Source organism: Amblyraja radiata, chromosome 13 (genome assembly GCF_010909765.2).
Source record: "Amblyraja radiata isolate CabotCenter1 chromosome 13, sAmbRad1.1.pri, whole genome shotgun sequence".
NCBI lineage: Eukaryota > Metazoa > Chordata > Chondrichthyes > Rajiformes > Rajidae > Amblyraja > Amblyraja radiata.
In genome coordinates this window covers 56,226,938-56,492,204 of record NC_045968.1, presented here as the reverse complement: position 1 = coordinate 56,492,204, position 265,267 = coordinate 56,226,938, and the positions used below count along the sequence as shown (strand labels likewise).

At 43.9% G+C, this 265,267-nt stretch overlaps 2 protein-coding genes across 3 annotated transcripts; one reads left to right on the top strand and one right to left on the bottom strand.

Moving 5' to 3' along the window:
* Nucleotides 1–97,781: 97,781 nt before the first annotated feature.
* Nucleotides 97,782–264,996, top strand: ccdc39 (coiled-coil domain containing 39). 2 transcript variants are annotated; one of them, XM_033032153.1, is made up of 20 exons: nucleotides 97,782–97,991; nucleotides 108,895–109,014; nucleotides 117,174–117,320; nucleotides 158,728–158,886; nucleotides 162,428–162,520; nucleotides 163,833–163,961; nucleotides 168,011–168,202; nucleotides 170,326–170,429; nucleotides 173,444–173,576; nucleotides 179,341–179,535; nucleotides 187,780–187,944; nucleotides 195,791–195,928; nucleotides 217,350–217,558; nucleotides 227,643–227,766; nucleotides 238,048–238,207; nucleotides 239,780–239,886; nucleotides 251,925–252,065; nucleotides 255,389–255,568; nucleotides 255,973–256,064; nucleotides 264,672–264,996. In XM_033032153.1, the coding sequence occupies exons 1-20, from the start codon at nucleotides 97,902–97,904 to the stop codon at nucleotides 264,799–264,801; spliced, it is 2,808 nt and encodes a 935-aa protein (XP_032888044.1). In that variant the 5' UTR covers nucleotides 97,782–97,901; the 3' UTR covers nucleotides 264,802–264,996. The 2 variants fall into 2 exon arrangements, with proteins under 2 accessions (XP_032888044.1, XP_032888045.1); XM_033032154.1 differs by lacking the exon at nucleotides 251,925–252,065.
* Nucleotides 134,703–135,885, bottom strand: LOC116980103 (succinate receptor 1-like). Its single transcript, XM_033032212.1, has one exon. It carries the CDS (start codon nucleotides 135,883–135,885, stop codon nucleotides 134,887–134,889), a length of 999 nt encoding a protein of 332 aa, XP_032888103.1. The 3' UTR covers nucleotides 134,703–134,886.
* Nucleotides 264,997–265,267: the final 271 nt, after the last annotated feature.

Here is a 265,267-nt window from a genome sequence, read left to right as displayed (position 1 = left end):
GGGAGCAAAGATCTTATAGCTCCTCTATAATCTTTGGGGGGGAGTGTGTGGAGCAAAGATTATAGCGGGCAGTGGGGGAGTGTGTGGAGCAAAGATTATAGCGGGCAGGGGGGGGTGGGGAGCAGGAGAGAGGGAAGGGAGAGAGTGTGGGGGGGGGGGGTAGTGGGGGGAGCAGGAGAGAGGGGGTGGGAGAAAGAGGGGGGGCAGGAGAGAAAGAGGAGGAGCGAGAGAGGGGGAGAGTGAGAAGCAGGGGGAGAGAATGAGGAGCAGGGGGAGAGAGTGAGGGGAGACAGGGAGGGAGGAAGAGGAGCTGGGGGAGGGAGAGATGAGCGGGGGGGAAGTGTGGAGCAGGATGAGAGACTGAGGAGCAGGGGAGAGACAGTGAGGAGCAGGGGAGGAGACGGAGAGGGGGGGAGAGACAGGGAGAGGGGGGAGAGTGAATAGCCGAGGGTGTAAAATGGCGAGAGTCTTGGGGAAGGAGGACAGGGAGAAGGGTCGGGAGGAGAAGGGTCTGGGGGAAAGGGGGACGGGAAGAGGGAGGAGAGGGTTGGGAAAAGGCGACAGGGGAGGTGGGGGGACAGAGGAGGAGAGGGGTTGGTGGGGGGGGGGATAAGGGGACAGAGAAGGTTTGGGGAGAGGGGAAGCAGGGAGAGGGGTTGGGCGGAAGGTGGTCGGAGAGGGATTTGGGGACAGAGGGGTTAATGGTATAAGGGGACTGGGAGCGTGTTTGAAGGGTGAGGGTTGGGGAGAAGAAGAGGCAGGGAGGGGTTAAGGGGGCAGGGAGAGAGGTTGGAGGAAAAGGGGAGGGGAGAACGGTTGGAGGGAAAGGGTTTGGGGACAGTTGGGGAAAGGGGACGGGCAGTGAGGTGAGTGGTTGGAAAAGAGGGAATGGTAGAGGGCTTGGGGGGACGAGGTGGGGGGGAAGAGCGAATAGGGATAGTAGGGAACAAGGAGATAGAAGTTGGGACCGGAAAAGAGGGAAGTGAAGACAGGGAGGGGGAGGGGTGGGATCGGGACAGAGGCTAGGTTAAAAAGGGGATGCGGAAGGGAGAAAAGGAGGGGTAGGGAAGGGGAGAGGTGAGTTCAGGGAAGTGGGTGCGGGGAAGGAGAAACATGGGCTGGGGAAAAGGGGCAGGGATGGGCAAAGAGAGCTATGAAAAGGGTCAAGATACGGTGAAAGGTGGGGCAGGGAAATGGGAAAGAGGTTTCAAGAAAGGGAGAAGAGGGGACAGGGAAGGGAAAAGTGGTCGGCAAGAGGGAAAAGGGCATGGGAAAGGGGTGGGGAAGGGAAATAGGTGAGGTGAAAGAATGGGTTGGGGAGGGGTAAGGGGACGTGAAAGTGGTTGGGTAAAGGGATGGGGAAATGGGTTGGAGTAAACAGGGAAGTGGGGTGGGAAGGAAGAGGGGGGTGGGGTAATGGGATGGAAAAAGGTATTGGGGTGAAGAGAGGGTTGGAAAATGGGATTTGGGAAAGTGGAAAGGGGTTTGGGGAGTTAAGAGGGCACAAGAAAAGAGGTTGGGGTAAAGAGACGAGAAAGGGATTTGGATTCCAGATGGAGTGGGGATAGGAGTAAAGAGGGCAGGAAAGCGGGTTCGTAGGGGGGGTAGAGGGGAGGGATAAGGAGACGAAAAAGGCTTGGGTTAAAGAAGGGGTGGGGAAACGGCGTGGAGTAAAGATGATGTGGGAAAGTGGCGGGGGTAAAGAGGGCTGGGAGTGCGGTGTGAAAGGGGTAAGAGAACTGGAAATCTGATTGGGATAAAGAGACGGCAGGGAAGTTGGATGAGAAAGGGGTATGGACATGAGTGTGAAGGGTTAAAGAGGGCCAAGGGAGGGGAAAATGGATTGGGGTTAAAGGGGAGTGGAGTTAAGGGATGGGGTAAACGAGGTTCGTTCGCTCGTGTGTCAGTCGACACATAGCTCGCTGTTGTCTAACGTCGTCGTCCAACATGTTAAAATTGGTTGCCCGACCTGTCACTGAGTGCATCGTGTCGTAGTTTCCGGGGAGGCTTCTGCCATGATCCCCGTAAAGGAGGTGAAGAGAGGGGATGGAAAGAGGTGAGCTCGAAGAAATCCACATGGGAAGAGAAGCCAAAGATGGTGGAAAGCTGGCTGCAGACGATTGGGAGAAAAGTGGGTGGAGAAGACGTTGGAGTAAAAGGAGGCAAAGGAGAGAATGAAAGGGGAGAGGGGGCAGAGATAGAGTGGGGGGAAATGGAGTGTGCTGGATAGATGAGAAGCCAGGGGAATGGCTAGAAAGGCTGCAGAAGGAAGAGGATGGAAAGAGGTCAGAAGAGATGTATGAAAAGGCGTGGAAAGAGGTGCGGGTGTGAAAAGAAAAGGCAGAGAAAGGAAGAGTGGTAGGGTAGGAAATGGCTGAGGGGCAGAGATGGGGAGGCAGTGAATTGAAGGGAGTAAGTAAGTAAGTTTATTGGCCAAGTATTCACATACAAGGAATTTGCCTTGGTGCTCCGCCCACAAGTAACAACATGACATACAGTGACAGTTACGAATGACTCAGAAAACACTAAACATTAATAATAATAAAACATTAATGATAAAACACCATTGATCAAGCATGTGAAACAACAAAATACCAGATCAAAGGGAGGCTACAGATTTTTGGTTGTTGAGTAGAGCAACTACTCGTGGATAAAAACAGTTTTTATGTCTGGCTGTGTCAGCTTTGACAGTCTGGAGTCGCCTTCCAGAGGGAAGTGATTCAAAGAGTTTGTGGCTAGGGTGAGAGGGGTCAGAGATGATCTTGCCCGCTCGCTTCCTGGCCCTTGCAGTGTACAGTTCATCAATGGAGGGAAGGTTGCAGCCAATAACCTTCTCAGCTGATCGGCCGATTCGCTGCAGCCTCCAGGTGTCGTGCTTGGTGGCTGAGCCAAACCAGACCATGATGGAGAAGGTGAGAACAGACTCTACGATGGCCGTGTAGAATTGGGCCATCATTGCCTGTGGCAGATTGTGCTTCCTCAGCTGCCGTAGGAAGTACATCCTCTGTTGTGCTTTTTTGACTGTGGTAGCTCCCCACTTAAGGTCCTTGAAGATGATGGTTCCCAGGAACTTAAAAGACTCCACAGATGTGACTGTGGTGTTGATGGTGAGTGGGGTGAGGGGAGGGGGAGCTCTCCTAAAGTCTACAATCAATTCCACTGTCTTAAGAGCATTGAGCTCTAGGTTGTTGCGATGGCACCCGGACGGCAGCTATGACACTTCCTGTCTGTAGGCAGGTTCCTCCCCATCCTGGATCAGTCCAATCAGGGTTGTGTCATCCGCAAACTTGAGAAGCTTGACAGAGGTGTCTGTGGAGGTGCAGTCGTTGGTGTAGAGAGAGTAGATGAGAGGAGAGAGTACGCAGCCTTGCGGTGCTCCTATGCTGAGAGTTTACGGGTCCGAGATGTGCTTTCCCAGCCTCACATGCTGCTTCCTGGCTGCCAGGAAGCTGGTGATCCACCGCCAGAGGGGATCAGGCACAGTCAACTCGGAGAGTTTGGAGTGTAGTAGCTCTGGCACAATGGTGTTGAATGCAGAGCTAAAATCAACAAACAGGATCCTCGCATAGGTCCACAAAAATGCTGGAGAAACTCAGCGGGTGCAGCAGCATCTGTGGAGCAAAGGAAATAGGTAACGTTTCGGGCCGAAACCCTTCTTCAGACTGATAGGGGGTGGCGCGTGGAAGGAAGGAAAAAGGAGGAGGAGGAGCCCGAGGGCTGGGGGATGGGAGGAGTCAGCCCGAGGGCTGAGGAAGGGGAGGAGACAGCAAGGGCTAACAAAATTGGGAGAATTCAATGTTCATGCCCGCAGGATGCAGACTCCCCAGGCGAAATATGAGGTGCTGTTCCTCCAATTTCTGGTGTTGCTCACTCTGGCAATGGAGGAGACCCAGGACAGAGAGGTCGGATTGGGAATGGGAGGGAGAGTTGAAGTGCTGAGCCACCGGGAGGTCAGGTAGGTTCAGGCGGACCGAGCGGAGGTGTTCGGCGAAGCGATTGCCCAACCTCCGCTTAGTCTCACCGATGTAGATCAGTTGACATCTAGAGCAGCGGATGCAGTAGATGAGGTTGGAGGAGATACTGGTGAACCTCTGTCGCACCTGGAACGACTGCTTGGGTCCTTGAATGGAGTCGAGGGGGGAGGTAAAGGGACAGGTGTTGCATTTCTTGCGGTTGCAAAGGAAAGTGCCCGGGGAGGGGGTGGTACGAGAGGGAAGGGAAGAATTGACGAGGGAGTTGCGGAGGGAGCGGTCTTTGCGGAAGGCAGACATGGGGGGAGATGGGAAGATGTGGCGAGTGGTGGGGTCACGTTGGAGGTGGCGAAAATGACAGAGGATTATTTGTTGTATTCCTCGCATAGGTCTCCTGGCGGTCTAGGTGCTGTAGGATGAAGTGCAGGCCCAGGTTGACTGCATCATCCACAGATCTATTGGCCCGCAGGGGGATCGTGATATTTTTCAACTTGGCCAGCACAAGCCTTTCAAGTGGCTTCATGACTACAGAGGTCAGTATGACAGGCCTGTAGTCATTAAGACAAGTAATCCTTGCCTTTTTGGGTACAGGGACAAGAGTGGAGACTTTGAAGCAGGCTGGGACAGTACATGTTTGCAGGGACTGGTTAAAAATGTCTGTATAGACCAGTGCCAGTTGTTTGGCACAGAGCTTGAGAGTAGAGGGGGAAACATAGTCCGATTTATTCGTCACATACACAATGAGGTGCAGTGAAATGAACTTGCCAGCACCGGTACAATAAAAAAAAACACACAATACACAATAAAAATTTAACAGTCCTCCATTTTTCCCCGTGGTCAGGACCACAAACCTCCGCAGTCGCCGCTGCGGGCGGCCAGATGTACAGGCCCTCTCGTCTGGAACGTAAGTCCCGAATCGGTGCCTCCCTACCGGAGACCACGGCTTCAAGATGATGTAGGCCGCATGCCGGCGGTCGAAGATCTAAGTCCGCGCCGCGGCTAGAAGCACCGCAGACCCCGGCCTCAAGATGTTGCAGGCCACGGGCCGGCGGTCGCAGCTCTTCTCCTCCGAGGTCCCCAATGAGGGATCCCAGGCTCCGCAGACAGCAGCTTCAGGATGTATAGTCGGCAGGCCAGCGATCGGAGCACTCCCTTCTGGCGACCCCCAGTGAGGGCTCGCCCGCTCCGTGATGAAAAGTTCACGCTGCACCCGCTGCTGAAGCTCCGGGCCCGACTCCGGGAAAGGCTGCACCAATCCTTGGTGTTAGGCTGTGAGGGAGGGGACATGGAAAAAGTTGCCTCTCCGTAGAAGAGGCTACCGAAAGCGGTTCCCCCCTTACCCCCCTCACCATCCCACACCAAGAGACATTAAAACAAACATTTGGACATACTAAAAAAACAAAAAAAGTAGAAATGACTAACAAGCAGGGCAGCCGTCTCGCAGCGGTCCTGGAGATTTCCGGCTTTTCTGTCTTCTGAAAAGCCTCTCCACCTCCTCTATTTTTATTGTTGATGAAGTGATGTTGTTCAGCAAGGAGGGTGTGGGTAATTGGGTGTGAAGTGGTGATCTGAGGGGGGTGGGTGTAGAAGGGCCCAGTCTTTGCAGACTGAGGTCAGGCTGTGAGTGGGTGTGAAGTGTTGGTTGGGGTGGGAAATGGTCCAGTCTTTTCATACTGAAGTCTTGCCTTAAGTAGGTGTGAAGTGGTGAATGGGAAGGAGAGGGTGCAGGGGTTACATTCTGACTGGAGACTGGCTGTGTTGGTTGGGGGAGGGGAGGGGGTACCAGGGTTACATTTCTGATTTTCAAACCTGGAGTAAAACTCATTCAGGTCGTTTGTCAGCTGACGATTGTCCAAAGAGCGGGGGGGCTTTCCTCTTGTAGCTGGTGATTTCTTGCAAGCCCTTCCAAACTGAAGAAGAGTCACTAGCTGAGAACTTGCTCCTCAACTTCTCAGAGTACCTTTCCTTGGCAGCTCTGATTCTTCTTCTCAGCTTGTACTTGGCCTGCCTGTAGAGGTCTGCATCCCCGCTCCTGTAGGCCTCCTCTTTAGACTGTCGGAGCTGTCTGAGTTCTGCAGTAAACCAGGGCTTGTTGTTGAACCATGTCCGGGTCCTCGTTGGAATGCAACTGTCCTCGCAAAAGCTGACATATGATAATACAGTGTCCGTATACTCATTGAGGCTTGTGGTTGCTTCCCTGAACACATTCCAATCCGTGCAGTCAAAGCAGGATTGTAGGTTCTCAATGCCCTCGCTTGTCCACCTTTTCGTTGTTCTGACCACAGGCTTAGCAGATTTTAGTTTCTGCTGTAGGTCGGAATAAGGTGAACTAGACTTCAAGTAACCCTTGCATCCCTCCTCTCTCTCCATCCCTCCCCCACCCAGGTCGTACTTGCGTCAAAGTTGGCTTGTTGAGTCTCATTGTACTTGTTTTCATCCAGGCCACAGCTAACAATGGCCTATCTCCTTTATCATCGTAACATTTTTGCATATCTTTCATTTGTTCTATCTCTCTCTACATAACCGTCTATATCTCTCGTTTCTCTTTCCCCAGACTCGGTCTGAAGAAAGGTCTCGATCCGAAACGTCACCTATTCCTTCTCTCCAGAGATGCTGTCTGACTCGCTGAGTTACTCCAGCTTTTGGTGTTTATCTTGGGTGTGTTGGCCAATGAGAGTAAACAGTAGAAATAAGTGAGAATGTATCGGAAGGAGAGAGGACCAAGGCAACAAGTGTGAGAACGGTGTTGGAGCAACTCAAATACAAAGAGATAGCAAACTTGATTGACTGGGTGATTGTGAAGCATCCAGGCAAAAAGAGATTGGGAGCCTGGGACGGAGAGAAGGAAGCACAGAGGCAAAGAGAAAGAGAAGCAGCACCACAATGGAGTGAGGCATCAGACATAAATGGGGGACTGAATGAGGAACCAAATCAAAGCGAATGTGAGGAAACTAGGCAAAGTCAGAGAGAGCAGTGGGACAGGAAGAGAATTAGATGAGGATCAAGGAAACGAGATTGAGGGGATTACGTAGAACATGAGAGGGACGGTGGATTGTGATCTGGACCTGCAGTCAAAGGGGCAGATAGTGCAATCAAGATCATGGCCGTCCGAAGGGGGGGTGCGTTGGGTGCGACCGCACCCCCCTTTTTTCCCCCCTAAGAAAAAAGTCACCAAAAACAAAATCGGAAAAAAAAATCAACTTGGAAACGGCCAGTTCTCTGTTCTCCCGTTCCCAGGCGGGGGTGGCTGAATCCGAACCCAACGGCTGTAACCCCAACACCAGACGCCGCTGCAGCGGAGCCAGCTCCCCCCGCCACCAAGCCATCTTCCTCCCACATCACCCCTGCTGGGCCCACGCCACCCCCACTGGGCTCATGCCACCCCCGCTGGGCCCATGCCACCCCTGCTAGGTCCACGCCACCCCTGCTGGGCCCACGCCACCCCAGGTGACCCCCGCTAGGTCCAGACCACCCCTGCTGAGCCCACGCCACCCCCGCTGGGCCCATGCCACCCCCACTGACACCTGCTGGGCCCCCGCCACCCCCACTGGGCCCACGACACCTTCATCCCCCCCCGCCCGCTGGGCCCGCGCCACCTTCATCTTTTGCAAGAAAGAGGGGGAGATGTGAGAGGGGGGAGGGAGAGAGAGAGGGGAAGGGAGAGGAGAGAGAGATGGGGGAGGGGAGAGGGAAAGGGGGATTATCTTGAGTGAGATTGCAAAATTAAGGTAGGTTTTAGAGCTATTATATTTTCTCCTCCATATGAATAATATTAAACAATATCAAATAATATCAAACAATTGGAACTGCTTTCGTTTCCTTGATAACAATACTGAAAAATATGAATTCCATAGTTTGTGACATAAATACACATTTTAATGGGATCATTACATACAGATGTAACATTTCCATTTTGAGATCGGGGGAGGGGGGGCTTCCCATTCACCACTTCACACCTACTTAAGGCAAAACAGTATGAAAAGAGTGGACCCTTTCCCACCCCAACCAACACTTCACACCCACTCACAGCCTGACCTCAGTCTGCAAAGACTGTGCCCTTCTACACCCACCCCACTCCAATCACCACTTCACACCCAATGACTGCACCTCCACAGACACCTCTGTCAAGCTTCTCAAGTTTGCGGATGACACAACCCTTATTGGACTGATCCAGGATGGGGATCTCTGTACTCTTTTCAGTTTGACATCTTTCCTATAACATGGTGCCCAGAACTGAACACAATATTCTAAATGCGGTCTCACCAACGTCTTATACAACTGCAACATGACCCCCCAACTTCTATACTCAATACTCTGATTGATGAGGGCCAAAGTGCCAAAATACTTTTTGAACACCTGATATACCTGCGACACGACCTTCAAGGAACCATGCAACCATCAACCATTCCTCTGCCCAACTGGCTAATTGATCCAGATCCTGCTGCAATCTTTCACAACCATCTTCACTATCTGCAAAACCACTCACTTCTGTATCATCAGCAAACTTGCTAATCTTGCCCTGTTCTGTGACGTTTCACAGAGTGATGGAGTAACTCAGCGGGTCAGGCTGAGTATAGAAGCTGGGAGGTCATGTTGCAGTTGCATAAGAAGGTGGTGAGGCCGCATTCAGAGTATTGTGTTCAGTTCTGGGCACCATGTTATAGGAAAGATGTCATCAAACTGGAAAGGGTACAGTGAAGATTTATGAGGATGTTGCCAGGTCTAGAGGGCCAGAGCTATAGGGAGAGGTTGAGTAGGCTGGGACTCTATTTCATGGAGCACAGGAGGATGAGGGATGATCATGTATAAAATCATGATTTGAATAGATATGGTTGAGTCTTTTGCCCAGAGTACGTGAATCGAGGAGCAGAGGACATAAGTTTAAGGTGAAGGGTGTAAAGGAGTGATTGCTGACACACTGTAACCTTTACTGGTAGTTTATTATAGCACATGGCACACACGTCCCAGCACTGACTGCATCCAGCCTTCAGGCGTACTGGGACCTAGTGGGAGGAACAAAGGGAGGATACTACAGTTATACTAATATGATGGGGCGTGGTTAGTGGTGATGAGGTAACTACATTATAGGTTGCATGCATAACCCATCTACATCCTTTCCCTTACAATTCGAACAAGTTACTACAGTAGCAGGTTTATTATACAGTACCTGCAAAGCTAAGCATATTCTCCGTATCGAGCCGGAGGTTTTACAATCCGACCCGAGCGAGTGCGCACAGCACCTTCACCCTCCCCGCCCGAAAGAATAGGAGGAGGGACAGGAGCAGAAACAGGAGGGGGAGAGAAGATGGGTGGGGAACCCAGCTTGAAGGGGGAACGGAGAGGCACGGGAGAGCCAGGTGAGAATGGAGGGGTAGAACGAGATGAAGTTGGAGAGAGAGAAGACCTTGCAGGGGACAACAGAGCCTGGGGAGCAAAACCGGGAGGAGCAGGGGGGGCTATCCGAGGCAAAAGGACCGACCGTGGCGTGCAGGGAGCAGATGGTACGTTAGTGGAGGAAGGCTCGACACGCGAAGGAGGGGTATACGGAACCGCAGGAGGTGGTTTGGGCTCGTTAACCGCCAGCAGGTGCTGGCGGCTGCGTCGGTATACAGTCCCTTCGAAATCCACGAGGTAGGACCGTGGCGCGCTGTCAAACCCGACGACGGTGGCAAGTCGGGAATAGCCGGTGGGCGTCTGCAAACGGACGACCTGTCCAGGCATCAGTGGCGAAAGAGGGCGGCAGGATTTATCATGCGATCGTCGCTGGATCTCGTGCTTCTGGGCAATACGTTTCTGGACATCAGCAGGCTGCAGGACTTTAGGCATCAGGGACTGCTGGGCAATAGGCATCGGAGGGCGGACAACTCGGGACATGAGTCGCTGGGCAGGGGATCCCATGGTACTGTCTCTGGAAATGTTTCGAAGGTTCAGGAGACCCTGATAGAAATCCCCGTTCGAGAGGCGGGTTTGTTCAAGCAGGTGCTTAGCGCTGCGGACCGCCCGTTCAGCTAGACCATTGCTCTGCGGGTACTCCGGGCTGCTAGTGAAATGATTAAAGTTCCACTTTGTGGCAAATGCTCGAAACTCGGCGCTGGTGAACTGGCGACCGTTGTCTGTCTGCAGCCGGACAGGGGACCCAAACGTGGCAAAGTGGCGGCGAAGCTTGCTGATCATCATCTCGGAGGTGATGGCAGGGAGGAGGTCCACCTCGAACCAATTCGAGTAAGAGTCTACTAGCACAAGGTATTGCCTCCCACGCCAGTCGAAGATATCGGCCGCCAGAGAAGACCAGGGCATTTCAGGGGCAGGCTGCTGCAAAAGTGGCTGTCTTTGCTGATGCGGGGCAAGCGAGTGACAGTCCGGACAGGAATCCACCCTGGCCTGGATGTATTTAGCCATGGCCGGCCAGTAGTACTGTTCCTGGGCATGTGAGATGGTGGCATCAGCCCCGGGATGACCCATGTGGGCGGCATCAAAATACAAGCCACGCAGCGATTCCGGGATGACAACTTTGTGTCCTTTGATAATAATACCGTCACGGAGGACTAATTCATCGCGGACCAAAAAATAGGGGTGGACGCTGGCAGGCAACGAATTCCGTTTGGTGGGCCACCCCCGCTTGATGACAGCAGCAAGCTGCTGCAGGTCGGGGTCGTTTGCGGTGTGTTCAACCAAGCACTGCAGCTGGTGAGAAGGGACGAAGTTGACGTTCAGCACCTGTAAGTCCGACTGCTCGAAGGGGTGCTGGTCGCAGGAGGCACGGGGGGCCCGGGACAGTGCATCAGCCACATGCATCTCGGTGCCCCTCTTATATACGATTTTAAAGTCAAAACGCTGTAGCTGCAGCATCATCCGCTGTAGCCTGGCAGGAGCGCAGTGTATTGGTTTGTTAAGTATCGTTACCAGTGGCTGGTGATCCGTCTCAACGGTGAACCTGGTGCCAAATAAGAAGTCCTTAAACTTCGAACACGCGAAAACCACCGCCAGCAGCTCCTTCTCTATCTGGGCATAGCGCTGCTCTGTGTCCGTCATGGTCCTGGAGGCATAGGAGATGGGCAGCAGCGAGTCACCAGCGTGGGGTTGCAGACAGGCAGCACCCAGACCAAATCGAGAGGCATCGCAAGTGACCACGATCGGACGCCGCAGATCAAAAAACTTCAGTGTAGGTGTGCTGACCAGCCTCGTCTTTAGCAGATCAAATGCCTGCTGGTGGTGCGGAAAACATGCCCAGGCAATGTCCTTCTTTGTGAGCTGTCTCAGGAGAGCGCTCAGCTCGCTGAGGTCGGGGATAAACTTCCCCAGGTAATTCACCATACCCAGGAAGCGCTGCAGACTGACAGCGTCTGTCGGGGTGGGCAGCTCAGAGATTGCGTTGGTCTTTTGCGGGTCTGGCTTCAACCCTTGGGCCGTGAAAACGTGGCCGACATATGTGACCTCAGGCACCCGGAACTTGCACTTTGACCGATTGAGCTTCAAATTAATCTGCCGAGCACGGTCCAAAATCCGCCGGAGGTTGTGGTCATGTTCGGCCACATCCCTCCCATAGACCAGAATGTCATCCACAATAATCGCGCAGGGCAGACCTGCGAATAATTGTTCCATAGAACACTGAAATACCTCGCTGGCAGAGTTGATGCCGAACGGCATCCGTAAAAACTTAAACCTGCCGAAGGACGTGCTGAACGTGGTCAGGTCCGTGGAGCGTTTGTCCAGTGGTATCTGCCAAAACGAACTTCTTGCATCGAGGACAGAGAACACAGTAGCTTGTCCCACCTGGGCGGCAACATCTTCGACATTCCTCATGGGGTAGTGGGGCCGTTTAATATATTTTTTTATTAAAGGTAATCAATTACAATGCTTCAAACAACTTTATATCAAATTAATTCAATTTGCATTAAGTAAAACACTAGTAATACTTATCTACTATTTTTTTAGAAATAATGATAGAGAAAGAATAGAACAGTTATAAATCATTAAGAGAGTGATTAAATAATAATTTGATTATATATAAGAAAGAAAAGAGAAACGGAAAAAAAAAAAAAAAAAAAAAAATTTGAGTAACCACAATATGTATTATTAATAACACTACTACAAGTGATAGTATCAATAAAGACATATATGTTAATTCCAATATAAAAATGAATTATTCTCACCAAATCCCGCAGGGTGCACGCCGAGCTGTGTTGCCAAGAACAGCTACTTCTCTAAATACTGTATATATGGAGACCATATCTGTTCAAAAGAATTATACTTGTCCAATAGGACAAATCTAATTCTTTCCAGATGTAACGTCTCCATCATCTCTGTTGCCCACATTTTGGTTGTGGGGGATAATGTTCCCTTCCAAAATTTCAATATGATTTTTTTCCCAATTATCAAACAGTAATCAAAGAAATTTCTTTGATTTACTGTAAGTGATAGATGTAAATCCGGAATTCCAAATATTATTAGCTTTGGGTTAGGGTCCAATTTAACTTTGATGACTTCAGAAATAACTTTAAAAATTTCTGTCCAGTAATAATTCAATTTAGGACATGTAACGAAACTATGTATTAAATTTGCCTCTGCTTTCTTGCACTTATCACAAATAGCGGAGAGATTCGGAAAAATACTATTTAATTTAGTTTTCGAATAATGTAACCTATATAATACTTTAAATTGTATCAGTATATGTCTGGCGTTTAATGAACACCGGTGTATTCGTTGTAGACTTTCTTCCCAGTTTTCTTTTGTTATAGCCAATCCCATTTCATTTTCCCATGCTTGACGATATATTTCCGTTATTGGATTCTCCTTATCCAAAATGATGTTATATATATAGGCTATTAATTTTTCTGTATTTGGATGTAAATTAAACAGTTCGTCTAACAATCCTGCTTCTTTATTTTTATAATCTTGTGTATTGGATTTAATATAATCTCTAATTTGTAAATACCTAAACAAATGTTGTGGAGACAATCCATAAATATCTTGTAACTCCTGGAATAAAAGAAATTTTCCTTTTCTATAAAGGTGTTCTATCCTTGTAATTCCTAAATCATCCCATTGTTTAAACCCCCCATCTAATATAGCAGGTTTAAACGATGGATTATTCATAATTGGTAATCTAAATGAGAGATTATCCAAATGTAGAGTCTTAACTATTTGTTTCCAAATACGTCTATTATTATATATTATTAGGTTGTCTTTATAATATTTTTTTTGTACTTCCGTTGGTGCAAAAATTATCGAACCTACATTGAAAGGTAGACAGTCTTCCTTTTCTATATTTAACCATGTCGGTTCATGATCCATATTTACCCACCAGAAATTCATATTCTTAATCTGAACAGCCCAGAAATAATATAAAAAGTTTGGAAGTGCTAATCCTCCATTTATCTTAGCTTTGCATAGATGTTTTTTATTTATTCTGTGATTTTTATAATCCCAAATAAAACTATTGACAATATTATCAATTTTTTTTAAAAAAGTTTTCGGAAGAAAAAAAGGAATAGCCTGAAACAAATATAACAACTGCGGTAGAAATACCATCTTTATGGCACTTATTCTACCAATCATGGATATAGGAAGTGTTTTCCAATATAAAATATTTTTTCTAAGTTTATCTAATAGTTGAGGATAGTTGGATTTTATTAATGAGTTATGAGTTTTAGTTACATTAATCCCTAAATATTTAAGTTTGTCTGTAACTACTTTTAATGGGTATTGTTGTAATGTATTTAGATTTATTCCTGTTATTGGCATAATCTCGCTTTTATCCCAATTAATCCTATACCCAGAAAATGCACCAAACTTAGTTATAATGTTTAGCAGGTTGGGAATACTAATTTCCGGTTTTGTAATATAAATCAAAACATCATCTGCATATAAAGAAATTTTATTAATTGTTGTATCAGTATTATAGCCATATATTTCAGGTTCAGATCTAATTTTTTCCGCCAATGGTTCTATCACCAATGCGAACAATAAGGGTGATAACGGACATCCCTGTCTGCATCCCCTAGAGAGTTTGAATTTGGCTGATAAAATTTGGTTAGTCAAAATTCTTGCCATAGGATTCGAGTATAAAATTCTTACCCATTTACAAAATCTATCCCCCAATTGAAACTTTTCCATTATATTAAATAAATACATCCATTCCACCTGATCAAACGCTTTTTCTGCATCTAGTGATATAACCGCTAGTTCCGTATCTCGTATTCTTTTTGAATATATAATATTAAACAAACGTCTGAGATTATGGGATGAGTAACGTTTTGGGATAAAACCTGTTTGATCATAATGTATTAATTTAGAGATCACTAAACTTAATCTCCTAGATAAGACCTTAGTTAATATTTTTTGGTCTGTATTTAAAAGGGCAATCGCTCTATATGATCCAGGATCTTCCAAATCCTTATCTACTTTAGGGATGAGTGTAATTGTGGATTCATTTAAAGATTCTGGTAATTTTCCTTGGTCATATGCATATCTATACATTATTTGTAATCTTGGGGAAATCAGATCTTGAAATTTTTTATAAAATTCTGCACTCAGGCCATCTGGGCCCGCTGCTTTTCCGTTCTTTAGCGAACTAATTGATTCTATAATGTCTTTTACTGTTATTTCAGCATTTAACAATTCTCTACCTTCCTGATCTAAGCTATTGATTTGACATTCTTGTAAAAATATTTCCATACTATCTGTTTGTCCTGTTAGTTTTGACGAATAAAGATTTTTATAATATTGTAAAAATCTATCATTAATATCTTTTGGAGTAATTAATATATTTCCATACTCAGATCTAATTCCGTGTATCATCTTCTCATCTTCTAATTTTCTAAGCTGTCGTGCTAGTAATTTTTGTGGCTTATCTCCAAATTCAAAATACACTTGCTTAGTTTGTTGAAAAAGTTTAATCACTTGATTAGAATATATTTTATTTAATCTATATTTTACTGATGCAATTTTATTACTTAACTCTTTGGAAGGCTGTTTTATATTTTCATTATCTAGACGTTTTATCTCATTTTCTAAATTTTGTTCTATTTTTCGATTTTCTTTATTGAGATGTGCTTGTGCGGATATTATTGCGCCACGCATGAATGCCTTAAATGTGTCCCAAAATAGTGATGGAGAAGTTTCAGGATTATCATTAGTTTCAAAAAATAATTTAATCTGATCCATCACATATTTACAACAGTCATTGTCCTTTAATATCTGAGGGTTAAATCTCCAGGTAGTAGTTTTATTAGATATATCTTTTAATTTTATCTTAAATGTTAATGGCGCATGATCCGAGATGATAATATTATGATATTTTGCATCATACGTAAAAGGAAGTAATTTAGAATCTATTAAAAAATAATCTATCCTCGAATAGGTTCCATGTACGGGCGAGAAAAAAGAATATTCTCGTCCGGATGGATTATCTAACCTCCAGATGTCTTTAATATTAGATGTATTGATAAAAGCATTTATGAATTTACTTGATTTCGAGGCAGCTTTCCTTTTTGCAGATGATCTATCTAGATAGTTATCTAAAGTACAATTTAAATCACCTCCAATTATTAAATTGTGTTGAGTGGATATAGGAATATTATTAAATATTTTCTTAAAAAATAATGGATTATCAAAATTAGGGGCATATATATTCATTAAAATTACCTTTTTTGAATATAATTCCCCTGTAATTATTACATATCTGCCTTCTTTATCCTCTATAATAGAACTTTGTATGAAAGGTATACCTTTGCGAATAATTATTGCAACTCCTCTAGATTTATGAATAAATGTAGAATGATACACCTTAGAAATCCATTTAGCTGTTAATCTATGTTGAGCATCTTTTTTAAGATGAGTCTCTTGAAGGAAAATGACATCTGTCTTCAATCTGTTCAACTGAGCTAACACCTTTCCCCTTTTAATTGGTTCATTAATTCCTTTTACATTCCAACTGCAGAAGGTTACTCCATCACCCCCAGTCTTCACCTTTATATCATGCATTTTACTATTAGGGCGGCTTTTTTTGGAGTAGCCTTCTTGACTCCCCCAGCTCCCCGTTGCACCCGGACATCAATCCAATGAGAATTTCTATCCACCTTAATCCGCATCTATGTCTTCTTAAACTAAATACACAATATCCTTCACATCTACATTCAAATAATATATAATATAAGATCAATAAAAAACAAAAACAATAAGAAATATCAATAATAAAAAAAAGTAAAGGGTGTTAATAGGGTGCTCAGAAAAAAAAGAAACTACACTTGTATAGTGTGTAGTATGTGAAGGTGAAAGCCACACTAACGTGGCCATTAATCTAAAGACTTCCGTTTTTTTAATAAAAAAAAAAGATGTTAATTATACCAGCTCCTATCTCAAATGCTATATATATTGGGGTGGGGTACTAACTTTATATACTTAGTACTTAGTAATTATTTCTATTATTCATATTACTATTTGCTAATTACTAATATCAATTATATTTAATACTATAATATGTAATACTATTATCATGGAATAATTAAATATTTTCTAATAATTAATACAGAACTACTACTAAATGCCCATTATTCCACTTCCTTCTAAGTGAGTATTTCATAACCACAGGTCGATGATAAAAGTTCAGTCCTCTCCTTCTCCCTCGGGTTCTTCCTCCGCATCTTCTCTCTCTTCATCTTCTGGCTTCTGCTGTATGCCTCGGGCGAATTTCAATGCTTCAGTATGCTTAACGAAACGATATTCCTTGTCATCATAAGTTACTCTCAGTATTGCTGGGTACATCAAGCCATATCTCAGATTCTTAGTGTTCTGTAAATTCCTCAGGATACCTTTTGTTTCTTTAAATAGTGCTCTTTTCTTGGCCACTTCTGCTGGGAAGTCTCTAAAAATACTGATGTTGTCTCCTTCGTATTTCAGGTTTCTCTTTTTTATTATTATCTTCATCATTTCTTCGAAGACATGGTCAAAGGCCACTTTTACAATCATTTGTCTGGGCGATGAACCTATCCCAGGGGCCCGTCTTAGAGCCCTATGTGCACGGCTCAACAGGGGTTCATGATCCAAATTCAGAATATCCATTAAAAGTTTTGCAACAAATTTTCGAGGATCTTGACTCCCCTCACGACCTTCGCTCAGACCAACTATACGCAAATTTTTACGGCGTTGGCGTCCCTCCAGATCAATACATTTCTCGTTTGTTTTACGTAATAATTCTAAGAGGCGTTTGTTCTCGGCACGGAGTTTTTTGGTCTCCTTAGTATTCACTTCAGCAATTTTAGTTAGCTCTTTAATTGCTTCGCCTTGTTGGTCTAGCGAAATTATAGTAGGATCTATCTTGTCATCCAGCTTTCTTTCCATCCCAGCAGCTATATCCTTTACATCCTCAAATTGAGTTTGTAACTCGGCATTAGCCTTTTCCTTCCACTCATCCATCATACTTTTTACCGTCGTTATAACTTGTTTTATTAAGTCTTCTTTATCTTCTTTATTTTTCTCGTGAGACACCAGCATATCCGCTTTTAAACTTTTTATCTCCTCCATATACTCCTTCCTCTGCTTCTTTATCTCCTCCATATACTCCTTCCTCTGCTTCTTTATCTCACCTAGAATGGTAGTCTTAAGTTCCTCCATTTCAGCTTTCCTCTGTGAGACATCTTCTTGAGAAGCAGCAGCTGCACTCGAGCTGAGGCCAGTTTCCTTTCTCGTAGATTTTTTTCCAGTGGTGGGGGTGGGGGAGCGCTGGGTCATAATTTCTTCTTAAAATCGCGCGCCTGATGACGTCACGCACCTTTTAAACGCTGCCGGAGCCGTTCGCAATCGATCTCCTGTGGTAAGTGCGTTTGTTTGACCCTTTTACCCCCGTTTTAAATTCAGTTTTTTACGGAGCTGTAATGGCGCGATTCCACTCACATCGTGGCGCCAACCGGAAGTCGGTAGTGGGGCCGTTTAATCGCCATATTTAAGTCCTTAGGGTTGATGCATACCCGTATCTCATTTTTTCCTTTCTTCAACGTGGCGACCATGGTGGAGACCCATACGGTTGGATCGCTGACAGCCTCCAGCACTCCCATGTTGACCATGTCCTTCAGCATATTCTCCACCTTGCCCTTCATGGCAAAAGACACTCTGTGGGGTGGACGGATCACAGGCTCCACAGGTGGGTCAGTCGCGATCTTGTACACCACCGGCAGCTTCCCCAACTTGTCGTCAAACAGGTCTGGGTACTCACATAGTGGATCCATCACAGCTTGCACCTCGTGGACCGTACGGGCAAACGACACCAGCCCAAGATCCTGGCAGGCCTGGTTGCTAAGCAACGTCACACACTCACTGTCCAGAATGAAGAAAGACAGGTCCTGGGAAGATTCCTGCAGCACGCAGTGGAAAGTTGCCCTCCCCACAGGTGTTAGTTCCTCTCCCCCATAGGCACGCAAAACAGAGCGGTCTGCAATCAGCAGCTCATTATTCCTTATCTGGTGGAACAGCTTTGTTGACATTACGTTCACTTTCGCCCCCGTGTCAAGTTTAGCAGAGAAAGACTTATTGTTTACAGTTATGTTCACAGAAGGATCGGGGAGGCGAGATCGGCTGTGGAGGAGAGTGTAAATACTTACATCTCCCGTGGAAAAGCTGAGCTCAGAGTCGGGGGCAGCGTCAACAGAGGGCTGAGAGTCCATCTCGCTATCAACTTGCAGAAGGTTGTTTAGGAGTTGTCTGGGAGCTGAGGGCACTTTCCCACGGGATCGGCAGGCAGCTGCAAAATGGTTTCTTCTCCCGCAGAAATTGCAGGTCTTCCCGAGGGCTGGGCACTGTGATTCTGAGGAGTGCACGTAGTTGCAGTTAGGACACTTTTTAGATCTTGGGTCCCGTGGTGTACGAACGGGCCGCGGTGGAGGGCGAAAGTTGTCCTTCATCCGTCGTTGTCCAGCAACACCAGTTAAGTTTATGGCTCGGTTGTCAGACCCCCTCTGTCCATGAGGAGGGGTGACCACTTCGGCAATGCGGCACGCATGCATTGCCTGAGTCAGGGTTAGGTCAGGCCGTTGCAGCAGGTCGGCGCGCAGCTTCTGATCGATCATACCGGTGACGAGAATGTCTCTGATAAGCTGGTCGCGCATGGTTTCGAATCGGCACCGCTGGGCAAGGTGCCGCAGGTCGGCAATGAAGCATTCAACAGGTTCATCCGGCTGTTGCTTGCGTGAGAAGAACCTGGCCCGCTCCAGTATACGGTTGGAGGGCAGGTCACATATCTCCGCGAATTTGCGCAAAAGACATACCGGGTCGTCGGCCGATTCAGCTGGCTCGACCGGTTGGTCGTTGTCATCCAGGACCGCTGGTTCGTAGACAAAGGCTTGAGCTCTCTTCATTGCGTCGGGACCGGCCAGGTTGAGCAGGAGTGATGCTTTGACCGCGGCTGGGTCGTTCCGGTTCGCAATATTGACGTAGTGAGTGTAGTCCATCACAAAAGTTGACCATCGTTCCGCAATGTCAGCGTCGAAGACAAGGGGAGATGGCTTTCGGCATGAGGATGCCATGTCAAGGGAAACGCAAAACTGGGCACTAACGGGGACAAAATAAATGAAAACCGGTAAACGGGAAACGCGATTTTTAAACTTCTGACGCCATGTAAAGGAGTGATTGCTGACACACTGTAACCTTTACTGGTAGTTTATTATAGCACATGGCACACACGTCCCAGCACTGACTGCATCCAGCCTTCAGGCGTACTGGGACCTAGTGGGAGGAACAAAGGGAGGATACTACAGTTATACTAATATGATGGGGCGTGGTTAGTGGTGATGAGGTAACTACATTATAGGTTGCATGCATAACCCATCTACAAAGGGCAAAAGATTTAATAGGAATCTGTGGGGTATGTTTTTCACACAAAGGGTGGTAGGTGTATGGAACAAGCTGCCAGAGGAGGTAGTTGAGGCAGGGACTATCGCAACATTTAAGAAACAGTTTGACAGGTACATGGATAAGACAGGTTCGGAGGGATATGAATCAAACGTGGGCAGGTGGGACTAGTGCAGATGGGACATGCTGGGCCGAAGGGTCTGTTTCCACACTGTATCACTCTATGACTCTATCTTTCCCTCTCAAACCCATTCTCCTGCCTTCTCCCAATTACCTCTGACACCCGTATCAATCAAGAATCTATCAATCTCCTCCTGAAAAATGTCCATTGACTTGACCTCCACAGCTGTCTGTGGCAATGAATTCCACAGTTCACCACCCTCTGACTTAAGAAATTCCTGCTCATCTCCTTCCTAAAGGAATGTCTTTTAATTCTGAGGCTGTGGCCACTGGCCCTAGACTCTCCCACTAGTGGAAACATCCTCCAAATCCACTCCATCCAGGTTTTTACCAGGCTGAGACAGACGGCAACAGCTTCACACCGTGTCCCAAAGCTTGTGTCCTGTCCTGCATCACCCAAGGCAGCAGAGACGTTATAGGAGAGGGCAAGCACCGTAACAAAGTAGCTCACAATGGTTTGTGTAACATTCAGGAATGTCTATGCATGCCACATCATGAATATTACTGAAGAACGGTCTTGACCCAAAATATAATCTATACCCTTTCTCCAGAGATGCTGCCTGACCCACTGAGTTACTCCAGCACTCTATGACATGTCACCTATCAATGCTCTCCACAGATGCTGCCTGACTCGCTGAGTTACTCCAGCACTCTGTGAAACGTCGCCTATTCATATTCTCCGCAGATGCTGCCTGACCCACTGAGTTACTCCAGCACTTTGTGACTATTTTCCCTTCACCCATCTGCCCAAGCCCACTCTCCCCCCTCCTTTCCTATGTTCCTTTCCACCCATAAACCTCTCTCTGCCTTTACATTTCACTCCTCTTTCAAATCTGCTCTACTTATCTACATGCATTTTACTTCTTCACTTTTTAGTCATAGAATGATGCAGTGTGGAAACAGGCCCTTTAGCCCAACTTGCCCACACCGACCGACATGTCCCATCTAAACTAGTCCCACTCTTGGCCAGGACTCTCTTGTAAAAGAGATTTTTAATCTCAATGAGACTTCTCCTGGTTAAATAAAGGTAAAATAAAATAAAATAAAACTCACACGCGTTTGACCCATATCCATCTGAATCTGTCCTATCCATGTACGTGTCCAAATGTCTCTTAAACATTAGGATAGTCCCAGTCTTAACTACCTCCTCTGGCAGCTTGTTACATACACCCAGCACCCTTTGTGTGAAAAAGCTACCTCAGATTCTTGTTAATTTCTGAAATATTGGTCATAAATTTGGTGCAAAAATGCTCCAAAACAAGGCTCAGAATGGATCAGAGAGCATCTAAAACCCCAGATCCCAGAGACTCACAGCCAGCAGCAACTCCAGCCCAGCCACGCTCCAACTCCAGAGGAATCCGCTCCCCGATGGGCCGCTACGGTGACAAGTGGCAGTTCACCCACAGCCCGAGCTGCGCCCCCTCATCCGCCACCCCAAGAACAAGACGTACCTTGCACACCATCAGCTTCTGCCCCTGCGTGTTCCTCTGGAGTTGGAGCGGGGCTGGGCTGGAGTTGCTGCTGGCTGTGGGTCTCTGGGATCTCCGTGCTTGCAGTGGGCCTGGTGGGCCTGGGGGTCGGTGTCCCATTGGTCCTGACGTCTCCGGCCACCCCTCTGGACAGGAGCTGAAACTGGGAACTGTACCGCCCTTTCCCCCTCCCTCTGCAACTGCAAACAACCCCACTCTCCTGCTCACCTAACCCCAAGACTGCAAGAGTCGACAAGTTACACGAGTACCTGCTGTTAGCGCTACAAATCTCTAAGTTGCGTCCACGAGTTCCGTACGTTAATCGTACGTTATTACCACGAGTTTTAACTCGGGTTACCTCTTGTGTCAACTCGCAACGTGAGAATCAGTTAGCAAGGAGGCTGATGAGAGGGGGAAAGCAAGATAAGGTAAGGTTTTTTTAAAAGACTCTTCTTTAGTTTAAGTGTAGCCAGGATAGCAGTAAGGACATTAGCGTGCTCCTCCTGCCGGATGTGTGAAGTCAGGGAAACTTCCACTTTCCCTGACAACTGTACATGTGGGAAGTGTGTCCAGATGGAACACCTGACTTACCGAATGACAGAACTGGAGCTTCTGCTAGATGCAACACATCATGCTCCAACATTTCCGTTATGTTCATCGTGATCCTGTTAATTCCGGATCTAATCTCACCCCCCTGGTCTGGTTCAGTCAAACTCCGAATACGAACACTGGAATTCAACTCTATTTTATTGTATACAATACTGCGGGGCCGATCCTCGGAACCACTCACTCGAGCCCAACATAGCCTCGCGAAAATAGAACAAACTAAAGACAATCGGTACACCACAATGAACTACCCCCCCCCCCCCCCCCCCAATTATACCCCTTCGAACTAAGGGCGCGGAGGTACTTGGGGGAGGCAACCCCTACAAGCCATTTACTGATACCGGCTGCAAAATACATAGAATGACAACTCTGGCCCAATCAAACAACAGAACATAACATAGTTTCAACACATAGCACTTAGGGAGAAACATTTCAATTAAGTAAAGAAACATTATCGTTAGATAAAGAAACATCTTTGGTGAGGCCACTCTTCTGGACCAATCATAAGTACAGGCGGGAAGGTACCGAAACATAGTTAAGACATAACATCTCCCCAACCAATCACAAGCATGCCTTCAGCATCAAGGCATTACTGCACCTGCAGAATCCCAGACATCGTGGCAACATGTCTGCCATCTGGACAGAAACCTTCTGCAGCCCCTTCCCAGGCTTCAGACTCCCTGGAGCCATTTATGTCACATGGGTCTCCAACCCCCTGCAAATGATGTCACCCTTAGTGAAGCAGGTTTCACAGACATCTGCCATTTTCCCAAGTACCCAAACCCCTGCATGTTCACATTCCCGCCTTTTATCATTCTATGATAAATAAAACAAAACAATTTTACAGACAGGGTAAAATGACAACTGTTCACAGCTCAGCAGTACGACGGCGTTGATGATGTAGTTGTGTCAGAATTCTAGGTCACTTCCCGACTTTTCATGGGCATAGATTCGAAGACTTCTGACTGACGAGTCTCCACCTCCCGAGTTTGCATGGCATGAATTCGCTTGAGTCATCACGTCAGCTTACTTCGCTCTTGACCATCGATAATGTTCCTGTATTAAGAGATTCCTTAAGGAAAAGAAGTTAGCAGCTTAAGTATTTTTACTAATAATTTTACAATGGTAAAGATGGACCCACACATTCCTTCCTTCCACCTTAGCAGCAGTTGGGGTTGTCAGGAGAACCTGTTCAGGTCCCTCCCACCAGGCCTCCAAACCTTTCCTCATCCAATTCTTCACCATCATAAAATCACCAGGCTTGACCTTAAAAGAAGAAGCCAAGGGAGGTAATCCAATGTATGCTGCTCGCATCCTGGAATGTAAATCTCTTAGTACTTTAATCAAGGATAGAACATAATTGGTCATCTCTGTAGTCATATGATGGAAATTGACAACCTTCGGAGTACTTTGGTTCCATGGAGTTCCAAATGGACGTCCATATATAATTTCTGCTGGGCTTAATGATCTTGCAGGTGTAGTTCACATCTGATACTATGCTATAGGGAGCAATTTAAGCCAATTAGTTCATGTCTCAGCCTTTAATTTAGCTATTTTCGTTTTTAGGGTCTGTTTTGCTCTTTCGACAAGTCCAGCAGCCTGTGGTCGATAGGCACAGTGTAACTGCTGCTGAATGCCCAGTTCACAAAATTCTTTATTTATCTGTCCTATGAAATGAGGACCATTATCAGAACTTAGCTGAATTAGAATGCCAAATCTGGGGATAATTTCTCGCATAAGCACCTTGACAACAGTAGAGGCTTTGTTGTCAGGTGTTGGGTATGCCTCATTCCATTTACTGAATACGTCGACAATCACAAGTACATACCTATATCCTTGGCACCTTTCCAACTCAATGTTATCCATCTGGAGGGTCTCAAAGGGACCCATGGGTAAAGGTGTTTTCTCATTCTCACAACTTACTCCTTTCCCAGGATTATGTTGTTGGCAAATAAGTGCTACTAACTTTATGAGCCAAAGTCTGTAATTTTGGATGCCACCAAGTAGCCGAAAGAGCATGGCCAATTGTTCTAGCACCACAGTGAGTTGCAAAAAGCTTGCATTCTATAACCCATACTGCAAGTGTATCCGGCATACATGTCTGTCCTGCTGGAGTAACCCCCAATCCTGACATACAATCAATTTTACAACCAAGCTGCTTCCACAATCTTATATCTTTATCAGGAGTTCCTGGATGGCTGGCATTGGCTTTTCCGAGGGAGACCTGTCTTTACATTTACATTTAATCTGCCTCATCATTTTAGGCACTCTCCGCTCCCGGGACACCTCCTTAGATTCCCTATGTCTACTGGGGTTTGACCCTTGGTGTGGGCATTGCACTTTATTACTGAAACTTGCTTCGGCAACATCAAATCTTGTAGTAGATCCGACACTAATTACTGGTGGAATATTGGTGTTCCAGTTGAAGTTAAGAATCCTCTGTTCTTCCATAATTGGCCAAAGTCGTCAACTACTCCAAATGCATATCTTGAGTCGGTATATATATTTACTTTCAAATCCTTCCCAATAGTACAAGCTCGAAGGCAGCTGCCGCCTCCACTCTATTTCCTGTCTGATCTACAATGGCATATCCAGAAAGCCTTTCTCCTAGGGGTCCGATTGATGCACTCCCATCCATATATAAAGTTATATCAGGATCTGCCATAGGGACATCCCGCAAATCTCCTCTGACAGAAGTATCCTCCCTGATGACAAACAGACAGTCATGTCCTAATTCTAATTGTTCCTCAGGTGGTTCAGTGAGGAATGAGGCTGGATTAATAGTGGTGCAATATTTAAACTGTAATTTAGGATTATTTAACAGGTATATTTCGTACTTGTTTTGTCGAGCCATGGTCAGGTGTTGGGTCTGTAGTTGTCCTAGTAAGGCAGCAACTGAGTGAGAGCTATACACTGTTATATCTTGTTGAAGGGTCAGATTAGCAGCTGATTGTAAGCTGTTGTAGATCACAGTCAAGACCTGTGTGCAAATGGGGTGCCCCTGTGCTACAGGATCAAATTTTGAGGACTACTTGGCTACTGGTCGATGTTTGTCTCCATGTTACTGGGTAAGAATCGCAGTGGAGCATCCGGAGAGGATGTTACAATACAATTAGAATGGTGGTCATAAAGTGGCCTTCCCAAGGCTGGTGCCTGCAGTAGAGCCTTTTTCAAATTCTCAAAAGCTTTTTGAGCCTCTTCAGACAGTTGGAATTCACCCTCCATGCAGGTATATGGTGTTAACTTTTCAATGTCCAGAGCAATGTTTGGTATGCATTCTCTGCAATAATTTATCATGTTGAGCCACTGTCTCATCTGTCTTGCCTCGCTTGCAGGGCTCGAAATTAGCGGTTGCCCGGGTGCCACTGACCACTCAAAGTGCCGCCGGGCAACCTAAACGCCGAGTCATTTTGCCCGGCTTGGCAACTTGGTTTATACCGAAAATATACCATGGGAAAGATGCTAAGTGTGGCGTGACGGAGGGTCGGAGCGAATGACGGGCCCCGCACAGCAGCAGCGGCGGCTCCATCTCCTCCTCCAGCACCCCGGCCGGCCTGATAACGCTATAGGGTCTTTGCTGATTAACGGCCGCTGCTGCCACTCCGCCAACAGCGCTTTCAAAACAAACCCTTGGAAGGAGGGAGGTGTCGGTCAGAGGCGGAAGTAGGGGGGGGGGGGCTGAGGAGCACGGTGATTGGAGGAGGAAGACGTGCCAAAACACTCTCGGCAGCCCTGCACCACAGTCAGGATCGATCCTGCTCTCCAGTGCTGCAATCGCTGTCGAACCGCCACTGGACCATCCCCGTCCCCACCCGAGAGCCCTCCCAGGGGGTGGCCTCAATCCATCCATTCCGCACCGATTGCCTTCTCAACCCCCCCCCCCCCCGCCCCGACCCTATTGTGCTGGAAATGTCTTCAGAGCGAACATTGACTATGTTTGATAACGGAATGCAATTAAATATGTTTTAATTCCCAATGTTATTATTTGTTTTAATCCATTAATTAAATTGTGAACACATGAAACATTAATACCGCAGTGTTCGATTGTCACTGCTACCGTTGGCACGTCATTACAGAATTCATTTTAACGGCAAATCAATGCTCTTAATATGAAGTAGCAGTACTGTAGTTATTTAATGAGCAACATTCACAACCATACGTTGGATTTATCCAGGTTTTACTTCTACAGTCAGTCATATACATAACAAATTTGGTCAGTAGATATTTCAGTTGAAATTTTAACGTTAATTCTGAAGTGGGAATGATGGAAAAAGTGTTCATCAACAATTTTTTGTAAAATTTGTTGCTTACGAACTGGGTATCTTCATTGCTGTTCACAACACATACAACTAACCTGAATGTCCGGTAATGTGGCGTCTTGATACCTTTAAATATGTTACCAAAAGAACATTTGCTGCATTTATGTCCTTTGGCCATCTCTTGTTAGTTAGTGTAATGCTTAACCTGTCAGATGGATATAGTCAGTTTTGACAGCTATTATCATAAAATGCCTTTAGAAAATTCCTTGCAACCTGTATATTTTGTTGTGGATAAATGATGTGGGAAGCGAGAGTGTTTCTGTACCAATAGCAATAACGACCCATGCTATGGCCATGTCATGATAATTTTCGGTCCTTCACAGAAAACAAGCTTGCATCAATCTGTAGTGTGCATGGTTAAGCATATATGTTATCATGGTCCAGGATTTATTGACACAAGTTGATCATACGCCATCTGACATAAAAGTACCAATGTAATTTATAATGCAAGACGACGCGCAAAAGAAAATTGGAGGAATTACATTTTGTAGCTGGAACATAAGGGGCGCTAATGAGCCAATTAAAAGAGGTAAGATTCTTGCCCAATTAAAATCACTCAACGCCGATATAATATTTCTACAGGAAACACACTTGAAACTTCAAGCTCAGACCAGGCTGAAGGCAAATTGGATCGGTCAAACATATCACTCCTCCTATCTTTCTAAATCTAGGGGTACCGCAATTATAATTCTTAAAGGCATACCATTTAAATATAAGAATACCATCGCAGACAAAGAGGGGAGGTATGTCATAATTACTGGAGAGATACATTCTACTCCACTCACCATGGTAAATATTTACGCTCCTAATTTTGATAATCCGCAATTTTTTAATAAAATCCTGGATATAATTTCTGAGTACAATTTACCAAAATGTGATAATTGGGGGAGATTTCAATTGCGTTCTGGATCAATATCTGGATAAATCTGCCCAACAAAAGAGACTTAATATAAAATCAAAATCCAGTGAACTTTTAAATACATACATAAAAAACACTAATATAACAGATGCATGGAGGATTGCAAATACGGCCGGAAGGGAATATTCCTTTTATTCATCAGTACATAAAACCTATACACGTATTGACTACTTCTTAGTGGACACAAAATTAATTCCCTTTACAACTAATCCTAAATATCATAATAGTGTCATCTCTGGTAATTCTCCGTTAACCTTCTTCCTAAAACTAGAAGGAATGTTCAATTAAAAAATCGTTTTGGAGGTTCAATCCACAAATTTTAAACAACCCGGACGGTTGTATGTACCTAAAACAACAGATGTAACTTTTCTTTGAGACTAACGATACCCCAGACATCTCACCCTCCCTATTATAGGAACCCTTTAAGGTGTTTATCAGAGGTTCTATTATTTCATACCAAGCTTTTCAAAATAAAAAGAATAGGACGGAACAATTGCAACTAGAAGAACAAATTAGACAACGATTTAGAAAACGCGAAAGATCCAACTATAGATAAATACAACAAGATAGCAATATTGAAATATAAACTAAACCGAATTTTATCTGCAAGAGTCATTAAATTATTTCAAATTACAAAACAGGAAAATTTCGAATTCGGCGATAAGCCACACAAACCTCTGGCACGTCAGCTGAAAAAAGTGGAAAAGGATCATACTATTCTAAAAATCAAATCAGATAAAGGTGAATTGCTAATGCTGCCTAAAGACATTAATAAAATATTTGTTCAATTTTATCAACATTTATATACATCCAAAACAACAACAGACAGCAATAAAATTATAAACTTTCTGGACAACTGTAATCTCCCAACACTTAATCCATTGGAACAAGAGGAATTACGAGCACAGGTTTCAATCAAAGAAATAGAAGAGACAATAAACTCACTGAAGAATGGTAAAACACCGGGACCAGATGGATTCAGTAATGAATTTTATAAAAGATTTTACGAGGTAATCTCACCACGTTTACATAAGGTTTATACATATGCATTTAAAGAACAGATACTACCAGAAACACTAGCGGAATCAACTATTACACTCATACCCAAAAAAGATAGACCTAGAAGACCCTGGCTCGTACAGAGCAATTGCATTATTAAATACAGATCAGAAAATACTAGCGAAAACTCTGGCAAGAAGATTAAGTAAATACGTTAGTAAATTAATACAAGCGGATCAAACAGGGTTTATACCCAAGAGACATTCATTTAATAATCTGAGACGTGTTTTTAATATCATGTATTCACACAAAATTGAAGAAGAAGACTTATCAATTATTTCATTAGATGCAGAAAAAGCATTTGACCCAAGTAGCATGGGAATACCTCTTCACAGTACTGCAAAATTTTCAGATAGGAGAGAACTTCATCTCATGGATAAAATTACTATATGACAGGCCGACTGCTAGAATATTGACCAACCACATACTTTCTCCGAAATTTCACTTATCCAGGGGCAATAAACAGGGTTGTGCATTATCACCCCTGCTATTTGCTCTTGCGATAGAGCCCTTAGCGGAAAGTATAAGAATGCATCCGAATATTCACGGTTATAATACTAAACATTCCAATAACAAAATATCATTATATGCAGATGACGTATTATTATACATTACAAATTTTCAAGTTAGTATACCAAATATATTAAATTTAATAGGGGAATTCGGTTCTTTCTCAGGATATAGAATAAACTGGAATAAAAGTGAAATCATGGCGATAAAACCCCAAGAGTCGACACACCTTTTAAAATTTCCTTTTAGAATTGCTACAGAAAAATGTAAATACCTGGGTATCCAAGTAACCAGAAATATAATTCTTTATTTAATGCAAACTTCCTGCCTTTAGTTACTAAATTAAACGCTCTGATTCAATTCTGGAAAACACTCCCGATGCCTCTAATAGGCAGAATAAATGCCATAAAAATGATTTTCCTCCCACAAATTCTCTACCTATTTCAATCAATACCGATATATCTACCTAAACATTTTTTCAAAAAACTTGATTCCAACATTACAAATTTTATTTGGGATTATAAATCACATAGAATTCATAGACGACATTTATGTAAACCCAAAGAAATCGGTGGACTGGCGCTCCCCAACTTCTTGTACTATTACTGGGCAGTGAATATTAAAAATGTAATTCACTGGCTGGACAATTCATGTCAACAGGTAGATTGGTTAGTAATGGAGAGAGAGGATTGTTCGCCTTTTAACATAGGCGCGATCCTTCTCTCCCCAATAAAGTTGAAGAATACAATATACAAGAAAAACCCGATTATTCATAGCACTTTACGAATTTGGAGACAAGTAAAATTTACTCTTAAACTAAGAAATCTATCTCTTCTATCTCCAAAGGCTAATAATCCGTCGTTCAATCCATCTATTATAGATAAAACATTTATTCATTGGGAAAGACTAGGATTTAAAAAGGTTGGAGATTTGTACGAAATGGGAGACCTTTTATCATTTCAGAAATTACAATCAAAATACAGTCTGAAAGCTAATCAATATTTTAGATATCTTCAAATTCGAGATTATTTGAAAACATATATCCACGAATATCAAACTCTGTTGCCAGATATATTAGATGAAGGTATGAATAGAAACGCAGTCAAATAATTTAATAATATACTTGTACAATATCATTCTAAATATAGAAATTTCATCGTCAGATGTAATTAGAAGAGAGTGGGAACAGGAATTAAGCTTAACAATTCCCAAAGACAGATGGGAAAAATATCTTCTATATGTACATAACTGTTCGATTAATGTAAGACATATTCTAATCCAATTTAAAATACTACACAGACTATATTACTCAAAAACTAAACTGAACACCATTTTCTCAAATGTATCTCCCATCTGCGACAAATATTTATCTCAAGAAGCAACTATAACACACTCCTTCGCCTCTTGCATAAAACTTCATAAATTTTGGAAAGAAATCTTCAAAATCTTCTCAAAATTATTAAAAACAAAACTGGACCCCAATACAGAATTGATTATTTTTGGAACAACAGGTGCCTGCTCTGAGCTTTCAATATTTCAAAGACGTTTCCTCAATTACGGCCTGATAATGGCAAAAAAACACTTAAATTTTGGAAAAATGCATCCACCCCAACGCTTAAAATGTGGATCACAAGCATGTCTGAGACGCTACATCTTGAAGATATGAGACTCGTTTTAGCAGGAAAATCAGAGCAATTTTTAAAGATATAGTCTCCTTTCATTGATTCACTTCAAGTATAGTATGGTGCAACACAACTCTGGAAGTAAACCGATTCACGGACAGGGTGATGAGTGTGGCGAGAAATGAAGCAGGTATATCAACACGTAAAGGTCCCTTTTTTATTTTTATTTATTTTTGTTTTTTGTCTTATTCTTCTATAGGCTTTTACTCATCCACTCCTGGACTGCACTATCCGGTAGTCTAGGGGTTTACACATTCACTATTTCTTTCTCTTTCACTCTCTCTCTTACTCACTCTTTTTCTCTTGTTCTATTTCTTTCTTGTTAAATTAAAAATGGAAGATGTACATTAAATGTATTTTGTCATATGTCGCTGTTTCTACTACTGTATATTGCTTCTAATAAAAATATATTTTTTTAAAAAGAAAATTCCTTGCAACCTGTATATTTTGTTGTGGATAAATGATGTGGGAAGCGAGAGTGTTTCTGTACCAATAGCAAAAACGACCCATGCTATGGCCATGTCAGGATAATTTTCGGTCCTTCACAGAAAACATGCTTGCATCATTCTGTAGTGTGCATGGTTAAGCATATATGTTATCATGGTCCAGGATTTATTGACACAAGTTGATCATACGCTGAATAATCCAACCACATTTTTGTTTGGAAGTGGAAAGAAATAATAAAAATTGCATTAATTGCAATGTGTAAAAAGAGTTGAGATACTGTATTACAATTTTACTGCATGTCATTGTGGTATATATCATGTCTTGATTGGTGAATACGTTTAGTTTGTGACTTTATTTGAAGCAGAAATAATATGTGAATGCTTCATTGACCATAATTCCGACCGGTAACTACGCACTTCGTCTGAGCACATTATCGCACTCGTCATGCAAGCTATCTTAAATGACCACCTAAACTGTTATTTGGCAACCTAAAAAGCTGCCAATGTTGCCCGGCTGGCAACAGGGAAAAAAAGTTAAGCGAGAGACCTGTCTTGGTGTAGGGAATTCACAAAATGCTTTGACCCTGCTGTCCTCTAGACTCCGCTCTGTTGCTGTTAGTATTACACCAAGGATCTTCACTTTCTGCTGAGCTGTCAACACTTTGGGAGACCATATATCCCAGGGACGACAGGTGATTTAATAACTGGGCGGAATCCTTGTGGTTACATCCAAGTTGATAGCTAGGAGTATATCATCTACATACTGGACCAATGTGGATCCACATGGGAAGCTCAGGGTCTGTAACTGTTCTTGCAGGCATCTAGAAAATAGCGTTGGTGAATTTACAAATACCCTGTAATTAAGTCCATCTATATTGCTGTCCTTTATAAGTGAAGGCAAAGAGGTATTGACTATCTTGGTGTAAAGGCTGCAGATCCACAATCGAAATTTCCAGGCTGGCAAACAGGAAGCAAAGAGTAGGAGTAAACGGGTCCTTTTCACAATGGCAGGCAGTGACTAGTGGGGTACCGCAAGGCTCAGTGCTGGGACCCCAGCTATTTACAATATATATTAATGATCTGGATGAGGGAATTGAAGGCAATATCTCCAAGTTTGCGGATGACACTAAGCTGGGGGGCAGTGTTAGCTGTGAGGAGGATGCTAGGAGACTGCAAGGTGACTTGGATAGGCTGGGTGAGTGGGCAAATGTTTGGCAGATGCAGTATAATGTGGATAAATGTGAGGTTATCCATTTTGGTGGCAAAAACAGGAAAGCAGACTATTATCTAAATGGTGGCCGACTAGGAAAAGGGGAGATGCAGCGAGACCTGGGTGTCATGGTACACCAGTCATTGAAAGTGGGCATGCAGGTGCAGCAGGCAGTGAAGAAAGCGAATGGTATGTTAGCTTTCATAGCAAAAGGATTTGAGTATAGGAGCAGGGAGGTTCTACTGCAGTTGTACAGGGTCTTGGTGAGACCACACCTGGAGTATTGCGTACAGTTTTGGTCTCCAAATCTGAGGAAGGACATTATTGCCATAGAGGGAGTGCAGAGAAGGTTCACCAGACTGATTCCTGGGATGTCAGGACTGTCTTATGAAGAAAGACTGGATAGACTTGGTTTATACTCTCTAGAATTTAGGAGATTGAGAGGGGATCTTATAGAAACTTACAAAATTCTTAAGGGGTTGGACAGGCTAGATGCAGGAAGATTGCTCCCGATGTTGGGGAAGTCCAGGACAAGGGGTCACAGCTTAAGGATAAGGGGGAAATCCTTTAAAACCGAGATGAGAAGAACTTTTTTCACACAGAGAGTGGTGAATCTCTGGAACTCTCTGCCACAGAGGGTAGTCGAGGCCAGTTCATTGGCTATATTTAAGAGGGAGTTAGATGTGGCCCTTGTGGCTAAGGGGATCAGAGGGTATGGAGAGAAGGCAGGTACGGGATACTGAGTTGGATGATCAGCCATGATCATATTGAATGGCGGTGCAGGCTCGAAGGGCCGAATGGCCTACTCCTGCACCTAATTTCTATGTTTCTATGTTTCAGCTCAACTTGCCCACGCTGGCCAACATGTCCCATCTACACTAGTCCCACATGCCTGCATTTGGCCCATACCCCTCTAAACCTGTCCTAACCATCAAATAACCTAACAGAACTGTCATATGAGGAAAGATTTAAAAGTCTAGGCTTGTATTCACTGGAGTTTAGAAGGATGAGGGGGATCTTATCATATTGTCTACAGTGTACTATGTTTACAGATTCTGTTGTGCTGCTGAAAGTAAGAATTTAATTGTTCTATCTGGGACAAGCTAGATGCAGGAAATTGTTCTACATGACAATAAAACACTCTTGTTAGATGCAAGGGGATCTTATAGAAACATATAAATGAATAAAAGGACTGAACAAGCTAGATACAGGAAAAATGTTCCCAATGTTGGGCGAGTCCAGAACCAGGGGCCACAGTCTTAGAACAAAGGGGAGGCCATTTAAGACTGAGGTGAGAAAAAACTTTTTCACCCAGAGAGTTGTGAATTTGTGGAATTCCCTGCCACAGAGAGCAGTGGAGGCCAAATCACTAGGTGGATTTAAGAGAGAGTTAGATAGATCTCTAGGGGCTAGTGGAATCAAGGGATATGGGGAGAAGGCAGGCACGAAAGAATGTCCGTATTAAAATGTGTTTTTGAGTGCTGTTGCTTTTAATTGTATGACTGACCTGGCCAATGAAATTCCTCGTATGTTGCAAAACATGGCAAATAAAATCTGATTATGATTCTGAAAAGCCTTTCCCTTCCATACTCTTTCCTCTCTGATCTTTTTGCAGTTGACTGCCTTTCTGTACTTGTTGCAAGAGATTGTCGTGGCATCCAGCATCCTCGGAGGTGTAGAATTAAAGGCAGGCAATGCCAGTTTTAAAGATGGTTATTTGCCTCAAGATTGGATTATTGTATCTCCAGAACCTCCCCAGAGGCTCTGGGAGACACAAGGTTCAAGAGGGAACACAAAAAGCCTAATTAGGAAGAATATTAAGAGTAAGATTTTCAATTAAAATACTGTAATTGATGGAACCTTGCCTTTAAATTGGTTCTTGGATGAAACCCTGATGGTTCTCACATTGTCTCTTTAAATTTACTCTTCTTTTCACACTTGCATTAAAACACACAGCCACCGCCATTCACAGTGATACTGCCCGGCAGTCTCATAATTACAGTCAACACAGCCACCTTGACAGCCACACAAAATGATGTAAATAAAAATTGTTTTCCTTGTTTAAGAAGTTCAATTTACAATTATTTGAAATTGTGGGGGTTGGTACAAAATACTGCTGACCCACAAATGTGTTGCTATGAGACATTCACATTTAAAAAATCCATGTCTCAAAAAAAGCAAGAAGGTGCCCATGTTATTTGACCAACTTATCAGATGAATTTAAATATGTAGGTATGTATGCATTAGCTTTGCTCCTAATTCCCTTTTCCAAATCATTAATATATATGGTAAACAGTTGCGGCCCCAACACCAAGCCTTGCGGCAAAAAAATCCAGAAGATTAGTCAAACATGATTTCCCTTTCATAAATCCATGTTGACTTGGACTAATTCTTTTACTGCTATCCAAATGCCCCATTATTACATCTTTAATAATTGACTCCAGCATCTTTCACACCACCAAAGTCGGGCTAACTGATCTGTAATTCCCCGTTTTCTCTCACGCTCCTTTCTTGAAAAGTGGGATAGCATTAGCTATCCTCCAATCCACAGGAACTGATCGTAAATCTATTGATCGTTGGAAAATGATCATATGTATAAATATATATGTATGTGTATATATGCATGTATGTGTATATATGCATGTATATGTATATGTGTGTATATATGTATGTATATATATGTTTATATATGTGTGTATGTATGCATATAAATGTATCCATATGTATGTGTGCATTTGTATGTGTATACGTGTGTATGTGTGTATATATATGTATGTGTATAAATATATATATCTGCATATATTTATTATTACTATATAATTATATATATAATTGCCTTTATGGTTTATGCACATCATCTTACAAGACAAATGAATTAATAGTGATTATTTAAATCAAAGTTGCTTCTGATCCATGAGAATAAACTTTATTATCTCTAACTTGCCTCTCACACACAGACACACATTCATATAAATATATAAAATATATATACGTTAAATTTAATTTTGTGCAGTGTGTGTTAAAGGGAAACTGCACAATACAACGCAAAGGAGGGGGCTGTTCCCGCTACAAGATACTCGAGGATCTTTGCTTTGGATCAAAGATTATAGAGGAGCTCTATAATCTTTGCTTTGGATCACAGCGGGTGGCATACCGGAAGTCGCGTGTCGCTTAAAGAAATGGCGGCCGTGACGTTCCGTCACGTACTACACGTCAGTCCATTGGATTTCGGAGGAGTGGTCTATCTTGCTCCTCTATGATCTTTGATTTGCAGTGCTTCACTTCAAACCAACCACCGCCAACAGCCGTTTGCAGTGCTTCACTTCAAACCAACCACTGCCAACAGCCATTTGCTGTGCTTCACTTCAAACCAACCACCGCCAACAGCCGTTTGCAGTGCTTCACTTCAAACCAACCACTGCCAACAGCCATTTGCTGTGCTTCACTTCAAACCAACCACTGCTAACAGCCATTTGCTGTGCTTCACTTCAAACCAACCACCGCCAACAGCCATTTGCTGTGCTTCACTTCAAACCAACCACCGCCAACAGCCATTTGCTGTGCTTCAAACCAACCACATTTTCATTTTCAAACCACATTAAGGGCACTCAAGGTCAGTAAAACCACTTACATTTAGTTGACATGTGTTCAGTGTTATTCACAGCTCAGACTGAGAGATGTGACCCTCTCGCTCCCCCATCTTGCAGAGACTGACTGAGGCACTCAACACTTCCGGGTTTTATAGTCCCACCGGAAGGGGCGTGGCCTTTTTTAAACACTAATAACTCTATTTATTTTTCATCGAGTGATGTATATTTTGCACAGCGGAGGGGGACTCTGAGTAAGATGGTCAAAAATCACAGCCGTAAGTGGCAGCGTTTTTTCTAAAATCAATGTACACAGCAACAGAAAGTGGTCAAGATCAGACTTTTAGTAATATAGATGGTTCAGCGGGCAATCATTCTTGTGGATCCAAACATAAACCAGGAACAAACACTACCTGGGGAGTGAGGTACAAGAGTATTTGGACCCGCAGGTGTTGGCAGACGACCATACTCAGGTAGGATGTGATCATATTGATCCCATCCAGGTAGCTCTCCAGAAAAACTGGCCTCGACTACCCTCTGTGGCAGAGAGTTCCAGAGATTCACCACTCTCTGTGTGAAAAAAGTTCTTCTCATCTCGGTTTTAAAGGATTTCCCCCTTATCCTTAAGCTGTGACCCCTTGTCCTGGACTTCCCCAACATCGGGAGCAATCTTCCTGCATCTAGCCTGTCCAACCCCTTAAGAATTTTGTAAGTTTCTATAAGATCCCCTCTCAATCTCCTAAATTCTAGAGAGTATAAACCAAGTCTATCCAGTCTTTCTTCATAAGACAGTCCTGACATCCCAGGAATCAGTCTGGTGAACCTTCTCTGCACTCCCTCTATGGCAATAATGTCCTTCCTCAGATTTGGAGACCAAAACTGTACGCAATACTCCAGGTGTGGTCTCACCAAGACCCTGTACAACTGCAGTAGAACCTCCCTGCTCCTATACTCAAATCCTTTTGCTATGAAAGCTAACATACCATTCGCTTTCTTCACTGCCTGCTGCACCTGCATGCCCACTTTCAATGACTGGTGTACCATGACACCCAGGTCTCGCTGCATCTCCCCTTTTCCTAGTCGGCCACCATTTAGATAATAGTCTGCTTTCCTGTTTTTGCCACCAAAATGGATAACCTCACATTTATCCACATTATACTGCATCTGCCAAACATTTGCCCACTCACCCAGCCTATCCAAGTCACCTTGCAGTCTCCTAGCATCCTCCTCACAGCTAACACTGCCCCCCAGCTTAGTGTCATCCGCAAACTTGGAGATATTGCCTTCAATTCCCTCATCCAGATCATTAATATATATTGTAAATAGCTGGGGTCCCAGCACTGAGCCTTGCGGTACCCCACTAGTCACTGCCTGCCATTGTGAAAAGGACCCGTTTACTCCTACTCTTTGCTTCCTGTTTGCCAGCCTGGAAATTTCGATTGTGGATCTGCAGCCTTTACACCAAGATAGTCAATACCTCTTTGCCTTCACTTATAAAGGACAGCAATATAGATGGACTTAATTACAGGGTATTTGTAAATTCACCAACACTATTTTCTAGATGCCTGCAAGAACAGTTACAGACCCTGAGCTTCCCATGTGGATCCACATTGGTCCAGTATGTAGATGATATACTCCTAGCTATCAACTTGGATGTAACCACAAGGATTCCGCCCAGTTATTAAATCACCTGTCGTCCCTGGGATATATGGTCTCCCAAAGTGTTGACAGCTCAGCAGAAAGTGAAGATCCTTGGTGTAATACCAACAGCAACAGAGCGGAGTCTAGAGGACAGCAGGGTCAAAGCATTTTGTGAATTCCCTACACCAAGACAGGTCTCTCGCTTAACTTTTTTTCCCTGTTGCCAGCCGGGCAACATTGGCAGCTTTTTAGGTTGCCAAATAACAGTTTAGGTGGTCATTTAAGATAGCTTGCATGACGAGTGCGATAATGTGCTCAGACGAAGTGCGTAGTTACCGGTCGGAATTATGGTCAATGAAGCATTCACATATTATTTCTGCTTCAAATAAAGTCACAAACTAAACGTATTCACCAATCAAGACATGATATATACCACAATGACATGCAGTAAAATTGTAATACAGTATCTCAACTCTTTTTACACATTGCAATTAATGCAATTTTTATTATTTCTTTCCACTTCCAAACAAAAATGTGGTTGGATTATTCAGCGTATGATCAACTTGTGTCAATAAATCCTGGACCATGATAACATATATGCTTAACCATGCACACTACAGAATGATGCAAGCATGTTTTCTGTGAAGGACCGAAAATTATCATGACATGGCCATAGCATGGGTCGTTTTTGCTATTGGTACAGAAACACTCTCGCTTCCCACATCATTTATCCACAACAAAATATACAGGTTGCAAGGAATTTTCTTTTTAAAAAAATATATTTTTATTAGAAGCCCTGTTCCAGCAGTCCATGTATTAGTTTGTCAATACTGGGTATTGCCTGTTGCTTCAGTGGATACTGTTGGATAGAAGGCAGTGTCACATTTTTCTGGAGAGCTACCTGGATGGGATCAATATGATCACATCCTACCTGAGTATGGTCGTCTGCCAACACCTGCGGGTCCAAATACTCTTGTACCTCACTCCCCAGGTGACGGTGTAGCTGTGTTGTGACCTTTGGTGGCTGGTAAAACTGAGCAGTACAATCATTAAAGGTAGATAAAAATGCTGAAAAAACTCAGCGGGTGAGTCAGCATATATGGAGCGAAGGATAAGGTGACGTTTCGGGTTGAGATCCTTCTTCAGCGAAACATCGCCTTTTCCTTCACTCCATAGATGCTGCCTCACCCTCTGAGTTTCTCCAGCATTTTTATCTACCTTCGATTTTTCCAGCATCTGCAGTTCCTTCTTAAACAGTACAATCATTAAGTAGTGTTTGTTCCTGGTTTATGTTTGGATCCACAAGAATGATTGCCCGCTGAACCATCTATATTACTAAAAGTCTGATCTTGACCACTTTCTGTTGCTGTGTACATTGATTTTAGAAAAAACGCTGCCACTTACGGCTGTGATTTTTGACCATCTTACTCAGAGTCCCCCTCCGCTGTGCAAAATATACATCACTCGATGAAAAATAAATAGAGTTATTAGTGTTTAAAAAAGGCCACGCCCCTTCCGGTGGGACTATAAAACCCGGAAGTGTTGAGTGCCTCAGTCAGTCTCTGCAAGATGGGGGAGCGAGAGGGTCACATCTCTCAGTCTGAGCTGTGAATAACACTGAACACATGTCAACTAAATGTAAGTGGTTTTACTGACCTTGAGTGCCCTTAATGTGGTTTGAAAATGAAAATGTGGTTGGTTTGAAGCACAGCAAATGGCTGTTGGCGGTGGTTGGTTTGAAGTGAAGCACAGCAAATGGCTGTTGGCGGTGGTTGGTTTGAAGTGAAGCACAGCAAATGGCTGTTAGCAGTGGTTGGTTTGAAGTGAAGCACAGCAAATGGCTGTTGGCAGTGGTTGGTTTGAAGTGAAGCACTGCAAACGGCTGTTGGCGGTGGTTGGTTTGAAGTGAAGCACAGCAAATGGCTGTTGGCAGTGGTTGGTTTGAAGTGAAGCACTGCAAACGGCTGTTGGCGGTGGTTGGTTTGAAGTGAAGCACTGCAAATCAAAGATCATAGAGGAGCAAGATAGACCACTCCTCCGAAATCCAATGGACTGACGTGTAGTACGTGACGGAACGTCACGGCCGCCATTTCTTTAAGCGACACGCGACTTCCGGTATGCCACCCGCTGTGATCCAAAGCAAAGATTATAGAGCTCCTCTATAATCTTTGATCCAAAGCAAAGATCCTCGAGTATCTTGTAGCGGGAACAGCCCCCTCCTTTGCGTTGTATTGTGCAGTTTCCCTTTAACACACACTGCACAAAATTAAATTTAACGTATATATATTTTATATATTTATATGAATGTGTGTCTGTGTGTGAGAGGCAAGTTAGAGATAATAAAGTTTATTCTCATGGATCAGAAGCAACTTTGATTTAAATAATCACTATTAATTCATTTGTCTTGTAAGATGATGTGCATAAACCATAAAGGCAATTATATATATAATTATATAGTAATAATAAATATATGCAGATATATATATTTATACACATACATATATATACACACATACACACGTATACACATACAAATGCACACATACATATGGATACATTTATATGCATACATACACACATATATAAACATATACATACATACATATATACACACATATACATATACATGCATATATACACATACATGCATATATACACATACATATATATTTATACATATGATCATTTTCCAACGATCAATAGATTTACGATCAGTTCCTGTGGATTGGAGGATAGCTAATGCTATCCCACTTTTCAAGAAAGGAGCGTGAGAGAAAACGGGGAATTACAGATCAGTTAGCCCGACTTTGGTGGTGTGAAAGATGCTGGAGTCAATTATTAAAGATGTAATAATGGGGCATTTGGATAGCAGTAAAAGAATTAGTCCAAGTCAACATGGATTTATGAAAGGGAAATCATGTTTGACTAATCTTCTGGATTTTTTTGCCGCAAGGCTTGGTGTTGGGGCCGCAACTGTTTACCATATATATTAATGATTTGGAAAAGGGAATTAGGAGCAAAGCTAATGCATACATACCTACATATTTAAATTCATCTGATAAGTTGGTCAAATAACATGGGCACCTTCTTGCTTTTTTTGAGACATGGATTTTTTAAATGTGAATGTCTCATAGCAACACATTTGTGGGTCAGCAGTATTTTGTACCAACCCCCACAATTTCAAATAATTGTAAATTGAACTTCTTAAACAAGGAAAACAATTTTTATTTACATCATTTTGTGTGGCTGTCAAGGTGGCTGTGTTGACTGTAATTATGAGACTGCCGGGCAGTATCACTGTGAATGGCGGTGGCTGTGTGTTTTAATGCAAGTGTGAAAAGAAGAGTAAATTTAAAGAGACAATGTGAGAACCATCAGGGTTTCATCCAAGAACCAATTTAAAGGCAAGGTTCCATCAATTACAGTATTTTAATTGAAAATCTTACTCTTAATATTCTTCCTAATTAGGCTTTTTGTGTTCCCTCTTGAACCTTGTGTCTCCCACTGGGGAGGTTCTGGAGATACAATAATCCAATCTTGAGGCAAATAACCATCTTTAAAACTGGCATTGCCTGCCTTTAATTCTACACCTCCGAGGATGCTGGATGCCACGACAATCTCTTGCAACAAGTACAGAAAGGCAGTCAACTGCAAAAAGATCAGAGAGGAAAGAGTATGGAAGGGAAAGGCTTTTCAGAATCATAATCAGATTTTATTTGCCATGTTTTGCAACATACGAGGAATTTCATTGGCCAGGTCAGTCATACAATTAAAAGCAACAGCACTCAAAAACACATTTTAATACGGACATTCACCACAGTGACTCCTACACATTCCTCACTGTGATGGAAGGCAAAATAAAGTTCAAGTCCCTTCCTTTTGTTCTTCCTCGGTCGGGGGCCTCAAGCCCCCCGTTCAAACTCCGTTCAATGGTGAACTCCTCTTGGTCTCCAGGCCTATAGTGCTGCACAAATCACTGCACCACATGCATCTATTTATTCCCTTTTCACATGGTTCATGCAGCTGGATATTAACTTGCCGACATGGAAAGAGATGCAGTGAGCATTCAATAGTTCAGACTTCTGGGTGAATTAAGGGGCTGCTTGATGGGCTGAGGGTAATCGAGATTGTCTGATTGTCATTCTTTTGGAAGAACTGATGGAAGTTCTTATGGAAAAGCTGATGAATTGACTACGGGATGAGCGGGTGGGCTCGAGGATTGCTGGATGAGTGTTCTAGAAACATAGAAAATAGGTACAGGAGGAGGCCATTTGGCCCTTCGAGCCAGCACCGCCATTCATTATGATCATGGCTGATCAGCCCCAATCGATAACCCGTGCCTGCCTTCTCCCCATATCCCTTGATTCCACTAGCCCCTAGAGATCTATCTAACTCTCTCTTAAATCCACCCAGTGATTTGGCCTCCACTGCTCTCTGTGGCAGGGAATTCCACAAATTCACAACTCTCTGGGTGAAAAAGTTTTTTCTCACCTCAGTCTTAAATGGCGTCCCCTTTGTTCTAAGACTGTGGCCCCTGGTTCTGGACTCGCCCAACATTGGGAACATTTTTCCTGTATCTAGCTTGTTCAGTCCTTTTATTCATTTATATGTTTCTATAAGATCCCCTTGCATCTAACAAGAGTGTTTTATTGTCATGTAGAACAATTTCCTGCATCTAGCTTGTCCCAGATAGAACAATTAAATTCTTACTTTCAGCAGCACAACAGAATCTGTAAACATAGTACACTGTAGACAATATGATAAGATCCCCCTCATCCTTCTAAACTCCAGTGAATACAAGCCTAGTCTTTTAAATCTTTCCTCATATGACAGTTCTGTTAGGTTATTTGATGGTTAGGATAGGTTTAGAGGGGTATGGGCCAAATGCAGGCATGTGGGACTAGTGTAGATGGGACATGTTGGCCAGCGTGGGCAAGTTGAGCTGAAACATAGAAACATAGAAATTAGGTGCAGGAGTAGGCCATTCGGCCCTTCGAGCCTGCACCGCCATTCAATATGATCATGGCTGATCATCCAACTCAGTATCCCGTACCTGCCTTCTCTCCATACCCTCTGATCCCCTTAGCCACAAGGGCCACATCTAACTCCCTCTTAAATATAGCCAATGAACTGGCCTCGACTACCCTCTGTGGCAGAGAGTTCCAGAGATTCACCACTCTCTGTGTGAAAAAAGTTCTTCTCATCTCGGTTTTAAAGGATTTCCCCCTTATCCTTAAGCTATGACCCCTTGTCCTGGACTTCCCCAACATCGGGAGCAATCTTCCTGCATCTAGCCTGTCCAACCCCTTAAGAATTTTGTAAGTTTCTATAAGATCCCCTCTCAATCTCCTAAATTCTAGAGAGTATAAACCAAGTCTATCCAGTCTTTCTTCATAAGACAGTTCTGACATCCCAGGAATCAGTCTGGTGAACCTTCTCTGCACTCCCTCTATGGCAATAATGTCCTTCCTCAGATTTGGAGACCAAAACTGTACGCAATACTCCAGGTGTGGTCTCACCAAGACCCTGTACAACTGCAGTAGAACCTCCCTGCTCCTATACTCAAATCCTTTTGCTATGAAAGCTAACATACCATTCGCTTTCTTCACTGCCTGCTGCACCTGCATGCCCACTTTCAATGACTGGTGTACCATGACACCCAGGTCTCGCTGCATCTCCCCTTTTCCTAGTCGGCCACCATTTAGATAATAGTCTGCTTTCCTGTTTTTGCCACCAAAATGGATAACCTCACATTTATCCACATTATACTGCATCTGCCAAACATTTGCCCACTCACCCAGCCTATCCAAGTCACCTTGCAGTCTCCTAGCATCCTCCTCACAGCTAACACTGCCCCCCAGCTTAGTGTCATCCGCAAACTTGGAGATATTGCCTTCAATTCCCTCATCCAGATCATTAATATATATTGTAAATAGCTGGGGTCCCAGCACTGAGCCTTGCGGTACCCCACTAGTCACTGCCTGCCATTGTGAAAAGGACCCGTTTACTCCTACTCTTTGCTTCCTGTTTGCCAGCCAGTTCTCTATCCACATCAATACTGAACCCCCAATGCCGTGTGCCTGCTTCTACGCTGTGAGACTCTATGACTAGGTGATCTGTTGAGGCTGGTGGTATGCCATGAGGAACAATGGGCATGGACCTTTGTAAACCACCACCTGGTTGAGTCTCCTTGAGTCACCATCGGCATTGATAACATCAGTCAGGGGTTGATGATCTGCAAAAAACAAGTTGGTCTCATTCTTGTTCTCTAATGCGATACAGGCAGCAGATCTGAACTGCCTGTGTTTGCCCTCTTGGCTGTCTTGTCAAATTACGCTGGAGATTAGAGTCACCCCTGAAACAAACAGTGCCTTGTGATCCACAGGGGAAAAAATAAAATCTAAATGCAGAACAATGGATGGTTTAAATCAAAGAAAATGATACAAAGAGGCCATTAGAGCAATACCGATCTAGGAAACTGAGAGCAGATTTTACAATGCATTTAAACCTCTCCCATTTTTATGAGATGCATTCCTGGAATATGTAGGAAGTTTATTGTAACCTAGTGCCCTAGTGGATTAAGGGCGGCATGATGGTGCTGCGGTAAAGTTGCTGCCTTACAGTGGGTGCTGTCTGTACGGAGTTCGTAGGTTCTCTCCATGACTGAATGGGTGTTCTCCGAGATCTTCGGTTTCCTCCCACATTCCAAAGACATACAGGTTTGTAGGCTTGGTATAAGTGTAAATTGTCCCTAGTGTGTGTAGAATGGTGTTAGTGTGCGGAGATCGCTGGTCAAAGCGAACGCGGTGGGCCAAAGGGCCTGTTTCCGCGCTGTATCTCTGTAAGAAATAAAAGCAAGGATAAGCCATCTAAGTTCACACCACCATCAGTAAGATTATTGTTGATCCTGCACCTCAACACCTTATTCCCACATTCTCTCCATTATCCTTCATCCTTTTCGTATTTGAAAAACAATATCTCTCCTTTCAAGGACTCGACTTCCACCATCTCACGCGATCAAGAATTCCAAGATTCCCAGCCCTTGAGTGAAGAAACTGCTCCTTGTCTCATTACTAAATATCATTACCCATATTCTGAGACTTTGGCCCTCGTTCTAGATCACCAGACCAGCCGCAATCTCCACCCACGAGTCCAATCTAAACAGAGATAGACACAAAATGCTGGAGTAACTCAGTGGGTCAGGCAGCATCTCTGGAGAAAAGGAATAGGTGACGTTGCAGGTCAGAAGCCTTCTTCAGACTGCGTTCTGACACTTTTACTTCTTCTTCTTGCGTATGGCGTGCACAGCCTAAAGTTGTAGGACAACTTGTTCTATTTGATCTTATTTGACTGTGCACACCGGGTTGATTGCATTTGTCGAAACAGGGCGGACCACGTGAAGGTTGCAATCTCCCACCCCGCGTTCTGACACCAAAGAGCAAAATGTCCAACGTAGATACAATAATAAATATATCGCCATTTGCATTAGTTTTGTGCAGTTAACAAATCACAATTTCACACAATGTACATAAGAGGGCAGTTATTTGACAAATACTCTGCAGTTCGGTGCAGGAGATCTTGTCGACGAGTATTGTTGATATCTGAAATTACAGGAGATATCATTTAGGATTAACTAATAAGAAAAAAGATGATCATAACTACATGCCTGAACAATGGATGATATATCACTTAAATGCAATTGTTTTCAGTTGTGTGGAGAGACCTGTGTATTGAAGATGCTTTTTGCCTCTAATATGTCAATTTACCTTAAATGTAGAAGAGCTTATTAAAATCTTCTTACAAAGACCATTGTATTTTCTTTCTATCCTCTTTTGGACCCAAGGCATAGCAGAGCTGCCAACTCTCACGAAGAGGTAAGGGAGGGAGAGAGGGAAGGGAGGGAGAGAGGGAAGGGAGGGAGAGAGGGAAGGGAGGGGAGATCGAGAGAAGAGAGGAGAGAGCGAGAGATCGAGAGAAGAGAGGGAGAGAGAGATCGAGAGAAGAGAGGGAGAGAGAGATCGAGAGAAGATAGAGACGAGAGAAGAGAGGGAGACAGGGGGAGAGGGAGAAGGGGTGAGAGGGCGAGGGGCATACCGGGGGGAGAGGGAGAAGGAAGGAAAGGGGGAGAGGGAGAAGGGGGAGAGGGAGAAGGGGGTGAGCGGGAGAAGGGGGGAGAGCGAGAAGGGGGGAGGAGAAGGGGGGAGAGGGAGAAGGGGGAGAGGGAGAAGGGGGGAGAGGGGGAAGGGGGGACGAGGGAGAAGAAGGGGGAGAGGGAGATAGGGGGAGAGGGGAGACGGGGAGAAAGGGGGGAGAGGGAGGAGGGGGAGAGGGAGAAGGGGGAGAAGGGGGAGAGGGAGAAGGGGGGAGAGGGGAAAGGGGGGAGAGGGAGAAGGGGGGAGAGGGGACGAAGGGGGGAGAGGGAGAAGGGGGGAGAGGGAGAAGGGGGAGAGGGAGAGAAGGGGACAGGAGGAAGGGGGGAGAGGGAGAAGGGGGGAGAGGGAGAAGGGGGGGAGAGGGAGAAGGGGGGATGAGGAGAAGGGGACAGGGAGAAGGGGGGAGAGGGAGAAGGGGGAGAGGGAGAAGGGGGGGGAGAGGGAGAAGGGGGGAGAGGGAGAAGGGGAAGAGGGAGAAGGGGGGAGAGGGAGAAGGGGACAGGGAGAAGGGGGAGAGGGAGTGGAACGATAGCACATTATAACGTGCAGCCGTCCCATTCCGTCCAAAGATTATAGAGCAGAGCTCCTCTCGTACCTTTGATTGCGGCAGCCGCCGCCGCCGCCGAACCCCCCGGCCCACCATTGCACCCAGAGATGATAGAGCAGAGTTGTATAATCTTTGATTGCACCCTTCTTCACGGCGGGCTTGTGATCTTTGCTTGTGATGTATCGACAATTCGAGGGCTATAACGGGTAACAGCCGCCGCATTCTCGGACTTGAATCTGAGCTCGAAAAATCTCGTGGCCACTGGGCCTAATGTGTCCCGCGGGCCATATTTTGGAGACCAATCCCTTACAAGAACAAAACCAAAAACGTACAGAAGTGTTAAAATTGTCTTTATTATAGTGGTAAGTAAAGATCTATTAAAAATAAGTCTACTAACTTTCTAATGTACCGACAAACCTAGTTTCACAATGGCCGTTGATGGGAGAACAGAAAATAACATTTTCACGACAGAATATCGACAAAAAATAATAGTAATATTTTCTTACCTTTCTTTTTTATCGGGGAACCTAAAGAATGACAGGTCTGGTCGTTTAGATTTACGATTAGAACAATTGATAGCGGAGCAGTGAGATGAAGATTTACATAAGGATGCCATGACAGTGTGGGGGAGGCCCAAAAAAATGCTCAATAAAATGGCGTTGACAATCACACACGTCATACTACGCGTTTTTCGAGGAGTGGTCTATCTTGCTCCTCTATGATCTTTGCTGCAAATGGCTGTTGGCGGTGTTTCGTTTGAAGTGAAGCACTGCAAATGGCTGTTGGTGCTGGAAACTTGACAACTTCCTGTTTGCACTGTATATTGATTTTAGATAAAACGCTACCACTTCCAGCTGTGATTTTTGGCCATCTTACCCAGTCCCCCTCCGCTCATCAGGTGCAGAGGATTCTTCCCATCAATTAAAAAATAAAAGTGTTATTACTGTTTAAAAATTGTTGAGAATCTCTCTCCTGTCAATCACGCACCTTTCGGTGGAAGGAGGGAGGGATTATAAAACCCGGAGGTGTAGGTGTAGCTCAGTCTCTGCAAGATGGGGGAGGGAGAGGTCACGACTCTGGCTGAGCTGTGAATCAAATTAACACGCTGAATGTCTACTGAACTGTGAGTGTGGTGTTTATGAGGTGTTTTGTGTGGTTTTATGGTGGTTTCACCCTGCTTGAAATGGTATGAAACTGCACTTGAATTTGGTGGCCTTGCACCCTGCTTGAAGTGGTACGAAACTGCACTCAAATTTGGTGGCCTTGCACCCTGCTTGAAGTGGTATGAAACTACACTTGAATTTTGTGGCCTTGCACCTTGCTTGAAGTGGTACAAAACTGCACTTGAATTTGGTGGCCTTGCACCCTGCTTGAAGTGGTATGAAACTGCACTTGAATTTGGTGGCTTTGCACCCTGCTTGAAATGTCATGAAACTGCACTTGAATTTGGTGGCTTTGCACCCTGCTTGAAATGTCATGAAACTGCACTTGCATTTGGTGGCTTTGCATCCTGCTTGAAATGTCATGAAACTGCACTTGAATTTGGTGGCCTTGCACCCTACTTGAAATGTAATTTCAAGGAATAGCCGTGAGTCAACTGCCAGCCCACCAGCCGTGAGTGAGCTGCCAGCACATCAGGCTTGAGTGACTGAGCTGCCACCCCAAGAATCCATTTGGCCCACAATGTCCATACTAGCCCTCTGGAAACCAGTCCCTTCAGCACACAACACCCATACTAGTGCTCCAGAAAGCCCCCCCCCTCCCCCACTGGCCACCAATATTGAAATTGGTGGAGAGGTGGAATATTGCATTGGGGGACCAGCCCTCCCGTGTGAACATGGGACCCAACGGATCCCACTTAGTCTAGTAAGAACTACAATCAGCAAGTCTTTTGGCCACATGAATATTTCCATATTTGTGATTATTATATATATGAACATAAACTTTTTTGCTTTCCCTTATTACATTTCCAGTCTCACGATTTTTAAAAATGCCACCTGGTTTACGAACTGATGCTGCAAAACAAAGGAGCGTGGATCACACAGGACAGAGGGTCTTAACGGATGACCACGGACATGCTTGTGCACAATGCCTTGATGAAAATCTTTGTATCTTCTCCAGCCATAGACAAGGTTCCAGATAGCTGGGAGTGTAAGAAGGAACTATACAGCACAGAGCAAGCAAGATCCTTAGTAGCACTGAAGTATAGAGGGATCGGAGACCTGTCAAGAAAATGCAGCAAGGAAAAACAGCAAGGAAATAGAACATAGAACCGTAAAGGCCCAGGAACAGGTCTTTCTGCCCATAATGTCTGTGCCGAACATGATGCCAAGATAAACTCATATCATCTACCTGTAAATGTTCCGTATCCCTCCATTCCCTACATATTCATCACAACACCACTATCATATCTGCCTACAGTTACAGTTTACAATTTAGTTTATTGTTGCAGTGAAAAGCTTTTGTTGTGTGCTATCCAGTCAGTGGAAACATAATATATTATTAGGTACCCGAACGGGACGTCGAAGGACGAGAAGCCGAAGCGAAGAAGTGGAAGCCAAGATACCGAACGGAAACGATGCCGAAAAGCCAAATAACCGAACGGACACGACGCCTAAAAGCCAAATAACCGAACGGACACGACGCCTAAAAGCCAAATAACCGAACGGGCACGACGCCTAAAAGCCAAATAACCGAAAGGGCATGAAGACTAAAAGCCAAATAACCGAAAGGGCACGACGCCGAAAGGATACGAACCTGAACGGACTCCACGCCGAATGGGCAATACGCAGAACGGAAATGACGTCGAAAAGCCGCTGAACGGACATGACGTCTCCGGGGCCGGGATTTGTCTGAGATCTTGTCAGCGATAGCTCCAGACCCCCGCATCCATCACATAACTGGCCGGCGGAGACGGGAGGTTGGGGGGGATTTTTAATTTTCCTTCGCCGCTTTTGGACTTTCCTGAATATAAAATAAAACCCCATGTGATTGGATCGCAGCAGCTTAGAGTCACTGCCAAAGATCATAGAGCGGATTATTTTTGTAAGCGTTGATCTATCACGGTGCTTGGGGTTAAGTGGCTGGACTCCCTCCCTCTCTCTCTCTCTTTTTTTCCCCGGAATCATTTGGCATTTTGCAACTGCATCTGCAGTTCCTTCCTATTGAACAAGAACCCTGGCTCGAAACAACTCCTAACCAATCCCTCCACAGATGCCGCGTAGCCCGCTGAGTTCCTCCAGCACTCCGTGTTTTTTATTTAACTGAAATTGAAGATAGACACAAAAAGCTGGAGTAACTCAGCGGGACAGACAGCATCTCTGGTTAGAAGGAATGGGTGTCGTTTCAATCAATCCAATCAATCAATCAATCAACCTTTATTGTCATCTTGCAAGCAACAGTTGTACAGTGCAAAATGAAAAGACGTTTCCCAGGGAATACCGGAGCATCGCACATGAAATTTAAAACATTTCACACATAATAACACTAAAACAATCCAGTCCCTGATGGAACAGTATAGATAGTTAAAAGCAGGTAAAACAACAACGTTAAAATACAGTAAAACCAATCATAAAAATGTCCGGGGCAGCTGATTTGAGTGGCCAGTGCCAGTTATTAAAGTGGCCAGTGCCAGTTATTAAAGTGTCCTTGCCAAGCCTCAGAATCAGGTGACTGTGAGTACAGAGTGACTGTTTAGCAGCCTCACAGCCTGTGGCAGGAAGCTGTTTAGCAGTCTTGTAATCCGGGCTCTGATGCTGCGATATCTCTTGCATGATGGCAGGAGATCCAGGTGTATGTGGAGGGGGTGCAGTTTGTCCTTAGCAATTCTCTGAGCTTTTTTCAGACAGCAGCTCTGGAACAGTTCTTGTACCGAGGGTTGTGAGACGCCAATGATCCTCTCTGCTCCCCTCACTACCCTCTGCAGAGCCTTCCTGTCCGAGCAGTTGCAGGTGGAGTACCACTTTAAGTGCCTTGAGTATTAGAAAGGCGCTATATAAATCCCATTCATTATTATTATTATTACCACGTATTTATGCAGTACGCGAGTACAGACTCCACCGTACCCCTGTAGAAAGGTAGAGACCCTTCTTCAGACAATCACAAGTACTCTCACTGACAAGAGTTCAGTTCAGTCTGAAGAAGGGTCTTGACCCGAAACGTCACCCCTATTCCTTCTCTCCTGAGTCACTGCTTGTCCCGCTGAGTTACTCCAGCAATTTGCGTCTAAATTTGGTGTAAACCAGCATCTGCAGTTCCTTCTTACACTGTTCTAGTAAATCTTGTCTGCGCTCTCTGCCGTGCTTTTGCACTGTACATTGCAGTGCCCAATATCCCAGCCGTAATGAAACCAATGTTTTAACGAAGTTCAACACAACCTCCTTGTTTTGTACCCTGCACCTTCAGTTACAAACCCGTGCAAATGGTTGGCATTGTTGATACTGCATATTTTTTATAATTTCCCCTATCACTCTGAGTGTATTTCCTATTGAAAAGCAAACTATATTTGATACGGTCGGTTAGATCAGACGAAAGCTTGTTCCGAAATTTGTTTAATTTCGCCCAATGCATTTGATAAAGGTTTTCTCTACAACTGACCCACTTTTTCAACCTGAAGGAAATCGCCGAGCACAAAACGACCAGTACTGTCATATCACTGAACCGACTCAGGGAACTAAGATATTATTTTAAAAAGCGTTTATATTTTTCGTCTGGTTTCTCGATTCACACCCAAAGGACCACTGGCCTTCAAAATGTGCGGTAGTGTATGTATTGTGGTAGTCAAAATATAATTGTTACAGCGTTACTGTTGATGTAAATATCTATGGAACCAATATGGGTTATCATTTTGTTAAATCAACCGTAAGTTCCAATCCCACGGGGTTTTATTTTATATTCAGGAAAGTCCAAAAGCGGCGAAGAAAAATTAAAAATCCCCCCCAATCGCTGACAAGGTCACGGATAAATCCCATTCCCGGTGACGTCATGTCCGTTCGGCGGCTTTTCGACGTCATGTCCGTTCTGCGTATTGTCCTTTCGCCGTGGAGTCCGTTCGGGTTCGTATCCTTTCAGCGTCGTGCTCTTTCGGTTATTTGGCTTTTAGGTGTCGGGCCCTTTCGGTTATTTGGCTTTTAGGTGTCGGGCCCTTTCAGTTATTTGGCTTTTAGGCATCGTGTCCGTTCGGTTATTTAGCTTTTAGGCATCGTGTCCGTTCGGTTATTTGACTTTTCGCCGTCGTTTCCGTTCGGTATCTTGGCTTCCACTTCTTCGCTTCGACTTCTCGTCCTTCGACGTCCTGTCCGCACACGATATGATTACAATCGAACTATTTACTGTGTATAGATACATGATAAGGGAATAACGTTTAGTACAAGGTAAAGCCAGCAAAGTCTGATCAAGGATAGTCCGAGGGCACCAATGAGGTAGATAGTAGTTCAGCACTGCTCTCTGGTTGTGGTAGTATTATTCAGTTGCCTAATAACAGCTGGGAACTGTCCCTGAATCTGGAGGTGTGCGTTTTCACTTCTATACCTTTTACCTGATGGGAGAGGGGAGAACAGGGAGTGGCCATGGTGCGACATCCTTGCTTATGCCGAGGCAGCATGAGTTATAAATGGAGTCAATTGAAGGGAGGTTGTGTTATGGTCCACAATTTGCTCCAATTTATTGACACTAGGCGCAGGAGTAGGCCCTTTGAGCCAGCACCGCCATTCACTGTGATCATGGTTGATCATCCACAATCAGTACCCTGTTCCTGCCTTCTCATCATATCCCCTGACTCTGTTATCTTTAAGAGCTCTATCTAACTCTCTCTTGAAAGCATCCAGAGAATTGGCCTCAACTGCCTTCTGAGGCAGAGAATTCCACAGATTCACAACTCTCTGAGTGAAAAAGTTTTTCCTCATCTTCGTTTTAAATGGCTTACCACTTATTCTTAAACTGTGGCTCCTGAATCTGGACTAACCCAATATCGGGAACATGTTTCCTGCCTCTAGCGTATCCAATCCCTTAATAATCTTATATGTTTCAATAAGATGCCCTCTCATCCTTCTAAATTCCAGAGTATACAAGCCCAGCCACTCCATTCTATCAACATATGACAGTCTCGCCATACCGGGAATTAACCTCTTGAACCTACGCTGCACTCCCTCAAGAATGTCCTTCCTCAAATTTGGAGACCAAAACTGCATACAATACTCAGGTGTGGTCTCACTAGGGCCCTGTACAACTGCAGAAGGACCTCTTTGCTGCAATACTCAACTCCTCTTGTTATGAAGGCCAACATGCCATTAGCTTTCGTCACTGCCTGCTGTACCTGCATACTTACTTTCAGTGAGTGATGAACAAGGACCCCCAGATTTCTTTGTACTGCTCCTTTTCCCAACCTGACACCATTCAGATAATAATCAGCCTTCCTGTTTTTGCCACCAAAGTGAATAACCTCACATTTATCCACATTAAACTGCATATGCTATTCATCTGCCCACTCACCAAACCTGTCCAAGTCACCCTGCATCCTCATAGCATCCTCTTCACAATTCACATTGCCACCCAGCTTTGTGTCATCTGCAAGTAACTAATGTTACTTTGAATCCCTTCATCTAAATCATTGATGTATATTGTAAATAGCTGCGGCCCCAGCACCGAGCCTCGTGGTACCCCACTAGTCACTGCCTGCCATTCTGAAAGGGACCCGTTAATCCCTACTCTTTGTTTCCTGTCTGCCAAACAAATTTTCTATCCATGTCAGTACCCCACCCCCAATACCATGTGTCCTAATTATTCCCACATCTCCAATGTGGGACCTTATCAAATGCTTTCTGAAAATCCAGGTACATTATATCCACTGTCTCTCTCTTGTCCATTTTCCTAGTTACATCCTCAAAAAATTCCACAATATTAGTCAGGCATGATTTCCCCTTTGTAAATCCATGCTGACGCGGACCGATCATGTTACTGCTATCTAAATGTGTCGCTATTTCATCTTTTATAATTGACTCCAGCATCTTCCCCACCACCGATGTCAGGATAACTGGTCTATAATTCCCTGTTTTCTCTCTCCCGCTTTTCTTAAAAAGTCTGATAACATTAGCTACCCTCCAATCCACAGGAACTGATGCTGAATCTATAGAACATAAGAAAATGATCATCAATGCGTCCACAATTTCCAGAGCTACCTCATTAAGTACCCTGGGATGCAGACCATCAGGCCCTGGGGATTTATCAGCCTTCAGGCCCATCAGTCTACCCAACACCATTTCCAGTCTAATGTGCATTTCCTTCATCACCTTAGATCCTCTGGAGATTGTTTGTGTCCTCCTTCGTGAAGACGGATCCAAAGTACCTGTTCAACTCATCTGCAATTTCCTTGTTCCTCATAATAAATTCACCTTTTTCAGTCTTCAAGGGTCCAAATTTGGTCTTAACTAATTTTTTCCTCTTCACATACCTAAAGAAGCTTTTACTATCTTCCTTTATATTCTTGGCTAGCTTACCTTCGTACCTCGTCTTTTCTCCCCGTATTGCCTTTTTACTTATCTTCTGTTGCTCTTTAAAAGTTACCCAATCCTCTGCCTTCCCGCTCATCTTGGCTATGTTATACTTATTCTCTTTTATTTTTATACTGTCCCTGACTTCACTTGGCAGCCACGGTCGCCCCTTACTGCCCTTGGAATCTTTCTTCCTGTTTGGAATGAACTGATTCTGCACCTTCTGTATTATTCCCAGAAATACCTGCCATTGTTGTTCCACTGTCATCTCTGCTTGGGTATCTTTCCAGTCAACTTTGGCCAACTCCTCCCTCATGGCTCCATAGTCCCCTTTGTTCAACTGTAATACTGACACCTCCAATTTTCCCTCCTCCCTCTCAAATTGTAGATTAAAACGTATCATATTATGGTCACTACCTCCTAATGGTGCCTTTACCTCGAGTTCCCTTATCAAATCCGGTTCATTACACAACACTAAATCCAGAATTGCCTTCTCCCTGGTAGGCTCTAGTACAAGCTGTTCTAAGAATCCATCACGGAGGCACTCCACAAACTCCCGTTCTTGGGGTCCAGTAACAACCTGATTTTCCCAGTCTACCTGCATGTTGAAATCTCCCATAACAACCGTAGCATTATCTTTATGACATGCCAATTTTAACTCTTGATTCAACTTGCACCCTATATCCAAGCTACTGTTTGGGGGTCCGTAGATAACTCCCATTAGGGTCTTTTTACCACTACAATTCCTCAGTTCTATTCATACTGACTCTACATCTCCTGATTCTATGTCACCCCTCGCAAGGGACTGAATTTCATTTCTCACCAAAAGAGCTACTCCACCCCCTCTGCCCACCTGCCTGTCTTTTCGATAGGACGTATACCCTTGAATATTCAGTTCCCAGCCCTGGCCCTCTTGCAGCCATGTCTCTGTAATTCCCACAACATCATACTTGCCAATTTCTAACTGAGACTCAAGCTCATCCACTTTATTTCTCATACTTCACACATACATATACAACACTTTAACTTCGGTATTCACCTCCCCTCTCACACCGGTCACTATTGGCCCTCTCTTATCCCTTCTCGAACTTTCCTTCCCATTAATTCGAGAATCTTTTGTAACTCGCCAAAGACTCGCAATTTTCTCATAAGACACCAAGACTCTCGAGCCAAAGACTCACACTTTTCTCACGAGGCACTTCCCTCAACAAGGCCGCTCCCCGACTGGCCACTCCCCTAGAGCAACCTTGCTTATATTGGCTGATAAATTGCCTAATTCGGCAATTTACCAATTTGCGAATTAGATTCCTCAGCTAATCCCCTCTCTCCTTCACCTGCATCCGCTCCTGAGCCAGCCTCCATGTAAGGTATGTGCTGTAGCTGGTCCCGTCTGGTTTTTAAAACAACCGCTACCGCTCTCAGACAATCCCCGCTCTCCTTCACCTGCTGCCGCTCCTGAGCCGACCTCCTTGAACAGATTGGTAAAAGATAAGAACATGGAGGGCTGAATGATGAATACAATCAATTACATCTGCCCATGAACTCAATAGGCAGATGTCATCAGGGTAATACATTAACATGGAAAGGAAATGTATACATTTAAAAAGCAGTCAAGATAAATATTAATTCACAGGTTGGCACGCTGCAACAAACAGGATGACATGGAACCGATGCTGGCCCCCAACCTAAAAATATACATTAATGACTGATGAACTAACAAAGTGCAGTACAACCATGTTGGCTGATGATGCAACATCAATTGGGAAAGATAGGAAGGGTTGATATAAAATGATTGTTCCTATTTTCTTGAGTTCTTACGTTCTTAATGTGCTCTGACAATTTGATATTTTGCCTCAATCTTTAGCTTGATTTTCTTTTCCCTGTTAGTAGCTGGTGATCTAAGCTGTTAACAGTATCCCATGGGCAATAGAGCATTTAATCACATAGTGAATGATTGCACCCACATATAATTTATTTAATCATGAACAGTTAAAACATGCGAAAGAGTGGAATGTGGAAAAAGATGATGAATTAATTAGAAACATCTGGCACAGATTTTTTTTAAATGAAAGGAAGGCTTATACTAAGAGACAATTAAAACATTTAAAACAAAAAAGATAAGGTCATAGGTAATAGGAGCAGAATTGGGTCATTCGGCCCATCAAGTCCGTTCTGCCATTCAATCATGGCTGATCTATCCATCCTAACCCCTTTCTCCTGCCTCCTCCCTGTAACCCTTGACACCCGTACTAATCAAGAATCTATCTATCTTTGCCTTAAAAATATCCATTGACAGCCTCCACAGCCTTCTCTGGCAAATAATTTGACAGATTCACCACCCTAAAGAAATTCCTCCTCATCTCCTTCCTAAAGGAACGTCATTTAATTCTGAGGCTATGACCCCTAGTCCTGGACTCTCCCACTAGTGGAAACATCCTCTCCACATCCACTCTATCCAAGCCTTTCACTATTCAGTACTTAAACTTAAAGATGTTAAGCTTCACTTTCAGGACTGTAGGGATTGATTGGCATCACAGGAATGTAACACTCTTCAATAATTTGCATTGTAAGGTATTAACTTTCCTTTCTGTGGAGATGTTATTGAAAAATAAACATGCAGTAGTAGGAACTTGCTAAACCTAGATGATTGAAGGCAAGTTGCCTTTTTCTTAAATGATTGATGGAGGAGGGGTGTAATATTGTGTGGTGATTTGCATTTCACAGGATACAGTATTGCTTCACCACATTTGCCAGGAAATTACAGATTAATAATAGCAAACAGCATTTAATATTTAGCAGTAGTTCAAAGACTTTTTGTAGGTAGTGTTTGTCAAAACAGATAAACATACATCATAAAAAAGAGAAATTGTTGGAATTCTTCAATTTCATTAATCGACTGGCACTAGGTGTATATTGTGCAGCTGGTATAAAAATACATAGAGTCACTGCTGCCATCTAGAGTCTACAGTCACTCGGAAAGGACAGCAGTTTATAATGGGCCAGAATTTGCTGACAACCACTGAGCTACGAGGTAATGAATGTTGATCCACCTTTGTGAACTTGCTTTCTGGGGGCTTTCTGATTCTAAATGTTGACAAATTGTTTGAAAACAGGACCTTGAGTCCTTTAATTCTACCATTTTGGTGGAGGATTTAAGGAGAAGGGCAGAACAAAACCCTTCCCAGAAAATACCAACAAAAACTGTTGATGGCTAAAATAACATGCTTCCTGGCTTAGCTGGCTGTCAAACCAATAAAAACTGTTTCTGACACTTAGAAACAGTAACTACGAAAATATATAATTACTTGATTAGAAATGCTACATGTACTTCTACAGCTATTGCATTCTAATGTTACATAACTTTTAAATCTTAAGTGTTACTTCAATTCAACTCACACCTCCCCACCAACAAAAGCACGTACAAGAGTTACTGCCTCAAAAAGATGGCATCTGTCATCAAGAATCTCCGTCAACTGGACCATGTCCTCATCTCACTGCTACCGTTGGCCAGAAAGCACAGAGGCCTGATGTCACCAAGCACCAGGTTCAGGAATAGCTACTATCCTATAACATTAGGTTCTTGAACTGATCTGTGCAACTATGATCTTACCATGGCAGTGGAACACTCAGGACCATCTCTTGCACTACCATGGATTTGTTTGCTGGTTTAGTGTTTTGCACTATGTTTTGTTTTTCTGCATTTTTTTATTTTCACTGTCTTGTGGAATTTATGTATGATTTGTGTTTCTGTGGGTTGTTTGAGTCTATGTGCCTGTAATGCTGCAGCAAGCAAGATTTTTATTCTAACTGCACCTCGCCGTACCTGTGCAGGTGATAGTAAACTTAATGACTTGACTCCCATGTATTTAGCACAAACTCCATTTCTGGATTCAACTCATTCTGGTACTAATGCTCCTCTCTGTCCAGATTAGACTGAACCCACCTTTCATGACCGTCTCTTCCTTGCCCTGTTTATAATTGCATGTATCCTAATCCAATTTGCTCTTACCATTAATTTTCACTGTAAATCTGTTTTGATCAGGATGAGATGACATTTACCAGCACTTTGAAAAGTTGCTATTCTACTGAAATTCCATAGACAGTGAGACAGTGGAAAACAGGTATCTTGCGTTTTAGATTAATCTTGTTTGTCGAATGAAATCACTTCCCAAACAACTTTATTCTGCTCATGTTCTTTTTAAAAAGATTGTTTTATCAAGGGTCACAAGGATTAGACTTTAGTCAATGTCGGACAACCAATAGATAAATGCACACTTTCCTGAAGTTAATTGTCAACAATGCTTCTCCTTCTCTGCAACCTTAAAACATTTTGTTTTTTGACTCTACAGATGTTGCCTGACTTGTTGAATATTTTTAGTATTTTCTGTTTTTATTTCAGAGTTCCAGCATTTCTCACTTTTTTGCTTTTTAATGTTTTTTTTCTTTGTATTCTGTTCTCTCCTGTGTGAGATAATTTGACAAATTTTCTTGAAGTGATACAGTTTCTTAAAATATTCTGCAAATAAAAAATCTCTTGAGAATCAGAAAGGTTGGAAATTGCGGAAAATTTCTCAAAGGTACTGTGTGGGTGTCGATCAGAAATATATGCACCCACTTTTACCATATGATTGAAGAAATGTATGCAATTTTATATGCGCAGGTCAAGGACTAGCAGAGGATACCTCTCATCAATTTCTCGGTTTAATAGGCATTAAGGGGTTAGGTTTTCCGCTTCCCGCCTACTGATCTTCCAGCACATTTGGGAAACGTGTAACTTCCCCCCAAAATAACCTAATTACTATAAACTGGCAATACTAAAATAAAAGCAATCTAATAGAATGTTTGTGATAAATTTGGAGATAATATTAATTTGACCCTGAGCCACTTGCACAACATCAATGCATCTCTATAAAAATGATGCTTAACTAAAAGCACCATATTAATTTTGCATTCATTCAATAAACTTGATTAAATACTCTCAAATGAATGGCAGTTTCCCAATTGCTACTTATAACATTGCTTAAAATTGGATTGAAATGATCAATCTTGCTCTTCATTTTTCACTCTATTTGTAATTTTGTAATACATAAGCCTAAGTTTGAAGTGATTTTTATTGAACCAAAAATAGATATTATATGAATAGATATTATACATTAGACCAGGTCATGTGCTTTATTGAATAATCTGTGTTTATTATTTTGCTAAGTTAGCTGTCATTTAGAAAGTTATGTTTAGTTTGTATTTGCATGCAAGCCGCTGTACCCAGTATTAAGTTCCTTGCCATACTGTTTATAATTTAACATATCAATCCAGCCACTCTGAAACAGCAGTGCTATGTTATCAACATACAGTCTGATCAAAATATGACAGTCTTATTTCCTTCTTTTATTGTGCATGAAATATCCAATATGACAATTTGTACACAAAATAATCACTCCTTTCCTTGGTGGATCAATTCCTTATATATTTAATTAACTATCTTGCTTTTATCATAAGCAATATATCATATAATATATAAAACTCTCGCCCAAGATTCCGAAACGGAACTCCGTCCGGCTGTCACATTTCTTCCATTGATTCCCTGCAACTCCGAAACTGGACGCAGAATCGCCGACATCTTTTCCATTTCGGTAGAGATTTCACTTTTCTTTCTACGTATCCGCTCCTCATTACATTCAGTCGTGTTTAGGTACACGTTTTTAATCAAATCCTTCCCCCCCCCCCCCCCAATATTTCAAAACTGAACTGGCTTCACACCCACAGAACCTTCTCCAGCCCCAGCCCCTGCTGAACGTTCCATCGTGTGATGTCACAATGCCCAATCTTCACATATGTCCAATCGGAATGGATCCATTTACATATGCCTATGCAGGAGCCCAAGCCAATGGTGAACGTTCCATCGTGTGATGTCACAATGCCCAATGCTCAAAGACATCGTTGCCATAGAGAGGGAGTACAGAGAAGGTTCACCAGGCTGATTCCTGTTATGTCAGAACTTTCATATGAAGAAAGACTGGATAGACTCGCCTTGTAATCGCTAGATTTTAGAAGATTGAGGGGGTATCTTATAGAGACGTTTAAAATTCTTAAGGGGTTGGACAGGCTAGATGCAGGAAGATTGTTCCGGATGTTGGGGAAGACCAGAACAAGGGGTCAAAGTTTAAGGATAAGGGGGAACGCTGAATCGCCGACATCTTTTCCATTTTGGTAGAGATTTCTCTTTTCTTTCTAAGTATCCGTTCCTCATTACATTTCGTCGTGTTTAAGTGTACGTTTTTAATCAAATCCTAACCCCCCCCCTCCCCCCAATATTTCAAAACTAAACTGGCTTCACACCCACAGAACCTTCACCAGCCCCAGCCCCTGCTGAACGTTCCATCGTGTGATGTCACAATGCCCAATCTTCACATATGTCCAATCGGAATGGACCCATTTACATATGCCTATGCAGGAGCCCCAGCCAATGGTGAACGTTCCATCGTGTGATGTCACAATGCCCAGTGCTCATAGACATCGTTGCCATAGTGACAGTACAGAGAGTCAGATGTGGGCCGAGGAGCCTTCAAGACAACATGAGATGTTCCCATATTGTGTGAAAATATTTACGTCATTCACCCCTGAACCTCGATAAGAACACCACCTGCACATCTTAATTAAATTAGAGAAAAACGGAAAAGAGGTCGGGCATTTACACTTTTAAGGCTCTGTGTGTGTCGAAGCTTCGTGTGTGTGATGCCGCACCGCTAACCCCCCCACCACCCCCCCCACGCGTTGCCGAGACGGACCCGACTTCGACGACTTCAAGATACGATATTTTAAGACGGCAGGGACCCGACTTCGACGACCAAATCTCCCCTGGGGGCTACAGGTAGGGAACGGTCTTTATGCACTTTTCCAACTCTGTGTGTGGGGGTGGTTAGTGTGTGTGAGGCGCCCGCCCCCCACCCCCCCCCCCAGTGGGGGCTACGGGTAGGGAACGGCTGCGTTGGGGGATCAGACCCAACGGGTTTGCCATTGGTCGTCGTGTTTAAGTGCACGTTTTTAATCAAATCCTAACCCACCCCCCCCCCCCCCCAATATTTCACAACTAAACTGGCTTCTCACCCATAGAAGCAGCACCAGCCCCAGCCCCTGGTGAACGTTCCATCGTGTGATGTCACAATGCCCAATGTTCAAATACATCGTTGCCATAGAGGGAGTACAGAGAAGGTTCACCAGACTGATTCCTGGGATGTCAGGACTTTCATATGACGAAAGACTGGATAGACTCGGCTTGTACATGCTAGAATTTAAAAGATTGAGGGGGTATCTTATAGAAACTTACAAAATTCTTAAGGGGTTGGACAGGCTAGATGCAGGAAGATTGTTCCAGATGTTGGGGAAGTCCAGAACAAGGGGTCACAGTTTAAGGATAAGGGGTAAATCTTTTAGGACCGAGATGAGAAAAACATTTTTAACACAGAGAGTGGTGAATCTCTGGAATTCACTGGCACAGAAGGTAGTTGAGGCCTGTTCATTGGCTGTATTTAAGAGGGAGTTAGATGTGGTCCTTGTGGCTAAAGGGATCAGGGGGTATGGAGAGAAGGCAGGTACAGGATACTGAGTTGGATGATCAGCCACGATCATATTGAATGGTGGTGCAGGCTCGAGGGCCGAATGGCCTACTCCTGCACTTAATTTCAATGGTTCTATGTTTCCCTCCTCCGAAACCCCTCTCCCACCCATCCCTCTCTCCCCCACCCCCCTTCCCTCTCGACGCCACCCCCTTCCTCCTACCCCTCTGTCCCTCTTCCATCACTCCCCCTACCCCCTCTCCACCTCCCTCTCCACTCTTTCCCCTCTCTCCCCCACCCCTCTCCCCCCTCCCTCCCTCCTTCCCTACCTCCCCATCCTCCCCCTCCACCACATCTATCTCCCCATCCCCCTCTCTCACCCCCCTACCCCCGCTCTCCTTTCCTCCCAAATCTGTCCCATTTCCTCCACCTCCTCTCCCCTCCCTCCCTCTTCACATCCCCCCTCCCTCCCCCCACCTGTGTGTTTGGGGGTTGGTTAATATGAGTTTGATGCCGCAGCCCCCCCTCCCCCCCCCCCCCCTGCAAAACGCCGTTGGGGAAACAGACCCAACGGGTCTGCACTTGGTCTAGTATATAACTAAAAGTCTCATCATGACCACTTCCTGTCAGCGCTGTATATTGATTTTAGAAAAAAAGCTACCATATATCGCTATGATTTTTGGCCATCCTACTCACAGTCGTCCTCCGCTGAGGCAGCCCCGAGGATTTTTCCAATCAATGAAAAATAAAAAGGTTATGAGTGTTTAAAACAATCTTGAGATCAGCTGATTGGACCTCTCGCCTATCAATCACCACGATGAAGGGGGGGGGGGGGGGCAGGACTATAAAACCCCGGTTGCTGGACGTGAATCAGTCACTCTGTAAGATCGTGAGGGAGAGTCCACGACTGTGATTCCAAGCTGTGAATCAACTGAACTGTGAGTCTGCAATGTACTTGCAATAAATGATTTGTTAGTCCTTAATGACAATGCAAGGAGTTGTTTGGTAATTTGGTGGCCTGCTGCTTGAAATGCAGAGTGCAGGCCATAACACCAAGAAAAAACATAGTAAGCACCTAACTTCTAAGTTACTTGAAATTCAGCTCACGACTCATCTGCATGAAAGTAAGACATGATATTTGAATGCTATTTGGGGTGGAGAGGGGTGGGGAGAAGCAGTTTCCAGGCTGGGTTTTAGGATTGCTTCTGATATTGTCCAAACATGCAGGTAGCCCCTATGAAGGGGCAGCAATCCAAAGCAAGCAATCTAGACCAGCAGCGACACACAGCATTTATATCCTAAGTAATCAATGTGTATATTTTCAAACTGAGGATTTTCTTTTTTGCTTTGTAATTTTTAGAAACAAGTTTTAAATTGAACAGAGAGAGGAAGGGAGACTGGGAATGAGTGGTCAGAGGGCATATCTTTATTTATTTAAACTGCAAAATCTTTCATTAAGAATGCTGTTTAGCATTGAAACCAAAAATATATTTTATCTTGGTTTAAATCATAGTATATGATAAACACATAAACCTGTGAGGCATAAATTCTAATATTTATACCACTCAATAAACCAAATGAAAATTCTATTTAGACATATCACTTTTTCATGAGCAGAAATGCTGGAAACATGACCAGAAATATTAAAGGTCGACAAAAGTGCTGGAGAAACTCAGCGGGTGAGGCAGCATCTATGGAGCGAAGGAAATAGGTAAAGTTTCAGGCCGAAAGCCTTCTTCAGACTGACAGCACCCATAGTCAGGATCGAACCTTTGTCTCTGGCGCTGTAAGGCACTGTGCCTCTCCTGCTCATTAATTTATAAACATTTTTTTTTAAATTGCATTTGTAGAAATCTGAAATAAAAATAGGGGATGTTGGAAACACTCAAGCAGGATTTTTACTCTGATTTTCTTTCCAAATATCCTGCTTGAGTGGTTACAACATCCTCTATTTTTATTTCAGGTTTCTACAACTGCAATTTAAAAAAAATATTTATAAATTGTGCTGTCTGTACGGAGTTTGTACATTCCCCCCGCGACCACTTGTTTTTTCTCCAGGGGCACTGGTTTCCTCCCACGTGCCCTAGTAGGTAGGATGGAGCAAGTGTACCGGTGATCACTGGTCGGCATGGACTCGGTAGGCCAAAGGGCCTGTTTCCTTGCTGTATCTCTAATGTAAACTAAACTAAATTGAATTTTGAAACCAAGGGTACTTCAAAGGTAAAATAAATAGGATGGAAACGGAAGAGGAAAAGTGACGAGGAAAACTTTTGGTTCCACGAGGCTCTTAGACAGGGGAAGTGAAGTGGAGAATTATAGGTGTGTTGGTTGACAGTGGAACAAGGGGAAATAATGGGTTGTTGACCGTGAAGGAATAATGATTGGAATGAGTGGTAGGATGGCTACATGGTGGTGAAACTGCAAGGAATACACAAAGCTAACCTAAATCAACCTCCTCCCCTTTTTTCCTTCCCCCTCCCCCCCAAATTCCTGTGTCCCACCTGGACTGCCCATTTCTCCCCTCCCCCTTCCACCTATCTTCCTATGGCTTCACAATTCGCACCCCTTCAATCCTCATCTTCTTCTTCTTCTTCTTCGGAGTTTTACGGCAGCCGGCATCCGCAATGTTGCATTGCTGCCACCTCTGGCTTCATTCCACAGTACTCATGTCTTTATATTAGATCCTTTTTATAAGCCCAGAGGCCCTCAAGAAATCAAACAACAACTTTATTCCTTTTCCTTTCCCTCCACACTCTAGAATGTTCTTTACTGATATTTCTGTCAATCCAATTTTCCTCATTTCAATGATCATAAATCCTCTTTCTGTCTCATATCTCCTACATGCAACTAGAGCATGCTGAACTGTTTCTGGTTGATGGCATTTCTCACACAGCCCAGTAGGGTGTTTTCCCAATATTTTTAATGTGCTGTTCAGGTGAGTGTGTCCTATCCTCAATCTTGTTAATACTACCTGTTCCCTCCTGTTCCCCCCTCTTCTTGCTGTAATGCCCACTCTGTTTTGTAGCGAATAAAGGTGTCTCCCCTTTGTCTCCTGTTCCCAGTATTGTTGCCATTCCTGATTTATTTTCTTCCACACAATGTGTTTTCCTTCAGATTTGGATAGTTATAAGTTTACCTATATGTTTCTTTTTTTTTACAGCCTCCTTTGCCAATTTATCCACCTTTTCATTCCCTAGAACACCAATGTTTGCTGGGACTCACAACAAAGTCACGTCACTGCCCTCCTTGTCACTTGGCTTAATAGTAGCAGGATTTCATAAACTAAGTCAGGCCACCTATGGGATGCACCAGACCCAATACTCTGGATTGCAGATAATGAGTCGCTACATATTACTACTTTACATGGTTGCACCTGTTCCATCCACTGAACTGCCATCAAAATTGCGTAGTTCCACTGTATATACTGTCAAATAGTTGTTTGTTCTTTTGTAAAGCTCCACATTCATCCCCTGGACTACCACAGCCGCCCCTGTTGTTTCAGCTACTGGATCCTTTGATCCATCTGTGAAAATTAAGAGGTGTTCCCTGTATTTATTATCTATATGGCTATGATATTCTGTCTTTAGGTCTGAATTTTTGTTCCTCCTTTTTGCCTCCCATATCTCCAGATCAACTTTTGGGATGATCAGTAACCATATTGGCACAGATGGCCACAATACTGCAGGGCAGAACTCTTTGTCCTCTACTCCCATGTCCCTTGCCACAACTCCTCCAACCCAGCCGAAGCTTCCAGACTGGGCCACCCCTCTCTCCCAGCACTCCTGTACTACCTGTTTTGTTGGGTGGTTCTCTCCATGACCCTTAAGGCTTAGCCAGTAATTAGCCATTAGTTGTCTGCGGCGCAGTCTCAACGGCATCTCCCCAGTTTCCACCTGTAGTGCACATACAGGTGACGTCCGCACACCTCCTATACAGACTCTTAGAGCTTCCGCTTGGACTTTGTCCAACTCGGACAACACTGACTTAGATGCTGGCCCATAAGCTATACTGCCATACTCTAGTCTGGATCTGATCAGTGATACATAAATATGTTTAAGAGATAATACATCTGCTCCCCACTCTAAACCTGCTAAGCATCTCATTACATTGATGGCTTTTTTGCATTTTTCAATTACTTTTGTAATGTGGACTCTCCATGTTAATCTGGAGTCAAAATGAACCCCCAGGAAGCGGAAATCTTTAACTCTTTCCAAATTGTTGCCGTATAGTTTTAACTGGACATCCTCTTTAATTTTCTTCCTTGTGAAAACCATTGTCTTTGTCTTCTCTATAGAGAATTTAAAACCCCATTTCCATCCCCACTCTTCCACCTGGGCTATCCCTTGCTGTACTTTTCCCATGATAAAATCTATATTCCACCCCCTTCTCCATAGGCTGCCATCATCTGCAAAGAGCGATCGCCCCATCTCTGGTTGAATGTTTGCAAATATATCATTGATCATGACTGAGAATAGGATCGGGCTTATCGCACTTCCCTGGGGAGTTCCATTCTCGACTACACATTTACTAGAGATGTCTGACCCTATTTTAACTTGGATACTTCTACCGTTGAGAAAATCCATTATCCAGTTAAAAATATTTCCTCCTACTCCCATTAAATGCAGCTTTATTAGAAAACCTCTCCACAACATATCGTAAGCCTTCTCTACATCAAAAAATATGGCAACTACAGATTCTTTTTTGACTTGTGCTTTCCTTATATCATCTTCCAAGCACAGAACTGGATCATTAGTACCTCTCCCTTTTCTAAAGCCACTCTGATAATTAGCCACTATACCTTTTTCTTCCATTAGATGCATTAATCTTTCATTTACCAGTCTTTCCATCAGTTTACACATGTGTGCTGTTAAAGCTATAGGTCTATAATTTACTGGATTACTTGCATCTTTCCCTGGTTTTCTAATAGGCACAATGATTGCTTCCTTCCACCTCTCCGGTATTCGCCCTTCTTCCCACACCTTGTTATATAGTGCAAGTATCTTTTGGAGTCCCTCCTCACTTAGATGCTTTATCATTATGTAACAAATATCATCCTTCCCTGGGGCTGAGTTCTTACACTTGGCCAGAGCTCTCTTTAGCTCCCCCAAATTAAATGGAATATTGTACTTGCCCTCTGTGATATCTTTCCTTTGTAAGGCCTCAACATTTTCCTCTCTTGTTCTTTCATCTGATAAGTTGTGGGAGCTGTGAACCCTACTAAAAGTATTAACCATTAGTTCTGCTTTGTCTTTATTTGAGACTACAGTTTGATCTCCATTTGTTAGGATAGGATAACTCCACTCCCTTTTATCACCATATCTATCACTTTCTTCCTTAAATTTCTCCCAATTAGCCTTTTCAAAAACCCACCGTCCACTTCTGTTTTCTTTATTCATAATTAAAGTAACATTTATTTTGCATAGCACAGGATGATGATCACTTCCTATGGTACCCTTTTCATATACTTCCCAGTCACACTTAGCAGCAATCCTATTAGAAACAAGTGTAAGGTCCAACACAGACTTCTTCCCTGTCCTAACATCTACCCTGGTCTTCTTTCCATCATTTAGACACACTAGATTACCATCATTTAATAATTCCTCAATTACCTGCCCATTATTATCTGACTTTCCACTGCCCCATAATGTATTATGTGCGTTAAAGTCCCCACACCAAATAACATTAGATTTGCTCTGGCCTTCTACTTCCTGTAACTTACTGACCTCTAATCGCTTACATGGATTATAGTAATTTATTATCACTACTTTCCTCCTCTCAGACCACACTTCTATTACCACATATTCCTGTTCCTGCCCAATTACTAATACCCTGTATGGTATCCCTTTTTTTAATGCAAGTGGTGCAACCCCCTCCTCCCCCATTTCCCCTATCACATCTCACTGCAACATAATCATATAGAACAAAATCTAAACTTGGTTTCAACCAGGTTTCCTGGATACATACGACATCTGGTTTTTCCTTCCTACTGTCTATGAATTGCTTAAAGTCTTGCCCATTGGCTAACAAGCTTCTTGCATTCCATTGTAGGATTAACATTAATATTATTAACCCACACATGTTGACTCTTGGCTCGCCTGGATACTGAGACCATCATGTATTTCCTCCCACTTCAATCCTGCCATGCCCAAGTGGTGGACTGCAGCCTTTACAATGATTTGGATCCTTTCTGTTTTGGATTTTACTTCTGCTGTCGCATTTATTACTCCTGCTATAAATATAACCAGGTTTATCTTTTCTTTCCATATTCTCTTTTCTTTTTCTTTTATTGTCTCCATTATGCCCACATCTTGCTCCCTCCTGATCCTTCTTTCATTCATCTGTTTTGTAGGGCCAGCCTTTTTTGCTGCCTTTGCATAGGAGACCTTTTCCTTCACTCTTATGTTTTGTACTTCAGCTTCACGTTTCATCACCTCACAGCCCCAGTAAGCCACACTATGCTCTCCTCCACAATTACAGCACTTTGGTCTGACCCCCTCTCCACACTGACCATATTCATGGTCCCCACTACACCTTGCGCATTTCCTCGCCCCCTTGCACATTTTAGCTATATGCCCAAATTTCTGACATTTGAAGCACCTCATTGGTTTGGGTATGTACTCTCTTACGCTATATCGCATGAATCCAAAATGGGCCACCTTTGGAAGGGATTCTGTCTTGAATTCGACCAGGACTGACTCAGTTTCCTCTTTCTTTGCTCCTTTGGTCATTCTTTTGGCACTCATAATGAATTCACATCTCTTCCTGAGTTCCTGAACCAGTTCACTCATATTAACTTTGAGAGGGATTCCATAGATAACCCCTTTACACCCTGCCGTCCTCCGTTCTCCCACTCTCACTACTTTGATTATTTTTGTTTTGTCAATCTTGTTCATTTTCATTGCCTTTTCAACTTGAGCCTCATTGTTGCACCCTATTAGCATGTTTCCATCCTCCAGCACTCTTGCATACTTTACTTCCCCAACCTGGGCCCTGACTATTTTTGTCAGCTTCAATGGATCTATCTTCTTTACTCCTCCTTCTCCTTCAAACCTCACCACTACATTTAACGAAATGTCCTTTTCTGGTTCCTTGTCTTCACTCTCCGATCCACCAGTATTGTTTTTCCTTCTTTTACGGCTGCTCTTCCTGGGACTACCCCGTGCTCCCACGGTTTCCCACTCCTTCTCAACACTTTCTTCGTTATCCTCTCTTCCACTGGCCTCCATACCACTAGACCCACTCTCTCCCTGCTCTCCTATCATTTTGTAACAGCAGGGAATAGTGCCAGAGCACCGTTTACCGGACCTATACAGGCCGTCGGCCGATATCCCGATACAATATCCCGTTGGTCGTTCAACGACGGAGCCCGACAACAAGCTCACAAATTTCCGCTCACTTAAGTGGCTGCCATCTTCACGCCGGCCTTTCCCGTCCCTCTGTCTGTCTGAACCAAGCGTGAGGGCTTCAATCCTCATCTCATGCCACTTAATCTTTTCATCTCTTGCCTTTGTCCAATCATCTGCCAATCAAACCCCTCCCTCACCTGTATCCACCTATCACTCGTCAGGCTTTGTCCTGAACCTCCTGTCATCTGGTAATCTTGCCCCGCCCCGCCCCCCCAGCCACAATCAGTCTGAAGAAGGATCCCAACCTGAAACCACCTATCCATATTCTGCAGGGATGCTGCCTGATCCACTATGACTTACTCAACCACTTTGTGCCTTTTTTGTTAACCAGCATCTGCATTTTCTTGTGTCTACATACAGTTGTCAAGGAACAGCACAAGGTGGGCCTCAAAACGAAGTGACAAGGCAACAAGGCATGACTGCATGCTTGTTAATCAGTTAAATCATTATGTTATAAAGAGAGTTAAGTAATCATAGAAAGGCATTTATGAATTCACAAGAGATCCAGCGAAATGTAACTTCTGCAGTGATGCACATAGTTTGATGATATGTTTCCAGTGTATAAATGAATCTCAGGGATTAAGAGCAAACAGATTGCTTCAAATCTTAAAAGCAACCTTGCAGTCAAAAAGGCAAACATGCCAAAATAGCGCACTAACAATGTACTCCCTTCTCATGTATCTTTAAATATGATTAAATATGTTTTCCAAATATATGTGAATGTATAATGTTGAAACACAAGAAAAACAGAATTAGCAGCTCAATCATCATAAACCATGAAATAAACTTCAAGATTGACAAGTCAACTATCACTTAAAAGTAATCTGCGACAGAAAAACAGGTAAATAGTTTGTATGTAATAGTGTTTTCTTGATGCATGCTGCATTTTTCCCCAATCTACAAGCCATTTATTGGTATAATTGAAAATTAGCAGTACAGCTGTTTTGGGGGAGTAATTTATCATGGTGCATTGTTCATTACTGACGGTTAGCCTTGGCTCCAACAAGGTAATAGTTGCTGGGGTTAAGACGTGGAAAGCACTTCTGCTGCAATGCTGGGTTTTCACTGCTTTGTTGCTAATTGTAGCCTCTTTCTATTGAATTGTGAGCAGCGTAAAAGAGCTTGTTTGCTTGGTGCAGCAAAGCTGCCAGGGCTGCTCAAGCTATTATCAAAGATACTCTTGATCTTTTGAAAGCAGGAAATAGAATTTTTTCCAACAGAGAAAGTAATTTGTGATGCGTCCATTAGTTCTTCATTAAAGCAAGATTAAATTGCACAGCAAATCACATCTGTGTTTGGATGATTAAAGGGTGGCATTTTAGAGGCCAAAACTAATTACTAGTCAAAATGAATGAGAGTGAAAAAACAGACATGTTTTTACATTAGATAGCGTGGCTTGTAATTAGATTCTGGCTAATTCCTCTATTTCTTCTCCTTTAATGAGATGAGCCTGTCCTCATCTTTTTGTAGGCTGTTCTAACTGCTCAAAATGCATAATTCTGATGTGCCTAGAGTTTATTTTAATGACATTTCTCAGCTACCTGCTCTAACTGATGTTCTTACTCGGGGAGCTCGATTAAGCAAAAAATAATAGACTGATATTTAACGGAAACAATCTGCTTAAAATACATTTTCCTTTAGCTGTTCAGAAACTTAGAAAGCAGTTATTTCGATCTTCAAGTTAATTATGTTAGTTATAAATGAAATAAAGCAAGCAATACAAATAATAACTTTCATTTACTTTGAAAACGCTGACTGAAAGTACACCCATGCTGAAATGGCATTGGGCTGTTAGTGTACAAAGTACATAATAGTGATTCCATTGAAGTAATACCAATATTACAATAAATTGAAGTCTTATCATAATTCTTTTGTTATTAGTTGCCTTAAAAATAACATGATAAGCCTTAAAGTATAAACTCAAATTATAATTAATGGCATTCTATAATTTCAATATATTTATTAATAGGTGAATTTAACCATTTTAGAAGTCCTTGCATCTGACAAATTAGACTTGATAACATAGCTGAAATATGGTCATAACTAAATATTATCTCAGCAGCTGGTGCTATCAGCCCAAATGAAGGAAATCCGATTTAAATTTTGTGCTGCAAAATCAAAATATAGGACTGGCAAGATTCTACCTTCAGCTTTATTATGTATGTGACTATTGCCTCATTATATCCAGGATTAATTTAATGAATTTCGTGAAATAAATTAACAGCTTAATATCAAATATTAAAAACTTAATATAAATAAAATAACTAATAGCTTTGGTTTGGGTGACTCAGTGCTTACTTATAAAATAAACTGCTATTAACCCCCCATCATCCCATAAAATTACAATCACTGATATTTAATCCAAAGGAATCAAAATAATCCAATATTTCTATGTCTTTAAATATGCAGCACACAAAATATAGCTCTTCTGGTCACAGTCTAGGTATTTATGTCTGCCATTTAATTTCCAAAGAGCCCTGCAAACTATCTGGACATTTCATGTTCATAAATGACAGAAGCGGAATTAGACCATTCGGCCCATCAAGTCCATTCCGTCCTTCAATCATATCTGATCTAACTCCCCTGCAACCCTATTCGTCTGCTTTCTCCCCATAACCCCTGGCGCACGTACTGATCAAGAATCTTTCTATCTCTGCCCTAAAAATACCCATTGCCTTGGCCTCCCCAGCCATCTGTGATAATGTTTTCAACAGATTCACCACCCTCTGACTAAAGAAATCCCCCCTCATCTCCTTAAAGGAACGTTATTTTATTCTGAGGCTGTGACCTCTGGTCCTAGACTCTCCCACCAGTGAAAACATCCTTTCCGCATCCACTCTATCCAAGTTATTTATGATACACATCATACCAGTCTACACATTGGTAATGGTTTTAATGAATGCCTAGGTATGTATGCAGAGTCGCTGGATCATGATCTGAATCAGCACACAAATGTGATTTGATGACAATGCTGTCATTTTGGAGTCCAAATTTCTATTTAAATAACTCGTATCCTACTAAAGATAGACACAAAAAGCTGGAGTAACTCAGCGGGACAGGCAGCATCTCTGGAGAGAAGGAATGGATGACGTTTCGGGTCAAATCCGTTCTTTCAAATTCAATGTTTATTTATTTTAACCAGATTTTCTAGAGCGTTACAATGGAGTTGTACTTTCTAGAATTACTTAATGTTGTTTAAGTCCAAAGAAAGTGAGGTAACAAGATCTGGAGGACTTTGCCCTGATTTCAATATTTCTTCATAAACCTTTTGCTCCCAGACATATGGGAGAATGCGTGGAGGGTATACTAATTTGGAAACGCTACCAGGAGCAGGAGAGCAGGAAATATCTCAGTGGGAGAGATAATATTTATCCACTGTCCTCAGGGATGAATTGTTTCAGCAAGGGACAATGTGCAGAAAATATATCCTCAATGAAATCCACCTTTTATTCTATCTACAACTGCAGCAGAGTTAGGGAATGACTCATTACCAGTGGGTATCAAGGCTAGAAATATCTAGAAATTTCTGTGTCTGGTTTCAGGCTGGCCCTGGAGATATTTTCAACATCTTTCTGCTGTTAGGTAGGGAAAGTAACTGAGCTTTTCCTTTGCATCAGAGTAAGTTTGTTGCTGCATGGATTTTGAAGGCTTGTCCGTGGGCAAATGGATTCCCTTGGTGTTCCCCTGGTGTTCATCTGGTGACAAAAGCCAGTGAATTATGCAGATCATGGCTCTGCTAGAATTTATGTCTAGAAATTGTACTGCCACCATTGTTGTTGCACTAAATGAATGGTAAAGTCAACGCTAACGCCAATTCTGAAGTCACTTGGAAGTGTTTATGTGATTTATCTGCCTTAAGAATTGTTAAAATGCCACTTGTTTTTCAGACACATTTATTTGCTAGACAGGCAACAACAAAATCATTCATACTGTATACTTAACCAGTGGAATCAGGTCATGCTGTTGAAGTAATCTCCCCTCAGGCTGACATGGGGGTGCGAGGAAAGTGTGAATGGATTTACTGAATGGATATACTGCATTTATCCTCTTTCAATTGACCTTCTAGTGAATAGTGACCACCCCCCTCTTCCTTTCCCGCCAGAATATTGATGATGAGCGATTTGGAGATAATGCCATTGAATGTGCAGGAAGGGACTGCAGATACTGGTTTATGCTGAAGGTAAACACAAGATGTTGGAATAACTCAGCAGGTCAGGCAGCATCTTTGGAGAAAACAAATAAGTGTCACTTTGAGTTGAGACTCTTCTTCAGACTGAGAGTCAGCCGAGAGGGAAATTAGAGATATGAAGAGGTACACAGAACAAACGAAAGAAATGTATTTAAAAGGACAAATCAAAGCCAGAAATTATGATCAAGGAAAGATGCCCACAATGGTCCATTGTTAACTGTGGAGAAGGTGATAACGAGTTAACCCTAACAACTAAAACAGTGCAGACGATGGTGAAACTAGTAGGATGAGTAGGGTGGGTGAGGGACGGAGAGAGACGGAATGCAACGGTTACTTGAAGTTATACTGTGTCATACCGCTGGGTTGTAGCGTACAATGGAGGAGGCCCAGGACAGAAAGGTCAGTAGGGGACTGGGAAGGGGAGTTAAAGTGGGAGATCAAGGCAGACTGAGCGAGGGTGTTCAGCAAAATGATCATCCAGTCTGCGCTTGGTCTCACTGATATATAGGAGTCCACACCTAGAACAGTGGATACAGTAGATGAGGTTGGAAGAGCTGAGAGGACTGTTGGGGTGCTTGGATGGAGTTGAGGGAGGAGATATAGTGACAGGTGTTGGAATTCCTGCTCCTACCTGTGAAGGGGGTGGTTTGGGTGGGATGAGTTAACCAGGGAGTTGCGGAGGGAACGGTCTCTGCGGAAAGAGGAAAGAGGTGAAGATGGGAAAATGTCCCTGTTGTGACTGAGGGGAGGGGGAGCAAGAGCGGAGCTACAGGATACGAGGAGATCCTTGTGAGGGCCTCATATTCCCTAAAGAATGAGGACATCTTGGATGTCCTGGTATGGAACATTTCATCTTGGGCGCAGATGCAGCGTAGACGGAGGAATTGGGAATAGGGGATAGAGTCTTTGTAGGAGACAGGGTGGGATGAAATGTAGTCTAGATAGCTGTGGGAATCTATAGGTTTATAATAGACGTCAGTCGATAGTCTATCACCCGTGATGAAGATGGTGAGATCAAGAAAGGGGAGGGAGATGTCGGAGATTGTCCAAATGAATTTGCGTGCAGAGTGGAAATTGGTGGTGAAGTTAATGAAGTCCATGAGTTCTGAATGGGGGCAGGAGGTAGCCCCAATGCAGTCATCAATGTAGCGGAGATAGAGTTCGGAGATAGGGCCAATATACGTCACGAACAAGGATTTTCCAGCGTACCATTGCCATTGAATGTCAACGACAAGAGTGAGTCTAGCTACTTCTGTAAAGCAAACATTAGTTGTCATTTATCAGCCCTTGACTGAATGCTACCTTGGTGTTGCCGTTTGCAGGCATGGGAATTTGCCTCTGGAAATACCCATTTATTCCATATGATGAATAAAGATGAGTGCATTGGATTCCTAGTTCCTTGACAATAGAAACATAGACAATAGGTGCAGGAGTAGGCCATTCGGCCCTTCGAGCCTGCACCGCCATTCAATATGATTATGGCTGATCATCCAACTCAGTATCCTGTACCTGCCTTCTCTCCATACCCCCTGATCCCTTTAGCCACAAGGGCCACATCTAACTCTCTCTTAGATATGAACTGGCCTCAACTGCCTTCTGTGGCAGAGAATTCCAGAAATTCACCACTCTGTGTGAAAAATGTTTTCCTCATCTCGGTCCTAAAGGATTTCCCCTTTATCCTTAAACTGTGACCCCTTGTCCTGGACTTCCCCAACATCGGGAACAATCTTCCTGCATCTAGCCTGTCCAACCCCTTAAGACTTTTGTAAGTTTCTATAAGATCCCCCCTCAATCTTCTAAATTCTAGCGAGTACAAGCCGAGTCTATCCAGTCTTTCTTCATATGAAAGTCCTGACATCCCAGGAATCAGTCTGGTGAACCTTCTCTGTACTCCCTCTATGGCAAGAATGTCTTTCCTCAGACTTGGAGACCAAAACTGTACACAATACTCCAGGTGTGGTCTCACCAATACCATGTGCAACTGCAGTAGAACCTCCCTGCTCCTATACTCAAACCCTTTTGCTATGAATGCTAACATACCATTCGCTTTCTTCACTGCCTGCTGCACCTACATGCCTACTTTCAATGACTGGTGTACCATGGCTCCCAGGTCTCATTGCATCTCCCCTTTTCCTAATCGGCCACCATTTAGATAATAGTGTACCTTCCTGTTTTTGCCACCAAAGTGGATAACCTCACATTTATCCAGATTATACTACATCTGCCATGCATTTGCCCACTCACCCAGCCTATCCAAGTCACCTTGCAGCCTCCTAGCATCCTCCTCACAGCTAACACTGCCCCCCCAGCTGCGTGTCATCCGCAAACTTGGAGATGTTGCATTCAATTCCCTCGTCCAAATCATTAATATATATTGTAAATGGCTGGGGTCCCAGCACTGAGCCTTGCAGTACCCCACTAGTCACTGCCTGCCATTCTGAAAAGGACCCGTTTACTCCTACTCTTTGCTTCCTGTCTGCCAGCCAGTTCTATATCCACATCAATAGTGAACCCCCAATACCGTGTGCTTTAAGTTTGTATACTAATCTCTTATGTGGGACCTTGTCGAAAGCCTTCTGAAAGTCCAGATATAACACATCCACTGGTTCTCCCTTATCCACTCTACCAGTTACATCCTCAAAAAATTCTATAAGATTCGTCAGACATGATTTACCTTTCGTAAATCCATGCTGACTTTGTCCAATGATTTCACCACTTTCCAAATGTGCTGCTATCCCATCTTTAATAACTGATTCTAGCAGTTTCCCCACTACCGATGTTAGACTAACTGCATGCATTTGGTTAGCCTGATGCTGCCCTGAGTATTTAATTGTATATACAGTAGCCATCAGCCTCTGTAGCTAGACGTGTTGAAATCCTGATTTATCAGTGACAAAAGTAGGAGCTTTGTGAGTTTATGTCTTATTAGCTGTTGCCTCCTGCCTTGTCTGCACAGCAGTTTGCACACAGTACCTCACCATGTGCAGATTCCTCTTCTTGAGCTGGTATGTAAACTGATGGTTGTGTGTATGAATGTAAGTGCCCCTAACCTTCACTGGTTTCTTGCCAATGTTAATCTGAAAGGAAGAGAGCTCCAAGTTAAATCTGTAGTGAGCTAGGTTGTGTGGTGAGGGGAGGGTGGTTAGTAGGAGTACTGAAATGGAGAAGTGGTAGGTGTATTATTACACCACCAGTAGTTTTTGTAAACAAGTGGCCATGGGATGGCAGAGATGAGAAAGAGTGCTAACTATCTATAGTCTTGCTACCCACTCATAATACCCCAGGTTAACACATGCAGCTCTCCAAGGCACAATTAGTAATGGCTGAAACACTACAACAGCGTAAATAAATAAACAACACAAAATTACAAAGCTGTTTGAATTGGAATCAATGGGAGTAGATCAATTATTTCTAATGATTATCCAATTTAGCTTCCTAAATATTGATAAAATCTATAATTTGTTAAATCTCCTCAGCAGAAATTCACATAAATATTTCTTCACAGGATTTAAGTTAAATTAAACTTCTACTCCAAATTGTAAATAACAGATGTTAGTATTAAAAATCTGAGGAATTTATATATATTGTTATCCTTAAATCTTGGGGTCATACTAAAAGTATGATTTATTAAAGGGCTGTTAACTTCAGAAAATAGTTTACAGTTTTAATAAGCAAGTGGTGAGCATTATTTCCACCAAAGTGATGATCATATTAAATAGGATAGACAGCTGCTAACTAAAATCGGAATCCATTGATCATAATCTGCACAATATTTTATATCATTTAAAGTGTTTGATTAAAATGTAATGTGGAAGAATAATTCAAAAATGCTGTATTTGTGAAATAAATTGACAATTACTCATCTTATGCGTATTTCATTTTTATATTCATTCATGATGACTTTGCAGGCTTAGCCATCATTTAATTGTCCATCCTTCATTATCCTTGAGAGGGTGGCGGATGAGCTGCTTTCTGGAGCCACCAGTCTTTGAGGTGTGGGTATACTCACAGTGCTGTTGGGGGGAGACATCCGTGATTTTGATGGTGAAGGAATTATGATATATTTACAAGTAAGAATGGTATGTAGTTTGGGGGCAACTTCCAAGTGGTGATGTACCCATGCTTTTGCTGCCCTCATCCTTCCAGCTGATAGAGGTCTTGGATTTGGAAGGTGTTAAGGAGTGCATCCTGTACAAATGGCTGTGACAGGGTTATGTTGGTGCTGTGAGTGAATGGCTACAGAGGGATGTTTGTCAAGTGGATTGCTATGTCTTGCATGGTGTTGAGCTTCTTCAATGTGTTTGAAGCTGCAGGATTCAGGCAAGTGGAGAGTATTCCATCACACAAACAACTTCAGCCCAACTCGGCCAGGTCTATCAAATTGCCTACTCAAGCTAGTCTCATTTGCCTGCGTTTGGCCCATAACCCTCTAAACCTTATCTATGTTAATATCTAATTTTTAAAAAATGTGAATGTACCCATCTCTACCACTTCCCGTGGCAGCTCATTCCACAAACCCACCATCCTCTGTGTATAAAAGCTAGCTTGCAAGTTACCTTTAAATATTTTCTCTTGCACCTTAAATCTATGTCTGTTACTTTTTGACTCCCCTACCCTGAGAATAAAAAGACTGTGACCATTCACTTTAAGAGCTTTATGTTTATATACCACTATAAATTGCCCTTCAGTCTCCTGCACTCCAGGGAAATAGTCCAAGCCTATCCAGTGCCTACTTATAACTCACCCAAGTTACATCCTTGTGACTCTTTTCAGTTCAGTTTAGTTTATTGTCATATGTAAAGCTTTTGTTGTGTGCTATCCTGTCAACAGAAAGACATTACATGATTACAATCAAGCCATGTATAGTGTATAGAAATGTTGCTGTAGGAGTAGAGATTTCTTACAATAAAGGGGAGGTCATTGAAGACTAGGGTGAGAAAAAACTTTTTCACCCAGAGAGTTGTGAATTTATGGAATTCCCTGCCACAGAGGGCAGTGGAGGCCGTCACTGGATGGATTTAAGAGAGAGTTAGATAGAGCTCAAGGGGCTAGTGGAGTCAAGGGATATGGGGAGAAGGCAGGCACGGGTTATTGATAGGGGCCGATCAGCCATGATTACAATGAAGGGCCGAATGGCCTCCTCCTGCACCTATTTTCTATGTTTCTATGTTAAGAATGATTGTAGATCTGCTTCTGTGGCTAGCACGCAAATAGTCGCCTGAGTTGGGCGCCATCTTGAAAGCAGAGCATCCTTTATAGTTCATGACATCTTTCCTCGAGTCACCAGAAATGTACACAATATTTTAACTGCGGCCAAACTGCAGCTGTAGCATGAAAATTAAAATTAATCTTCAAAATTAGGAATATGTTTTATGGACCAAACAATGATTAAATAAAATAATCTATTGATTTGTTAAAGATAATTTCAAAGAATTCAATGGTACGGAAAACATGTTTCCAAATTCAAAATTTATTTGGAAAAGTTAGATTAGTTGCAATCCCAAATTTTCTTAGGAACGTGGTGTCAGCACTCCCCTCTACAACTGGATCGTCAACTTCCTGACTAACAGATCACAGTGAGGATAGGTGACAAAGCATCCTCTACAATAATCCTCAACACTGGTGACCCACAAGGATGCATTCGCAGCCCCCTACTATACCCCTTATACCCTCATGACTGTGCAGCCAAAAATCCAATTCAATTCAGCAGACAAAATCACCTTTGTGGGCTGGACGTCAAATAATGATGAGAACCTTACATCCTGGTGCCAAAACAACAATGTCAGCCCTCAATGTCAGCAAGACAAAGGAGATTGTGATTGACTTCAGGAAGCAAAGTGGTACACAACCCCAGTAGACACTGACGGCGCCCAAGTAGAGATGGTCGAAAGCTTCAAGTTCTCAAGAATAAATATCACCAGTAATTTGTCCTGGACCAGTCACATCAAATCAATGGCCACGAAAGCATGTCCCCAACAACCCTCGCTAACTTCTCCAGATGTGCCGTAGAAAGCATTTTATTAGGATGCATCTCAGCATAGTTAGGGAACAGCTCTATCCAAGACCACCAGAAATTACAGAGAGTTGTGGAGGTAGTCCAGACCTTCAAGTAAATCAATCGCGCTTGCATGGACGCCATCTACAGTTCATGCTGCCTAGGCACGGACACCAGCATAATCCAGAACTAGTCACACCCTGGTCATGCCTTCTTTTCCCCTCTGCCAGCAGAACTTTGAAAACACATACCTCCAGATTCAGGAACAGTTTTTTCCCCAGCTGTTATCAGACAGTTAAACCATCATCTCACCAGTGGTCCTTAACTGTCTTTAATTGGACTAGATGACACCCTTTATCCTGTATCAATATACTGCGGAGGGCTTGATTGTAATCATGCATAGTCTTTTCATTGACTGGATAGCACACAATAAAAAAGCTTTTCACTGTACCTCAGCACACATGACAATACTAATAAACTAAGATTATCTGCAGAGAGAGCAGGAGCTCAGGTAGCAACTGTTAACTTTCACAGGGACAGATGTTGATCTTCAGCAGATTACCAAATCTGTTCACGCGGAAAATGAAGTGATTTTTCAAATCTTCTGTCAATGACCACTCTCCACTTACTCATGACTATGACTGGTTCTGTGACATTGTTGTCCTGAAACTCTCTGCAGCCTTTTTTAAAGTGGCTAAAGAAGCCCTGTTTAAATCTGTGTCGAATGCTTGTTGAAGGATCAGTCAAATTTCATATATCATTGGATCTTACAAATGTAAGGCTATTGTTCTCCACCAACCTGCCCCAATCCAAAATTCTCAATGAGAAATTTGTAGGCATGCATTTGAATGTAACCATGTCACCTGATGAAGGATAGTTCACCTTATTAAATAATCTGGAATAAAAACAAAAGGTTATATCAATAATGGTAGCTGGGAAACCAACAGACTGGCATAAAAACTGGTCTTGTTCATTAATGTCCACTGTGAATCTGCTGTGTACACATGAATCCAGTCTTACAGCAATATAGCCGCCTTACTGGCCCACTGCATTGCAAGGGCGATTTGGGATGGGCACTAAATGTTGACCTTGGGAGTGATGTGCGTAGCACATGAAAGGGTAAAATAATACCACAATAATCCCAAGCAGGAAAGAGTACAGGTATAACTATGAACTGTTGATACAAATTTTGACAAAACAAAGGGGGTGTTTAGCAATCAAATTATTTCACTTTTCTCTGAGTGTGGTTGAGTTGTGCAACAGAATTCTAAATATTATGGTGACTTTCCAGTCCTTTGAAAAGATTATAATGTTTTGGGATATATTCCTCAAATGAAATGCATACTTTTAAAACAAGAGAAAAAGATTAAGATGTGGAAAAACAGGGGAATGGATTAAAAAAATGTCTTCAGTGTGTCTTATCATCCTACCCAGTCCAATTGTTCTTTTTTAGATCAAGTCCAAAGCCATAAATGCGACAGTCAGCAAAGTTATTTGAAATATATGGATGAGGCGTCAGAAATAGAAACTAATGCATAAACAGAAGTTGGGACTTATTAAGCCACATCTCCTTGCTTGTCAGTTTAGTTTTAGTTTAGAGACACACACGGGAACAGGCACTTTGGCCCACCGAGTCCACACCGACCAGCAATCTCAACACATTAACACTATCCTATACACACACTAGGGACAATTTACAATTATACCAAGCCATTTAACCTACAAACCTGTAAGTCTTTGGCATGTGGGAGGAAACCGGAACATCCGGAGAAAAGCCACACGTTCACAGGGAGAACGTACAATCCCCGTACAGATAAGCGCCCGGAATCAGGATCGAACCCGGATCTCTGGCGCTGTAAGTCAGTAACACTACCGCTGCACCGCTGTGCTTGATGTGAGGTTTGCTCCTTGATTCCTTGTGAGATATTAATGCAGGTTGTAGGGCACATCTCTGGCAGCCCATTTTCTGACACTGAATGCAGAGCTAGATACTGTGTCTGATGCCAAGGAAAGATTAGATATTGTAAGGAATGTCATCATGAGTGTCTCAAGTATCAAGGCAAATTTCACATTGGTTGCCAATCAACCCCAGAAATAATCACCAGCAGTATCCAATACATGTGGTATAATATTCACATAAAATATGTATACAAATGGCAGTAAGATATTGCACATTACAAATATATTTCAACCGATTCAGCTTTCTTGGCAATAGATTGCTAAACTATGTAAATGAAATAAAATAGAAACTTCCAATCTTGCCACATGGCCCTGCATGTTGATCGATGTAATATTTTTGATTAGGTTATGATCATTTTATTTTCAGCACATAAAGTTTTGTAATTAACAGACAACAGAATATGGTTGCTGAATTTGGAGATAGGCAATTGGAAGGAGAAATTCATTTCAGAGAGCACAGAAATGTGTATGCCTCGATGACAAATGGAAGTCCCACAATTTCAGTCTTGTTATATCATTTTTTTCAGTTATGTATACCTTGACATCTGTGTTTGTTACAGTAAATTGCACAAGCCAATCCTCTAAGATTGATGCCACAGTATTAAAGTTTTATGATTAGAGACACAACATTTCTGCTGAATTAGGATTTCTCTTTGCAGTTTATGGTCATTGCAGAAATTCAAACCGCATACCATTTCAGCTAAAGCTTATAATAAGCTTTTTAGATGTTCCTTGATGCTTCTGGTGATACTGATACAGTATTTCCATAAATCAGCAGAATTAACTGGTATCTTCAGCAGTGTAGTTAAAACTGGGCAACAGAAGTCCTGAATATGCTGCACTGAATATTATGATAACATTCCTAAATATTTTCTTCTAATCTTCTCAAAGGTGATGTACTATTACATTTAATATTTATACTTTGTACCCTGCAAACTATGATGCAAGTATTGTCAAGCCCAAGCAGAATTACCAAAACATAAAATCTTTGTTCAGGTAACTATTTGTATAACACAGGAAACATATAAAACAATCACATTTAAAGTAACAAGTTGTCACGTTTCAATGACATTCCGTATGATAGACCAACATTGATTTTTTTAACTTTTAACTTTGTACAACTATAATTGACTGTTAAATCAACAATTATCACAGCATATGGTTGGTGTGGAAGGTTCTTCACATTCAGCAGGTTGTGGGTAGCATAAATGGAATTGTTTAGAAGGTATGTAAAATAATCACTTTGGGCAATTATTTAAAAATAAATGTTACTGTTACGTGTAGAATAATCAATTCCAATTATAGCCTAAAACTCATAAGTTTACTATGCATATGCTCCAAAATAAATGTTAAAATGCTTGCAGCGTTTAATACTATAGGGGAATAATAGCATAATGTTGACCAGTAAAAAGTGAGAAATTTCATCTATATGCAAGACAATATGGAAAAAAAAATAACATTTACATTTAGTAAGATAGGTACGAGGCAGAATGGCTGATACTACTGAGGGGTTCACTAATGACATTAAAGACTACACTGCATTTCAGAATATGTGTTAGTAAGATCCTAATGTCACTTATGTCAGTCTCTAATGCAAACGAAAGGAGTCTCTCCTGTAATAAGAAGCTTCATGGAATTAGTTTCCATTTGCAGAAAATTGCAAAAGGCAGACACTTTTATCTAAAAATTTCACTCGTGTCTAAGGAAAACTCATATTATTTGGTTACATTCCATCAGAACTAAAAATAACATTGTGCAAATTCTATGCATGCTAATGATGTATAGAAATCCACCTGCTTTCAGATAAAATGAGTTTAATTTTCTGTTGCCAACTGGCTGGTTGGCCTTTCATAAATTACTTATGCACAGCTATTATTAAAAAAGAGGAAAAGCAAATTAGAAAAGTCTCCCTATCTCTGTGCTGGATTTCGGCAACCCGTTGCTCTGACTGCTGGCGTCAGCATTTTGTCAAAGCCCTGCTCGCTTGAAATTCTTTACATTTTGCGTCATTGTTGTAATTTTTATCCATTCAAATTTCTTCCAACTGGATCTTAAATCTGCAAATTTATGAAAAATCAGATATCCAATTGTACGCACTTGTCACTATATGAAATTGTAGTAGTTTGAGTTTGTATTTAATTGAACTGCAATAAGATAAATTAATTTTAAAATCTTATCAGTTTTAGGTGGGTGGTATTAATTTAAATTCTCGTGGTTTTTAGTACATTTCCTTAGAGTACACAGGAGACTTCCTTTGGAAAATAGTTAAAGCTGAGAAAAAAATGAATCAATGTTTTCAATTAGTTCCCTGGGTTTCTAATTAAATATACTAAATCCTGGTACTTAATAAAACTTTAATATTTGCGCAAATGATTGAAGACATCCTCAGTCATATAACATTTCATCCAAAATTTGGCCTTGCTTGATGAATTGACAAAGTATGCTCAAAAAAATATTGTTTTCTTAATTCGCATTTTAAAGTTAAGATTTTACATTGCGTATAAGCATAAATACATCATGTGGGCCTGTGTATTTTATGCATCAGACATGAGTTGGTTGTCAGCGAATTATGACAATTTTCAACTAAATTGTTCTGATGATGAGATAAACTGTAAGAATATCTATTCATGATAATGAATGCCCACAAAATATCAAGATTTAATTAGAGTTTTAAAACCCTATAGACATTTCACCATTATTTGGAATAATTTTCTAACATTATGGAATGTCAAACAGCCATGGAAGAAGTACGTAAAAGCTTAATAATTAGCAACAATTTGGAAACTGAAAGTAAAATTGCTACTTATGCCATCACTTTAGCAATGGAGAAAATCGTGAGGAAAATGTCCCAGCAGCATCTGCTACAACCACGACTCATTTTAAAAGTGCATTTAGACATCTTTCAACTACCATCTCAAAGATGTCTATTAGTCTTTACACTACTACTGTTTTTGTTAAGTAAAATATATCTTAATATTAACTCATACTTTTGTAAATTGTATAAAAATTAAACATTTCCGGACGGATATATTTAAAATTATTTCTGAAGTTGTTAATATCCAATTGGATCCCGACCCAAAAATAATAATATTAGGAATATCAGAACAAAGCCTAAAACTTACAACAAGCCAAAGAAATTTCCTTGATTATAGTATAATAATTGGGAAAAAATTAATATTAAAATTTTGGAAAAACCCAACAACCCCCACAATTAAAATGTGGATTATGGAGATGTCGGAGACCTTACATTTGGAAAAAATTAGACTTGTCTTAATTGACAAACCAGAATTATTTGCTAGAATATGGTCTCCATTTATTGATTTTCTGAAAGGGTTAATTGGTCCAGCACGGAGGCCTGACTGAAACTTGAATCCAGGATTAGATGAATAGTTACGTTTTATAACTTACGGACCTATCGCCAAAGCTGTATTATTGTTAATTTATTCTATTTTTTAAATCTTTTTTTTTCCTTTCTTTCTATCTATATTAAAAAAATAAACAAATAAAAGTTGTGTTAATATGTAAGTGATAAACGAGGACCCCAGCTATTTTGATAACTGGGATCCCAGCTATTAACAATAAGTAATTGATAAACAAATTATGTTTTGATTACGATATGTATATGCTTCTAATAAAAATATTTATATATATATATATATATATTTATATATATATATATAAATATATTTATATAATATAAAGAATAAATTGTAAAATTAGAATGGAAATGTAATCAGACATGTAACCAGATGCATAAACTGGCAACCTAGAGACTGGTTGTTCTTTGGCCAATAATTATTTTCCCGATTCCCCAAAGTGGGGAGGAGGGGAGAGGAGTGGGGGGGGGGGGGGGGGGGGGGGGGGGGGGGGGGGGGGGGGGGGGGGAGAGGAGGAGGAGGGGAGGAGGGGAGGAAGGGGGAGGGGGTGGAGGGGAGGGGGGCTGGAGGGGAGGGAGGAGAGGAGGATGGGGGGGGGGGGAGAGAGATAGGAGGGGGAGAGAGAGAGAGAGAGGAGGGGGGAGAGAGAAGGGGGGAGAGAGAGAGAGAGGAGGGGGAGAGAGAGGAGCGGGGCGGCAGCTTGTGTGGGCCCGGAGCGAGGCCTGGAGCGATCTGAGGACTGTCAAAAGCAGTGGAGGGCCAGCCGATCATGGCTTCCGCGTGACAGACGATCGGGCGGGGGAGACGGAGGGGAGATCGTCCCCTGTGACGGCCGCCATGGCCACTTTTCCACCGCGCTTGTCCGCGCTGCGATAACGACCGCCGCTGCCATGTTGTAGAACTTCAAGGAGCCCTGAGAGCGCACAGCACAACTTGAGCACGTGTTTAGCGGATTCAATCGAGAGCTGTGGGGGGGGGGGTGGCTGGGCCACGTAACTTGGCCAGCAAGGCTGCACGTTGAAATCTCTGTGCAGCTGGCTGCGAGGAGCAGAGGCATTGTGAAGTCATCCAGCTCGTTTCAGCTCGTTAGGGTTCGCCAGTTTCCTTGCAAAATCCAAAGATGTGGGTTTGTAAGTTAATTGGACTCTGAAATTTCCCTCAAGAATAAGAAAGTGGGCAGCATAAAATGGGTGGTTGATGGTCAGTGTGTCAAGGAGCCTGTTTCCATGCTGTGTCTTTAAACTTAAACTAAGTTTAAAACTAAACTTAAACTGAAGATATTTCATGGCATTTCAGAGCAGTATAATCAAACAAAGGTTAGATAACATAGAAAATTAGACTAAGTGGGACCCGTTGGATCCCATGTTCACACGGGAGGACTAGTATGGACATTGTGTGCCGGATGGATTCTTGGGCTGGCAGCTCAGTCACTCAGGCCTGGTGGGCTGACAGTTCAGTCACTCAGGCCTGGTCGGCTGACAGTTCAGTCACTCAGGCCTGGTAGGCTGGCAGCTCAGTCACTCAGGCCTGGTGGGCTGGCAGCTCAGTCACTCAGGCCTGGTGGGTTGGCCGCTCACTCAGGGCTGGTGGGCTGGCAGTTCACTCACGGCTATTTCTTGAAATACCATTTCAAGCAGAGTGCAGGCCACCAAATTCAAATGTAATTTCATACCATTTGGGCTTTATACTTCTGGCCCTCCCCCCGGAAGGGGTATTACCTTCATAATGGTGATTGACAGGCGAGAGAACCAATCAGCTGATCTCAAGATTTTTTCAACACTAATCATTTTTTTATTTTTCATCGATCGGAAAAATCCTCGAGGCTGCCACAGAGGAGGACTGTGAGTAAGATTGCCAAAAATCATATCTATATAGTAGCGATTTTTCTAAAATCAATATACAGCGCAGACAGGAAGTGGTCAAGATGAGACTTTTAGTTATTTCGATAGGTGCAGGAGTAGGCCATTCGGCCCTTCAAGTCAGCACTGCCATTCAATATGATCATGGCTGATCATCCAGAATCAGTACCCTGTTCCTGCTTTCTCCCCATATCCCTTGATTCCGTTAGCCCCCAAGAGCTATTTCTAAAGGGCCTGTCCCACTTGGGCAACTAAATCTGCGAGTTTAGAAGAGTTTGCCCTCGAATCAAACTCGCAGTATGGTCGACACGAGGTCCTACGAGGTCGCTGGAACTCTCCTTCATGCTCGAGGGAAGTTCCTGAATACTCGTGGCCTCAGCTAGATCGCGGAAAGATTTTCAGAATATTGAAAAATTTTCCGCGAGTAGAATTTGGTTGGCATGGGTCTTTTTAACTCGTAGTGCAGTGGAGTGGGATCGCTATTTGGTTACAGGCAGTCAAGGGCAATCTCCTTCGCTGACCGGGCATTTTGATTGGCTCATTGGAGTTTTCAGGACCCAGGAAGACCTACGGATAGGTAAAATGCCCGCTAAACTTTATTAAACTTCTTAAAAGTGTCTCCATTCCTTCTCCCCCCCTTTCTTTCCCCTTCTCTCCCCCCTTCTCTCTCCCTGTCTCCCCCTCTCTCTCCCTCTCTCCCATTCTCTCTCCCCCCCCCCCCCTCCGCGCTCTCTAAAGTACTTACCGTTACTGTGGCAGCCGTTTTACCTTCGTCTTCATCGCGCAGACAGCGCTCCTCCGCTGTCCCTGGCCCCCACCTTCGCGATGTGTGTGTGTGTGTGTGCGCAGTCGGTCGATGTAGCTCGGGGCTTCAACGCGGACGGGTCGGTCCTGCTCGCGGTTTCAACGCGGACGGTTGATCCAGCTCGAGGCTTTTCAGGCGAGTGTTGTCAAGCTGGAAGGTCGAAGACGCTCTTTTTAACTCGCCGATTAGGTCGCCCAAGTGGGGCAGCCCCTTAACTCTCTCTTGAATACATCCCGTGAATTGGCCTCCACTGCCTTCCACAGATGCACAACTCTCTGGCTGAAAAGGTTTTTCCTCATCTCAGTCCTAAATGGCCTACCCCTTATTCTTAAACTGTGAACCCTGGTTCTGGACACCCCCAACATGGAGAACATTTTTCCTGCATCTAGCCTGCTCAATCCCTTAAGCATTTTCTATGTTTCTATAAGATCCCCTCATCTTTCTGAATTCCAATGAATATAAGCCCAGTCGATCCATTCTTTCATCATATGTCAATCCTGCCATCCCGGGAAATAACCTGGTGAACCTATGCTGCACTCCCTCAATAGCAAGAATGTCCTTCCTCAAATTTGGAGATCAAAACTGCACACTATACTCCAGGGACAGTCTCACCAGGGCCCTGTACAACTGCAGTAGGACCTCCTTGCTCCTATACTCAAATCCTCTTGCTATGAAGGCCAACATGCCATTAGCTTTCTTCACTCTGCCCACTCACCCAACCTATCCAAGTCACCCTGCAGCCTCATAGCATCCTCCTCGCAGCTCACACTGCCACCTAGCTTTGTGTCATCCGCAAACTTGGAGATGTTATATTTAATTCCTTCATATTAACGTCTAAATCGTTAATATATATTGTAAATGACTGGGGTCCCAGCGGCACCCCACTAGTCACTGCCTGCCATTCTGAAAATGACCCGTTAGTTCCTACTTTTTGCTTCCTGTCTGCCAACCAGTTATCTATCCATGTCAACGCCCTACCCTCAATACCATGTGCTCTAATTTTGCACACTAATCTCTTGTGTGGGACCTTGAAAGTCCAGATACACCACATCCACTGGCTCGCCCTTATCCATTCTACTTGTTACATCTTCAAAAAATTCCGGAAGATTAGTCAAGCATGATTTCCCATTCATAAAGCCTTGCTGACTTTGATCAATCCTGTCACTGCTTTCCAAATGCGCTGCTATTACATCTTTAATAATCGACTCAAGCATCTTCCCCACTACCGATGTCAGTCTAACTGGTCTATAATTCCGTTTTCTCTCTCCCTCCTTTCTCAAAAAGTGGAGTTACATTAGCTACCCTCTAGTCCACAGGAACTGATCCAGAGTCTATAGAACATTGGAAAATGATCACCAATGCATCCACAATTTCTAGGGCCACCTCCTTGAGTACTCTGGGATGCAGACCATCAGCCCAGGGGATTTATCTGCCTTCGGTCCCAACAGTTTACCCAACACCATTTTATGACTAATGTGAATTTCCTTCAGTTCCTCCGTCACTCTAGATTCTTGGTCCCCTAGTATTTATGGGAGAATCTTTGTGTCTTCCTTAATGAAGACAGAACCAAAGTATTTGTTTAACGGGTCTGCCATTTTCTTGTTTCCCATTACAAATTCACCTGTTTCTGACTGTAAGGGACCTACATTTGGCTTCACTAATCTTTTACTCTTCACATTTCTAACAAAGCTTTTACAGTCAGTTTTTATATTCCCTGCAAGCTTTCTTTCAAGCTCTATTTCCCCCTCTCTTAATTAACCCCTTTGTTTATTTCTAAATTTCTCCCAGTTTGCTGCTTCCTCTGGCCAATTTATATGCCTCTTCTTTGGATTTAACTTCCTTAGGTTAACATTAAATTATATAAGGATAAATTAGGGTAATGAACAAGCTTTGTCAAAATTGTTATTAAGAAACATAGAAAATAGATGCAGGATGAGGCCATTCGGCCTTTCGAGCCAGCACCGCCATTCATTGTGATCATGGCTGATCGTCCCCAATCAATAACCCATGCCTGCCTTCTCCCCATATCCATTGATTCCACTAGCCTCTGGAGCTCTATCTAACTCTCTCTTAAATCCATTCAGTGATCTGCCCTCTGTGGCAGGGAATTCCACAAATGCCAACTCTCTGGGTGAAAAAGTTTTTTCTCACTTCAGTCTTAAATGGCCTCCCCTTTATTCTAAGACTGGGGCCCATGGTTCTGGACTCGCCCAACATTGGGAACATTTTTCCTGCATCTAGCTTGTCCAGTCCCTTTATAATTTTATATGTTTCTATAAGAATCCCCCTCATCCTTCTAAACTCCAGTGAATACAAGCTTAGTCTTTTCAATCTTTCCTCATGACAGTCCCGCCATCCCAGGGATCAATCTCGTGAACCTACGCTGCACTGCCTCAATCACAAGGATGTCCTTCCTCAAATTCCTCAGACATTTTAAAGGAAATGTCAAAATATTTTATTGTCATATATCGTCGAGTGTTTTATTGTCGCATGTCCCAGATAGAACAATGAATTTTTTACTAGCAGCAGCACAACAGAATATGTAAACATAGTACTCTGTAAACAATATAATAAATGAGAAAAATGTTCAGTGTGCATATGTACATATTGTGTGTACATACATATATCTTCTATATTACTAAAAGTCTGATCTTGACCGCTTTTGGCCCATTGTGCTGCGATTTCCGAGAGAACGCCGCCACCAATGGCCGTCATTTTTGGCCACGTCGCTCAGAGCCTCCCTCCGCCTTCTGTGACCAGAGGATTTTTCCCATCTATGAAAAATCTGAGAGATATTAATCTATATTACTAAAAGTCTGATCTTGACCGCTTTTGGCCCACTGTGCTGCGATTTCCGAGAGAACGCCGCCACCAATGGCCGTCATTTTTGGCCACCTCGCTCAGAGCCCCCCTCCGCCTCCGTGACCAGAGGATTTTTCCGATCGATGAAAAATCTGAGAGATATTAATGTTTGTTTTTAAATCCCCATTCTCTCTGCTGCCCCCGCTGGCGGCAGGGGGAGAGACTATAAAACCCGGAAGTGTAGTGCCTCACTCAGTCTCTGCCAGACCCAGGAAGGGAGAGGGTCACGGCTCTCTGAGCTGCGAATAGCACTGAACGCACGTCTACTCCACAGTGAGTCCCCTCGATGCGGCTGTAAAGTGGCTGCAGCCCAATTGTTTGCGTCGCCTTTTTTTAAAGTTTGTGTTCACAAAATGAATTTTGGTTGTCGGGTGGCTGCAGCCCAATTGTTTGCCTCGCCTTTTTAACAAGTTTGTGTTCACAAGATGAATTTTGGTTGTCGGGTGGCTGCAGCCCAGTTGTTTGCCTCGCCTTTTTAACAAGTTTGTGTTCACAAAATGAATGTTGGTTGTCAGGTGGCTGCAGCCCAATTGTTTTTCTTGGCTTGGCTTTTAAAATCGTTGCAACAATTGGATGCCAGCCCAAGAATCCATTCGGTCCATGTCTATACTAGCCCTCTGGAAACTAGTACCTTCGGCCCGCAACACCCCTACTAGCGCAACATCTTGATATGTGTTTGACACAACTCATTACATGGTGTCAGAGAGTGAATCTTGCCCACCACTTTCATGTGTTATCGGGTTTTGTTTTTTTTAATTAGTTTATGTGCCTACTATATCCATCATGGCAAATTCGTGTCGCCGTCCTTGTCCTCTGATTTTTGACTCTGACATTGCTGACATTGCATCTTTTCGAGCGCGACTACACTCATTATGCTCGCATCGTTCATCGCAACAACCCCCCCCCCCCCGATGTGAGTGCTTCTGTGTTGCTCAACTTAGCGGGACCTGCGGCAATGAATCATGCCGACAATTTCACATTTGAGCCTGCTGTTCTGGATGCTAGTGGTCAGGTCCTGGTGCTTGCTGAGACGATTGACGATCCTACTGTCTTACTTGCAAAGTTCAGACGGTTGTGTGACCTGCCCTCGAACTATATTATTGAACGGACCAAGTTTTATGCTCGTATGCAACAGATTGATGAACCGATTGAATGTTGTAATAGTGACTTAAAACACATGGCTGCACGCTGCCAATTTAGAGATCTGTGCGATGAACTCATCCGTGACAAGCTTGTCGGAGGACTGCTTGATAGCAAGTTACGGGGTGAACTCCTTCGTAATACTGACCTAACCCTTAATGAAGCAGAGCATGCCTGTCGGATTGCTGAGATAACATCTTCCCATGCTGAGTCTGTGCCCTCCTGTCACCGTTTGCAGCATAGTGTTAATCTTACAGACTCTTCCTCTCGTAACACCCATACAAGGTCTGTTCGATGTCAAAATTGCAACTATTTTCATGCTATGGGTCGGCAGTGGTAAAGCCTGTAATTTCTGCAATAAGTTAAACCACTTTGCTCGATGCTGCCATTCCCGTGTGACTCAAGCAGCTTCTAGGACGATCCTACACCTGCTACAACATGAGCTTGCTGTTAATGACTTCCAAGAGTCTGACTTGCCATCCCCCGCTCCACTCTCAGAAAGTACAGATACCAGTTCTTCCATCCACTCTCTCCTCCCTTCGTCTAATGAGAGACTTGACCCTGAAGTAACCATGTTTGTGAATAACAGGGCTTTGATCACAAAGGTTGATACTGGCGCGAAATGCAACGTCATATCGTTATTAGAGTTTTTAAAAATTTGTAATGTTGAACGTATTGAAAAGGCCTCGGCCACGCTTCGGGCTTACGGGGGAGATGTTCTACACCCTCTTGGACAAACTGATTTAAAGTGTAACATAGACGAGCAGACCTGTAGCTTAAAGTTTTATATTGTTAAGGGGATTCAGAGACTTTGCTCGGTATCAATGCATGCCACGATCTAGACCTGGTATACTTTGGCCGTGCCGTCCATCAACTCTTTATCGCTGACGGACCCACTCAACAGATATTCTCTCAATACAAAGATCTGTTTAACGACGAGCTTGGTAAGTTGCCTATCAAATACCACATTGTTGTAGATCCCAACGTCACTCCTGTGGTCCGAGCACCACATCGTGTTCCGTGGCAGAGTACACAATGAACTCAAGCGGATGGTCTCCATGGGTGTTATTGCGGAAGTTACTGACCCATCTGACTGGGTTTCCACCATGGTGGTCGCGACAAAGAAAAACAAGAAGGAAATCCGTATCTGCATAATCTCCAGAAACACTGCCATCAAACGCTCGCACAACCCTATGCGAACATTAGAGGAAGTTGCTGCTCAGATTGGCAATGCGTCAGTATTTTCCGTTCTGGATGCCAAGAGCTCATTTTGGCAGATTCCACTGGACCCAGACTCGTCCAATCTCACTACGTTCGGCACGTTTGGCGAGCATAACGTGATTTGTCTGAACATGACGCCAATCTGAAGAAAGTACTAGACCGTGCCAAAGACATTCAGCTCAAACGCAATCCCCTGAAGTGCAAGTTTCGAATTCCAGAAGTTACTTACGTCGGACATGTCTTCACAACTGATGGTCTCAGACCAGACCCATCAAAAACTGCAGCTATCAAGAAATGCCGGTTCCTGCTGACGTCGTGAGCCTACAAAGGTTCTTTGGATCGGTCAACTACCTGGGAAAATGTATTCCCAACCTCAGCAACATATCTGCCCCCCTGCGAGAACTGACACACAAGGACGCTGCATGGTCATGGTATCCGCTGCACCAAAGAGCTTTTGAAACTCTCAAATTGCAGCTGGCTAGCGCACCTACTCTCGCCTACTTTGCTTTGGAGTTACCAGTAACGCTCACCTGCGATGCATCCCAGTACGGACTTGGCGCAGCGTGCCTGCAGACCACTACTGATGGTGATTGCAAGCCCATTTCTTACGCCTCTCGCACATTAACTGACACTGAACAACGTTACGCCCAGATCGAAAAAGAATTGCTCGCAGTGGTTTTCGCCTGCACGAAATTCAAGGACTTTATCTTTGGGAAGTCTGTGACTATAGAAACTGACCACCAGCTGCTGGTCACTATTTTGAACAAACCCATCCACGCTGCCCCAGCATGACTATAACGAATGATGATGCAACTGCAGCGATTTGATTTCAACATGGTCCATAAGAAAGGCAAAGACATGCACATAGCTGATACGCTATCAACAGCCCCACGCAAAACCAATGAACAACTATCTGAACAGGACCAGTTCTCAATAATGAAGGTATCGTATGTTCTGACTGATTGCCTGAGCAGCCTAGCAGAACACACGGCTGCCAATGAGACTTTACAATTGCTGTTTGCACTCATCCGGCATGGCTGGACAGATAAACAACACAACATCCCGCTCGCAATCCGCCCATACTTCCTGGTTCACGACGAATTGGTATTACAGGACGGGATTATAGCTAAGGGCCACAAGGCAGTGGACCAAGCTGTCCTCTGGGACAAATACTTTGACACCGTCCACAGGGGCCCGGGTTGGATGCAACCCTACAAAGGGCACAAAGCATGTTTTACTGGCCTGGTATGACCAAGTAAATACGCGAAAAAAACTAAGTTTGCGCCGTTTGCAAAAGCCTGACACCACATCAGCAGAAGCAGCCTTTACTGCCGCACCCAGTCCCTCCTGTCCCGTGGTCCACGTTAGCTACTGACATATTCGAATGGCATGGGAAACAATATCTGGTTTTTGTTGACTCTTACTCTGGCTGGTTCAAAATAGGGAAGCGAGAGAATTCAGGAGGGAATTCTGCCGTTTTAGCATTGGTGAAGTATATAAATTAGGAGATTATCAAGATACAAGATTTGGATAAGTGTAAAGCAGTAAACATCTTAGAGGATCATTGAGCTGGGAAAAATGACAACAAAAGTGGAGCGAAATTAGGAGGAATTAGAAAACAAGGATGGGAACTTTAAAATCAAGTTGAAGGCACACACGGTGGAAGATGCTGGACTCGAGCAAAAAAAAGCTACTGGAGGAACTCAGTGGATAAGACAACATCTGTGGAGAGAAATGAATACAGGCATGAGACAGGTAAAAACTGAAAAAAGAGGAAGAGAGATGGGGTCGAGGGGTCGAGGGGGCAAGGGGTGATATCCCGGCGGGGGTAAAAGGGGGGCAGCACCCCCTTTATGCAGATTTTTTTTGATAATTGTACCTTGAAATGAGTTTTCTTGCCTATTTACCCTTAATTTCTCACAAGGTCTTCCCCACACAAGAAACCCCTCACTGCTCACACACACAGGAAAGCCCTCACACTGCTCACACTCACAGGAAACACCTCACCATTGCTCACACTGACAGGGACCCCCTCACCATAGCTCACATTGACAGGAAACCCCTCACCATAGCTCACACTGACAGGGACCCCCTCACTACTCACACTCACAGGGAACTCCCTCGCACTCACAGGGCCGTCCCCTCATCTTTACTCACACTCACAGAGACTCCCCCCTCTGCTCACCAGGGCTCACACACACTCCCTCTACTTGCTTTAAAACGCTTATTGACACTGACAAGGCCCCGGCCCTGCAGCCGTGCCCCGGTCTTTCCAAGCCCAGTGCCCACTCTCCCGCTCCACCTGGCCTCGCCTTGTCTCGCCCCCGGACGTCTTCCTCCTACAATCACTATGCTCAGTCCCGCCTCCCTCCTCACCCCCTCCCCACTTCCTCCTCTGACTGACGCCTCGCCTCCCTCCTTCAATTATCGCGCTGAATCATCATGTCCCGCCCCCCCCCCCACAGTCTACTGACCGACGTCTCTCCCGTCCTCGATCATCAGTCCCATTGTCTCGCGCAAAGTCATTTATAGATTTAAAGAGATTTAGATATATTTTCTTTATTAACGAATTTCAAAATCCGCATCCGCGGAGGAATCTCATGTCGGTGAAAGTTTTGAGGGGGGGGGCGGGGTTAAAACGGGGTTTTTTTCACGACCTGGTCCAGAATTATATTTGTTGGAGTGCAAGATTTTGCTAAAGAATCGTTCCTACGGCCGTTCTCGATCACAGCTTTTGTTTTAAGTCAATGAAAAAGCAATCGGGAACAAGATGCCAATTTCTGAGTATGAAAATGGCCATACCTTTTTTAATACTGAAGATATGAAAGTGAATTAGGTGTCAAATTAAACTTATTTTTATGCTTTATCTGATGGGATAAATTAAAGACTTGATTTTTTAAATCTCAAAATTTTGTAACATTGCTATACGATGGTGTTCTAACTCTTGATATCTGTATCCTTAAACTCTCAACTTCTTTGAGCAAATTTCAAGTTCATAAATTCAAAAATGCCAATTAGGAACAGGAATGGACCACTTGCACAAATCAGCTCCGCCACTAAGTCTCTAAAAAGTCAGTCTAAGTCTCTGTAACCTCAACAGTCTTCTCCGTGGATTGCCACCTTGTAGTGGTGGAGAAGCTTGTATGGACCTGAGATCCAGATGCCGTCTGGAGCTATGCTCCTGGTAGGGCCACCCATGACGGTAAGATCGAGGGGGAGGTCTCTGACAAAGAGCAATCCAACCAAGACCTCAACGGTGGAACAGGCGGAGGACGATGGCTGACCTTAGCAGAGCGTCACAACGGCTGGGAAGGCGGATGAAGGCTGCAGTAGAAACGGGTCTCCCGTCGAACCTGGATCCCGACCCAGATCTGTCAGGGAGCGTGGGGTGGCTGCCTGTGCACCAGTCTCCCCACGTTAAACAAAGTCACGCACAGGCGTCCTTCATATAGCACCCTGGAGGGGTGAAGGCAAACACCGAATGCAAACCTCCACTGTCTTGTGGCTATTACCTTATTCAGGAAAGATGAAGACTAGATCCAGCGGAATACTCGGAGGAGACCACCATTTGGCGGTCCAACGGGTAGGAAGGTGGACCCTGCAAAGAGTCGTGGAGCGCAATTAGGGCACAGTGTTCAAGTAGAACACTGGTGGCCATCCACTGCATCCTGACCTATCGCCAGCCATCTTGACTATGTCTTGCCACTGGATCCAGACAGGCTGGGACGAGAGAGTGAGGCTGACGATTTGCACAACTCTCCCTCACTTTAATCCAAGTCAAGCACACGTCATGACCAGTGGCGGACTGGCCAGGGTGTCATCTTGCCCGATGGCAAGTGGGCCCCTGATGAAGTGGGCCCCCTTTGTCTCCTGGCAACCAATATTTTTAGACCCAGTCCGCCACTGGTCGTGACTTCAAGAACCGTACCGCCCAACTGGGTGAAGCAAGATCACCACAGTAGCACGTGCAGCTGAGAAGAAGTAGGTATATTACAAAACTTACCTTCAGCGGTGCTGCAATTCTGCCACTGGCCGTGTGCGCGATTTTGGCGCGTTTGAGGGGGGGGGCGGGGATAAAACAGGTTTTTTTCACGACCTGGTCCTGAATTATATTTGTTGGAGTGCAAGATTTTGCTAAAGAATCGTTCCTACGGCCGTTCTGAGTGTTTTTTAAAAAAAATCACCCGACAAGTTAATCGCTGGAATGATTTTAAAATCAGCTTCTGAAGCCGCCAATGCTGACAACGGGGACGGATTTTATGAAGGACCAGGTAAAAGAAAGTAGTTTATTTTTATGTATAAAAGTGTTTCTTAAGATGTATTTAATTCACATTTTAAGTTGCGAAACGGTGATTTAGTCCCCGAACGAACTGGCAGTGTATTTGCTGCAGATATGGGGGACTAAATTCACCGCATCCTGAACGTTCTAAATGGTCCCCTACCAGTAAAACCCACTCGCAAGCTGATTTAAATGGCCATTAATTTACAGGTATTAAACATTAAATTCCTTCCATTTGGCCTATAAACCCATGACAATGAGATTTAAAAATTATGTTATATTCTGAATTCTTGTGTGAATGTTATTTGGACACTTAGGCTATTTAAAAATGTTAATCTATTCTTAAGAAATGGATAGATGTTTAGATCTAGTAATTGAATTTTGTAATTAGCTACAATTAGGTAACTAACTAATTATATGCTTTAATTTCAAGTCATCTAAGTAAGATTGTTTCATATTTGTTTCAGAATGCTTCAATCTATAATAACTGAAAATGTCTTTCAGTGCTCTTAAATTTTAAGAAAGTTATCGGCTTTTAAATGTTCTCGATCACAGCTTTTGTTTTAAGTCAATGAAAAAGCAATCGGGAACAAGATGCCAATTTCTGAGTATGAAAATGGCCATACCTTTTTTAATACTGAAGATATGAAAGTGAATTAGGTGTCAAATTAAACTTCTTTTTATGCTTTATCTCATGGGATAAATTAAAGACTTGATTTTTAAAATCTCAAAATTTTGTAACATTGCTAGAAGAAGCGCACCGCAAAAGCTCAGAGAAAACGCGCTGCTCGCAAGGCTCGAGCCACTTTAACTTCTACTGCAGCACCCACCCAACTGTGTCCCATATGTGGGCGAACCTTCCGGGCCCGGATCGGTCTCACCAGTCACCTCCGAACCCTCAAACAAAAACACGGAAGTATGGTCTTCCTCAACAGTGCATTCTTGAGTGCCCGTGTAAACTTTTGCTGCCCAACATATCAAGAATCAATCAACCTCTGCCTTAAAGGTATTGAAAGGATCGGAGTTCCAAAGATTCACTTTCTTAAGAGAAAATACTTTCCCCTCGTCTCTTTGCTTGAGATAGACACGAAATGCCGGTGCGCGCCCGCAGCGCCCCCCGCCGGCCCGCAGCGCCCCCCCCCCCCGCAGCGCCCCCCGCCGGCCGCAGCGCCCCACCCCCCCCGCCAGCGCCCCCCCGCCGGCCGCAGCGCCCCCCGCCGGCACCGCAGCGCCCCCCGCCGGACCGCAGCGCCCCCCGCCGGCCCGCAGCGCCCCCCGCCGGCCCGCAGCGCCCCCCGCCGGCCCGCAGCGCCCCCCGCCGGCCCGCAGCGCCCCCGCCGGCCCCGCAGCGCCCCCCGCCGGCCCGCAGCGCCCCCCGCCGGCCCGCAGCGCCCCCCGCCGGCCCGCAGCGCCCCCCGCCGGCCCGCAGCGCCATCCGCCGGCCCACAGCGCCCCCAGCCGGCCCACAGTGCCCTCCCGCTCCGTCCGGAAATGCGTTTGTTTACAGCCGGAAGTTGCCCGTCTCCAAGGCGGTTGCTAAGGCGCCGGCAGTAACGAAGGGCAGCGGGTCCCTCACGCAGACTCTTTTTTTAAAAGTAGACATTTGCGTCGGTGTAAATCCCAGAAAATGGCGAGCGCTGTTCTCTGTGAAATAAACTGGGACGATGGCTTCGCTATTCCGGTGTCAAACACAGAAAACAAGTCTTTGGAGGATGAGGTGAGTGGCGGAGTCCGCAAGCGACGCCTGGGGAAGACGGAGTTGTTGGAAATGGACTCGCCTTTATATTTATCGTTTATAAGTAAATAAAAAGTAAATAAGTGATGGACTCCCCGTCCCTGGCTTACGAACACCCGTGTACAGGGAGCGGCGGGTGAATTCACCGGCTGCTGATCCGCGGGATCCTTCTGCCGCCTCATGCAGGTCATCTGGTCTAACGACACTTAAAAAAAATACTAGACTAAGTGGGACCCGTTGGGTCCCAGTCACACGGGAGCCTGGTTCCCCAACGCAACCCATTCCCCAATGCAATATTGGGGGGGTTCAGGTGTGGGGGAGAGGTGTGAGTGGGAGGGGGGTGTGTGTAGGGGAGGGTGTGTGTGTAGGGGAGGGGTGTGTGTGGGAGAGGGGGTGTTGGGGAGAGGGTGTGTGTGTAGGGGAGGGAGGATGTGGGGGAGGGGTGTGTGGGAGAGGGGGTGTTGGGGAGGGGGTGTGGAAGAGGGGGTGTGTGGGGGATGGGGGTAAAGGGGAGGGGGGGGTGTGTGTGGGGGGGTGTTGGGGAGGGGGGTGTGTAGGGGAGGGGGTGTGTAGTGGTAGGGGGATTGTGGGGTAGGGGTGGTTGTGGGAGGGAGGGTGTGGTAGGGGCGAAGGGGGCGTGGGGAGGGTGGAGGGGTGGGTTTTGGGGAGGGGGTATTGGGTGGGGGAGGGGGGCTGTAGGGGAAGGGGGTGGGGTGGGGAAGGGGGGTTGTAGGGAACGGGGTGTATGTGGGAGTGGGGAAGGATGTGGGAGGGGGGCGGGGTGCGTGTGGTGGGGAGTAGGCGATGTGGGAGAGGGGGTGCGGGAGGGCGGTGTGTGAGCTCAGCGGCTCCCGGCTCCGACCACACTCACCGGATCCATGACCCGGCTCCAGACTCACTCTACGGCTCCCGTCCCCGGAACCTGTCGCACTCAGTGTCTCCCAGCCCCGGCTGTACACACCGGCTACCGGCTACCGGCTCGTCGTGGTGGTCCCCGCCCGCGAACACAGCCCCCGCTCACTCCGCTCCTTCAGCTTTATTCTCGCCGCCGGTGATTGACAGCTGGTGCCGGAAGGGGCATCGCCGTCCCGGCAAATAACAGACCAATAACTTTTGTAATATTCCACCGATCGGAATAAAACTTAATGCACTTGCAGCACAGGAGAATGGCGTGTAAGGTGGCGAAAATTCGTGGCGCTATCTGGTACTGTTTTTGCCCAAATTTAAAAACAACACAAACCAGAAGAGGACAAGATGTGGGTTTTATAAGTATACTAGACCAAGTGCAGACCCGTTGGGCCTGTTTCCCCAACGCGCGTTTGTGGGGGGGGGGGGGGGGGCTGCGGCATCACACTCACACTAACTACCCCCCAAACACCCAGGCGGGGGGGAGAGGGAGACAGGGTGGGGAGAGAAGAGGGGAGGGAGGGGAGAGCGGGGTGGGGGAGAGGGAGGAGGAGGAGAGTGGGGAGTGGGAGGTGAGTGGGGAGGGCAAGAAGGGGGGGTAGGGGGGTGGGAGAGGGGGGCAGGGGATGTTAGAGGTGGAGAGAGAGGATGAGGGAAAGGGGAGAGAGTGGTAGGTGAAGGGAGAGGGGGGGAGGGATGTTAGAGGTGGAGAGGGGATGAGGGGAAGGGGTGAGGGTAGGGGAAGGGAGGGGGGAGAGAGAGGGAGGGGGAGGGAGAGAGGTGGGGAGGAGGGAGGGAGAGGGGAAGAGTGGGGAGTGAGGGGTAGCGGGGAGTGGTGCAAGAGAGAGGGGGAGGGGTGGGGAGGAGATGGGGTGAAGAGGGGTGGGGGAGGGGTGGGAGAGGGGGAAGGGGAGGAGGAGAGGGGATGGCGGGAGGGGGTGAGAGAGGGGTAGGGGAGAGGGGGAGGAGGGAGGGAAGGAGGAGGGAGAGGGAAGAGTGTGGAGGGAGGGGGAGAGTGGTAGGGGGGAGGGGGAAGAGTGGGGTGGGAGGGGTAGGGGGAGAGGGATGGGGGGAGAGAGGGGAAGAGTGGTGAGGGAGGGGGGCAGGGTAAGAGTGGGAGAGGGGTAGGGGGAGTGGTGGAAGAGGCAGAGATGGGTAGGGGGAGAGGTGGGGGGAGAGGGGTTGGGGGTGGGAGAGGTGAGGAGAGAGGGGTGGGGGAGGGAGGAAAGATGGTGGGGGGGAGGAGAGAGAGGGAGGAGGGAGAGGGGAAGAGTGTGGAGGGAGAAGGAAGGGAGGGGGGGGGAGAGGGGTGGGGGAGGGAGATGGGGAGGGGTGGGGGGAGATAAGTGGAAGAATGGGGAGGGAGGGAGAGAGGTGTAGGGGGAGTGGTGGAAGTGGGAGAGAGGGAGGGTGGGGAGGGAGGGGGAGGGGGGGGGGAAGGGGGGAGAGAAGTGGAAGAGTGGGGAGGGAGGGGTAGGGGGAGTGGTGGAAGAGGGACAGAGGGGGAAGAGGTGGGGGAGAGGGAAGGGGGTCGGGGAGAGAGGGATGGGGTGGGAGGAGGAGGGGAAGAGGGGTGAGGAGATGGAGATGGAGAGGGGGGAGGAGAGAGGGGTGGGGGAGGAGGAAGATGGGGTAGGGGAGAGAGAGGGAAGAGTGTGGAGGGAGGGGGATGAGTGGGGAGGGGGAAGGGGGTGGGGGGAGAGAGGGAAGGGTGTGGTGGAGAGGGAAACGGGGTGGGGGGGAGAGGGAAGGGGGTGGGGGAGAGAGGGATGGGGGTGGGAGGGGGAGGGGGAGGAGAGGGGTGAGGAGAGGGCGAGGGGGGAGGAGAGAGGGGTGGGGCAGGGGAGGAGAGGGGGAGTGAGGTGTGGCTCTCCAGCTCCAGGCTCTGCTCCAGCAAGGCAGCAGCCTCCCCACCAGGCGCTGGGCGGGGATCGACCTGAGGATCCCGAGCGAGGCGGCGGACGTCGAACTGGGCTTGGGCCGCGGCAGCAGCCTCCCCACCAGGCGCCGGACCCGAGCGGGGATGTGGACGGGTGTGGACCCCGAGCAAGGCCGCGGCAGGCCGGCTTCTGCAGATCTTTCTGGATATTTCTGAGCTCCATGGGCTCGCTTCCTCGGCGCTTCAGACCCCGAGTACGGGGATGGGGATTGACTTATGACCTTGCTGCTTAAAAATGCAAGGATATAAAAAATCACACTGTACCTCTAAAAATTAAAGCAGATTAAAACCCCTGTCTCACAGTGCGAGTCGACCTACAAGTTACCCCGAGATTAAAACAAATTAAACTCGTGGTAATCACATACAATTAACGTAGCGGGAACGTCGGAACTCGTGGACGCAATTTAGCGACTCCATATAACCATATAACCATATAACAATGACAGCACGGAAACAGGCCATCTCGGCCCTACAAGTCCGTGCCGAACAACTCGTGGCGCTAACGGCAGGTAACCGTGAAACTTGTTAACTCTTGAAAAATTTCAAACATGTTTAAAGTTTTCCACGAGTCAAATTTACTCTTGAAGTTAAAATTTGAAACATTTAAACTCGTTGTAAGAACGTAGTGGCCCGTGAGTTTACCTTAATGAATCGTGAGTCTACCGTGGGCACTCTGTAACTCAGCGGGCAGGCAGCATCTCTGGAGAGAAGGAATGGATGACGGGATGACATTTCCAAAATTCTTCTGCGTCTTTGTCTAACTCCAGCACCGTGTGTCACTTTTTGTCAACCAGCATCTGCCCTTTCTCGTGTATGACATTATTTGTATCCGTGGCAGTTGATTGTCGCTCCCTTCAGTTTCCCAGGGGGTCGGGACTTTGGTGGTGATTGCCCATGGGGAGAGAGGGAGGGAAGAGAGGGAGGGGGAGAAGGGAGAGAGAGAGGAGGACAGGAGAGAGAAACACAGAGAGAATCAGAGGAACAGAAGTTTCTGAAGCAAGCACCTCACTATTATTGGCTCTTATTTATGGGATAAAAATGTTTTATCCAGGGTAACAAGAATAACAATGCACAAAATTAAAATGGTTATTGTGACGAAATGGGGAAGAAGGATTTAAAAAGCTGCCGCTAACAATTATATTAACCGCGTGGAAATTTCTGCATGGACAGATGACGACTCAGAGCATGTCAATAGCGATCTTTTTGTTTATTTCTCCTATCTCAGGATAAAGATGAAAAAATAACCAAATAGTCCTGCATGTTAAGTGCATAATAAGAACGACTAAAGGTCAGAGCTGTCCCTTCCACACCTCATTATGCAAATACCAAAGATGGGTAAAAATACCAGATTTAAACCTTCAGAGGAAATCTTTAATCAATTAAACGTTCTCAAGTTGCTTTTGCTGTATATTAACTGATAAAAAATTATCATCTGAAGCTTTTGCTTTCAATTCTTTTAATTGATAATTTTTTATCATCCTGGCAGCACCAGAGACCTGGGTTCGATCCTGACCTCGGTGCAACGTTTGAGCTTTGTCTTTCATTCAGAAGTTGCGGGCAGGCTGGGGTGACTGTAGGACTCTGAAAACGTTGTTTCCCAGGGCTGGGGTGAGTGTGAAAGAGGTGGTTTCTGGTCAGATCTGCCCAATCAGCGATGTTTTGAGCCGCTGCTTTTGATACAGTTTAAGTCGCGACGGTGGGACGGCTGCTCTGACGGACATGCTGGGTGAGTAGAGAGACACACACTGCTATCCCTTTGGTCTACGGACCTTGCTGTCGGGGGAAAAAATAACGTTAATGTTCAATTTACCTAATCTTTTTGTTAGAAGTTTACCAACATTTTGATGAGAGATAAATTAAGGGAATAAACCAATCTTACTAGACACAAAAAGCTGGAGTAACTCAGCCAAGCCAGCAGCATCTCTGGAGAGAAGGGTCGAAACATTTTATGAAGAAGGGACTCGACCAGAAACGTCACCCATTCCTTCTCTCCAGAAATGCTGCATGTCCCGCTGAGTTACTCCAGCATTTTGTGTCTATCTTCGGTGCAAACCAGCATCTGCAGTTCCTCCCGACAAAAAAAAGCCTATGATTGATGCCAGACCTTGAACAAATGCAGTTCAAATGGACTTTTGAATGCAATTTTGGAAGGGTTGTTTCTTGAAACAAACTGCTCTAAAAGTTTGAAGGAAGGAATTGCAGATACTCGTTTAAACCAAAGAGAGACACAAAATGATGGACTAACTCAGCTGGTCAGGCAGCATCTCTGGAGAAAAGAAATAGGTGATGTTTCGGGTCGAGATCGTTCTTCAGGCTAGGTCTTTTTATAGTGAAAAAAAAACTGTATGACATCACTTTTAACATGTGATGATTTTTCCATACGTCGGTAGACGTTGTTGGCTCAAGAGTAACTTGGGAGACGAACTTGGAACATCGCAGAAATGATAAGTAAACGACAAACTTAGACATACCCGTGGGAACTCAGTTAAACTCTTGAACATAAACTTGGAATCTCGTACACAACCACGAGTCTTTCACTCGGGGTCACTTGTGGGTCAACTCGCACCGGGCGACAGGCCATAAATCTATTAGTATTTTAAATTTCAAGATCTGGATGATACTTTTAGTAAGCATTGATCTACCATGGTGCTTGGGGTTAAGACTCTCCCTCTCCCTCCGTCCTCCTCCCCTCTCCCACTCCCCCTCCCACTCCCTCTCCCTCTCCCTCTCCCTCTCCCTCTCCCTCTCCCTCTCCCTCTCCCACTCCCCCTCCCCCTCCCCCTCCCCCTCCCCACAATCACAAGTACTCTCACCGACGAGAGTTCAGTTCAGTCTGAAGAAGGGCCTCGATCCGAAACGTCACCCATTCCTTCTCTCCAGAGTCGCTGCCTGTCCCGCTGAGTTATTCCAGCAACAGCAGGATCAAACCCAGGTCTCTGGTGCTGTAAGGCAGCAACTCTACCGTTGCACCACCGTGGCGCCCAAACTATATGCCAAACTTTAAAGTGCTGAAAAAGTTGCTGAAACAAGTTGTGTAGGAAGGAAATGCAGATGCTGGTTTAAACTGAATATAGACACACAAAATCTGGAGTAACTTAGCAGGACAGATTGCATCTCTGGAGAGAAGATCTCGAATTGAAACGTCACCACATCCTTTTCTCCAGAGACGCTGTCTGATCCGCTGAGTTACTCCAGCTTTTTGTGTCTATCTTTGCTATGAATCTATTCAGTTTTCTTCAGTTTTAGCACGGTTTTGGAGAATACTTTTATTCATATGTAAATCCGAACTGATGTGACATCTGATCGGAGTTGGAAACAGTAGCTATTGAAAACACACACCCATATACGACATCTGCGCCGCCGCATTTATGAACGTTTCATACAATAAAGCTGATATAAGGTACATAGGATAGGTATCGATTAAATCTAGACAACAGATTTAAAAAATAATCTAACCTTATGAATTCACTGTATAGAATGTGCTCTACTGTATGAAGTGTACAGCAAAACTTGCACTTTCAGAGTGGTCTATCGTGTAGTTTCTTCAGCGGACCACAAATTTATTTTAAGAGCAAAACATAAAGTGTTAGAGAACTCAGCAGGTCAGGCTGGTTCTATGGAGGGTCTGAAGAAGGGTCTCGACCCAAAACGTCATCTATTCCTTCTCTCCAGAGATGCTGCCTGACCCACTGAGTTACTCCAGTATTTTGTGTCTATCTATGGAAGGAATGGCTAGGGGACGTTTAGGGTCGGTCCCTTCTTCAGACATTTTTTAAGGGGTTAGGAAAGATCGAATATTTCACTTATTTAAATATGTTGTTACGAATATAACTAGTAGTGTGGGAGAAAATTCCATGCCATAATTGCCACATACACACCCAAAAGTAGAAAAGTAGAAAGTTCCAGTGTGTAAAAAAATAGATATTATGAGCTTTGTAGTCTCCTTGTACCAATCAAACACCAAATTCAAAATTCTATGTTTTGAAAATGGGCGAAGCAAAAAGTAGCATGTTCTCTAGAAAGGCTTATCCTAAAATAATTGATCGGAAGGACGTCTGTATCATTCAGTCAGTGAGCTGTAGATGTGGACGCCATGGCGGTAATCGCGAGTCCATCAAGATGGCGTGAAAAATTACCCATGACGTACTACGGCTTTTTCGTCGAGTGGAGTATCTTGCTCCGCTCTATGATCTTTGCCTCTATGCATGTTATTTTCAAAGTAGAATCTTATCCTCATCGCGAGAGTTGAGAGCGAATCTGGTTTTGTTTTAAAGCAATGGTGTTGAAATTAAGTATAATTAATGTACTACTCAAATTAAGGTTCTGGGACTTCACCAGAGAAGGGAACCGTATGGCTTTAATTCTGTGCAGTCTACAATTGGATCCCTGTCCCCAATTCCTCAAATACTGGAGGGTATGGAGATGAAGCAGAGACTACAAGGGTAACTTTTGTACTTGGAGGGTAATCTGTATCTGGAATGAGCACCCAGAGAAGGATATAGAAGCAGATCTAATCATGACTCTCAAAACACATTTGGACAAATATATGGATAAGAAGGGGAATTTGGGACAGATGCAGACAAATGAAACAAGCCCAAATGCCAACTTGATTGACATGGATAAGATGAACTAAAGGGCATGTTTCTGTGAAAAGTTATTAAGAAAAGTACAGGCGCCAAATATTAATGTGTCTTAATGCTGATGTTAAACTTATTTTAAATTCATTAGAATGCGCCTCAATGTTATGATTTGATGCAGAAGCAAATTACAGTCAATTGTAAAAATTAGAAGAAAAAAAAAATTGTGAATGCGGGAAATGTTGAGTAGAACAGGCAGTACCAGTGGAGAGAGAAAACGTCTGCAGGCTCCCGCGGTTGAAGTTCCAAGGACGATCCCCGACAGGGATCGCCAGCTCCACGATGTTTAATTCGCAGGCTCCCATGGTTGGAGCTCCCATAGTCGGTCTCCAGCAGAGGCCGCCAATTCCACAATGTTAGGCCGCAGTGCAGACGGAGAAAATGATATGGGAAAAAAACGCATCTCCGTTGAGGTAAGAGATTTTTTTAAAGTTTCCTCCAACCCCACCCCCCACACATAACAAGCTAAAGAACACTAAAACATATATTTAACACATACTAAAACCAACAAAGGAATGGACGAGACAGACTGTTGGCGAGGCGGCCATTGCCACCTGGTGGAATTCCAGGTTGAACTGAAAGATAAATGTATTGAGAATAGAGAAAAGTAGAGACTAAAAAGGGTGTTGGTACATAAGATATAGAAGCAGATGTGGACCATTTGGCTCCTTGTGCCAGCGTTGTCATTCAGTTAAATCATAGCTGATCTTTTATCAGAATACTGCTTTTTTGCTTGATCCCATCTCCTCGATTCACTTATTATCTGAAAATCTGTTACTCTGCCTTGAACTCAGTTGGTGACTGAACTTCCACTGCACACTTGGAGAGAGATTTTTTTTTTTAGACATTTTTTAAAGATTCACTGTCTGTAAATTAAGAAATGTCTTATCTCAGACATGAATGCATGGCCTCTCAGACAGGGGAAATGTTATCCCTGTATCTATCCAGCCAGGGAGGTCAGAGTTAGAGTGAGATTGGGGAGTCAGAGGCTGAGCAGCAACCTGATAGAATTATATAACATCATGAGAGACATGAATAGGAAGGAACCACAGATGCTGGTTTAAACCGAAGATAGACACAAAATGCTGGAATAACTCAGCAGGACAGGCAGCATCTCTGGAGCGAACGAATGGGTGATTTTTTTTTGGGTCGAGACCCTTCTTTAGACTGGTCAAGGGAAAGGGAAATGAGAGATATAGACAGTGATGTAGAAAGATATAGAATAAACTAGACTAAGTGGGACCCGTTGGGTCCCAGCATCACACGGGAGGGCTGGTCCCCCAAGGCAATATTCCACCTCTCCACCAATTCCAATATTGGTGGCCAGTGGGGGGAGGTGGTGGGGGGGCTTTCTGCAGCGCTAGTATGGGTGTTGTGGGCTGAACGGACTGTTTTCCAGAATGCTAGTATGGACATTGTGGGCCGAATGGATTCTTGGGCTGGCTGCTCAGTCACTCAAGCCTGTTGTGCTGGCAGCTCACTCACTCACGGCTGGTGGGCTGGCATGTGACTCACGGCTCTTCCTTGAAATTCCATTTCAAGCAAGGTGCAAGGCCACCAAATTCAAGTGCAGTTTCATACCATTTCAAGCAGGGGGCAAGGCCACTAAAGACAGCAAGTTGTGACCTCTCCCCCCTCCATCTTGCAGAGATTGAGCCACGCCCACACTTCTTGGTTTTATAGTCCCTCCTCCCCCCCACCAGAAGGGGCATGGCCTTCATGGCATGATTGACAGGAGCGAGAATCTCAACATTTTTTAAACACTAATAACTTTTCATCGATGGGAAACATCCTCGGCACCTGATGAGCGGAGGGGGACTCTGAGTAAGATGGCCAAAAATCACAGCCGTACATGGTAGTGGTTTTTTCTAAAATCAATATAAAGCGCAAACAGGAAGTGGTCAAGATTAGACTTTTAATAATATAGAAGGCAAGGCAACTTTAATTAGACAAGGCAACTTTAATTAGGCAAGGCAACTTTAATTAGGCAAGGCAACTTTAATTAGGCAAGGCAACTTTAATTAGACAACACAGCTTTAGCATTTCCAAACCAAAGGCAACACAGATTTAGCATTTCCACACCAAATGCAACACAGCTTTAGCATTTCCAAACCAAATGCAACACGGCTTTAGCATTTCCAAACCAAAGGCAACACAGCTTGAGCATTTGCAAACCAAAGGCAACACAGCTTTAGCATTTCCAAACCAAAGGCAACACAGCTTTAGCATTTCCAAACTATATTTACAAACCACATTAAGGGCACGGACAGGTCAGTAAAGCCACTCACAGTTTAGTAGATATGTGTTCAGTGTTATTCACAGCTCAGACAGAGAGACGTGACACTCTCGTTCCCCCATCTTGCAGAGGCTGACTGAGGCACTCAACACTTCCGGATTTTATAGTCCCTCTGGAAGGGGCGTGGCCTTCAAGAGAGAGAATCTCAACATTTTTTAAACACTAATAACTCTTTTATTTTTCATCAATGGGAAAAATCCGCTTGTCCTGACTCTGAGTAAGATGGTCAAAAATCACAGCCGTTAGTGGCAGCGTTTTTTCTAAAATCAATATACAGAACAGGAAGTGGTCAAGATCAAACTTTTAGTAATATAGATGAATGAAAGATATTCAATAAAAGTTAAGATGATAAAGGAAACAGGACATTCTTAGCTGTTTGCTAGGTGAGAACGGGGACCTGGTGCAACTTGGGTGAGGGAGGGATGTAGAGCGAGGGAGTGCAGGGGTTATTTGAAGTTAGAGAAATCAATATTCATACCACTGAGTTGCAAGCTGCCCAAGCGAAATATGAGATGCTGTCCTTCAATTTGCGATTAGCCTCACTCTGACAATGGAGGAGGCCTAGGACAGAAAGGGCAGTGTGGGAATGGGAAGGGGAATTAAAATGTTTGGCAACCGGGAAATCAGGTAGGTCCAGGCAGACTGAGCGAAGGTGTTCAGCAAAACGACTCTGTCCAGGGACCCCGACAGTCCTTTCAGGTCAGGTTCACTTGCACCTCCTCCAACCTCATCTACTGTATCCATTGTTCAAGATGTAGACTTGTACATCGGTGAGACCAAATGAGTGATCGTTTCGGTGAACACCTTCGCTCAATTCACTGTGAATATTAGTAGAGATGAGGGAAGTGAATCCGAGCATCTCAGGAGGAAAAGTGAAGATGGTTCGCATTTGTGGTGACCTCGCATTGATTGGTTTGACCAAGCTGAACCAAGTTTTGATGTTGCTTCATTGGAAATATTTGTATAGCGATGTTTGTGAAATGGAAGCTAACAATATTTATGTAACCAATCAGAAAGCTAACAATATTTATATAAAGTTAGAAAGTTAAGACACCAATGCAATTAAGACCTAAATTAATATTTTTGATCATTATTTTCTCATCACAGGTGCAAAAGAAGCAGAAGGAAAAAGTCAATATTGATAGCCAGCTGACAAATTTTGAGGATCGCATCCAGGCAATGACAATGCACCTGCAGAATGTCCGTAGGGAGTTGACCAATACACAGGTATGCACTAATCAAAAAATTGTAAGCAATATTTGGTACTGACTCAAATGCCTTAAGCCCCTGTCCCACTTTCACGACCTAATTAGCGACCTCTGCCGAGTTTGCCCTTGACTCATACTCGCAGCATGATCTCCACAAGGTCGTAGGAGATCTTCGTAACTCTTCCTCATGCTCGTGAGTCGTCTCCGTGTACTCGCGGCCTCAAGTAGGTCGCAGAGTTTTTTCCAGCCTGATAAAAAATGGCCACAAGTAAATAAAAAAAAGGTTGGCATGGAAAAAATTGATACTTTTTACTCGTAGGTAGGTCGTAGTAGGTCGTGATGGTAGTTGTAGATAGTCGTAGTTCAGTAACTGGCCCGAGAAAAGAAATGTGAACATGACATAATTTTATCATGTGATCATTTTCCACTCATAGCTAGTCGTAGTTTGTCTTCGGTGTAGAAGACTGAGGTTGAGGGGGGTCGTAGGAGGTCGTAGACATAGTTGTAGGAGGTCGTAGACATAGTTGTAGGTGGTCGTAGACATAGTCGTAGGAGGTCATAGGAGGTCTTTTACTTTGGCGAGTCAACACGACCTTGACATATTTTTCAACTCGTCTAGGGTCTTCTAAACTCGTGGATTCAGTCGTCCAAGTGGGACAGGCCTTTTAATGCCTCAAATGCCCAAATTTGGTAATTTGCAAGGTTGCTTTCAAATAAACTTCCATGACATTATAACAGTTCCAATCAACTTCCATGACATAACAGTTCAAATCAACTTCCATGACATTATAACAGTTGTGGATTTTAAAAATAGTTGCTGCAGTAATCTATTTCAACCAGGAAATAACTGGGACAAAATGCGGTTCCAATTGACGAGATAACAGTTACTTTGAAAACTAGTGGTTGGCGTGAGAAAATAAATCAAAGCTGCAAAAGCAGCTACAACCATATCTGTGGATAGCAAAAAGTGCGAATTTTTTCAATTCAGTACCAAGTCCTGAGGGTTTTAATATACCAAAATGTAAGAAGTAGTGCAGTTTCTTGGGCTTGGGTCCCTGCAAACATGTACTGTCCCTGCCTGCTTCAAAGTCTACACTATTGTCCCTGTACCCAAAAAGGCAAGGGTTACTTGTCTTAATGACTAAAGGCCTGTCACACTGACCTCTGTAGTCATGAAGACACTCGAAAAGCTTGTGCTGGCCAAGTTTGCATATCGGGCCAATAGACCTGTGGATGATGCAGTCAACCTGGGCCTGCCAGGGGACCTATGCGAGGATCCTGTTTGTTGATTTTAGCTCTGCATTCAACACCATTGTGCCAGAGCTACTACACTCCAAACTTTCCAGGTTGACTGTGCCTGAAACCCTCTGTCGGTGGATCACCAACTTCCTGGCTGCCAGGAAGCAGCATGTGAGGCTGGGAAAGCACATCTCAGACCCGCAAACGCTCAGCATAAGAGCACCACAAGGCTGCGTACTCTCTCCTCTCCTCTACTCTCTCTACACCAACGACTGCACCTCCACAGACACCTCTGTCAAGCTTCTCAAGTTTGCGGACGACACAACCCTGATTGGACTGATCCAGGATGGGGAGGAATCTGCCTACAGACAGGAAGTGTCACAGCTGGCATCCTGGTGCCATCGCAACAACCTAGAGCTCAATGCTCTTAAGACAGTGGAATTGATTGTAGACTTTAGGAGAGCTCCCCCTCTCCTCACCCCACTCACCATCAACAACACCACAGTCACATCTGTGGAGTCTTTTAAGTTCCTGGGAACCATCATCTCCAAGGACCTTAATTGGAGGGCTACCATCGACTCCACAGTCAAAAAGGCACTACTCCACGAGTAGTAGCTCTACTCAATAACCAAAAATCTAGCCTCCTTTTGCTCTGGTATTTTATTTAATTCACAAGGAATTTGCCTTGGTGCTCCGCCCACAAGTAACAACATGACATACAGTGACAGTTACGAATGACTCAGAAAACACTAAACATTAATAATAATAAAACATTAATGATAAAACACCATTGATCAAGCATGGGAACTAACAAAATACCAGATCAAAGGGAGGCTACAGATTTTTGGCTGTTGAGTAGAGCAACTACTCGTGGATAAAAACTGTTTTTATGTCTGGCTGTGGCAGCTTTGACAATCCGGAGTCGCCTTCCAGAGGGAAGTGATTCAAAGAGTTTGTGGCCAGGGTGAGAGGGGTCAGAGATGATCTTACCCGCTCGCTTCCTGGCCCTTGCAGTGTACAGTTCATCAATGGAGGGAAGGTTGCAGCCAATAACCTTCTCTGCTGATCGGACGATTCGCTGCAGCCTCCAGGTGTCGTGCTTGGTGGCTGAGCCAAACCAGACCATGATGGAGAAGGTGAGAACAGACTCTACGATGGCCGTATAGAATTGGACCATCATTGCCTGTGGCAGATTGTGCTTCCTCAGCTGCCGCAGGAAGTACATCCTATGTTGTGCCTTTTTGACTGTGGAGTCGATGGTAGTCCCCCACTTAAGGTCCTTGGAGATGATGGTTCACAGGAACTTAAAAGACTCCACAGATGTGACTGTGGTGTTGTTGATGGTGAGTGGGGTGAGGGGAGGAGGAGCCCTCCTAAAGTCTACAATCAATCCCACTGTCTTAAGAGCATTGAGCTCCAGGTTGTTGCGATGGCACCAGGACGCCAGCTGTGACACTTCCTGTCTGTAGGCAGATTCTTCCCCATCCTGGATCAGTCCAATCAGGGTTGTGTCGTCCGTAAACTTGAGAAGCTTGACAGAGGAGTCAGTGGACGTGCAGTAATTGGTGTAGAGAGAGTAGAGGAGAGGGGGGAGTACACAGCCTTGCGGTGCTCCTATGCTGAGGGTTTGCGGGTCCGAGATGTGCTTTCCCAGCCTCACATGCTGCTTCCTGTCTGTCAGGAAGCTGGTGATCCACCGACAGAGCGGTTCAGGCAAAGTCAACTCGGAAAGTTTGGAGTGTAGTTGCTCTGACACAATGGTGTTGAATGCAGAGCTAATATCAACAAACAGGATCCTTGCATAGGTCCCCTGGCGGTCTAGCTGCTGGAGGATGAAGTGCAGGCCCAGGTTGACTGTGTCATCCACAGATCTAATGGCCCGATATGCAAATTGCAGAGGATTTGTGATATTTTTCAGCTTGGCCAGCACAAGTCTTTCAAGGGTCTTCATGATTACAGAGTTCTGTGCGACAGGCTTGTAGTCTTTAAGACCAATAATCTTTGCCTTTTTGGGTACAGGGACAATAGTGGAGACTTTGAAGCAGGCAGGGACAGTACAGGTTTGCAGGGACTGGTTGAAAATGTCTGTGTAGACTGGTGCCAGTTGTTCGGCACAGAGCTTGAGATAGAGGGGGAAACATTGTCCGGTCCTGGAGATTTCCGGCTTTTCTGTCTTCTGAAAAGCCTCTCCATCTCCTCTATTTTTATTGTTGATGATGGAAAAGTGATATTAAGCAGCATGAAGGGTGTGGGTAATTGGGTGTGAAGTGGTGATTGGAGAGGGGTAGGTGGGAAAGCAGGCCTCTCACTTAACTTTTTATCCCTGTTGCCAGCCGGGCAACTTGGGCAGCTTTTTAGGTTGCCAAATGACAGTTTAGGTGGTCAATTTAAGACGGTTTGCATGACGTGTGCGATAGTGTGCTCGAACAAAGTGCGTAGTTACCAGTCGGAATTATGCTCAATGAAGCATTCACATATTATTTTTGCTTCAAATAAAGTAACAAACTAAACATATTCACCAATCAAGACATGATATATACCACAATGACATGCAGCAAAATTATAATACAGTATCTCAATTCTTTACACATTGCAATTAATGCAATTTCTATTATTTCTTTCCACTTCCCAACAAAAATGTGGTCGGATTATTCAGCATATGATCAACCTGTGTCAATAAATCCTGGGTCATGGTAACATATATGCTTAACCATGCACACTACAGATTGATGCAAGCATGTTTTCTGTGAAGGACCGAAAATTATCATGACATAGCCATAGCATAGGGTCATTATTGCTATTGGTACAGAAACACTCTCGCTTCCCACATAATTTATCCACAACAAAATATACAGGTTGCAAGGAAATTTCTTAAGGCATTTTATGATAATAGCTGTTAAAACTGACTATACCCATCTGACAGGTTAAACATTACACTAACTGACAAGAGATGGCCAAAGGATATAACTGCAGCAAATGTTCTTTTGGTAATATGTTTAAATGTGTCAAAACGCCACATTACCAGACATTCAGATTAAATGTATGTGTTGTGAACAGCAATGAAGATACCCAGTTTGTATGCACAAATTGTTTGCACAATTTCTAGAGCCACTTCCTTAAGTACCCTGGGATGCAGACCATCTGGCCCTGGGGATTTATCAATCTTCAGTCCCATCACACCATTTCCTGCCTAATGTGGATTTCCTTCAGTTTATTCATCACCCAAGGTCCTCTGGCCACATATACATCTGGGAGATTGTTTGTGTCTTCCTTAGTGTCTCCCACCATGGTCATTCCTTCTTTTCCATGGTCCCAACCGGCAGAAGGTACTGAAGCTTGAAAGTGCAAACAGCTTTTTCCCCTCTGTTATCAAGCTTTTCAAAGGTCCTTCCTTAAGCCAGGGTACTGTTCGTTTCACCTCTACCCCAATGATGACTTGGAACTTAGTTTAAGAAACTGATGTGCTACAATGCTGAAAATTATATTCTGCACTTTGTACCTTTCAATTAGTGAGAAAAAATTGAATAAGTTATATTGAGCAAGAGCTGGATAAAACAGTGCATCCCTCAGGACTATCCTACATATGGGTTTTGCGGAAATTGCTGAACTGTGAAGCTGGAGGTCTGTATTGATGATGATGTATTTCAGTTAATTTGGGCGGCACAGTGGAGCAGTTAGTTGAGCTGTTGTCTTACAGTGCCAAAGACCCGGGTTTGACCTGATCTTCCTGCTATCTCCCTGTGATTGTGTAGGTTTCCAACGGTTTCTTCCCACGTCCCAAAGACGTGTGGGTTTGTAGGTTAATTAACCTATGTAAATTGCCCCTATTGTGCAAAGAGTGGCTGAGAAAGTGGAATAACATGGAACTATTGTGAATGAGTGATCAATGGCCAGTATCGACTTGGTGAGTCCCAGAGCATGTTTCCAGACAGCATCTCTAAAATTTGAATTTGAATTTGAATTTGATTCCTTTATTGTCATTCAGACCTTTCGGTCTGAACGAAATTACGTTGCCTGCAGTCATACACAGTAACAATAAATAACAAAACATACAATAAACACAAATTAACATCCACTATAGTGAGTTCACCAAGCACCTCCTCACTGTGATGGAGGCAAAAGTCTTAGTCTCTGTCTCTTCCCTCCTTGTTCTCCCTCTGCGCTTAGGCGATCAATCCAGGCCGAAGATGCCGCCCTCCAGTCCAGCGGCAAAAAAAATCTAAAAAAAAAGAATTAAAGAGCACCAATGATACTAGTCAACATCCAGTGTTTCACCTATCCCTTTCTTTTCACCCAAATGGTTTATTTAAATATTGACATGCTTATCTTTTACAGTCTTGCTATTGAGGGACTGCAGCGTAGGTTCACAAGGTTAATTCCCGGGATGGCGGGACTGTCATATGCTGAGAGAATGGAGCGGCTGGGCTTGTATACTCTGGAATTTAGAAGGATGAGAGGGGATCTTATTGAAATATATAAGATTATTAAGGATTTGGACACGCTAAAGGCAGCAAACATGTTCCGATGTTGGGGGAGTCCAGAACCAGGGGCTACAGTTTAAGAATAAGTGGTAAGCCATTTAGAACGGAAATAAAGAAACATTTTTTCACACAGAGAGTTGTGAGTCTGTGTAATTCTCTGCCTCAGAGGGTGGTGGAGGCCAATTCCCTGGATACTTTCAAGAGAGAGCTAATAATAATAATAATAAATACTTTATTGATCCCCTCAGGGAAATTCAGATGTCCAGAAGCCCCCAACCAACAAACCCACAGATTCAAAACGAACGCAGACAGAAAATACATAGAATACAATGTGGACACTACCTGAGAGCAATAAATACTTAAAAAGACCAATAATTAACAGTTAAAAATAAAAAATTGCAAAATGCATCCCCGTACGGTCCGAATTATACAATCTAATGGCTGCAGGGGTGAAGGATCTCCTGAACCGCTCCGTTCTACAGGGCAGGGAGAGGAGCCGGTTGTTGTTCCGAGTGCTCTTTTGACTCTCCAGAATTACATGGAGGGGATGCCCGGGGTTTTTCAGGATGACCTGCACCTTGTGCCTCATACACCTCTCAAGCACATCCATCCCAGAGTCTACTCTCCCCTCCAGCACTGAGCTAGCTCGTTTAACCAGTTTGTCCAGCTTCTTGTTGTTTTTTGCACTAATGCTGTTGCCCCAGCAGATAACAGCGTAGAAAATAACACTTGCAACCACAGTGTTGTAAAACATGTGCAGCATATCATTACACACATTGAAGGATTTGAGCCTTCTGAGGAAAAAGAGTCTGCTCTGGTCTTTTTTGTAGAGGGAGTCAGAGTTGACAGACCAGTCCAGTTTGTTATCAAGGTGCACTCCAAGGTATTTATATGTCTGCACCACCTCAATGTCAGCCCCTGCAGCGTTGACCAGCTGAAGGGGGAGCTTGGACCTGCCAAAGTTAACCACCATCTCTTTAGTCTTAGTTGTGTTCAGGATGAGACAGTTCTCTTCACTCCAGGCACAAAAGGCACTGGTCAAGTTCCTGTATTCCTCCTCCTGCCCGTTCCTTACACATGCCACAATCGCTGTATCATCTGAATATTTCTGTACGTGGCATGTGTCAGACTTATAGTTAAAGTCTGCTGTATACAGGGTGAAGAGGAACGGGGCCAGAACCGTTCCCTGTGGGGCTCCAACATTGCACACCACTGTGCCAGAGACACTGTCCCCCAGCTTGACAAACTGTGGTCGACCCGTCAGGTAGTCGTATATCCAGGAGATAAATGTGGAATCCACCCCCATCTTCTTAAGCTTGTCATTCAGAATCAGGGGTTGGATGGTGTTGAACGCACTTGAGAAGTCGAAGAACATAATCCTCACATAGCCACCGGGTTTGTCCAAAAAGGAGTAGATCCGGTGCAGCATGTAGAGGACTGCGTCATCCACCCCAATGTTCTCCTGGTATGCAAACTGTAGTGGGTCGAGTGCGTGCTGGACTTGTGGTTTCAGGAGACGAATGAGTAGCCGCTCCATTGTTTTCATGATATGGGATGTAAGGGCCACCGGTCTGTAGTCGTTGATCTCGGTCGGCCGCCCTGCTTTGGGAACTGGCACGAGCCATGATGTTTTCCACAGACCTGGTACCTTCCCTGACTGGAGGCTCAGGTTGAAAATGGTCTGGAGCGGCTCAGCCAGCTGAGCCGCACAATCTTTTAGTAGCCTGGGACATACACCATCAGGGCCAGCTGCTTTACCAGGGCGCAACCTCCTCAGCTCAGCTCTCACCTCGTCCGCCGTGAAGAACAGTTGAGGAGATGCCGGCATAGGAGGTGCTGCAGCTGTGGTGTTGGGGGGGCTGCCTCGTGGAGGTGATGGTGGGGGAGAGGTTGCACCTGTAGAGGTGGGAGGGGATACCAGATCAAACCTGTTATAGAACAGGTTAAACTCATTGGCCTTGTCCACGTCTCCTGACGGCTGGCTTCTCTTCTCCTTGAAGCCAGTGATGGTCTTCATTCCTCTCCACACCTCTTTGATGTTGTTGTACTGCAGTTTCTTCTAGAAGGGCTCTTAAAGATAGTGGAGTCAGGGGATATGGGGAGAAGGCAGGAATGGGGTTCTGTGGATGATCAGCCATGATTACATTGAATGGCTCGAAGGGCCGAATGGCCTACTCCTGCACCTATTGTGTATTGTCTATATGCATTTATCAAAATGTGTAATTTTGATAAATGTACCTATTTAAAAAAAATAAAAGCTTTGTCCAAAATTCTTATTCATTTTTTTTACCTTAGTTAGGCATCGCTCATGAAAATTGTTAATGCCTGTCAACATGATTCTTAGGATCTGTTCTGAGTTATGTGTGAAACCATATAACCTTGGTTATTTCTTTAGCCATTCTTACATTAAATCATCTTAAAGTGGTACAAAATTACTGATGGATGATCTTCCTTTTAGTTTTTACAAAGAGCACGAGATAAAGAACTTGAAACTGAACAGCATTTGAAGACAATTGCGGAGCATGAAATGCAACGTCTCAAGCAAGAGATTCAGCGGCTTGAAAATGACTTGGTTTTATTGCGAGAGCGAAAAAATATTATGGAGGTAAGATTTTGAAGATTGGATTAAATTTGTGTTTGTGTGTACATCTGAGTAGAATTAAAGTTCAATGAAATAAATGCTATTTAGAGGTGCAGAAGGCAATCATTGTTAACAGTCAGTGGAAATTTGGGCATAAAATTGATTGTTTTTCCTGATCCTGTCAGGCATGCTGAAATGGCCACATTATCTGCATGTGTCAAGAAATGCCAGTTGAAAAAAATAAGAATAGACAAAAGTTTTTGTATTTTCTGATTATTTATTTAATGTCACCCCTGCATCATTTCCATGTGAAAGAATTACAAGTTGAAAAAAGTTTTTTTCCACACAAGTTCTACGAGAGCACATTTTACAGGGCTCTCACTTAACATTTATTCTCTGGTGCCAGCCGGGCAACCTAGGCAGCTTTTTAGGTTGCCAAATGACAGTTTAGGTGGTCATTTAAGACGGCTTGCATGACGCGTGCAATAATGTGCTCGGACAAAGTCGTAGTTACCAGTCGCAATTATGTTCAATGAAGCATTCACATATTATTTCTGCTTTAAATAAAGTCAAAAACCAAACATATTCACCAATCAAGACATGATATATACCACAATGACATGCAGTAAAATTATAATACAGTATCCCAACTCTTTTTACACGTTGCAATGAATGCAATTTCTATTATTTCTTGCCACTTCCAAACAAAAATGTGGTTGGATTATACAGCGTATGATCAACCACGGTGAGACCAAGCACAGGCTTGGCGATCGCTTTGCACAACACCTCCACTTAGTTCGCAATAACCAACCTGATCTCTCGGTGGCTCAGCACTTCAACTCCCCCTCCCATTCCGAATCCGACCTTTCTGTCCTGGGCCTACTCCATGGCCAGAGTGAGGCCCACCGCAAATTGGAGAACATATTTTGCTTGGGTAGTTACCACCCCAGCGGTAGTCCTTGCTTTCTCCCTCCTTCCCCTCCCATTCCCAGCTCTCCCACAGCCTACTGTCTCCGCCTCTTCCTTTTCACCCCCCCCCCGACATCAGTCTGAAGAAGGGTCTCGAGCCGAAATGTCGCCTATTCCTGCGGTTGCCACGGTCGCTTTCCGTGGCAACCGCAGGAAATGCTACACTTGTCGCTTTACCTCCCCCCTTGACTCCATTCAAACACCCAAGCAGTCTTTCCAGGTGCGGCAGAGGTTCACCTGCACCTCCTCCAACCTCATCTATTGCATCCGCTGCTCTACGTCGGTGAGACCAAGTGTAGGCTTGGCGATCGCTTCGCCCAACACCTTCGCTCGGTTCGCAATAACCGACCTGATCTCCCGGTGGCTCAGCACTTCAACTCCCCCTCCCATTCCGAATCCGACCTTTCTGTCCTGGGCCTCCTCCATGGCCAGAGTGAGGACCACCGTAAATTGGAGGAACAGCACCTTATATTCCGCTTGGGCAGTTTACACCCCAGCGGTATGAACATTGACTTCTCCAATTTCAGGTCGTCCCTGCTTTCTCCTCCCCTTCCCAGCTCTCCCTCAGCCCACTGTCTCCATCTCTTCCTTTCTTCTTCCTCCCCCCTCCCTCCCCGCACCCACACATCAGTCAGATGAAGGGTCTCGACCCGAAACGTCGCCTATTTCCTTCGTTCCAGAGATGCTGCCTCACCCGCTGAGTTTCTCCAGCATTTTTGTCTACCCAATCACACAAGTTCTGTTATCGTACTTTCCTCACCCACTCCCTGCTTGGGGCAATTTTACAGAGACAAGTTAACCTACAAAGCCAGTTTGTCTTTGGGATGTGGGAGGAAACTTTGGAGAGGGAACGGGGAGGTTTACCTAAATGCTGCCTGGATTATGGGGTATGAACTACCAGGAGAGGTTGGATAGACTTGGATTGTTTTATCTAGAATGTCAGAGGTTGAGAGGAGACTTAATAGAAGTATATAAAATTATAAGAAACATAGACAGGGTAGACAGCCTGAGCCTTTACCCATGATGGAAAAATCAAATACTAGAGGGCGTTGCTATATGGTGAGAGGGGGTATGTCGAATGGAGATGTGCAGGGGAACATTTTTACACAGAGTGTGGTGGGGGCCTGGGTGGTGGTGGTGGTGATGCAGATATGACAGTGGTGTTTAAGGAGACTTTAGGTAAGCACATGGAAGTGAAAGGAATGGAAGGACATGGATCATGCACAGGCCAATTAGATCAGTTTAACTTGCCATCATTTTTGACATAAACATTTTGACCTCTGCTGTGCTGTTCCTGTGCTGTGCTGTTTGTTCTATGTTCAATGTACCATCACTCCACACAACTTAACACTCTTAATTAACAGAGGTTACAAACACAATGTTAAAAATTTAAATGGACCCTACCATCCACTCCATTGAAGATATGGAGAGTGTTCAAGGTATCCACTGCTGTGAGTATTTTCACACTGGAGGTTGTCGAAGTAAAGGGGTCCCAGCTAATCTTCGTCATTCATTCTAGTGGTTAAAGGCTACCAGTACAATTGAGTAAAATTGCCAGCCAGTGTGGGCAACAGGGAGGTCAGTGACTGAGGTAAGTTAAGGTGAAAACTGCAAAGGCTGTGGCTGCAGTCTTTCCAGTGTTCTTGAATATGGAAGCGGTGTCGGAAGCCAGGAGAACACAAGGATTACAAACCTGTTTGAGAAAGATAAGAAAGAGAAATGGGGCAGTTAAAATGCCCGTCAGTCTTGCATCAAAGTTGGGTAGAGTTTGGGGGTTGAAAAGTTAAATCTTTAGGTGGACGTAGCCCGGAACATCACACAAACCTCCCTTCTATTGATTCCATCTGCATTTCACGCTGCCTCAACAAGCCCACCAGCATAATCAAGGACCAGTCTCACCCCGGCCACTCCCTTTTCTCCCCTCTCCCCATCCTACTAGGTTTAAGGTGAGGGGGGAAAGATTTAATAGGAACCTGAGTTGTACATTTTTTACACAAAAAGGGTGGTGGGTTTATGGAATAAGCTGCCAGAGGAGGTAGTTGAGGCAGGTGCCATTAGAATGTTTAAGGAACATTTAGCGGAGTACATGGATAGAATAGGTTTGGAGGGATATAGCCAAACGCAGGGACTAGATGGGACTTGTTGGTTGGTGTGGACAAGTTGAGCCAAAGGGCCTGTTTCCAAGCAGTGAGTGTATGACTCTATCAGGCAAGAGGTACAGAAGCATGAAAACGCATACCTCCAGATTCAGGGATAGTTTCTTCCCAGCTGTTATCAGGCAACTGAACTGTCCTCTCACCATCTAGATGGTAGAGCAGTCCTGATCTACCATCTACCTCAGTGAAGACATTTGAATTTGCTTTAATCGGACTTTACTGGACTAAACGTTACTCCCTTAACATGTATTTGTACACTGTGGATGGTTCGATTATAATCACATATAGTCTTTCCGCTGTCTGGATAACATGCAACGAAAAGCTTTTCACTGTACCTGGGTACTTGTGGCAATAAACAAAATTAAACTAAAAAAATGATCTATGTTCCATGTATAAGAAAATAGGATACCGATTAATGAATGGGGTTGATGGGAGTGCCTTGAGAGGTGACATGAGCTCGATGGGCTGAATGGCTTCATTCTATGTCATTTGGAAATAAGGGAAGTCAGGAAAGTTATTTAATCTGGCCATCAGCTTGAAATAAATATTTTCTAGCTCGCTGATTTACAAAGGACTGTTGAGCTATTAATTCCATGTCCTTGCTTGTTTTAATGAAATTACAAAAAATAACTTGAACAAATGCAGGTGTAAATTGCTCTGCCTTGCATTCTAATGCATCAGTTAATGCTAAATGCAAATTAGCCAGAAAAAGCAGCCTACCAGAGGACTGGGAGAAATTCAGAGACCAGCAGAGGAGGACAAAGGGCTTAATTAGGAAAGGGAAAATAGATTATGAAAGAAAACTGGCAGGGAACATAAAAACTGACTGCAAAAGTTTTTATAGATATGTGAAGAGAAAGAGATTAGTTAAAACAAATGTAGGTCCCTTGCAGTCAGAAACAGGTGAATTGATCATGGGGAACAAGGACATGGAGGACCAATTGAATAACTACTTTGGTTCCGTCTTCACTAAGTAAGACATAATTAATCTGCCGGAAATAGCAGGGAACCGCGGGTCAAATGAGATGGAGGAACTGAGTGAAATCCAGGTTAGCCGGGAAGTGGTGTTAGGTAAATTGAATGGATTAAAGGCCGATAAATCCCCAGGGCCAGATAGGCTACATCCCAGAGTACTTAAGGAAGTAGTTCCAGAAATAGTGGATGCATTAGTGATAATTTGTCAAAACTCTTTAGATTCTGGAGTAGTTCCTGAGGAATGGAGGATAGGTAATGTAACCCCACTTTTTAAAAAGGGAGGGAGAGAGAAAACGGGGAATTACAGACCAGTTAGTCTAACATCGGTAGTGGGGAAACTGCTAGAGTCAGTTATTAAAGATGGGATAGCAGCACATTTGGAAAGTGGTGAAATCATTGGACAAAGTCAGCATGGATTTACGAAAGGTAAATCATGTCTGACGAATCTTATAGAATTTTTCGAGGATGTAACTAGTAGAGTGAATAAGGGAGAACCAGTGGATGTGTTATATCTGGACTTTCAGAAGACTTTCGACAAGGTCCCACCTAAGAGATTAGTATACAAACTTAAAGCACACAGTATTGTGGGTTCATTATTGATGTGGATAGAGAACTGGCTGGCAAACAGGAAGCAAAGAGTAGGAGTAAACGGGCCCTTTTCAGAATGGCGGGCAGTGACTAGTGGGGTACCGCAAGGCTCAGTGCTGGGACCCCAGCTATTTACAATATATATTAATGATTTGGACGAGGGAATTGAAGTTTGCGGATGACACTAAGCTGGGGGGCAGTGTTAGTTGTGAAGAGGATGCTAGGAGGCTGCAAGGTGACTTGGATAGGCTGGGTGAGTGGGCTAATGCAAGGCAGATGCAGTATAATGTGGATAAATGTGAGGTTATCCACTTTGGTGGCAAAAACAGGAAAGTAGACTATTGTCTAAATGGTGGCCGATTAGGAAAAGGGGAGATGCAACGAGACCTGGGTGTCATGGTACACCAGTCATTGAAAGTAGGCATGCAGGTGCAGCAGGCAGTGAAGAAAGCGAATGGTATGTTAGCATTCATAGCAAAAGGATTTGAGTATAGGAGCAGGGAGGTTCTACTGCAGTTGTACAGGGTCTTGGTGAGACCACACCTGGAGTATTGCGTACAGTTTTGGTCTCCAAATCTGAGGAAGGACATTATTGCCATAGAGGGAGTGCAGAGAAGGTTCACCAGACTGATTCCTGGGATGTCAGGACTTTCATATGAGGAAAGACTGGATAGACTCGGCTTGTACTCGCTAGAATTTAGGAGATTGAAAGGGGATCTTATAGAAACTTACAAAATTCTTAAGGGGTTGGACAGGCTAGATGCAGGAAGATTGTTCCCGATGTTGGGGAAGTCCAGGACAAGGGGTTACAGCTTAAGGATAGAGGGGAAATCCTTTAGGACCGAGATGAGAAAAACATTTTTCACACAGAGAGTGGTGAATCTCTGGAACTCTCTGCCACAGAAGGTAGCTGAGGCCAGTTCATTGGCTATATTTAAGAGGGAGTTAGATGTGGCCCTTGTGGCTAAAGGGATCAGGGGGTATGGAGAGAAGGCAGGTACGGGATACTGAGTTGGATGATCAGCCATGATCATATTGAATGGCGGTGCAGGCTCGAAGGGCCGAATGGCCTACTCCTGCACCTATTTTCTATGTTTGTATGTTTCTATGTGCATGTTTACAGATTAACAGCCTGACTAGGAATTTTGCAGACAGCAAGCTGTGCCAGTCTCCAGTATACGGAAATACTAAATAACCCCATAAATTTGGAAACCTTGACTACAGCCATAAGGGCCATAAACCAGGTGTGTTGACTCCTCATCTTGCTAGACACCATTCTGCTCTGGAAACATGACCTTGCATGTGTGGGCAGTCCAGGCTTCTGCCCGAGTCGACTGCCTGCCCCTCTTCCGGGCCTACGCCTGTGTCTGCGTGTCCCTGGAATGGGAACATGCAGTGTCCACGGGGAATCTGGAAGCCTTCTGTGAACGTTGGTTGCCCCCGGGGGATCAATGTATTGTGGATAAGGATTATAATGTCTGAAGAAGGGTCTCAACCTGAAACATCACCCATTCCTTCTCTCCAGAGATGCTGCCTGTCCCGCTGAGTTACTCCAGCTTTTTGTGTCTATGGTTTAGACCAGCATCTGCAGTTCCTTCTTATACATAATAATATTGAAATCTTATGATGGATTGCCTAATGTTTGCAAACTGCCAAGCAGTATTGATCTTTATTGTTCTCTGTAACTGAATAAAATCTCCTTGTTAAGCAGAAAAAAACATGCATATTGATTAATTTAGTGATAAGCAACTGGTCTCAACTGTTACGAGTAGCATAGTGATGCAGGACGGCACAGTGGCGCAATGGTAGAGTTGCTGCCTCACAGTGCCGGAGACCTGTGTTCAATCCTGACTATGGGTGCTGTCTGTAATGAGTTTATACATTCTCCCATGGGTTTTCCCCGGGTGCTCTGGTTTCCTCCCACATCCCAAAGACGTGCAGGTTTTCCAAGTTAATCAGCTTTTGCAAATTGTCCCTTGTGTGTAGGATACAACTAGTGTTTAGTTTAGTTTAGTTTAGTTTAATTTAGTTTAATTTATTGTCACGTGTACCAAGGTACAGTGAAAAGCTTTTCAGTTGCGTGCTAATCAGTAGGTATGTTACAAAACATACCTTCAGTGGCGCTGTAATTTTGCCACTGGCCGTGTGCACGATTTTGGTGCGTTTGAGGGGGGGGGGGCTGGGTTAAAACGGGTTTTTTCCCCGACCTGGTCCTGAATTATATTTGTTGGAGTGCAAGATTTGAGTATAGGAGCAGGGAGGTTCTACTGCAGTTGTACAGGGTCTTGGTGAGACCACACCTGGAGTATTGCGTACAGTTTTGGTCTCCTAATCTGAGGAAAGACATTCTTGCCATAGAGGGAGTACAGAGAAGGTTCACCAGACTGATTCCTGGGATGTCAGGACTTTCATATGAAGAAAGACTGGATAGACTCGGCTTGTACTCGCTAGAATTTAGAAGATTGAGGGGGAATCTTATAGAAACTTACAAAATTCTTAAGGGGTTGGACAGGCTAGATGCAGGAAGATTGTTCCCGATGTTGGGGAAGTCCAGAACAAGGGGTCACAGTTTAAGGATAAGGGGGGAATCTTTTAGGACCGAGATGAGGAAAACATTTTCACACAGAGAGTGGTGAATCTCTGGAATTCTTTGCCACAGAAGGTAGTTGAGGCCAGTTCATTGGCTATATTTAAGAGGGAGTTAGATGTGGCCCTTGTGGCTAAAGGGATCAGGGGGTATGGAGAGAAGGCAGGTACAGGATACTGAGTTGGATGATCAGCCCTGATCATATTGAATGGCGGTGCAGGCTCGAAGGGCCGAATGGCCTACTCCTGCACCTATTTTCTATGTTTCTATGTTCCTAAAGAATCGTTCCTACGGCCGTTCTGTGTGTTTTTAAAAAAAATTCACCCGACAAGTTAATCGCTGGAATGATTTTAAAATCAGCTTCTGAAGCCGCCAATGCCGACAACTGGGACGGATTTTATGGAGGACCAGGTAAAAGAAAGTAGTTTATTTTTATGTATAAAAGTGTTTCTTAAGATGTATTTAATTCACCTTTTAAGTTGCGAAACGGTGATTTTTTGGGGCTGGGGGCGGGCCGCGCTGGATTTGGAGCGCCGCGCAGCCAGGGGTAGAGTTGCCGGGGTCGGAGCTACAACCGGCGCCACCCGCGGCCGGACGCCCGCAGCCCCAGCTCCGCGATGTTGGGAGTCGGCGGCCACAGCGCTCCGGAGCTTACTGCACGGCGACCCGGTAAGGCATTGCCCGCTCCCCGCCTCTCCGACCAGGTACGGGACTAAGAATTAAAGTTTCCCCCTTCACCCCCCCCCTTCACATAAAAGCCCTCCAAACTAACTGACTAACATTTAAGCAATGATTTACAGATGTTTAAGTGTCCCCCCGGTCTCCGGGGAGGAGGCAGCCGCTACAGTAGTACAGACCTGGGTTGACCGTGGGTCATTTCTGGTCAAGTTTGGCGCCAAACGCGAGCTTTGGTGTGCAAACGACATCCTGGAAAAAATGTCCGGTTTTCGGAGCTTTTCGGTTTCCGGAACTCCGGATAAAAGGTTGTGCACCTGTACTACTGAAGGGTGATTTAACGTGAGAGGCAAATGCTTAACCTCTGAGGTATGAATCCGTATCTAGAGCCAACTGAGATGACCCAATGCTGGCAGGATTGGAGTGAATTATTGCGCTCTGCTTCTCCTGGCACCAAGAGAGATCAAACCATGCCACCATCTCCTTCCTTGCCCATGTGAACCAGATCCCATGTTGTGGCTGAAGCCTCCTAGTGCGCTCTGTATCATGCGCTTAGTTCCTGGATAAAACACAGATCCACAGATCCACAAACAAGGTAAACACATGTGTCAGCCTTTGCTTTTCAACAAAGAATGAGGAAACGGCCACTAGGTATTTTGAAAGACAATAGAAGAAGAACTTGTATTTATTCCATTGTCTGTGCCAAAGAGAATTTCCCTAAGCATTAGAGAAGATTGAATCTATTCACTATTCAAACCTTGGCAGACCCATTGTTTCTACCTGCTATTGCCCCTCTGAGCTCATCTGCAGAGTCTGAAGAAGGGTCTCCGAAATGTCACCCATCCTTTTGCTCAAGTGATGCTGCCTGACCCATCGAGTTACAAGTCTATCTTGAATTTATTGTCTTTGTACCTTCACACAACTTAATTCACACGGTTGCTACCTTGGATATTGTCTCAAACTTAACCAGGTCACTTGAAACTTGGTGCGTTTGGCACAGTGTTGGCTGTCTATTTACTTATCGGCATAGTCATAGCATCATATAGCACAGAAACAGGCCCTTCAGCCCAACTTGTCCATGCCGACCAAGATGTCCCCTAGGCTTATCCCATTTACTTCATTTTGGTCCATAAACCTTTCCTCTCCATATACCTGTCCAAATGTCTTGTAAGTGCCTCAACTTTGGCAGCTCGTTCCATGTAACTGCCAACTTATGCGTGAAAAAGTTACCCCTCAAGTGAATATTAATCTTGTCACTCTCGCCTTAAACATGTCCTCTGGTTCTTGTTTCCCTTACTCTGGGTAAAAGACTCAGTGCATTCACCATATCTCTTCCCCTCATGATTTTATACACCTCTGTGTCTGTAAGATCACCATTCAGCCTCCTGCGCTCCAAGGAATAAAGTCCTAGCACAATACACAATACACAATACAATACAGCCTGCCTATAGCCTGCCTATAACTCAGCCCCTCAAGCCCCTATCAACAATAGAGAGCGGTCGTGAGCTACAATCTAACTCATGGAAGACCCTCAGCTTATCTCTAATTGGACTTTATCTTGCACTAAATGTTATTCCCTTTATCATGTATCACTGTAGACAGCCCGATTATAATCATGTATAGTTTTTCCACTGAGGGGGATTGCACGCAACAAAAAACGTTTCATTGTACCTCAGTAGAGGTGGCAATAGACTAAATTGAAATAATCTAAACTAAAAGTTGTAGTAACATCCTCATAAATCTTCTCCACATGGAAGTACAGTGGCACAGCAGTAGAGTTACAGCACCAGAGACCCAAGTTCGATCCTAACTATGGGTGCTGTTTGTATGGAGCTGGTATGTTCCCCCTCTGACCACGTGGGTTTTCTCCAGGTGCTCCGATTACCTCCCACATTCCAAAGAGGTACAGGTTCTTAGGTTAATTGGTTCTGGCAAAATTAAAAATGTGTCCCTAGAGTGTAGGATAGTGCTATTGTACAGGATGATCGCTGATTGGCACAAACTCGGCAGGCTGAACACTGTATCTCCAAAGTAAAGTAAACAGAAGATGATAATAAATAGGAGCAGGAATGACAACGTGGTCCCTCATTCCAGAGTACTTTTCCATGTTTGTTAGCGATTCTTTATATTTCTGGAATCTCATTCCATTAACAAAGAATTCACAAAGCCATCACAGCCATACTTCCAGCTGCCTTTCCCCTAAGCTCTCAAATCCTTCCCTGAAAGATGTCTGGCTCTCTCTTTTTATCAAGGATCTTGCTCTATCTTTTTAAGGTGAGTGGGAAAAGATTTAATAGAAACTTTAGGGGCACCTTTTTCACAGGTGGGTGGACGGAACGACCTGACAGAGGAGATAATTTAAGCAGGTATCCATTAAGGGTGGTGCAGCGGTAGAGCTGCTGCCTTACAGCGGCAGACACCCAGGTTCGATCTTGACTACGGATGCTGTCTGTACGGAGTTTGCACGTTCTCCCCGTGACAGCATGGATTTTCTCCGGGTGCTCTGGTTTCCTCCCACACTCCAAAGACGTACAGGTTTGTAGGTTAAGTGGCTTTGGTAAAATTGTAAATTGTCTCCAGTGTGTAGGATAGTGCGATTGTACTGTCGATTGCTGGTCATTGTGGACTTGGTGGTAAAGTCACTGAAACAATTAAAAGATATTTGGGCCGGTACATGGGGAGGAGAGGTTTAGAGAGATATGGGCCAAACACAGGTAAGTGGGACTAGTGCAGATCGGGCATCTTTGTCAGCATGGGCCCTTCTCTTTTCCCAACCCCACCCCTCCATCCATTTCTATCCATATCCTTCTATCCTTCCCTCTGGCTTCATAATTCACTCCTCTTCTCTCCTCTCCTCTCCTCTCCTCTCCTCTCCTCTCCTCTCCTCTCCTCTCCTCTCCTCTCCTCTCCTCTCCTCTCCTCTCCTCTCCTCTCCTCTCCTCTCCTCATCTGACACCCTTTTGTCTCCTTTTCTACTCTAGCCTTTATCACTTACTCCATCCATCAGCCCCCCCCTCCCCCTCCAATCTGTATCCACCTATCACTTGTCCCACCTCCACCTTTATTTTGGACTCTAGAGATACAGCCCTCCGGCCCATCGAGTCTGTGCAATCACCCCGTTCAATAACACCAGCACTATTCTACACACCAAGGACAATTTACCGAAGCTCTGTATGTCTTTGGAGTGTGGGAGGAAACCGTAGCACCCGGAGAAAACCCACGTGGTCACAGTGAGAATATACAAACTGTGCACAAACAGCACTCTGTAGTCAGGATCGAACCCGGGTCTCTGACGCTGTAAAGGCAGCATCTCTACTGCTGCACCACCATGCCACCTCTCTTTCCCAGCTGTGCCCCCCTTACTCCAATCAGTCTGAAGAAGGGTCCTGACCTGAAATGTCACCAAACTTCTTGGAATAGGGCAGTTGCCCATGCAGATATATGGCACTTACTCAGTGCTGTATATCTGCACACTCCATGACTCCAAATAATTCTTCTTCAAAGGAATTAATACAAAGCAGCTGCCAATTAAATATAGTGGTTAACAAATTGCTTCTTATGTATATTTTGCGGAGGAAACAATATTAATTGGAGCATAAATTATATTTTCCTCTTCAACTGGTGAGAATGCCCTTTCATTTTAATAAACACAGTAAACCCTCGTTATAACGGACCATAGTGAGGTGAATGGTGTCTGTTATTGCCGATTGACATCTATAACTGAGTGGGTACTATCATTGTGTAAATAGTAGAAACATAAAACTGCAGTTGCTGGTTTATATACAAACGGACGCAAAGTGCTGGAGTAATCTGAAGAACATGGATAGGTAGCGTTTTGGGTTGAGACCCTTCTTCAGACTCTCGGTCCTGAACTCGGCCTGGAATCCAGGTGAGTTGACGGCCCTGGCTTGCTGGTAGCCGGGGCTGAGGCGAGGATGGGTGGAGTCAATGGTCGCAGCCCGCAGGCGGCCAGAGTGCAGGGAAGGGTTGGCGGTGACGGTGGCAGGCGTAGCTTCGAAGTGGATGAGGAAGCTATGTGGACCGGGGGTGGTGGCAGTAGGTACAGCCTAGAAGTGGCTGCAGAGGTGGTGCGGGCTGGGGGTGACGTTGGCAGCCCAGCCTGACGATGAAAGTCGGTAGGCAGTCTGCCAAAACCGAAATCCAATATAAATAGGTCTGTAATAACGAGGATTTACAATGTTCAGAAACAGCTACTTTCTTGCAACTATCAAGGTCTTGAACCAACCGTCACAACTCATATCCTACCTCAACAACAGAACACCGCGTATCGTCTTTCTCCCCTCTACTCTCTCAGTCTGCAGAAGAGTCCTGATCTGAAGCGATGCCTGTCTACTCTCTCCACAGATGCTGCCTGACCCGCTGAGTCCTTTAGTACTTTGTCCTTTGCAGTGGATAAAGAAGCTTATATATTTATGATAGTAATTCCAGTTAAATCACAACAGATCTTTAATCTCTGCAACCTCTTCCTGGATGTTTTCTGGACATTTGACAGAGAATTGCTTTTTTTTGCCTTTCAACAAGTCCATACCAATGTATTGGGTGACAATCTGGAACAGAATTGAGGTCATGAATGTGTTGATTGGCAAAACGCTTAGGAGGTTCAGCATGTCCCCAATAACCCTCAACAACTTCTACAGATGCACCATAGAAAGCATTTTATCAGGACGCATCACAGCATGGTTCGGGAACAGCTCTATCCAAGACCACAAGATATTGCAGCGAATTGTGGATGCAGCCCAGACCATCACACAAACCAACCTCCCATCTACTGACACCATTTATACCTTATGCTGCCTTGGTATAATCAAGGACAAGTCGCACTCTGGCCACTTCCTCTTCTTCCCTTTCCCATCAGGCAAAAGGTATAGTAATGTGAAAACCCACACCTCAAGATTCAGGGACAGTTTCTTTGCAGCTGTTATCAGGCAACTGAATCATCCTACCACAGCCAGAGAGCAGTGCTGAACCACTATCTCCCTGTAATGACTCGATTGTAATCATGTAATGTCCTTCTGCTGACTGGAAAGCACGCAACAAAAACGTTTCACTGTACCTCAATACACGTGACAATAAACAAAATTAAACTAAACTAAAGAGTTACAGAAGTTTGTCAACACATACCTTCAGATTCAGTTTCTTCTTAGATGTTATCAGGCAACTGAACCATCCTCTCACCAGCTGGACAGCGGTCTTGACCTACCATCTATCCACTAGAGATCTGTGAACTATCTTTAATCAGACTTTATCTGTCTTTATCTTGCACTAAATAACATACCCTTTATCCTGTATCTGTACGCTGTGTTCAGCTTGATTGTAATCATGTATTGTCTCTTCATTGACTGGATAGCACACGACAAAAAAGCTTTACACTACCTTGATAAACATGACAATCATAAACTAAACTAAATTATTTCAGAGATATGGTTGGAAGAAGTGCAGGATTTGCTACTCAACATTAGATGTAGGCACCTGCTCCTTATCTCTCCAACGTACACTTCTCTCCCATCTCTGAGTCCCTTATTTCCTCTTTCCCCCACCCCGCCCTTTCCCTTTCCCCACCCCCATATCCCCTCCACCCACATCTCTCCCTCCATCTTTACATTTCACTCCTCCTCTTCTCTCATTCGACACCCTCTCCTTTTCAACTCTAGCCTTTGACATTTAGTCCACCCAACTGCCAATCGAACCCTCCCTTCCTTCATCTGTATCCACCTATCACTTGTGTAGGAAGGAACTGCAGATGCTGGTTTAAACCGAAGATAGACATAAAATGCTGGTGTAACTCAGTGAGACAGGCAGCATCATCTCTGGAGAGAAGGAATGGTAACGTTTCGGTTCAAGACCTGACCCCGAAACATCACCCATTCCTTCTCTCCAGAGATGCTGCCTGTCTCGCTGAGTTACTCCAGCATTTTGTGGCTATCTTCTGTCCACCTATCACTTGTCAGTCTTTGTCTTGTATCGATTTCTCTTTTTTAATTTTCTCTCTGCCGACTCCAATCAATCTAAAGAAGGGTCCTGACCAGAAACATCACCTGCCTATTCCCTCCTAAGAAGCTCCCTGGGCGTACAGCTACACGGCGGTAGAGTTGCTGTCTTTTCGGAGTTTGTACGTTCTGCCCATGACCACGTGGGTTTTTTCCAGGTGCTCTGGTTTCCTCCCACACTCCAAAGACCCACAGGATTGTAGGTTAGGTGGCTTCGGTAAAAATTGTAAATTGTCCCTACTGGGTAGGATAGTGCTAGTGTACGGGGGTGATCGCTGGTCGGCGCCGACTCGGTGGGCCAAAGAGCCTATTTCAACACTGTATCTCTAAAGTCCAAAGTCTAAAGGTCTACAGCTATCTGACCCACTGAGTTCTTCCAGTGCTTTGCTCAAGATTCTAGCATCTGCAGTTTCAGATTCAGATTCAGTTCAGATTCAGTTTCAGATTCAGATTTAAACTTTATAGTCATTGTGCAGTGTACAAGTACAGAGACAACGAAATGCAGTTAGCATCTCACCCAGAATTGCGAACACAGAATAATGGAACAGTAAATATATATATGTATATACAGTAGCCATAATGCAATTTTTGGGGGGGGAGATCAGTCACTGGGGGAAGGAGTGTCTGAGGAGGGGGGGGGGGGGTGGTGTGACTGGCAATCACCAAGGTGTAAAGTCAAGTAGGGTAACAGCCGCAGGGAAGAAGCTGTTCCTGAACCTGATGGTCTGGCAACGGAGAGACCTGTAGCGCCTCCCAGATGTGAGGAGGGTAAACAGTCTGTGGTTGGGGTGAGAGCAGTCCTTGATGATGCTGCACGCACTTCGCAGACATTGCTTGCTCTGGACAGACTCAATGGAGGGGAGTGAGGAACCAGTAATGCGTTGGGCAGTTTTCACTACCCTCTGCAGTGCTTTCCGGTCGGAGACAGAGCAGTTGCCATACCATACTGCGATACAGTTAGTAAGGATGCTCTCGATGGTGCAGCGGTAGAAGTTCACCAGAATCTGAGGAGACAGATGGACCTTCTTTAGTCTCCTCAGGAAGAAGAGACGCTGGTGAGCCTTCTTGATCAGTGTTGAGGTATTGTGGGTCCAAGAGAGGTCATCAGAGATGTTGACCCCCAGAAACCTGAAGCTGGAAACACGTTCCACCTCCGTCCCGTTAATATGGATGGGGGTGTGCGTGCCACCCCGAGACCTTCTGTAGTCCACAATGAGCTCCTTGGTCTTCTTGGTGTAAAGGGCCAGGTTGTTGTCAGCGCACCATGCTGCTAGGAGCTGGACCTCCTCCCTATAGGCCGACTCATCGTTGTCGCTGATGAGGCCAATCACCGTTGTATCATCTGCATACTTGATAATGGTGTTAGTACCATGTACAGGTGTGCAGTCGTAGGTGAAGAGGGAGTAGAGGAGAAGGCTCAGCACACAGCCCTGTGGAATGCCGGTGTTCAGGGTGAGGATTGAAGAGGTGTGGTTGTCTAACCTAACAGACTGGGGTCTGTTGGTTAGAAAATCCAGTATCCAGTTGCAGAGGGACGGGTCGATGCCCAGGTCAATGAGTTTGGTGATCAGTTTGGAGGGGATAATGGTGTTGTGTCTATAGAATTCTCAAGTGTGAAGGCGGATGTAAAAGAGGAGGTGTCATTGCAATAATGATAGAATATTGTCGTTACATCATCCAGGGGATTTCAATTTTCCCGATATTAATTGGGATCGGCTAAATATTAAGGCAAATATCTATTCTGACATCTATGTGCAAAATAAACATCATACAAGTAATAATACAAACACTAAAGAGCAAATTATTATAAATCAGAAGGCACAATGGTTTTCAGGCCACATTAAAAGACAGGTATCCTTGAGAAACAATACACAAAATAGCTTTTCACTGTACTTCGGTACACGTGACAATAATAAGTTGAACTCAACATTGTACAGTACAATTAAAATATTTCAAGATGGGAAGTTACAAAATTAGAAAAGCACTTTTATTTTATTTTTTGTACATAAAAACTAGAATAGATAATCTGGAATTGGAGGTAAATTTGGGGAGATGGGATATCTGACTAAAATGGGGCAAAATGTTTGGACATTTCTGCCATTTAATGACATTTCAATGACGTTCAAGCAGTTATTTTTTTACAAAAGAGTTAATTCACAGGTAAAAATGATAATTAAAATGCTATTTCATGGAGATGTTAATCTAAAAATAGGGAATTTACATAAGGTCCACCACCGATTTCCAGCAACTGATGGTCCAGCACCTCCTTTAATCCGGACAAAATTATGAGAGGTTTGCATGTGGTGCATGCTCTTTCAGGAGTCTTGCCTTCATCCAGAAAGCGTTAATTGTTTACTTCTTTGTTAATTGTTGATTCTTTACTTAAGTTTTTAGCAGTCATCACTGCTTTAGAGACATGGAAGGGGTAAATTAGTGCATAAGAGGTATATTGCTGAACTATTATTACGTCACCTAAATTGGTCCAGCAAAATGGATAATCCTGCAAGGGTGCCAGAAAATCGATGGTGTACCTGTATAAATATCAAAGCAAAACGTTGTTACTCCCATTAAGCACTCTAGCCCCTGCAGCGCCCAGCGGTCCTGGAAAGCAGCCACTGTGCCCATGGACACCGCGTCTCTGTCTCCAGGGGCACCTGGGCACACACGTAAACCCGGAAGAGGGTCGGGCAGTCAGCCTGGGTGGAGCCCTCGGCTGCCCGCTGCTGTGACCCACAAATGGCTCGCTTGGCCAGACTTGGCAGAAACTGACCGAGAGATCCCCGACCGACTCACCCCCAATGATCCTGAGCTCGGGTGCTGTCTGTATGTGGAGTTTGCACGTTCTCCCTGTGACTCTATGCATTTCTTTCAGGAGGTCTAGTTTTTTTCCACATCCTAAAGACGCACAAGTTGGTGAGTCAATTGTCACAGTAAATCGCCATACAAATGCAGCTGAGTAATACAATCTGGATACGCAGAGTCATAGAGTTGTACAGCACGGAAACAAGCCCTTTGGCCCAACTGGTCCATGTCGATAAGATAGTCCCATTTGCCCACGGTTGACCCAAATCCCTCTAAATGTTTCCTATCTATATACCTGTCCGAAAGTCTTATACAAGGTGTTCTTGTTCCTGCCTCAACCACTTCCTTTGGTAGCTCGCTCCATATACTAACTACCATGGGGAAGTTTATCAGTTTTCTTTGAAATTGATTGAAAAACACAGCATGGAAACAGCCCCTTCGGCCCACTCAGTCCACTCCGACCCCCGATCACTCGTACTCACTAGTGCGGTGTCATCCTACTTTCGCATACATTCCCTACAAACTTAGGAGAATTTACAATGGCTAATTAACCTGCAAACTTGCATGTATTTGGGATGTGGGTGGAAACCGGAGCACCCGGAAGAAACACACGTAGTCGCAGGGAGACCGTACAAACTCTACACGGACAGCACCCAAGGTCAGGATCGAACCCGGGTCTCTTCCGTTGTGAGGTAGCGGCTCAACCTGCGGCGCAACAGTGCCACTTCCTAGGACGGGCGACAGAAAAAAACCTCAAAAAGCATTTGAAAGAACAATACGTTACCGCTAATATTCTGGCTATCAATATTTTGTTTCGCATCAGAACTAGATCATACTGTGGTTTTGTTGAACTTAACGACGTTGTCGGGGCTATTTTCATTCTTATTTGAGGCCTTCCGTATTCTTGAGAAGATGCTCTGCAGCTTGTCAACAACCTGCTCCCTGAATTTGTCGCCTGTCATGAAGTAGAAAAAAGGGTTGGTGATTGAGTTGAGGAACGCCACTGGCCTGGTGATGGTGTAGATAGCCTTCACAACAGACACACCACACTTGGACATGCGTATGCTGTCTAGTCGGGACACAATGCGGACATTGCGCATCACGTGGTAGGGTGTGAAGAGCAGGGCGAAGATAGTGATGGCCAGTATGACCATCTTGAGAGGCTTGTTCACCCTGATCTGACTGTTTTCCCGACCCATTTTCTTCAAGACGCGGGCAATTCGAACATACATGATGAACATGACACACAGGGGCACGAGGAAACCAAACACAGTGAGGTACAAACTGTAAATCAGATTCCACTTGGCATCTCCTGAACTGGCATAGTCAGAACAATGGGAGGTTGTATTGTTTGTGGTTCCGTCACTGTTAAAAATGGTGAACATAGGAATTACCTCCACTGTAACAAAAGTCCAGAGGCATAAACAAATGATAATGGCATTGAATTTTGTTTGAATACAGTGGACTTTCAAGGGGCTTGTGACCAGGAGGTACCGATCCCAACTAATGCAGGTGAGAAACAAGATGCTTGCATACATGTTGGAGTGGAGGATGCATTTATAAATCTTGCAGGCGTGAACACCGTAGGCCCACTGGTTGCCGTTGCTGTAGTAGCTTATAAGCGAGGGGAGCATGCAGGTGAAGATCAGGTCTGAGATGGATAGATTGAAAAGGTAGATGTTGCAACACTTCCACTCTTTCAGACAGAACAAATACGCCCATATTACAAAAATGTTGCCCACAAGTCCCAAAACAAACTGTATTCCGTATAGACTTGTAAGATAGTACTTGTCCAACTGGGGATTGATGTCCAAACAGCTGTTGTCCATTGCCTGTAAAACAAGGAAGAACAGATACAATTCAATACAGGCACAGCAAAATTTTAGTTTAAGAAGGAACTGCAGATGCTGGAAAATCGAAGGTAGACAAAAATGTTGGAGAAACTCAGCGGGTGAGGTAGCATCTAAGGAACGGTGGAAATAGGCAACGTTTCGGGTCGAAATCCTTCTTCAGACTGAAGAAGGGTTTCGACCCGAAACGTTGCCTATTTCCTTCGCTCCATAGATGCTGCCTCACCCGCTGAGTATCTCCAGCATTTTTGTCTACCTAAAATTTTAGTTTAGTTTAGTTTAGTTTAGAGATACAGCGCGGAAACAGGCCCTTTGGCCCTCACAAATCCACGCCAACCAGTGGTCCCCGTTAGCTAGCCCTATCCTACACTAGGGACAATTTACAATTTTTACCAAAGCCAATTAATCTACAAACCTGTACGTCCCTGGAGTGTGGGAGGAAACCGGAGCATCCGGGAAAAAACGGTCACAGGGAGAATGTACAAACTATGTAAAGACAACATCCGTAGTCAAGATCAAACCCGGGTCTCTGGTGCTGTAAGGAAACAACTCTACCCCTGCACCATTCTAAGTGTGTAATGGGAAGAGCTAAGAGCTTTCAAGAAATAGTTGTCATTTTTTAGACTGGAATATATGGACTGATACTCAGCATTTGGACACAAAGTGCTGGAGTAACTCAGTAGGTCAGACAGCATCTCTAGTGAACAAGGGTAAGTGATCTATCTATCCGTGGTTCTATCAACCTTCTTCATTAGTCTAAAGAAGGGTCTCGACTCGAAACGTCACCTATCCATGTTCTCCAGAGATGCTGCCAGACCCACTTACTCCAGCACGCAGTGTGCTTTTGCATATTAACCAGCATCTGCAGTACCTTGCTTCTATTGTTTGTATTTTTTTCGTTTCAAAGATACAGCGTGGACACCGCTCACCGAGTCCATGACGATCAGCGAACACCCATACACTAGTGTAGGAAAGAACTCCAGATGCTGGTTTAAATCAAGGACTGATCAGTCTGAAGAAGGGTCTCGACCTGAAGCGCCACCCATTCTTTCTCTCCATAGATGCTGCCTGTCCCGCTGAGTTACTCCAGCATTTTGTGTCTACCCGTACACTATTCTATCCTGCACATTAGGCACATTTTTTACTGAAGCCAATTAACATACAAACCTGTATATGTTTGATATGTGGGAGGAAACCGGCGCACCCGGGGAAACTCCATATAGACAGGACCTGTTGTCAGGATCGAACCCAGCTCTCTGGCACTGTGTAGCAACAACGCTACCACTGCCCCAATGTGTATACTTACCATTTTACAGTTTCTCTCTATAAAAGTTCACTGAGTCAGGATGTAACTGGTTTGCCATTACTCAATTGTTTGATTGTCAGATAACAACGGAAAACGGTTCTTACTTAAAGCCAAGGAATTCAAAGACTCTCAACCTATTGTATATGTGTCACGCTTGTTATCTTCCTGTAACCCTCTCATTTTCTCCAATAAGTGTTTGTTCGAATTTGTCGATGTGGGTGGCTGCACTCTTGAACTATCCTGTGTGAAGAATGGCTGCTGTGTCTTCTGCATTTCAACTATGTATCTACTTCATTGGCCATAAAGTAGGGTGGCACAGTGGTGCAGCGGCAGAATTGCTACCTTACAGTGCCAGAGACCCGGGTTCATTCCTGACTATGAGTGCTGTCTGTATGGAGTTTGTACGCTCTCCCCGTGACCGTGTGTGTTTTCTCTGGGTGCTCCAATTCCCTCCTACACTCCAAAGATGTGCAGATTTGTAGGTTAAATGGCTTCAGTAAAATTGTAAAATGTCCCGTGTGTGTGGTGCTAGTGTACGGGATGATTGCTGGTCGGTGCAGGCTCGGTGGGCCAAAGTGCCTGTTTTCATGCATTATCTCTTTAAAGAAAAATGCAGAATATTGCTGAAAACACAACATGTTAAATACATCTAAACTACGAACTGCTTGGGTTGAACTAGGAACCTGGGCTTTGTTTGTTTTTGCACTGTATTAGTTTCTTTATTTATTGAACTTCCTTTTTCTTTATTTTTTTTATTCCATTTTCTATTGAGTATTGTGTATAAAAACCTGTTCAGGTGCAAAGAGTAAGAATTTCATTGTTCTGTTTCAGGGCATACGATATTAAAATATGATAATATGACTCTTGATGCTATTGGGATTTTGATGTGCACAAAAGATAAAATGCAGGTCAGGGCGGCACAGTGGTGCATAGGACTGAAGACGGGTTCCGTCCCTGAAGCGTCACCTATTCATTTTCTTCAGAGATGTTGCCTGACCCGTTGAGTTACTCCAGCACTTTGCGTCTATCTTCGGTATGAACCAGCATCTGCAGTTCCTTCATACACAATCATGTGCTAATCTGGCTTTAAAGAGGACTGGATTATATAAGCAATGAGTTTGTGCTGTAATTTTATGATTTATTGTAGAGACCTCACATTGGATACTTGATACATTTCTGTTTTAAACTTTTTAACAGAAGGCACCGCACGGATTTGTATGTGCAAGATTTGTAAATAGATCACTTGAAAGAGAGACCTGAGTTTGATTAGAATGAGCCGACACAGGAGAGTCCAGAAATATGAATCGTAAAATTCTTAGAGTTAGTGACAGGGTAAGTGCTTAGGGGCCCGCCACTGCCACTGCCACTGCCACCACCAACTCTTACCTGCAATTGGCAATAACGGAAACCATTCTCCCCCACCTCTATGGTCCATTATAACTAAGGTTCACTGTTTAGTGTTATAGAGTTATGGTGTTACAGCTAAAGAGAAAGTGGGAGAGGAGGGAATGAGGGAGCGAGTCAGTGAGGGAGTGAATCAGTGAGAGAGGGAATGAGTTAGTGAGAGAGGGTGGAAGCAGATAGATTCATAGTCATACAGTGTGGAATCAGGCCCTTTGACCCATCTTCCCCACACCAACCAATATGTCCCATCCAGTCCCACACACACCCATCCATGCGAGTCTCATTTTTCCATGTTTGACCCATTTCCCTCCAAACCTTTTGTACCCGTGTTCCTGTCCAAATATCTTTTAAATCTTGTTATTGTACCTGCCTCAACCACTTATTCTTGGAGCATCCTCCATACACTCACCACCTTCTCTGAGTGAAAAATTACCCTTTAAAATCTTTCCTAACTCAACTTAAACCTATGCCCTCTACTTTTTAATTCCCTTACCCTCAGTAAAAGACTGTGCATTCTGTCTATCTATGCCCCTCATGATTTTATGCACCATTGTAAGATCACCGCTCAGCCTCCTGGGCTCTAATTAATTAAAGTCCTAGCTTGCCCAAGGCTCTCCCTATGACTTAGTCCTTTGAGTCCTAAATATTCTTGTAAATCTTCTCTGCATTTTATCCAGTTTAATGTTTTTCCTATAGCAAGGCAGCCAAAACTGAACACAATACCATTCTTGTATAAACAAAGAACTGCAGATGCTGGTTTATACCAAAGATAGACACAAAGTGCTGGAGTAAATCAGAGGGTCAGGCAGCACCTCTGGAGGGAAAGGGTAGGTGATGATTCGGGTCGGGACCCTTCTTGAAGGGTCACCTATATATGTCCTCCAGAGATGCCGCCTAACCTGCTGAGTTACTCCAGCTCTTTGAGTCTATCTCTGACAACACCCTTCTTCATTTGTTTACCAGAATAGTCTGGGGAACAATGGTGAATATCACAACAGTATATTTCTCCTTTACAATTGCAGTTCATTCATTTTTTGAAAAGTTGGTGTTGACACAGTGAAATTAGTTATACCGCCAGTCATGGTGATGCGTTGTTGCTGTGACGAAGCTTGTTGAATTGTTGCCATAGAGACTTGTGCTGTCACCAGGAGACAAGTTTGTAGGTGAAGTCTGCATAGGGGGTTGCCATGGTGAATTGTTGCCATGGCGAACGGACACACCGTTGCTGCAGTGGACCGTGCTGCATGGTTACCGCGGTGAAGTGCTTTGCACGGCCCCATGACACAGTTTCTATGGCAAAGCATGATGCAGTTGCCATGGTAATAGATGCAGCACCGTTGACGTGGAGAGGAAGTTCGTGGAGCTGAGATGGTGGCAAAATAAAGTTAAAAGTGCCCTCATATTAAAGAGGAATAAACCTAGTAGTATAACCAACCTGTAAGGTGGAAGGGACACAAACAACCAACAGTAAAATGTAAAGATGCATTCTTAACCCTCTGGTCATGCAAGCCCTCAATCATAACCACACACACACATCTACATCTCATGGTTTCTCCTCAAGGGGATTTTCATGCATCAGATCTACAATGAGGAAACAAGTCCTTGTTCCAATCAACCTCCTCGTTGGTTATTATGGTCAAAATGCTTTTATTAGTTATGGAAGTATTGGGCCACAAGTTACATAGAAACATAGAAACATAGAAAGTAGGTGCGAGAGTAGACCACCAGGTCCGTCGAGCCCGCACCGCCATTCGCTCATGGCTGAACACTAAACAGACACACTTACCCACAAACAGTAGACACAAGACACAGAACACAAGACACTACCCTCCCCTTTATACCGCTATCACCCCTCTCCACCCCAAAAACCTCGTGATCTCCTGGGAGAGGCAAAAAAACGGATAAAAACCCAGGTCCAATTCGGGAAAAAAATCCGGGAAATTCCTCTCCGACCCCAATCCAGGCGATCGACACTTGTCCAGGAGATCACTCAGGTCTTACTATACTAACCATACCTAGGTCCATATCCCTGCCCTCTCCCCGTAGCCCCTTATCCCCTTGGCAGCTAAAAAACCATCTATTTTAGTCTTAAATATATTTAAAGTTTCTGCTTCCACTGCTCCCTGGGGCAGTGAATTCCATAAATTAACCACCCTCTGGGTGAAGAAGTTCTTCCTCATCTCCGTTTTAAAAGAGCCCCCCCTTATTCTGCAACTATGTCCCCTAGTTCTAGTTTCCCCGATCATTGGGAACATCCTCGGTGCATCCACCCGATCAAGGCCCCTCACGATCTTATATGTTTCAATGAGATCGCCTCTCATTCTTCTAAACTCCAAAGAGTAGAGTTCCAGCCTACTTAACCTTTCCTCATATGTCAATCCCCTCATTGCAGGAATTAATCTTGTAAACCTTCGCTGCACTGCCTCCAGGGCTAGTACATCCTTTCTTAAGTATGGACCCCAGAACTGTACACAGTATTCCAAATGTGGTCTCACTAATACTGTGTACAGCTGCAGCAAGACCTCCGTGTTTTTATACTCAATCCCCTAGCAATAAAGGCCAAAACTCCATTGGCCTTCCTGATTGCTTGCTGCACCTGCATACTAACTTTTAGTGATTCATGTACTAATACCCCTAGATCCCTTTGCGTTGCATTACAACGCAGCTCCTCCTCATTTAGAAAATAACTTGCCCTATCATTTTTTTTCCCAAAGTGAATGACTTCACATTTATTAGTATTAAACTTCATCTGCCAAGTTGTTGCCCACTCACCTAGCTTATCTATATCCTTTTGCAGACTCTTCCTATCCTCCACATCCCCTACTTTTCCTCCCATTTTTGTATCGTCCGCAAATTTTGATATATTACACTTGGTTCCCTCCTCCAAATCATTTATATAAATTGTGAACAACTGGGGTCCCAGCACCGACCCTTGCGGAACCCCGCTAGTTACCGGTTGCCATCCCGAGTATGAACCATTTATCCCCACTCTCTGCTTCCTATTTGTTAGCCAATCCTCTACCCATGCTAATATATTACCCCCAATCCCATAATTTTTTATTTTTAGCAATAGTCTCTTATGTGGCACCTTGTCAAAAGCCTTTTGGAAGTCCAAGTATACCACATCCACCGGTTCCCCTTTATCCACCCGGGTTGTTACTTCCTCAAAGAATTCGAGCAGATTCGTTAAACAAGTTGAAGTTCTAAATTGTGGAGAGGCTAATTTTGATGGTTTATTTTAGTTTAATTTAGTTTAGAGACACCGCACGGAACAGGCCCTTCGGCACACCGAGTCTGCACCGATTAGTGATCCCCACAGACTAACACTATCCTACTTCACTTTAGGGACAATGTACAATTTTACCAAGCCAATTAACTTACAAACCTGTACATCTTTGAAGAGTGGGAGGAAATGGAGCACCCGGAGAAAACCCATGCAGGTCATGGGGAGAGCGTACAAACTCTGTACAGACAACACCCATAGTCAGGATTGATCCTGGACCTCTGATGCTGTAAGACAGCAACTTTACCGCTGCACCACTGTGCCGCCCTTGACATTGCAAAGGTTAATTGCCAGTGGGATATTTGGCACATGGGAGGCTTTTGAAAATGAGACAGGGAGAGTTCAGGGTCATACTAAATAAAGGCACAATTTGAACAATCCATTAACCATCCAGGCTTCCGATACCTCATCTATGGCTACCATCATTATCCATGGGGTTGGCACAGTAGTGCAGCGGTACAGTTGCAGCCTTACATCACCAGCAATCTGGGTTCAATCCTGACTACGGTTGCTGTCTATATGGAGTTTGTATGTTCTCCCCGTGACCACATGGGTTTTCTCCGAGTGCTCCGGTTTCCTCCCACATCCCAAAGACAGTTCACTGTGACGGTTCTATCCTGGTTTGACCTTATAACTGCAGTTAGGTTACAAGACAAAAGGAGACCACTTGGCCCATTAAATCTGTGCTGGATACATGTGAGAGCAATACAGCTAATCCCATTTCCCACGCTCTCCCTCAAGATCTACAAATAATTTTTTTTAAAGTACTACATCTTTGTCTCTTTTGAATGCCACAGATATATTTGTCTATTTCCTTCACTTTCATAAAAGCTGAAAGGTGGTAAAATTAGAACAAGAGAAATACTTACGGCCAGTGAAATGTTATTCTCTGCTTGGTATCAGGATCCTGGGAGAAGCTGGCTGTCCTCTCAGTTAGTTATTATATCGGTCCTTTGGGTTGTAGCTTCACAGAGTATCTGAGAAAAGGAAGGCAGCAAGAGAAAAGAGGAAATAACAGTGTTGAAACCTGTGATGAACTAATTTCTTTGAATCCAAAAAACAACCATCAGGGAAACTGTGTGTCAGGGCTCTCACTTAACTTATTTTCTCTGATGCCAGCCGGGCAGCTTTTTAGGTTGCCAAATGAAAGTTTAGGTGGTCATTTAAGACGGCTTGAATGACGCGTGTGATAATGTGCTCGGACAAAGTGCGTAGTTACCAGTCAGAATTATGTTCAATGAAGCATTCACATATTATTTCTGCTTCAAATAAAGTCACAAACTAAACAGATTCACCAATCAAGACATGATATATACCACAATGACATGCAGTAAAATTATAATACAGTATCTCAACTCTTTTTACACGTTGCAATGAATGCAATTTCTATTATTTCTTTTCACTTCCAAACAAAAATGTTGTTGGATTATACAGCGTTTGATCAACCTCGGTGAGACCAAGCGCAGGCTTGGCGATCGCTTCGCACAACACCTACACTCAGTTCGCAATAACCAACCTGATCTCCCGGTGGCTCAGCACTTCAACTCCCCCTCCCATTCCGAATCCGATTTTTCTGTCCTGGGCCTTCTCCATGGCCAGAGTGAGGCCCACCACAAATTGGAGGAACAGCACCTCATATTTTGCTTGGGTAGTTTGCACCCCAGCGGTATGAACATTAGCTTCTCCAATTTCAGGTAGTCCTTGCTTTCTTCCTCCTTCCCCTCTCATTCTCAGCTCTTCCACAGCCTGCTGTCTCCGCCTCTTCCTTTTTTTTCCCGCTTGCAGGGAGAATGTGCAAATTCAACACAGACAAAACCTGAGGACAGGATCGAACACAGATCTCTGGTGTGCCACTATATTTTCTTTTCCAACACACAAAAAATTATACCTTGATAACTTTGGTTAGAAACTATACATTTTCAGTCTTAAACCTCTAAGTGGCGCTATGTCCCCCTTTACAGCTACTATATGTTTTAATTCAGTTCAAGACTACGGGGCAGTACAGTGACCATAAAGATGCTACCTAAAAGTGCCAGAGACCCAGAATTGATCCTGAATATGGGTGCTGTCTGCATGGAGGTTGCTCCTTTTCCCTTAGATCGCATGGGTTTTCTCCGGTGCTCTTGTTTCCTGCCACATTCCAAAGGTGTGCAGGAGCCTTTTTCAGACTCAACCCAAAACTTAATATTTTTCTTTTGTCTAGAGATTCTGTGTGACCTGTTGAGTTACTCCAGCTTTTTGAGTATATCTTCAGTTTAAACCAGCATCTGCAGTTCCTTCCTACACACACACGATACTATACGATAGAACTTTATTAATCCCAGGAGAGAATTTGTGTGTGTGTGTGTGTGTGTGTGTGTGTGTGGGTATATATATTATACACACACACACACACACACATATATATAGTTATATATTCATATATAAATATACACTGTTTTGTTTTCTCGTTTATAACATTGTTTACAGAGTACTATGTTTACATATTCTGTTGTGCTGCTGCAAGTAAGGATTTCATTGTTCTAATTGGGACGGGAGAGAATAAAGCACTCTTGACTCTTGACTTACCTCGCTAATATGTGGGACAGAACTAGCGTACAGGTGGTCGGTGGTCGGCGTGGACTCGGTGGGCCGAGGGTCCTATTTCCACGCTGTATCTTTTAATTTAATTTAAACTAAATATAAACTAAAAACACTAAAACCAGAGGAAATCTAAAGAAGGGTCTCGACCCGAAACGTCAACCAATTTCTTCTATCCAGAGATGCTGGCTGCTCCATGGAGTTCCCCCGCACAATTAAAGCATGGAATAGTCTTCACCCTACCATAGTTACCCAACCAGACGCAACTAAATTTAATGTAGCTCTTTTTACCCCAAGGCCCTTTTTTGCTTAAGTCCAAGTCAAGAGTCAAGAGAGTTTTATTGTTATGTGTCCCAGATAGGACAATGAACTTCTTGCTTACTGCAGCACAATAGAATATGTAAACATAATACAGAGCAGGAGGTAAAAGTTCAGTGTGTCTATACATCATAGACCATATACACAATAAATAAACAGATAAAGTGCAATAGGCTGTTATTGTTCAGAGTTTGGTGGTGGTGGGTCCACTCCAGTTTAAATTCCATTTGGAATATTTTTGGAGGACCAGGAAACCAAGAAGTAAGACTTACTCCAAGGAGTTACTCCAGTTCCAGGGAGTGATTCTGCATTAGTTTTCAGTGGTCGCGGCGAGGCGGCGACCAGACAGCAATGGCGGCCAGATCTCCCACAATGCAAAGGGAGGGAGAAAGTGCCCGCCGTTGACCAGTCGCCGTGGCAGTGTGCGTGTGCAGGGGGGCCTATGATGTGCTGGCCGTGGTTGTGCGCGTGTGCAGGGGAAGGGTGTGCAGGCCGTGGCAGTGCGTATGTGCAAGGCGGCCTGCCGTGCCGGCGGATGAGGAGCGGGCGGAGAACGGAGACCCGAACACGGATTGCGGGCGGAGACGGAGAGTGACAGAGGGAGAGTTAGAGAGGGGGCCCCGCTCAGAGTTGAACGATAGGTGTCCCGGGTGCTTGCCAAGTCTGGAAAAATGGCACGGTTTTAGGTTGCCCGGCGGGACTTTAGGTCGCCATTGGCACCCGGGCAACCGTTAATTTCGAGCCCTGTTTTATTCCAAGTCTTAAACTTCTGACACTGATTTGTGAATATTGTAAGAGCTAATTTCTGCAACCCAAATGGCACTTAATGCAGAGATTGCTTGTAACATGCATGACTATTAGATGGCTTAATATACAGTGACAATAAAGTAACCATGTAGAATCCAAATATTTACTTGTTTACCTCAGCAACGAAATATCATAACGCCATTAATTCATTGATCGAGTACATGGATATCTTCTAGATTGTTAGTAAGGCTCATGTTGAGTTATTGGTTACTTCAATTGTGCTTTATCTTTATTCAGGTTGATTAGTTATATTTTACAATGTTCATCTGTTAGCTGTACAGTTCCGAAAAGCTAATGCTTAAGGTAAAGAATCAAATGGTCACTTAACTCGTGAAATGTTGAAGATTTGTTTTTGTTTCCTTTCTCTGGTGAACACTTTTTTTACAGTTTTGAGAAGCAAATTTTGGCAGCAGTATAAAAATAAATTGTTTCCCTTTCCATGAAGTCTAAAAGTAAAGGGATTTAACCAGCTTTGAATGATGCGCCGAGAAAAATTTGTTAAGGTTGACTTCTTAAAAACAGACAACTCACAATGGGTTAGGTAAACCAACTCAAGCTTTACTGATCATCAGCCGGCGAGAGTGTCAGGGATACAGAGTCAAGTATGCAACAGGCACTTGACTCTCCTGAGCCACCACTCTAATGAACGAAGACATACAGGATATTTTATAGTATTTTGGAAACATGGTGACATGCTTATACAGAGTTGCAGCAATGACATTCAACACAATACTCAAATCAATCAGGCTGAACCCATTCAAAGCATACTTGTCACAATACAATACACTTGTCATACTGTGATTAAATCAATCACAATCTTTAGTTACAAAACCCCTAAACAACAGGAACTTACATTTGCAACATTTGCAATTCCTTCTTAAAAAATATAAGGATCATTATCAGTAACAGCACAGAAGATTTCTGTTTACAGAAATTCACGAGTCACAGAAAACACATCCTCTCTCACTATTGTTAATTGTCTTTTCCCTGGGCATAACAGGATGCACTATCAGAAAAGCTTGGTATGCAGGCCTCTGACTTCCTGATCCCCATAGTTCCTCTAATATGGTACATAATTACAAAACTTCAGTTTATTCAGAACCCAAAACGTCAAGCTAATCTTTTACTTAATAAAATACTTTACACTACAATTCCTTACATAACCAGGATATTCTCATTCCCTCCTTTTATCATTTTTGATGATAACACTACAGTCCTTGGTCGGTACACAGTAAAGGCTTCAGGCATTTCAGTACATAGATCAATACAACGATCAGCAGTACAATAGATCCACAGTGAATTATCATTCCCCATATTCCTCCAAACAAGCTAAATGGCCACCATTCCTCACCTTTATTAAAGCTATGCATCTCTTCCCCTACCTCTGTGATCTTCTTTATTTCTCTGGTGATATGTGCTGCTAAATCTATAATGTTAGAGGATTCATCGGGAATGTAAGTGCAACATTCGAGCCCTATAATAGCACGTGCCCCCTTTCTCTGCTAGAATAAAATCTAATGCCATTTGGTTCTGGAGGACTACTACTCTCATCGCCACCATTTCAGCAGTGATGTCCTGAATGGATTGCCGTATATCCATAAAAGCCTGGGCAGTGGAGTTAGCTAAAGTTTCCGTAGCCGATGCCATAATTTTTTATTCCTTAGCTGCTCGAGCTGCGCCATATGGGGGGTAAATTATCATCTAATACCTCTCAGTTTCTGAGATACCCCTTTTGACTTGGGGTTCCAGCTACATCTGCAAGATCCTGGACCACCCTCATATAGGGAACAACATAGGCTATATAGCAGCACAAGTTCCAGTAGTCGTTCTTTCCCCACTTCCTTTCCCAATTGCTGTAGTCTCCCAGTGGCATCCCTGGCAGCCACAGGTATGCCAATGACCCACACACAAAGTATGTTCCATTTATTGATCGTGGTGGTCCCTGAGGAGAGATTGTAGTGCATGAGCTGTTTCCCAAATATACCCATTTTTCTGGGTAGTTGCAATGACATGAGGTATTTAATGCTCGTTATTCTCAACCGGGGGCTGTTCGCTATTCTCAACCGGGGTATCTTCCATATCCTAGTTTCATTCACCTTCCACCCTGGTTTAAACGGGGGTGTGTACCATCCTTTAAAATTATCATACTTGAGTCCCCCATACCTACGGGTCCCATTTACCCGCGGCTTGATCACTCGGATTACAGTCCCTTTCAACGCAGTTCCAATTTATTTCGATCCCAGTACCATATCAGTACTTAGTCTGATAGCATGGACTTGTCCCTGTGTTCAACGGGTAGTGGCTTCTGTGATTCTCATATCTGGGAATGCAGACCTGGCAAGGCATGGGTTAATTGCTGTGCATACGTAATTAATTCATCGCGGAGGACCTGTAGGTGGGTTTATAGCTTGTCCTCTTATCAATTAAAAAAGATGTTAACCCTGTCTTTCTAACTGGGGTTGTTCTGAACCATCAAAATGGCTGAGAATACCTGAACCCATTCCTGTCCAGTCTCGGTCAAGGCTTTACTTAAACTCTTTAGGGTCCTATTCATTCCCTCCACTTATCCAAAATTCTGCAATTGGTGGGAGATGTGAAATCACTCTTTAACTACTGACAAGACAGAGCCTCCTTCATCACCTTCCCTGTGAAACATGTTCCCTGATCAAAGTCTATCTGAAGAGGGACCCCCACCTAAATATTATCACTTTGATTGCTTGTCACAATTCTAGCTGTTCTATCTTGGCATGGGAATGCCTTTACCCTGGAGGTAAAGTGATCAATCAGTACTAAATAGCACCCTATATTTTACGACAAGAGGACGACTCCTGTGAAATCTATCTATCTATGTTGATCTGCAGGCTTTACTCATTTCCCATTTGGCACGGCAACTATCTCACACTGACCTTAACTTCCCTGCTTCCAAGTCACACTATACTATGGTGTAACACTATGATCCCCCTCAGTGTGTTGGGCTCCAAGACTTTCACTGCCCATGTTACGTAGTCACGTGCTTAAGCACATCAGTGCAGGCCAGCTACCAATGGACTTTGCCCAGTTGAACAGCATGCAACTAGCCTAATTCTGTCTTCATGGTCTGTTACTATCACTTTTTGTACCCTTCTTTCATTATCACAGCACAAATGGTAGCGTTTAGTCAAATATGAGAATCCCAGTGCTGGGAAGGAGGTCAGGGATAGTTGATATTTTTGTCTTCAATTGTACAAATATGTTTCTCCTCCACAATCTACTTTATTGCTCAACTCTTTACCTCCCATAGTGAGTTCCCTCAAACCTCCTATCCACGTATGGATGTCCTGAAAAATACATTTGAATCCTGAGACTCCTCTACAGAACAGATGGCAGACTTTCAATCTTGCCCATCTCAAGTCCAAAACTAAGAGATCTATGAGGTCCCTGATCGAGTTCCAATATGCAGACGACAACTGTGTTGCAGTTCTCTCAGAAAATCATCTGCAACAGATCCTGACTGCCTTCAACTGTGCATACACAAAACTTGGACTGACCATCAACTCGAAGAAGACTCAGGTTATCTACCATTGTCACCAACTGAGACAAATCGGAAAGAACCATCAATTCAACTTGGTGAAACAACCCTGGAAAATGTGGATCACTTTCCGTACCCTGGAAGTCACCTCTCCTCCAATGTCGACCTTGATGACGAGATCCAGCATCGTCTTAAGTGTGCTGGAACAGCTTTTGGGCGTGTTCGAACGAGAGTCTTTCAAAATCGTGACATCCGAACAGACACCAAAATGTTAGTGTACAAGGCAGTGGTGATTCCAACGCTTCTGTATGCTTCAGAAACCTGGACGACATACCACCGCCATGTGAAAACACTTGAAAAGTTCCATCAACGATGTCTTTGAAGCAGCTTAAATATCAGTTGGTAAGGCAGAAGAACCAACGTCACCGTGCTGAATGAAGCAAAAACATCTAGCATCGAAGCCTTCATCATCAAGAACCAACTAAGATGGGCCAGTCATGTTCGGATGGAAGACAAGCATTTACCACAGCAAACCTTCTACTCCCAGCTTAAAGAAGGAAAACGTAAAAGAGGCGGACAAAAGAAGAGATTCAAAGACGCCTTAAAAGCCAGCATGAAGAAATGCGAAATCGACATCGACAATTGGGAAACCAATGCCAAGGCGAGGAAACTCTGGCGAACCATCATCCAAGAAGGAATAGCGACCTTCAACAACCAAAGCCCGATCTGCCATCCGGAAATACCTGTCCAGAATGCAGAAGAATTTTCAAAGCCAGGAATGGACTCATAAGCCACTTGAGAGCTCATAAAAACATAGAGCATCATCCTCGACCTCGAGGGATAGCCATGACGACTCATTTCCCATTTGGCACGGCAACTATCTCACACTCTCCTTAACTTCCCTGCTTCCAAGTCACACTATACTATGGTGTAACACTATGACCTCCCTCAGTGTGTTGGGCTCTAAGACTTTCACTGCCCATGTTACATAGTCACGTGCTTAAGCACATCAGTGCAGCCCAGCTACCACTGGACTTTGCCCAGTTGAACAGCATGCAACTAGCCTCATTCTGTCTTCATGGTCTGTTACTACCACTTTTTGTACCCTTCTTTCATTATCACAGCACAAATGGTAGAGTTTAGTCAAATACTAGACGGGAGGGCTGGTCCCCCGATGCAATATTCCACCTCTCCACCAATTCCAATATTGGTGGCCAGTCGGGGGGCTTTCTGGAGCGCTGGTATGGGTTCTTGGGGTGGCAGCTCAGTCCCTCAAGCCTGATCTGCTGGCAGCTCACTCACGGCTGGTAGGTTGGCAGTTGACTCATGGCTATTCCTTGAAATTCCATTTCAAGCAGGGTGCAAGGCTACCAAATTCAAATCCATTTTCCTACCATTTCAAGCAGGGTGCCAGGCCACCAAATTGAAGTGCAGTTTCTTACCACTTTGAGCAGGGTGCAAGGCCACCAAATTCAAGTGCAGTTTCCTACCAATTCAAGCAGGGTGCAAGGCCACCAAATTCAAGTGCAGTTTCATACCACTTCAAGCTGGATCCAAGACCACCAAATTCAAGTGCAGTTTCATACCACTTTCAGCAGGGTGCAAGGCCCCCAAATTCAGTGCAGTTTCATACCACTTCAAGCAGGGTGCAAGGCCACCAAATTCAAATGCAGCTTCATACCATTTCAAGCAGGGTGCAAGGCCACCAAATTCAAGTGCAGTTTCATACCACTTTCAGCAGGGTGCAATGCCACCAAATTCAAATGCAGTTTCATTCCATTTCAAGCAGGGTGCAAGGCCACCAAATTCAAATGCAGCTTCATACCATTTCATGCAGGGTGAAACCACCATAAAACCACACAAAACACCAAACTTACAGTTCAGTAGACATTCAGTGTGTTCAGTTGATTCACAGCTCAGACAGAGTCGTGACCTCTCCCTCCCCCATCATGCAAAGACTGAGCCACACCCACACTTCCGGGTTTTATAACCACTCCCCCTCCCACCGGAAAAGGTGTGGCCTTCATGGCGTGATTGACAGGAGAGAGATTATCAACATTTTTTAAACACTAATAACACTTTTATCTTTCATTGATGGGAAGAATTCTCTGCACCTGCTGAACGGAGGGGGACTGAGTAAGATGGCCAAAAATCACAGCCGTATGTGGTAGCGTTTTATCTAAAATCAATATACAGTGCAAACAGGAAGTAAGTGCATTTGCAGTAGTGCCTTTTAACTTCAAGCCAAAGCACCCAAACCATCATTAGCAGGAGTGCCTTTTAACTTCAAGCCAAAGCATCCAAACCACCATTTGCAGCAGTGCCTTTTAACTTCAAGCCAAAGCACCCAAACCACCATTTGCAGTAGTGCCTTTCAACTTCAAGCCAAAGCACCCAAACCACCATTTGCAGTAGTGCCTTTTAACTTCAAGCCAAAGCACCCAAACCAGCATTTGCAGGCAGTGCCTTTTTACTTCAAACCAAGCATATTTTCATTTTCAAATCACATTAAGGGGACCCACAGTTGAGTAAACATGTGTTCAGTGTTATTCCGAGCTCAGAGAGACATGACCCTCTGGCTTCCTCCATCTTGCAGAGACTGAGTGAGGCACACCACTTCCAGGTTTTATAGTCCCTCCCCCTCCCTCCAGCAGGGGCAGCAGAGAGAATGGCAATTTTTAAAAAAACATTCATATCTCCCTGATTTTTCACCGAAGGGAAAAATCCTCTAGTCCAGGAAGGCGGACGTGGGCTCTGAGCGAGTTGGCCAAAAATGACGGCCGTAGGTGGCGACGTTCTCTCGGAAATCGCACCACAGTGGGCCAAAAGCGGTCAAGATCAGACTTTTAGTAATATAGATGAGAATTCCAGTGCTGGGTAGGAGGTCAGGAATAGTTGATATTTTTGTTTACAATTGTCCAAATATGTTTCTCCTTCCCAATCTACTTTATCGCTCAACTCCCATAGTGAGTTCCCTCAAACCCCCTTTTGTAAGCTATGGTCTGATGTAATCAACTAGCACAATACTGCATGGACCCTCATTTGTCTTTTACAAAACACATGTTACAAGCTTCCACACATTACTTGCCAGGAGACAGGAAACCTGGCTGCTCATTTGCATTCTAAAAGACAAACACTGTGCTTACATCAAAACAAGCCCCCCACCCCCCCCCCCCCAAATGCAAAAATTCAAAATCAGTAATCCATAACTCTTCACCAATATCTTCTAAACCCTTTACAAATAGATAATTATTAAGAAAAAACAATTTAAAAATTATTCTCAATTTAAAAATTATTCCCAATTGTTCCAAAACTTTCTCCCCGAATTCACAATTTCAAATTCCTAGATTAAATGTATAATAATAACAATTTTCCCAAATTAACATTTTTTACTGAGATGTTGGCTTCTCCAATCTCATCCAACACATGTGTGGCATCCAGGTCTCTTTTTGAACTCAATTCAAAAGATAAGAAATAGGAAGAAAACAAACTTAAAACACCAATGACAAAACAACCTGCACTTTTTCATCTCTCCTCTGTTGAAAGTTAATAGAAAACAAAGAATAAACTGTTAATTTTCATAGATTGGTAACGCATTTGCAAAGAACAAATAAAAAGAAAATAACTGTGTGACTCCACCCCCATACAACTGCTTCTTAAAGAGACACACACTACCTCTTAAAACACATGAGAATCTACAAGGGTTTACCACGTAAAAGAGCAAGCTCATTCAATGATACCCTATTTCTTCTGAATTATAAGATTAATTCAACATTAACCCAGAACCGGTTCAACAAACAAGTAACAATCTTCTCACTCTCACCTCAAAGAAATCATACAAACTCTTAATACTTTAATACACCCAAATACATTCATACTTTGTTCATAAATTCAACGCATACTGAAGAACAGCCTCGATCCAAAACACACATTTACACATCACTTGTGTCCTACTCGACCTTCTCTCTCTCTCCGCTGTTGCTACACCCCCCTCTCAGACACAGGCCATTTCATAAAAGCTTCAAAGTGTAAGCTACATTCCACATACCTTTGCATCCTTTCCAGCATATGTAAGGGAGTGTATATAAAAGCATCAGGTACATAAATTTGTCCGAGAGGGGTGAGCCAGAGTCCCGTGGTGGAATCAATGGCACAGCCCTCTCGTTTCCATAGTCGTTGCGCATCAGAGGTGTCCCTCTGTAATTCCTGAACATCCCTCGTGTCTGACAAGACCGTTCTGTCTACTAGAATCTTGGTTCTGTGGGGACCAATGTGCAGAATTCGCAAGCTAGGGCATTCCCCTGGGAGACTTTGTTGTGGCCACTCGTATGGGTGTTGCACTTAATAATGGGCAGGTGGACTGGGAGGGCTGAGGCTTGCAGTGTGGCTAATGTTGTGGCCAGCGTTGTCTTTAAGTTGTGAAAGTCGTATTTTTGTTGGAATGAGAGAATTAAAATGAAAAAGGATTAACCAAGCCCAGAAAAGCCCTCATCTGCTAAAAAGGGCGGGCTGGTAAGATTCACAATGGGATGGTCCAATTCCCTGTCAGTCAGGATCCTGGGCGCTGTGATCAGACAGTGATCCAGATTGTGAATGGTCAGACTCCCTGTCATTCAGTGTCTCGCCACACCTCACACCCGTCAGGTCACTCACAAACTCTCCTCTCTGTCTCTCTCCAGCAGAGGCGAGCTCTGTGTCAAAAGTTATTCAAAGTTCGAAGGCAAGTTTGTTTTAAACTGTACTGTGACTGCGATTTAAAGTTCTTGAGCAACCTCGATTCTCATGTTTTTTTTAATTTTCCAATCTTCTTTAATTTATCTGCTGTTTCTCTCTCTGGTACTCTGCATTGTTTAACTCTCTCGCTGCTGGATTCAATTACTGCTCCATCTTCCTCTTCTGCCTTAGCCCCTTCCCTGTCGGGATGTTGGAGCCTCCCCCTCCCTGCGGGATCTTATATGGGGGAGGTGGTCTACACTATTCCCGACTTTGTTCCTTCATTCCCCCTCTTCTATAAACAGGGTCGCCATGCCAGACAAGGGGACTCCGGAGGACTTATCGGTATTGGGTTTGTTCTTAACCACTAATTGCTAGTTTTATTAACTTATCTTATCAGCGCTTTCTTTCTCTGCCTTGGTCATTTTCACTTCTTCCTCTGTCCACTGGCATTCTAGCTGTCACACTTTCCATCCTATCATAGTGCCATCCTTGTTCCTTAACTCTATCCCTCTCTCCTCATACTTCTTCTGCGCCTCCGCTTTCCATTCCTTAATTCTCTTTTTCCATTTCTTTCCTGCGTCTCTTTCCCATATCAACATCTCTGCTCTTTTAATCGTCTCTACTTTCTATACTGGTCGGAATTCATTTCCTAAACATTTAGTCAATTTATAACTTAACACTCTATCTAAATAATTGAAAGTTTCATCTTGACCACTGTGCTTTAATTTAGAAAAAAAGCTACCACATATGGCTGTGATTTTATGGCCATCTTACTCGGTCCTCCTCCGCTGCACAGGCCCCGAGGATTTTTCCCATCGATGAAGAATAAAAGACTTATTAGTGTTTAAAAAATCTTGAGATTCTCTCTCCTGTCAATCACTGCCATGAAGGCCACGCCCCTTCTGGTGGGAGGGGGAGGGACTATAAAACCCGGAAGTGTGGGCATGGCTCAGTCTGTCTGCAAGATGGCGAGGGAGAGGTCAAGACTCTCTGTTTGAACTGGGAAACTACAGAACACTGAGTATGCAATGTACTTGAATAAATGATTTGTTAGCCCTTAATGAAAAGAAAATGAGTTGTTTGGCCTGCCCTGTGCTTGAAACTGCAATGGCAATGCAATGAAGTGAAAATGCAATGAGCTGTTTGGCTTGGGCCTGCACTGTGCTTGAAACTGCAATGGCAATGGAAATGAAGTGAAAATGCAATCAGCTGTTTGGCTTGGGCCTACCCTGTGTTTGAAATTGCAATGGCAATGGAAATGAAGTGAAAATGCAATCAGCCTTTTGGCTTGGGCCTGCCCTGTGCTTGAAACTGCAATGGCAATGGAAATGTAGTGAAAATGCAATCTGTTTGGCTTGAGCCTGCTCTTTGCTTGAAAGTGCAATGGCAATGGAAATTAAGTGAAAATGCAATCAGCCTTTTGGCTTGGGCCTGTCCTGTGCTTGAAACTGCAATGGCAATGGAAATGTAGTGAAAATGCAATCTGTTTGGCTTGAGCCTGCCCTGTGCTTGAAACTGCAATGGCAATGCAATGAAGTGAAAATGTAATGAGCTGTTTGTCTTGGGCCTGCACTGTGCTTGAAACTGCAATGGAAATGAAGTGAAAATGCAATCAGCTGTTTGGCTTGGGCCTGCCCTGTGTTTGAAACTGCAATGGCAATGGAAATGAAATGAAAATGCAATCAGCCTTTTGGCTTGGGTCTGCCCTGTACTTGAAACTGCAATGGCAATGGAAATGTAGTGAAAATGCAATCTGTTTGGCTTGAGCCTGCCCTGTGCTTGAAACTGCAATGCAATTGGAAATGAAATGAAATTAGTTGTTTGGCCTGCCTGAAACCACTAATTTCAGCCCACAAGGCCCCTATTAGCCGAGAAACCAGTCCTTTTTGCCCAAAATGCCCGTATTAACCCAGGAGGAGCATTTTGGCCCAAAGATCCGTGCCAGGCCAGGAAAAGTCCAGAAAAAGTGCCTTTCACTGAGATTTCACTCAGATTCTTTTTTTAAAAGGCTACTTCGGCCCATCGTGCCTGTACTAGCCCAGGAGTCCCTTCGGTCCATCAGTAAGTATTCCCCTTGCAAGAATTAAACCTCACCCCAGTATTTTTCTCCCTCCCTTCATTTGCTCCCTGTGAGATCCAGGCCAGGATAGACTTTGCTCCTTCATTGCAGTGATATGCAGAAAAAGATGATAAAAGTCTAAAATTGATTCTCCACCCGCTCCCCCTTCTCTCTCACAGAGTCTCTCACCTGTTTTGGGCAGAATTTCTGGCAGTTTCTGAGCTGACAGCCCACCAGGCCTGAGTGACTGAGCTGCCAGCCCACCAGGCCTGAGTGACTGAACTGCCAGCCCAAGAATCCATTTGGCCCACAATGTCCATACTAGCCCTCTGGAAACCAGTCCCTTTGGCCCACAACACCCATACTAGCGCTCCAGAAAGTCCCCCCCCCCCCACTGGCCAGCAATATTGGAATTGGTGGAGAGGTGGAATATTGCGTTGGGGGACCAGCTCCCCGTGTGAACATGGGACCCAACGGGTCCCACTTAGTCTAGTAATCTGTATAACATTTAGGGTTTAAATAACACATATGTTATACGGGCGTTCCCCCGTCACTTTTATCCAGATTATTCCCCATAGCCTCGAGTCTCTCTCAGCCCGGCTACTTTGTGAACGACAAATTTCTTTAGTTCGCGGAGCCAATCGCCGATTGCTTTCTTAGTAGCAAAATACCTTACCAGCTACTTTTGTAGTAGCAAAGCCTCTTGCTAACTACTTTCCCCGTAGCAAATTACACATTTGCGACAAACCTTTTTAGTTTGCCATTCCCAATCACCGACTACTCTCTTGGTAGCAAAAACATACACAATTGTCTGTTTGAAGGATCTTTGCAGGGAACCAGATCAACCTTCTGACGAGGGACCACAGATGTTCCAGGGAGCTTCTACGGGAGTTCGGTCTCAAAGGGTCCGATTAGAGCTCAGTTTTCTCCCCGTCCAGTCCTGGTCACTCTGCAGCCTCTTACTCAGTCATTTGTTGATGGCCCCAGCGAAGATTCTGCCGACTATACACCAATGTTAAGGTTCACTTCTTAAAAACTGACAACTCACAATCGGTTAGGTAAACCAACTCAAGCTTTACTGATCATCAGCCGGCGAGAGTGTCAGGGATACAGAGTCAAGTATGCAACAGGCACTTGACTCTCCTGAGCCACCACTCTAATGAACAAAGACATACAGGATATTTTATAGTATTTTGGAAACGTGGTCACATGCTTATACAGAGTTGCAGCAATGACATTCAACACAATACTCAAATCAATCAGGCTGAACCCATTCAAAGCATACTTGTCACAATACAATACACTTGTCATACTGTGGTTAAATCAATCACAAACTTTAGTTACAAAACACGTAAACAACAGGAACTTACATTTGCAACATTTGCAATTCCTTCTTAAATAATGTAAGGATCATTATCAGTAACAGCACAGATGATTTCTGTTTTCAGAAATTCACGAGTCACAGAAAACACATCCTCTCCCACTATTGTTAAATGTCTTTTCCCTGGGCATAACAGGATGCACTATCAGAAAAGCTTGGTACGCAGGCCTCTGGCTTCCTGATCCCCATAGTTCCTCTAATATGATACAGAATTATTCAGTTTATTACTTCAGTTTATTCAGAACCCATAAAGTCAAGCTAATCTTTTACTTAATAAAATACTTTACACTACAATTCATCACATAACCAGGATATTCTCATTCCCTCCTTTTATCATTATTGATGATAACACTACAGTCCTTGGTTGGTACACAGTAAAGGCTTCAGGCATTTTAGTACATAGATCAATACAACGATCAGCAGTACAATAGATCCACAGTGAATTATCATTCCCCATATTCCTCCAAACAAGCTAAATTGCCACCATTCTCCACCTTTATAAAAGCTATGCATCTCTTCCCCTACTTCTGTGATCTTCTTTATTTCTCTGGTGATATGTGCTGCTAAATCTGTAATGTTAGATGATTCATCGGGAATGTAAGGGCAACATTCAAGCCCTATAATAATTTGAGCTCTGTAATGTTAGTTACAGATCAAGCAGTCAAGCTAATCTTTTACTTGATAAAATATGTTACACTACAATTCCTTACATGACCAGGATGTTCTCAAATTGATGGTAATCCTTTGAAGTCTCATTGTCTATATCCCGTTCTCACCCAGCCCACAGCTAACAATGGCCTGTTTCCTTTATCATTGTTACTTTTTTGCACATCTTTCATTCTTTTGATCTATACCTCGCTATATCACTGTCTATATCTCTCATTTCCCTTTCCGTCTGAAGAAGGTTCTCGACCCGAAATGTCACCTATTCATTTTCTCCAGAGAATGGAGTTACTCCAGCTTTTTGTGTCGATATTAAGTTGTAAATTAAGTTTGATTAATCAATTTGGCGGACAAATCCCCCCCCCATTATTTCCAGGTTAAGGCCAGCACAAAGGAAAGGTAACATAGAACATTGCCAGGGAATATAGTGGCACCTTTATATTTTCTGTTGTAGAGTAATTTATTTTCCAATTCAAGACTTCAACTTTTAATTCTGTCAACGATTGCCGAGCTGAGTAATTTCTATTGTCTATAGTTCATTACATTCAGTAGTAAACAGTGACTTTATTTACATTTCATAGCTTAATGCTTTATTATTGAAGTAATAAAACTGTTATTCCCAGATTATTCATCTTTCTTGAAAAAGAAAATGCCTATACCGATATAATTCTTCAAACATTTGGCATTTTCAGATGGCGAGATGATAAATCCACGTGTGTTAATTCTTTCTTAAACTTAAATGATTTATTACACTCAACTGGCTGCATATTTATTGCATTTTTTATTTTTTTTTTAGAATAATATCTACAGGTATACACAACAAATAGAGGATTTGAAGTGTCAGTTGAACTGGGATAAGCAAGCTTTGGAGGCGTGGCTTGAAGAGTCAACAAAAACGGATGAAGATACAATTATCATACAGAAATACGCTAAAGATGATGAAGGGAAGATCAGGGTAATTTTTTTTAATTTGTTGTTGCTGATTTTTTTGTCAAATATAATTGTGTGACAAATAATTGTAATAAACCAATGGAGAAATCACGTATGAATTAAGTCCATTTTGTCATGACTTGCCAGTGAAATAATTTGTGTTGTGCTCAGCTACAAGTCACATTGGCGATGGAAATGTTATAACTAATGATGCAGATTTGAGAGCAAAAAGTAGTAGAAATCACATTATTTGAATGATTGAATGAATAAATGAATAAATTAATACTTTATTGTCACAAAAGATCATAAGATCATGTGATAGGAGTAGAATTAGGTCATTTGGCCTAACAAGTCTACTTCGCCATTCAATCATGGCTGATCTATCTCTACCTCCTAACCACATTTTCCTGCTCTCCCCATAACCTCTGACACCTGTACTAATCAAGAATCTATCTATCTTTGCCTTAAAAATATCCACTAACCTTGCCTCCACAGCCATGCTGTGGCAAAGAATTCCACAGATTCTGAAGAAATTCCTCCTCATCTCTTTCCTAAAATAACGTCCTTTAATTCTGAGGCTATGACCTTTAGTCCTCGACTCTCCCACTAGTGGAAACATCCTCTCCACTTCCACTCTATCCATGCCTTTCACTATACTGTATGCTTCAATGAGGTCCCCCCCTCATGCTTCTAAACCCCAGCGAGTACTGGCCCAGTGCCATCAAAAGCTCATCCTGGGATAATTCTTTCCTGGGATAATTCTTGTAAACCTCTGGACCCTCTCCAGAGCCAGCACATCCTTCAGATATGGTGCCCAAAATTGCTCACAATATTCCAAATGCGGCCTGACCAGTGCCTTATAGAGCCTCAGCAATACATCCCTGTTTTTGTATACAAGCCCTCTTGAAATAAATGCTAGCATTGCATTTGCTTTCTTTACTACTGATTACTACTGAATCCTGCACCAGCACTCCCAAGTCCCTTTGCACCTCTGATTTCTGGATTCTCTCCCCATTAAGAAAATAATCCTTCTACCAAAATACATGGCTACACACTTTGCTACACTATATTCCATCTGACTCTTCTCTGCCCACTCTCCCAACCTATCCAAGTCCTTCTGCAGAGTCCCTGCTTTCTCTACATTACCTGCGGCTCCACCTATTTTCGTATCATCCGCAAACTTGGCCACAAAGCCTTCAATCCCCTCATCTAAACCATTAATATACAGCGTGAAGAACAGTGGCCCCAGCAACGAGCCCTGCGGAACTCCGCTTGTCACATGCAGGCAACCAGAAAAAGCCCCCTTTATTGCCACTCTTTGCCTTCTGCTATCGAGCCAACCAGATATCCAAATTTGTCATCAAGACCTCCCCTTCTCAAAATCATGCTGACTGGCCTATTTTATCGTGAACTTCTAAGTACTCTGTAACGTCACCCTTTATAATGGACTCTAAAATCTTATCAACTACCAAAATCAGACGAGCTAATATTGGTAATTTTCCAATCATCTGGAACCATTCCTGACTAGTGTTTCTTGAAATATCACTATCAATGCCTCCACAATCTCAAAAGCCACATCTTTCAGAACCCTAGGGTGCAGTCCAGGTGACTTATCCACCTTCAGCCCTTTCAGCTTCCCAAGCACATTCTCCCTAGTAATAGCCACTCCACAAACTTCCATCCCGTGACATGTGACAAGTCACAGTGAAATTCTTTGCTTAATGTCGCCACATTAAAGAGCGCTTAAAAAGTTACAAAGTAACCCCCCCAGATCTACCTTTATTCTTGCCCCCTCCCCCTCACTCACGGTGGTCCCCCCACGCCGGGTCCTCCACTGTTCTTCCCCCTCCCTCACGGTCGTCTCCCCATTTCAGTTCTGATGCCATCTTCGAATTTCCTTTTCACTCATAAATTTCACTGACAATCACCTCCATAATGTCAATTACCTCCTAACCTACCTATTCTGACTGTCTCCCAAAACCTTATCCCTGTGTTTATCAACTCATTATTTGACAATCTCAGCAACATCTGGCTAACCACCCATCTGTTTAAGTCTTGGCTAGCACGAAACTCTCAGTACATATTATATTCCACACTGTTTCTAATTGCCCGCCTCCCTGCCAAATATGTTTCTCATTGAAACATATAAGATTGTTAAGGGCTTGGACACGCTAGAGGCAGGAAACATGTTCCCGATGTTGGGGGAGTCCAGAACCAGGGGCCACAGTTTAAGAATAAGGAGTAAGCCATTTAGAACAGAGACGTGGAAACACTTTTTCTCACAGAGAGTGGTGAGTCTTTCAAGAGAGAACTAGATAGGGCTCTTGAAAATAGCGGAGTCAGGGGATACGGTGAGAAGGCAGGATACTGCCTCGAGGTACTGATTGGCGATCATCAGCCATGATCACATTGAATGGCGGTGCTGGCTCAAAGGGCCAAATGGCCTACTCTTGCACCTATTGCCTGTTGTCTATTGTCTATTGTCAAACTGATTGTCTCTCCCCAGACACCTGAGGATTAATAATTCCTTTCCTCACGGCATTAACTTCTCTCGCAACCTCCCCCTTTCCTGTTTCTTTATTATCTCTTCTGTCTCCTTAGTACCACCCATACCTTACAGATTATTTTACTGTAAATGATGAGTGCCTTTCCATGATTCTACCATTCTGGTATTCTATCCCTAAATTCCATTGAATTGTCACTGCCTGGACCAATACCCACCCCTCTTTCCCCCAGTCCCCCCCCCCCCCCTCCCACTACCACCACCATTGAAGGGAAGTAGAAGAGTTGCTGCTTTAAAAAGGCAGCTAATATCATCATAGACCACAACATTCTGCCCATGCTCTCATCTCGCAGCTACGTCAGAAAGAAACTTCAAGAGCCTGAAAACAGTAACTTCCAGGTTCAAGAACAACTTCTTCCCATCAGCCATCAGGCTCTTGAACAATACACAACGCTAATCACAAACAGTATGACTTCTTGAGACTGAATGGTCTCGACTCGAAACGTCACCCATTTCTTCTCTCCAGATATGCGGCCTGTCCCGCTGAGTTACTCCAGCATTTTGTGTCTACCTTCGATTTAAACCAGCATCTTCAGTTCTTTCCTACACATGACCTACTATAGACTTTGTTTTGGTTGCACTATGGACTTCAAATTTTCATTATTTTGGTCTAGTTATCTAATATTACTGATTATTAAATTGTTGTATTGTTGATTACTTTTACTTTTTTTATAATGTGAATTTTGTCAATTAAGCTGCAGCAAATAATAATTTTACCCATTGCTGATACAAGTGACAATGAAATAATCGTGACTCCTGACTCCTTTAAATCCTTTCTCTTCATCTAATTTTTCAACAGTATATTTTCATATCAACTTGATTCATTTGACATTCGCTTTTATCTGACTCCGCCCATGTCAAGTATTTTGGGGTGTTATTCTTCATTAAAGGAGCTGTATCCATTGCTCTAGTACTTTATTACGTTAATGATTTTAGGAACTAAGGGAGAACATTTAAAACAAAAGCTTGTACATTAAACAAAATAATTTTCTATTTACCACAGGATATATCAGTACAAATGGAGAGGATGACCAATGATGCAAACAAAAAACGAAAGCTACTTGACAATGAAATGACTGAAACAATTGCAGCACAGGTAAGATATGTCACATAGAACAGTGCTATTATTGGTATTGTGGAATTAAGATGGAACAAAAATTGGAGATGCTTGAACACCAAACAAAAAACAGACCATATGAAAGTACTCAGCAACGTGTGGGGAGAGAAACAGTCAATCGTTCATAGCAAGAACCCTTCATCAAACCTGTTGAGGTGAAATAAATAAGTATGTATTAAATTGTAAAGAGGTAGATCTGTGGAGGAATTGTGTATGATAGGGGTACAAATTGAAATTGTCAGGATAATTATTATTTTGAATACCAACATTTCAAGTGCAACACAGTGAAACAGCTGGTAGAACTGCTGCCTAACAATGTCAGAGACCCGGGTACGATCCTAACCTCGGGTACATTCTGCGTGGAGATTGCACATTCTCCATGTGACCACGTGGGTTTACTCTGGGTGCTCGGGTTTACTCGCATCCCAAGGTCATCCAGGTCTGTAGGTTAATTGTCCTCTATAACTTGTGTAGAGAGTGGATGTGAAAGTAGGATAACATAGAATGAGTTTGAATGGTTGGTGTGGATTCAGGACCAAAGGCCCTGCTACCATGATGTACTTTTCAATTGATCGATTGACCAACCAAAGTTGGAACAGAAACGTTCTGATATTTCTGGAGAAAGAAGATACGGATAAATTACTGCAATTATTCCATTCAATATTGAGACACGTGGGCTGTAATGTGCCCAGATGGAATATGAGATGCTATTTGTCAAACTTACCTTGGGCATTCTTGAGCAATTAGGAAGCAAAAGAGAGAGGGGATGGATAATTGAAATTACAGCCATTTTTCAATTGAAATGGAAGTCTAACTTTGCCATTGCGAAGTGAAGTAGTCACCAAATCTGTGCAAGACAAGATAATGAGCACCAAATGCAATAGACAACATTGGAAGAAGTAAATTGCTTACATTTGGAAAAAACTTGCCAATTAAAAAACAAAAGAATTGCTAGCTTGATAATTTGGGTTTACATGCAATCACAGACCTGTCCCCTGTCTCGGCAACTTAAAATACACAAACCTTTGCAGTTTCTCAGTTCCGATGATGGGTTCTTGAACTGAAATTTTGACTTGCTTTCTCTCCCCATTATTGTTACTTAATCTGCTGAGTGCTTTGAGCATTTTTGTTTTTTGTTTCAGCAGAATTTCAGGATTATTATTGTGTGAATATTAAATACCACCTTACATTATATTTGAGATTCCTTTTATGTAAAACTTTGCTGCACTTCACAGCAAAGTTAAATGTTTTTATTAATGAAAGCAAACCTGTAAACATGTTTTTATTGTAGATGGAACTGGACAAAATAGCACATGACTTTCGCAGATCCCACAGTGAGAGGCAAGAACTAATTAGGCAATGGCAGAACACAATTGAACAGATGCAGAGAAGGGATCAAGATATGGACAAGTGTGCATTGGTAGGGAGCATTTCTTTCCATGTCAGTAATTTAATTTGCAGCGCAGTTTTGTATTATCTCTCATATTGAAGCCATTATATATAAATTATTGTGGCATTTGGACGTATAATATTTGCATGCTCCGTCACATTTTGGTTTGGGAACAGCTTGGCCCAAGACCGCAAGACATATATCTGTTTTTGGCCGTTACAAGAGGAAAACAGATTGCTTATATTTCAAATGTGTAGGAAGGAACTGCAGATGATGTTTTACGCCGAAGATAGACACAAAATGCTGGAGGAAATCAGCAGGATAGTCAGCTTCTCTGGAGATTTCTTCTCTTCAGAGATGCTGCCTGAATCGCTGAGTTACACCTGTATCTCTTGCTTATATTTCAAGTTATCTACGTTAAAATGACAGAATATTTGTCAAATTAATTCTTTGTCATTTGCAGATTTTTTTTTTAAGTACAGAAGTGTTATTTCTGACAGGAATTTCTGGATGTGTCAGGGAATAATATGCAACTGTTGTAACATCATGGAAGAAATCTACTGCCATTGTCAACTGATCTCCCATCATATTTATTTTTTGGGCACATAGAATCCCCAGGATATTTAACTGCACATGTTTAGTAGAAGTAACTTGATATAGGGACTCCTGCATTTTGTAGGAGTCACATTTAGATATGCCATTTCATAATATATTGATACACCAGGCAAGTTTCCTACAGTTGCCCAGTAAAAAGCCTCCATTTGTGATGTGTATTGAGTTTTACATAGCTTTGATTGGTTGTTTGCACCTCCTTAGTGCGAGATCAGTTATATATATTCTTGGGTGCAATTGTTAACCATTGTAAAATGTAAATGCTCAGTGAAATTTCCTGCCTTAAAATAATACATATAGCAGGAAAATCTAATTAATATCAATGTATCTTCCTTTTAACACTGGGGACAACATATCCAGGAATGCCACGTGGTGCAATATACATTTTTTGCTACATGATGATGCAAAATTCACAGTTTGTTTTTCTTCACCATATCAATTTTAAAGTTAACTAGATTAAGTGGGACCCGTTAGGTCCCTGTCACACGGGAGGCCTGGCCCCCCAACGCAACCCGTTCTCCCAACGCAATATTCCACCACTCACCCATAGCCCACATGGAGGCCTGGTCCCCCAACGCAACCCGTTCCCCAAGGCAATATTCCACCATGCACCCATTCCCCCAATGCAACCCGTTCCCCCAACGCAATATTCCACCACTCACCCATATCCCCCAACTGCACAGGGGCTGCTCATTTCGCCTTATTCACCCTCCCTCATTTTAAACTTTAAAAAAAATGCGCACTTGCTAGGGCTTGCAGGACTCAGTGTCCTGGGATAACAACATTGTAGCGAGCAGGGCTACAAGCCCATTGTGATGTCATAGCTGCCAGTGCATAGGGAAGAAATATTTGGGGGGTTTTGTAAAGTTAAAAATGTGAATAACTTGTAAAATATAACATCAATCTGAACGAAGCTTGATACAAAAGACCACAGGACAATTGTCAGTAAGGTGGTCCAAAAATTGTAGTGCTATCCTGTGCAGTTTTGGCATAGTTCCGGGATCTCATGCGCGCGCGTACACACACACACACACACACACACACACACACACACACACACACACACACACACACACACACACACACACACACACACACACACACACACACACACACACACACACACACACACACACACACACACACACACACACACACACACACACACACAGAGTTTTAATAATATAATAATAGATAACACCATTTAACACTTTTTGAAGAAACAACTGTTCAATTTGTTCAAATGTTTTCTCATAATAAATATGAATTGAAAGACACATTCACAGTGAAGGGGATGATGGCTGGGGGAAAAAATCTCTTCCAAGCAAATGATTACTGGCAAGTAGTACATTTTATAGCATTTTATAGCAAAGATTGTGAATTCTGCCATTGTTTTCATCTCAATTTTCATCTTGTATGGCATATTTAATGCTACCAATTGTAGATTAATTTTGAAGTTTGCTCAACATTTGTAATCTCTGTCATAGTACATGAAACCATAGCATTGTAGTCATCATAAATCAGCCATATTGCTTGTTGCATTTTTTCCTATTTATATATTGTGTTATCTTCCAAAATAAATGCAGCAGAGTTCAAATTTAAAAATTACTAAAAACAATCATGGTACACTTTTTATGAGCTAAATGTGAAAAATAGATTTTCACAGAGTAGGTCAGCTTTATGAACATCTCCAGGTAAAGACATTACAATTGCAAATTTGGACTGAGCACTTCCAATTCCAATCCATGTAAGTGGACCTGACATTTTATTAAAATCATGGGAACATCTAATGACATTGTTTATTCGACGACTATTTCTAAGTGCACCATTGTAAATTGGAGCTCAAAACTATAATTGAATAATCTCAGTAAAACTAACTGTGTTGTGCTAGTTTATTGCCAAGGAAATCCCAGGAGCGTGATCAACATTATCTTTGTGTTTTATATGTAAGAGCACACAAGAAAATATGAGCAAGAGTAGGCTACCAATCTCCACAAACTTGCCTGCAATTCAATAGGATCATGTTGACCGTGGCTAATTACTGTCAAGCTGGAGAAGACCATTCCCCTCTTCATGGGGATTTGCCATTCAATAGGATTATGGCTAAACTATACTTGCCTCAACTCCTCATCTGTGTCATTTCCAACAACTCCTCAATTCTTTGATCTTTTCAAATACGGTGACGAAAACTGAACACAATACTCACAAATGTCTTATACAACTGTAACACCCCGATTGCTCACCATTTTAACTCCTTCCGATTCCTATATTGGCCTGTCCTGAGCCGCACCCATTGTCAGACTAAGGCCACATGCAAACTGGAGGCGCAGCATCTCGTATTGCTCTTGGGTAGCTCTAGATTGCCACTCTTTCCCCATCCCCTTTCCTTCCCTCCCACCACCTAACACCAATATTCCTTCCTCTGGCTTCACATTTCACGACTCTTCTATCCTTACTTCTTTTGTCTTTGCAGCTCTGGCCTTTATTCAACCATCTGCCAATCAAACCTCCCCTCACTTGTATCCACCTATCTTCTTCTTCCTGTGTTTGAGGCAGCAGAAGTCTGCAGCAGGGTGATGCCATCCGGTTCGACATCCGTAGGTGCCCGCCCTAATAAGGGCGCATGCTCCGGGCTAGCGCCAAGCTGCAGTGCTGCTCATTTGCCAGGTTTTGTCCTGCCCCTATCTCACTTCCAGCTTCTGCAAGTAGTCTGAAGAAGAGTCCCGACCCGAAACATCTTCTATCTTTGTCCTCCAGAGATGCTGCCTGATCTGCTGTGTGCCTCCATCTCTTTCTATCTTCTTCTGTTGCCAGTTGTGTTTGAGTGAGCCTTGTCCTGTTAAGAACCTTATAGATGATGGTATTGTGCATTTATTTTCTACATATAAACTACCCTAATGCTGTTTCAAATTATTTGTTTTCACCAACTACCTTATTTTTTGAGGGAGGCTGATTTTTCACAGGTGCTAATTGCATGGCATTTAATCACAAAAAGTAGATGAAAGCCAATGTCAAGGCTAAAAGTATCTGCTTCAAATGTTGTAACCCTCCTCCTAATGTGCTATTCTCAGCAGAAGTGTTTTAGGCCACTCTTTGTCCAATATATATATATTTTAATTACAATTACCATATTGCATTGTTTATCTGGAATCTCTTTCAGCCTTTATCCAGGAGCCAAAATGACTTTCTGATTTTACCGGCAAATGGATACATTTAATTTTTAAATCTTCACTGTAAATGTCATGTTGAAGAATTTGTCTTCATTCTAAGGTAAAGCTTCATTGCAGCCAGGAGGATAGAGTAAGATGGAAGCATGTGGAGAACAAATCCATTATCTAATATTATTTAATAGGTTTGATACTGATTTCAAGGTGTACCAAAAATATAACAAACTTAATTCCCTGAATAATTTAAATCTGTGTTTTGCATATTAGATAATACGTAACACAAAAATATCTCTTTAATAGATACTAGCAGAAGTAAAGCAGGAAATACGAGAAAAAGAAGCATTAATTAATGAGAAAGTTCAGTTTCTTAAGAATGAGACTGAAAACAATGAAGAATTTTTAAGAAAGATTTCCATAAATGAACGTCAAGGAGCTAAACTTCGTTTAGAGTATCAAGCACATGAAACAAACCGTATTCAACTACAAAATGAGGTAATTAACAAAACTCTTTGTCTTTCATGGCTGTAAGTAGAAAATCTTAAACTAATAGGTAAGGCGGTTGGATTTCACTGGCTAAATGCTAGCAGTTCCAAATTACTTCCCAGTTCCTGCATTCGACTGTAAAGGATGCAAGATTCCATTGATTGCAAATGGGTTGTTCAGCTACAGATTTAGAAGCAAAGGTGCAAACAAATTACTGTTTTTTTTTTTAATGACTTGTAGTAATTTCAGCTGGATGATCTTATACATCATGAATAATTTTGGTACTCAGTAATTTTCACATGAACAACATGATCAATATTAGCCCATTTATATAGCTATTATGTTTACATTTTTGTTAATATTTCTTAAAAATGGTATCTGCCAAAAAACCTTAACTGGTTACTGAAAGCAACAATGCACATGTTGCTATACCAGCAGATTTATCCAGACAGACAAGGGCCACCAGATACATGACACAAATTAGACTGTTCCTTATTGCCTAATTGAATGTTTATCTGTAAAGGTTGATTGAAATCACTGGCGTTAAACAAAACGGAGTCGTTTTTATGGCAATCATTTCAATTTATTTTTTCACTTAACTTTGGGCAGAACATGACAGGGCTGCAGCAAATGAGATTCACAAAGCTGAAAAACGATAGATGGTAGAAACACTCAGGGGATTATGCGGCATCTGTGGAAAGAGAAATAGTTAAAGTTTCAGGTCTGGGAACTTTTGCAAAACCTATTTGGGAGGGTACTCGATAAGAATGATTAGATGAAATTTGGGGCACACAATTCTTTTTAGCCACGCATTTTGCAAAGTCATAAGGACTGCTTGAATGTTTATGCCATTGCTCAATATGTTATAGGAAAGGATAACATTATGAGGGTTGCATATATGTCTTATACAAAACATATCCATATTTTTTACCCTTGATGTTCCCAAGCCACACTAACCCCAGCTTCAGCTGAACACTTACTGACATTTTGCTATACATCTAATGCAATCTATCTCAGGACAATTAGAATTCACTGAAACTGAGAAGAGAGGAATGTGAAGCAATGGATAGTTAGCAAGTCAGCATATAATGTGGACTTAATAAATAGAAGTTGGAAAGCAAAATGACATAAATGGGAATTGAGGAGAAAACTCTCCACTGATACAAAGGCTGGTGGATGCAGCTATTGGAGGCCCAGAATATCTTTCCAACCAGTCTTAAGGGCCTGGTCATCTTTAGCTGTTTCATTAATGATCTCCCAACACGAGAGCAACAGTGAGGATATATGATGATTTCACATTATTCAGTTTTATTTGGATCTTCTCAGATAATGATGCTTGCAAGCCAGAAGACCTGGAATGATAATTGGCAAATATATTTGCACTTCACAAATGCCAAGCATTGACCCTCTGAGACGAAGGAAAGTCTATCCATCTTGATGTTGTCAAACCTCCATCATAAACACTCTAGGAGTCCCAATTGAACAAAAAAGTTAAATTGATTGACTCCATTAATATGGTGGTTACAAGTATACTGACCTTCTGACTTTCCAAAGCTTTTCCACTATTGAGGAGGTTATGGTACAATAGTGATTGAATATCAGTGGATGGTGATTGACCTGTACCCAGAAGCCTGGTCTGAGGATTTGCAGATATAATTCTGAAATTAAAACTCAAAAAAGTTACAAAATAAGGCTACTATCAGCGCTGATAGCCATGAACTTACTGATTTATCATTAAAAGCATGCTAGTACACCACTGCTACAGAGAAGGAAATCTATTATCCTCGCTTTACTTGTCTTTTATATGATGCCAGACTCCTAGCAATTTATTTGATCATTAACGTTGGCCTAACAATCTATTTTGTTCATTGACCACTAGGAATGGGTATGGGAAATACCTTAAACATAAATAGGACATCAGCCTTGCGAAAACCCAAGATTTGTTACTAAATGTCAATTTTTTGGATTTCTCATATTCTCTTGCTTTAGTTTTCTGGCTAAAGCATATTATGAAGGGTGTATGAATATATAAATGTTCTCTGCAGTTTACTTTGTTCATTATATTAGAACTTTAATGGACGATAAAATGATGTTTTCAAGTGCCATCTAAAATGTCTCTGTAATATGTACAGCTTGATACCTTAAAAAGCAAAGTGGATAGAACTGCAACCGATCTAGAAACTGTGAGAAGTCAAATAACAAATTTGAAGCGGGAAAACATAGAAAAAACCACCAAGTAAGATTTCTACTCATTGCTATGATTTTTTTTTTGCCATTATAAACCTGGTGTTTTTACTTCCTTGATTAACATATTTTGGTTGTTTCAAAAAAGTTTGACTAATGGGATGGAGTTTTTGAATCCTTTATTTGTCATTCAGACCTTTCGGTCTGAACGAAATGCTGTTGCCTGCAGCCATACATGTAATAATAACAAAACACAATAAACACAAATTAACATCCACCACAGTGAGTTCACCAAACACCTCCTCACTGTGATGGAGGCAAAAGTCTTAGAGTTACTGTCTCTTCCCTCCTCTTTTGGTTTCAATAAAATGTTTTCTATCATTATATAAAACCTGTGCAGTCAACTTTGCCCAAAACAGAGGTGTAGGTTTCCAGGTTAACAGAATGATTGTTCTGGAACATTCCTCATCTGCATTCGTGTTATCCAAAACTGATAGTATTCTTTCCAATATAAAAACCTTTCCACATGAAGTTACTGATTACTTTAGTTCACCATTCCCTACACATTGTTCCAGCTCCATATAAATTTCTTCCTCGTCATGATTCTTCAAACCAATCTTCTCAGATTTTATATTCTCTCTTAAACCATCTGTTGATCTTAATCTAAATTTTGTTCCATCGTTAGTGATAATCTTTGGGCATTTTCTATACCCTTCTCTAGAGCTTTTTTTGTCAAACCTCTTCACCTCTATCTGTTTTAGTATTTTCAAAAATATTTTTGATCCATTTCTGCCTGTGGTTTCAATTTTTTCTCCTCATCTAATGATCATGTACATTTTATATTATTTTGCACCTCAAACTTTTGCACTAAACACATTATGTAAATATGTAGGTGTTAATAGCTATTTAAATGTATGCACGTAGTTATTATAAACTGAGCAGAAAAAATAGTTATAAATGTTTATTAAAGGAGAAAAATAAATAACAAATTTAAAATCCTCTTCAAAGTAGGTTGGTACCATATGATTAGTGTTATGTACTGAAATTAACCACTTCTCTATTTTCCTTCTACTTTGAAAATGATATTAGATAAATTCTACAACTAAGGTAGAATGCTACTATTCTCTTATCTCAATACTTATTGCTGAGATATTAAATTTTGAGGATGTAATCAAGTGCCAACAGTAATGACAATATTGACATCATTTCATACTTTTTTACATCTATACACTAGCATCAAAGGCTACTCCATTAATTAGATCGTTATGCTGTCCAATCTAAAAATCTACCCAGTACCCTGATAATTGTAGTGAAACCTAAGGGTTAGAAACAAGATCCTTACAAATAAAAGAAGATAGACACAAAAAGCTGGAGTAACTCAGTGGGCCAGGCAGGATCTCTGGAGGGAAGGAATGCGTGATGTTTTGGGTCGAGACCCTTCTTCAGACTAGTTAGGGATAAGGGAAACAAGAGATATAGACGATGATGTAGAGAGATAAAGAACAATGAATGAAAGATATGTAAAAAAGTAACGATGATAAAGGAAACGGGCCATTGTTAGCTGTTTTGTGGGGTGAAAATGAGAAGCTAGTGCAACTTGTGTGGGGGAGGGATAGAGAGATAGGAAATGCCGGGGTTACTTGAAGTTAGAGAAATCAAAATGTCATACCACTGGGCAGTAAGCTGCCCAAGCGACATATGAGATGCTTTTCCTCCAATTTGCGTTTAGATTCACTCTGACAATGGAGGAGACCTAGGACAGAAAGGTAGGTGCAGGCAGACTGAGTAAAGATGTTCAGCGAAACAATCGCCCAGTCAACGTTTGGTCTCGCCAATGTATAAGAGTCCACATCTTGAACAATGGATACAGTAGATGAGGTTGGAGGAGGTGCAAGTGAATCTCTGCCTAACCTGAAAGAACTGTCGGGGTCCCTGGACAGAGTCAAGGGAGGAGCTATAGGGACAGGTGTTGCATCTTCTGCGGTTGCAGGGGTAGGTACCTGGGGAAGGGGTGGTTTGGATGGGAAGCGATGAGCTAACCAGGAAGTTGTGGAGGAAACAGTCTCTGCGGCAGGCGGAAAGGGGTGAAGATGGGAAGATATGACTAGTGTTGGGATCCCGTTGGAGGTGGCGAGAATTTCGGAGCATTATGTGTTGTATGCGACGGCTGATGGGGTTAAAAGTAATGACTAGGGGGAATCTGTCTCTTTTGCAACTAGTGGGAGGGGGAGCAAGGGAGGAGCTGCGGGTTACCGAGGAAACACAAATGATGGGAAAGGGGATGAGGACATCTCAGATGTCCTGGTATGGAACACCTCATCTTGGACGCAGATGCGGCAGAGGAATTGGGAGTAGGGGATAGAGTCTTTGCAGGAAGTAGGGTGGGAAGAAGTGTAGCCGAGATAGTTGTCGGAGTCAGCGGGTTTGTAATAGACTTCAGTCGATAGTCTATTTCCTGTGATGGAGACTGAGATCAAGAAAGGGGAGGGAGGTGTCGGAGATGATCCAAATAAATTTGAGTGCTGGATGGAAATTGGTGGTGAAGTTGATGAGGTCAATGAGATCTGCATGGGTGCAAGAGGTAGCACCGATGCAGTCGGCAATGTAACAGAGATAGAGTTTGGGGATAGGGCCAGTGTACGCCTTGAACAGTCCTTCCAAATAAATTTTTGTATGGTGACAAGGGTTTCATAAAACATTGGATTTTTACCAGATATATCTTCCAGAAATTTGAGATAAGAAAATTGTATGACGGGAAATATTTTGAGTCAGTGAAATTGGTTTTATCATTGTATGTTAAAATTGATACTTGCGAAAGATTGCTATTTCTCAGTGGAGTGAAGAAAGCCATGAATTCTATACATTTATGTATTGCCTGTGTGATAAAACTGACACCCGCTAAAGATTATAGTTTCTCAGTGGAATTTAGAAAGCCATGAATTTTACAGATGATATATTGCCTTCCTTAAGTCAGAAGTCAGGAAACAAAACCCTCGTTTGACTGAAACAAAATCAGGAGAGGATTAGACAATGAATATATTAATCACATTGTAATTTAACTTGCAGACTCAGGAATGCTAAAGAGGAAACCAAAGCTCTTGAGGGCAGACTCAAAGCCGTGACAGACTCGGTGGTGGGTACTGAGGAACAAGTGGCTAGAATCGAGAAGGCACTGAAGAATGAAGAAAAAATAGTGAAGGTTAGTAAATCACTAATACTTTTAAGGAAAATCATGACTTTTAAGTGTGACCTTTCAACGTGTGTTTTTACACAAAATGTAACAGAGTAACATTTTGCTTGTGTAACTATTGATTTAAATTAAAAAAAATTGAAATTGTCTATCACATCCCAAAGAGGCTACACTGTATAAAGCTATCAGCAAATCAGATGGAACAATTTGAACATAGAACATAGAAAGGTACAGCACAGGAGCAGGCCCTTTGGCCACAATACCTGCGCCAAACATGATGCCAAGATAAACGACATATCCATGTGCCTACATGTCCATGTGGATATCTAAAAGCTTCTTAAATGCCACTATCTCCCCCCCACTCCCGGGCAGCATGTTTCCAGGTACGCACTGCCCTCTGTGTGGGGAAAAATACTTGCCCTGCACATCTCCTTTAAACTTTGCCCATCTTACCGAAATGCTATGCCCTCTAGTCTTTGACATTTCCATCCAGGATAAAAGATACATCTATAGACTTTTTCCTCTATCGATGTCTCCCATAACTTTAGAGACTTCTGTCAGGTCTTCCCGCAACCTTTGGCATTCCAGAGAAAATAATCTAAATTTGTCCAACCTTGTAGCTAATAGCAACTAATCCATGCAGCATTCTCTTAAACCTCTTCTGCACCCTTTTCAAAGCACCCACATCCTTCCTGAAGTGGGGTGACCAAAATTGCATGCAATACTCTAAATGTTGCCAAAGTCATATAAAGCAGCATCATGACTTCCTGACTCTTATAGTCTATGCCCTTAGCAATGAAGGTGAGCATTCTGTCTACTGGTATAGCCATTTTCAAGGAACTATGGACTTGCAACCCTAAAATCCCCGTGAACATCAATACTGTTAAGGGTCTTGCCATTAACTGTATACTTTCCTCTTGCATTCAATCTCCCTAGTGCAACACCTCACTGCAACAAGCTTGGATTTAACTCTGCCATTTATCTGCCCATATCAATAGCTGATCTATGTCATGCTGCATACTTTGACAGTCTTCCTCCCTGTCCACAACTCATCAATTTTGGTGTTGTCTACAAGATTGCTAACCAACCATCTACATTTATGACCAATTTGTTTATATATATCACAAACAACAGATGTCCCGGTACGGAACCAATAGTCAATAGTGCTTTTATTATCACATATGTTAATTGGTAACAAGAGAAATAATTTTCCTTACAAACAGTCCAGTAAAGTATCACCGTACCCCCAATAACTGATTAGCAAGTGTACAAGAGTAATCTACTGAGCCACATGCAGGAAGCGCCATGTTTTGGCACTAATTTCATGCTCTAGTCCTTATGAGTGGTTCCTGTACCAGGCAAGTCCGAGGCTGTTGCTGGCCTCCAGCTGTCTCCTTCTTTGGACACCACGTCCCTCTCCTTGCCCATCCTATGTTCCCTGGGGGTACCACGAGGGCGCGGTAGGCCATACCCTGGTTCCCTGTCCACTCCTACCGGCCTCGCTACTTGCCTGGCATCATCCTCCTGGTCTCCTGTGGACGAACAGGGGCTGGCACAACAGCTTCCCTTTCCAGACCGGCGGTCCACTGCGTCCGACAAACATGAGGCTGGCTCACTGAATTCCTCCTGCAGGTCGCGATCCATTGAGCCTTCTGTTTGGCCGCGGGGGACCAGCTCCACTGAAAGCCACTGGATCTTCAGTGCGACCACGGGAACCAGCTATGCGGGCTTGCCTTGAAGCCGCGGACCTTGAGCTGCCATAGGACTAGCTCGGCGACCTTCACCCAAAGCCACAATCTTTTACATTGATTTTGGCCGCGGGAACGGCTTGACAGGCTCCTCCTCAAGCCGCAATCTCCAACCCCGAGTCTGGCCGCGGGGGCATGCTGTCTCAATGGCCGCAGCCTCCTGGGAGCGTAGAACCCTGTAGAACTCCACTGTTCAGAGATCTTCGGCCTTAATATTGTCCTTCCACCACAACCCTCTGTCTTCTATGAGTAAGCCAGTCTGAAACCAAACAGCCAAGTCACCATGGTTCCCATACATCTTAATTTTCCGGGTCAGACGGATTTTATCAAATTACTTACTTCTTCTTCTTCGAGTCCGTTGCAATCTCAGATGTCGTTCTGCCAGTATCTGGCGCAGGTCACAGCTGGTCGGGTCGGTTCAGCCAGGTCCTTACTTACTAAAATCCATGTACAACGTCTGTTTCCCTACCCTCAACAATCAGCTTTGTAAATTTCTGCATTACCTCTACTTCCTTTCTTAAAGGAACAACATTAGCTTCACTTTAGTCCTCCGAAACCTCGAGACAAGATATAAACCACATCTTAAACTGTCCTAGTAAATTGGTATTCCCCACACAGATCTCACTGTTCTCCACCAACCCCTTCTTGGTGAATGTAGATGCAAAGTACTTGTTTAATACTTCACCTGCATCCTCTAACTCCAAGCATAAATTCCAAGCATAAGCTTAAAGAGTATTAAGATGGATAAATCTTTGAGACCTGACCAAGAGTATCCTCGGACATTGTGGAAACTTAAAAAAGAAATTGATGGGATCCTGGTAGAAATATTTGCATCATCTACAGCCACGGGAAAGATTGGAGGGTGATTAATGTGCATTTATTGGATTGCTAGGGCAAGCTGTGGAAATACTTGCTGGTGAACCTAACACCAGTAACTGGAGGGGATTAAGAGGGACAGAATCCACCAACATTTAGTTATGCAAGGACTGGTTAGGAATAGTCAGCACAGCTTTGGGTGTGGGAAATCATGTTGACCAACTCTCAGGACAAGACAGCTTCTGTGTGGCATGCAATGTGTAACAATCCTCCTGGCCTTCATCCTTTCCCCCTCCTCACCCCTCCCCCAGAGAAGTTACTCTCTAAAGATCATATCAAATATATGATGAAATAAAACTTGCCTGAATGGGTGTAATTGCAACAACATTTAATGTGCCCAATGTCATCCCAGGCAAGGCTTTTCATTTCAGTACACAAATCGCTATTTTCAGTATCATCTCCTTCACCACTGAAATGCTGTTCTTGTACCAGTTATTCACAGGATCCAGTACAACATAGTGATTTTGACACCAGCTTCCATCCTTGCAGTCACTATCACCAATGAGAGGAGCAGAACATTCTCTTGGAATCTTCACCCCACATTCCCATCCCAGTTGCATTCCATTTCCATTTAGAAATACAGTAAACCCTTGTTTTAATGGACCCCTTAATGATGGATTTTGGTTATAGCGGACAGACCTACTGGCGCCGCCAAAGCTGGCAAGGTGCACCAGCGAGCCCTTCTTCACCCACTGCACAGTCTGTTAACGCGGTTGTTGTTGCGCCTCGTGCTGCAGCCCCGGGGGACAGCTCTTTCTTCAGGTGGCTGCCATTGGCACGACGTGCTCGGTCTCCCTGCCTTCTCACCAGCTACTGCTTCTTTCTGTTGGCCATCGCTTTATCCACTTGGCCTTTCCCCCTCCTTCTCCCATCGCTTTGCCCACTCGGCCTCTTTCTCCCCACGCTGCTACCGCCTCCTGACGTCGCTTTGTCCACTCCCCGCTTGCTCCTCCACTTTCTCCCATTGCTCTGTCTGCTCTGCCTCTTCCCCTTCTCCTTCCACCGCTGACACTTCCTCCGGAGTGGCCAACATACTCCACCTCGGGACCGAGTGCGTCCTGTCGGTAGCGGCAGCCTGAAGAAAGCGCTTCTTGTCGGGCTACAACATGAGCTGCAACAACAGCCGCATCAACTAGTGAGGAAGGGCTTGCTGGTGCAGATCAGCGGCATTGGTGCCAAGTTTTAAGGTGAAACGACATAGTGCTGGAGTAGTTCAGGAGTGAATCAGTTTGAGGGTCCTGATGTCACCTATCCGTGTTCTCCAGGGATCCAGAGCTGCTGCCTGACCCGCTAAGTTGCTGCAGCATTTTGTCCTTTTGTGTATTAACCATCATCTCAGCTCTTTATTTCACCGACATAATGATAATACTTCACTAGTTTTAGTTTAGTTTAGAGATACAGTGCGGAAACAATCCCTTCGGCCCACTGGGTGCGCATCGACCAGTGATCCCTCACATTGACACTATCCTACTACTAGGGACAATTTGCGCATACACCAAGCCAATTAACCTACATACCTGTACATCTTTGGAGGTTATAGTGGACAATCGGCAATAATGGACACCAGTTTCCCCCCACACCCCCCCCCCCCCCCCCCAAAATTATGATTATTTATAACAGGGCTGCCAACTCTCACGCATTGAGCATGAGAATCACGCATTTCACACGATTCTCACGCTCCCACGCTGATCACAGTATTTCTCACGCTCAAAAATGTTATTAAAAATTAAGAAAGTCACGAAAAATTAAATTCACCCAAGGCTTCCACACTCCTCCACACTCACCAATGAGAATAGTTTTCTGTCGGCGGGGTTCCCGCAAAGAACGAGCAATTTGATTGGCTTAAGCCCATCGCACACTATTTAAAATGGCAAATTCTGCAGTACTAATGATTCCATTTGACATTCATAGAACCAAAATCTGCAGGTGCTGGAAATTCAAAATAAAGCAAAAATTGTTTTAGAGATGAGTAAAAACCACGAGGGGAATATATAAGGTGAATGCATAGTCTTTTCCCCGGGATATGTGATTGAAGAACTAGAGGGCATTGGTTTAAAGCAGGGGTGTCAGACTACCGGCCCGCAAATGGGATGATTTGGGGAAAAAAGGAGTTTAGTTTAGAGTCTAAAGGTGAGACACGATGGTGGTCCCAGCACCGACCCCCGAGACACCGCTCACACCTCCCACCCTCACCTCCGGCGGCTCTGTGTCCATCGGCCGCTCTGTCCACACCCCATGGAATTTTAACCCCGGCCTGGAGCCAGGAGAGACCGGGTGAGTGGGGACGTCGGTGCCGCCTCCGGAGCCTCGGGCTAAGGTCCTGCTCCGATGCCCGACCCCCGGGTCACTAACCCTCCCCCGGACCCCAGCTGAGCACTTGGGCGGCCCTGCATTCCCGGGGGCGGCAGGGGGGGAGAGGGAAACGCTCCCTCTCCCTTCGCCAAGTCTCCGAATGTCGCTGTTTCATTGACACACACTCTCACACACAACCTAAAAACACACACTGGCACTCACAAGGTTTAAAGGGATATGGGCCAAATGCGGATAAAACGGACTGATTTTGATGGGGCATCTTGATCTGCATGGACAAGTTGGGATGAAGGACCTGTTTCCATGCTGTAAGACTATGACACATTGTAAAAAGGGTGTAATTGCTCTGGAAAGGATCCAGGGGCGATTTATGAAGATGTTGGCAGAGCTGGAATTTTTTTTTCACTTTGAAGAAAGATTTGGTAACTTGGATTGTATTCACTGCAGCAACGGAGGTGAAGAAAAGACTTAGTTGAGCTGAATAATATTATGAGAATAGGACCTGTTTCGCTTAACAAAGAGTGTAGCAAGGAACTGCATGTGCTGGTTTAAACTAAAGATAGACACAAAAAGCTGGAATAACTCAGCGGGACAGGCAGCATCTCTGGAGAGAAAGAATGGGTGATGTTTCGGGTTGAGACCTTCAGACTGAAGAGGTTGAAAAACAGCCATATAGATGTAAAACACAATGACTTGAGATGTGTGTTATCCAACTAAGGGTAGAAATCAGAATCATGTGTTCATCTTTATTGACGTGACACCATAATATATATACTACAGACATTGTCATTTCACAATGTCAAAATATGTTTTTTCACTCATAAATCTTTAATCAATAGGAACTTGATGATCAGATGAAGTATCTGACGGACAAGAAGTTTAGGAAAGCTAAAGATCTTCACGCCATTAATGAGGAGGTCAAAACAACTAAAAACCAAATGTCAGGAAATAAGGCAACACTCCGCAATCTCAATAGCCGAATTGACAAACTTGACAATGAAAGCATCAAACAGCAGGAAGTGATTTACAGCCAGGTAATCATAGGTATTTTATTATTCATAACGCTTCGCTGTTCAGTGTTACAGTAAACATTTTTTTCCGGTTACAGATATTGTTGTGTAATGGTAGATATATATTTAAATATTTTTTGCAATATTAAAAACATTTTACAGTGCACATGACATGCAGAAACAATTGTAAAGAGCCCGTGGATCAATGGAATACTTTTATGCAAATGATACATTAGTAGTTGTGCTTACTGATAATTTTATCTCCAGTTATCAAGGGGTGGAATTATAATGTTACAATTTAGAAATAATCTTCCATTATTGTTCATACAGAATGTTTGAAAATGCAGAGCTCTGGCAGTAAAAGGGTAGTCTCAAAATATTACACCTGATCTACTTGTATTTTATCAGCTCCATTGGTACTATTGCTTGGTTAAGCTTGCGCATATAATGATATAATTGTTGGAAATCAAAGAAAAAGATGTCTGTTGGATCATCCATCATTCTTGCATGTACAATAAATGGTGATTTATCTATCGCATAGATAATTGCAGAGAAGCATTTCCTCAAATTGAGCATGCAAGACAGTTGTGATATTCTCTCCCATTTCCCATTTTACTTCGGAGTCACGTGAGTGACTACGTGAAGAAGCCCGTTCAGCCGCATGTGCGTCATTACGTCAGACGCATTGGTGCAGGCGATCGGTTGGAGCAACAGGAGCTCCTCCAGTCCGGTAAGTTTAAACTTCAGGTAAGCTTGTATTTCTACCTGTTTTATTCCTTGCAGGAACCTCTTGTTCCAGAGGCTTCCTGCCAGAGGATTCGCGAGGCCCGACGAGGGAACCAGCTATGGGCTGTGGGGTTCATGCCTTAGCTGGAGAATGTCGGGTGTCGCGAAGTCTATTGCTGACGGGTGGTCAGTGATTCCAGGCACTCTAGGTGCCGGGAGGGTTTCCCTCCGATAGGCACATAGACGCTGGGGTTTCCGGGGAGGGGACCTCCAGTAGGCTGGGTGCCGGGAGGGTTTTCCCTCCAATATAAATATAAATGCTGGGGTTCCTGGGGAGGGGACCTCCAGTAGACCGGATGTCGGGAGGGTTTTCCCTCCGATATAAATATAGATGCCGGGTGTCGGGAGGATTTTCCCCGATATAATATAGATGCCGGGTGTCGGGAGGGTTTTCCCTCTGATATAAATATAGATGCCGGGTGTTGGGAGGATTTTTCCCGATATACATATAGAGGCTGGGGTTCCCGGGTAGGGGAATCCAGTAGTGATGCGGCTTTCAGACCGCAGGGGTCCCCAGGAAAGGGGTTAAACGAACCGGAACGGTCAGCCCTGGTGCCAGTAGAGTTTTCCCTCCGGTAATGTATATGGGCGCTGGGATTCCCGGGGGAGGGGAAATCCACCAGCAATGTGGTGCCCAGACCACAGAGGTCCCCAAGATATGAGGTAAACCGACCAAAGTGGTCAGTCCTGGTGCCGGGAGGGTTCCCTTCCGGTAAAATGAAAAATGTGGAGGTTGACCAGGATGGAGCCCTATTGAGAGGAGGCTCAAGCTGGATACACCCTAACATCAGGAGTTGTGTCAGTGCGTGACTATGGGAAAGTCCGCGCCAGCAGCAGGGCTGCGTAAAGGGGATGCTGAGTCTATGGCAGTGTTGGGCAGATGGGAGAGCCCGTGCCAGCAGCGCCTTGTAACAGGGCTGCATAATGGGGATGCCGAGTCTATGGCAGTGCCGGCCTATTGCTCTAGGCCACGCCAGCAGCGCCTTGTAATAGGGCTGCTTAAATGTATGGCAGCAGCACCTGTAGAAGAGCTGCATAATGTCTCCCTCATGGAAGAGGTGAGTTTACCGGGGCATTTCTGACCCTGAAGGGTGGGCCTGTTGGAGAGGCCGCGCCAGCAGCGCCTTGTAGTAGGGCTGCTTAATGTCTCCCTTATGGAAGAGGAGAACATGCCGGTTCAGTGTAAATCTGATGCCGAGACTGAGGGTATAGCGTGGAGCATACCTCAAGGGATGAAGGGCACATGTCAGAGGTACGATTCCTGGCAGCAAGATGCCATCCCAACACAATGCAGTGAACACCGCTATCAGGGGATGTTAGAGCCACCCGCAGAATCTTCTATTCAGGTAAGACCTATTCCACAGGTAAAACCTGAAGGACGAAGCATAAGCTATTGGACCAATTAGGCCAACGACGAGCAAGGATTCATAGTTTAGGGGACAACGCACCCCAAGGCCTCATCGGCAGGAAGCGGTTCATTGAAGCTGGTAGCAGCATGAAAGCTGACCAGAGTTACTCTACAACTAAGTGACCACGAACAAATTGGTAAGATTTACAATTGGTTATACAATACATAAATGATTGAGACATTGTCATCTACTCAGAGGCATTTTAACCAGGTAAACTGGACATTACTAGTATTCCAAGAAGGTTGGAATTTGGCCAGAAGAGTGTTGAGCTAGGTCCAGTATTTTAGCCAGGTTTGCCTTCGAGATAGGCTCGGAGATATGGGGAATTGTCTTTCAAGGCAAAGTCAGAATTATGGCAAGAATTGTCTTGGGACATGTGAGAATTATCGGAACCGGGCCACAGTTGCCGTTCAGGGCAAACACGAAATTATGGTAGGCGTGGCCTGTTCATTATAAAAGAAGGGTGATCAAACTGATTCATACGGTTTTCCATGTACAATGATCATCAGAGATATTTGAAGGCATTGCTATGATGAGGCAATTTAACAGTATGATGACAATAAATCATTCAAAGGACTCCTCAGAGTTCAAAAACACTTGTGATGTATTGTCTGGATTATATTTTGACGCTGTATTTGGCTAAAATCCACTGTTTCAGTCTCAAGCTACTTGAGAAAATGTTCTTCCCTATCCAGTTAAATTAAGTTGTTATCAAATGGATAGTTGGCCTGTGATTCTGCCCTGGGCAACAGATTGGAGTCAATAGAAACCTGGAACAGCCTTGTTGTTATAAAGCAGTTTCTATTCATTAGACTAACTGGCAATATAATAGATGTGATGCAGCTGTGCAAGTGGGAGAACTGACAGCATGCTTAATGGCAAACTATGAGGGCCATGAAGGTCGTTGATAACACATCTTTGCTATTACCAGCTGAAGCTACTAAAGTTACTATGATGGACAAACAGTATTCAGCATTACTCCAGTAGTTGATCAATAAATATGTCATTATATTGCAAAATGATGCTATGGCCCAAGGTGGGAAAATGCGAATGTCATCTCTAGGTGGAGGTGCAGGAGATTTGCATGAGTTATTAACTCTTCAGTTATTGGTATCAACGATCTATAGATCCTACGTGCATTTTGTGGGTTAAAGAGTGATTGAGCGAATATGTATAGATGCATGCTCAACTTCATGTTGATACACTATGATGTGGCATATGATAAGCACGAGGGTGCAATCAAGTAAAAGATCCTGTAATAGGTACATAATCTCATTTGCCACTGGAGTATCATTAAGTACAGATCAATGACAACACAGTATGGGTGTTGGACCACACAGTATTTATGAAATTCTGATTCAATGCAACACCGAATATAGATATGTTGTTTTCATGCTAATTCAAAGGTTGCAAAAATGTGTGGCATAACAGTGGCGAAAGATACATTCTCGCTACAAGCATGAGGAATGGTCTTTTATGTCTTCCTCCATTTTGCTTTATGAGTCAGGTCTTGAAATAAAGTTATCAAGAGCCCACTTTAGGTTCCAGCTGTGGAATTGGCCTTTGCAGTTTGATTCCCGATTTGTCGGGAATAATAATAATGCAACCTTAAAGGTTATTTAAACTTAACTTGCTGGTTCAGCCTGTGGCTCGGGAAATCAGCCGTTGCATGATAAAATCAATTTATGTTCTACAGATTCTCAATAGACTGCTTACGGCTTGGGTTGTCACCTATTTTTGTATGTATTCACAGAGCTGGAATGGTACCAAAAAGCAGTATTTTGCTGCTTCAGGAGATGGGAAGCGTTTGTTTAATGCTCATGTTACATTTAAAATGGTACAGATTCTGAGCTATTGCAGTTCATTTAAATGGTCTTTGACAATATTGAGTTATAGAGTCATTAACTGTGCCAAGGTGCTTTCCATCAGACTTACTGCAGCTAACGAGGTCCACTTTGTTGGGTTCACTTCGGATATCGAGTTAGTAAAGGATATATTTTACACTAGTTTTCCCAGGACAAGTACAATGCAGTATGGGAGGTTGACATTGTGTTAACACTATTTCACCAGGCCAGCTACATTCTTAGCTTTGACCGGACCTCATTAGGTAGTTATCCTCCTGGCGCTGGTTCGTGCAACAGGTCACTCACTACATTATTGTGACAGGAGAGGATGATTACATCTGCAAATATATGCATAGTATTTTATGCTATAATTTATTTAAGCAGAGCAGTAGGGGTGTCAGGTCTCAAAATAGTCACACATATACAACAATATGTCAAGGTCACCAGAGCCTTCGAGACTGAGCTAACTATGATTGTTAGTTACGAAAAACGTTATAAGAACGTATCTGCTCAGATCTTGCCAGGTGTTAATACAGAGTTGAGTTATGCAGGAGTAGATACTGATCCGGATCTCACTCCGCCAGGGCTGTTATAACAGCAGCAGCAAGGGTTAATTACGTTCCGCTGGACCACATTCTAACGGATGTAGCGTGATCAAACAAACAAATTTTCAAACATGTTATAATAACCCGTTGCCAGACCAGCGGTATTTCTCAACTTTATTTTATGTTCTGTTATAGGTTCCATCCGGATAGAGATGTGACTATTGTTATTACTTATTTAACAGCATCAGCATGTTTAAATCTATGTCATGACTGTATGCATTATGAATGTTTTTCCCTCATTTGTCAATGGGGCAGTTGTGGTTGTGTAGACTTGTTTCTCACGGCATGAAATCACAGAGCTTTGAAATCTTCACATAGTCACTCACGTGACTCCGAAGTAAAATAGCAAGATTAAACGAGAACTTACCAGTTTGAAGTTTGATCTTTATTTTATGAGGAGTTACAATGAGGGTCTTCGTGCCCTCCGCTCCCAGCCCTCATTAAGGTCATCTGGTAGTTCTAGTCTTCTTTCATCTTACCATTATACTTCAGTCACTATTATCTGTGATTTCACACCGCTGCTTTGAAGATTGACGCATGTGCGGCTGAACGGGCTTCTTCACGTAGACCCTCATCGTAACTCCTCATAAAATAAAGATCAAACTTCAAACTGGTAAGTTGTCGTTTAATCTTACTATTTTGTGGCAAAGCTAAGGCATGCTGACCTATTCACCAATGAAGACAAATTGTTGACAGGATTGTTTTCTGGTCCTGTACCCATTTGCAATCATCGCCCCCGTACTCATTTTATATCATGCCTTTGTAGAAGACAGAGAGGATCCTTTTCATGCTCTGGCCTGAATGAAACACAGACTTCGACAGTTAAAGGCCTCTGTAATCAGGCACTATACCAAACATTTCTTCAAAATCTATCCATGTTCTCCAAAGATGCTGCTTGACCTGCTGAGTTGCTCCAGCACTTTGTGTCTTTTTTTTGTAAACCAGCATCTACACTTCCTTGTTTCTACATTCAGCATTCACATTCTTCAGCATTTATTTTTGCTATCTTTACCATGGCTATTTTAACTTAGTTGCACTCTTCATACCTTCAGAACATTTTCATTGGCCATCATATTTAAATAGACGTTAATAACATGTCCAATATTATGATTCATTTTCTGACATTTGTTTATTGCAATTACACAGAGTATTTTGATATATTTACATCTAAGTTCAGACTTTATTGCATCCACTGGGTGGCGGCGCGAGCGGCAGCCTCGCCAGCAGCTCGTGTGTTTTTTCGACTTTTTTGTTATATTTAGTGTGTCTAAATGTATGTTTTAATGTTTCTCGGTATGTTTTGACATGGGGGGAGGATTAGGGGAAAACCGTTTCCAGTCACTTACCTCGACGAAGATGCGACTTTTTTCCTTGTCGCATCTTCAACACCATCGCGGCCTAACAACTGGATTGGTGCGGCCTCTCCAGACTGGAGACCGGCCCAGAACTTCAAGCAGCAAACTCCGCTGACTTACTATCGCGGAGTGGGCGATGGTATCCTTTGCCGAGGATCGCCAGTGCTGGAGCTCTGACCGTGGGTGCATGTTGGCTTTAACATCATGGAGCAGCGGTTTGTGGAGGTTCTAACCGCGGGCACGGCGCGGACTTTAACATCGCCTGGGAGTTTCGATCATCTCGACGAGAGGGCCTGAACATCTGTAGCAGCAACTGCGGAGGTTTCAAGTCCCCGATCATGGGTGAACAAAGGAGGAAGATGACTGAACTTTATTGCCTTCCATCACAGTGAAGAATGCTGATTCCCGTCCAGTGGATGTTTATGTTAAAATCTATTGTGTATTGTGTTCTTTTTACTTGTATGGCAGTATGGTAACTCAAATATCACTGTACCTTAATTGGTGTATGTGACAATAAATGTGAACTTGAACTTGAACCTCTAAAATAAACCTTATTAAACAGTAGGTGTTGAGATGAATAAGCAGCAATGATGTATTCCATTACATTTATAGTAGACATTGGCACAGATTTCTCTGGTAAATATCGGCAGTTTCTACCAGCATTTCTCAGCATAATTGGAGGTATATTTTGGGACTCCTGCATGAACATGTAAGTCATGGACCTGCTGGCATTTGCTGGCTCTGCTGATATTTCTCAAAGGGTTCAATAGCAAAGCTGGATCTTGCAGAGATTCAGGAAAACTTATTGATTGATTGAAATATACAGTATAGAAACAGGCCCTTCGGCCCAGTGACTCTACACCTATCATCGATCACCTGTTCACACGAGTTCTATATTATCCCACTTTCGCATACACTCCCTACATACTAGGGGCAATTTACAGAGGCTAATTGACCCTACAAACCCATATGTCTTTGGGATGCGGGGAGGAAATCTGAGCACCCCGGAGGAAACCTACATGGTCACAGAGAGAACGTGCAAACTCCACACAGACACCATCCCAGGTTGGGAGCAAACCCCTGTGAGGCAGCAGATCTATCAGCTGCATTAATGATGACATAGAAGAGCATAAGTTGTATACTTTATTTAATGTTTTAATTGATTTTGTTTTATTTCCTATCTACATCAAGGAGTATGATGCTTTAAAGCTTTTAAATTATTTATATTGTTTTAATAGTTTATAAATGTTTCTGAGTTGCTGGGACAATAAAAGAGGGACTGGACAGGCAGTATTGCTGAGGGAGATGGTTTTGTTAGCTGTCACAGAGGTTTTGCAAAAGCATTGATCACTGTTCAGCAGACTTGATCACTGTTAAGAATCATTGGAACAGAACGCATTTTCTTTTTTTTTTTCCTTTTTTGGCATGTGGGTGAGGTCACATTTATTGGTCTTCACTAACTGTCTCTGATGGTTAGTGGTGAGACACCATCTTGAATCACTGTAGTGCTTCTTGTAAGGTACCTGCACCATACCTCCTGAGCAGGAAGTTCCAGGATTTATTCCTGGCACAATGTAGAACGTTATATATTTCCCAGTCAGGATAATGTAGATGGCGATATTCTCTTGTGCTTGCTACTATTGATCCATATAGACAAGGTACAGAGTTAGAAGCTTTTGTTGGAGTGGCATAGACAAATATCGTGCATTTTATAGGCTATATAGCCATGGTATAGGAAATGAATGCTTTAAGTGCAACCAGAAATGCATCACCAAATTCTTGAAAATTTAAATTTATATATAGTCCAATTGGAACTTTACATTAACAGTGATTCAAGCTGATGACTGGATTTTTAATGCAGCTATTTTTAAACTCCAGAAAATACTAAGTGAATTATATGGGTGGATATTAAGAGAACCAGGATAAAATGTTTACTTTTTGTCCTACCTTTGCCTTATTTTTTACTACAGTTTTGAGCTAAAGCTGTTCAAAAGTAACAAAGCTAGAATATAATTTTAATGTTAGTTTGAGAGGTAATATATGGATAAAATCAATTCAAGTCAAGTTTATTCATCACATACACATACGAGATGCGCAGTGAAATGAAAAGTGGCAATATCTCGTACATTGTTCGGATGGAGGTACAGTTCGCAGTTAATACTATGCACACGTTCAGCCCCTGCAATTGTAAACTATTTTCTTTCCTGTGGTAGAATAAAAATACATGAAGCTTGACTGGGTTGATGAAATATATATTTTCTGTTGATAGGATTTTCAGATCCAGCAGCTAGACCGAAAGTTGGCCAAGTTAGAAGGAAATATGAGCAATTATGAAAAAGAGATTTTGGGAGATAAGGTGGAAGAACTCTCAAAGACCTTAGAAGAGAAAAAGAGCACAGTGAACCTGTTAAACACACAACTTAAGAAACTCCAGGTAACTAATCTGCATGTACAGTATAACTCATTTTACCACCCTTGACTCATTTCCTTTAATGTTTCAATAACTGAGTATTTTGAACGTGTTCCTCTTTTCATAATGTTAGTTACATTGTGCTATTTTAAATCAATTGACAATTGTTTGTTTCATCAGAATGTTAAGTGATTTCCCAAAAATAGTTAAGTAGCACTATGAAGTAAAGTACCGATTTACAAACATGCTGAATATCTTATCACTAAATGCTCAATAAAAAATAATTAGTTAAAACAACTACAAATTGCATAATTCTGAACACAGACATATAAATTCCACGGATAACATCTTGTTTGATCTGATAACGAAGTACAAGAACAGGAAACAACTGTTTTCTAGCAGTGTGTCATCAGTCTAGTCCAACTACATGATAATTAAATCAGATAACAGATTATGAGACATCTTGGAGTATGGTTGATGCATCATATTCTGAGTAGCGCTGATGTGGTGTATTTATGTGGGGGTTCATTCAGTTCACTGGCAGCCATATTTCTTCTTTTGTGTAAAGCTATGATGGAGATGTAAATTACAGCGACTAGCACCAAGAACAAGCACATAGAACATTTATTCCATAAAGGCAATAAATTGAAAATATTTAAACCAGTTAGTTGTGGCTCAATTAACCACAAAGCTTATAAAGCTCTTGCCTCTGAATGTTCCAGCTCCAAGTCTCATTCCACAAACTTGAACACTGAAGTCATGGCTGATTCTGCGTATTGAGGAGTTCCTGTATCATTGGCAGTGCTATCAAGACCTCATTTACTCTTTTAGATGGATGCCAAAGTTTTTATGGCAATCATTTGAAGAAAAGTAGTCCTATGTGCTTTGGCCAGTATTTATTCCTCTTCTGGACAACAGATTTACCCCTTCATAACACAGAATTTTCAACAGCACAGCACGAGATTACTCCCTCCGTAACTACCTAGTCAATTCTTCCCTTCCCACCCGCACCACCCCCTCCCCGGGCACTTTTCCTTGCAACCGCAAGAGATGCTACTTCACTTGTCGCTTTACCTCCCCCCTCGACTCCATTCAAGGACCCAAGCAGTCGTTCCAGGTGCGACAGAGGTTCACCTGCACCTCCTCCAACCTCATCTATTGCATCCGCTGCTCTAGATGTCAGCTGATCTATATCGGTGAGACCAAGCGTAGGCTTGGCGATCGTTTCGCCGAACACCTCCGCTCGGTGCGCAATAACCAATCGGATCTCCCGGTGGCTCAGCACTTCAACCCCCTCCCATTCCGAATCCGACCTTTCTGTCCTGGGCCTCCTCCATGGCCAGAGTGAGTACCACCGGAAATTGGAGGAGCAGCACCTCATATTCCGCTTGGGCAGTGTACACCCCGGGCACATTGACTTCTCCAATTTCCGGTAGCCCTTATTGTCTCCTCCCCTTCTCAGCTCTCCCTCATCCCTCTGGCTCCTCCTGTTCCTTTCTTCTTCGCCCCCCCCCCTCCCCCCACCCTACATCAGTCATCAGTCTGAAGAAGGGTTTCGGACTGAAACGTTGCCTATTTCCTTCGCTCCATAGATGCTGCCGCACCCGCTGAGTTTCTCCAGCACTTTTGTCTACCCACGAGATTACTAATGTATTTTTTGTTCTCAATTCTCCAGACTGGAACTTGGTGAACCATGGCTGACATGTTTAGAGATAGATAGAAGACAAATCGGTTGAGCTTTCATTACATTTTCCCAAATCAACCATAGATGATTGATGGGCATTGATGTAAACAACATTTATTTAGTTCATTAAATCTGAAAATAATACGATGCCATCAGTGGATGACAAGATTAATGGATAGTCATGAACCTTCGTAGTTTTTCTTCCCAAAAAGAAAGTTTGTGACTTAAATGTGATTCTAGTTTACAATATGACTAATAACTGTCATCCTTTAGACTTGAGAGATACAGCGTGGAAGCAGGCCCTTCAGCCCACCGAGTCCGTGCAGACCAGAGATCACCATGTACACTAGCATTATCCTACACACTAGGGACAATTTACAATTTACAGAAGCCAATTAACCTACAGAGTTGTACGTCTTTGGAGTGTGGGAAGAAACCAGAGCACCCTGAGAAAACCCACAGGGAGAACGTACAAACTCTGTACAGACAGCACCCATAGTCAGGATCGAATCCAGGCCTCTGGTGGCAGCAATTCTAGCATTGTACTACCCTGAAGAGCCCATTTAAGGGAGATGAGGAAAAATTATTTCAAGGGTCACATCTTTGGCACTCTCATCCTCGAAAGGGTGGTGGATATTTTTAATCTTTGAATATTTATAAGACAGAATATTTTTCAGCTAAAGGCTGAAATGTTATGGGATAGGCTAGAATGCAGGGTTGAGGATACAATCAGATTATTTGCCTCCACCTCCATGTTTTTTTTTTGGGAAGGAGTCCTCACCACCCAGTGATGACCCCCTTCTCCGGTCTCCACCGGTCCCCCCCGTCTTGGACTCGCAAACGGCCTTCTACCCTGTAGCGGCAGATTTTTATATTGTTCAAGAGATTACTCCCTCTAGCCGCTAAATGGACTACATGGTTAATTCAATTCAACTTTAATGTCATTGCACAAATACTGAGTATGGGTACAACGAAATGCAGTTTTGCGTCAGTCCGTAGTAGTGCAATATAGAAATTTAAAAAAAAAGGATACAGAACAATAAAAAATGCAGAATAATTAAACAATGGGGACGGAGGGACCGGAGGAATCTATCGGCGGAACTCCGAGTTCAGCAATGCGACGGTATGATTGTAGAAGCTGTTCCTCATCCTACTGGTACGAGACCTGAGGCTCCTGTACCGCCTCCCTGATGGGAGGAGGGCAAACAGTCCATGATTGGGGTGGGAGGGGTCTTTAATGATCTTCCCAGCTCGTTTCAGACACCGTTTTCGGTGGAGGGCATCCATGGCAGGGAGCGGGGCGCCGATGATGTGCTGCGCGGTTTTCACCACCCGTTGTAGTGCCTTCCTGTCCGCAACAGTGCAGCTGCTGTACCATACCGTGAAGCAGGCGGTCAGGATGCTCTCGATGGTACACCTGTAGAAGTTGGTCAGGATCTGGGGGGACAGGTGGGCTTTCTTGAGCCTCCTCAGGAAGTAAAGGCGCTGCTGTGCCTTTTTGATCAGCTTGGAGGTGTTGAGGGACCAGGACAAATCCTCCGAGATGTGTACCCCGAGGAATTTGTAGCTGGAGACGCGCTCCACCTCAGTCCCGTTTATGTGGATGGGGGTATGTCTGCCCCCTCTGACCTTCCTGAAGTCGACAATAAGTTCCTTCGTCTTCTTGGAGTTGAGGACGAGGTTATTATTGGCACACCAGGTTGTCAGGTGCTGGACCTCCTCTCGGTAGGCTGACTCATCGTTGTCACTGATCAGTCCTACCACCGTGGTGTCGTCAGCAAACTTAATTATGGCGTTGGATCCGTACTTAGGGATGCAGTCGTGGGTGAAGAGGGAGTAGAGGAGAGGGCTGAGCACACAGCCCTGTGGCACGCCGGTGTTCAGTGTTATAGTGGTGGAGTTGAGGTTGTTGACCCTAACAGACTGTGGTCTGTTGGTGAGGAAATCCAGTGTCCAGTTGCCGAGGGAGGTGGAGATGCCAAGCCCGCTGAGTTTGGTGATCAAGCTGGCGGGGATGACAGTGTTGAAAGCGGAGCTGAAATCAATGAACAGCAACCTGATGTAGGAGTTGTTGCTGTCCAGGTGGGTCAGGGCAGAGTGTAGGGCCGCCGATATGGCGTCCTCTGTAGACCTGTTGGCCCGGTAGGCAAACTGATGGGGTTCCAGTGTGGGGGGGAGGCTGGCTTTGAGGTGAGCCAAGATCAGCCGCTCAAAGCACTTAGCAATGACAGGGGTGAGTGCCACTGGGCGGAAATCGTTGAGGCTCCCTGTGGCTGACTGTTTGGGCACTGGCACGATGGTTGATGTCTTGAGGCAAGTGGGGACAACACCCTGGGCCAGTGAGTGATTGAAAATGTCGGTAAAGACTTGGGATAGTTGTCCAGCACATGCCCTAAGCACCCGGCCAGGGATGCCATCGGGGCCGGCAGCTTTGCGCTCATTCACCTTGCTCAGTGCATCTTGTACAGCAGAGGTGGAGAGACTGAGGGGTTGTTCATTTGGGGGTGGAGCAACTTTGATGGCTGGGGTTTTGTTATCTCGGTCAAAGCGAGCATAGAAATGGTTTAGCTCGTCAGGAAGGGTGGCGTTGTCTGGGGGAGGGGTGTTAACTTTCTGGTAATCGGCAAGGGATTTGATTCCTTGCCACATGCGCCTGGGGTCAGAGTTGTTATGGAAGTGCTCCTCAATCCGCCGTTTGTGATTGAGTTTGGCATTCCTAATTCCCATTTTCAGATTGGCCCGGGATGAGCTGTATCCCTCAGCGTCGCCAGATCTGAAAGCGGCATCGCGAGCCTTCAGTAGGAGTCTGACCTCCCTGCTCATCCACGGCTTCTGGTTAGGGAAGGTCTTTATTTCTTTGTGTGTAGTGACATTATCGGTGCAGAATTTTATATAGTCCATAACTGTTGAGGTGTATGAGTTGATGTCCACTTGTGAATTGAAGGTGGACTGGGTAGCAAACAGACTCCAGTCTGTCTGTTAAGGGGAATGTCGTTATACGCATGTGAGCTCTCCGTCCGACACCTTCAGAGCTTCTTCACAGATAAATCTTCAAAACACAGTCCTTTGATTAATAAATTTGTTATTGTTGATCAAAAACAATAAGGTGCATCCAAACGTCTTCCGACTCGTACATTATAATCTTCATCGAACTCCAGCTTATCGCCATTAAACACTCCTTGTGTCTCTATTACACTTCACATGGTCAAAGGGTGAACCTTCCCCATGCTCGTCCAAAACTAAACTGAAAACTAAGCTTCTATACAAGAAACTTAGCTCCCAACACGCCCAAAAATACGTCATAAATCCCACCCACAATATGACGGGCAGTCTAAAATTTAAAGACACGTGCCATCATCAATGACACACAAAACAAGTCAATGACCACTACATACCGGCCCCTAATTGTTCCGAGTATATAACGAGGCAATTATTAATAAACATCAAAAAAGTAGCCATGAAGGCTTAACATATATCAAAAACAAAAAGTCAGGAAATTGAACCGCATGACCTAACGAGAAAAAAAAATAGCATGCACTATATATCCACAATGACTCTTCCATCTTCATTTTCGCCTTCTAGAAGCAAGCATAACTTAAATATTTATCTTATTAAAACACTGGTTTTAGTTTAAAGTCGTACCGTGCACATCAAACCCTTAAAATCAGACATGATACCCAGTATATAGTCCAAAACATAACAGTCCAAAGCTTTGATAGCATGAAACGTCTTCCTCCATGTCTGATCAACTCATGGATGTGTTGTAACAGCAATGTTGAAGTGTGAAAATCCTTCACAAGAATAACAGGATTTTTAGCAATAAAATTCACTGTTAGGTTTGATTTAATTTCCGGATCATTAGCAGAGATTTCAAATCCCAGCTCAAGCTTTGGCCATTCTCTGTCTGGCTATATCCAAGATACCTCACATGCCCTTCATCTCTTCAATGATTTCCAGTTTCTGAGCCCCCACTCCCTCATCTTTACTATGGACGTTTAGTCACTCTACACCTCTATGCCCCACCAGGAGGGCCTTAAAACCCTTGCTTCTTCCTCGACCGCAGAATCATCCAATTTCCCTCTACTAACACTCTACTCCGCCTGGCGGAGCTGGTCCTCAACCTTAACAACGTCTCTTTCAACTCCTCCCACATCCTCCAAGTCCAAGGCGTAGCTATGGGTGCACACAAGGGCCCCCGGCTATGCCAGCCTCTTTGTAGGGTACGTTGAACAATCCTTGTTCCAGGCATACATTGGACCTATCCCCCAACTCTATCTCTGTTACATTGGCTACTGCATCAGTACTACCGCCTGCACCATGCAGAACTCATGGACCTCTTCAACTTCACCACCAATTTCCATCCTGCACTCAAATTTACTTGGACCGCTTCCGACGCCTCGATCTCATAGTCTCCATCGCAGGAAATAGACTATTGTCTGACGTCTATTACAAACCCACTGACTCCCACAACTATCTCGACTACACTTCTTCCCGCTGTGCTTCCTGCAAAGATCTCGACAGGAAACGTCACCCATTCCTTCTCTCCAGAGATGCTGCCTGTCCTGCTGAGTTACAGTGCCCTCCATAATGCGGGACAAAGATCCATCATTTATTTAATTACCTCTGTACTCCACAATTTGCGATTTGAAATAGAAAAAATCACATGTGGTTAAAGGCCATTTTTATACATTTTGGTTTCACCATGTAGAAATTACAGCTGTGTTTATACATAGTCCCCCCATTTCAGGGCACCATAATGTTTGGGACACATGGCTTCACAGATGTTTGTAATTGCTCAGGTGTGTATAATTGCCTCCTTAATGCAGGTATAAAAGAACTCTCAGCACCTAGTCTTTCCTCCAGACTTTCCATCACCTTTGGAAACTTTTATTGCTGTTTATCAACATGGGGACCAAAGTTGTGCCAATGAAAGTCAAAGAAACCATTATGAGATTGAGAAACAAGAATAAAACTGTTAGTGACATCAGCCAACCTTAGGCTTACCAAAATCAACTGTTTGGAACATTATTAAGAAGAAAGAGAGCACTAGTGAGCTTACTAGTCGCAAAGGGACTGGCAGACCAAGGAAGACCTCCACAGCTGATGACAGAAGAATTCTCTCTATAATAAAGAAAAATCCCCAAACACCTGTCTGACAGATCAGAAACACTCTTCATGAGTCAGTTGTGGATTTGTACGAAGTGTACAGACACATCCTATCTGTTCAAGTTCAAACAAATGCCTCAAAACTCATTGTCATAAACATTGAATGTCAGAGCAAGCTTATAGTAGGATGGTCTGAGGGTAGAATGGCCTGCTCCTAAATAGTTTATTTCTGTAATAATCATTTAACGTGGCACTGCAAATCACTTTGATGATGTATTAAACCATTACAAAAAATAACATTTGGATTGTGAGGGTTCTAAAAGAAGCTTCAACACCACCTTTCAGAGGAACAAAAGATGAGTAATAAGGCCAGCTTTGTCTACATTCCAGATTTTCTTTTTTAAAGGATAGATTTTAGTGTTTTAGGACTCCTAATAAACCATTAACAAAATCACACCAAGGAAGGGTTACAGTCCATTATTATGAAAACAGACTACTTTTCACTTACTGATATAGAATGTGGTAGACCAGTCTCTGATAAATTTCCCTTCTGAATTAAAAACAAGAGGAGAAAATAATGAAAAATATCAGCTCTGGTGACATACAGCTGGATGAACCATTAGTCGATCCCTAGAGACCAGTAATGCAAGGCACAATCTCAATAGCCTTTTCCTCTTTAAACAACAATATTTTCACAATTTTAATCATGCTAAACACTTTCACTCCAATGCATAACAGAATCCCTCAATGGGTCTCATTCAGATTAATTATATCAATAAAAATTGAATCGGCGCTTTCTTTGAGGTTGATTTGTCTGGCAATATAAATAGTAGATTTACAGATGTAAATTGAAATGATGGCTTTGTCTTTAATTATCAACAGGTTATTTCCAAACTTATTACTTTCCATTTTTTTAAATAATATTAACATTTCATGCAGTATAATACATGTATAATACTGATTTCATTTGGTGCACTGAAAAATTAAATGATGCACTTTGTACAAATAATGTTTCACACTGTGTTGATTATGTGGGAAACAGTTAATTGAACAATGTACCATTTGTGTCCCTTACTGCAGAATGATATTCAACATTTGAGGAGACATCTGGACAAGTGCAGAGAGGAGAAAAGTGATCTGACCTGTAAAATAGAAGAAATCCATCTTCACATTGATAATGGAGAAAAAGAATTAAAAAAGAACAGACTTTCTGAACAAGTAAGAGAATCAAATACACAGGACTAGATGTTAAGAAGTCCCTTGTGCCAATAGGTGGGGAGCATTTCACGACATTCGTTGATTGTTGAGAGTGGTAGACGCTCAACATCTGTGGGGGGGGGGGGGGGGGGGTGGGGGAGTGGATACGTATATCTTGGCCTGGGTAACCTTCAGGACAGTTGGGCACAGGACACATCATCAGTAGTGTACCCTTGCATCACTGGGTGTTTCGGCCTTTTATCACTATACACCCTCCACAAGGGCGGCCCGCTGCAGGATGATCAGCCCTCAGCGCGTGTCCCGTGTCAAACCGTCCCAAAGATTCACCCTGAAATACTTGGGGCCCAGCATGGGTCTTTCCGCTTGAGCCAAATCCACCGGCTGCTTCTTTCAGCCGCCTCTGAGAGTGATCTTATGGTCTTCCGCAGAGCCTGACCGTGGATTCCAAGCTCCTTCAGCAGTCTGATGGTAGATGACGCAACAAATCCTCTGCATCCCACTTCAACTGGATAGACTTTGGTGTTCCAGCCACGCTGCGTTGCCTCTGCTGCAAGCTCTGCGTAACGCAGCTTCTTACGCTCATAGGCCTCCTCAACAGAGTTCTCCCATGGAACTGTGAGCTCTATGATGTAAGCAGTCTTCTGTGAAGGGGACCAGAACACCAAGTCTGGCCTGAGGTTGGTGGAAGCAATTTCAGGTGGAAAAACTAGTTGTCGGCCGATGTCCGCCAGCATCCTCCAGTCGCGGGCCCTGCATAGGTTTCCTTCTTCTGATCTGGTGGAAGGATGTTTAGATGTTTTCTGTCCTTCTCGGACAAAGGTTGTTGCCCTTAGGGGGAGGGGGTTGCTTGCTCTCGGAGGCAAGGAGTTGGTCGCACACCGCCTGTTCTCAAGGGCTGATGCCAGGCTTTTAGTACCTGATTATGCCGCCACGTGTATCTCCCTTGCGTGAGGCTGGTCTTGCAGCCTACCATGATGTGTTTGAGGGTCGCTGGAGTTGGGCAGAGGGCACAGGTTGGATCCTCGCCGTACCACTGATGGAGGTTCTTTGGTGATGGAAGCACGTCATAAGTCGCTCTGATGATGAAGCTGATCTTGCTTGCTTCCATTTCCCATAGTTCTTTCCAGCTGATCTTCCTCCGCTCCACACCTTCCCACTGCATCCATTGCCCCTGTTTGGCAAGAGAGACCGCCTTTGCACTTCTTGCGGCCTCCTCTTGTCGCCGCACCTCCTCGACCACCAATGTCCTCCGCTCTGATGTTGTGGCCTTTCGCCAAGTTGGTTTACTTGTCGTAAGGCCAAAGCCTCCTCTTCCCTGCTGGACTTGCCCCACGATGTCTTTGTATCTCAGGGCTGATGAAGCTTGCTGTACTGCATCAGATGGCGTCCACTTCCGGCCAGTTACTAGGGGCGGCGCAACAGCACTGATGGTCTTGTCTCTAGAGTCCCTCAGTGTCATCTGAAGTCTTACTTTAGAACACTTGTATTCCTCTGTTAGACTAGTGAGAGGTAGTTCCAGGACCCCTTTGCCATATAGGCCAATGTTAGTTAGACATCGTGGGACCCCGAGCCATTTCTTCGCGTATGAAGTTATGGTTCGCTCCATCTTCTCCACAGTTGTTATTGGGGCTTCATAAATGGTCAGTGGCCACATTGTCCGAGGAAGGAGTCCAAACTGTAGGCACCAGAGCTTCAGTTTCCCAGGCAGTAGGGTCTGATTGATGTTCTCCAGGCCATTGACAATTTCTTGCCTTAGTTGTTCCACCTGCTCTTTATCCTTGAGACTTGCATTGTACCATCTGCCCAGGCTTTTAACTGGCTGTTCAGACACTGTTGGTATAGGGTCGTCACCGATACATAACCTTGTGTCTCTAAGCACCCCCTTGACTATGGAGATGCTTCGAGATTTACTTGGTTTGATCTTCATTCGGGCCCACTTGATGTTCTCCTGCAGCTTTCCAAGTAGCCGCTTGGTGCATGCTGCAGTAGTGGTTAGTGTGGTCATGTCGTCCATGTATGCCCTGATGGGTGGCAGACGGAGCCCAGCCCTGGTTCGTTCACCACCCACCACCCATTTTGAGGCCCTGATGATGACTTCCATGGCCATTGTAAAGGCCAAGGGTGAGACTGTGCAGCCTGCCATGATGCCTACTTCCAAGCGCTGCCATGTTGTACTGAAGTCAGCTGTTGTGAAGCACAGCTGCAGGTCTTGGAAATAGCTCTTGACCAGTGTGGTGATGAGCTCTGGTACATGGAAAAAGGCAAAAGATTCCCAAAGGAGTTCATGGGGAACTGAACCAAATGCATTGGCCAGATCGAGGAAGATCACATGTAGGTCTCTCTTCTCCTTCTTAGCTGCTTGGATCTGGTGCCAGATCATGCTTGTATGCTCCAAGCAGCCCGAAAATCCTGGAATTCCTGCTTTCTGTACAGATGTATCAATGTACTTGTTTGTTACCAGATAGGTGGACAGCCTTTGTGATACAATGCTGAAAAAGATTTTTCCCTCGACGTTGAGGAGACATATTGGCCGGAATTGGCTGATGTCTGACGCATCCTTTTCTTTAGGTATTAGCACGCCGCCGGCCCTTCGCCACGCCTTAGGTATTGTTTGCTTCTTCCACACCACCCTCATGAGCTTCCATAGAAAGCGTAACACATCCGGTGCGTTCTTGTAGAGCTTGTATGGTACTCCATTTGGCCCCGGAGCTGATGCTGCTCTTGCTCGCCGGACAGTGTTCTCTACCTCTTTCCATCTTGGAGGGCTGGTGTCCAGGTTGAATTCAGGTGGGTGAATAGGCGGGATGTCATGTGGGATGACTAACTGCTCATGCCTTTTCGTGTCTTGGTGGGCCTTTTCCAGGTGTTCCTCCAATTCCCGTTTTGATGTTTTCAAAGTTCCACTTTTTTCCTTTGCGAAGAGGTCTTTGATGAACTTGAAAGGGTCTTTGTAGAACCGTGTTCTTGTATGTTCTTTCTTCCTGCGAAGTTTCCTCAAGTTCTCTGCTTTTCGCAAGGTTGCCAATCGGCTCTTGATGTCCTCTTGGAGTAGCATGAGACCTTCTCTCTCTGCCTCAGTTGCTTTTTTCCATTGCTTTTTCAACTGTCTCCTCTCTCTGATTAGCCTCTCGATCTCCTGCTGCCTCCTGGACTTGATTGATGTTGGTAATTTCTTTCCACCTCTCCCTTTACTCACCCCAAACCGTTCTTCTCCATAGCTGTAGATTGTGTTGCCCATCCTTTCAAGCTTTTCCACTGCTGTGCCCGCTTGTTGCTCCAAGATATGTATAAGGTCACTGTTGACCGTCTCCCACTCTTTCTTTTCAACAGCTTTGGGCCATTTCACTCCAGGTTTGTGCCCTTTGATCTTTCCCTCCAATGGAGGTCTTTGTCGTTGTTGCGTGGGCTCCTCCACCGGCATTTCTGTGCTTGTATCACCCTCTTCAGTGACATGGGTGCTGATGCTCTGCGAACTTTGGTTTGAGTCCTGTCGCTGTGCTTCACTCGACTGATTTGACTGGTTGCTTCGTAAGAAGTACTGGTCAATGCGAGGCCCATGTCTCTCCTCTATCAAGCATTTTTCCTCCCTTGGTGGATCTTCAAGCCCTTCACTGATGTAATTTTCTCCCAACCACAAATGCACACCTGAAGTTTGTGTCCCGCAGCTGTTGTGGATGTCTCATGTGCCATGCTCTCCTTGTCCGTAGTCGTTTCCGTTCCTGGGTCTGTAACCGTGTTATCAATCGGTGAGCCATCTTCCGCCCCCGCTCTCGCAGGCTCTAGGGGTATTCTCTTTAATTTACTTTTAGTAGCATTTAGCGGGTGTCTCCAACTAACTGAAACAGCGTTGGGGACTGCTATCATGGGTAGCTAGCCCATGACGGCCCCAGTGGGGTCTGTTCCCTCCTGTCAGCTGTCTCTCCAAGCTGTCACGTGGACTTTCCCATGTTGTCAGCTGCCCTTTCACAGCAGTCACTGGACGAGTCCAGATTATCAGAATCAAATACACAGGACTAGATGTTAAGAAGTCCCTTGTGCCAATAGGTGGGGAGCATTTCACGACATTCGTTGATTGTTGAGAGTGGTAGACGCTCAACATCTGTGGGGGGGGGGCGGGGGGGGGGGGGGGGGGGGGTGGGGGAGTGGATACGTATATCTTGGCCTGGGTAACCTTCAGGACAGTTGGGCACAGGACACATCATCAGTAGTGTACCCTTGCATCACTGGGTGTTTCGGCCTTTTATCACTATACACCCTCCACAAGGGCGGCCCGCTGCAGGATGATCAGCCCTCAGCGCGTGTCCCGTGTCAAACCGTCCCAAAGATTCACCCTGAAATACTTGGGGCCCAGCATGGGTCTTTCCGCTTGAGCCAAATCCACCGGCTGCTTCTTTCAGCCGCCTCTGAGAGTGATCTTATGGTCTTCCGCAGAGCCTGACCGTGGATTCCAAGCTCCTTCAGCAGTCTGATGGTAGATGACGCAACAAATCCTCTGCATCCCACTTCAACTGGATAGACTTTGGTGTTCCAGCCACGCTGCGTTGCCTCTGCTGCAAGCTCTGCGTAACGCAGCTTCTTACGCTCATAGGCCTCCTCAACAGAGTTCTCCCATGGAACTGTGAGCTCTATGATGTAAGCAGTCTTCTGTGAAGGGGACCAGAACACCAAGTCTGGCCTGAGGTTGGTGGAAGCAATTTCAGGTGGAAAAACTAGTTGTCGGCCGATGTCCGCCAGCATCCTCCAGTCGCGGGCCCTGCATAGGTTTCCTTCTTCTGATCTGGTGGAAGGATGTTTAGATGTTTTCTGTCCTTCTCGGACAAAGGTTGTTGCCCTTAGGGGGAGGGGGTTGCTTGCTCTCGGAGGCAAGGAGTTGGTCGCACACCGCCTGTTCTCAAGGGCTGATGCCAGGCTTTTTAGTACCTGATTATGCCGCCACGTGTATCTCCCTTGCGTGAGGCTGGTCTTGCAGCCTACCATGATGTGTTTGAGGGTCGCTGGAGTTGGGCAGAGGGCACAGGTTGGATCCTCGCCGTACCACTGATGGAGGTTCTTTGGTGATGGAAGCACGTCATAAGTCGCTCTGATGATGAAGCTGATCTTGCTTGCTTCCATTTCCCATAGTTCTTTCCAGCTGATCTTCCTCCGCTCCACACCTTCCCACTGCATCCATTGCCCCTGTTTGGCAAGAGAGACCGACTTTGCACTTCTTGCGGCCTCCTCTTGTCGCCGCACCTCCTCGACCACCAATGTCCTCCGCTCTGATGTTGTGGCCTTTCGCCAAGTTGGTTTACTTGTCGTAAGGCCAAAGCCTCCTCTTCCCTGCTGGACTTGCCCCACGATGTCTTTGTATCTCAGGGCTGATGAAGCTTGCTGTACTGCATCAGATGGCGTCCACTTCCGGCCAGTTACTAGGGGCGGCGCAACAGCACTGATGGTCTTGTCTCTAGAGTCCCTCAGTGTCATCTGAAGTCTTACTTTAGAACACTTGTATTCCTCTGTTAGACTAGTGAGAGGTAGTTCCAGGACCCCTTTGCCATATAGGCCAATGTTAGTTAGACATCGTGGGACCCCGAGCCATTTCTTCGCGTATGAAGTTATGGTTCGCTCCATCTTCTCCACAGTTGTTATTGGGGCTTCATAAATGGTCAGTGGCCACATTGTCCGAGGAAGGAGTCCAAACTGTAGGCACCAGAGCTTCAGTTTCCCAGGCAGTAGGGTCTGATTGATGTTCTCCAGGCCATTGACAATTTCTTGCCTTAGTTGTTCCACCTGCTCTTTATCCTTGAGACTTGCATTGTACCATCTGCCCAAGCTTTTAACTGGCTGTTCAGACACTGTTGGTATAGGGTCGTCACCGATACAGAACCTTGTGTCTCTAAGCACCCCCTTGACTATGGAGATGCTTCGAGATTTACTTGGTTTGATCTTCATTCGGGCCCACTTGATGTTCTCCTGCAGCTTTCCAAGTAGCCGCTTGGTGCATGCTGCAGTAGTGGTTAGTGTGGTCATGTCGTCCATGTATGCCCTGATGGGTGGCAGACGGAGCCCAGCCCTGGTTCGTTCACCACCCACCACCCATTTTGAGGCCCTGATGATGACTTCCATGGCCATTGTAAAGGCCAAGGGTGAGACTGTGCAGCCTGCCATGATGCCTACTTCCAAGCGCTGCCATGTTGTACTGAAGTCAGCTGTTGTGAAGCACAGCTGCAGGTCTTGGAAATAGCTCTTGACCAGTGTGGTGATGAGCTCTGGTACATGGAAAAAGGCAAAAGATTCCCAAAGGAGTTCATGGGGAACTGAACCAAATGCATTGGCCAGATCGAGGAAGATCACATGTAGGTCTCTCTTCTCCTTCTTAGCTGCTTGGATCTGGTGCCAGATCATGCTTGTATGCTCCAAGCAGCCCGAAAATCCTGGAATTCCTGCTTTCTGTACAGATGTATCAATGTACTTGTTTGTTACCAGATAGGTGGACAGCCTTTGTGATACAATGCTGAAAAAGATTTTTCCCTCGACGTTGAGGAGACATATTGGCCGGAATTGGCTGATGTCTGACGCATCCTTTTCTTTAGGTATTAGCACGCCGCCGGCCCTTCGCCACGCCTTAGGTATTGTTTGCTTCTTCCACACCACCCTCATGAGCTTCCATAGAAAGCGTAACACATCCGGTGCGTTCTTGTAGAGCTTGTATGGTACTCCATTTGGCCCCGGAGCTGATGCTGCTCTTGCTCGCCGGACAGTGTTCTCTACCTCTTTCCATCTTGGAGGGCTGGTGTCCAGGTTGAATTCAGGTGGGTGAATAGGCGGGATGTCATGTGGGATGACTAACTGCTCATGCCTTTTCGTGTCTTGGTGGGCCTTTTCCAGGTGTTCCTCCAATTCCCGTTTTGATGTTTTCAAAGTTCCACTTTTTTCCTTTGCGAAGAGGTCTTTGATGAACTTGAAAGGGTCTTTGTAGAACCGTGTTCTTGTATGTTCTTTCTTCCTGCGAAGTTTCCTCAAGTTCTCTGCTTTTCGCAAGGTTGCCAATCGGCTCTTGATGTCCTCTTGGAGTAGCATGAGACCTTCTCTCTCTGCCTCAGTTGCTTTTTTCCATTGCTTTTTCAACTGTCTCCTCTCTCTGATTAGCCTCTCGATCTCCTGCTGCCTCCTGGACTTGATTGGTGTTGGTAATTTCTTTCCACCTCTCCCTTTACTCACCCCAAACCGTTCTTCTCCATAGCTGTAGATTGTGTTGCCCATCCTTTCAAGCTTTTCCACTGCTGTGCCCGCTTGTTGCTCCAAGATATGTATAAGGTCACTGTTGACCGTCTCCCACTCTTTCTTTTCAACAGCTTTGGGCCATTTCACTCCAGGTTTGTGCCCTTTGATCTTTCCCTCCAATGGAGGTCTTTGTCGTTGTTGCGTGGGCTCCTCCACCGGCATTTCTGTGCTTGTATCACCCTCTTCAGTGACATGGGTGCTGATGCTCTGCGAACTTTGGTTTGAGTCCTGTCGCTGTGCTTCACTCGACTGATTTGACTGGTTGCTTCGTAAGAAGTACTGGTCAATGCGAGGCCCATGTCTCTGCTCTCTCAAGCATTTTTTAATAAAAATAACTAAATAACTAAAATATTAACTATTGTTACTGGCTCAGATGAATAACACAATCAACTTTTTTGTAACTGAATTCAAATAAATATTATTCATTTATAGATGGAGCACAAGAAGAGGTATACCTCTCACCAAGCAATGAGGTTATGAAGGAGAGGTATAATCTCTCACCAAGCAATGAGGTTATGAAGGAGAGGTATAATCTCTCACCAAGCAATGAGGTTATGAAGGAGAGGTATAACCTCTCACCAAGCAATGAGGTTATGAAGGAGAGGTATAACCTCTCACCAAGCAATGAGGTTATGAAGGAGAGGTATAACCTCTCACCAAGCAATGAGGTTATGAAGGACCATAACAGTCCTTCCAGTTTAAAATAGCAGTTTGTTTACTTTGTGCTCACTTGCAATCAGATCGAAGGAATGACTCGGAGCTCTCTCTTAGATGCACTTTAATTCTCCATCTGCTCTGATCTATCTGACTGAGGGCTCCATCAGTGTTGATACAAAGCCCATACATAAGCTTGAAAAATGCTGCTTATTTACAGTTTCAGGATTAGCCATTTCTGCTGCAAATCACCAATGTAATATCCATCAAGCTCTTTTTTGTTTAACTCTCCATCAGCGGAGCCTGATCTACTGGACTTGTCCTACAGCTATGTGTTTGGCTGTTTTTTAAATTCCGTCGTTTTGCATTCTTATTATCTAAATGCCCTCGATTCATAGTTAATCATTTTCTCTCGACTGACACACCATTACTTGTTGGGAAAACTTATATGACTTTTTCCCTCTGCCTCCATGGTCTCGCCCTATTTGAGAGAACTTATATTTGCCTAAGGCCAATCTGACTCAAATTTACAGGCATTGAGAATAAAGTAAAAAGAAACCCAATCCTGACATGTTTTGCTGACATTAGAGTAGCATATATTTAGCCCAAATCATTGAAACTTTGGTTAAATTGTGGAAATATGCAGCTTTCATTTATGCAAAATAATTTGAAGCCAAACACAATGCACCAGTAATAATGGTTCTTGACTCCTGAAGAGCCACTTAACCATTAAAACTGTCCAAAATGATGGTGATGCTGTGCATCTATTGGATAAAATGCCTAAATGCTAAGAAAAAGGTTGTTTTGACAACACATGTTGATATACACAGCAATTTGAGGAAACATCTACACAGCACTGCAATGGAAGAGTTTTATGGGCGAGTATAGCCACCATCATGCAAAGAAAATATAAAATAAGCAATGTGAACTAGTGGCACCAACATTCCTATCTAATATAAATTTACTAATAATATGCAATTTTGAAATTACCACATCTATGGATGAAAGGAAGTTGTGGTTGCAAAAATACACAAACGAAATGTTATTAGGAGACTGAAAAATGTAATGAATTATCAAGCAAATTATCAGAAAGGACAACTAACAATGTGCAGTTGTATCTCAAATATATCCTTTTGAGATAGCATCTTCAGTGCGCCTTGTACATCACACTGTTAATGAGCTAAATTGCAATTTATTATTTAAATCTTTTTATTTGAATTTCGCATCAATTTGCATACATACAATGATAACAGACAGTGACAGTCAAGGCATAATTGTGCAACAGTATGTAAGCGACTCTCAAAGCCCTTACCCTTACCCACCTTCAACCCACCCGAATCAGGTCGGAACCAAACGGGGACAAACAACACTCACATATGTACACATCCACACAAATATGGTAAGATAAACAAAACAAAAAGTACTAAAGAAAAAGAAAGAAAGAAGAAAAAAAAGGGGGTCACTAATAACAGTAAATAAGTAAGTAATTAAATAAATAAGTGTGGGGCGGGGAGGGGTTAAGGGGAGAGCAGCTGCAGTAGAGCAGAACAATGGTGGAGAGCACTCAGTCCTCTTCCGAGTCCGGGTACAAGTTGAGAGAGTTAACAAGTTCCAAGAAAGGGTTCCATGTATCTAGGAATGTCTTGGTAGAGCCTTTGAGAGAGAACCTAAGTTTTTCAAGCTTTAAATTGTAAAGCACCTCCTTAATCCAGCGGGCGTGTGTCGGGGGACAGGTGAGCCTCTAGCAAGATCAGTCTCCGGGCTAACAAGGTTGTAAAAGCTAGGACCCGTTTCACCGCAACAGAGAGGTTGGTGTTGGGAGGGGTACCGAAAATGGCTGACAGTGGGTTTGGAGGACTAGTCTGGCCGTAGGCTCTGCTTATCAAGTCGAAAGCACTCCTCCAAAAGGCTGCTAGCTTAGGGCAAGACCAAAACATATGGCTATGGTTGGCAGGGGATTGATTACATCTGTTGCAGGTGTCCCTAACAGCAGGGTAAATTCTAGATAATCTTGCATTTGTGTAGTGGACTTTGTGAAGGACTTTGCATTGGATTAGGCCATGACGGGCACATATGGAGGAAGAATGGATCAAATCCAAGGCAGAGTCCCATTGCTGGTCTGTTAGTTTCGTATTCAGCTCACCCTCCCACGCAGCTTTTAATGAGGTATGAGGTTTCAATATAACCGACCCTAACAAGTTATACAAAACAGAGATGCATTTCTTCTGGTTGGGATCTAGAGCTAAGATGGTATCGGTCAGGGTTTCAGGGGGGCGATTTGGGAAATGGGGGAATGTCTTCTTCACAAAATCCCTAATCTGGAAAAAACGAAAAAGGTGGGAGTTTGGGAGGCTGTAGTTGGACGAGAGCTCCGCAAAGGACGAAAAGATGCCATCCTTGTATAGGTTTTTGATACTACAGGTGCACAACCTTTTATCCGAAAGCCTTGGGACCAGACACTTCTCGGATTTCAGAATTTTTCGTATTTCCGAATGGAAGATTTTTAGCGTAGATTAGGTAGGTAGCGCGGGCGGCTTGAAAAGTCTGGAGCGGCTGCCTCCTCCCCGGAGACCGGGGAATCATTGTAAATCATTGCTTAAATGTTAGTCAGTCAGGAAGTGCCAAACCGCCGTCACTCTTAGGAGACTGCAGTATCGCCTTTCGGATTCTAGCCGGTTTGCTATCCCATAAAAATTTAGATATTGTCCTTTCTAATTTATCAAAAAAAGATTTAGTGATAAGTATAGGGACGTGCTGGAAAAGATACAGGAATTTGGGTAGGACGACCATCTTGACCAGATGTATCCGGCCCACGAGGGATAGCGGTAAAACTGACCAGCGGTCAAAATCTCTTTCAGCTTTCTCAACCAGAGGCAGAAAGTTTGTGCGGAACATATCAGATAAGGGTGTTGTGATAAAAACGCCGAGGTAGCGAAACCCGTCCTCTGCCCATTTGAATGAGGTTAAAGAGTGAGGGAGCTGCTTAGCCAATGAGTTAATCGGTAATAGCTCACTCTTTTGGTAGTTAAGTTTATAACCAGAGTACGCACCAAACCGTTCTAAAATATTCGTAATCACAGGGAGAGAGCTGACTGGGTTCGAGATGTACAGGAGCAGGTCATCCGCATACAATGTGACTTTATGAGTTGTGTCGAACCGTGTAATACCTTTAAAGCCCTTCTCTGAGCGTAACCAGACCGCCAAGGGTTCTATCGCGACAGCAAACAGGAGTGGTGATAACGGGCAACCCTGTCTGGTACCTCCCTGAAGGGGGAAGTGGGGCGACAGTGTGCCGTTTGTTTGTACTGAGGCCACCGGGGACGAGTATACTAGACTGACCCAAAGAATAAAACTGTTACCGAGGCCAAACCTGTCCATCGCCTCATATAGGTACCTCCACTCGACCCTGTCGAAAGCTTTTTCGGCGTCGAGGGAGACCACTATCTCCGGGGTCTCACTACTCGGTGAATGGATGATGTTAAGGAGACGCCTAGTATTGTGGGAAGACTGTCGGCCTGGTATGAACCCTGTTTGATCTAACGAGATAATGGAGGGCATCACTCGTTGAAGACGGAGCGCAAGGGCTTTAGAGAGGATTTTGAGGTCCACATTCAGGAGTGAAATTGGTCTATAGCTACTACAAAACGGGATCTTTCTCCTTTTTAAGAATTAGGGAGATAGTAGCCCACGACAAGGTGGGCGGTAGGCGACGATGTAAAAACGCCTCGTTGTACATATCTCTCAGGACTGGTGCGAGGAGAGCAGAGAAAGCTTTGTAATATTCTACAGTGAAGCCGTCAGGGCCGGGTGACTTACCGCTTTGCAGCGATGTGATGGCTGCTTGGACCTCAGCAACAGTTATGGGACCACCCAAGTCTCTCGTGGCTTCATCGTCAAATCGGGGAAACGTCATACTACTGAGCATGTCACCTGCAGTGGGAGGACAATCGGAAGCGTATAGTTCAGCTTAGAATTTAGCAAATGCTTCATTAATTCTAAGAGGATCAGTATGAATCTCCCCTAAGCTGGATCTAATGGCTGGAATTAGCCATGAAGTCGCCTCGGTTCTGGCCTGATGGGCCAAAAGCTTCCCAGCTTTATCCCCAGATTCAAAAAAGTGTTGCCTAGATTTAAGCAGTCGTAGCTTGGCTTTATTAGTAGACGTGAGGTCAAAGTCTGTTTGTAACCTAAGGCGTTCTCTATAAAGGTTAGGGTCTGGTTCAGATGCATATTTGTCATCAAAGTCCTTTATTTTTTGTAACAGGTCTGCCGTTTGGGACATCTCGGTTCATTTCAGGTTGGAGACAAAAGAGATAAGTTGGCCCCTAACATAGGCTTTTGAAGCTTCCCACAGTATACCTCTTTCTATGTCCGGCGAGTCATTCAGCTCAAAATATAAGGTGATTTGGGAGTGCAAGAATTGCATGTAGTGAGCTTCTGCTAATAATGAGGAGTTGAACCTCCACTGTTTAAAGGGGTTAGTTCGTTTACGAAAGTGGAGATCGAGGGAGGTTGCAGCGTGATCTGATATTACGATGCTATGATACTCGCTGGATTTGATTTTGGAGAGCAGTCTGTTATCTAAGAGAAAAAAGTATCGGGTATAGGTACGGTGCACGTGGGAAAAAAATGAAAATAATTTAGTCGTGGGGAATGTAAATCTCCATGGGACTGTGAGCCCAAGTTGTTTGGCAAAAGCATGCAGAGTCTTACCTGATTTAGTTAAAGTAGAGGCTTTGTTCGAAGATCTGTCCAGTATAGGGTCTTGGACCAGATTAAAATCTCCACCCACAATGACGTGGTGATTTTCAATATTTGGGAGAGATGTAAAAAATTTGGTTACAAATGAGCTGTCATCCCAGTTGGGACCGTAAATGCTGGCCAATATGACAGGTGTGTCTTGCAGTTTGCCAGACACCATGACAAAGCGGCCAGCAGGGTCCTCCACAGTTTTCTGTGGTTCGAACATAACGTTCTTACGAATCAGGATAGCAGTACCCCTAGCCCTATCATTAAATTTCAAGTGAAATAAGTGGCTAATCCAGCCTCTCTTAAGCCGTGTTACCTCTCTGTTGCGAAGGTGGGTCTCTTGAATAAAAAATATATCGCCTTTGAGCTGTTGCAAGTGGGCCAAGATCCTGTCAGTCTTGGTAGGACTTCCCACCCCCCTCACGTTCCACGAGACAAATCTAAGAGTGTAGTTTGTGTTGGCCATACTTAGCTATATCCAAGCGAGTGGGCAGAGCGCTGTAGTACTGCAAGTCGAAACGGAAGAGCGCATCGAAGCCAGCTGCCGAGAGTGGGGATGGGGGGGGGGGGGGGGAAGGAGTAATTTAAAAAAAAAAAGATACATACACACGTACACACACAACAAACAAGTGGGACACATATCACTTAACCATCTTTCAAACCTGAGTCCCCGGACCTGAGATGTCCCAACTGAACCTTGAGTGCCCATTGCACCAAGGTGCGTTGTCCTTGCATCCGCATGGAGATATCCGATCTTAACTCCCAATATTTCCACCTCCCAAAGCAACAAAATCGCTCAATGTCAGTAAAGTAACATAAAACGAAATAAGTATAGTAATAATAAAAATAACAATGATAATAATAATTTGAAAAATAGAAAGTAGAAATAAAGTAAAATAAACATAAATAAATAAATACAAAGTTGAAATAATAGCCATAGTAGTTGCACTGCCAATGTCATTGCTAACACTAATGTAATGATAGTAATGATGATAGTAATAATAAGACAAAGCAAATTAACAGAATGGTGATACTGAATAAGCAAGCCAACGTATAAGTGGAGCAAGAATAGCTTCCTTTGGTATTACATAGTATATCTTAAAGTCGACAAGGTATAAAGAAAGAGTTAGCGTTAGAGAAGTTAGCAAGTTGCAAACTGGGCTCTTGGATTAAAGCGCAGGGCAAAAGAACATCAATTAAGTATTGTTAAACAAAAACACTGTAGGAGCAGATTGGTATAACACAGCCTTGGCTGTAATGAGCTCTTATCAGCCCCAGACAGTCCGCTAGGAAGACTAGTGTAAACAAACTAGCCGAATGCTGGCAGCGTTAGTAGCCAGCTGCTAAAAACAAGAAGGCAGAGACCAGATCACGAACCACAAAGTGGGTCCCTTAAGCCCAATTTTATAGCATGTGCAGGTGAAGAACCTTTCAAGTATGATTACACATAAACATTATAAGGAAAAGTTGGTATAAGTTAGTCACGAATCGTGGTGAATTCTTACCAGCCTTATACATTTCTTTACTCAGAGAGTGGTGGCTGTGTGGAATGAGCTTCCAGTGAAGGTGGTGGAGGCAGGTTCGTTTTTATCATTTAAAAATAAATTGGATAGTTATATGGACGGGAAAGGAATGGAGGGTTATGGTCTGAGCGCAGGTATATGGGACTAGGGGAGAATACGTGTTCGGCACGGACTAGAAGGGTCGAGATGGCCTGTTTCCGTGCTGTAATTGTTATATGGTTATATGGTTATAAGACAGGGGTCTAGTATAATCAGCAAGGCCGAGCGCTAGCAATGGCTAGTTGCTAAGAGCAATCAAGCTAAAGTTAGTCCATAGTGTAACCGTAGATTAACCGGACCCCTGTGCCACTCGGATATAGACGTACCGAGCGAAGTCATTCGTCTGTGGGTCCCGGTCTGCGTCGACGGTAAGATGAGATGAAATCCTGAGCGTCCTCGGGAGATGTTAGTCGTCGCCTCTTTCCTTCCCCGGCCATGATGAACAGCTTGGCTGGATAATGAAGGGAGGGTTTGAGACCCAGGTTGTACAGCTCCTTCATAACGTCTCGGTACACGGAGCGTTGTTCAACTATCTCGGGACAGTAGTCTTTGAAAATGTGGATCGGGATATCCTTGTACTTCAGCTTACCCCTCTGCCTCCGAGCCTCACGCACCACCAACTCGCGGGCCTGGTATCTATGGAAGCAGATCACAACTGCTCTGGGTTTCTCACCAGGGCTTGGCTTGGCTGTTAGCGTACGGTGGGCTCGGTCTAGCTCCGGGGCTGATTCCTGTGTGTGTTCGCCAAGAGTCTCGAGCAGGAGTTGAGAGAAAAAAGCTGTTGTTTGGGGGCCTTCGATGTTCTCGGGGAGGCCGACTATCCTTATGTTATTTCGGCGACTCCTGCCTTCCAGGCCGATAAGCTTAGACTTTAGCTTGGCGTTCTCTTCGGTCACCGTAGTTAGCATTGTCGCTATAGCTCGTATGTCTTGGCTGGTGGTATCGGCAAAAGACTCTAATGACGAAAGACGGTGTTGGTGATCTAAAATAGTGGTCTGGATATTGTCCAGCTTCGTTTCCAGTTTGGTGAACGCTGCGTTGAATTCTGCCAGTAGCGATACCTTGTGCTCTGTTAACATGGCTGCTAGCGTGGCCATGCCGGTGCTGGTCGTCAGGTCTTCCGTCTTTTGCTCTTTCTTTCCTCTGCCTGGCATCTTTACGGCGTGGAGAGGTGCTGTCAATGGTGTTTAAATATTTATGGGTAGTTATAAAACTTAGGCTGAGCTATAATAAAAGTTGGTGAACAGGTCGGGAGCGTGGGAAAGTGCGACTGCTCCAACATGTCGCCCCCAGCGGATCCCCTAAATTGCAATTTAAATGTTCTTTGCTAGGCTGACTGAAATGGATAGGACAAGGGGTTCTTTTAGTGGCATTCCCATGCATCTGTAAGGTGTTATACTTTGGTATGTCAAACAAGGCAGGACTTAGACAGTTAAGGGGCTGTTTCACTGCGGCGACCTAATCCGCAGTTCAGAAGAGTGTCTTCAACCTTCAAGCTCGAGGGCACTCGCCTGGAAAACCTCGAGCAAGTTCGGCCTTCAGCGATGAAACCGCGAGCTGGATCGACCGACCGCGCGGACACACACACACACACACAAACACATCGCAAAGGCGGGGGCTAGGGAAAGTGGGGGTGTGCTGTCTGAAATTCACACCCGCGATGAAGAGGAAGGTAAAAGACCCTGCGCAGTGTATGGTAAGTCCTTTAGAGAGCGCGGGGGGGGGGGGGGGGGGGGGGGGGGGGGGGGGGGAGAGAAGGGGGGAAGAAGGAGTGGAGACACTTTTAAGAAGAGACAACGTATAATAAAGTTTAGCGGGCATTTAACCTACCGGTCGGTTTTCCTGGGTCCTGAAGACTCCAATGAGCCAATTAAAATGCCCGGTCAGCGAACGAGATTGCCTACGGCTGCCCTCGACTGCCTGTAACTAAATAGCGACCCCACTCCACTGCGAGTTAAAAAGAACCATGCCCATCTATTTTTACTCGCGGAAAAATTTTCAGCATGCTGAAAAATGTTCTGCGACCTAGTTGAGGCCGCGAGTATGCGGGAACTTCCCTCAAGCATGAAGGAGAGTTCCAGTGACCTCATAGGATCTCCTAGGACCACGTGTAGACCATGCTGTGAGTTTGAGTCAAGGGCAAACTCTTCTAAACTCGCAGATTAGGTCGCCGCAGTGGGACAGCCCCTTAAGTAGTAAAGACCTGGAGCGTTGTAGAACAGAGAGAGCTGGGAGCAGAGGTGCATGGTTTCCATAAAAGTGACAGGTCGAGTGGACAGTGTGGTGAAGAAGGCAATTGGTTCACATGCACCACCTCTAACCTCACCTACTGCATACAGTGTTCCCAATATGGTCTCCAGTACATCGACAAGATCAAACGTAGACTCGGCGACCAGTCCATCAAGACCTAATGGATTTTCCAGTTGCTAAACATTCTTTGCATGCCCACAATGATCTTTTTGTCTTTGGCCTCCGCCATGGCCATGGTGTAATGCCACCTGCAAACTGGAGGTACAGCACCTCATATTCCACTTAGGTAGCACTTAAACCCAATGGTATAAATGTTATCGACATTGCTGTTAGGGGAGGAATTCCAGAATCCAAATCAGAAGGGAACCTCCAAATGGTGGTGTTTCATGCTTTTGCTGCCCTTGTCCTTCTAGGAGCCATGGGTTTGGAAGCTGCTCTTTAGGGAGTCATGGTGAGTTGCTGAAGTACATCCTATGGATAGTACAAATTTCTGCTGCAGTATGTTGGTGGTGGAGTGAATGAATGGTTATGGATGCGGTGCATATCAAGGGCTGCTTGGTCATGTGTTGTGTCAAGCTGTTTTAACGTTGTTGAAGCTGCACTCATTCCAAGGTAATTATTTAATCGCACTACTGACTTGAGCTATGTAGTTAGAAACATAGAAAATAGGTGCAGGAGTAGGCCATTCGGCCCTTCGAGCCTGCACCGCCATTCGATATGATCATGCCTGATCATCCAACTCAGTATCCCATCCCTGCCTTCTCTCCATACCCCCTGATCCCTTTAGCCACAAGGGCCACATCTAACTCCCTCTTAAATATAGCCAATGAACTGGCCTCAACTACCTTCTGTGGCAGAGAATTCCACAGATTCACCACTCTCTGTGTAAAAAATGATTTTATCATCTCGGTCCTAAAAGACTTCCCTCTTATCCTTAAACTGTAAACCCTAGGTCTGGACTTCCCCAACATCGGGAATTTAACTTCCTGCATCTAGCCTGTCCAACCCCTTAAGAATTTTGTAAGTTTCTATAAGATCCCCCCTCAATCTTCTAAATTCTAGCGTGTACAAGCCGAGTCTATCCAATCTTTCTTCATATGAAAGTCCTGCCATCCAGGAATCAGTCTGGTGAACCTTCTCTGTACTCCCTCTATGGCAAGAATGTCTTTCCTCAGATTAGGAGACCAAAACTGTACGCAATACTCCAGGTGTCGTCTCACCAAGACCCTGTACAACTGCAGTAGAACCTCCCTGCTCTTATACTCAAATCATTTTGCTATGAATGCTAACATACCATTTGCTTTCTTCACTGCCTGCTGCATCTGCATGCCTACTTTCAATGACTGGTGTACCATGACACCCAGGTCTTGTTGCATCTCCCCTTTTCCTAATCGGCCACCGTTTAGATAATAGTCTACTTTCCTTTTTTTGCCACCAAAGTGGATAACCTCACATTTATCCACATTATACTGCATCTGCCATGCATTTGCCCACTCACCCAACCTATCCAGGTCACCTTGCAGCCTCCTAGCATCCTCCTCACAGCTAACACTGCCCCCCAGCTTCGTGTCATCCGCAAACTTGGAGATGTTGCATTCAATTCCCTCATCCAGATCATTAATATATATTGTAAATAGCTGGGGTCCCAGCACTGAGCCTTGCGGTACCCCACTAGTCACTGCCTGCCATTCTGAAAAGGACCCGTTTACTCCTACTCTTTGCTTCCTGTCTGCCAGCCAGTTCTCTATCCACATCAATACTGAGCCCCCAATACCGTGTGCTTTAAGTTTGCATACTAATCTCTTATGTGGGACCTTGTCGAAAGCCTTCTGAAAGTCCAGATATAACACATCCACTGGTTCTCTCTTATCCACTCTACTAGTTACATCCTCAAAAAATTATATAAGATTTGTCAGACATGATTTACCTTTCATAAATCCATGCTGACTTTGTCCAATGAATTCACCAATTTCCAAATGTGCTGCTATCCCATCTTTAATAACTGACTCCAGAATTTTCCCCACCACCGTCGTTAGACTATGTGGTCTGTAATTCCCCGTTTTCTCTCTCCCTCCCTTTTTAAAACGTGGGGTTACATTAGCTACCCTCCAGTCCTCAGGAACTACTCCAGAATCTAAAGTGTTTTGAAAAATTATCACTAATGTATCCACTATTTCTGCGGCTACTTCCTTAAGTACTCTGGATGCAATTTATCTGGCCCTGGGGATTTATCGGCCTTTAATCCATTCAATTTACCTAACACCACTTCCCGGCTAACCTGGATTTCACTCAGTTCCTCCATCTCATTTAACCCCCGGTCCCTTGCTCTTTCCGGCAGATTATTTATGTCTTCCTTAGTGAAGACAGAACCAAAGTAGTTATTCAATTGGTCTGCCTTATCCTTGTTCCCCATGATCAATTCGCCTGTTTCTGACTGCAAGGGACCTACATTTGTTTTAACTAATCTTTTCCTCTTCACATATCTATAAAAACTTTTGCAGTCAGTTTTTATGTTCCCTGCCAGTTTTCTTTCATAATCTATTTTCCTTTTCCTAATTAAGCCTTTTGTCCTCCTCTGCTGGACTCTGAATTTCTCCCAGTCCTCTGGTAGGCTGCTTTTTCTGGCTAATTTGTACGCTTCATCTTTTGTTTTGATACTATCCCTGGTTTCCCTTGTTATCCATGGATGCACTACCTTCCCTGATTTATTCTTTTGCCAAACTGGAATGAACAATTGTTGTAGTTCATTCATGCAGTTTTTAAATGCCTTCCATTGCATATCCACCATCAACCCTTTTAAGAATCATTTGCCAGTCTATCTTGGCCAATTCACGTCTCATACCCTCAAAGTCACCTTTCTTTAAGTTCAGGACCCTTGTTTCTGAATTAACAATGTCACTCTCCATCCTAATGAAGAACTCAACCATATTATGGTCATTCTTGCCCAAGGGGCCATGCACAACAAGACTGCTAACTAACCCTTCCTCATTACTCAATACCCAGTCTAGAATAGCCTGCTCTCTCGTTGGTTCCTCTACATGTTGGTTTAGAAAACTATCCTGCATACATTCCAAGAAATCCTCTTCCTCAGCACCCCTGCCAATTTGATTCACCCAATCTATATGTAGATTGAAGTCACCCATTATAACTGTTTTACCTTTGTTGCACGCATTTCTAATTTCCTGTTTGATGCCATCCCCAACTCCACTACTACTGTTAGGTGGCCTGTACACAACTCCCACTAGCGTTTTCTGCCCCTTAGTGTTTCGCAGCTCTACCCATGTCGATGGTGGACAGGCTTTCAGAAGTTAGGAGTTGAGTTACTCACCGCAGGTTTCTTGTCCTCTGACTTGCTCTTAAAGCCAGGTTGTGTACATGTTTACTCCAGTTCAGGTTTTGGTCAATGGTAACCCGCCTAGGATATTGATAGTGGAGGATTCAAATGGCATTGAATATCAGGAAGTGATAGCTGGACTTTCTCTTGTTTGAAGGATATTGTCATTTCCTGGCACTTGCGTGGCACAATGTTACTTGCCACACACCAGTGCAGCCCTGGATATTATCGAGGTTTTGAGGAAAGCACAAAGTGCTGGAGGAACTCGGATTAGGAACTGAATGATTTTGGCTGAACTCAAACTTAGCTTCTGTGAGTAGGTTAATGCTAAGCAAGTGCCACTTGATAATACCATTGATTATTCCTTCCATTGCTTTGCTGATGACCGAGAATATACTAATTTGACGGTAAATTGTCCGGGTTGGATTGGTCTTAATTCTTGTAGAATTGGATGTCAAATTTTGCATTGGGAGATCCAGTAACAGATATTTATACCAAATTATTTCAGAAGATTACCCCAAATGCAATCTAGAAATTCATTTTTCTGGCTACAACTATTTTGCATTTCTGAATCAATGGCAATATAGACGGTAACTAAATTAGTAGATTTTAAACTTGTAGTTTAAAAATGGATTGTAAACTGGTCCCCTCGGCAGAAAAATACATGACATTGTGCTTCAGTTGCATAAAACCATTGTTTACAGCATGGTGTATAAACTTAAGCATCACACCTTAAGAAGACTATTTTGGTCGTGAAGCAATCTAATGCAAATTCACCAGAATTGCTCCTACTTTTAATATGGTTAAAATTATGACGTTGCTTAAAATGGAGTTGTATTCTTTTGAATATAGAAAAAAGTGATGGAGTGATTGTTTAAATGTTAAAAGGGAATAAATATTATAGATCAAATAACTATTGCTGCTAGTGGGAAAATTCGGGAAAGAGTACATGCAATCTTTAAATAAGAGCTGGGGCATTAAGGATGCAAATCAGGAAACACTACTTCATAAGGTAATAAAAAAGCCCTGGAATTCTCTTCCCCAATAGATGAATAGATAAATAGATGAATGCTAGAAAATTTTAAGATGGCAACTGGCAAATAAACTTTTCCATACACACCATAATGCTTTTTGAGCATCCATACCACAAATATGTTTAACTAAAACTATCCAAATAATTGAGCAAACATTTCATAAGCTAGCAAAGGATGATAATGCAGTTAGTATATTTGTACTGCCTTTCGCCATCTCCGTCCCCAACCAATTTCCCACCTAGTTTCACCTATTACTGTATTAATGTCATGTTGAGAGTTGTACATTGTATATAATAGACTACTTACCTGTAGCCTCTTCCTTATTTACCCAACCCTTCATTCCACCTAAATCATATGCTTTGATGTCATCTTATGTAAATTATTGGTTTTGTGTAATTGGTGAAAATTAGATAATTGCTAATAGTTGTATTTCATACTGAGGGAGAACAAATACATTGCGTTATACTGAATCATTGTATTGGTATTCATTTATGGATTTGTGCATAATTATTTTAAATTAATTATTAATTAATTAATTGTGAAGGATTGTGGTGACCTTTGTGCTCATCTTTTAGGATTTCATGATTGAAGATAACCTCCTAAAATTAGAAGTTAAGCGCCTACGGGACATGCTCCACAGCAAAGCTGATGATGTGTTGTCTTTGGAGAAAAGAAAGTTGCAGCTTGAGACAGCAATGAAAGAAAGAACTGAAGAAATCAAAATTCATATGGATATACTACAAATGCAGATCAAGCACATAGAGCAGGAACACCAAGGTATTAGGTACGTAAATTCTTAAAGTGACTGACATGCTTTCAAAGGCTGATCTATGTGTGGAGCTAGGCAGGACTGCCAACTCTCACGCTTTGAGCGTGAGACTCACGCCCTCAAGCAAACTCTCATGCCCTCACGCTGATCAGAAATTTCTCACGCTCAGTGGTGAGAAATTTTGTGATCAACGGAAATTTCAAAACTCGGATAAACTGCATGGTCCGCGGGTGTTGGAGAGCCGGGGCTGAGGGAGGGATGAACCAGCAGCGGGAACAGATGCGGGGAGCCGGGCTGCGAGTGTTTGCGGCGCTGTCGAGTGTTTGCGGGGCTGACGCTGCAGCTCCGGCCATGGAGCACTCCGGACAGTGCGAGTGTCCCGGGCCGCAGAGCCGTCGTAAGCGCCGCTGCTGCGAGAGTCTCTGTGCCGAAGGGACAGAATCTCAAAGGGAGGTGGAGAGAGAGAGAGGGGGGACGGAGACAGGGAGACAGTGGGGGGAGAGAGATGGGGGTGAGAGGAGAGAGAGGGGAGAGACAGAGGGGGCGTGAATGGAGAGAGAGAAGAGGGAGAGGGGGGGGAGGGAGAGGTGAGGGGGGGAGAGAGAAAGGGAAGAGAGAGAGGGGTGAGAGGGAAGAGAGAGGGGGTGGAGAGGGTAGGAGAGAATGGGAGAGAGGGGGAAGAGAGAGGGGTGGTAAAAGAGAGAGGGAGAGAGGGGGAAAGAGAGAGAGATGGGGGGCAAAGAGAAAGAGGAGATAGAGACAGAGGAGAAAGAGAGAGGGGAGAGAGAGCCAGGGGGAGAGCGAGGTGGGAGGGAGAAATGGGGGAGAGAGGAGAGAGAGATGAGTGAGAGGAGAGACAGAGAGAGAGGGGAGAGTGTGTAGAGAGGGGGAGATAGAGAGAGATAGAGAGGGAGGGAGAAAGAGAGAGAGAGAGTGGGGGAGAGAGAGTTAGGGGAAAGAGAGGGGGGAGAGAGTTAGGGGAAGAGAGGGGTGAGAGAAGGGAGGGGGGAGAGAGAGAGAGGACGAGAGAGGGGGAGAGTGAGGTGGGAGGGAGAGAGGGGAAGAGAGAGAGGGAGAGAGAGGGGAGAGAGAGTGGAGAGAGAGGGGAAGAGAGGAGAGAGGGGGGAGAGAGAGAGAGTTAGGGGAAATAGAGGGGAGAGGGGGGGAGAGAGAGGAGGGGACGAGAGAGAGGAGAGAGAGGGGAAGGGAGAGAGAGGGGGGAGAGAGAGGGGGGAGAGAGGGGAAGAGAGAGACAGGGGGAGAGAGGGGGAGAGAGAGAGGGGGAGAGAGAAGAGAGAGGGAAGGGGAGAGAGTGAGAGGGGTGAGACAGGGGAGAGGAGAGAGAGAGGGGAGGGGAGAGAGAGAGGGGGCGGGGGAGAGAGAGGGGGAGAGAGAGGGGGGTTGAGATGAGAGAGAGCGGAAGAGAGGGGGAGAGAGAGGGGAGAGAGAGAGGGATGAGAGTGAGGTGGGAGGGAGAGAGAGAGGGGAGAGAAAGAGAGGTGGAGAGAGAGGGGAGAGAGAAAGGAGAGAGAGAGGGGGAGAGAGAGAGGAGGGGAGAGGGAGAGGGGGATAGCGAGGCAGGGCTGCCAACTCCCATGCATTGAGCGTGAAAATCACGCATTTCACCAAATTCTCACGCTGATCACAAATTTCTCTCGCTCTGTTGTGAGAAATTCTGTGATCAACGAAAATTTCAAAACTCATATCAACTGCATGGGCCGCGGGTGTTGGAAGCAGAAGCAGCGGCGGGAACAGATGCGGATGGGGAGCGGGGCTGGAGAGTGTTTGCTGGGCTGGCGAGTCGCTCACTACAGCTCCGGCCATGGAGCAGCCTCAGTGCAAGAGTCCTGGGCTGTCGGAGGCGTCAAAGCGTTGCGCCGCTGCCGTGAGAGTCTCTGTGCCGAATTCGCCCAGGTGACCGGCATGGACCAGGCTGCGGCTCGGTGCATTCTGGAGGACAACCAGTGGCTGCTGGAAGTAAGTACCAAGCACTGGGTAGATACGGTGGAAGAAAGTGGACCAAATGGGGGTGGGTGGTGAAAGCATCCTGCTTGTCTGCTAGATTTTCACTTACTGTAACTGCAGGAAAAATGTTCCCAATGTTGGGGGCGTTCAGAACCATGGGTCACAGTTTAAGAATAAAGGGGAGGCCAGTTAGGACTGAGATGATAACAAACTTTCTTCACGCAGAGAGTTGTGAATCTGTGGAATTCTCTGCCACAGAAGGCAGTGCAGGCCAATTCAATGGATGTTTTCAAGAGAGAGTTACATTGAGTTCTTGGGGCTAACGACATCACGGGAAATGGGGTAAAAACAGGAAAGAGGTACTGATTTTAGATGAATAGCCATGATCATATTGAATGGCAGTGCTGGCTCGAAGGGCCGATGGCCTATTCCTGCACCTATTTTCTATGTTTCTATGCTTGAGTATATGGCAATAAAACTCGATCACTTGATTTTGAAGCATTCATGTATGGTGGAGGTATAATGTAGTCATAGAGTGATACAGTGTGAAAACAGGCCCTTCGGTGCAACTTGCCCACACCCGCCAACATGCCCCAGCTACGCCACCTGCTTTTGGTCCATACCTCCAAACCTGTCCTATCCATGTATCAGTCTAACTTTTTCTTAAATGTTGGGATGGTCCCTGCCTCAACTACCTCCTCTGGCAGCTTGTTCCATACACCCATCACCCTTTGTGTGGATAAAGTTACCCCTTAAAAAGTTACCTCTTAAAAATACTTCATACAAAAAACATTGAAATCATACTTCTACAGTGCACTAAAACATGATTTGAATACATCAAATTTCAAAAAGTTCCTTGCCTGGGAGGGGGGACCCCCTTCTTCCACACCCTCTCCCCACTCAGTTGCTCCACTCCCTCACCGGGTATCCCCAAGGCCAGTGAACAGTAATCGCACAGCCTCCCCCCTTTCAAAAACGCTCCAATCCAATTTAAAACATATATATTGTATTCAAGTGTAAGTTAAAAGACTCGCTGCAGTATGCACCATATTGCACAATTCCAATGGGAGGGGGACACCCCCCTCCCACCCACCCCCCTCCTCCCACCCACCCCCCTCCTCCCATCCACCCCCCTCCTCCCCCCCCCCCCCCCCCCCCCCCCGGTCGCTATGCTCCCTCGGGCTTGGTCTCTCGCAATTTCTCACTCCCAACTCTCACCCAATGTTGACAGCCCTGAGCCAGGTGATGTGAAAAGGTCCTAAATTAATTCTTATTTATCTGAAGAAAGGTCCCGAGCTGAAATGTCACCTATTCATCACCTCCACAGATGCTGCCTGACCTACTGAGTTCCTTCAGCACTTTGCATTTTGTTAAAGATTACAGTATCTGCAGTTCCTTGTATCTCTGTTCTTCTCTGTATTCACCAAGTAAAAGGACATATTAGATAAAAAGTAGATAATCTGGATTAAATCAGTATTAAGAAGGATGAGGTGTTAGATGCCTTGGGACACCTCCTCCTACTTACCCCTGGAGTATGATCCCACAATTAAGCACCAGGCCATTATCTCACAGACCATTTCTGATTTTATCATTTCCGGCTAATTACCCTCCACAGCCTCCTGAGTAACGTCTGTAGTAAAGATAAAGGAATAATAGGGACCTGGAAAACGTAAGTCATTAAAGAGACAAGGGGCATGTGAGGTGTCTTGGACATAGGTCGGGAGGGATTGGAGCAGGAGGGGATAGGATGGAGACGAGGTACGTGGAAATGATTTCAGTGGGGCAGGAGCATGCAGAAACAATGGGTCTGCCAGGGCAGTTCTGTTGTTAAATTCAACTGAGTTGCTCCAGCATTTTGTGTCTATCTTCGATGTAAAACTTCCAAACAATTTGTTGCAGTGATAATGTGTAGGAAGGAATTGCCGATGTTGGTTTAAACCAAAGATGGACACAAAATGGTTGAGTGGCTCAGCAGGACAGGCAGCATTTCTGGAGAGAGGGAATGGGTGACGTTTCGGGACAAGACTCTTCTTCAGACTTCTGAAGAAGGGTCTTGACCCGATACGTCACCCATTCCTTCTATCCTGACATGCTGCCTGGCCCGCTGAGTTACTCCAGCATTTTGTGTCTATCTTCGATATAAACCAGCATCTGCAGTTCCTCCCTACACAGTTCTGTTTATGGATTTTAGGAGAAGGTAAAACCAAGCCGTGCGGGGCTGGGGAACAATAAGATTGGAGGTTGTGGAGGGCAGACAGTTTGAAGTGATCAAATCAGAGATGGTCTATGAAATAATGGCCAGGTGCTCATCTGTGGGGTCATGATCCAGGTGTAAGTATCACCATCTAGGACGACAGATGGCACAATGGGCTAAGTGTTCGGCTGGCAACCTGAAGGTGGCCGGTTCGAATCCTGCTTGGAGTGTGTACTGTCGTTGTGTCCTTGGGCAAGACACTTCACCTACCTTTGCCTGGGACTAGAGACGGAAATTAGCTACTGATTGGCTACAATCTCACATATTTACATGCAAATGTTCATTAATATGCACTGTCCCTATAAACAAATTATTATTATTATTATTAGTAGGAGGAGGTGTCTGAGAGTTGGTGCCTGGCATCAGTCTGGTAGAGGTCAGCTCACCAGACCTTGTTGGCATGTTTATTGACAATGTTGGAGTTTAAACCCACCTGCACCCATGTAGAACTCATGGACTTCATTAACTTCACCACCAATTTTCATGTTGCACCCAAATTCACTTGGACCATCTCTGACACCTCCCTCCCCTTTCTTTATTTCACCATCTCCATCCCAGGAAATAGACTATCGACTAAAGTCTATTCTAGACTACACTTCTTCCCACCCTGCCTCCTGCAAAGTCTCTATCCCCTATTCCCAATTCCTCAGTCACCACCGCTTCTGTGCCCAAGATGAGGAGTTCCATACCGGGACATCCAAGATGTCCTCATTCTTTCGGGAATGGGAGTTACCCTCTCCCATCATAGAGGCCCGCACAAGTGTCTCTTCGTGATCCCCTAGCTCCACTCTTGCTCCCCCTCCCTCCCAATCGCAACAGGGACAGAGACCCCTAGTCCTTACTTTTCACCCCATCAGCTGTCGCATATGACCTCCTCCCTCTACTACATCCAGGGACCCCCAACAGTCCTTTCAGGTGAGGCAGAAGTTCACTTGCACCTCCTCCAACCCCATCTACTGCATCCGTTGATCTCGGTGTGGGTTCCCATATATCGGCTAGACCAAGCGCAGACTGGCTGATCATTTCGCTAAACTTCTTTGCTCAGTCCGTCTTGGTCTAAGCGATCTCCCAGTTTCTAAACATTTTAACTCCCTTTCCCATTCCGTTTTGTCCTGGGCCTCCTCCACTGTCAGAGTGAGGCCACACGCATATTGGAGGAACAACACCACATATTTTGCTTGGACAGCTTACATCCCAGCGGTATGAATACTGACCTCTAATTTCAAGCAACCACTGCATTCCCTCTCTTGGCCCCTCCCCCACTCTAGTTGTCCTGCCAGTTCCACTGTTCATATCCATATATCCCTTCGTTAACACCTCCCGCAGCCAACAATGGACCATTGTGGGCTCCTCCTTTGCTTGGTTGGTGCTGGCTCTGATTTGTTCTGAACCTTTTCATACCCCTAGTTTCCTCCCCCCGACTCTCAGCCTGAAGAAGGACTTCCGCCAAAACCACATCTCGTACATTTCTCCAGAGATGCTGCCTGTCCCGCTGAGTTACTCCAGCATTTTGTGTCTATCTTTGGTGCAAACCAGCATCTGCAGTTCCTTCCTACACATGGAGTGTAGGAAGGAACACAAGGTAGTGTTGTTCTATTATTTGAAAAGTGTAGCAGCGATAATGCAGGTAATTCCAGGTTGGTGAGAGGGAGTTTATTTGAGAAAATACTGAGTGATATGATTTATGTACATTTTGGAAGCGCCTGATCAGGGATAATATGGATTTGTGCAGGGGAAATCTGCTTCACTAATTTGATAGAGTTTTTTAAGGAGGTAAATGAGAAGATTGGTGAAGTCTGGGAGGTAGACAATATCTATGTGGACTGACACAGTCCTGCATAATAGGTTGGTCCAGAGGTTTAATGTGCGAGATCTGAGGTGAGTTAGCTAATTATATTCAACTTTGGCTTGCTGATAGAAGCCTAAAGTTGGGGGAAGCTTTCTGAAGTCAGAGGTGTACCACAGATCATTCTTGTTTTGTTGTATATTAACAACTCGCATATGAATATAGGAGAAATGGTTAGTAAGTTTGCAGGTGACATAAAAAATGGGGGTAATATGGATAGAGAGGAATGTTGTGCAGCAGGATATACGTATATAAGATGGAGAGTTGAGCATAGCATTGGCAGATTAAATAGGTCCTTGAAAGTGTCAACAAAGGTAGATAAGGTGGTGAAAAAGGAATATTGAATGCTTGCCTTCATAGGTGGGAAATAGAATGTAATAATTGGCAGGTTATGTTGCGACTTTACAGAACACTGGTTAAACTACACAGAGTATTAACCATATAACCATATAACAATTACAGCACGGAAACAGGCCATCTCGGCCCTACAAGTCCGTGCCGAACAATTATTTTCCCTTAGTCCCACCTGCCTGCACTCATACCATAACCCTCCATTCCCTTCTCATCCATATGCCTATCCAATTTATTTTTAAATGATAGAATAGAATAGAAATAATTTTATTGCCACACAACCAAGGTCGGTGGTATTTGGGTTGCCAGCAGCGGTACAATAATAAAGAACACAACCACATTAAAATTTTACACAAACATCCACCACAGCATTCATCACTGTGGTGGAAGGCACAGAGCTTGGCCAGTCCTCCTCCATTGATACCAACGAACCTGCCTCCACCACTTCCACTGGAAGCTCATTCCACACCGCTACCACTCTCTGAGTAAAGAAGTTCCCCCTCATGTTACCCCTAAACTTCTGTCCCTTAATTCTGAAGTCATGTCCTATTCTCATGTCTAAAACTTCCCTATTCTCAAAGGGAAAAGCTTGTCCACATCAACTGTCTATCCCTCTCATCATTTTAAAGACCTCTATCGAGTCCCCCCTTAACCTTCTGCGCTCCAGAGAATAAAGACCTAACTTATTCAACTTTTCTCTGTAACTTAGTTGTTGAAACCCAGGCAACATTCTAGTAAATCTCCTCTGTACTCTCTCTATTTTGTTGACATCCTTCCTATAATTGGGCGACCGAAATTGTACACCATACTCCAGATTTGGTCTCACCAATGCCTTGTACAATTTTAACATTACATTCCAGCTTCTATACTCAATGCTCTGATTTATAAAGGCTAGCATACCAAAAGCTTTCTTTACTACCCTATCTATATGAGATTCCACCTTCAAGGAACTATGCACGGTTATTCCCAGATCCCTCTGTTCAACTGCATCCTTCAATTCCCTACCATTTACCATGTACGTCCTATTTTAATTTGTCCTGCCAAGGTGTAGCACCTCACGTTTATCAGCATTAAACTCCATCTGCCATCTTTCAGCCCATTCTTCCAAATGGCCTAAATTACTCTGTAGACTTTGGAAATCCTCTTCATTATCCACAACACCCCCTATCTTGGTATCATCTGCATACTTACTAATCCAATTTACCACACCTTCATCCAGATCATTGATGTACATGACAAACAACAAAGGACCCAACACAGATCCCTGAGGCACCCCACTAGTCACCTGCCTCCAACCCGACAAACAGCCATCCACCATTACCCTCTGACGTCTCCCATTCAGCCACTGTTGAATCTATCTTGCATTGTATTGTATTGTATTGTATTGTATTGTTTGCAGTTCTGCTGCCCACATTATTTAGTCATGGGGAGAGATTGGATAGGTTCTGTTTCAGGGGTTTTGGGGAGATGGCAGAAAAATTGGATTAGGAGGCAGCCATGATTGAATGGCGGAGTAGACCCAATGGGCCGAATGGCATAATTCTACTCCTATAACTTGTGAAAATCTTTTTCCCGAAGTAGGGGTATCAAAAAATGGGATAGGTTAAGATGAGAGGAAAGGGTTTTAAGGGAGATTTGAGGGGGAAATATATTTACATAGAGTGATTGATATTTTTTGGAATTCCCTGCCAAATGGAGGTGATGGATTCAAATGCCATTGCCACGTTTAGGAGGCATTTTTGAAAAAAATACTTTAAAAGACAAGGCTTAGAAGGATACAGACCTAATGTGGGCATTTGAGATTAGTGCATGGACATGGTGGATCCAATGACTCATTTCTGTGCTCTATGTTTAACTCGGGTCACAGAACCAAAATATTGGCAGTTTCTCTTTCCACAGTTATTGCCTGTTATTGCTAAGTTTTCATGCATTTTTTGTTTTTGCATCCACAACTTGTTTTGTGATAATAATACATATGAATGTGAAATAATTTATTACTGCAAAATCGAATTCATTGTTAGTCAACACATGTTTTCGGATCTTCTGGCAAATTAAGTGGGACAATCTGTAGATCAAACAGTATTGCTGATGTGATCTGTGTCTGGTTTTGCTGCTGATGACCTGATCCATAACCCATGTCAGATTTCCCACACTACCGCCGCCTCGTGCATGCGGGCCGCCATGTTGTATTTTAGCCTTAACTTACGATTCAGATCCTACAGGACTCATCTCAATGGTCTCTGTATGTCCACAAATTAAAGTACTTGTTTTGATATATAATGACTCTGTACTTTGCGCATGGTGTCGGAGGTGGGATTTCGGTTTGATTTTGGCTGTTATTTACAAAGCTTTTCATAGTCTCAGACATGGGTGAAGGTTTCAGAAAACCTGACCCGCTTGTTTTCGATAGCAGAATCCTACAGCGGTGGCGTACCTTTGAGCGACAGTATGATTTGTTCATTGCAGCAACTTCTCATGACAAGCCTGCAGTGGTCCGTGCAAGTATGCTCCTTCTCCTCGCAGGAGATGAAGCTTACGAACGAGCACACCAGTGTGTGTATGCTGAGGCAATAACTCATCAACCTGCTGATGGTGGAGCGCCGATCGTGACCCCGGCTGAGTCGCCGGACGACCCGGAGTGTCTCAAGAGAAATTTTTGACAGTTGTGGTGACCCTCATGCTAACCCACTCATCGAACATGTGTGAACTTTTTCTCAAGATACCAGAATGAGAACGAAACTATTGAATCTTTTGTTTGTGCTATCAAGAAGGCTGTAGGAACTTGCAGATTCGGCGATCTTAAAGACGAATTTATTAGAGACTGGTTGGCATGTGGTCTTTTAAATGACAAGCTGAGAAGGAAGCTTGTCCACGATCCTGCAATAACTCTGGATAGTTATCGCAGTCTGTGAGACTTATGAGCTGCCGATTTGTAACGCCCAAATGCTCACTTGGGCACAACATTCCAGTGCAGGAGTTGATAGCGTTCTAGCTCCGTTTCCAAGGCAATGAAGGCAGCAGCAGATGGCACTCGAAGGACAGCTTGGGAACACTCACTTCTTATCTCCCAGTCAACCCAGGCAAGAATTAACAAGGCAGAGACAGCTTAATTATCCTGCAGCTTGTTTTATTCAAGAATGTAACAACTGTGGTGAGGGGCATTTGGCTAAGAGAGAGATGTGCACCGCCTTTGGTCAAGTTTGCCATGGGTGTAAAATGCGAAGATGGAGATGTTGCAGATCCCGACCTAACAGAGGGCAGACAAAGCAGCCCATACATTTGCTGCAGGCTGAGCCCGTGTCGGATTTCTCCGATAGCAGCATGGACGAGAGGCCAAAGGTCGATGGAATCATTCTGCAGGCACATTCTATCAGCACACAAAATGGGCAGATTAGTGAGCCAATGGCCACCGTAACAGTAAACAATAAAGTAATCGAAATGAAAATCGACACTGGAGCGCAATGCAATGTTCTGTCTCGGGAACAGTTAAATCGTCTGAGGAACGCAGAGCAATTAAAACCCACCAATGTTACTCTTCTCATATTTGTTGGAAGTGGGGACAATACGGTCGGTATTGTGAAGCTGCAGTGCCACTTAGGGGATCAAACAGCAGGTTCAAATATACCTTGTTTACCCTGCATTTTGATATATATTATTTTATGTTTTTTTCTTTCTTAAATCAGTGCTGAACTACATGAAAGGTTTTCAAAAATTGACAAACTGAAGAAGAGGTATGAACTTATCATGTTTACAATGGAACCTCCTGAGGGCGAAGAGGAACGATCTCAGGCTTATTATGTAATTAAGGTAAATAAAATACTTCAATTACAAATATAGGACAAGGAAATTAAAGATTGATCTGTTTATTTATTGCAGTAAAACAATTAAATATCTTTCTTGTGAACGGATCCCGACAATTTAACCATTTCAGTAGCTATTTGAATACGGATGCATACTGAAAGATTTCAACATAAATTTAATTATTTTACCAGTGATGTTAATTGAAATACCATATTTATCTTGTTTTCCGCAATCGTACAGGTTTTGAAATATGTTGTTGTCAATTTGGTGTTCTGATGATATACATTCCTTGCCATGGACCATAATCACATCCTGAAAATGCAAAATAATTCTCTGCAAGAATACCAATCTGAGCCTCCCTAATCAATGGACATTAGGTGCAATAGGAATGGCCCTGTTACCAATCTTTGCTGGTAACCTACCTGTACAGATTGGGGATCAAAAATTTTCTATAAGCAGTATCATGTCATTGAACATTTGATCAGTTGCAGGCAAGATTGTCTTCTAACAAACATTGATTGATATGTGTTGAAATGTCAAAGTGAACCACCCCATTATTTTTCTGATTACATGTGAATAACAGCCTTTTTAAAATGAGATTTATACATATTTCTTAGCATTCACCATCTAGTTTAGCCCATCTAGCATCTAATTCATAACAAAGTGAAGGATTTACAAACAATAAAAAATAAATATTAGAATTAAATAAAGAACCCATGGATTATATTTTATTCCCCAAGATGAGAACACATTTATTTGGTTAAAAAATGTAAACTACATAAATAAAGGTTATTTTAGGGCTATAAAATAGGTAACACACAAAATTCTAAAATGACGAAAGACCCTGTCTAGCACTTTCAACCTTTCTCCTTCCTGGTGCTGCTGATGCAGTAGTGGAGTTGTTAAATAATTATGGCAATCCATATTCATCATACAGTAGATCCTGATGTTGAAGCAGCATACACACTTGCATTTATATTGTGTTTTCACATTGCTTTCAGAATATCTCAAAGTGCTTCACAGCTAATTAAATATATTTGAGATATAGTCACTATTGCAATAAGTTCATAAGTTTTCATTAAGCCATTTGGCCCATCAAGTCTACCCCACCATTCAAATATAGCTGATCTATCTTTCCCTTTCAACCCCATTCTCCTGCCTCCTTCCCATAACCCCTGACACCCATACTAATCAAGAATCTATCAATCTCCGCCTTAAAAATATCCATTGACTTGGCCTCCACAGCCTAGTGTGGCAATGAATTCCGCAGATCCACCTTCCCTCGGACAGATGAAATTCCTCCTCATCTTCTTTCTAAATGTACGTCCTTTTATTCTGAGGCTATGGCATCTGGTCCTAGACCCTCCCATTAGTGGAACCATCCTCTCCACATCCACTCCATCCAGGCTTTTCACGATTCGGTAAGTTTCAATGAGGTGTCCCCTCATCCTTCTAATCTCCAGCAATACAAGGGCATCTTGACATTATTCTACCTCACGTTTTAAGCGGCCCGCACCACCATCCCCACTCTGAGCCAATCATAAGCCCCTATTTACTCCAACGTATCTACGCTACTAGCGGTACGTGTGGTCTACTGTATCACACGGCTGAGAGAAACAAACTTCCAATTCTCTGTCTACTATTTCATGTTTACATTTACCATCCACCCTTCAACACATTCCTAGACAAGAGGTAATACGTCTAATCTTATTTTGCCGATTCTCATGAATCTCTTCTACACCTAGTCAACGAGAGATGCCAATTGTCACATCCAAACACCCTTTTGTTACCTTGTTTAATTCCAATCAAAATGAAGAAAGTAAATTAATATTTTTTTCCTCCTTGTTGATCTTTATGATGAACACATATTATAATAAGAAAGGATTTTAATATTTTCTCTCATTAATCAGTTGCAAAAATGGAGGCATACGTATACGATTGTAATTTGGTTGGAACCAGTCCTTGAGTTCGCAAAGGGATACCTTCTTCAGCATGCGTAGGGATATGGGCACAAACCCAACATTCTAATCAGATAAGGAAGCCTGTTTTTCTTTTAGTTGCGAGTTCATTGTGTTCTGTGTGAAAGTTGTTAGTTGAATTTCATACTCCAACTTCATTCTCTCTTCATTCTCATGCCCGACTATGATCCCATATCTATATTACTAAAAGTCTGATCTTGACCGCTTTTGGCTCACTGTGCTGCGATTTCCGAGAGAACGCCGCCACCTATGACCTTCATTTTTGGCCACCTCGCTCAGAGCCCACCTCCGCCTTTCGGGACCGGAGGATTTTTCCCATCGATGAAAAATCAGAGAGATATTAAAAAAAAAATTTAATGCCATTCTCTCTGCTGCCCCTGCTGCTGGGAGGGGGGAGGGACTATAAAACCCAGAAGTGGTGTGCCTCACTCAGTCTCTGCAAGATGGAGGAAGCCTGAGGGTCATGTCTCTCTGAGCTGTGAATAACACTGAACACATGTCTACTCAACTGTGAGTGCCCTTAATGTGGTTCTAAAATGGTTGCAAAAAGTATCTATTGTTTCTAAAATGGTTGCAAAAAGTGTCTCTATTGGTTCTAAAATGCTTGCAAAAAGTGTCTTTTTTGGTTCTAAAATGCTTACAAAAATTGTCTCTTTTGGTTCTAAAATGCTTGCAAAAAGTGTCTATTGGTTTTAAAATGCTTGCAAAAAGTGTCTATTGGTTCTAAAATGCTTGCAAAAAGTGTCTATTGGTTCTAAAATGCTTGCAAAACATGTCTATTGGCTGTTGTTGTGGTGGTAACTGCTTTGAAAGGCTGCACTGCAAAAAGTAAATGACTGTTGTTGGTGGTGGTAACTGCTTTTAAATGGCTGCACTGGGAAAACATGGCTGTTGTTGGTGGTGGTAACCGGTTTTAAATGGCTGCACTGGAAAATAAATGGCTGTTGTTGGTGGTGGTATCTGCTTTGAAAGGCTGCATTGCAAAAAAAAATGGCTGTTGTTGGTGGAGGTAACTGCTTTTAAAAGGCTGCACTGCAAAAAAATGGCTGTTGTTGGTGGTGGTAACTGCTTTTAAATAGCTGCACTAGAAAAAAAATGGCTGTTGTTGGTGGTGGTAACTGCTTTTAAATAGCTGCACTAGAAAAAAAATGGCTGTTGTTGGTGGTGGTAACTGCTTTGAAAGGTTGCACTGCAAAAAAAATGGCTGTTGTTGGTGGTCGTAACTGCTTTGAAAGGCTGCTGCACTGCAAAAAAAGGCTATTGTTGGTGGTCGTAACTGCTTTGAAAGGCTGCACGGCGCAAAAAAATGGCTGTTGTTGGTGGAAACTTGACAACTTCCTGCACGAATATTGATTTTAGATAAAATGCTACCACTAATAGCTGTGATTTTTGACCATCTTTCTCAGTTCCTCGCCACTCATCAGGTGCAGAGGATTCTTCCCATCAATTAAAAATAAAAGTGGTGTTAGTGTTAAAAAAAAAATTGAGAATTTCTTTACTGTCAATCATGCCATGAAGGTCACGCCCCTTCCAGTTGGAAGGGGAGGGATTATAAAACCCGTAAGTGTGGGTGTGGCTCAGTCTCTGCAAGATGGGGGAGAGAGAAGTCACGACTGTCTGAGCTGTGAATCAACTGAACACACTGAATGTCTACTGATGACATAGGACGACAGATGGCACAATGGGCTAAGTGTTCGGCTGGCGACCGGAAGGTGGCCGGTTCGAATCCCGCTTGGAGTGCATACTGTCGTTGTGTCCTTGGGCAAGACACTTCACCCACCTTTGCCTGTGTGTGAATGTGTGTGAATGTGTGTGAGTGATTGGTGGTGGTCGGAGGGGCCGTAGGCGCAGAATGGCAGCCACGCTTCCGTCAGTCTGCCCCAGGGCAGCTGTGGCTACAGAAGTAGCTTACCACCACCGAGTGTGACTGCGGAGTGAATGAATAATGCGATGTAAAGCGCCTTGAGTATTAGAAAGGCGCTATATAAATCCCATCCATTATTATTATTATTATTACTGAACTGTGAGTGTGGTGTTTTGTGTGGTTTTATAGTGGTTTCATCCTGATTGAAATGGTATGAAACTGCATTTGAATGTGGTTGTCTTGCACCCTGCTTGAAGTGGCATGAAACTGCACTTGAATTTGGTGGCCTTGCACCCTGCTTGAAATGGCATGAAACTGCACTTGAATTTGGTGGCATTGCACCCTGGTTGAAGTGGCATGAAACTGCATTTGAATTTGGTGGCCTTGCACCCTGCTTGAAATGGCATGAAAGTGCACTTGAATTTGGTGGCCTTGCACACTGCTTGAAATGGCAGGAAACAGCACTTGAGTTTGGTGGCCTTGCAGCCTGCTTGAAGTGGTCGGAAACTGCACTTGCATTCGGTGGCCTTGCACCCTGCTTGAAGTGGTCGGAAACTGCACTTGAATTTGGTGGCTTTGCACCCTGCTTGAAATGGTAGGAAACTGCATTTGAATTTGGTTGCCTTACACCCTGCTTGAAGTGGAATTTCAAAGAATGGCCATGAGTCAACTGTTGGTCCACCAGCCGTTAGTGAGCTGCCAGCACATCAGGCTTGAGTGACTGAGCTGCCACCTCAAGAATCCATTTGGCCCACAATGTCCATACTAACCAGTCCCTTCAGCCCACAGTACCCATACTGCATCGGGGGACCAGCCCTCACATGGGACCCAACAGGTCCCACTTAATCTAGTATAATAATATATTCATAAGTGTTTAATACTACAAAGATAGATAAGAATATGTCTACATTTTGACATCATCGTCTTATCACTTCAAAAATTTACAGCTCCTGCGTTTCCTTCTCCTCGAGGATTCCGTCTGAGTGATGCAGTTTACATCTGGTGGCATGTATCCAATCGGGTTTTTCTTTTACTTTTACTGCTGTCCGTGTTGTTAGCAGCACCAAATATGGCCCTTTTCACCTAGAAGAGAATCTTTGTTCATTGCTCGCACATAAACCTGATCTCCTGGTTTAAGCTGGTGCATATTTCCTTTTGCCGGAGGGACCTGTGCCTGCTTAACTTTCTCATTGATTTTACCAACTGTTTCACACATGGCTTGAGCATATCTTAAGGATTTTTTATCATTACATGTCAGAGCTACCTTCTCAGGAGTCATCAGGGGTCGGGTTCCTGTTGTCATAGGTCACCCCATCAATATCTCGTGAGGTGTTAGGGCCGTGTTTCTATTTGTATTATTTCTCAGTGCATACATCACTACTGGCATGGTGTCTGGCCACAACAACCTATTTTGCTGGCACTTTGGCCAAAGTAGCTTTTATTTCCCCATGTACTCGTTCTACCATCCCTGAGGACTGTGGTTGATATGGTATGTGTCATTTCCACTGGAACCCAAGAGCCTTCGACAAGTTCTGAACTAATTTACTGGTGAAATGAATTCCTCTGTCACTGTTTATTCTCATGTGTATCCCGAATCTAGGTATTATTTCTTTCATTAAAATATTGACTACCGTCCTTGCATCATCCCGCATCATTTTGTTGACACAACAGACATGTTCTTGCAACTTTATCAATTATGACTGTTATTCCAGTGCATACCATTGCTGAGACAATGCGTGTGCCATCTCCCAAATCCTTAGCGAGAATCGGTGTAGATATTAGCACTTTTATCTTTTGCCAATATGCAGGCACGAGTCAGGGCATACAGCTCAGCTGCTTGAGCAGACGTTCTGGATGGTAAAGCATATGCCTCCAACACTTGGTGTGGTGTGACCACCACATATCCTGCTAATAATCTGTCATCGCTAGGTCGGTGTGATGAGTAAATAGGACCAGGTCAGGATTATCAATCGGATGACTCTGTAAGTCCAGCCGGGGCGTGCCACGGCTTCCACAATCAATAGACAATCATGGTCACATCCTTCTTCTGGCAGTGGTACAAAGGTAGCTGGGTTTACAGCAGGCGATCGCTGATAACTATAGTTACAGTAGGAAGTGATAAAAGGATGACCATATTCCATTCTTCTAGCGGCTGTGAAATGCTGTGTGGCTGCAGAGTTCAATAATAACATCGCGGCATTGACCAAGAACGATGGGGATTGATTTTTCTATCATCGTAGCTGTTGCCGCTACAGCTCGCAAGCAGGCTGGCGTGCCATTTACTACAGCTGGTAAAGCCACGGAATAATAGGCTACCAGTCTTTTTTTCCCCTCGATGTTCTTAAGCCAGGACACAGGTTGCAAACCCCTTTGATACTAAAGGGGCGATAGGGATCACTATTTTGTTAATAGCTCTCAGGTCCTGGACAAAATGCCATTCATTACGCCTTCCCAATTTCGGGATCGGCATTATAGGAGTATGTGGCGGCACTGGAAGTGGCGGCGCTGCCTTGCAGCTGCGGCTCGCCTGCAGTCCGTTTGGCTTTTCTTTTTTTTGTTTTCTTTTGTCCCGTGTTACAGTTTATTTCGGTTTATTTAGTTGTGTATGTTGGGGGGTGGGTGTAACATGTTTTTTGTCTCTTCCTTCGAGGGGGATGCGACCTTTCCTGCCGTATCCCCCGTCTCCGTGTCCGTCTGCGCTGAGGCCTATCGCGGAGCTGGCGGCCTCCAACTGGGACCGACCTCGAGGCTCTGGAGGCAGAGCCAGCCAGGACTTACCAACGCGAGGCTGGCCAACTTCGGGGCTGTGGTTGCAGGGCGACCCAACTTCCAAGCCGACTTTGGAGCCTCGGAGGCTCGGCCGCGGGCCAGTAGACGACATCGTCGGGAGCTCGCAGGCCACAGGTTGGTGACCTGTTTTTCCGGAGATCCAGCAACAACATTTGCGTCCACTGGACTGGAGTGGGGCAGCTTCAACCACCCCGGGCCACGGAGTTTGAACCGGCCCGTTTGTGGAGCTCGGATTCAGCCGCGGGACTTGCTCACCATCACCCAGCGGGGTCACAACATCGGAGGCCTGGATTGCCTCAGCGCAGAGGGAAGGGACATTGACTTTGGGACTTTAAACTGTGTTGAGTGTTTGTTTTGTTATTTATTCTATGTTATGACTGCAGGCTAAACCATTTTGTTGCACTGAAAAGTGCAATGACAATAACATTGAATCCAATCCAATCCAATTACACGGACTTTACGTTTTCACTAATACTCCTTGTTGTAATAAAGACATGATGACTATACTAGCTATCCCTTCTTTGGCCTCCGGGGTCAGTCGATACTGTTTTAAACATGGCAAGACAGCACCCTTTTTTAAAGTCACTTTATGCTCAGGGGCTGAATGCACTCGCCCCACATGATTCTTATACTTTGCCCATAGTTCAGAGGGTACTTGGACCAGAGCCATTGGTAACCTTGGTGGACCTTTAGTAGGCGGCTTTTCAAAAATAGTGTCTCATTTCTCTCTGACCCATGCGATCTTTCCTCTGGATCATTAAAGAGGTCAATCTGGACCTCTCCTTTTGCCATTGGCAACTTTAAAACATAAATTGACTGCTTGTCCTTCAGCCTTTTTGTCATTTCTCCTATTTCCTTTGCTGTTGCTGGATGTCTAGTAGCTATGGTCAGGTGTGACTCAGTGGTGTCCCCCATCTCAAGTCGATCCCTTTGGTTTTGAGAAAGGTGGGCCATTATTCCTAATCCTGTATTTTCTGCGGCAGCAGAGGAAACGCAATCTGCCACAGGCAATGATGGTCCAATTCTATACGGCCATCGTAGAGTCTGTCCTCATCTTCTCCATCATGGTCTGGTTTGGCTGAGCCAACAAGCACGACACCCGGAGGCTGCAGTGAATCGTCCGATCAGCTGAGAAGGTTATTGGCAGCAACCTTCCCTCCATTGACGAACTGTAGACTGCAAGGGCCAGGAGTGAGAGGGTAAGATCATCATTGACCCCTCCCACCCTGGGCATAAACTCTTTGAATCACTTCTCTCTAGAAGGCGACTCCAGACTGTCAAAGCTGCCACAGCCAGACATAAAAACAGCTTTTTTTCCACGAGTAGTAGGTCTACTCAATAACCAAAAATCTGTAGCCTTCTTATGCTCTGGTATTTTATTTAATTCACATGTTTAATCAATAATGTTTAATGCTTTATGTGTCATTCCTAACTGTATGTCATGTTGTCACTTCCGGGTGGAGCACCAAGGCAAATTCCTTGTATGTGAATACTTGGCCAATAAACTTATCCAATCAAAATTAAGTAAGAAAGTATATTAATATTTTCTTCCACAGCTTGCATTCAAAAATAACACTTTTAGTTTAATATTCACCACCCCTCTTCTCACATTGGTCCCAATTGAACCTGAACTTACTCTCTTATCCTTTCTTAAACCTTCCATCCTCTTACTTCTGGAGACTTCCGTAACCTCTCCTGCACTCTCCTTCTCTTTAACTTTATCCATGCACTTCCTATTTGTTGACTGCCTTCCCCCCTCCTTCTACTAATTAGTTTAAAGCCATATGTGCAGCCCTGATTGTGGTTTGCCAGGACCCTGGTTCCAGGCGGGTTCAAGTGGAGTCTGTCCCGTCTTTACAGCTTCCTCCTTCCCCAATACTGGCGCCAATGAAACACAAATTCAAATCCACTTCTTCCACACCAATCTTTGAGCCACAAATTCAACTTTGTAATCTTCTCAACCCGCATGTGGCTCAGGTAGCAATCCAGAGTTTGTTTTTGGTTCTCCCTTCAATTTAGTGCCTAGATGCTTAAATTCCCTTAACAGAACCTCTTTCCTTATTCTACCTATGTCATTGGAATGGCCACGACAATTGGATCTTTCCCCTCCCACTCCCAGTTCCTCTGCAGGTCAGAAAAGATGTCCCAAACCCAGGCACCAGACAGTCAACACAGCCTTTGGAAATCTCGATCCTCGTGACAGAAAATAGTGTCTATTCTCCTAAGTAATGTACCACCTCCCATTTAGCAGTGAGTAGATTCAGAGAAGTTGGGAAAGTGGGCAGAGAAGTGGCAGATGGAATATAATGTAGCAAAGTGTGGAGTCATCCATTTTGGCAGTAGGAATAAAGGCGTTGAGTATTTTCTAAATGTGGAGAGAATCCAGAAATCGGAGGTGCAAAGGGACTCTTGGTGCAAGATTCCTAAAAAGTTAATCTGCAAGTCGAATCGGTAGTAAAGAAAGCAAACGCAATGCTAGCATTTATTTTGAGAGGGCTTGTATACAAAAAATGCCATGTAATGCTGAGGCTCTATAAGGCACTGTTCAAGCTGCATTTGGAATATTGTGAGCAATTTTGGGCACCATATCTGAAGGATGTGCTGGCTCTGGAGAGGGACCAGAAGTTTACAAGAATTATCCCAGGAATGAGTAGAAACGTATGGTGACGATGCTGGGTCAGTACTCGCTGGGATATAGAAGAATGAGCGGGGGACCTCATTGAAACATAAAGAATAGTGAAAGGCATGGACAGAGTGGACGTGGAGAGGATGTTTCCACTAGAGGTAGAGTCTAGGACTAGAGGTCATAGCTTCAGAATTAAAGGACATTCTTTTAGGAAGAGAATGAGGAGGAATTTCTTTAGTCTGAGGGTGGTGAATCTGTGGAATTCTTTGCCAGAGAAGGCTGTGGAGGCCGTCAGTGGATATATTTAAGGCAGAGATAAATAGATTCTTGATCAGTACGGGTGTCAGGTTATGGGGAGAAGGCAGGAGAAAGGGTTTAGGAGGGAGATAGATCCGCAATGATTGAATGGCAGAGTAGACTTGATGGACCGAATGGCCTAATTCTGCATCAATCACATGATCTTATGAACATGCTTGCTAGTTTTGGTACTGGTTAGGGGTGTGTGAAATTAAAGAGTTCAGCATTGGCATACATGGTTAATTAATAATTGACTGTCGGGTCTCTTGGCTGCCATGTTACTGTTACTAATTAGCCCTATCCTACATTGAGAGGTCCAAACTGGCTGATGCAAGAGTGCAATTGGTAAGTGAAAGAGGATATTAATCTTGAACTTGCTCTCTTTTGCTCTTAAGTAGTGTAGATATGTGTGGCTTTCTAGACAAAATCTTGCAGTAGCCAATTGATGCAATTCAGGGAGTTCTGTAAACTAACTTCACATTCAGCTTTTCCAATAGTTATGACAGTTTTCTACTTTAAGAATCAAAAATACTAACTTTTTTTATCAACATTCTTCCATAATAAATACCAAACCAAATAAATGGTTATACTTTGTTGCTGCTTGTGGATCCTTTCAGGGAAAATGACTTTTTTGTTCATTTTGGTAACATTAGGATAATTTCGGATGCATTATTATGTATAACATTAATACTGTTTTCTTTTTCTTTTCTTTTTTACCTTATTGTATTTAGGCTGCTCAAGATAAAGAGGAGCTTCAGAGGCAGGGGGATGAGCTTGATGCTAAAATTTCCAAAGGAGAAAAAGAATTAAGAGCTCTTGAGAATACACTCCAGCTCCTCCACAATCAAAATTCGACATACCGAAAATCTTTCAGCAAGGTCACGGAAACAAGTATGCCTTTTCCCGTCATTTCATAATTGTTTCCATTTCTAAAAAAAAGTTCAAATTATTCAAGATGGTATCAATGCAACATTTCCACTTCATTTCTAATTAAAAAGGGCGCACATAGGTCCAAAGTTATTATTCTCCTACTTGGTGAATTACTGAAGGATGCAAAAAATCAACCTTGTTTTATCCAATTTAAGACAAGGAAAAAAAGCAGTAATCAAATATGCAGTATCGCCAGCATATTGCTCCTTCCATTTCCATGTTAGTCTAAAAGATGCTACTAGCCTGCAATCTATTGGATTGTCCAAGGACCAAAGCTACTGACCCAAAGTGTGATGCTGGCAATGTATAAATTGTCATTATAGTTCACTAGAGAATCAACAGATGTCTACAAATTCAAATTTCAGCCATCCCATGTGGGCGTTTTAAACATGAATATAGTTTATAACCAGCTGTGAGGGGCAAAGTTCAAGAGATGTGCAGGGCAAGTTTTTTTTACACAGGGTGGTGAGTACCTGGTCTGTGCTGCCGGGGGTGGTGTTTAACGCATATACGATAGTGGCATTTAAGAGAATTCAGATGGGTATATGGATATGCACGGAATGGAGGGATATGGATTACGTGCCGGCAGATAACTGAATGTCTTTGCATCATTTTTGCAGACATTTTGAGTGACATTCTTTACTGTACTATTTTATGTTCTGTGTCCTAACCAGTTTGCCCTCAATCTGCAATCATTCCTGTCTTATTACAATTTGTTTAGTTGATCAATAACTGTTGGCAGAATGTGAATTCAAGTTTGTATATTGTATCCAATAAATAAACTAAGAATATTATGTTTGTTTCATATGCTTTTGAGCTCCGAGTTTAAATCACAGGAGATATTTCTTCACCTAGTTGAAAGAAAAAATGAAAACACATATAGCAATGCTCTAATAATCCTCTATTGGACTATTTACAAATCCAAGTGGTTTGGCAAATGGGTCACAGCATGTTAATTCCTCTGCACACCTCGCCCATGGTTTCCATTCTCCCCGTCAAGCACTGAGACCCAAATTCCTGCGCTCCATTGCAACTCAGTTCATATTCCTTTTCATGTTTCAGTGCCCTGGTTCCCATACTCCCTTCTGTGCCCCAGTTCACTGGAATATTTATTATCTTAGTGTGTGCCATTTCAAAAAAAATAATCTAAAATCACATTGGAGTATTAATAGAAACAACATCCAATATCCTAAAATACCAAACCTGCAGGATTAAGAGTTTTCCTGTATGCATACCAAAATATCTAATACATCATCACAAATTACTGTACTAATGTTATTTGTCTTTAATTTAATACTAAATCCTTAAATTACGCTGCTCTAGAAGATACACAGTCGGTTTCACACTGCTGTCCCATTCACATTATTATCAATTTGGATAGACAATTGAGTTAAAAGATATAGTACAAAATCTAAACTGGTGACAAACTGAGTTGTGTTTTTCTTTGTACTACTATTTGTTATGTATTGATCCTGTATTGTATAAAACACGATTAATTCAACACTTTTAAAACTTAATTCATAACATCACTAGGTGAAGAATACGAGGATAAATTAAAGTTGGAAGAACAGAAACAGGCCATTGGAGAAAAATATAGATATAAACGCAGGCAGGTTCGGGAGCTCCAGGAAGACATTCTGGTAATCAATTAAAATAATTATGTTCCTATATAGGTGTTGAATAAAATATTGAAAATGGATTAAATTCAGATGGATTAACTCCATAACTTCTCATACTTCACTGCTCACTTACTCTGTCCTAATATTGCCATGTGTTGTCTTAACAGTGACTGCAAATGTCCTAATATATCATAATGTAATAAAGAGGAACTTCAGATGCTGTGTTTTACCGAAGATAGACATAAAATGATGGAGTATGTGGGTCAGGCAGCAACAGTGAAAAAATGGATAGGTGATGTTTCAGATCAGGACTCTTCTTCAAACTGCTTGTAGTAGGCAGAGTGCGGAAGAAAACTGGAAGTGAAAAAAAGCAGGACAAATCAGATCTGGCAACAGATGATCTTCAACAAATGACCTCGGAGAGGAGGGACCCTGATAGGCAAATTGTGGGTTAGAGATAGGTGAAAGTCCAAGAGGGATACATAGTTGCAGATTATGAAGTTAGTGAACAGGCTTTAAGTTGGGGGGGGGGAGTAAACTGGTGCAAGGTCAGGCAAAGTTCATGGGAGAAGAGGAGAGGTTGGAGAAAATTTGAGAATTCAATGTTCATATCATTAGGTTGTAAGTGACCCAAACTAAATATGAGGTACTGTTTCTCCAGTTTGCTTGTGGCCTCACTCTGGCAATGGAGGAAGCCCAGGGCAGAATGGTCACTGTGGGAATGGAAAGGGGAGTTAAAGTCATTGGCAACTGGGAGATCCAGTTGGCCTTGGCGGATTGAGCAGTTGCCAAGTCTGCACGGTCTCGCTGATGTATGAAATCCACATCGGGAACACCGGATGCAGTAGTTGAGGTGCTTGTGAACCCCTACCTCACCTGCAAGGATCAAAATTGATACCAGTTAAAGTTATTGATTATTTGGGATTCACTGTTAATTCAACTCACATGTCTGTGACTGTGCCCAAGGGCAAGAGATTAGATTTAATTGAAGGCTGTAACAAGCTCATGGGGGAGCAATCACCTTCAATTAGACATGTGGCCAGCTTGATTGGCAAATTAATGGCTGCCTTTCCAGCTGCACAGTATGGACCTTTGCATTACCAACATTTACAGAGGGCAAAGGTACAGGCACTCAGGATACATGCAGGTCATTTCGACAGGCCCATGCAATTACCAGCTGAAGCTATTGCTGAAGTACAGTGGTGGATAAGGAACATTTCAAATTGCTCCAGGAAAATTCTGATTCAATTCAATTCAATTCAATTCAATTCAAAGCACTTTATTCGTCCCCGAGGGGCAATTTAAAAAGGCGCATTACAGTAGCTTTTAAAAAAAAAGAGGGACACAATCAACAAACATAAGCAGCACGCATACTGCACAATCAACCAACACACGCATTTCACAGACACACTGCACAATCACACAACACACACCGCACATCAACATTCAACACATAGTAATAGTTTTAAAGTGCTTCAATTAAAAAGTGCATATAAAAGGTTATTTCATTTCATATGTTCATGAGTCAGTGATCAGCATTAAGAAGCTGGACAGCCCTGGGGATGAAGGTTGCCTTCCTCCTCTGTGTCCGGCAACCCGGACAGCGGAGTCTGCGTCCTGAGGGGAGCCACTCAAACTCAGGAAACAGGATGTGAGAGGGGTCGTGAAGAATCCTGCGTGTTAACTATACAGACTGTTGGCCGCATAGGGCAGTGAGAGTTCGGACGGGCTGCTCAATGATTTTTGAGCAGACCTTGACCACATTCAACAGGCGGTTTCTGTTTTGCAGGGTGATGGAGTGGAACCAGCTAGTGAAAGAGAAGGTTATTACATTTTCAATGAATGCGTAGTAGAATGTGGTGAGAATGTCTTTGTTAATCCCAAATGACTTCAGCTTCCTGAGTAGGTACTGTCTCTGATGGCACTTTTTAAGGATTTTCTCTGTGTTAGAGGAAAACCTTAGCAGGTTGTCGAAGGCTGTTCCCAGGTATTTGTATACCTCCACTATCTCCTGCTGGATGATAGTGGTGGCTGCCTCAGCCATCTGTCTCTGTTGGGGGGAAAAAGTCACAATCATGTCCATATATTTAGCTCAAGACAAGACTTTTCACACCATACTATAAAGTCCTGCAGGGCTGAGCTGTGATGTTGTGTATGGCTGGGAAGCAGAGACAGGAGGACTGTGTCATCAGCAAATTTTACAAAGTGGCAGTTTGGCTGGTTGGATCTGCAGTCATCAGTGTAGAGAATGAAGAGAAGTGGGGAGAGGACACAGCCTTGTGGAGAGCCAGTGAAGGTGAAGAGGGTGTCGGACAAGAACCTTCAGTTGTTTTACAGACTGATGTTAGTGCCCTAGGTTGGGGTGCTACTGATACAATTTCTAGCTGTGGAATATGCATGAGGCATTTATTCTCCAATCACATGGAATTAATTATTTAGAGCTATTAGAATAGAATAGAATAGTTTCTTTATTGTCATTGTAACATGAACCATGTACAACGAAATTTAAAAATGTCAGCCATTCAGTGCACCATTCAAATATTTCTAAAAGCTAACGATACATACAAGGTAAAATATTAAAAAAAGATAAACAACTAAAATAAATATCATGAAAATAGCATGCATAAACACCCAACCCTACATCCTTCTGTCGATTTCACAGTGTACCACAGTCCCTTAGTATGTATCGCCCCTGCGTTCCTTGGCGGCTACATTTAGTGCCTTTATAGCAGTGGGGTAAAAACTGTTTTTAAGTCTGTTTGTCCTTGTAGATCTGTACCATCTGCCTGACGGCAACAGTTCAAACAGGGAGTGTTTCTGTTGGGGGGTGGGAAATGTCCTTTATAATACTCTGGGATTTTTTGATGCAGCGGGAACTGTGTAAGTCCTCCAAGGTAAGGAGAGGGCAGCCGACAATCCTCTGGGCATTGTCAATGGCCCTCTGGAGCGCTTTCCTCTGAGCCGCTTTGCAGCTGGTGTACCATACGCATACACAGTATGTTAGGATGCTCTCAATGGAGCACCGATAAAAGGACAGCAGCAGTCTCTGAGTGATGTTATTCTTCCTGAGCACCCTCAGGAACTGCAGTCTCTGCTGGACCTTTTTCAGCAGCGCAGAGGTGTTCACGCTCCACGTCAGGTCCTCCTCAATATGGATTCCCAGGAAGCGGAAATCCGCCACCCTCTTCACACAGTCCCCTCTGATAATTAATGGTACCATGTCCGTTTTATTCTTCCTGAAGTCTATTATTATTTCCTTTGTCTTTAAGGTGTTGAGGAGCAGGTTATTTTCTCCACACCACACTGTCAGCTGCTCCGCCTCATCCCGGTAGGCGTACTCGTCCCCCCCGGAGATGAGTCCCACCACCGTAGTGTCATCCGCAAATTTGACAATGGTGTTGCTGTGGTGGGCGGGGGTGCAGTCGTGTGTAGATGGTGTAGAGCAGGGGGCTCAGCACGCAGCCCTGTGGAGAGCCGGTACTGAGGCTGAGGGCCGTGGATGTGTGATGGCCCACTCTGACTCTCTGGCTGCGACCCGACAGGAAGCTATTTATCCACTTGCAGGTGGAGTGTGGAAGTCCCAAGTCCCCCAGTTTGTCCACCAGTTTGTGGGGAAGGATGGTATTAAAAGCAGAGCTGTAGTCCACAAAGAGCATCCGCACGTAGCTCCCCCGCTGCTCCAGGTGGGACAGTGCAGCATGGAGAGCTGTGGCTACAGCGTCCTCTGTAGATTGGGAGCATTTTATGGGCTTAAGGCTTATTGTACCACCAAGCATCACTTACATGTTCAGTTTCAGATTGACAACACCACGGCAGTGGCGTATGTTAATCACATGGGTGGAATCAAGTCGGAATCTTGTGATAGATTGGATAACCTTATTTGGCACTGGTGCATTAAAAGAAACATTTGGATTTCAGCTGTCTACTTGCCAGGCAGATTCAACATGGTGGCAGACACCAGGTCACGCTAATTCAATGACAACACAGAATGGATGTTGAATCATGATGTATTTAATGATATTGTTGTTCGGTATGGGATGCCAGATATCGATTTGTTTGCATCCAGACTCAATCACCAGGTACCGAAGTATGTTTCATGGGAACCAGAACCAGGGGCAGTAGCGGTAGACGCATTCTCGCTACACTGGTGCGGAGTGTTTTTATATGCATTTCCCCCATTCTGCCTCATCAGTCGGTGCTTGCTCCAGATCAAGCAGGACTGCGCCTCAGGAGTTTTGGTGGTACCCGACTGGCCTACACAGCCATGGTTTCCTCTCATTTCAGACATAATAACACAGCCGATTATGGCGGTCCCAAAACGTAATGACCTATTGGTGCACCCTGTGACTGGGGATCAACACTGTATGATCGTATTAATCTGTTAATTTGCAGATTCTGAGGAGGCCATACCTGGGTCTGTGACTATCCAATCGTACCGTGGAAGTCATCACATCGTCCTGGAGGGATAGTACAAAAAGCAGTACATCTCTCATGTCAGGAAATGGGAGGAGTTCTGTTTACATGGGAACATTACATACCACACAGCACGCATATCAGATGTACTAGAATTTCTGTCCAAGCTATATTTTGATGAAGGGTTGAGCTATAGTGCCATCAATAGTGCCAGGAGTGCTTGTGAACCCCTATCTCACCTGCAAGGATTACTAAGGTTCCTGGATGGAATTGAGGGAGTATAAGGACAGATGTTACATACATCCTCCGCAGTTGCAGGGGAACAAATCTGGGGAGGAGGTGGTTTGGGTGGGAAGGGGTGAGTGAACCGAGGGGTTGCAGAGGTAGCGGTCTGTGCAGAAGACAAAGGGGTGGAGATGGAAAGATGTGATTAGTGGTGGGATCATGTTGGAAGTGAAGGTAAAGTGGAAGGATGATATCGGATGCGGAGGCTGGTGGGGTGAAGGGTGAGGACCAGGGGAACTCTGTCCTTGTTGTGTCGGGGGGGGGGGGGGAGAGGGTAAGTGTAGAATTGCCCTTGTGGCTGAAGGGATCAGGGGGTATGGAGAGAAGGCAGGTACAGGATATTGAGTTGGATGATCAGTCATGATCATATTGAATGGCGGTACAGGCTCAAAGGGCCGAATGGCCTACTCCTGCACCTATTTTCTATGTTTCTATGTCTAATTCTGTGACACAGATGAGGGAGCCATCAATGACAACCAGTTGGAAACCATTTTCACTAAACAATGAAAACATTTTGGAGTCCTCGTATGGAGAACTTTATCTTGGGAGTAGATGCAGCAGAGACTGAGTAATTGAGAGTAGGGGATGGCATCTTTGCAAGAAATAGGTGGGAGGAAGTGTAGTCAAGATAACGGTGGGAGTCGGTAGGTTAGTAGTTTGCAGAAACAATGTGTCTGCCAGAGCAGTTCTGTTTGTGGAATTTGGGGAGGAAGTAGAAAGGAGTAGTGCAGGAGTGGGGAAAGATAAGGTTGGAGGCTGTGGAGGGCAGATCGCTATAGGTGATAAAATCAAATACAGACTGGGAGATGATGGCTTGGTGTTTGTAGTGTCATGGTCTAGGGGTAGATACGAGGCGGTGTCTGAGAGCAGGTGCATGCCTCAGCACGGTAGAGGTCAGCGTGCTAGACTACAAAGGCACCCGCTCTCACCTTAAAGGGAAAATACTGGAGATATTTAAAAAGTCAGGCAGCATCTGTACAAAGAGAATCGGAGTTAATATTTTGGGTCAATGACTTTTATCAGAACTAAAGTCAATTTTAAATTCCGTCTTGAAAAATGTAATCAAGATTTAAAATTGCCCCATTCCATTGTTTTGGGATTAATCAGGAATTTCATCGGAACGATTCTTTGAAAAAAGTGATATTGTGATAGATGAATGAGATTTTACTTCGGAGTCACGTGAGTGATTCGGTGAAGAACTCCACCAGTCCGCATGCGCGTCATTACATCTGACGCATGGCGCAGCGACCGGCTGGGAGGTGCAGCGCTCCTCCAGCGGTAAGTTTTAAAAGCCTCAGGTAAGTGTCAAACTTAGTCGGAGGTCGTTTTCTGCGCTTGATAATTCTTGTTTCAGGAGGCAAGTCCAAGCATGGAGAAAGCGTTGAGAGCAAGGCGAGCCGTCGCGAAAGTAACTAAAGAAGGCCGCAGGAGTGCGGGTAGCGGGCAGCCGCCTAGTTCATCTACTGAGTCGCTAACGGTAAGATCAGCGACTGTAGACTTGGTCTGAGGGCACCGTGGCTGCGCTTGTGGGGCGTAAAGCCACCAGCAAGTCTGCACGGCCGATAGACTCGGATGAGTCCGGCCTGGAGGGTTCCCCTCCGGGAATGGATACCGTGTTTGGTCGGTTATCCAGGATGGAGCTCCTAATGGAGAGGATGCTCCACCAAGACACACTCCAGCAGGAGGTATTGTGTCAGCGCCGGCCTCTCCAAGAGCCCGCGCCAGCGGCACCTACTACAGGGCTGCTTAATGCCTCCCTCTTGGAGGAGGAGAGCATAACGGGTCAGTATGAATCTGACGCCGAATCTGTGGGTTTAGCAGTGGAGGCTACCCCAAGGGATGAAGGGCACAAGTCAGAGGTACCATTCCTGGCAGCAAGATTGGCCATCCCGACAGACTCAGGAGAGCCGATGGGTGAAGAGTTGGCTGCGAGTATTAATTACTTGGCCTCACACCAGCTTCAGGAGATGACCATAGTTGCAACGGCCAAGAAGTACGACACCCCGGCTAATTGTATCCTGCTTAAAGTGCCGGCAGTAAACCATGCCATCTGGGGCCATATGGGCGTAGGCATCAGGGCGCAGGAGATGAGGCTGCAAAGAGTGCTGAAGCTGCTCGCATCGGGCATTACGGCATTCAGCAGGTCGGTGGATGGTGGGCACCTGACTGATGTTCAGCAGGGTGCCCTGGCTCTCATGTGCAATGCGCACTTCGAGATAAACTGCCTGAGAAAGAGCGCATCCGCCCTACCATCAACCCGAAGTTCGCTGCCCTGTGTAAGCCTAGCAACATCCAGCCACTGAATCTGCTGTTTGGGGAAGACCTCGCAAAACGGGTGAAGGAGCTGGACGACGAGGCAAGAAACGTCGGGCTCATTGAATTGAATTGAATTGAATTGAATTGAATTGAATGCCTTTATTGTCATTCAGACCTTACGGTTTGAACGAAATTTCGTGCCTGCAGTCATACATACAATCATACAATAATAACAACAATAAACACAAATTAACACCACCACAGTGAGTCCTCCAAGCACCTCCTCACTATGGTGGAGGCAAAAATCTTAGGGCTGCAGTCTCTTCCCTCCTCTTCTCCCTCTGCGCTGAGGCGATACCCCACCGGGCGATGGTACAAACAGTCCCACGGCTCACCGAACCCCGCAACGGGCCGGCTCAAACACCGCGGTCCGCGGTGGTCGAAGCTACCGCCCTCCAGTCCAACGGACGCAGCCGCTGGCCCGCGGCTCAACCCCGGACTCAGGTCATAGCCGCCAGAACGCCGTCCCAGCCACCGGAGCACCGTTCCAGCCCCGAGCCGGATCGCCCACACGTGAGTGCCGTTCCTCCCTCGAGCTGGGCCACTCCGACAGGAGCGCCATTCCTCCCTCGGGCTGGGCCACTCCGACGGGAGTTCCGTTCCACCCTCGGGCTGGGCCGCTCCGACGGGAGTTCCGTTCCACCCTCGGGCTGGGCCACTCCGACGGGAGTACCGTTCCAGCCCCGAGCCGGGCCGCCCTCACGGGAGCGAGCCCAGTGCAAGTCCTGACTGGCTCTGCCTCCGGAGTCTCGAGGCCGCCAGCTCCGCCATCAGGCCTCAGCGCAGACGGAGGCAGAGAAGGGGGATACGATAAAAAAGTCGTATTCCCCCGAAGAGAGAGACAGCAAGCCCCGTTTCAACCCCCCACCCCCCCCCCCCCCCCCCACATAAACACAACCTAAAAAACAAAAACTAACTAGACAAAATGAAAAAAAACAACATAAAAAAGTAAAGACAAACGGACTGCAGGCGAGCCGTTTACCAGCGCCGCCACTTCCGGAGGCGGCGCCACATTAAGGCACCAATGGCCAGCAGAACCCTTCGGAGGCAGTACCCCTGAAACCGGGTCGGGTCAAGGACCAAGCCGGCCATTCAATGTGCGCAACTGGCACACTCCAGCAGGAGCACGACCAAACATGTCTTTTCCCACCAGAACCACGAGACAGAGAGTTACACCGGTAACCATGGAGGTAGGTGGGTCTGGTTCTTGTCGAAACATATGGAGTGAGAATCGCCTACCAGTTGGGGGGAGATTACACTGGTTTCTGAAAGAATGGTATGGGATAACAACAGAGTTGTTTATACTGCACAGTATACAAGGGTTTCGAATTGAATTCATTCCCAATTTGTGTTCACCCACACAGCATATACCAAGGCGGGCACTCATTTTTTCACAAAAGGAGAATTTGGAGGTTCAAGCTGAAATTGAAAAAATTATATATAAAAGGTGTAATTGAGAAGACAGTTTATCAACCTCATCAATTCGTGTCCAATATTTTTCCTAGGCCAAAGAAAGATGGGGGGAGTCGAATTATCCTGGACCTGACAAGCCTTAATCTGTTTGTGCAATACAAACATTTCAAAATGGAAACATTTGCTACTGCCAAGCAATTGGTTTCCAGAGGGTGTTATATGGCATGTATAGATCTAAAGGATGCATATTACTCAGTGCCTGTTCATAAGGATCATCGGAGATATTTGAAATTTAGCTGGATGAGGCAATAATGGCAATTTAAAGCACTGCCTAATGTGTTAACCTCAGCGCCTAGATTATTTACAAAGCTGCTAAAACCAGTACTGGGGCTACTCCGGGTTCAGGGTCATATTGTAATGGCTTATTTGGATGATATCTTAATAATTGGGAAGACCCGGGAGGCAGCTGAATTATCTGTTTCAGCTGTTATACTCATGGTTGAGAGATTGGGGTTTTTCATTCATCGAGCAAAATCAAAATTGATACCAGTTAAAGTTATTGACTATTTGGGATTCACTGTTAATTCAACTCACATGTCTGTGACTCTGCCCAAGGGCAAGAGATTAGATTTAATCGAAGGCTGTAACAAGCTCATGGGGGAGCAATCACCTTCAATTAGACATGTGGCCAGCTTGATTGGCAAATTAATGGCTGTCTTTCCAGCTGCAAAGTATGGACCTTTGCATTACCAACATTTACAGAGGGCAAAGGTACAGGCACTCAGGATACATGCAGGTCATTTCGACAGGCCCATGCAATTACCAGCTGAAGCTATTGCTGAAGTACAGTGGTGGATAAGGAACATTTCAAATTGCTCCAGCAAAATTCTGATTGAAGAACTTTCAGTTGTTTTACAGACTGATGTTAGTGCCCTAGGTTGGGGTGCTACTGATACCATTTCTAGCTGTGGAGGCAGATGGAATATGCATGATTGGATTTATTCTCCAATCACATGGAATCAATTATTTAGAGCTATTGGGAGCATTTTATGGGCTTAAGGCTTATTGTACCACCAAGCATCACTTACATGTTCAGCTTCAGATTGACAACACCACGGCAGTGGCGTATGTTAATCACATGGGTGGAATCAAGTGATCCTGTGATAGATTGGCTAACCTTATTTGGCACTGGTGCATTAAAATAAACATTTGGGTTTCAGCTGTCTACTTGCCAGGCAGATTCAACATGGTGGCAGACACCAGGTCACGCTAATTCAATGACAACACAGAATGGATGTTGAATCATGATGTATTTAATGATATTGTTGTTCGGTATGGGATGCCAGATATCGATTTGTTTGCATCCAGACTCAATCACCAGGTACCGAAGTATGTTTCATGGGAACCAGAACCAGGGGCAGTAGCGGTAGACGCGTTCTCGCTACACTGGGGCGGAGTGTTTTTATATGCATTTCCCCCATTCTGCCTCATCAGTCGGTGCTTGCTCCAGATCAAGCAGGACTCCGCCTCAGGAGTTTTGGTGGTACCCGACTGGCCTACACAGCCATGGTTCCCTCTCATTTCAGACATAATAACACAGCCGATTATGGCGGTCCCAAAACGTAATGACCTATTGGTGCACCCTGTGACTTGGGATCAACACTGTATGATCGTATTAATCTGTTAATTTTCAGATTTTGAGGAGGCCATACCTGGGTCTGTGACTATCCAATCGTACCGTGGACGTCATCACATCGTCCTGGAGGGAGAGTACAAAAAGCAGTACATCTCTCATGTCAGGAAATGGGAGGAGTTCTGTTTACATGGGAACATTACATACCACACAGCACGCATATCAGATGTACTAGAATTTCTGTCCAAGCTATATTTTGATGAAGGGTTGAGCTATAGTGCCATCAATAGTGCCAGGAGTGCCCTGTCATCTTACTTGTGGCTGGGGTCGGACTTCAGTCTGTAGGATCTCATCCTTTAATATCCCGGTTTATGAAGGGTGTTTTTAATTCCTATCCCCCCAGGCCCAGATATTCTGAAATCTGGGATGTGAGTGTGGTACTCACGCTGCTTCGTCAGTGGGGTCCAGCCACATCCTTGTCTTTGGTCAAAATTACCCTTAAGTTGGTCATGCTCATGGCGCTGATTTCATCGCAACGGGTTCAGACTTTGCAGAAGCTGCGACTGGGCAGGATGGTGTCATCTGGGAATGACGTTATGTTTTACATCTATGATCTAATTATACAGAGCAGACCAGGGGTGTCAGGATTCAAGCTTGTACTATCAGCATATCCCACGGATTTATGACTGTGTGTAGTGGCGCACTTGCGATATTATATCGAGGTGACCAAAACCCTCAGAGGTTCGGAAGTAGCATTGTTTATTAGCCACATATGAAAGTGTCGGTTCAGACCATTTCAAGATGGCTGAAACAAGTGCTGGTTTGTGCAGGAGTTAATACTGACAATTTTAAATCTCACTCCACCAGGGCGGCATCAACGTCAGCAGCGAGGGCAATGGACGTCCCTCTAGACCATATCCTCGCGGCCGCAGGATGGTCAAATTAACTGACTTTTCAGAGGTTTTATAACAAACCACTTATCGAACCCGGGGTGTTCGCCCATTCCATTTTAAGTTCTGTTTCATAGCTTCCCCCTGGGAGAGAGGGGTCGCTATTGTGTTTTCTTTCTTTCTTTCTGTGAATTAAAGCATCAACATGTTAATCTGTACCATGTTTCAATGCATTGCTCATTATTCACTCATCCTGAGTCAACTGATGCAGTGTGAGAGCCTGGATTCGTATCTACGGCATGAAATCACAGCTTTGAAATCTTCACGGAATCACTCACGTGACTCCGAAGTAAAATAGTAAGATTAAACGAGAACTTACCAGTTTGAAGTTTGATCTTTATTTTATGAGGAGTTACGATGAGCGATTACGTGCCCACTGCTCCTGGCCCTCATATCATAAAGGTCATTTGGTATGGCTGGTTATAATCTTACTATGTTACTTCAGTTACTGTTATCTGTGATTTCACACCGCTGCTTTGAAGATTGACGCGCATGCGGACTGGCGGGGTTCTTCATGTAATCGCTCATCGTAACATCTCATAAAATAAACATCAAACGTCAAACTGGTAAGTTCTCGTTTAATCTTACTATTTGTAATAGGTCATGGGGAAATAATGTCAATGAAACAGCTCTTCATCCAAAAACATCACCCACTTCTCCAGACTGTAAAATAGCAGTTGGAGTATATCAAAATTCATACCTCACCACTTGGGCAAATATCAGAGTTTTACCTTAGTTATGATAAAAAAAAAGAGATCTCACTTGAAACAATAACTTTTTCAATTATACCACTTTCACTTCAGTATTTATTTCAGATTTTTAGCACCTGCAGTTTTTTCATTTATGGGAATAACTGAATTGTTATGAAAATGTTGATTTTGATATTCCATATTATATACTTCATACCTTTTATGAATAAATCATATTTTCGAATAAAAATATAAATTAAAGATCAGGAAAGGCATTTTGACTAATTGAGCAGAAATTATTTTCAATTATCCTCCATATATACTGCATAATGAAACAAAACATTGTGGCTTTTTCCTCAGTGCATGACAAACACCTTAGAGAACCTGCTGAAGGAAGAATCAACATTGCAGATAATTGCTCAGGAAAAAAATGATAAAACTGTACATCTCATAAAGGAACTGGATGATCAGAGCATCAAACTGGAAAGGGTGACCAAACATGTATGTACATATAAATATTATTACAGTTATAGAATTGTCAGATTGTTACCACAAATTAGTATTCCTTGATCACTTAGCCACATTTTACATCTGTGCTAATACCAGATGTTCTATTTGGAATTACTGATGAATGAGTGGTGACTGAATGTAAACAGCTCTTTTAAATGATTTACATTTTTTTCACATTTTTAGTTAACATTTTAATCAATGTTCAAGCTTCTATTTTCCTCAATTACAAATATTTTTTTAATCCATGATATCCAGTCTGTGATATTTTGAATTTTTGACAAGTTTTACAGGCAAATTTTGTTTTGTTCCTACTGCCCAAATTGCAAAACACTAGGTGATGTTGTCATGCAGTCTTTCAAGTTTGAAGACTGGGCTAGCTTGGTCTTACAAATTGACAATGGCAGATTCCCAAAAGTTTATAATTGCCTCGTTGTTAAATGGCAAGCAAGGGTGGAACAAGATTAGCAGAAGGTTCTGGCCCAAACTTTGTCATATTTACAATCTGTTAAGATTGTAGCTCCACAGAATAAAGAGAGGCTGTGACTACTCAGACAATGGTAGAAAATGTTGATTTCCAAATTAAAGAACAAGCAGAGTCCAAATAGCATTATTAAATTCCAAATGCAAAAAAAAACTGCCAATCCTGACATTTGACATATGCTGTAAATTACATAGCAGATCAAACAACATCTGTAAAGAAAAAAAACTGGCAGTTTTGAGTTGATATCATCCAAGATGTGCCCGACCTGCAATTGTCCATATTCACTTCATTCAGTACTTTCTTGTATTGCGAGTCAATGGCTGCATTAACTCTCACCTATACAAAGGCATACTCTAATTTGTTAGTAATTATTAGAGCCAGGATGTTCAGGCGCTAAAAATCTCTGAAATAGGCAGGCAAAAAGGCATAATAAAATTGCAAAAAAGGTGCGAAAAAGGCATTTATTTACAAAAAGGGCATAAAAAGGCATTTATTTCCACCACCAAAATATGGTTAAAAACGATAATATAAAGGTGTACTACATTAAATGACCAAAGTTGCCTGGTTGCACATAATTACTAGCATTTCTTTCAAATAATCTGGTGTTAAAATATGCCGTCTATCAGACAGAATATGCTTCAGATGTGAAAAACTTATTTCTACCCCAGCTAAGGTCACTGGTGCATACCCAAAACAAGCTACAAACTCTATATTCATGTTGATATCTTGTGCATAACAACAACCTTTGAGAACTTTAGCTATGTTTTGTATTTCTTCATGATCTTTGTTAGCTAAAATCACTCTCTCACATTTGTCTTGTATGTCTTTACCTACATCGCCAAGATCTTTACGAATATCGTCAGTTACTTTGTTGGAAACCTGCAAGTTATTCACTAATGTTTCGCCGCATTTCTCAAGGGAAGTAATAGCTTGTGGGAAGTTTGTAAAATTGGAAGCAATAAACACAAGATTGCGTTGGAGGGACTTTTTTTACATGATTTCACTGACTTCAGCAGATTCTTCTTCTTCAAAACAGTGGACGATTTATTTTATCTTTTCAAAATTTGCAGCATAGTAGAGTACAGCAGAGAACCATGTGCTCCTCCTAGTCAAAACAGGCTGAGGAGGTAACGGAATCTCAGATCCAATTTCCTTGAACAATTGCACACGTGGCGGTGCTTTGAGGAAGATTTTCTTGACATTGGAAACCACGCGATCGACATTTGGAAACAAGATACATATGTGCTTGGCAATTCTATGGAGTCCGTGAGCTAAGCATGTCAAATGCGACATTTTGGGGAATAAAACTTTAAGAGCACAAGCAGCCTTTTCATGTGCGGAGCTGCATCAGTCACAAACAGAAGAACATTCTTGTGTTTTATACCTTCTGGACAAAGTACAGCAAGTGAAGATGTAAACAACTGAGCAATAGTTGAGCTGTTTGACTTCTGCAATACTTCTGATGTCAACAAATAGTTCTTTGATGGTTGACCTGCCTCCAGTGTACGGATGACCACATTGGCAACATATCTCCCCACAGCATCTGTTGTCTCGTCTATTGAGATCCATATTTTATTGCGTGCAACTTCATCTCTAATTTTCTGCACAACAATGTTGAAGTTGCTGTCAACATATTTTTTCCGTAATGATGACTCGCTCGGTATATGTTCCTCGGTGTATTTCTCTAAAAAAACCTCTGAGAGATTTGTTTTCCAATTTCCACAGTGGAATTCCAGCATCAATGAATGCTTTGCACAGATCACTCGAAAACTCAAATTTGTGACTGGAGCCAGCAGTAAATGTTGTGAATACAAGCTTGCGTATTTCCTACCTTCAGTTTCTCTGCCTCTGACTTATGTTTAGCTGTCTGTACATGCTGGGAGACAAAATATTTCTTCTTATGATTCACTGCTTTCTCACATGCTTAGCAAATCAGCACACAGTTGTCTGTAGAGAATATATCACTCCCTTACGCTCTGGCCAAATCATTCAGTTTTTTACAAGACGTTGACTTGACTTTAGGCATTTTGACGTTTGCAGGGGTAGATCCCACAGGAGTGGGGATGCAGATCTCTACAGGCAGGCCAAGTATAAGCTGAGAAGAGGAATCAGAGCTGCTAAGGAAAGGTACTCTGAGAAGTTGAGGAGCAAGTTCTTAGCAAATGACTCTTCTTCAGTGTGGAAGGGTTTGCAAGTAATCACAAGCTACAAGAGGAAACCCCCCACTCCTTGGACAATCGTCAGCTGACCAACGACCTGAACAAGTTCTACTGCAGTTTCGATAAACAGAAACTTAACTCTAGTACCCCCACACCCCATCCCCAACCAACACTTCACACCTACTCACAGCCTGACTCTAGTTTGAAAAGACTAGATCATTCCCCACCTGCATCTCCCCAATCACCACTTCACACCTACTTAAAGCATGACTCTAGTCTGCAAAGACTGGACCCTGTCCCACACACCCCTTAACACCCACTTACAGCCGGGTTTCGCCTCGGTAGTGTAAATTTTCTTGTAAGTTACGTTAAAAGGGCAAAAAAAGCCTGATTTAGGCACTCAATCGTGAAAAAGGCATTATCTTTCAGAAGTCATCAAAAAAGGCATGAAAAGGCACTTATGGCATTCATGGCAAAATCCTGGCTCTAGTAATTATGTTCCAATAATTTTTATCTGAATAAAAAAATTTAACAAAATTACACTGGGGAAGTGATTTCCCAAATATTTTCTATTACTGAGATTTCCATGCTTTCTTTTTATTTGCCCAAATTATCATCTCTGATAATTGTACCCAAAAAATTCTGATACTTGTATCAACTTTCAAAATAAACAGTGCTCCAGAGTGGTTAAAGATATACGTTCCAAAGAGCAAAGTCCTGGAGAAACCCCGGAGGAGCAAGACATTGATCTTCGCGAACTACGAGACTTTAACAGGTCATTAAACAGGTTATTAGCAGAAGCGATGAGTGATTGTCCAAGTTTGGCTTCAGATCTTCAACTTTACTTTAACCAGGTAAAACAAATTTATGGGGGACAAAATACTTTAAATGTTGATTTTGTTTTTTAGAGGAAGTGGTTAAAATCTTTGTTTACAGATTGAGCCAAAATTTACTATTAAGTGGGTAAAAAATGGAATTGATGAAATGAGTTATAATCAGAAATGCAGTTAGTTGTTAAACTAACAAATATAATCCCATAATTAAATCTTTTTTTTGCTCATTTCCAGTTGGTAAATATAAATTTAAATGTAATGCATGAGATAAATGGGTTTGGTATTAGTTACTAAATAATTCTATCTATATTAATGAAAAAATTATGAACCATAGAATGCAATGGAAAATCTGTTAAAGAAAATACCGATTTAATATCAAGATGCATCATAGTTGGATAAACCTAACTACAGATATTTTGATTTAGGCTGGCTTGCCATTACCAACTGCCCCAACACCACCACATAGTCATCATAGTTCTGGATCATCATCAGTTCACAGCTCTGTTTCATCTCAGAGGTGAGTATCTCACAAATAAGCTTGTATGAATCATCTATGGTACATATCTTGACAAAATATATGGTACATATCTTAACTAATGTCATAATTGCTTACGTACACAATCCTTTTATTACCAGCAGGATACATTGAGCAATTGAAAGGGGTTGTCTTTTTTTTGTTACGTTGCATCCATAGCACAACCTTTTTATATGATGTGCATTAACCACCTCCCTGATCAGGTTGAGTTTATTGTCATAAGCACGAGTATGGTGAAGTACAGGTACAGACGATAAATCTTGCTTGCAGCATCATCACAAACACACTCAGACAAAAACAAATTACATATAAATTGCATATCTTTCTTATCTATCTATCTATTTATATATTACTAAAAGTCTGATCTTGACCGCTTTTGGCTCGCTGTGGTGTGATTTCCGAGAGAGCGCCGCCGCCTACGGCCGTCATTTTTGGCCACCTTGCTCAGAGCCCCCTTCCGCCTTCCTGGACCAGAGGATTTTTCCCATCGATGAAAAATCATAGAGATATTAATGTTTTTAAATAATTTGCCATTCTCTCTGCTGCCCCTGCTGGAGGGAGGGGGAGGGACTATAAAACCAGGAAGTGGTGTGCCTCACTCAGTCTCTGCAAAATGGAGGAACCAGAGGGTCACGTCTCCCTGAGCTCTGAATAATACTGAACACATGTCTACTCAACTGTGAGTGCCTTTAATGTGAAAATGAAAATATGGTTGGTTTGAAGTAAAAAGGCATTGCCTTCAAATGGTTGTTTGGGTTGAAGTAAAAAGGCACTGCCTGCAAATGGTTGCTTAGGGGGTTTGGGTTGAAGTAAGAAGGCACTGCCTGCAAATGGTTGCTTGGGGGGTTTGGGTTGAAGTGAAAAGGCACTGCCTGCAAATGGTTGCTTGGGGGGTTTGGGTTGAAGTGAAAAGGCACTGCCTGCAAATGGTGCCTTTTCACTTCAACCCAAACCCTTCAAGCAACCATGGTCTCTCTCCACTCACCCCTCTGCCCCTCTCTGTCTCTGCCCTTCTCTCTCTGTCTCTGCCCCTCTCTCTCTGTCTCTACCTCTCTCTCTGCCCTCTCTCTACTCTCCCTCTCTAGACGCGCCTGCAAGTTGGGGGCTATGCATGAGTGGATAAGGCGGGGATGGGGTAAAAGGAGCGAATGAATAATAATAATATAATATCAAGGGGTGTGATTAGTGTGTGTGTGTGGGGGGGGTGGTTAGTGTGTGTGCGTGTGTGGGGGGGTGGTGGTTAGTGTGTGTGTGACGCCGCAGGCCGCCCACCCCCCACAACCGTGCGTTGAGGGGACGGGACCCAACGGGTCCCACTTGTTCTAGTACTGTTACTAAAACTCTCATCTTGACCACTTGTCTGCGTTGTAATTAAATTTGCGCAAAAACTATCCCCCAGAGCGCTACGATTTTTCACCACCTTATCATTCTCCTCTGCTGCAAGTGTGTACATTAAGCAGCTGATCATATTGTCCAAATTGAGGTCTCCATTGAAAGATGGGCTTCACCCAGTGAGACTTCCTCTTAATTCTCTTTTTAATTAATCTCACCCTTCTGCCTTCACGCAAGCGTTCTCGATGCACATGGTTAGTATAGGCATGTCTCCAAATGAGCCAATTCAACCAAAGGAGGAATATAGTGTGTGAAAAAAACCAATATAGTGTGTGAAAACAAAGTAACATCATTTGTGCCACGTGATTAACAACACTACAGTTCACGATGTTCATTCAAGATTAATGGGAAAGCTCGGGAGACGGACAAGTCACTCGCACAAATAACAGAAATGCCGAGTACCGTGGGAACTCTTTATCTACCCCCCGTTATATCGTGCGAAACTCGTGCTGGACCACGACCACTTCACTCTGGTGACATCTTGCGTCAACTCGCCCCGTGAAAAAGCCCCATAAGTAAGTCAGTCCCGCGGCTGAATCCAAGCGCCGCGAACGGGCCGGTTCAAACTCCGCGGCCCGGGGTGGTCGAAGCTGCCGCCCTCCAGTCCAACGGAAGAAGCTGTTACTGTGGGAGCTCCTGAAAACAGGTCATCAACCGTTGCCCCAGCTCCGTGGCCGATCCTCCGAGATCGGGCCGCCCCTGCCACTGCCGGAATGTCACACCTCCGAGGCCGGGTCGCCGCCGCCGCTAGAACGTTGCCCCAGCTCCGAGGCAGCCAGCTCCGCTATTAGCCCTCGGCACACATGGAGATGGGGGATACGACAAGAGAAGTCGCATCCCCCCGAAGGAAGAGACTAAAAACACGTTTCTCCCCCCCCCCCACCCAGACACACAACATAATAAAACCAAAAAATTAACTAAAACAGGACAAAAGAACAAACAAAAAAAGAAAAATAAACGGACTGCAGGCGAGCCACAGCTGCGAAGGCAGCGCCCCCATCTTGTAAACCAGCCATTTTACGCCATCAGTGGAAACCTGCAGCTGCAGTTCCTTCCTTCACATTACTATGTAAATATTGCAGTTCCTTCATCAGGTCACCTCAGCTTTCTCCTTTCCCAGAGAAAGGGGTCCCAGTCTGCTCAGTCTTATCTGAATCTTAGCAGATCTTTTTTTGTGTTTTATGGACGACTTGGGAATCTTCTTATACACTGTTCATAATAATTGAAATGCTATGTTTATTTCTATCCATTCAAATAATGAATCAGTGCTTTATTTTGAAATAATGTGTCACAACTCATCTATCAATATGCATTACCTTAATAAAGACATGGTTGTATGGCAGAGACAGGCCCTTTGGCCCAACTGATTCATGCTGACCAAGATGCCTATTTATCTGAGTTTAGCCCATATCCCTATACCTTCCCTGTCAACGTACCTGCCCAACTGTCTTTTAAATTATATAATTGTACACATCTCTTCCTCTGGCAGCTCATTCCATATCTGTGTGCTTACGTGTGAAAAAAATTACCATTCGGGTCCCATTTAAATCTTTCCACTCTCACCTTAAATACATGAAAATTGAAAGGTTTAGAGGGATACTAGACCAAGTGGGACCCGTTTAGTCCCTGTCAGACGGGAGGCCTGGTCCCCCAACGCAATACTCCACCACTTACCCATAGTCACCACAGGAGGCCTAGTCCCCCAACGCAACCTGTTCCCCAACACAATATTCCACCACTCATCCATTGCCCCCACGGGAGGCCTGGTCCCCCACGCAACCCGTTCCCCAACATAAGATTCCACCACTCCCCTGCCTCCCCCAGCACTGGACTTCAAAAAAAAATCCAATTGCACGTCCCCTGCCTCCACAGCACTTCCTATTCCAATTTCCCTGGCCCCTCCCCCTCCTATGCTGGCAGCAGCAGTAAGAGTTCTATGATGGCAACATTGTTGCAAATGTCAGGGGACTGTGAGATTCCATTCAGGTGAAAACTTGGAAGCACAGAATGTTCCTGGATTGCAACTTTGTATGGAAGTTTGTTAAGCTGGGGCTGCAAGGCTGCAATTAACAGAAACAATATTTTTAAAGTTGGCTTTTTTAAACCTTTAAATATCAATAACTTGTGAAATATAACATCAAATATGAAGGAAACTTGACAAGGGCGACGACAAAGCTGAGTAATGTTCTGCAAAAAAATTAGCGAGTTGGTGCTGTTTTTAAAATTAATGATCAAAAAGTTCAGAAATATAGGTGGAAATGCGATGGAAGGATGTTTATCGCCTCCAGGGGAAAAATGTGTCATATGTGTGAAAATGGGAAGGCTGTTACCTCGTGTTTGGAAGAAAATAGGAATTAACCAAATTGTTTAAGAAGGAACTGCAGATGCTGGAAATTCGAAGGTATACAAAAGTGCTGGAGAAACTCAGAGGGTGCGACTACATCTATGGAGCGAAGGAAATAGGTAACGTTTCGGGCCAAAACCCTTCTTCAGATTGTGCCCACGGCAGCAGCCTCCCCACCAGAGACCGGGCTGCCGCCGCCACTCCTCGTTCATCGCGAGTGCTGGAGTGCTGGAGTACCCCTACCTCCCGGAGTGTCCCGTCCTGCCTTGCGAGTGCATTGTGACATAACTAGGGCGTCGGGCGCCGGACCACAAGCGCTGGAGTGCCCCTCCCTTCCAGAAACCAAATTGTGCCCAGATGACACACAAACAATACAAACAAGAGAAGAGTTTTAGTAATAGATACTAGACAAAATGGGACCCATTGGGTTCCGTCGGCCAACGCAATAATCCACCACTCACCAGTTCCCCCAATGTAACCCGTTTCCCCAAAGCAATATTCCTCCACTCACCCAAAGCCCCCAACTGTGTAGGTCGGCTCATTTTTTCACCCTCCCGCATTTTAAACTTTAAAAAAATACAATTGCACTAAGATTTAATGTGATGTAGGTGCCACCGACAAAGCTATCTTTTGTTATCCAAATCTAATCATTAAACTTTGCTGTGCTGGGTTAGACTGGCAGATTATTTCCCTGAAGGACATTTCCTGTGAAGGATTCAGTGTTCTGGGATAGAACATTGTAGCCGGTAGGACATCGTGATGTCATAACTGCCTAATTGGGGGGGGGGGGGGGGCAAAATTCTCTCCCCCTGCTCCCCTGAAACTGCTGATCCCATTGTCTCTCTGTCACCTCCCTCCCCCTCGTTTTCCCTACCCTCAGTCACTACCACCCTCACCTCTCCCCTTTCGCACTCCCCAATAAAGACAATGTTTAAATAACATTTCTTCTCCTCCCATTCCCCACTCCGCCAACTCTCATAGCTTGTGTATTGGCAGCAGAGATCCCATTGTGATGTCAATTTTGGTTGTCGGAATGTTCACTGCAGCTTGTGTAAATGATATCCCATTATAATTGGAGGAGTGTGAGATGCATTGTGACATCATCACTGGAAGCTGCTAGAAAAGTCCCACTCTCACAGTCAGTTATTATTTTCAAAGTCGGCTTTTTTTTTACTTTAAATATCAATAACTTGTGAAATCAAATGTGAAGAAACTTGATACGAAAGACCACGGGAAAAAGCTGAATAAGATTCTGCAAAAAATGTTTGCGCTATTGTGTACCGTTTTGGCGTAGCTCCTGAGATCAAAGACAGACAAACAAGTCAAGACGTTTAATAGTATACTAGACCAAGTGGAACCCATCCCAGCAACACGCGGTTGCGGGGTGGGGGAGCCTGCCTGCGACGTCTCACTCACATCCCAATATTTATATAATTATTCATTCGCTCCTTTTACCCCATCCCCCGCCCTATCCACTCACGCATAGCCCTCAACTCACAGGCGCGGCTAGAGAGGGAGGGGGGTAGAGAGGGCAGGGGCAGAGGACAGGCAGTGGGTAGCGGGCAGAGACAGAGGGCAGAGGCCCGGGGGACAGAAGACGGGGTACAGAGGCATTGGGTAGAGGGCAGAGAGCGGCAGCAACCTCCCCACCATGCGCCGAACCGAGGTCCCCGAGCGAGGCGGCGAGCGTCAACCAAAGGATTGCAAGTTGGGCCGCCAGTCTTCAGCTGTGATCTTCGGTCTTCAATCGCCGGCCCATCTTCATCTCCGGCTGCGTCTTTTAAATAACGAGGGGAGGAGGGAGGGGTGGGGAGTGACATCACTCACAGAGGAAGAAGGAACGCAGACCCATTGTGACATCATCAGCGAAAGACAGTCGTTTTCCAATTCAGTTTTATCAGATTTTTGAACATTTTCATTAATAACGTGAGAAATAAAGCATGACATTTTCAGATAAGGTGATTTTAGACTCCATTGGAAAAATGTCTACTGGAATATGTAACATTTTTACCGTTACCGCATTGTTTTTTCTAGAAGATGTGATTATACATGCACGAATCCACATACAAGATGAGAGTTTTATAAGTATAGAGATATAGAAGATAGATAGATGGGCTAAATGTGGGCAGGTGGGACTGGTGTAGATGGGGCACCTTGGTTGGCATGGGCAAGCAGGGTTGACGCATCCAAGTTAGAATTCCATCTGCAATTCCTTGGCCCACCTCCAGTTCAGTTCATCTAGTCTTAAATACTTAAATAATAGTCTTTAGTCTTTTCCTCACAGTACACTTTGTCATTTTGTGTTTCCATAACATGAAATGGATGTAATGCGAGTGATGAGTTGAGTAAAACACTGTATTATGCGGGTCGAATTGGTTATTATGCAATTCCGATCGGGAGCCAGATTGCACCATGCAACCCTGGATTGCACTTAATAGTAACTTTGGAAATTGACAAAACAGGAAAAAGAGCTGTCTTTGGGCGAAAAGGTCTTGGGGTGAAAAAAAATGCTTCCATGTAAAACCTCACCATCAGACACCACTGTCCTGTAAAAACACTGCTGCTACATTAACCAGATAGCCATTGAAATTGCTGAACAATCACTTGTACAACCATACTCTGTTTAACATTGTAACGGAGCCTTTCGCATTTTTAGCTTGCAGTAATAATAAACTTACTACGGTGGATAGGACTTTTATTTTTTTCTAAACACTCTGTCAAGTTACTAACTATGCCAACAGCATTGCCATCCAAATTGATAACATAGATGACAAACAACAGTGATCCAGCACTATTCCCTGTGCTGCCCCACTGGTCTCGGGGCATGCAGTTGGAACAGCTTTGTTCCATTTCCACTTTCTGAATCCTTTCATGCCACCTCACCCTGGATTGCATGTGATTTAACCTTCCAGATTAGCCTACCATGCAGGCACAGTGAAGCAAGAGACTGTGGCTGCTGAAATCTTTAGTAAAAACTGCTGGAAGAACAGTAGTTCAGACAGAATCTGTGGAGTGAAATGAACAGACCACGTTTTGTGTTTGGACCATCTTCAGATTCCTGCTACTTCTGACTAGCCAAACATGCAAGACCTTAACTGCCTTGCTAATGTTCATGTGGTCAAAGTCTACCACCCTGCTCTTGTTATTCCTCTATGTCACTAATACACTATTTTCTACGCACAAAGCCATGCTGACTATCTCTTATCACTCCTTGCCTTTCCCATTGCTGGTAAATCTTGTTTCTCAGAGTTCCCTCCAGTAAATTCACCACATTGATGTAGTTTCCTGGCTTATCCTTGCAACCTTTCTTTAAAAATAAACATTAGCCACCCTTCAGTCCTCTAGTTACTCACCTGTGGCTAAAAATGATTTCATTTAGGTTTAATATTGTCACATGTACCAAGGTACAGTGAAAAGGTTTGCTTTGCATGATATCCAATCAGATCAGATACTGTGCATCAATATAATCAATCAAACTCAAGTACAATAGATCGAGCAAAGAGGAAGGTATAGAGTACAGAATATAATTTTCAGCATTGTAGCACATCTGTTCTAAACCAGGGGAGGAGCGCTCCGTTCGCTGGCCCACGGCAGTCTGAAGCCGTGATCTGCGGAGCTCCAGCTAGCGCAGTGTCCGCAGCCTGGGGTCCCTCGTTGGGGACCCGGGAGAAGAGCTCCGACCGCCAGCCCGTGGCCAACTTCTACTGCAGGCGTGGCGTGGACTTACCATCAGGAGCGGGGTCCCTCGCCGGGGACCCCTGGAGAGGAGCTTCGACCACCGGCCCTGCGGTCTGCGGTGCTTCCGGCTGCAGCGCGGCGGGGACTTTAGATCGTCGACCGCTGGCCTGCTGCCTACACCAACCTGAAGCCGCGGTCTCCGGTGGGGAGGCACCAATTCAGACTTACCTGAACTTTACCTTGTCTACACATCTGGACGCCCACAGCGGCGGCTGCGGAGGGTTGAGGTCCCGACCACCGGGGAAATGGAGGACTGGCCAAATTTTGTGCCTTCCACTACAGTGATGAATGCTGTTTATGTTAAATTTTTATTGTGTTTTTATGTGTTCTTTTTTTATTGTACCGCCGCTGGCAAATTCATTTCACTTGCACTTTATGTGCAAGTGACGAATAAAACTGATTGATTGATGTCCACAATGGGGTGGATGTGAATCGGACAGTTCCCCAGCTTTTGGAAGGACCATTCAGATGCCTGATTATGGAGGGGTAGAAACTCTGCCTGAGTCTGGAGCTTCTGTAACTTCTGCCGAACAGGTGCAGGGAGAAAAAGGAATGCCTGGGTTGGAACAAGTCTTTGATTATGCTGGCTGCTTTTCCAAGGTAGTGTGAACTATAGATTGAGTCAACAGTGGGATGTCTGGTTGGTGTGATGGACTCAACCATATCTACTACTCGCTGCAATTTCTTGCACTTGGGCAGAACTGTTCCCAAACCAAAGGTAGACGCAAAATTCTGGAGCAACTTAGCGGATCAGGCAGCACCTCTGGAGAAAAGGAATGGGTGATGTTTCGGGTCGAGACCCTTAAAGGTTTCTGGGCGATTTTTAGAGATATGCACAGCCAGGAACATGAACCAGGAAATTACTGCCGTCTCATATGACTAAATTGTTTTATTGACTCGTTGCACAATATTATAATTATAAAACAATCGGATTAGATTGGTGAATATGTTGTAAACTTTTCATATTAAAAAATCAATTTCAATCATTAACTGATTCGAACATGAAAAAGCTTTTGAGGTATTTCGACTTTTAGAGTGATTTTGAAAAACCTGGGCACAAAATTAATAAGAACACATAAGTAACCAGTGGCCAATTGCATTTTTACCTTTTGCAGAACTGTTGTCTCAACTCGAAGCAGCAGCAGCAGGAGTGGACCGTCTGCTGTGACTCCCATGAATCTAGCTCTGGATGTAACAGCATCATCACCACAAGCTTCGTCACGGGGAAGCCAGCAAAGCCTGTAATATTCTCAAAGCAAGAAGTTGTGGAATACCAAGAAATTGATACTTTAAACTTTTTTAAAGAATAGATCAATAATTGTTAAAGTACATTTCAGTATTCCACTACAAGCTTTTACATTGTAGAGATTTGTGGTAAGCGACAATGTATGTTGTTATTTTCATGAAATTGAAAATAAATTAATGCAACTTCAAGCTGAATTTCATTTCTATTTCTGATTACTCAAACTTGTACAGTTTTTATGTCAAGGGACCAGTTATCTTGTTCTGAAGTTCCTGAATATTGGAAGCCACAAATGAATAGTACAACCAGCTTATTTAGGATTGTTTTAAAATATAACTGTGCCTCTCTGTTGTTTTACGTGCTGGACTAAATTGAAGAAAAGTAGAGATACACCATAATACAAAGTTATCAAATTTGGGGTATTTGTTTAAAATCATAAATGCTTTTCCAAATAAAGGAATATTTATT

What these genes read in the sequence shown, in the direction of transcription:
- LOC116980103 (XM_033032212.1), bottom strand. Translation starts at nt 135,885, where the DNA reads ATGGACAACAGCTGTTTGGACATCAATCCCCAGTTGGACAAGTACTAT.
- ccdc39 (XM_033032153.1), top strand. Translation starts at nt 97,902, where the DNA reads ATGGCGAGCGCTGTTCTCTGTGAAATAAACTGGGACGATGGCTTCGCT. An exon ending in ACAAGTCTTTGGAGGATGAG is followed by an intron (nt 97,992 to 108,894) that starts GTGAGTGGCGGA and finishes TTCTCATCACAG; the next exon opens with GTGCAAAAGAAGCAGAAGGA. An exon ending in AACATAGAAAAAACCACCAA is followed by an intron (nt 170,430 to 173,443) that starts GTAAGATTTCTA and finishes TTTAACTTGCAG; the next exon opens with ACTCAGGAATGCTAAAGAGG.